This window comes from Molothrus aeneus, chromosome 5 (assembly GCF_037042795.1).
Source record: "Molothrus aeneus isolate 106 chromosome 5, BPBGC_Maene_1.0, whole genome shotgun sequence".
NCBI classification, from domain to species: domain Eukaryota; kingdom Metazoa; phylum Chordata; class Aves; order Passeriformes; family Icteridae; genus Molothrus; species Molothrus aeneus.
In genome coordinates this window covers 47,806,520-48,050,312 of record NC_089650.1, presented here as the reverse complement: position 1 = coordinate 48,050,312, position 243,793 = coordinate 47,806,520, and the positions used below count along the sequence as shown (strand labels likewise).

The window sequence follows — 243,793 nt, the reverse complement described above, 5'->3', positions numbered from 1 at the left end:
TGTTCACCACTTACTGCTGATCCTTGCAAAGCTTTTCCATAAATATTAAATCTCCACATCACAATCACTAAAAAGTTGGTGATAGTAAATTACTTGTTTTCTTTTTTTTTAAACTCTCAACTCTTCTATGATTCTTAGGAGGAAGATCACTAATCAAGTTTTCCCTGTCACACATTGGACTTACAGCTTTGTAAAGAAAAAAGCTTAACCTGATGTTGTTTATTAATATCTTACTTTTTGCCAGAGATACATAACATCTTCTCCACACTTGACCCAGTTTGAATAGGCAGGCTATATGTCTTTTGAGTCTGTGGCTTGGATTATAAGAAAAAAATTAATTAGAATATGGCCTTTGTCTGAGAGAGGAACTGACACGCATTTATTAAAATCTATAATCCATCACAGTTGAAGATTATAGAAGATTTTTTTATGATTCTTATTTTTTTTCTAGATCAGAACCAATATGTGTGAGTAAAGAGATTATGCTAAGCACTTATGTTTTAAATAACTTGTCAGCAGGCTAAGATGATGAATGTGATTACAAACATCTCTGAAGGAAACTTTGAATGACAGCTGATTCCTTGGATTACAATTTTAAAATGTATGCAAAAAATTTAGGTTGAAATGAACAGTTATGTCAAGTTGGGATTTTAGAAAGGAGGATTCCTTTTTTGCTTTTGGTCCACAGATGCTTGAAAAAATATAACAGAATTAATTGGCCAAAAATTACTTTTAATATACAACTATATGAAACTGTAAATACATTAGCAGAAGGTAACTTCATGCTTGTTATTTGATATGTGAGGCAACAAGCTAGTTTTCCAGAAGAAAAGGCTAAATAAGTAGCACATGAGATGCTAATGTGGTGAAATGCAGAAGTGTAGAATCTGCTAATGGGGTTATAGAATATGGTTTGCAATTGGCCGTAAAATCACAATTAACCTTTCTGGTATGTGCACCCCTAGAGATTAGGATATCACATTTTTTTTCTATAATTTTTGAATAAGAAGGGTACAGAATATTGCTGTCCTTGTTAGCCTAGATGTGCAAATGGAGTCTGTCAGCAAATCTGAGTGCTTTAGAAGAAATAGTAAGGAACCCTCAGGACAGCTGAGAAAGAAAATAATCCCTTTTGCAAAGCACAACCATTACACACCTTTGTATGCACCAAATTTGTGCCTGAACACTGTGAAAAATGTGTATGTGTAATTCTTTAAAAAAGTGCATCTTTTGGGGAAATGCACCCTCTATGTACATTTTGAACTCCTGTCAACCCCCAAACTCTGCAATTTAAAATAGTTCTAGATTCTATTTGTTCACAGCACTTAACTCCACAAGGGACACACTGCATTTTTGCTTGCACTTAGGAGTCCTATCTCAGTCCTGTTCTTCCTGAACTTCAGAATTACCAATTATGCAACCATGACGAGAACCACAGGATATAAAAAAAAAAAATGTAAAACCTGAATAAAGATATTTTAGCCCAGAAAAGTAGGTTCCCTCTGAATTATTTAATGAACTAATACATTTGAACTAAAGAGATGAATACTTGTATCTGCAGGCACGTGGCTGGCACCCCTGGCCCAAGGCTGAGCTACCTGCACAGATCTGAGAAACCTGCTGGAGAGAGCAAGAATGAGCAGCTGGCAGGAGTTAGGAAGAGTGCCATAAAGCCCTGTGGTGCTACAGAGGCAGTTCATGGGAAGTTATGGAAGGGAAGGGCAAGGTCTGGTGGAGACCTTTGGGAAAGAAAAGTTTGTGAGTTAAGAAGTACCAGGGAACCTGATAACACCATTGTGGCTGAGATGATCTAAGCAGCAGCATCTGAGGTTTCATATTTGGGTATGGGGTAGCAAAGCTAAGACCCATGAAAATAATTAGGTAAGAATCTTTTTTACCTGAAAAGAGATAGACTAGGCTGGAGAAACAGAGGCACTAAGGAGAACAGGGAAGTAATAGGCACAGGAACAAGGAGAGAAGAGGGGTAAAAGGTGCTTGCATGTGTATGTGCTGGCTGCTGGCCAGTACCTTCACCCATTCATGCCCTGTGTCTGACCATGGCCCTCTGTCCTGCCCCTTCTTAAATCCTAGTCCTATTCTCCGTGCCATGAACCCTATTTCTACCATCCTGTGTGTGTATGCACGTGTGTCTCCCTGTGTGGAACATGTGCACTGCACATTCCCTGGCTGCACCTGCCCAGGGCCATGGGGCTGACAGGGCAATCATCCTGCATGCAGCTCTGCTGGATGGGGAAAGAGAAACCTCCAGGGTCCTGAGTCACATGGATTCAACACTCCATAACCTCTGGGACTGCACTGCTGTGGCTATAAAGAGAAGTGGTCAAAGGTAAAAGAGAATTCAAGCACACTAATATTTTAACACAGTTTTATAAACCCCCCTATGTTTAGATGACCTTCAGTAGTCCCTTCCAACCTTACACCATCCCTGTGATTTATGATACATTGTTTTGCCTATATGATTATTTTTCTTGTAAAAAAGAGGGTAAGAGCACAGAAATATCTCCTTCACTGCTAGCTATTTTGACATTCTGTGCCAGTCTGTCTCCTTTTCTAGGACCTTCATGCTCATTTCATGTATCAATAGTATGAGGATTCTCTAAAGGTTCTGCTGTTTCGATTCCTCTAAATCTAAATTTATTTTGGCTTTGTTCCAGCTCCACCTATCCTCAATCCCATACTGCTGATGGGGTCTAGATCTATCTGCTGACATAACTCCCTTACACATGCCTACTCTAGGAATCAGTCAACTAACATCTCACATCAGGCCTGTCTTTTGTCATGCTTCGTTTTCTTCTCAGATAGGGTCCATTATTTTCTGTGCATTCTACTCCAGAACAGTATTTCTGCTTTCAATATTTCTATATATATATACTGTAGAAAGTGAGAAAATAGTTGGTCTTGCTACCCACGTTAATCTTAAATGAACATTTTACTCCAGGCTCCTCCGGCCCCTCGGTGGCACAGCCTTCAGTACACTCAGTATCTTTTCTTGCCAGTTCTGAAGGTTACAGAAATTGATTGAGGTCAATTTGAAACATTTTGGTTTTGTTCTTGCAGAGACTGCTTGCTTTATTGCTCCCAAAGTTTGGCTGTTGCCTTGCCAAAGGAGGCAGCAAAGGGCTCAGCAGCAGAATGAATGATCAGAAGCCAAGGCTGCACAGAGGAGTCTTGGACCAGCAGAGGAGACTGGGACACCTGGGACAGCCCATTTACAGACTGGGAGATGTGGGAGGAAACGCTAAAAAAGGAGATAATGTGGACACTGTAGGTATGGGTAGGAGCAGAGATTAAAAAACCCATAAAAGTTTCCTATCAATATCTCCTGAACTCATGGATTCCATAGGAAGAGCAGCTGTCTGCAGATCAGCCTTAAGTCCTTGTAAGTAAAAGCTCTCCTGTATGACAGTGCAGACTGTTTACTCTGCGTGGAAGACTACTAAGCACAGACTGGAATATTTGTATTTATTTTTGCAATACCAGGGTAAAAACAATTTAACAATGCCAAGTACAGTGTTAGTCTCATAAAAAGTTTTCATTTCAAAACATATGATTTCTAGTTCCCACAAAAAGTTAAAATCACATGCAGCTATATGAAGGTAAATTGCTTAAGATGCACAATTATATATCAGAAGACTTTGTTAAAGTAAAAACATAGTGACTACATCATTTTAACAAGGCAATTACACAGAACTAGAAAACTGACTCTGTAGTAAAATATAAAAATCTACAATTATAAATATAAATTTGGTCCATGGATAACTACAGAAGTAGCAGTATTTACAGTAAGTATCAGATTACTATTCTAAATGTCTAATTGAAGTCTTAAAATGTTGAATGTTATGTAGAACAGTATCTTATTTACATTCTACTATATTAAAAGTTGCATTTCTAGCAAATGTAAATTGTTATAAATACAGCGAATAAACCAAATACTAAACCCATGACATGTTTGTAATTGAGGATTCCCTAACATCTATAAATATGGTAATTTTAAGTTAAAAGTAAAGCCAGATAAATCAAAAAACCTAATACTGAAAAAACATACCACAATTCAATTATTAGAAACACTGTAAAAGTCAATCAAGTTAGCCCAAATGTAACAATGTATTACAAGAAATCTTTCAAGAAAAGGCACACATTGTTAATGATAAAAGTTCCACAGTAAAGTTGTAGATAACAGAAATGACTTGGTTTGAGCAACTGTTGGGCTCTGGTTATATATATAGTGACTGGACAGATTTTCCCCACCCAAAGTATAAAACCGAAAATAATAATGGTAAACTCCAGGTGTGATTGGTGTGGTGCAGCGATGTGCATGTTTGATTTGATGTGCTAATTAAACTAAGGATTCTAAACTTTCAGCTGCATTTCCATCAGGTAAAGCTGAGCCATTACTGTCCATAGATGCTGAAGGGTTTTCTTCTTGTCTTGTGCTGACAAGGCTGAGAATAGCTTTGTACAGAAACTGGTACTGTTCCTGGAGGAGAAAAGAGGGTACACTCAGGATGTTGGCAGAAATGGTTATTCTGTGGCACTGTTGCTCAAAATTAATTAACAGCTGATGTGTCAGACTGTAAATGTACTGTGCTCCAGAATTTTTTGTGTTACTCAGCAGCTTTATTATTTTCTGACTAATGGCTCCCCCTGTACACAATGTAAAGCACAGCAATAGGTAGCACAGTAAAGGTAGGGGAGAAAACTGTATTTTAAAAGAAATATTATATGCTGACTCAAATCCTTGTTGAAGTCAATCACAAATTTGGGGACAGGATTAGAGTTACTATTTGTCTGTTGGCTTTTTTTCTCAATTTTTTGTCATCTGAATTCTTTCCAGGAAGATTTCTTTTTCTACAGCACCTCTGGAAGACAGTTTTGATTAATTCATGCGAAAACTAAGATGCAAAATTGTTCAGTAATATTGCCCTAAGATCTAATGTCACACATAGGGAAAAAAAGTGCACATTTTACTTATTACTTACAATGTCTGTAAAGATTCCAGGCCTCATCAGATTTATCATCTTTGCTACATGGTAAACATCCACTGAATTCTCATTTTCCAGTTGATGCATCAGAGTTGTTAATGCACAGAAAGTGCCTGCTGTCACCCCTCCATGCCTTTGTAAAGTAAAACAAAACAAAACTCTAGAAACTCTATCAGGTTTTACAGCTGGAAAAAATAAAAATTCTGGGGCAAAATGATAAGATGAATCTCTGTCGTGTGGTATTTAAAATATCTGAAACAGGTCTGCCCAGCACTAGCTTAAAAAACTTTCACAGCACCTGGCTACAACTTCTTAGAGTTATTTCTCTTCAACCCTCTAATAACCAAATGCTTTGGGTCCTTCAGTGTCTCAACATTTTGTTATTTTTTCCCATTAGTGAAGAGCTGGAGAATGGTATGGTGCCTCATCTAAACATTTAATTCTTTCAGTAAAAGACAATGAAATCTTAACTGACTTCCCCTCTAGTGACCAACCTGATAACCATCAGACTATCAAAATGATAAAACTGAAATGAAGTATGATAAAATAAAAATGTTTCTCTTGTTGATGCAGCTGAAACAGAAGCATCACCACTACTGTTCAGTGCAGACTTTCTGCCTTGTTTCAGCTGCTTTCAGGCAGTAAAAGGATGGTTCTACAGAAAAACATCAAAGCAAACAGAAAAGTGCAGTTCTTACTCATCATGTACAATCATGGGCCCATCACGGTTGGAAGCTTCCTCTTTGATGATGCTGATCAGTTCAAAAGTTTTACTAATGGGACTATCAGGATTTGGCCATTTTGGACACTGAAAATGCCTCACTTCAAGTACATAGTCATCCTAAATGATTAAAAAAAAACAAACAAAAAACCCCATAAATCAATTTTGTAAAAATTGACTTTCTTTATTCTTTTCCTTTGCCTTGTTCCAGCTTCAGCCTCCAGAGGCAGAACCCCACTGCTGTGGAGGTTGGACCACCCTGTTTGCCATGTCATCATATTGCCTTATAGACATTACTCCCTCCATGCTTGTTTCTAGGGCATGGATATTTTATCAGTAATTTAGCATTGAAAATGTAAAAAATGTGGGCATTACCTTTAAAAAATCAAGCCCTGAGTTATATGTTTATGACAGTGTTACCTGTGTAGCTTCTAAAATAAAGTCTTGGATTATGAGCTTCTCCTCGTTAGACAGACACTTGTGTTCTTCAGCAATCATAGTGACTTTGAAACTCTCACAGTTTATAGGCTCATCTTTGTTTGGCCAGTACACAAATTCATCTTCAGCCTCCAGGAAAAGAAAACCAAAATTGGAGTCATAAAAATAAATAATATTAAGCTCTTAAAATACAAAATCCAACATAATAAATAATGTGTCATATATATATTAAATCCAGCCAGCTAGATTTAAATTGACAAATCAAATTTTAAGTGGGATAACAATGGCAAAGTGATGGTTTTAAAACACCTCTGTAGTCTCAATGTACCCTGTGGGCCTACATAGCAATGAACCTGCAGTGCTGCATAGTGCCACACACACAGCCTGGCCTTTGGAGGTGCTGTGCATGGCCCATGGTCATGCGATACATTTAGCTGCTGTGTTCTAATGTATGTGTGTTCTTGGGATTATCTGAAAGTGCAGAAAAAAGTTCATGGGAGCATTCTCTCTGTCTGACAGTAGAAATGAAGAGAGGTTTTTTTTGGTTTATTTAAAGAAAATTCTATAATAGTTTGAATAACCAAAATGGTCAGATGGGTAGGGAGGGAATCCTCCTTGTCATATGTTTTCATTCCAATCACAATCTGCCTAGACAAGGATTTCTAGATTTCTGCTGGATGACTTGGGGATTTTACACTCAGCTTGGTATTATTAATTTTAACCTTTTTTTTGCAGAATCCAAGATATTTTCTCATATCCTGCATATTTCAAAATGGTAATACTAATAAAATTCATACATAAACTCATAACAATCAGCCACAGAACTCACCATATTCTGGCTATCAGGAAGCATGACTATTAACTGGGCATTATGGTCCCATATCATTCTCCAGAAATCCTTGATAGTGTGTAGTAAGGGATGCTGAGTAATAATGAATTCATTGCTTTGATAATAACCCTAAAAAAAAAAAAAAGACAGATTTGGAATTGCTGCCCAAGTATTAATGCTTAAAGAAGTTTCTAGTGGACAGAGTGAGAACCAAGAAAATGCATTGTACATTTGTTCCTTTTTTGGCTTCCTGCATATATTAGAAAAATATAAAACTTCCACTTAAATATTTTCCATGTGAAAAGAATAGATTCAATTACATTGAAAAAATATTAAGACTTAAAAACAAATGGATTAAAAAAAGGAGAAAAGACATCAGAGGAGACTCAAACAGGCAACTCAGAATAAAAATATAATATATATATATAATAATATATATTATAATAATAATAATATAATATATTATTATAAATATAATTCCAGAGAAGCTGACTACCTGATCAAATAAAAGAATTCTTGAAAGATCTGCAAAAATCCCAAGCAGTTTCTTAATTTTTACAGATATCTCAGGTCAATCTCTTACCATGAAAAGAGAGTTCCTATGCAATAATGCACCTAAAAGATGTACACATACCACAGCACAGAGATTTGCCATCTCTTTCCTGAATGTCCAGGAGGCATTTACTCCTCCCTCTCAGCTATTGAAGGGGGAAAGAGTTGAGGAAAATCCAAAGAGCAAAAAGATAATGGAAAGCTGGTGAACTATGGTATCTTAGGCTATGCCAGTTGCAAAAGCACTGTAAGATGAGCAGGTAGGAAGATAAATCACAATACAGCCACTAAAAATTAACTTGTTATTTAACACATTTAGACATTCAGTTCATCTCAAAAAATCTTTCCATGAAGCATTTAGCTTTACCAGTTTTTAAAACTATGATGTGATTTCTGTTTCTACAGATTGTTAAAATGCAGTGCACTTAACCAACCTTAAAGCCAGTAACAATGGTATGAGTACTTCCTGGGGGAAGTAACTCTTTCAGGCAGAGTGATAATGGAAGAAAGGAGCTTTCAAAATCAGGAATGTGCCATCCTAAATCAGCCAAATGGCAGCTCTGAAAACAGCTGTTCATTGTTTTTCACCAATATATTAACTGACTTACCATAATATAGGAAGCATTGATGTAGTCTGTGCCTTCACCAGATAGTGATGAGATACCCACTCTAGATCTTTCCACTGTAAAAAAAGTTATGAATTCACAAGCATGTTGCAATGACTCTTACAATATTATAACCATTATCTCACATCTCACAGTAATTATAACACTGGGCTCCATCAATTGGGACAAAGTGCTATCCAGCCATCTATTTTGTTTTTCTATGTGTAATTCATAATTCACTTCTTTGCTGTAATGTTCTCTTCAGAACATTGCTCCAAACTAATGCAGAAGTCTTCAGTTCTTGTTGAGGATTTGAAGAAGCTTACCAGGAATGATAGATGAGGTTCGGTTCTTTTCTCTGTTACACTGTTTGAGTGCAGTTGAATAATCACACTGCTGTGTGTTAGACTGGCTCAGTAACTGAAACAATGAAGTTAAAAAAAAGTCAGGTAACTGCAGAAAAGCCATTCCTTCATAAGCTGCATTAAACAGAAGGGTGCCTATATTGCAGGTTTGTTGTCTCTCTAAACTTCTGTTATCTAGTTATCTGTCTAAATTACTTAACATGTCACCAGAATATTTTTTCTTCACTGTTCTTAGTAGTTCAAATTATTCTTGAACCCTAGATCAATAACCATATCTTTGAAGGTGAAGTCTGACATATCTGCCAGAATGGTATCTTTCCAGACTGCTGTTTTACCTTTGAGATCTACCTGCAAAGGCATGTAGTTAAATTTTTATAAAATCTACTTACTGTTCTATTTCTCATGATCTCTTTCTTGTGGATTTTTTTGGTAGATTCCTTGTTAAAGGCCAGTAATTGTGTCCCAATTGACTGCATTCATTTGATAAGTTTAATCTTGATTTAATTTAGGCTCAGCAGTTAAAGTTTAGGTAGAGAAAGCTGATGAAAGTTGTGTTGAGATACTTACTTTTAAGTCATTCAGGTTTACAAACCCAAAGATTTTCACACTACTATCTCAGAGAGCTCACCTTGAATTGTTTCTCCAGTCTGGTCTTTCCTGTTGGTCCAGGTATCAAGAGCGCATTAACGTAGGCATGAATGTGAGTCTCAGGGACTTCTGTTTCTTTACTGAGTATTGCTTCCATCAATGCATCATGAATGAAGATGTACTGCTCCTAGGAAAACACAACCAAACATCTGAGCTCTCATGATTTTCAGATTCCCCTGGATTCCTCTGGTTAAGCTGCCACTTCTGATGTGCTCAGTATTTTTCCACAGGGGTTTTCTCAAATGTGATCCTCTGCAGTGAAGGCTGTCCCTCTGCAGTGGCAGTACACACATTACAAGCACAATTGACAATTACCCTTGCAATACATACATACACATATATATGTATGACTTAATACCAAATCCTCACTACCTGTGATATCTCATGTTAACAGAATAGAGGTAAAAATGCAAGCACAGCCTTGAGGAAAATTTTCAAGCCAGTCCTACCCCTGGTTCCTACTGCTATTCTCTATTTTCTCTCTCACATCCTTTGGAACAACTGCCCTAGTTGTTGATTAACTTTTTTATTCTATTGAAAGGCACTGGGGAATCTAACCACCTGTTCTGGAAACCTGAAATAGACTTTCAAATGCCCTGCTGTTGCCCTTATTGTTTTTTCTTGGTCTTTCAATATTCTATATATAATCTTCAGTTTAAAGCACCTATATATAATTTTCTGTGTGAAATAACTTTTTCAGCATATTTTATTGCCTAATATAAACTGTTTGATGAGGTTCAGTGAAGATCTGAATGCCTGACAATGGTGCTTCCTCACAAAGCTCTGTGACAAAAATACAAATCCTGCCAAGAAAGCACTGCTGTAGGAAGCATGATTTATACAGGCTTCCTTCTGAGTCCTCCTTAATAAACAGACAAGAGCCCAAGGAAAGGTAATTTCTAATGCACTGCTCTCAGTGTGCCTAGAAGGATGTCTATAAAACCAAGGGAAGCAAAAGGGAAAATCTAGCCTGGTGACTGGGTTCTGTCTGTCTGGTGGTGCCAGGAAGAGGATTGCATTATCTCCCCTCCTGCAAACAGAAGGTTTGTAATAGTCTCATGCTATTTATATTTTATTCTTACCTCAGTCTGCACCAAGTAGTTCCTTTGGGTACGTATGTGTTTTAAGAATCCAAATATGTTGACTGTCCCTTCATGCTGAATTTGCTGCAGCATGCTGTCTAACACTATGTATGTGCCTGTCCTTCCAACACCAGCACTATAAAACAAAAAAATGGTCTTGAGCCTGAAATAAAACACTAATGTAAAGAACTTTTCCATACACATAGCTTTTTCAACAAACTGCTGCATACGGAAGATTTTCCTCTACAAAATGAATTTATTATACAATATATTTTGTTAAAGGTTCAAGGCTAGTAATCTTCAATATAGTAATCTTTTTCTTTGTGCAAGAATAGACCTAAAGATCATTTTCTCAAATGATTTTTAAATTATTGGCTGAAATAGAACTAAGGGATTTCCTGCAGGTCTGCAATTATGAGCCTTGATACTCCTTAGGATACTTTGCCAAGTATATCTACATAAGGTGGTGTATGTCAGCACTTTGGCAAAGTTAATATGTTCAAATTCTTCTAAGTTGAAACCCCACTTTAAAGCAAAAGTTGCATTCTGCAACCCACTACAGTACAGAAGATTTCAAAGAAATCCCCCAGGAATGGCAGAACTGTTGAGAGTGTATCTGTAAAAGAAAAAAGCTTAGTGCTCCTTAGACAAAGTTGAGATGACAAGCAATTTTTGAAAACATTTTAAAAAATAGGAAATGGAGAAGAAAGTGTTAATCAACTCATTCCTGTTATGAACTCTGATTAACGTTGTATAAAATCAGCTGTATCATAAAATTATAGAAAAACTTTCTTGTTTATAAAATATCTGGGTAGGAAGTACAAGGTCAAGAGGTCAGTTTTTGTTATCTAGCAATGTATGGGAAATAGTCAGTTGTAATTCCCCTCTAAGATATGAAGGAACATTATGTATACTGTACATGTAACTTGAGAGCAGCACCGTGCTGGATCTGCATGGTCCCCTGTGGGCAGATCCAGCTCAGTCCATACATGCTAATTCAGTCATCTCATTTCTGCCACAGAGGGGGCACAGAGCATAGGTAGACTGAGATCAGATTGCTGTAATAAACTGTCTAAATAAGTATGATATGAAACCCAAAGGTCCAGGTTGTTAATACCCTGTTAGACACAAAGAAGTACAAAGATTACCAGACACCATCTGTACTTGTTATGAAAGACAAAACATGAAAAGTACCAAATAAAAATAGCTAAAATAAATTTTATGAATCTCATCATTTGTGTCTTCCATACAGCCTGTAAATATAAATAAAATTTATATTTCAAACATGAGATGATTCCTTTGAAATTCCATAGTGCATGTGGTCAGTTTAGCTAAAAACTGTACAAAACTGCCTACAGACAGAGGTGAGTTATACCTGTGACCCAGGGGAGAGGTCTGACTGAAGCCACACAACTTACCACCGTTCACTTCTTAAAAACTCAATTTAATTGACTCCTAATGTATTGCCAATATCTCAGCAATATCAGACTTGAAATTTTGAATTTCCCAAGAACAGCCAGGATGTAAATAGCAGCAGAACAACAAGATATGGAATTTTCATTTTCCAAGCTAAAAACAGATGTCAGTCAGATTAGATCGTCCCACAAATAAAATATCTTCATTTGCAGCATTTGTGAGGTGACTTTACCTGTTGGCTTTCTCAGTGTCAGCTCCAGAAGGACAGAATTCATGAGGAGGTTCTCTTTCCAAATGTTCCATCAAAGGTGAGGTACTACAGTGGAAAACCAGAACCTGCTTATATATTTTACAATAACCCGGTCCTTCATGGGCATTGTGAAGTCATTCCAGGCCCTACAAGCCCTTTTTAACCAATTTTCCCTGAGCTGCCAGTTCCAGAGAGCACTGACAGAGCACCTGCCTGCACACTGCGGCACATGCAGACCTCAACCGTTCCCCAGAACGCTCCATTGCAAATGACTCCTAGAGCCCAGAGAATGTTAAAAACAGCAGAGGTGTAGTTCAGCCAGGAATAGAGAGAGTCTTCTCTTGTGCACAGAGCTCCTCTTAGGATTACAGAGTATCCCTGCACCAAAGAAAGCATGAGCCAAAAGCATCCTAACAATATATTTGCAGAAATGAAACAATTATCCCCACATGTGTATCTGGTAAGCTCATAGCATTCAAGATAGCAGTACAGAAATGTGAAAAAAATAGAAGTTAAAGCAGTTTAGCCAAAAAAAAAAAAAAAAGAACATAGTGCAGAGCAGCAGCATCATCTTGTTTATGGAGATTTACAGATTTACAGAAGTGGCACAATTGATTAGTTGGCCTTATGAAGGAGAGAAATATCAGATAAGAATATCAGCTAAGAAGTTATTCTTACTCCATCAAGAATTGTTAAACACAAGGGTGAAATTTTGCTTAACCCACCACTGAGAAAATCTTTTCTTCTGCAAAACAAAAGTGGAGTGAACCTTACGGCACTAGAAAGCACACCTGCAATGAACCACAACAGGCCCCACAGCGTGGCGCTTCGCCTGCGATGCCTTCCGCACGAAGGTGAGAACGGGCAGGGAATATTCTGGAACACCCATGTCAGGCCACTGGGTATAGTGGTATTGAGTCACTATGCGGCCACTGGACCTCCCTTTCTGGGAGCCCTGCAACAAAAAAATAATTCCACATGTAAGCAGCCCACATCTTCCTTCCTTTTATTTCCATACCTGATAGTTGTTGAACTAGTGCTATCCCTATTTAGTGCCAAGCATGCCATCTGGCTCTGAATATTCCAGCCTCCAAAGAGAAGGGGAAGGAAGGACCAGCGGCTCTGTCTTACCAGCTTGCCCACTGAGTGGGAAAATGACCTGACACTGTCTCAGAAAGCCATAGAGAAAGATTAAGAGCACTGGAGGGTAACAAATTACAGCTGCTCTCAAAAGTCACCAGCTCTTCCTGCCACTCTGCTCCTCTGCTGAGTGAACAGAAAGAGTAGGATTCATCTCACCCAGCTTTAGTGATCTACAGGGTAAGTAGCCTTGTGTAGGCTGCTTTTCTAAGCTCCCTCCCTCCATGGCAACTCAGAGGCAGGGATGCCTTCAGAAAGCAGGTCACCTCATTCAGAGATTGGTTCCTAAAATAGGCAGAATAAATTAATTGACATTAAATGCCAAACATTATGTATTAATTATGCAGGGAGGGTGAGAGGTTAGATGTCTCAGACATTTATGTGGCTGGAATAAATTAAGTTTTTAGAATTCTCAAAGTAGCTAACATCATCCTGTTGAGCTGAGATCATGCTGGTTCTGGTTACTATAAAACAAAGTGTGTATTCACCTGTCTCTAAAAAAAAATGGAGAGATTAGGTGGATAATTTAACTCATACCACATTTTTTTCAAATTGCTCTCTTTCTGAAAATGTATCATCCTGCTACCCAGGCAGTCAAAGTCTACATCAGCTCTCCAATGTGATCCCTGCTTTTTCCCTGATGGTCCTACAATTTTCTGAGTTCATTTATCTGTGTTCAGAAGCATCTTGGCTGGCTGAGATCTATAGGATTCAGCTTCACATATACAGCAGAAAAGAGTTGTCAACTGCCTTAACTATATTCTGAGCATCTTTTAACACTTCCTTTTGCATACTTGTGTTTTTAGGATGTCACAAACCTTTTTGATCTTGGTGTTTCTAAGAGTAAAATTCCTCACAGTGTAATAGGCAAGGACATGAACACTCTTCTGAGTAACCAAGAAGTTCCCATATTCTTCACTACCTTCAGCAGGCCAGTACTGGTCACATTTTCTCTGTTAGAAAGAGATTTTCTCTGTTAGAAAATTTCTCTATAAGTAATAGAGAAAAAAACCTGTAAAATGTCAAACTAGTAAGCTGAAATGTTCAAATTTAAGAGCAGAGTAAAGCATGAAACTGTATTGGGACTATCAATATACCCAGTTTATAATAGACATGATCTTCTGTGCAGGAGAACAAATAACAATTATTTTGTGCTGTAGAGGGATAGCTGTTCAAAGATGCTCTTTATTTGGAAAACTCAAAAAAAGAGGTTTAAATCATACTATCAGAGTTAAAAGGGTCCAATATTGTGGAATTTTCCATTCTATAGACACTCTCAAACCTAAAGAAAAAACCATGATCTATAGGACATATAGGAATACATCCAAGTCAGTAGAGTCGTATGTGACTTCTGATCAGTTTATAGTATGGGCAGAGTGTATCTGGAGGAGAGGGTATGAGTGAGCCTGTGTTTGGCTAGAACATACAGGAGAGAGCTGTGATATGTCCATTCTTTTGGCTGGGTAGTCATACATCCTCCTCATGGAGTATTAGAAGAGTGCTTGTTTATAGCATGGTGTTACAAATGAAGTGGTACTCCCAGTCAGCCCTCATCTGAAATTACTGTGTCTGTATCACTTGAGAGATGCCTTATAGGTTGTATGATAAGATTTGCATTCATTTTAGGCATTGCTGCCAGTGTGGCAAGTGAGATGCAATGTCCCCTCATGTAACCCCAGGGTACAGGTATACTCCCATCACATAACACACCCTGTGGTGGGATTTGACCTCATTTGGTCTCACTGGACAAATGGACCTCCAGTCATGTAGTAGGAAAAGAACTGTGAGTACCATGGGATGTTAACAGGGAGCAGACAGTGAATATCCAGGAAAGTTCACTTGAACTACATTCTTCTCCTTTCCAGGATCCAAGGCAACCCTGACAAAGTGCATGATGGCATGGAGATAAGCAGATTGGTAGCAGAATGTGGGCACAAGACCCACAGCCTGTCCACTCATATTATATACAAGTAGTCTTTCTTTCAGTATAAGATGTTTTTTATTTTTGTGGTTAGAACATGGTATTTTCAAGATTTATTGAATATTTTCTTTAGTTTCATGCTACAAATCCTCAACTGTAAACTTCTGTAGCCAATCCAGGTACAGGCACCTACTAGAAACTATTGCTTTTTTGCTCAATAATTGACTAAACCAGATTTTAAAAAGAAAGATGGGAGTTTGCTGCAGGTAGATTTACCAACATTAGAGAAGTAAAAACTGGACAACAGTACTCATACCCTTCCTTTCTCAATGAGATTAGTTATCATCACAATAACTTCCACGTTATGTTCCCATATCATTCTCCAGAAATCTTCTGCCGTTGATTTTAGAGGCCCTTGAGCTGCAATGTAGGCTTTTGGCTTGTTGTAGCCCTAAATTGAAATAAGAGAAATGACACTTGTCAAATCACTGTCCATGAGCAAAAGGAGTTTGGGAGGTGTACATGACATTTCATGTATTTTTTGAAGACTCTGCAAAACTTTTAAGTGCTTTAAAATTTTTAACTGTTGACTTTGTGGAAACCCTGTGGTATCAAATGACATAGGAATACAATTGTTAGGCCAGTGTTTATCAGTCCAACAAATAGGATCTGTATGTTCAAATGCCCATGCTTAGGCAGAACATTGACATGAAAGTGATTAGGAGACACACAGACATGCATTGCAAAAGGGGTTTAAAAGATGAATTATGATCATTCACATGTAAATAATTATGTAATGAAAACTGGTAATGGTATCTTGGTGAGGCTCTGAGCCAAATGGCATCTTCCTCTCATGAAATTACCTCAGATGAGAGAATTAACCACTCAGATGAGATATACTTCTAAAATGGCTTAGATGTGAAGGACATTTTTTATTTAAAAATGCCCCTTGTTAAGCTGTAGCTGCTACAATACTCAGATGGATTCAAGAAAGAATCGGCATTTTACCTTTGCTTTAAATTTGTAGGCTTAACTTAAACTACAAAAGTTTTTTTAACAGAATCTGTAATATTGGGATACTTTTTTGGAATTAAATCTATTCATCTCCATACATATTTTTTTACAGAAAAGGCTGACAGATCAATAGGCCAGTGGATAGAAAAAGGCACTTACATCGACGTAGTTTGCATTAATGTAATCAGTCAGTTTTCCATCCTTTTCAGCAAGCTGCGCTAATTTAACCCTAGTATGATCATCTGCAGTAAAACAAGGGAGAAAATAAGTAATTTTTGGTAAGAATTATATTCTTTCTCATAAAAATAATGAAATGCATTTTTACAATACACAAGGCCAATACACTAACAATCGTATATGCAAACATCCTCTCCTTAGATAAGAATCAGATTAAAAATTCTAATTTGTGGAAAAATAAAGAAATTAACCCAAAGTTTGAAGGGATTCAGAATCTAGTGGCCTGAACAGCAGTACCAGGGGGCATTTTAGCCACTATGACATGCTTCCCCTATGGCCTCTAGCTGCTGCTTGTACAGGTGTCCAGGTCTTCTGTAAGTCCTGTGTCATGACTGCCAAATCTGCACAGTGGGATGTCTCAAAATGACAGCAGGCACCAGTGTTTAGGAACTTTAATTCCAAGTTAAAAGAGTGGACTCTGGAGAGCAATGGACTTTGAAAATGCTGGTCATCTGAGGAGTCAGCAGTAACTACATCAGGGGAAGCTGAAGTGTTCTGTAGCCTGCACTGATTGTCAGAACTACACTTGAGTCACTTATAGAGGACAATTCTTGCTACTTCAGCTGCCCTAAGCTGCCTCTGCACTGTTTTTTAATAAAACAACTCCTGGGCTAGCACCTTTTGTATGATCAGGTATGAAACAGAGTGGCAGAGGAAAATCCCTGAGTTTTTGTTGCTTTAGAGACATCTTTAGCCAGAGAGATTGGCATTTCTTGTTGCTGGTTTACATTTTCTTCTCCCCGACAGCTGACCCAGTTCTGACTTTTTAAATTAAGCTTTAGTGACACTGAATGCTGAAGATATATTTAATTTAGAGCTTTCTTGTAATCAGAACAAAGTTGAAATGCTGTAGAGAGTTAAAAAAAGTATTGAGCCACCAAATCATCAAAACCCCAGAGGAAATGGCTTGAAAAAGAGATTAACAAAACTGAATAGATGTGTTACAGAGAAGAAAAATCTGGGAGAGTGATGCAATGGGCAAACAAGTGTACTGGCTAATGAAGCTGCTGTATTACGTTGTTGCCAGGCATAACACAACATAAAGCCAGAACATTTATGTTTATATTTGACAGTAAATATATCCAGGGATTTTGAAGCTCATAGAGACAATAAATCACCATTATTCTAAAGCAAAGATGGATTAATTTTGACAATCAAAGCTTCTTTGGCTTTCTAATGGCATTACAATGAAATCTCCCAACTCCCTTTGGGTCATTGCAGAAGACACAAATGTATCTTGCTAACACATGCTCACCAAAGTAGCAGAATGTCAGAGGACTAACTTAAAGAAATGTGAAATCTGATACCAACTCCTCTCCAAGGAGCGCTTTGCTGATCAACAGCTGGAGATTTCAGTGCAGAAGTATTTTTGTTCCTGCTAATAACATATAAATCTGTACTTGTTTAAAATGATTTCTCACACAAAACAACAAGTGATGCCTTTACTTACAAGCAACAATGTTTATGTATCGATTCTTATTCTTGTTGTCAGGGTGATTAGAGCTGTCTGATGTAATACCTAGATCTACAGTACAGCTCTGTATTTCCTGAAAAAAAAGTATGTCACACTTTAGTAACTATTAAGATACATAAAATGTCTTTAAATACTGTAGGCAAGCATGAAAAGAACCACAACCTTATACCCAATTATCTATGATATTTTACAACTACTTCATTGCTAAAAAAATTGCAGTGAAATAATTCCTTACCTGATAAAACTCTTTCAGTGTCTAATGAGGGAATGAATGCAAAAAAAGTAAAAAAAATCAAATTCCACAGCACAGAACAAATGGATAAGTGTTTATATAAATTACATTTACTATATGGAAAACAGTTATGGTCATGCAATATATCCATAATAACAACAAAACTGAATATTTTGACATAACTTCTAAAGGGAACAAGAAGTAATTTTCCCAATTAAAATACTGGAATCTCTTTTCCTATCTTTAATGTTGGACCTTAAGCCAGTGAAAGCTTGTACATATGAGCAACATCACAGACTTTAGACAGATTATCTATATATGTAACTGGCATTTTTATGTGTCCTTATAAATGCATTAGTTTCCCTGAGGAATGCTTTTGCTCTCTTTGCATTCAGCTGCAAAACCTCCACTGGAGCTGGACTGTGTGCAGTTCAGCCAGCCTCACAGCACTCTGGGGAAAGACAGAGCTACAGCCCTCACTCAGGCTGCCAGCGGTCTCACAGTGAAGCCAACAATTTTATAGAGGGACAGGCTTGACAAGACAGGCACAAAGTCTGTAAGACTCACAAATTAATTCATTTTATTGATTACTATAGCTGACAGGAAACTCAAGCATTTATAAGGTCCACACTTTTAAACAGCAAATACATTGCCATCACTAAAGGTACTAACGGTGTTTCCCAACACTGTTTAGAATTAATTTTAATGTCAATCACCTTAATCTACTTAAATACATATATGAAATATGGTTTTCAGTTTAAAAATTTGATTTTAAATGAGTTATTTTGTAGTAATAGAAATAAAAAACCTGTTACCCCCCAAAAAATAAAATTGGAACCACCCTTGTACTCTTCAAATATATGCTAACTCTGTAAAGACAATTACTATATTTCAGTTTTTCCCAATCTTCTAAGTTCTCTATCAGTAGAGAAAAGAACCGAACACTACTTCTGGAGTAGTCCATAAAGCCAAAATAGATCTCCAAGAAAGGATGAGGGCACTGATTTTTTTTTGGTAATAGTTAAAACTAGCATGAAATATTTCAGATGGTGCAGCTGTACTATACAGAGACATGCACTATATTTGGTCTTTAGATCACTGCTGTAATTTAGGAAAAGTAAAATTGTAGGAAAAGATCAGTTTAGAATGATCAATCTGATTTCTGTATTGCTGCACTGACTAATGCTGAAAGAACTTAGTATCCATTGTATTTACATACAACATCTGCTCTTATTAATAGCTAGTCAAGCTGGAGTCCAGTTCCATCAGTGCGTATGCACATGTGTAATATATGAATATGAACTGGACGTTCACAAGTATTTACAAATTTGGTCCCACAGTCAAATGGATATTCTGAATGTTAAATGAATTCAAGAAGAAATGCTGATGAAGAAGGTTATGTGAAGGACATGGAATTTTTGGTCCACTGGATCACAATGCATTGGCTGGGGAAATAAAAGTGAAACATGAAGATGCAAAACTCTGAATTTTTACTTTCATTATTGTTTTTGCAAAAGGAATATTACTATCATATTTTGCCTTAATGTAGATCTGCTAAAATACTTGTTTCCATCCAACTGACTGATTTTATTAGAAATCTCTTGTAAAAATTGCTAATGGCACAGCTTTAATTAGGTATTTGGGGTTTTAATGCTTATGTGAATTAAGTTAGAACATATCCATATTTAAAATGATTGCAATACACGAGTGGGAAAAACAATGAAGATCATTAATTCCATATGGTGATAGTATCATTATATGATTAAAGCATATGTTTCAACATTTTGAAATACCTCTTATGAATCATATACTTTAGGAAAGGAATTGTAAAACTTTCACTACCACATATGAAGACTACATTAGCTCCCCTGTTAATCAGAAATCTTGCCACTTGTACTCGTTATTACTTCCATTTTATTTTCTCTGTAAATGGAACAAGCAAATATGAGTAACTTCTGCAAAATTCAATTTTCATTAGTATTGGAAAAGTTTTAGATCTGTCACTATATCTGATAGACCATATACATTGCACTACCTTTGCACAGTTTATTCACACAGTTATTCAGTATTTTATCACAATAATAAACATTCCCATTTGTATTCCAGTCCTGATTTTAGGAATCTCCCTAGGCTTTATGCATCAAAGCAATCATATTTACGTGCATTCATGAAACTGGTGCCCAAGTCAGAATGTATTGCCCCAGTTTTTGTTTGCAGGCATTTAAACTTAACATTATTTGAACGTGCTAATAAAAAGATGACATCATAGAGCCATACCTCAAATTCTTCAGAAAAACCATTACTTGCATGTAAATCTGCAACATGTTTGGGAAAATGCTTTATTGGAATTGCTCCAACATCATCTTAGGGGTGGGAAAAGACAAAAAATATAATTATGTAGAATAAAAAGCCAGTGACATATAATGAAGTTTGTATGTAGGCAATCCACAAAACATCCTGAAATAAAATTCTTGGCATGAACTTTGTATACAGAACTCCCAAAAAAATACAACATCCTTTGATACCATTAACATTTCTAGAACAGTTACCTAACACTTGTACATTTCTAAATTATTATTTGGGAAGAAGATAATGAAAATGCCTTGCTAGGTCTTGCTCTTTCTGTAAGCCCCCCCAAATCAATGAGCTGATGCTGCAAGATGCTGAGCTTGTCTGTAAATAGAAGAACACACAAAATTCTCTGTGAATTCAAGGAGACATGGGAGGGTTAGCTCTTTCCTGCAAGATGTGCAAAAGGAGAGAGCACAGCTCTGAAAAATACTGATAAAGTAGGAGTGATTAGGCAGAGTTGTCTGGGTGCTCCAGCTGATTAGTGTTGCACTGGAACTTGGAGCCCCATAGTCCCAAGCCTACTAAATTAAAGCAGCATTATGCCAGTATTTTCACATTAATTGACACTTGCATGTTTGCATTGGCATCCAAAAGAAAAGAGGAATCCAAAAGAGGAATTAATTTTCATCTTTTACTGCATTAGTGACTACTATCCATACAGAATTTTCTCCCAGCTCTCCTTGTGATTCTATGATTACCTATTGATAATAATCTTATGTCTGATCACGGCAGTACTGACCACAGATTTTCACATCAGGATTCACACTTCAAGGTTTAAATGAAAGATTTATGTTTAGGACTTTTTGGCTACTCACAAAGAAAACATCTACACTCTTGAGGAATAAATATGACTAAAGTAACATCTCCATTTTACTTTAGACAAATACAAAAAACACTTGTGTAGAATATGCATCAGAAATAACATCAGAAACCTTTGGGACTTTTAATCTTCTCTTTACTGCAAATATGCTGTGTAAACAAAGTCATCTGTTTGCTAATTATCTGCTAAAGGATGACATTATTTCACTGAGATTTGGTTCCGAACAATAATTTTGTTGGATTTTTTTTAAAGCCTTTCATGATTTAAAAATATGTTTATTTCACAATCTGTAATTTCATCACCATTTCATATGTGAGCAAAATGTCAGAAACATTGAACAAAGACCTGTTATTCACATCAGATGTATTCACATCACCTGTTATTCACATCAACAGATGTTCAGTATTTAGCCCACCTAATAATTTTAGCTTTCAGTTACCAAGAATTTGTTGATTTGTACTAAGATCCATCTGGTCTCCCACTTATATGACTGGATCTGAATACAAAAAGTGAATTTATCCAGTCAAGCCTAAGAGAAGCTGAACAAATGTGTAACACAATCTTCACACTTTGGAGATGAAACCTGGCGTGAAGTGTTTATCCTAATGGTATGCAAACACAAAACCAAAAGGGAAGGTAAATGACCAAAGAGTGAGTATAATAATGGAGAAACAAATCTTAGGTTTTGTTTCCTTGCCCGTGCAAATCTCCCAGTTCAATCACTTCTGGACCCAGGAATGTATTTTATATCTGGATGGCAAGGATCACTTCAAACTACTTAGAGTTTGATAGTGGATCTGAATCCTACCCTGTAATTCATTACTATTTAAATGCATCTTTGAATTGTGCTGTGAAGAGCCATGGCATTTTCTGTGAATAACTGCAGATCTCCTATCTATGCCAATGAAAGGAAGGAAAACTTAACATATAATTCTATGGAAGGAAAACTTAATATATAATGAGATCTGTGGAGTGTCCTTTTGGTCACAGCCATAAGAATTAAACTTAGCAGTTGCAAAACACTCTTCCTGCCTTACACTCTTTTCTAGTATTATGCTGTTATTAGATGCAATTTTAAAATTATACCGTTGAAACATTTGTGCAATAGAAAACACAATAACTGTTCACTTGACATCTGTTGCATGCAAAATAAAACTATTTCATCAGTGCTTGCAGCTTTTTCCATAAAATATGTTGTCTATCTTCAGTCATTGAGAAAAAAATTTCCTCTTTAGTACTTATCACCATTTCAGAAGGAAAACCTCCAGTTTCAAAACAAGCATTTTAGGCACTCAGAATAACTGTAAGTGCAATTATGAAATGGAACACACTTTCCCGCTCAGGTGAGTTGGTCAGAAAAAATTGTAAGAAAATGATACAGTTGTAGTTCAATACAGTTAATGAAAGAGAGTTAAAGCAGAGATCTCCTAACATTGCTGCTTATTCTTATACAATCATGTTTTCTGAAATCATGCCATAGTTCTGCTTTTTAACCATTTAGTAATAAATCATCTCCTAATAGCATCAATCCATACAAGATGCATTTAAAGATGTCTACAATTCAGTTACAATGGAAGTCCAATGTTTGGGATTTATTTGTGTTTACTAGTTATTCACACAAGGGCTGATTTTCTTCATTTTGTCATTCCATGAGAATCCATCTCCTTATATAATAGCATAGTTTGCAAAAATATTACTTGTGAAACAAGATAACCTTGTCTCATAGGTGAGAATGTGGCTTAGGATCTGCTTCAGAATTAATTGATTTTGGGTTTAAGTAGATGAATGAAATTAATCTATTTCATTCTACACAGACTGAAAAAATTGGAAGGCTGCATGTGCTCCTGTGACACTCTTTGAGAAAAGAAAGGAAACAGTTTCCCCAAATAAATGTGGTGAATGTAGAATCAGAAGATGCTAATAATATTCTGAACTTCTGTATTATTTTAATGAGAGGTTCACATGGTATAGCTATACCATAGTAATTATGCTAGTAAAATACGTAAGTATAGGAACACGCTGTAATTGCAAGTGAAATGCAGACAGATGAGGCACATCCTCATCCTGTTGGTAAAAAGAATAGGACATGTTCTATACACAGGTGACAAATCCAATTAGAGGCAGAAATACAACAGAGTCTGTGGCTGGTGTAATTCTCTAGAGCTATTTAGTGTAGCTCAGATGGCTACCTGAGCAGCCACTCTAGGGAGGCTGCACTTACGATGGCTACAAAGCACAGAGTATCCTTGAGGCAACACTGTAAACTGAAGATATTTCTCTTCTGAGTTACCTGCAGAAGAGACCATTAATAACACAAGTCTGCCAGTATCAAGTGTACCTGTTTACACAGATTTGTACAAGAGGTTACAAATCTCTGGTTTACAGATGTTATAGTATTTGAAGAATTCTTATTGACACATATAAACCAGCATCTTCCAACAGTTAACACCGATCCACAGAACAGTTGCCAGAAATACCTGAGACTGGGAAGATTGGAGCTGGGGGACCAGAAATCACTCGAGGTGATGTATTGTCTTCTAAATAAAAATGAGCAGTCTGGAAACATTTCCTAGAAAGGAATAAATATACAAAAAAATTGAAAAAAAAGAAACCAACAAAACATTATCTGAGATTCTTTAGAATTCTGGCATTATTGAGTCAGAAAGAAAAATCATGGTTTTGAAAACCAATTTTCATGGAGTGTCAATTACAACTGCTACAATATAAATATTCCTCTAGCACATCACCAAATTATGCACACAACATGAAGATACTACATTACCTCAGCATAATACATAGTTCATGCATCTTTACCTATACCAGAAGCAGAAGATAGAGCACACATCAGACACAGTGACAGCTGAAGGAAAAACTCTGCATCAGGAGCTACTGTAGATGCTGTGTAACTCCAAGTACATAAAACATCACTGTCTTCCTTACTTATCCAAATTCCCTTAAATAATTACTGTTCCCTTTCAGGTGATGATGCTAGCCTGAAGATGGAGCAATGTTTGAGATCAGTTCTGGTAATTCATTGATAGATGCTACTGCAGACATGGAAATGCAATAAAAGCAACATTTTACTGCCAAAACAGCGGCTCTAGAACTGCTGTGACTGGGGCTAAACAACTTTTCATAATGTAATCACAACACTGAGGGACACCTTAACCAAGGAGGACTTCCCAAAGCTGACAGACAGAATCAGGGAGATTTCTAACTCCAGGAGATGCTAGCTTTGTTGAAAAAAACATTGAAGCATGAATGCAAATGGAACCAACCTTAACTATGACTCACAATGTTATTTGTATCTGTGCTATAATCCAGATGTGAAGATAATAGGAATAGCATCTGTCAAGAATTCAAGCTATTCAAAGGAATGAATAACTAACTGCTGCTGTAAGCATTCCAAAGCCTCTTTAATTAAAAAATCCTCATATGATTAGACATGCTAATAACAATCTTAACTTTGGGTCATTTAATCTCTCTGATATATTATTCATAATAATAAAATTTCAAAATAAACATATGCGTCATGAAAATACTAATCTCATTTTATATTTACAAGATTCTGCTTCTTCAGATCTGTTGGCTGCAGCCATTGTATGATTGTTACTTTGTGTAATCACTGTTATTTTAAATTCTGTATCACTGCAGTCATAAAAACTGCATAATTCTGTTCCTGTATTGCTGCAGTCATTAAAACCCTCATATAATTGTTAAAAACAGAAATGAATTTTGAAGATACTTTGAGAAACAGATAGGGAATATGTGGCTGTTGTCATTCTTTCCAGAACCATTAATATAGATAATAAAGACTTTGGTAAGCTTATTTGAATTAAGCCTCTGGGAAACATGCCCATATTCTGAGAATGTGTTGAGAATTTTCTATCAGTGTACAATACAGATTCTCTTAAAACACAAGAAAAAGCAGACAGCTACCTAAAAGAAAACTGAGACATGCAGAATAGTTCTGGTAACTCACATGACAACGAAATCTGAAGTCCAGCTAGAATTCTCTAAAAGTGTATTTGTGATGTTCACAGAGAAATTTTGACTTTGCATGAGATATTTGGAGCAATACTATCTGTTATGTACGTGGTATCACTTAGAAATGGCAGTTACAGATGCAGACCAAGAACCACTCTGGAGGAACCTGGGAACACCCTTCTAAATTTTAGAGTCTCGAGCATCAGAGTTGGTGGCTGCTGAGGTGAGAGAGGCTGTCTCCATGCTAGCATAAAACTCGAGGGTTAGTATCAGAACTGTGTGTGAAATATCTGTGAGATGCAGGCAAGTCTCCAAGTCTTCAAATCATGAAACACTTTGGAAAGTGTTTGGAAAGTCTGGACTTTGGAAAGTCTGGCCCTGTCTGCTGGGCACAGCAAATGCTGTATTGTGTTCATTAAAAACTACACCAACCAAACATGCCAAGCAGTCTGATGTGAAAGCTCCAAATCCAAAAATTGTCTTTCCCCCAAAAGTCTGTTTCTTGAGAACAACTATCACATGTAAGGTTTATGGACTAACGTTGTCATCTATTTGCTTGAGAAAAGATTAAGCTTTAAAGAATTTAATTAGCATAATGACTTTCACATCTAAAGCTGCACTTAAAATGTCCTCATATTATGCCATACACTCATTATCCCTCACTGAGCCAATGTATTTTTAATCTTTAAAAATTAATTGTGGCTGAAAATAAATTACACTCTTAGCACATTCGGGACACAAATTCATAGCAGGTGACTTAACCTGTAATAAGACTCATAAATAGGCACTCCATCTGCTTCTGCATTGGCACTGAAAGCCTTCATGACTAAACCTAACGTTAATACTCACATCTTGTTAATTATCACTTGTTGTTAATGAAAAAAGTGATGACTATTTCAAACTTCCAGACAAAGGTCCCATCACTCAATAACCTGATTATTTAATTTACACCTTTCATCTCAGCACTTAGATCTCCAACCTAAAACTGTAATTTGTAATTTAGACACTGCACTTGTTCAAACACACACTTTATATATGGGGGCAGTGCTAAACCACTGAATTAATTACAGTGTCTGGATCTGTACAGCAGCAGCAGCAGTCCTTCAGTCTGACAGGAGGGATACTGGATCTGAATGAACACTTCAATGGCAGCTACATGAGACTACAAGACCAAGCCTCAGACTGTGGGGGACACAGATTTCCAAGCATTTGGGCCCCTGGACCCAAAGGTGCCCTTGCTTGTGCCCTGGGGCAGGGAGTGCTGGAGGTGGGCTGGGACTGGCGCTGAGGCTGGCAGGGAGCACAGCCCCTGTGCTCATGGGACTGGGTGTGGGTGCAGAGGGATCCTGCCCGGGGAGGGAGCTGAGCTCTGCAAGTCAGAGCCACCTGAGACAGGACGTGTTTGTGCTTCTCCTGCTCATGCAGCGTGGTCTTAGAGGCATGATTATTCTTTCTCTGAAAACTTCAGTGTCTTTTGAGCTCAAGGATTATCTGCTGTAGGTATTCTCAAACAATTACTAGATTTTTTAAAAATGTACAGATAATTTAAAGATGTGGTGAAACCAAAGGATCTATAAGTGGATCCTCAATGGATATTAATTATTCATTTTTTAAAAGCTGCATTTAATTTTATGTGTTTGTCAAGTGGAATTTTAATTGTCATATTTTATTAAGACTTTTATTTATGACATGACACACTGTTGAAAAGTTTTTCCTTTATCGATGGATGAGTGTGGCCTCTGTATATTTAAATCTGGCTTAAGTGTTTCTGCATGTCCAAGCTTAATGATCCTCACAGAAGGTTCTTGACTCTGTTCCCATAAACTTATCATAGGACTCAAGGCATTAGTTCAAACCATGGCTAAGAAAATGAACATTCTGTGACAGGTATGGTTCAAATTATACAAGGTGGTAGAGGAAATTTAAAATTCAAATAGCTACTCAGGGTGTTGTCTGTCATCAGGTTGGTAATTTCTGAAGTGTTGTTATCATGAAATGTCTAACAGGCTGCATGACAGGCAGCTGATACTTGGGATGTCTACAGATGCAAATAGACCTGGAAGTGCATTAGCAGTTTGTGGTTCATGTAATCAGAGCTGGTCTTTTACCACAATTCACATATGTTTGTTGAAAAAGAATTTTGAATGGTACAAGGCCCACTAATAGCTGTTACCATGTTACTATTCTCCAAGCTCTTCCTACAATAAACATTATAAAAGCTGATATGCACAAATATGAATAATTACCCAAAATAGTAATAATGAAGCCATCAAGAAAAGAAGAGAGCAAGTACATTCAGATATCCCTGCCACATCTCTGCTGCAAGAACTCAGAAAGTAGACAGATACTGAAAGAAATGGATAGACTCTAGATGTGGACAGAAAATTATCTCTAATGCTATTTTAAAAAGTCTATCTGGACAGCAAGGCCACTAAACAGGGCAAAGAATCTCCTTGTTTATTCCACTGTAATCTTAATAATGCTGAAGAAATGAAAGGAAAATTACATTGCTTGAAAATTGCTTGAATTAAAAAAGATACACAAAACCAGAGTAGTTAAAAATGGTGTATTTTCCTACTGGTAATTATTCAATCTTTAGACAATATTGCCATTAGAAGTTTTAATCCCTGTCAGAGAAATAAATATCGATCAAAAAAAGATTTAAATTGTGCCTAATGAGATAGTGAAGAGATTGAGGAATTTCCTCAAGCGCTGATTAACAATTTCATTTAAAAAAACCCCAAAACCAAAACCCAAACAACAGATGGTACAGAATTATTTTTCTGATACAAATCATTAAAGTGAAGAAATAAATAATTTTGCCTTTCTTTAACCTTGAGAGACTGGAACTTGTTGCTCTTGGTAGTTATTTGGTTTTAAACCAAATAACACACCTTTTCAATATTCTAATAAGGAGCTAATAGTGGGAGCAACCCAAAGCATTATTCATTCATGTGACCAGCTGAGATAGACCAATGGTTTTTCTGGACTACCTTTGCAAAAGAATTTTAGAATAGCTTCTTGTAAACCTAAATGTTTTTATGAACTTTAATAAGTGAAAATAATTGGCCCAAATTAGGGGAAAAAAGTGCAAAATAAAAAGAAACATTAACATCTAAGAGCAATTATTTCAAAACAAACGAAATCCATTAGAAAAATCTTACAGAGTTTCTACTAATATTTTCCAGGCTTAATGAAATCTACATAGCAATGAAGTTAATATTTTGATTTTTTTCCAGTCTTTAATAAGAGGTCAATGTTTTAGCAACTTTGAAAGAGGGCTATAAAGTCCTATCTACGATGCATAGTCTTTATGTTACATTCCCCTGAAATAAGAAATAGTTACTGGTGTTATCATAATGCCAAGAGAATTTTGAGGATTAACAATAAAAGAGCTCCATATTTTATTTTGTAGTACACAAGAAATACAGAAAAGATTAGGTTCAAGGCAAGAAGATATTCTTGCTAACGGGATTTTTGTTTCATTTTGAAAGACCTGTTTTACAGAATTGTTCATTCCCAGAGAAAGAATACAAAATGAACACAATGTTATTTGACAAAAACAAGCTTGTAACGTGTAGGATTACTAGAACTGCATTGTACAATCTGGGTCTTTAAATGCATGGCCTTCTTTAGCAAAGAGATTTCAAATATTGCTCAGCATCAGAGATGAAACCCTTTGGAAGTTGAATATGAACAATCATGTTGCATAACATGAATGACAAAAAAAGATTCTCAGAATGCAGGTGGTTAGCTGGAAATCCTGGGATGGAGAATAGAGTTATCCAACTAAGCATAAACTAAGAAATGACTTTTGCAATTATTATGGCAATTAACTACTACCTTGAAAAGCAGAAGAAATCTTTCTCAAGGTTCATCAATCAAGTGTCTTTAATCATGGCAAAGGCTGTCTGACTCACTAGCACACTTGCCTGGAACAATGGATGCCTGAGCTCAGTTTCTGAAGCCTAGTCTGTTCAGGGATGGAATGAGTTCTGTCCCCATGTGGGACACACCCTGATAGGCCGACAGAAAACTAGTGTCAGGAGACTAGAAGAAAAGTCAGTAAGCATAATCCTGACATCACAGCCTAGAGATTACAGTAGTCAGTAGTTTGGAAAGGGCCAAAGTTAATGGTTCTTCACCATTTTTTTTTATTTTAGATTAAGCAGGATTATTTGGGAAGAAGGAAGAAGAAACAAGCTCTGGAGGCATCTGAAAGAAGATCTTTAGGCCTGTCTTCCCAATTCTTTGTACAGTCCCTGTAAGAGCAAAATCCTGTTCCTGGCTGCTAGTTTATGTGTTAGCACAGTGGAAGCAGGATCAGGTTCCTGACAATCACTGAAATAGAAGTTTTGCAACTTATTTCCCCCTTCCGGCCCCACCACGGCATTTCCTCCCTGACAATCTATACACTTGAGAAAGTCTTAGGGCTGTGCAAGGGTTTTGAGAGCTTGAGCAGGCATGTCCCTAGGAAGACTGACTTTAACTAGAACCAGTGGGAGAGTGCCAAAGCCTTGAGTATTGCCACATACTGCCATGTGGCTGACAAGGTTCCTGTTATATTTTTAGTTCAGGCCAAATGAACTTGCAGTATTTCACACAATGCAAGACACAGTTTGGGGTTAGCACAAGGCAGAGGCCATCCCCAGTTAGCAATGTGAATGCAGCCACTCTTTTTATCCTCTCTGAGGGAAGTAATTTCAGCTGTAAGGAAGAGATCTGTGCCATGCTAGCTGATCTGTTTTATTTCACAGTGTGGACACAGTTTTTCACTCTTACTAATTATGTTATAATGACTTCTAATAACCATCAATTCCCTTTATCCTACTTTTTTTTTTTTTTACTGGCTTATCAAATTATCAAGTCACAGAGAAACACATCCATGAGGAAACCTGAGCACATGTGCACATGAAACACATCCGTAGTTATCCACTAAAGCTTTGAAAGACCAGAGCTAATTTTAGTTTGTCAGAATCACGAAGTAGAATGACTTTTTAATCACAGAGCATCCTGAGAGCTACTCAGGAAGTGATCTTCAAACAGTTACGCTATTATAGTATCATTAAACTAACCCCTTTCTGTCTTCCACAGAGCATCAGCACACTCCTACAGTGCCATATGAATTGCTTATTTACATAGTCCTGTTGAGGACAATAGATTCTCATTCTAAATTGATAACCATCTTTTTTAATGGGTAAAGGATTGGAAAGATAGTAAATGGTCCCATGCCATGATATCTATTTTTCTTTTCCCTCTGGTTTTTCCCAGTGCTCTGTTTAGTCACTTGGTTTCTAGGCATCAATCATGAGTTATTGTTTACTAAGGTCTATCAATAGGGGAATAAACTATTTGCAGTGGTTAAACCCCCTGCAAAAAAAAAAAAAAAAAAAAAAAGCATCTGAGTATTTTGGACAGAAACCACTTTATTTTGTCATTTTTATGACACTGAGCAATATGAAGGAAAGGTAAGAGACATGATCCAGTCTCCCTCCTGTAAACCAGCTCAATAATGCCCATCACATTTTTCAAATCATACCTCTTTAGAACTGAAAAAAAGATCAACCAAAATACAACTTACCTCCAGTAAATGAGAATACCCACAAGAATCACTAGACAGATAAAAGTCAGGGCTGATACGACCACAAGTGGTATAACTGTCTTCTTCTCTGATTCCAGACTCTCAGCTAGACCAATACGAGACTCATGGCTAATATTACTTGCCTCTGCAGTCAGAGAAAATTGAAACAGTCCAAGTTTAAATTCTGAGAAAAGCACAGCATAGGTGAATGTGTCTTATAATGAGCCTACTTAATATCACTTACCTCTATTTTTTACTATGTACCGCAGAAAGTTTATACATTTGCAAACCAGCTTACAGAAGATAAGCAGATAGAAGGCAAAGCAAAGTGTTCAAGCTTATGTGACTCAGCCCTCCAGCAGTGGAAACTTCTCTTTGTAAGAATAGCAGACTGTTGTTAAAATTCAGAAGAAAGTTTTTTTTTATTTTAATCTATTTTATTAGCTGAAAGCCAAATGAATTAAGAAATCTGAATACATAATATTGGAATGTGCATTGGAATTGATATTAAACTGTCAGTCATATAATGCAAATCACTTCTCTGGCTAATAGGTTAATATAAAAATTATCTTGCAAAAGTCTTTATGTGCTTGTTGTATTGCAGTTTAGCTTTCTGTATTTTTATCCATTGCCCATTCTGCCCTTATAGATACATCCTGTTTCCTTTGAATTCAATTGCCTCCCTCAACTATACTGGAGCCACACTTAAATTTCCCACCTTGATCTTTACAGGTGCTCAAATTATTATTTAGATATTGCTTTGGTTTCATATTTCTGTGAGCCATATACTGTTGGATGAGAGAACTATTTGGACATGGGAATCTGTATGAAGATTAAAACAAAATATTTTATAATTTTATTAAAGAAGGAAACACAATGGTGGACAACACCAATACTTTATTTTTAGCTTTGATCATACCTCAAGAAGTAAGTATTTCAAAGTTGTTACTTTGATGTAAAATAACTGACTTATTTCAATTTGTGCAGTTTACTGTGAGCATTATTTGAGTGAAAATGCAGAAATAAGCACTTTTGTGCTTTTTAGAATTAAACCCCTAGAATGTTTTCTGCTTTTGCAAACAGTCCTAATGCAATGAATTTTCTGTATAAGAGCAGAATTTTGCTGTACAGAAAACATCTGCACTCCATTGGGATTTCAAGAGACCAATTCTACATGAATGAAAAGCTTTTACACAAAGAGAGGAAGGAATGGAGTTGAATCTGGAGGGGGAAAAAAAAAAGACAGCAAATTACATGCTCTAAATAGGATGTCAAAAACAAATGGCTTCACACAGTACAGATTTCCAGGCAGCTCTATTTTCTTCCATTTTCTTGAGTTTAGAGGCTTTCAGGACTTTATGTGCAAAAAGGTCTAGGCTCTAATTTTGCAGATGTCTTCTTGGTTTAAATTCAAAATACTCTTTAACACCCATACAAACCACTTCTCTTTAAATTCTGCAGCTCAATGGGCAAAGTAATTGAAGGCACAAAGTTGCTTCTGAAAAATCTCCAAGTTTCTGTTGAGTAGGTTAAAATTGGTGCTTCCTATTGATTCCAGAGAAAAACTATGTGTATGCATGAGAAAGCCCAATACGATCCCTTTGAAACAGTCAGACTTGCTTATCCAACTCTGGACTAATTCACAGCATAAAATCCAATCCTATCTGTGTGATGACAGTGCTCCTTCAAACTTCATGACCATATCCTATTAGGATTCCTCCTATGGGGAATGAAGTGCAGGCTTCTCCTGTAACAGAGGGTTTCTTGCCTACTTCATTCACTCCAATGATGGCAGCTGAAAAGGTAGTCTCAGCTATAGCAGATTTCTTTGATTTCTAATAACTGATGTGTTTGGATCCGTTGCATATTTCTTTCTATTAATTTGACTTAGTTTTTCAACAGAAGTTGAAAAGTTTGGGTAGTCTTAAGGAGGTCTTAAGGAGAAAATCCTAGTTCAGAACAAGCATAATTATGGATCAACAGCTACAAGACTGAGAAAAGTTTAAATGACAATGCTTTTCTGTAATGGTCACGATGAAGACATTTCACCAATTTCTGCAAAATCCATTGCAATGTATAAGTAAGTTCTCAGGTGAGAGATTAATTTTTGTGTTTGCTGCCTTTCTTTGTAATTTAATTAGGCAAATATGTCTTTGATTTACAGGAGACCATGTTAGACATGCTGAAATTGAATGTTCAGCTTATTTAAAGTCAGTATTTGGCATCATGTGTTGGAAAAAAAGTAATGAACATGAAATGATACTGTAGAGTGTCTTTCAATAATATCTAGAAGACAAACTAAGTCTGTTGTACTCCTCCTCCAGTACTGTATAATTCTTTTTGAGTTACTATTGATAAAAATTCAAATGACACCCATTACGTAAACTCTAGTACCTTATGGCAACACTCAGTCATACTAATAAAAGAGTTTTTGAAATATTAATGCTATTTTTGCTTATTTTTGAAGGAATGTTATGCATTTTACATAAAGTGGTAACTTCTTACCAGTGAACTAATTCACTTATTAATTCAGTTTTGTAACACCTACCTTGTTAGGACTCTTAGTAATTTCAATGTTTTTTATTCTCTTTTAATTTTATTTTTTATTTTTCGTATTGTTCTAGCCCAAAGTATATCAAGTGTCAATTTACCACCTTTTCATGTTAGTATTCTGTTGCTCATGAGAAATACAACCTTATGTAATTCAACGATGTATTTGTTTGTAGGACTGGGCTGAAACCTTCCCATGCTTTGTGAATGCCATTCCTTAATAGGTTTAGTTGAATGATACTGCCCTCTATAGATGATGCAAGTACATTACAGAAGTTCAATTTATTTTCTAAAATACCAATTCAACCTTGTCTCCTTGTCTGTTTTTTTTTTTCAAAGATCATAGATTATTTTTGACTTGATTCTTTGATTTTCAATTCTCTAGCACAAGAAGGAATGAAAATTATGTGCCTAAATACTTCAGATTTTCCACAGTGCATTTTTAAATACAAAGGATATGTTTATGAATTTTGACTTCTGACGTTATCCTCGGAATCGTGGGTTGCAAATACTCTCACTGAATTTAAGAGGAATAAATAAGAAAATAGCATTAAACATGAACATCTAGAGGAGAATCTGGCTCCACATTGGGAATACACAAATCTGGCACAAAAATTCTGCATCTCACTGAAATCTGAAAGTGGCATACACAGAGCAAAAATGAATGTTTTTATGAATCAGAATAAGACCAGCATCTTCTTCCTTGTTCATCCTCTTAGAAAACACAAAAAAATGTGCTGCTGTAAGTTTAGAAGAGAATATCAGAGGCATGTTTCCTCTGGCAGAGGCATGGTTTCCTCTGGTGGTATTTCCATACGGGCAGCACTAATCTCTGTACAAAGAACTCAACAGAGAACCTAAGTCCCTCTCAAACCTTTAAAAATAAAAGCAAAAATTAGCACTGAAACAATTCTGGTTTCAGATTTTGTATGACTCAACTTCTGCTGACAGTATGCATCTATCCAAAAGCAGACCATCAATCATCTTACAAAAGAATATTTCAGGTGCAGTTTTAAGTAGCCAGAAGTAGCATTCACAAGATAGCCAGCTCTCTATGAAACCCTGTTCCCCAATGCTTCCTTAATCACACCCATTGACACTGTTACGTTCCCTTTTATTATCTGTAGATAAACCTTCTCATTCTCTATGGCACAAAAGTATCCCCTGACAGCTTCCCACGGTATTCATTAGACTTATCCATAACTAACCTGCCTCAGAGATGTTGAACACTGATGAGTGATCACTAGTAACAGATGAGGCTGATGATTGTGATGATCCAGGAGTTAATTCTGAGTTACCTGCTTCAACTGCCCCTTCAGTGTCTCTCTCATTATGGTCAGGAAAACTGAAATCTGTTGAAGTTTCGTTATCGTTAAGGCTATCTGAGGTACCTTGGCCAGAACCACTTTCTTCATCACTTGTCAAAACAGCCCAAGACTTAGATTCTGATGTATTTTGCAATTCGACACTAGAGGTCTGAATGTGGTTCTCCAAAATTTTCAGGTTGTTGTGCTTCTCAGGGATCACATTCACTGTCAGAGTTGGTATGGATGTAAAATTACGTCTGTCCATGGCACGGTTTATCTGACTGTCAGATGCAGCAGTAGAAAACTTCTGTTCTTCAGGTTTCTCAGAATGTGAACTTACAATTAGGTTACTCTGATCCTTGTTATTATTTACCTTTGTATTTTCATCCTCTACTATCATATCCTGATCTTCTCTATGGGATGTGCATGAGATGCAGTTACTTACAGGGAAGGCATCATCATATTCATCGTAGTCATCCTCAACTACAGAAGACCACAAATCAGTACTGGACATGACACTGGGGGACAACCCAGAGGATTCTCCAGAAGGAACCAGCAACCTATTCAAAGTTACAGGGATCTCACTTTTGGAAGGAACAGCTGTAACTGAAATAAATGTATTTGGTAACGGAAGAGTGTGATGAACGGACACATCAGAACCAGAAACAACTGCAGGCATATGAACAGGATCAAAACCAAGTGTGGAACTTGAAGAGACACTGTCAACCTCAATTCTTTCAAAAACACTTGAAGAGATATGGCTGTCTGTAGGAGTAGCTACATGTGATGATGTGTCACCTGTTAGGAAGGGAGTTGTTGCAGCATTCGCTGCCTGGGACGGAAAGGCATTTGTATTTTCTAAACTGGTCAGCTGAAACGAAGCATCGCTACTGTACAACGAAGGCATGACCTTCTGAACATCTTCACTGTTAGATAAACTGGATGAAATGTATCTCTCACTTTCATAAGAAAAAGATAAACCTTGAAGTGACGCTGTGGGCTTACTAAAAGTGTTTGACATCATGTCAGCAACAAAAGGTGCAGATGTAGAATGCAGCTTGCTTTCAGTTGTAGCAGTAACTGGTGCCATTTGATGCGATATTTGGTCAAATGTAGAACTATCTTTTTGAACCCTTGAGCTTTCAGCCAATATGGGATCACTAGGCACAACTGCAGCTGTGTTAAGCAGAGTGCCATCGCCAGAAGATTGGAAGGAGGACTGCAGTAATGCTTCATTATTTAATGTAGCTGAGGTCTCATAAAAGTACAGCTGAGTCGAGGATAACATTTTGCTATAAGCAGGGACAGAGAGAGCTTGATCTGAGCTTGCACTAAGCATAGGTTTAAGCAAAGTGTCATCAAAGGCTGGAGTTGTAACATGCAAAGGCTGAACAGAAAGGTGCTTTTCTGTAAGTTTACTAATATCATGATCAAATATCTTAGTAGTGGGAAAAGCAAGAGAGACTGGAAGGATTCCCTTTGTGCTAGAAACAGGAAGTGGGCTTTCTTGCAGAGTCATATTCTGCTTGATTACAACATTATTAGAAACAGATGTAGAAAGTTCATGTATCACTTTACTTTCAGCACTGGAAGCCATTTCACTTAAAGAAGAGGAAATTTTCAGTTCTCTCTCATCTCCATATATTACATCACCTTTTTGAAGCATCTTATTAACATCACTAAACCCAGATGATTCATATGGAATCTCATCAACAAAATCAGAGGAAGAAACGTTAAGTACTGTCAAAGTATCTGTGTCAGGCAAAAGGGACTCACTACCAGAGTATGCTTCAGACCAATCCGTGTCACTAGATAGAGAGCGTGTAGGCTGCAGCAAAGTTTCAGCTTGTGATATTACAGAAGAAGGTTTATGCACCAGTACATTGTTATAGCTGCTAAATAAAGGATCTTGATGAAATACGTCAACAGAATCATGCACAAATTCTGCAGAGTCAAAGGAAACAGTAAAGCTTTGGAGGGAGCCCACATTACCAGACAAAGCATAAGGAAGTTCAGACATTGTAGATAGTACATGCATATTTAAATCACTGCTGGATGGTTCAACTTGAGAAAATATGTGAGTTCTATTATGACCAAACATCAGTGTCTCCGAAGCAGCATGAGTGGTCTGATGTGACACCACATCAGCAAATTGAGCAAGGCTTGGCTGTATTAATGGATCACCCACTGCCAACGTCAAAGAAGCATGCAGGGACACCTTATCGCTTGCAACAGCTGGAGTAGCACTTTGTGGAAACATTTGAGAAACTGTATACAAACGGTGAAACATTTTACTACTGGAGGAAGCAGAGGAAAATGTAAGCAAAGGTACATCATCATAGGAAGACAGGGTGGGTTCAAATGACACATCAACACTGGGAAATACAGGTGTAGCATGCAAGGTCACATCACTATCTGATGTAGCAGGGGTAGTGTCGAGCATCTGAGAGTCAAACAATAAAGGGGTGACTAGAGGAAACACTTCACTACTGTAGGAAGGTTGAAGAGGTATCTCACCATTATAGACTGGCTGAGTTGTCTGAGAGAGTACCTCACTGGCAGCAGAAGCAGAACCATATTCTCCAGAGCTTGAAGAGATAGAGTGAGGTGATAATTCAGCAGAGGAGAAAGCAAAGGTAGAATAATGTGGCAATTCTAAATCCGCATCTGAGGTGTCTTGTAAAACCACTGGGCTGCTTGTGTAGGGCGCTGTAGTCGGCTTTAATCCCTCTACATAAGCATCAGTGTAACTGGTCTGAGACAATTGCCCGCTAGGTGATGTATCAACAGACTGAGTTGTTGGATCTGTAGCATTACGAAACCATAAATTTCCATCAGGGGAAGAAGTATGCTTTGGAGGCTCATCGGAGCTTGAGGGTGCTACAACTTCTGAAACATATCTAATGGAGCCTTGGGAAAGGACATCATGCACACTGATATCTGGGCTTCCTGAAGGAAGGGCATCTTCTTGGGAGGCCTCCTCTGTAACCAGCTGTGATGAAGAAGTGGTAGGAACTGAACTCCAAAAGTCATCAGATTCCTGATGAGGTTTAAAAGGAGGCAATAAGAAATCTTCGTCACTGTGGCCAGAGGTGGTTATTCTTGTTGGCTCGGTGCCTGAAGAAAGATATATAAACTCGTCTTCTCTGCCTTTGGTGGAGTCAATGAGTTGAGAAGGAATTCCAGTAATTGTTTGGGATTCCAGAAAAGGATCTTCCTCTTCAGAATTTTCACCAATAGGTGGAGAAGTAGCATAATAAACTGCTTTGAAAACATTATCCTTACCATGCAATTCTTCTCTTGTTAGGTATCTATTTGTTTTGGCTTCACTGGGTTTTGTTCGCATTTTTTCTTGACTGTAGCTGGATGTAATCACCTGAAAATCTCTCCTCAATTGGTTCATTGTACTGTCAGTGCTAGGAACCACTGCAGTTTCTTCATCCACCTCTGTTTCCTTTTCATCAACTTCATCCTTTGAAAAAATATCATAGCCGAAGACAATTAAAAATGTTTATAGACTGAACATGAATGAAAACTAAGCTCTAATAATACATTTTCCTGGATAGTTAAATCAAGAGGGGTAAAGCAAAATAACACTTGAGAAGACTGTCTTAAACTAAAGTATTAACTGCAAGAAGACATATCCTCTTTTATCTTGAAAAATATTACTTATTTGCAATAAAAGCATTAAAATGCTGTGTCCCAATAACTTCTTCAATATTGTGTTACTTAAATTGTGTTTGAGAGGCAAAAATCACTCACAGTATCTATTTACTTTATTAAGAAGGCCCAAACTCTTTCCTAATAAAATGCAATTGTATATGCAATATATAGCATAGATTGTATACACTGCAATGAAAAAATGTTTTTGCCTTCAGAATGCCTTAGAGGTTTGCACTAATATCCTGATGGTAATTAAACGATAATAACAACAACATAATTTGTAAAATATATTTATGACCTCAATTCTGCTGAATTGTCAGAGTGTTCTGGAAGAGTTCATGATCCTCATCAAGACTGTCAGAGTTTCACAAGTGTTGTGAGCCATAGGCCCTAGTCCTGTTATGACCCTTTGTTTTCTGAATATGAATGACAATGAATAACAATACTTTGTGCAAAATCTGTGTTAGAGTTCTGCCTTTTAAGGACATATCCAAAAGAAAAAAACCCAAAATGTGCCTGAATGCAATCAGCATTTAGGCAGTGCTTGAGGATCTAAGGTCAAATCTTTTCATCCACTCTACAGCTTTCCCTGCACAAAATAAAAAAAAAAAATATTATCATTGAAGCACCTAACTCCCTCAGCAAGCATTTTTGTTTTGACTTAGACACAGCAGTCCCTGCAGTTCTGTGCTGTGTCCCCATCTAGTGCTGCACCAGAATCAAACCTGTCCCAGCCCAACTCTGCCATGTAGATTGAGGTACACTTTCAGTTTCTGAAAGGACCTGATTTGACAGGCACACATAGCCCGAAGAGACAGAGCAGCACAGGGCCTCTTGCAAAATAGTTTTGTTTTTTTGTTTTTTTTTTAAAGATCTGGCTTGGCAATGTGGTGGAAATGCCACTGTTTATTATTCACAAGCATAATGCTGAGAGAAAACACCCAGTAGACAGGAGATAGGCACAGTCATCAATCTAACAACTCCTCAGTTTCCACTATAGTTTAGGTTGAGTAGATCTCCCATTCCTGCATTGAGCAGGGCACAGCAGGGAGAGTAATGTAAAAAATCAACAGCCTTTGAAGGAACGTGCCCAAGATAAAGAGCTGCTGAGTATGTTTTTGACTGAGGCACTCAGCAAACAGGAGTTGTGAGCCTTCACCCAGTCTCACCAGAGCAAGGGCTTTACCCACTAGGCTAGAGCTGGGCTTCACACTGCAGCGCCTCTTTGAACCAGCAACCCCTCATGCACTTAACATAAGGTACCTCAGATGTCACTCTCAGGTTTGGACTTCATTTGAAGAACTAAATATCCAAAATGTAGGGACAGCAGCACCACCACTGATTGCCTTCAAACCTGGGCTAGACTGGACAGGCCCATGTTTCTATTTCTGCAAGGCAGTGTATGAGTTTTAAACTTTTTCGATTCAAGTAAAAATCAGTTGATGTTCACTGGTGTGAAACAGATGCAACATAATAATCTAGATACATTAGAAAAGAGAAATTACTGTACTACTGACTACTCAGTGTCCACAAATGCAAGGGAGGGTAAATAGATAGGTGAGCACAGGCTGTGCTATTTAACTAAAAGGACTTGTCATGAAGTGAGAATGTTGTGGTCATAGACTAAAACAATAAATTAAAAATTATGACGGATTACTTGATATTACTTGATCATTGTCCTACTGAAGTAACTGTCTATGTTACACAATTGGTATTGGAGACTGTTAAAATCATGGCATTTTTACATCTCTCCTTGCTGCAACACTGGAGACCTAGTTACTGAATATGAAGCCTCCAAAGGTTATCATAAGATCATCAAAAATTTTGTAAAACAAAGCTATACTTTAAAGTCTCACTTGGGTTCAAGAAGCAAATGAACCTCCAAGAATTTCTGAGTAACAGTTAAACCAATAGCACACTGATAGCAGACACACTTGATTCTCACTCTTCAGCACAACTATCGTCTTCCCTTACTTTAATTTACTACATGATAAAACCATCACAAGTAAGGAGAAATCAAACTCCTCTTTAACTAAAAAGCCTAACACTGGATGGCAGCTTTGATTCTTTGATGAACAATTCCGTCAGACTTCACAGAGGGGTGATTGCAAACTGGTGCCTCATATTAAAAATATTTAGGAATATTCTGTGATATCCTTTACTTCACCATGTACCTCTAACCCCAGAGAAATACTGAGGTATCTCCAGAGTTATCTAGGGAGAAATATAGCTCAAAGGCTATGTATGCACATACATGCATATATATGTATACATAAATGCAGATAATACACTCATTTGGTGACATAGTTTTGTCAATTTTCACAGAATGCAATTTCAATCTAGTTGAAATGTATTTATTTTAAATACACTCTGAAAAAAAATGAATGCTATACCTCATATTCTTCAGCTTCACTCAGTTCAGGAATGAGGTCAGCCTCTATAAAACAAAAATACACACCGTATCATCCACAATTTTAAATAGACAGAATTCTGAATTCTGCAAGGACTCAACTGCCTAATTAATATGGTTATTGAGACAATGTCAAAGATTTTTTTGTAGGACTGTGTTTGGAGAAGCGGCAACCCCCTGGAATAAGGACTAAGGGTAGCAATGCTCACTTATCTAGACACATTCATTCAGCCACAACAGTTTTGTTTGGCTCTATTTTGATACCATTGGATTTGCACTTTTGGAGGAAGCACGTGTTGGCTGGGGAAAGCCGTTTACAAAAATGTTTTCAATGAGAAATACAGTTTAATGCAGAAATACAGTTTAACGCAGAAATACAGAAGTGAGAAAAACAGTAGGTCTGGGGATCAACTATTTCTCCACATTAAACCTGAAAGCTCTGAGGATATTCTTGTAAATAATCTATTCTATTTACATTATTCTTGTAAATAATCTATTCTATCATTCTATCAAATTCCCTATTTGCACACCCAGGCTTGGACTTAGGTGCTAGAGCAACAGCAATGCCATCGTAGTCAGTATTCAGCATGCTTCCAGCAAGGCAGACCAAAGACACTCACCCTTCCCAGTGCTTACAACCTTTTTCAGACTCTCATCCTACTTGATTTAATGTACAGACATAAAGCCAATTGTATCACATCCCAGAAAAAGTCCCTAATAAACAGGTATTGCATGCTCTGTGAAGAACTACTCTAGAGACTTTTGAGGCCTTCCAAATTTTCAAAAATAAAAACCAGTTGAAACAGGTTGAAGAAATTAATTTCCTACAACCCAGCTGAAAATCCATCTCTCCAAATTTAGAGGTAGTCTCTTGCCTTCTTTCTCCCTTTTCAGCCAAATCCAGTGTTATACTTCTGGTGGTGGTCAGCAAGAGAGGCTTCAAAGCAGGTTGAAAGGAACATCCACCTCTCTGCTAGGAACTTGCTCAGCTCTTCAGTGCAGAAATTTAAGACCCCTTCCAGAGCACTAATGCACTTTATTGCTCCTTTGGTCCACAAAAAGGCCCATATCCATTCTGAATCTTTCTAGGGCTTTCTCCTAAGCCATGTTCTAGCACTCTGTCTGCACATATGTGCTAGCACATATTCTGAGGGCTGATTTGCACTAGGTGAAAACCTCTTAGCCTGGAGAGCAATTCTTACAATACCATCACACACAGCTCCATGTCTGCATTTCCTCCACAATGCCCAAATGTAGTTTGTTCAATACACTAGGATGAAGATTCCATCTCTATATTTCTCTTTTTTGCAAAGTCAAATGGAGATCTATGACTTAATTTGTATTCTCTTTGATCTATCCATATCTACCTTTCAAAACAAATTAAGATGTGCTATATGCAACATACACTAGATGAAGTTTATCAAACTAATAAGATCAAGCAGTATTATCTGTAGGTTATAGCATGCAAACAAATTTTCACTAAGAAATGCTGCACAAAATCTTCACAAATTATCCTTTAGTAACAAACATCTATAAATTACCAAATACAGAACTGACTTTTCTTTAGCTAGATAGATAAAAAAATTATCTTACCTCTGACTCCTGAGGCCTAGGAGGCTCTGGGACAGGGTGGGGAGGGGAGGGGAGGAAGGGGTGGATGAGATAATGATATTCCCTGGCTTCTCAATGATACAAATCAAATATTGACATTAGTCTGAATGCTTTCCCATAATAGATCCACACCATGTATGAGGTATTTAACAGACTTGTCTGAAACATGTTTTTAGTACAGAGGAATTCTATCCCTACTTTTCTGTGGTTACTATTCTTGAGTTGAGATTTAATCAGATTCAGTCAGAAAAACAAACTGTAGTGATTGTGCTAGAGTATACAGTAGGATACATGCTCTCAAATTCCACCAGTAGGAAACTACAGTTTCTTGCTGTTTTCTCAAAAGAGAGGCTTTAACATACATATATATATGTGTGTGTATATATATATATAAAGAACCTCTTTATTAACAAAACCAATAAATCTCCAGGAACTTTATAAGGAATATTTGAATTTAGATGGTCATATAAAATTTATTTGTCAAAAGTATTAGAGACACACACTTACAGAAGTTCTGTTAATCCTGCTGCTGAGCTTTTGATTTGACAGGAGATTACAGAAACATAATAACATCCCCCATCCAAGGTGAACAGCCACACCCTCCAAAAGGTTGATGAACAAGCTTGTTTATTTTTTCTGAAACTACATATTGATTATTCTATAGTATACATTTTAAAATAATTAAATAATGAGGGTTCTGTAGAGATCTTTTCCTAGTCCATTTTAATGACAGGTTAAGAAACAGTAGAACAAATACAGAGATGTAACTATTTCCCTACATTTTTTCAATGGAAATATTAAAAAAAAAAACTCTTTAAACAATGTGATTTATAATTATAGAATAATGCGCACAACAAAAACTATTTTCATTTCTGTACTGACATGTAATAAATTGCATGGCAAGTACAAAATTAAAGCCTGTTTCTTTTGATTAAATTAGTTTTCAGATTTCTACTTTTATCAGTACAAAATTAGAAAAAAGCATCCCCTAAATCAGACATTTAATACATGTTTAGTGATTTTCAGGACAAAAATCTCAAAGATGAGTTACAAAAAAGTTGCATAGTTAGACCCTCACAAAGCACTGCTGACAGCACGAGCTGCCAGGCAGGAGACAGCATTTGAGAGCTATGTCCCAGCATGCTGGGGTTTTTTTTGACAAACACCAACAAAGGAATAGGAATGGGGAGTTATATATTTTTCCTTTCCTGTGTCATCAAAAGCATGTAAGTATCACCAGTATTAGCTACACAACAAACTACTGCACAACCTTCAGTTCTATACAGATGTTCTCTAGAGAGTCGAAGCAGACATTTACATAGTTATTCAAAATCCAATTTTAATAACAAATGAAAAATTTGTAAATAAAGGTTGGACTGTTATCAAAGCTCATTAAAATGTGTTGTACACGATTCCCTAAATTTTCAGTGGAAATTTTGTGGCTGCATCATTTGTGCATTTGTTGGCTTTTACTAAGTGGAAACTAACTGGAAAAAATTTTAACCTGCACACACAAGAAGAAGGTTGCAATTCTGAAGAGTTCAGGAAAAACCCAGAGAGCAGAGGTCTCCACTGTGGTGCCTTGCCCAGTGTCATTACATTACAGCTCCTGAGGCTTCCACAAACTGAAGCAGAGACCCCAAAGAGGTCCTTCATCTTACAAAACATTGCTGAGAACAAGAGCCTTGGATCTGTGGATCACCAGAGCCTGTAGAGCCCTCACTAACCATATGGGATGCACCAAACTGGGTGGGGAGAAGGCATGAGAAACACTCTTGCAAGTATCTCAAAAAGGAAAGTCCAAACCAACAGCTCAACAGTCTTGAACTTTTTGAATACCAGAGCTCATTAGAAGTGGCCACACCAAGGACAGAATTCTTCCTGGAAAAGGGCCCATCTAATGGCTCCACACGACTCATGCCTTGCTCTAGCTCTTAACAGGAAGACTGATATGGAGGTGACTGTAGTGAATTTCATCTTAATTAAACTGGATTACTCAGAGTAATTCTTGAAAATGAAAGATTTAATTTATGCTTTATGTGTGTCAACTTTATTTCATGTCTTCACGGTGAAGATAACTTTTCTTTCATAAATTCCCAAGCAGGAGCTCCAAGAAATCCCCTTTTGCCTCAAGATCTATAAAGCAGATCACAAAATCAATTTGATGTTATAGTTGTAATCAGCAAGCTACTCTGAAGAAATCTTTCTTATTAGATATCTACATTCCCACATATCTGTTTTCTAATATTACGTATATTAAAATTAAATATGGAAATATTTGAAATATTTGCAACAGTTAATTCAGGTATAAATAATTAGTAAAATTAATTATGCAAATAAATATTAATGTTAGAAATTAATGGATGATTTTTTCCTATTTTAAAATTTTATCCAGACTTTATCCAGCATATAAGAAACTTACTTATAGAGCAATGTACACTCTTAGAAATCATACTAATTACATGACAGGAATTTTTCCCTGAATTTTCTTTATTCAATGCTTTCAGAGGTATCACTGTGGAAATGCCAAAAGAAAAGAACCAAATTAGATTTAATAACTTTTGTGTCTATTTCAGATAAGAAGCATGTCAGTGAAACTTTTGGTTTTTTTAAACAGGCAAATATTCATTTCAGTATTTAATTTTTATTAAAAAACTTTGCACTCTTTTTATTTAATTTTTTAAAAATTCAAAATACCAAAGTAAAAATTGTTTTACCAGTGTAAAAAGGCTTGAGAGTATCAAACTTTCAGCCTGATATGTAATATTTATTATGAAAAATATAACACAGTCTGAAATATAACATTTATTGTACCAAATTCTCTTGTCTGAGCATACAAATCTCAGAGAAATTTCTGATGATACTGGAAGGTGAAGTTAATTTTCCAGTATGTATTTCCCTCCCTCTACCTTCTCCTGGAATGGATGAGGCCCTGTTCTGCATGGCTTTGGCAGCAGTTCAGCAGGGGTGCTGTGCTGGCTGGGGCACCTGCACTGCTGGCCAGCCACAGGCTGCCCAGTGCCTCATCCTCCTCTTCTGGGGCTGCTCCCCAGCAGCTCCTGCTCCTGCCACAGAGCACTGGCAGGGCTTGCCCAGTGCTTGGGCAGTGCTTGCCCAGCCCCAGCACCCCTGGCTCTCTCCCTGCCTCTGCATCCACGTCTCCTTCCAAAGGGATTCACGGAACACAGCGGGGTCGGATGCAACCCATCCTTACAGCAGGGATACAGCAGTAGCAAGAGGAGGGTGATTTATCCTCTGGATATCACCTACACTGGACTTTGTTTTGCAATATGTGTTTTCAGAGGTTTTACAGCTGTGATGGCAGCACAGTACTGACTTGATTTTTTGGTAAATGATGATAACACTATGCTGCTTATTTGTCATTCCATGTAGAAATGGATGTGGGTATGTAGATAAACTCTCATCTGAGAAAACTCTTCAAACATGAACCCAGTAAATTCTGGAAAGTAAGTGGAAGAATATACTAAGAGATGAATAAAAGGTAGACAGAAGAGTGAAATGTCAGGCAGAATGTCAGAACCTTGTTGTGGACTTTTTAGAAAACTAAAGAGAAATATGAAAATTCCAGTAAATACTAACTTAAGACCCCAAAATACATTATCATGCACTGTGTTTGAAAGACAAGTTAAATCTTTATTAAAAATGTGTATGTACTATACCTGGTGCTGTATCCTCTTCCTACAGAGAAACCCACATTATTGTAAGCCTACTAGCCTTATTAGTCCAGAATTCATGTGGTAGAGATTGTTGAGAATCACATTCTCTCTCACTGTAATGGAACGTGGCTCCCTTGAAATGAAAAACTGGCCTGTTTTCCCAAGTTCACCACTAATGACCTTGCTGTAGCTAAACAGACATACATAAGTATAAAACTGTATTTACAGAATGCATAAACAAACAACAAAATCCAGGCCCTTAGATTAAAAATAAAATAGCTCCTAACATGATCAAAAAACATTTGATTTTTTTCTATGATTAATTACAGTGTTCTTAATTAAAAACAAAGCCCTCACTCACTTTCATAGGAACTGAATCTGATGCTAAAACTTACACCAAATTTAAGGAATTATTAGGATAAGATCAAGCTTCATGCTACAGTTTCAAGTTATTTCATATTTACCAGCAGGAAGAAGAAGCAAATCTGGCTGTGAAATCATTAAGATTTGTTTGTTAGGCCTTTTGATTCTTTTGCGAGGCAGCATTAAGAAGCAAGGGAATTCCATCATCACAAGTCTTTTGAATTTATACTCCAAGTATTCATAAGAAATCAAATTTCAAAATCATTAATATAGACTTATAAATCATATAGTGGGTTTGTATTTCTTGATTCCTTAATACTTTGGTGGTGTGGATTAATTTTGAGAGGATGGTTGAACCATAGAGAAATAATACCAAACATGGTTTTATTTCCCTACACATCTAAAAGATACACTTGTGAGATTTGTGTGAGATTTGAAAGCAAGTAGGTGCTTTTCAGAATAGTCTTAGAATTAAAAAAATTAACATGCAGTTTTTTATAGGTAATGCTTACAAGGAATTATGTCATGTACAATATCATTAGCAAGGGACATGCTGAAGGTTAACTGCAGTGATTTTGAAATTTCATTTTGGCATGATTCCGAAGTCATGCATTTTAACTGGTTTGCAAACAAATTACTTGAAATACAGATTTTTCAGCCAAAAGGGATCACTAAACTCAAAAGACCACTTACCTGCATCCTCTAAAGGCATATCAACAATGACTTGGTCGCTGTATTTTCCATACAGACCATTAGAGCAAACAGCAACTATCTGAAGAACATAACTTGTATTGGGCAGCAGACTGTTTAGAATAGCCCCCTAAAAGAAAAAAACACATTTAATCATTTACTTGCAAATAAGTATCAAGAATTTGAAAATGTTAATTTTTTATAGCACATTTTTGTTATGAAGCACAAAGCTCCTTTCTTCTAGTATTATAATGTGTGCCTTTTTATTTTATTGTAACAAATGGTTTTCAGTCAAATAAAAAAATACAAACTCGTGACTTTTTACATGCATGATAATAAACCAAATAACTATTTAGCACTGAACACAAGTTTAGGTAACATTATATCAGACGAGTCTTTAAAGAGGGTTAGAGGAACAGATCTCATTAGTAAAATACCATGAAGCTGTAGTCAGTAACTTAGGATTTATAGCAGTATAATTGAATTGAATCTCATTAGTTGCTTGTGTAGGTCATTCTTTCACATCCATGAGCAATGATTTACAGGTTATTATTGACTGACAATTGGGTTTTATGGCTAGGGAGCTCTGTGAGTGGCATGCTCACAGCAAGTACAGGCAAATCAAAGCAGCAATCTGTAGAGTTTTTTCCTGTTCTAGACAAGAGAAGTTTTTTCTTTTGTTTTAAGTTGTCTTTGTGGCTTTACAGCCAAAAAATTAGACAATTTCTCTTCAATCAGCTCCCAGCTACGGTTGAATCCATCACAATAATTAACAGTGGGTTGTTACACCATCATCCCTTTTTATGAAACTTGAAGAGTTTACAGTTACCAAGTCCTGATACCCATCTGTCAGAAACTCGTGCTTAGTCTGATCTTCTCCATCCAGCTGTTGATAAAAGACAGCAAATCTCTCAATTGTGGTGTCGTATACAACACGAGGTCTTTCCCATGTAACAAGGAGACTAGTATAGTTCTTTGGATCAGATTGAACATTTTCAGGTTCAGAGCTGCAAACTGGAAGAAAGAAAAGAGGAAAGAATATGGTATTTATCAAATGGTACAAGTAACTACTAAAATCTTGAGATACTTCCTGAGAAAACAAATTAAAGTCTTTTTGTGTGCCTCAATTTTAGCTTTCTACTAAAACATTTGAAATGCCATACCATTGCAAACAGAACCAGTATTTAAACACTAGATTTCTAAAAGCAAGTAAAGTTGAGGACTGAATTTCCTCTCTCTGCCTCCTATAACATATTTAGTGAAATATTAGTATCCAGTTCCTAAGAAATAAAATATAAATGATAAAACATAAAGATTCTTATATCTGTCCTGGGAATCAAAAAATCTCAATTTTTATGGCTCTATGAAAGTAGCACTAGAAGAGATGCATACTCTCACACTAGCTATAATAGACTAATCTACAGTAGATTGTGTTTAATTGTTAAAGGTAAACCTATCACCTGAATTTCCCCTCAAGGCTGTTTGAATCTTTTTATAGTACTTAAAGAAGAATGAAAAGGTAAATAATGAGAACCTAAGTATTGCATTAGCAGCAGTCATTTAATGTTATTATATTTTAAGGCTTGTTATTATATTTTTAGCTTGAATTGGAATAAACGAGGAAACATTTTTTACATCTCATAATGTGCTTAGAGCAATATATGAGTATCTAGAAAAAGAAAGCAAAAAACCCTATTATCATACTAAGAAAAGAGGTGCAGATTCTTTGGAGTTCTCTAAAAAGAAACGAAAACCAAGATGCCCCAAGGCTTTGGGGGACAATGCTGCATTTTGAAAGTCCTTCAGCTTTGCATTTCGCCACTGGAACACAAGGGGGCACTCAAACCTCGTCGAAATATTTGTCAAAGGAATTTCTCCAAGGAAGGTGGGAAGTTCTGAGCAGCTTCTGTCTGAGAGAGTCAATGGAAAACAAGCAGCAAGGCTTTCCTAATTTCTGTGTTGGTATGTGTAAGCTAATAGCAGAGGCAACGTTAGTCTTTGTAATTAAGGTGAGTTCCCTTTCTGTGTTTTGAATCTACTGTGCTATATAATTGATACATCATTTTATTAATTACACTTAATTATTTTAATTGATGCAAAAAAAGAGCAAGTTTTAAAAAAAAATCTATGTTGTGTACATTCCATTCCATTCCTAAAATTTGGCATTCCTTCCCATTTCCACCAGATGGCAAGGAGAAATCATTAGACTAGCCTTTCTCAATTCTGAGTATGAACACAGGTGATTTAAACAGATTTCCATCTTTTTCAATGAATCTAAACACTCCTCAGCTATTTCTTTTCAAAGGTGTTTAAAATTCTTGTCAAAATGCTTCTCTGTATTCCAAATTCTTCTCTACAGTCTTTTTCCTCCCTTCATCTTTTTTGCTTATGAGTGAATTTGGTTCTGAAATCTCAGTCTGTACTCAGACTTATAGAGCAGTATATTAAAACTTTTAAAGGTACAAGGTTGGTGCTTCCAGTGTTATTTCTTTGTTTTCTTTTTTCCCTTTCCAGATGGTTCTTCTATTTTTTCCCAAGAAAAAGTCTTCCTTTTTGTTCTCCTCCTTTTGATGTTCATCTCAGCAATGACTGACAACATTACTACATGACAATCATTTACGTATTATTTCACCTCAGTTTTTTCCCAAAATGTTTTCTCTTGCCCTTCTTCTGATGCCAATTTTTAAATCATCCTGCTGATCCCTTTTCTTTCCTACCAGTCACTAACACAGAAGTACTTTACTCTGCTTTTTCCCATTTTCCTTCTCCAGAGACTAGAAAGGAGACCACATAACAACTTACCTAATTAAGTACTTCTGCTGTGATACCAACTTCTAGAAAAATCTGAGCAAAGAGACTGCAAGAAAGGGAGTTCTTGAGTCTGTTACTAGTCTGAAGGACAAATTCACAGAAAAATTTGCAAAAAAATTCACAGAAAGTCAGAGGCCTACTCAAACCCCAGCTAAACTTTAAGCCAAGTCTCTGCTTTCTCCAGGTGAATACTTAGATGCTGGTTTTGCATATCACATCATGCTGTAGTAATGCATCTATCTTTGCTGATTCTCCTGTGGAATAAAATGCTACCCACATAACTTAGGACATTTTTATCTAAACTTAATTGCATCATGGGGAACCACTGGGGTACATCAGCCAAATCATTGCCAAAGCTGCCTGGGCTGTTCTTGACCAGAATACCTTTATAACCTGCCCAAATTTGGTTTTTTTCCCTCAACCTTTGTTGCGTTCTTTTACTTTAGTTAAATCTATGTTTGAGATTATTTTTTCAATTCAACTTTTCAATTTTTGAAGCCATGAAATCACTTCATTTACATTCATATATTCAGGGGCTTTGTAGATCCCTGCAGTGTGTGGCAAAAAAGCAATTTTTAAAAAATATTTTAGATCTACACTGTCTATCTCTGTAATGGAGGTGGAGCAGCACAGCAGATGTCTGCTGGGTTGATGTTGGCTGGCCACCCAGACATTTGCCCACTCCCCCTCCTCAGCAAGGCAGGGGAAGAAAGTAAGATGATAAAGCTGGTGGGTCAAGACAAAGACAGAGATTGCTCAACAATCACCATCATGGGCAAAACAGATTAGACTTGGGGAAATTTATCACCAATAAAAATAGAGTAGGATAGTGAGGAACAAACACAGAACTATGAAACCTCCCCACCCTTTGCTTCTTCACAGGCTCAACTTCACTCCTGATTCTTCCACCTCCCCACTCCCAGTGGCACAGGGGAATATGGAATGGGAATTGTGGTCAGCTTATAACACTTTGCCTCTGCAGCTCCTTCCTCATGCTGTTCCTCTGCTCCAGTCTGGAGTCCCATCCACAGGATACAGTCTTTCATGAATTTTTCCAGCCTCTGGACAGTCTTTTGGGAATAGACTGCTACACTGGGGGTCCTCCCTAAGGTCAGAGACCTGATAGATAATCTGCTCCTGCATGGGCTCCCTCCAGAAGCCACAGCCAGCAGCTGGCTCCCGCATGGAGTCTCCAGAGTCTGCCACAGGACAGGCTGCCTCAGCATAATCTTCACTGTGGGCTGCAGGGGAATCTCTGCTCTGCTACTGGAACACCTCCTCCCCTTCTTCTTTCTCTCACCTGGGAGTGACAGAGCAGTTTCTCTGTCTCCCTCACTCCTCACTGCTGCGCAGCTTTGTTTTCCTGGAGGTGCTGCCACCATGGCTCCCCGTGCCCTGAGATGGGTGGGCTGGAGCCAGCTGGAACTGTCTGGGTCTGCCTCAGGACAGCCCTGGGCTCTCCCCACAGAGACCCCCCTGTACCCACCACTGCCAATGCCTGGGCACCTGCACGCCACCCACTGTGCCAGTGGAAGTGTCCCACACACAGCTGGGAATCTGAGAATTGACAATGAAGTCACGTGGACTGAGGAACGTGAAGGGATAAATGCACGAGTCCTCACCCCATGTCTCACAAGAGAATTTAACTGAGAGCCACTGAACTTTATGTGGCTGTATTTCTCATGGGAAAACAGGCTGGCTAGTGCTTTTTATCAATATATATTGTCAGTCTTGAATTTGAAGAACCCATTGTTTTTTATACCTTACTAAATCCAGGAAGATAGATAAGAGTTAAGTTTCAGCACTTATTTCCAAGGTCTTACCAGAAGGGTGGAGAGGATGGAAAGTCACCCAATGTGCCCAGCAGCTACTACAATGGTTCTCAGGTTTACAGGAATAAACTATGATTTTTATTATAAATGGATTTGCATGTCAGCTGAGGTTGGTGGAGATTAAGCATTACAATTTCAAAACACTATTTTTTAGGTGAATCCTCAAGCATGGCTGTAAGGATTAGCTATTTTAATCTTCTTAAATTGCTACATACATATTGCATAGGGAAATTACATATATCATTGGGCAGGTTTGGGGAATGAGGCATCTTCCATGCCCTTAGTAGGACTGTGCTTGTATACACAAAAAATGTTGGGGATGTTACTGTGAGAAAATTCCTGAAAATACTTTGAAAATTCCTGAAATCACTTTATAATGGAATAGAAAGATACTTCTAGCTTTTCTAAGAAAACTTAGTTCTACTTATGAAATGTCATGTATTAATTACAGCAATAAATCAAGCATTTAATCCTACTCCCTAATGAGAATCTACACTGAACGCAACAGGAGAAAATTGAGATTCTAGGTTTCAAAACACAAAATAATTTTTCAGTTATCTACCTGAGTAATAATCAGTCTTGGCATTTCTCATACATCCTCTAAAGGGATTAAAAAGATTAGTTTTTTTCTGTTGACTACTATGCAATATTAAACATGAATAAGCCTATTGACTCTTAGAGACTTTGGCATTTGTGTTACAGCTCTTACATCTGAACACTTTAATGATTCCTAGAGTTTTAAAATTCTGTCTTAAAATGGAGGTAAAAACATAAACACTTCTCTAATGTTCTACATTAAAGAAATCCCATAGTTGCATTTGTGTGTGTTGACATACATGATCACATAAATATGTAAAATTACATGTATGAAACCCCACTTCTAATCAGAACACCTATAGCCTGTGCTTAAGTCATCTGTTCATGTCTAATTAAACACAGTTCAGTGAAACTGAGTTGAAGAATCTACAGGTATTCTCATCCAAGTAGTAACACAGTGCTTCCAGTTTAGAAGTTTCCTATATATTCTTTTGTGCTTGTTAGTATAGGAATAATTGACTTCCATTTTAGTGCCAAATCTTGTTTCCCACTGCTTTATGTACTATTTTGGTCACAGAACCTTCTCAAACCTCCCTGAAGTTTAAGGTAAGACTGAGAACAGAATCTGGCTTCTGGAGTTCTCTCCATCTATCACTTTTTAAGCAAACTACTTGAAATTAATTTGGTGACAGCCCTTCAGTCTCTATTGAAAAAGCATCCACACTACACGGTAAAGAACCAAATAGGTTTGTAAAACAAAATATTCTTCAGTCTCTGAAAAGGCAGCTTGGTTGAAGTCTGAAACACATTAAAAGGGCTCTGTAAGGAAGCTTGAACTGACGTGATTTTCACTGAATGCCTGGTCAAGACAAGCATTTAATTTTCCACTCCATTTAATCTGACATGTTTTATGATTGCTGTTTTTTTTCTCTAAAGTGATAGATTTATGACTAATAATACAGTGTGCTACTTTCTACACAATTTAAAATGAGTAACTGCATACTTGGATGAATCTTGTACTGAAAATTGTCTTTTAACTTGCAAAGAGAGGAATGACAATTCAGTTAAGTACCTGCTTCATGAATCTCTTCTTGTCCAGTGTAAGAGGAAAACACTTGCCCAAAGAACTTATATTGCTGTTCTCTGAAGTTGTTTTGCAGGTAGTCCATCAGCATAACATAGCCAGACTGCTGCATTGTAAGCACTTCACAGAATACAGCTAACTAGAAGACAAGAGGAAAAAAATAAGTTACACACCATAAAACTTGATCAGATTCTGCTAATAGGCAAAAGCTCTGGGGAAAAGATGTTGGATAAAGTCTCACAGTTGAGTTATCCTGCATGGCACTGAACTTTTCTTCTGTTCTATCAGTATATCTAATGTTTTACTCAACAAGTATTTTTAAACCACTCAGCTGTTGGAGCTGTATGCTCTGCTCAGCATCACCATGTGTCTGGGGGAATATCCAAAAAGTGTTTTGTACTCCCTTTTATCTGAGCTCGAAGTCCAGACAGCCTGGGATATGTTCTTATCCTATTTTGAGACAAGAAATTGCTCAGATTCTAGTACTAAACTATGAAAAATGTAAAAGATAACACAATTAATATAGATGCTTTCTAATTTAACAGCTGATGAAAAACTTCTGACTAGATTAAAGAAAAGCTTTGTTGTTGGGCTGGCAATGAATGCCGTGAGCTTCTACCATATACATGGCAATTTCTCTTTGGTATTATGTATAATTGTTTGGTTTTACTACATTAAACAAATTACCTGGTTTTCAGAAATACTTATGGTATCTTTAAACACAATCCATTCAACTGTTTCAGAGCATGGAGGAGCTGATAGAGAACCATTGTAAGTGTAATATTTGTCTGTTGCATTCGGCAAGAGATTCAGCAAAATAAATGGTTCTAAGGCGGCCTGTTTTCCTGAAAAAATAAAAAAGAAAAATAGAGTCAGATAGTTAAAATACTACCGAAGCAATTAATAAATACAAATCACACTCTTCAAAAGAACTACCATTATAGGAGCATGCTAATTTAGAGGCTTTTCAAATTTTAATTTCCAGACAGACTAGAATACAAATAAATCATGAAGTCTTCTATTTCATTTGAAAAAGTATAGTTCAAGCCCAACTTTGTTTACTTGGGAAGGTGTAGTAAGTTATTCCAGTAACAAATGGACTAATTTTAGTACATTAGTTCACAAGAATTTTCTCACTGTAAGCTTACATACAAGGTGCCAAACCTTTGTCTCACTCTTGAATTTCAAAGAAAAAAAGTTTATTAAATCTTAGTTCTAGGTCTCATGATATGGCTTCAAACTCCCCCCCCCCAAATTTAGTCAAGTTGTTGAGTTTTTTGCAGAAAATCACTGCCTGGGGAACAGTTGCCATGTTAGGCCTGAGGGTTAATATTTCTCATGATAGCAGAAGCAAAATTTCTGTGGATCAGGATTCTTTTTAAAATGGTGATAATATAGTGAAACACTGCAACAGCTTTACACAAATCAGCAAACAATGCAAAGACCTCCTCCAGGAGAACATGTCCTGTGAAAATAATATCAAATCTTTCAGGTCAGCACCTTACTGGGTACCTTTTCAGCTGGGAGTAAGCACGAGGGATTGCTGGAAATCCATCCACAGAAAGCTGTGCCTGCTGGTATGGCAGTAGGGTCCAGCAACGGCAATTGGCATAAATGGTAACAACTTCAGCAAGGCAGACTTTTCAGTCTGTGACAATTATCTGCTTTACTTTCTGGTGCATCTAAAATAATGTTGCTTTTCACACCTTGTAATAGTGTAGATAGCTTATACAACTTACTTCAATGTAAAGTTACTCATTTGAAGTTCCTCCCTAATTGGTAAGTACTTCTGAACATCAAATGAATTTTCATACTGTGCATTAACTCATGCTTTTACAGGTATGTTACTTATTCATCTCTGTACAGATTTCTGACCTTTGTCTGCATAATTCCTTACAAATTTGGTGAGACCAAAATTGCATTAACAGTTGACTACAAGGGATTGATGCTTTTCTTCTCTGCAGTGACTTCTCTACTGAGTTAAGGTTTAAGAGCTGACTCGTCCCTTCTCTCTCATTCATGTATCATGAAGAGGGAACATTTAGCAGTGAAGAACAAAGCACATCTTTCCATTTCTCCTGTCAAAATGCTAATCAGCCCTCAGACAGAAGCTATCATTGCTATCTGGTATGTGTCTAGTTAACACATTTGTCCCTCAGCAAAAATGAAGTCCATTTTATATAGATGGCTGGGGACATGAAACTTCTCATTTGTAACAAGAATCCTGCCATACATTTTGCAGTTTTGGATTTTAGAATACCCTTTAATGAGACTCACAGCCTAGATTCTCAAAATCAAACACCTACAAAGAATGATGAAAACCAGAAAGTTTGTCTAGAAGGAAAAGGAGTGCTCCTCTGCAGAGCTTGAGAACTCAGCAACTGTGATTCAAATAAGCACAAGAGAGATATGACTGACAAGGGCACAGACAAGGAGAGATTGTGTGCTTTTCTTCAGAAGAAACAACCTGATTTGGTTATGACCTGAATTTCCTGAGCTCATCTGCATTTTATTCAGGAAAATTGTATTCTAAGCATTGTTGAAGTGCCATGTAGTGGCTGTATCTTGAATATTGCTCTGATAGTTTTACAGCTCCTTCCAAGGCTGTAGGACAGCATCTGTCTTGATGTATTACTAGTTCTCCTTTTTGTTTCACAGAAGATGACACACAAAAGTAATGAATCTTAACTACTTTATATTTCCACCCCCCATGTCTTTCTAACTTATGAAAGGTGTTCCCTTTTAAATTTGTTGAATAGTGTTTGTTTTCCAGAGGGAAAAAAGAAATCTTGATTTGAATATCACACTTTTGAAGGCTTTTAAAACAGCTTTTTAAATTCAAGCACCATACAAAAAGGAAAACTGAGACCAGGTTTCCTTAAAGTCATGGACATGATGTAAGAATATATCCCTGTCCAAGACAGTGCTCATTCATATTTATGCATCTGCAAAGACACCAGAAACTGAGTTAGAGACATAGCCCAGATCTCTTTGTGCACACTGAAGTTGTGTCTTGATTAGCAACCATTACCAATACAATATATTTGGACTATTTTGGATTTACACAGGAGCTACTGAAAAAAAATTTCTCTCCTCTGAGTCTACTGAACAGTGACAGTCTCACTATTGTGAGACCCTTCTTAGATAGTTATAACAGTCTTACTTGGCTTCCAACCAAATACAAAAACCCTGACATGTATGATTAAGAAGACGTACAAAATAAATCAGATTTATCTGGATTTAGCATTTAAACAGTTACAAATTTCTCATGATAGTTATATTTATTCATTTACATGTCTGTTACAAATATTCTTGGGGTAAATTAATCAGAGAAACATAAGATCTCTCAAGTTGGAAGAAACATGTGAGGATCATCAAGTCCAACTCCTTGCTCCTCACAGGACGATCTAAAACTAAACAATATGACTAAGAGCATTATCCAGATACTTGGTGCCACGACCACTTACTTCTCTGGGGAGCTTGTTCCCAAGCTGTCCCTGATAACCATCTCAGTGAAGGGCCTTTTCTAATGCCCAATCTGAAGTTCTGACACAGCTTCATCCAATCTCCTCATGTCCTACCACTGGTCAGCAAATGCTTCTCTGTTGCCCCACTTAAAGAAGTTGTTGACTGTGATGAGGCACCCTTCTCCAAGCTGAGCAAAGAGACCTCAGACACTCCTTTCCTCAAGACCTTTCACAATCTTGGTTGCCCTTCTCTGGATGCACACTAATAGTTTGATGTCCTTCTTACACTGTGGCACCCAGAAGTGCCCCAGCCCTGGAGGTGAGGCTGCCCCAGCTCAGAGCAGAGCAGGACAATCCCCTCCCTTGCCTGGCTGGTGATGCTGTGCCTGATGCCCCCAGGACAGGATTGGCCCTCCTGGCTGCCAGGGCACTGCTGACTCACATTCAACTTCCCATTAAACTAAACCCCAAAACTTTTTCCAAAGGGGTGCTCTTCAGACTGTCCCTCCCTGGTTTGTATACATAACCAGGATTTCCCTTTCCCAGGAGCAGAATCTGGCACTTGCTTATGTTAGATTTCATGTGGTTGGTGATTGTCCATTTCTCATCTGTCCAGATGTGTTCTGTAATTTCTAACAAAATAGACATGACTGAGCAATAGAGAACCATGCTCCTCAATGTCTTAAAGGTTTCATAATCACACTGAAGTGGAATTGAGTTAATCAGTAATCAATAAAAAATGGAGGCAAACTTACCAAAACGACTAACACTATCTACTCCATTAATGATTGGAATGTAATCCGGATTATCTTCTAGTCCAATCTGTTAAAAAGAAATTGCATATTTTAACAGGCTTCATGAAAAAGGGTTGCAAACTACAGTTTACCACCAAAATTATAGATGATTTAAAGCCAAACAAACTTATTTTGCCCATTTGCTTTTCTTCAAGAATAAATTAGAAAGATGGATGAAATTTTTAACTCAGTGATCACACACTGGAACCAGTTAAATTCAGTTTGAACATCTGCTGTGTTTCAAGGCTTATTAAATGACACAAAGATATATTTTGTTTACCTCAAACAAAATTGATAAAGCTCTTAACTTTCCACTTCCTTTAACTGCCTCTTCAAAATCTGTAAACTGATCTGCATCATAGCAGTAGATTTGCATCTGCAATTAAAAATATATTCAAATGTTATATATAAAAAATTGCAAACATTCAGTAATACAATTGCTTATATTCCCATTTTTAGGAAAAAACATCCAAACAAAGTATTTTAAATAAATGTAGGGATTTTTTACCTCTCTCATTTGTGTTATCTGAGGATGCAGAATGGAATTCATCAATAATTAGCTATGTAAAAACAAGCTCTCCTGGAAAACTTAATGTTGCAGGAATTACCCTTTCAAGGAGCACAATGCTTTCCGTGGATAACAAAGTAAGCTGAGATAACTGGACACCTGACCTAGAGTACTTGGTGAAATCAGTCTGTCCATCAGTGATAAAACATGAATAATATGTCAGGATGTCCCTACTGCATCTGCCTTGCAGTAAGTGTAGAAAAACATTGGTAGTATAAGATTATCAGGCTAATCTGACTGCTGTCATGAGCATTGGTTTTGTTGCACTCCTTTCTCTCTTTCTCCAGATGCAGCTGGGAAATCTCCTTCAGTGCAGGGTGACCAACGTGTATGGGGGAGTGACTGCTCCTACTGGCTTTCTACGAGATGATGATGGAAGAGAGTATTCTCTGTGATGCCTTGTCAGGGCAGATGGAGTGTGAGTATTCTCTGTGATGCCTTGTCAGGGCAGATGGAGTGTGACAGGGAATTTTAAAGTGGCTAGTGAGGTAAAAGAAATGACACTGTCCAGAGACTGCTCCTGGCTTACCACTCTTCCCCATGTATAGGCCAGCCCTGGCACTATTGCTTTGCTTTCACACAGAAGTTCAAAATGTTTGGAGTGAGGAACAGCACAGTTGCCTGCCACAACTGCCTCTTTTGTACTGGAAGATGACACAATGCCACGTTGAGGGAAGAGAGTTTGGCCTTTGTGCATCCCAGGAAGAGCTGCTCCTCTCCTCCAGCCTGCACCCATGCTACTGCGACTCATTCTGCCAAAGCAGCCAGGGGGACGCTGGCCTGGCTGCCTGTGAATGTGGCTGCACCCAGGACCTGCTCACGTGGCTCTTGGCACACTACTGCCAGATCTTTCCAGCCCACACTTTGTATCTGTAAGGCCCAGCAGTCCCCATGGGCTCTCAGCAAAGCCCTGACTTTGAAAAGTCCATTTACACTTTAAACAATGTGAACTGATGTGGAACATGATGGGCCAAATTCATAGGAGCTTAGCATTTCATGGGAGCTTTGTCAGATTAGCAGAACTGACATCTAATATCATCTTAGAAGATGGGAGAAAATGGAGTTTAGACATTCTTAACATGCCAGTAACACATTACACTGCCCTTCTAAAATGCATCATTTATTCCTAATTTGGATTTAAGTGAATGATTATATTTGCAAATAGATTTAAGAGATAAACAAAGGAATTTTATAGAGTAGTAATGTCGCAGAATGTCAAATTGTTGAAATCATCAAAATCTATTCTATACTTTACCTCAAGAGGATATTTTTGTCCTTCTAGACTATGTTCTGATCCGTCTGATGATGCGTTGCATTTTCCCCAGTGAAAAGTGATCTTGCTTGCTTTGAATATGGTGTCTAACCCACCTCCACTCACATAATAATCACTTGTCAGGTTAATTTCCACTGAAAAAATTGAGAAAGAGGGAAAAAAATGGAATGTGAATATAAAATCCAGACAAGGCATCTATAACTCTCATATTTCAGTTTTAGGTGCTAGAAGTTAAATATGATATGCTTATTTCTCTGTATTTCATAAGCAATTTGATGGGAAATTGGTTACTTAAACTAAGTAACAAGTGTGGTAATTCACTATTAGCATGGAGAATATGTTTCATTTCATGCTTTAGTTCATAAAATAGTAATTTAATGAAGTGCACTGCATTTCCTGTTATCTGAAACTAGACACAGAACTACACTAAAAAGTTGAGAAAGCTGGTCTAGCTACCAGCTGGCTGTCTAAGAAAATAAATTCCTGAAGTACCTACCTTCCTGACAGGGTCTGTGCTTCTAACAAAAAGGAAAATACACACCTGCCCCCCATTTTTACCACAATTCTATATACAAATCATGAGACAACACGACAAAAGAATATTTTAGTCAGCTGTCCTGATGTAAGACTCTTTAGCTGTGGAGCTATCTCCCATGGGAAAAAGCAATGACAGGTCTTCAGCTGGACATAGCTGTACACAAACTGTAGATGGGACAGAGTATTTGTCTTCTGGAGAGAATGAGCAAGATGGGATAGACTGAAGCCCCACATTTTGTCTTTCCCATCTCCAGCAACTGTGAACTGCTTGACTTCTTGATAAAACAGCACTAATGGAGCTCATTTTCCCTACAATTCTTTCCTCAAAACTTTGAAGACCATTTAAACAAGCTTAGCAGTTCCTTGAAAATATCTGGATTGCTGTAGATGAGAAAGATCTCAGTTCACTTTTAAGGACTTTAAAGAACATTTTCTCAGGGGCATTTTGAAAAGACAAAGCAATATTTATCTGAGCTAGTTGAGCAGGAAAAAAGTAAGTGATTTGTGTAGTGATATGTAGAAAGTATACGATAGAAAGAACAGAAATTAGGAACAATGATGCTAAACTGAGCTGAACTAAATCAAACTAAACTAAACTAAACAAAAAAGGCTGATCTAGGGGTCCCACTGGAACTGGTAGAAGGTCAAAGAGAGTTGTTAAGAGATACCTTCCTCCACACCCATGCCCCAAACAAGGAACAGTACTTCTGACAAGCAGCTTTTAGTTTCTGCATTCCTGGATTTATAAGTGGTAGTAAAAAGATTTGTCTGACAATTTAGATGACACCATAAGCTTTTTTCATGGCTTGGAAAAATAGGCACTCGTAGGTATAAATCACTTCTTTCTAAAATGCATTTCTAAGATTGGTAAAACAAATCAGAACTCAAAAGCACACATTTCTCTTCTTTGACTGTTAGGAGGCGTCTATGTGAGTAATTCAGATGAAAGTTTCTCTATTATATGTGTCTATGTGTGGGTGAGATAAATCCCAACCTGAGCTTTTTGTAACTTCAACTCATCCATGAAGTGCCTTCAGATGAGTAGGTAATTTATTTGTACTTTTAAAAGATCATTTTTGCCTACCCATTTCAGACCCTAGATATATAGTAATAGTTACCATAATTGCACGGCAAATGCCAACTTACTGTTTAGATTTAATGACATGCCCATGATAGGATGATAGTCACGATGTGATTGCTTTGGCTGTATCTGTCCATGCACATAAACATTTTTGTTTGTGTGATTTCTGTTTCATTTAGCTACTGTCATCACTGTTGTTTTGTTTATTTATTTAATAGATAAATTCAGAATGTACCAGCTAGGTGAAATGAAAATGATTCAGTAAAAGTCCTTGGTTGGTTGTTTGTCCAATATCACTTTTCAGACCTCTTAACTCGAAACATGAAATCTGACTTTTTTACCTGTTTTGCCAGTGTTGCGGATGAAAGTATCTTCCAAAGTTTCCTTTTCCCATCCATGGAATTTAAGTTTCTTCAGATTCACATTAACTTGGGTAAGATCTTCATCTATATTAATAGGCGATTGTTTGGCACCATTACAGGCAGAATATTTCTTGCCCCAGTTCTTTTGGTTCAAAGTTCCTAGAAATCAAAACATTTGGGGTAAATACATTTAAATACTAACTGGCATCCATACATTTTTTATTGTGGTAATGTTAAAACACAGTTTGCAACCTGAGATCGGAGTACTGGCCCTTTTTTAGACTTTGTCTGTAGCAATATTTGCCACTCATTCCTACCTTCAGCAGTTAAGTCACACTCTGAGCACTCTAGACATCCACACATACATTCTTATGAATCTCCAAGGAAAGCATGAAATAACGACAAAACTCTCATGAACAATGTACACAAAACAAAAAAAAAGCTTTCAGATGAATGGAACCAGCATGCAAAAAACCATGGAAACTGCCGGAAAACTATCCTACCCAAATAACTTTTAATCATTCCAATGTTAATGCTCCTTTTGGCCAATTGAGTCATCTATCCGGTAAGGTCTTTAAATATAAAGAAGCAATAAGATATTTTAAGAATTTCTGACACAGAGGGGGAAAGGTAAACTGACTTCATTTTACCCTGGAAAATGAAAGAAGGTGAGTGGGGAAAGGTAAACTGACTTTACCCTGGAAAAGGAAAGACCATGAGTGTTGCTCTGTCTGAGAGGCTGGCTGTATGGCCCAGCTGTGCCTGTGGAGGGCTGTGCACTCCCACTCCATCCGTCTCCCTCTGCAGCTGCCCGGCAGAGAGGAGCTCCTGTGCTGCAGCAAGAGCCTTCTCCAGGGCACAGGGGCTGTGTGCCATTTCACTGGGGCCAGCCCAGACACAAATCAGGGACACACACAGCATGCCCTTCACCAAAGACTTGATAATTTTCAGGAAATGGACAAGTACTCCACAAATCAGTATAACACAGTAGCATCAGCTCTGACAATCTCTTGTTTATATAACATGCTAATATAAATGGAACAATATTTTGTGTATGTTAATGTGTTTGAAAACATATAGATATTTTTCCTGACAGGGATTTCTGGCAATACTTCAAAATGGTAATTAAAACCAAGAGTTAACAATACAGATTCAAGAAAATAGAATGACTTCAGTTAACTTCCCACTTACTAGCAGCTAAGAGCTAATATTAGTGTATGCAGTGCATATATTTGAATTCTACTAGATATGTTGAAATAAACCAATGCTCGTTTACAGGCCAGTCTACCACATCCAAGTCTGTCAGTGAAGATTTGCTATCTGGTACTCCAGGCAAGGACAGAACTCCTATTGCACTCAGAAAACTCACAGGGGGAAGAAGATATGCAGCCAGTCCTGTAACCATGACAATAGGCAGTCATACAAGATGCTCACCTGGGCAGCCAGCTAGAAAGAAACCTGAACTAAATTATTGAACAAGTACAAGTCAAGCCAGTTACCAGTATCAGCTTGCTGCATCAGAATTACTGCAGATGGTATGCAAACACATTTACTGCCTGCAAATAGCAACAGAAGGAACTGTCAGGCACAATAGGCAAACAACCCAAAGGGAGATCAAGCCACAGGCTTACGAATGTCAGCATCCTACAGGTGGGGGCTTGAGCCCTGTACCAAGCAAGCACTGGTCCCTTTGGAAATGGCACACTGGGTAAACTTTCAGCTCCTCCTCAAGTCAGACTTGTCCTTTAGTTGTCAGTTTTAATTTATCACCTGGAAAAATAATGCAATATCCTGATTTGTAATGCACTTTCACAAGAAAAGAGTGGCTGATATTTCATCTCCTTCAAAAGTGTCCCTTAAGAAATTCTCAACTCAAGTCAACCAACACTTGGATATTAATCTGCTCAAGTCTTCTGTAGTGAATTTTCTAACAAATGTTGAAGGCTTTTAACATCAAGAAAGAAATTTAAAAAAATAAAATTAGAATAATTAACTTTTAAACAGAAAAGCCTCCAAACAGGGTCAGAAAGGACACAAATAACTCAGCTTGCCCTGTGCATTGTTGCACAGAGGATCCTGTTTCCAGGTCTGATTTCAGACAGCTCAGTGATTTTCCAAGCTGCAGGAAACTCTTTAACGGTCTCTCTCACACGTTTCTGTCAGTTTGGGTTGAGACAGCTGCCCACAGCCATCCCTTGGAGTTAAGCTACACTCCCTACTCCATGCTCTATTTCTTTTGCTCCTTTTGCCAAAGCCAAACACTTCCTCAGACTCCTGCAGCTGCCCCAAGGCAGTAGAAATCTCCATTCTCTTTCCACTGACATACCCAATCCCATAGCTCACCTGCAGTGTCTCTTTCAGAACACCATCTTTTTTTTCCAACATGCATTTCTGTTATTCTGCTCTTTCCATCACTGACAGTAGAACTGACTAAAACCACTATTTTCTTTTTCCCACTATGGTGCTTTTGGAAAATTTCTTCCATGCTTCTTTTGATGAAAGACATTATTGCATTTTTCATCTTGTCTTTAAATTCTCTACTGTCTATGATTATGTTCAGTAAAAACAAGTTAATTAAAATCAAAGAAACTATAACCTCCTTCCAACTTCCATAGTTTTTTATTTTGTGGTTTTGTATGGAGAACTTAAGTTCTACAACTTGGTAGTCATTACTTGTGACTCAGCGTGTAATAAAGTCCTAACATGGATCTCATGATAAAATTTGCAATGTTTGCTCATCCCAGAAGACAGTGTGTAGCTGTATCATTGATAAAAAACTATGGAATAAAATGTACAGGAAATCAATGGCTGTGTCTGATCTGGGGCAGGAACAGGGGGAATCCCCTAAGGAATGGAGTCTGAGAGGGAATGGAGAACTGGAGTCTGGTCATGATGACCCAAATTACATTTGAGCAGCAAAATACACATTTATGCATGAATTCTGCAAATGCTGGAGCACATATTGGGTGTATGTATTAGCAAATAGTGCTGAACAATACAAGTAGCATTATAGAGGGAAAAGTTGAGGTTGAGGACCAGATGTCCATACCAGATGTTTTCCAGAAGGTTTTTACCTCAGTCTAGCTGAATGCCCATTGCCTGCTGAAGGGTACTCTCCTGCAACACAATTCCTGTTTGGTACCAGTTAAGATGAACCCATGCCACACACTGTGAGACAACTCTATCTTGTAAACCAAAGCTTAGGAAGTGGGGTGCAGACAGGAGATTTGCTTCAAAAGTCCACTCCTGATCTGAACTAAAATGCTAACATAAATGCATCTGGTGTAGGCAGCAGGTGGTGGAACTGCTGCAGTTTATATAAATTGCTGAAAACCAAAGTAAAAATGAAAGAACTGAATGTTTTTAAACAAGAGCAGATTGTTTTACTATAGGTGTTATGATGGAAATCATAAATCAAAGCTGAGCCAGCCATTTTGAAAAATATTGCTGAAATTGAGCTTTGAAAATGACTTCTCCCAAACTGTGCTTTGGAAATCTGAGGAGAACAAAAATACGCACAATATATCTTCAAGAGTGCACAGAGGAAGAATGTTTGTCAAAGGTGTCAGATCTGAAAAAGTAACTGGTAACTCATGAAGAATAGAAATAAAACCGAACAAAGTAGATTAAATGGATGCCTGCTATACCATAACCTTTACCACTCTTGTCCAGGGCAGAATGTTTGAAGAAAATTTTCCTAGCCTTTCTTTCTAGGAAATGTTCATATCTAACTCTGCTCCTCAACCTTAGTCCCTATGACTCTACTCCTACAATGAGCATCCAGTTCTCCTTTTGGCTTCCACTTCAGCTCTCACTGAAAGAAAGAAATAGAGGTGCTGGACTGTGTCCAGAGGACAACAGAGAGGGTGAAGGGTCTGGAGTCCAAATCTTATGAGGAGCTGCTAAGAGAGCTGAGGTTGTTTAGCATGGAGAAAAGGAGGCTCTTTAGGGAAGACCTTTAGTGAAATGGATGTGAATCCTAGGGTTTATTTTATAGATGAAAGACAGCAGAAAAGAGAGATGGATTCTTTACCTCTACTTAATCTCTTCCTCTACATTTTTCATCAGCATTTGATTTCATGATGTTAAAATTACTTCTATAAATATAGATTGGACACACATAGGAGATTAAAGATAACCCCTCTGTGTGGACTGTTAATAATGGATTTGCCTTATCAAAAATGTTATTGACTTATCACTTTGAAGTGTTAAGTGATTTCAATTATTTATTTTTAGCAAACATGTTTTATCCAAGATATGAAAAACTAGAAATAAGGCCACACAAAGATATGTGTACTTACACTGGGACAAAGTTTAAATTTAGATGCCAAATCAATATTGCTCTGAACTCTAAAATATAGAATCATTATACTCAAGGTTGCACAATGCACTCTGTAATCCTCCAAGGCAGAAGAATGATTTAATTCTCAATCTGGATGAGTGCACTACTGGCCCAAAGAGAGAAATTCTGCCAATATGGGTCTTGGGAATCTTACCACAGCTTGTATTCCATAACACTTTGCATTCTAGGGAAACATTATGGTCATCAAAAAACAAATGACTTAAGTTTCACATATTACTGAGTAGAAGGCAATGCTTCTGTGTTATCTTGATCTTCACTGGAATGGTTTTAGGGTTTTGGTTTTTTCCCCTCCAAAAGCTCCAACTACTCCCACAACCTGATCACAATCAGTCTCATAAGTTTATAAAAATTCTTAAGATTGGAAAATTCGTGAATTTAATGGATGAAATTACTTGCCCAGACAGAGTTGTAACTACAAAGAAGGAGTTTTGGCTTCCAGGTTTGGGCTTAGCCATTTATTATGCCTGTCTCAGTGGTGCAGTTGCTTGGAGGTTTTCCAGCACTGGATTTCTTGCCAACATCTCAGTCAAGTTTTCAAAAATAAAATTGGGCTGGTTTGGTTAAAGAGAGCCAGAGCACAGACTAGATCTAGAAAAATTTAATAGCACTTAAACCATCAAAGGTCAACACTGATAGAGTAACTTGCTTATAAATGAGCAGAAGTCAAATACTCTTTATCCCATGGACTTTTTCTGTTACTCATACAGTGACAAAGAAATTAATTCAACACATTTTCTTACTGTGGGGTGTAATATGTCAGATAAAGCAAACAGAATCAACAGAAAATTCTAGTTGCTTTGAAACCAGATGTATTCATGCAAGTCAAATAATCTAATCTCTTATTCCATGTAGCACCTTATTAATTGTTTTTGTATCTAAATATCAGCTTACCTAGACTGTATCTTGTGCATTGTGTCTACGTGCACGTAAACATGGATTATCTGTGAGAATACCACAGATAAAGATAGCACAGCACTAACCTGTAGTCAGCTGAACCCTCTCATTTCAATCTTTCCTTCTCCTCATTTAAAATGTCCTAGACCACTTATGTCTTACTAAAATCTGTCATAGAAGATGTGTCAGGAAAAGACTGGTGAAACATTTTGCTATCTTCAGACTATTTCTTCCATTTTTGTTTGCTTGTGTTTTGAGCATAAACTATATGCTTTCTTCATATCCACAGTCACAGAGACATTGCTCAATAAAGTAGTCAAAAACCAAGCAAGTAAGAAAAAATGCTTTGTTTTTCCCACTCTATCCCCAGATAGAACAAACTACAGTTGTTGAGATACAGTGGAAAATTAATCAGCCCCATTAATACAGTGGCTATCTGTTATTTTTTCTTCCTGGGACTCAGTCTGATGATTCATAGTCAGACTAAGTGAATTACTGAGAAAAATGCATAGCAGGATGAATGCCAGTGGACAGCTTTCTTTCACAAGGCAACTGTTTGCCATCTTTCATTGCCTAAAAGATTTGGCCATTGCAGGCTAGTTAGAAATATACAATCAAATACTTCTGTGCTAGAGAAATACAGATTATCACAGATGCTCCATCTGCAGGGCACTCAGTGGGACAGCTGGTCAGACTAGGAGAAGGATTATGGGAGAAATTCAGTCATCCTTTAAGGTACCTCTTTTTTATTATTCTCATCTCATTGCTGCTGAATCTGGATATAGCTGCAGCTAGAGAATCATGTAGTTATATATAATGAAAACTTGCCACATAATTTTTTATAATTACAGTAGTGTTATGATCTAAGCAATATTTTCAACTAAGTATTAAGGAAGGAAGTTTGGTTCAGTGCCAAATGAGAAAATGTCCAATAAAAAGTAACACATACTTCTTCCTGCTTTATTTAATTCTTGACAATATATGAAGCCCTAAGTGGGCTTCATAACTTCTAACCTTGTTCCAAGGAATTCAGATTGTAGCAGTTATTTCCTTTACTTTCAGTAATACTTTAAAGAATGAAACTGAGTGACAAGGATAATTTCAAGATCACAAATAACCAGAACTGAAAACAGAACTGGAATATACATGGAACTGACTCACTTTTAGACTAAGAAATAAGCACCAAGAAATAAGGCCTATGGCTTACTTTCCTATAACACGCACACATTTTAATTAGCTGTCAATGTGTCATGGCAACATTTGGTCTCCCATATGAGAGTGTTTGGTCTTCCACAAGAAGAGGACTCCCCACCTGTTTTTCAGCTGTTTCACATGCTGCTAGCAGGGAAGGGAGAATAAAATGGGACAATCACAGGCTTAGGCCTTTCAGACTGTCCCTGATTTGGAGCATAAAAGCAACATTTTTTAAACATGGTAAGGCCCCATGAGCAATTCATCTGTACTTCTTAGAATTAGAGCTTACTCCCAAACATATGATTACTGCACAATGAACAAGTGGATGTTTATTGTCTCTCTGTTGGTGAACATGGGCATAAATTAAGCTTATGGTGGTATCTCCCTCTTCCCCATATCGTGCAACTGCCATTTTATGAGAAATGGAATGGCTGTTTATGAAAGAAATTGTGTAGACACAAAGGTTGTGCCAATTTTTAACAGGCCTAGAAAATGCACTTTAAAGGACTCTCAGCTGGAGCAAAGGAAGAGAAAGCTATAACCTACTTCAAGCACAGCATTTAGCACCTGTCTGACAAGTGATAGTTCATGCAGTTCCAGGAGATGAGCACAATGAAACTCATCTTCAGCAGCAATAAACCTCATTTTTGCTGGAGTACAGATCACCGTCTAAGTCTAATGACTCGCATTATGGCACTGTGTTAGTCTTCACTTTTCTCTCCTCATTATTACAAAGTAGACTCTACTGTATTTTGGAAATTGTCTTGCGTGACAGAAGTAGGCACTCCAGGCACACTGTTGTAAAGAAACAAAATGCAATGATGAATTTTAGAATAGAGTATATCATCTACTTCTCAGCTCAGCAGATCTAACAATATTGGCTTTCACAGAGAAAATCAATATAGTCTCCTTTTCTTTTCTATTCTGGTATGACCTCCCTCCTGTCCTCTTTCTTTCTTTTTTCTTTCCCCTGCTCTCTTCCCTGTATCCTCCCTCCCTCTTGGACCATTAAATGTTAACAAGCAGTCTGTTTAGTTCCATGAGAAGTCCTGTTGTGGTAGAGCACAGTGGCACTCTTTCCTGTTATCAAACACATGCATTAGTATGTTGCTGCCACCTAGGAAAATAACTTGGGTCAGGACAAGCCTATCTAGAAGAATTTCATAAAGGCCACAGTCATGAGTTCTGATCCAAAGCCTGCTGTATTATAAAAATAATCCACAAGTACATTCTCTGGGCTTTGAATCAGATAGGCTGTGAGCATATAAAATATCACTATTGAACAACAGTAGTGGAACTGTGAATGCAGAAATCCCACAACTAGCCATCAAAAAGGTCAGCATTTAACTCTGAATAGCAAAAAGGCATTTATTTCAACTGTAAAGAATAACATAAAGATCATAAAAAGCAAAGACCTAGATAGATATAAACCAAAGGAAGATAAATATAATTATAAAAGACTATTGGATTGCATCACTGACCAAGGAGTCCTAGAAGCTGTCTGCAGAAAAATCACCCTAATGTCCAAAAGGACATACCAGTAATTCTGGTTCTTTGCTCCCTAGGTTCTCATATTCACACCGTTTCAATTTTTATAAAATGAAGCTCCTAAATATCTCCAGAAGAACATAATACCATAGGAAATTTGGATTACTTTTAGCATATTTTAGCAGGATTTCATATCACAGTTCTATGGGAATTTCAATACACATTCTGTTTGCATAATGGTAAGGATAAAATGAGGTGATGGGCAGAAACGTGTTATACAGAACTATATTGAGCTAAATGGATTTCTTACATGCATAAGCCATAGCTTATGCATGTTTATCTCCACAGTTGCTTCCCATATTTTATTTTCTGCATTAGAAAGACAGTTCTAGTTCATAAAATGTCCTTTTTGGCAAAGATTTTTGACTACAATTACTAAAAGCTTTGATTCTCTTTCCTTTACCTCCCCAAAACAAAAGAAAATCCTTTGAAAAACGTTAAAAATTAACTCCCTCCTAACATTACACAAACCTTGCTTCACTAATGGCATTATTTTATTTGGAGTAAATATAATTTCAGCATTACCACTATGTTTACATTTTGTTGAAAAACTTTGTACAGATGGTTTCATAACTGCCATAGCAATGTCAGTGGATATACTGAACCATTCCTATGATAATCCTTGTTAAGTTTAAAGAATACTATAACCTGATTAGAGTTTTTTGAGATTATCATATCCTCAAAAACTCTTTCTAAACTCTTCCACTGAGAGATATCTGACCCAGTCTTGATGCGATAATGGCATTATGTAAATTACACAGCAGATATTTCTTTCAAGTACTTTTTGCATAAACAATTTGTGCAGATCTCTGTTTTTCCTTTGCAAATATATAAAAAATCCTAACCATCTTTTAAAATCTTTCAGTGCTAAGAACTCTCAAAGTCACCTTCAATGCTGAGTAGTTATTCTCAAGAGTGCAGAGGTAAAAGCTATTCAGCAGTAGGTGCAATCCACCTCAGATTTGGAATTTGCTGCCATTGACAGGATTTTCCCTCACAACTTTTGCATTCTCTCCTACAATGGAAAATGTCTGAAACGAGGATAGAAGCAGCACCAACTGGACAGAGGTACACAACTCATGCATCTTTAGGCAGTTGTGGTCCCACATCTATCTCTATCAGCCAGTAAGTTCTTTAGCCTCACTGTGATAAAACTTACCTAAAAAGTCTTGCTGCTTTTAGGAGCACAGCTTTTTACTTCATATTCTCTGAAATGAAGAATTCATTGCATTGCTTGTGTTCAGGAACAAATAAAAACTGTCGCCTACCTACGCCTCCTAAGACAAAAGTTCAGAGTGGGGACGTTTTCTTATCAATATTAAACTTAAATTCACTAAACTCTTAAACAGTTTAGTACTTGTTTGTTTTGGTTTTTTTTTTTCAAATCCATGGCTAATACACAGAACTATACAATCTAATATAAAATCTTCTTCCATGAAGGTTGGAGTAATCATTTTTCTCCATCATTTCCCTATGAAGAAAGTATTTTTTCATATACCTATAGGAAAGTAGAAGAGGACCTGAAGATCACGTTTCTTATTTTTGTCCCATTATTACCTAGGGATCAAATATATAAGGTACACTTTTTACACTTGCAAATATCGCATTTTTATTTTTTACTAAATAAACCATTTAAGCAAGAAGAGATCTAGCATAGTTTATCACAGTGGAATAAATTTAAGGAATGACTCTTTGTCTATTTATCTATTTTAATCAAGAAGTTATTATGGCAGGATCAAGAGTAACACACTGTATTCCTGACCCACTAACATCACCTAACCATCAAGTGTCTCCCCAGTGCAGAGCAGTAATTTTCTTCTGCACAGAATTATGCTATCACTCACATAAAGGATATTAGTGAGTCCCCAGAGGGGACTGAATGCACACAAGTAACTTCAGTAACAAGTCATCTCCAGTACTGAAGAATCCAAACACTTCTTGATTTGTAGGGGGAGATTAAATTTTAATGAAATTTTATTTATTGCTGTTTTTCCTTTCATTCTTGCTCTTGTTGGAAAGTATCACTTTTATACTTAGGAAGAAAATTATTATACTACCTGAAACATCTTATCTTGAATTTAAATATTTTGAAAACACACTTACATTTACTGAATTACTCCAGAATAAAAATTTTCAGACAATCATCTTGTCTATTCAGTCTGCAAAGAGCTGGACAGCCATAACTGAAACAGATCTGCAAGCTGTTAGGACTGTGTACCTGACTGAATTGCAGTTAATCAAGGTAAAGAGACCAAGCCACATTACAGTTCATAGATACCAAAATTTTCATCAAAAGCTCCCCTAAATAGTCTATCACTGTTTGTACCCTAAGACACTGTCAATTTGACTTAGCTGAGGAAGCAAAATCAAAGCCCATTTTGTATCATCATCCCTTGCCACAGTTTCCCAAGGCAGAGATCCAGCTGGTATGGGCCTAGAGACCCTCAGAGCACACAGCCAACAGCACCAAGGGGAAAGCAAAGCCCTGCACCTGCATCTCCTGCCCTTCAGGGACATTCAAGGCAATGCCCATTTTACCACAAAATCCCAGCAGCTACACCCAGGCAGTGTATTTGGAACAATGTGGTTATGCTCCTCAGCCAAAAGAAAATTATTCACCATCCATATTTTGCATTTTCCATGATAAGGCCTGAGAATAGTTAACAGGGAAGGAAAACAAGTCATCTTCACTCATTCTGCCAGTGGAGTGACATGGAGAGGCCAAAAATTCAAGGATCATTGGGCTTCAAGAAAAGAAGGAGAAGGATGCTGGTTTTGTAGCCCAGCAGCTGGAGCATTCAGCAGGGAAAGAGCAGGGATGACATAAATGGGCTAAAGCAGGCACCTTTCTGCTAACTGGTGTATTCTGAAGAAAATAACTCCCCCTTGTGCTATTTATATGCCTAATGTAGGTGCCTAACTTTGAATTGTGAAGTTTAAGAAGGTATACCTTCTCCACCATCAGCACTGTTACAATGGGACACACTAAACCTTTGTGCTCTTGAGAAGTCTACACAGAACTTACTGCAAAATTCCTCATGTTGCTTCCACTGGCACACATAAACCCTAAATCAGTGTCCATTTCTTCTGCAGTATTTCTCTGGTGTTTTGGTTCTCATTTGAATTAGGTTTCAGCTTCATAACCAGATCAATGTGCACAGTCAGCTATTCTGGTCACAGAACATACTGATGGCCACAAAACACCTTGTGTATCATTAGTCTGTTCATATAAATAGATCATATTTCTGTAGCAAATCAAACTCCAATTAGAGCAAGAAATTGTTAAAAATTATTAAATATAATCCATTTCTAGTTGTTTTATAGTTGCCACTCCAGCTCAATGGCTAGTTTATGCAATATGGCAACAAATAGCACTGTACACATTTAAAGTTTTCTGACATGCTTCCATAACTATTTAATCAAAGAATCATAGAATGCCAGGTTTGAAGGAACCTCAGTGATCATCTTGTTCAACCTTTCCTAGCAAAAGCACAGAGTAGAGAAGATGGCCCAGCACCCTGTCCAGCTGAATCTTACAAGTGTCCAGGATGGGAAGTCCATTATTCCCTGGGGAGATTATTTCAATGTCTGACTGTTCTCATTCTGAAAAATCTTCCTCTTGTGACCAAAGTCACAAAACCTCTATTGACCTAAATTTGCATTAAATTATGATGCCTAATTACTATATTCTCAAACAAGAAACTCAGATTGCATAGTGTCATAGTTTAACTCCAACCAACAACTAAATACCCTGCAGATGTTTGCCCACACCCCACACCCCAGTGGGATGGGAAAGATAATCAGAAAAAGAGTAATGTTACTAACACCCTGATGGGTTGAGAGATGAACAGTTTAATTGAAAATTACAGTAAATTACAAAAGTAATATACTAATGATAACAGTAATGAAAAAGGAGAGAAAAAGAGAGAGGAATAAAACCCAAGAGAAACAAGTGATGCACAATATACTTTTCATCACCCACTGACCCCATTCCCCAGCAGCAACCGGCTCCCAGCCAGCTCCCCTGAGTTTATAGACTGAGTCTGATGGTCTGTAGGGAATACCACCTTGGCCAGTTTGGCTCACCTGTTCTAGCTGTGCTCCCTCACAGATTATTATGCTCTCCTCACTGGCAGAGCATTAGAAACTGAAAAGCACTTGACTTCAGGCAAACACTACTTTGCAAAAACTAAAAATACAGGGTGTTATTAACATTATTTTCATACTTAATTCAAAACACAGCACTGCAGCAGCTAAGAAGCAGAAACTTAACTGTATCCAAGCCAAAACCAGGACACATTAAAGATAATTGTGAAAATTAGAGAAGAAACCTCACCTAGTTTATGCAAACTATAAACCAACCACTTACTGAATATTGAAATATTATTGAAATATTATTTTTCTGTAAGAATTTCTCTTTTGCTTACCACGTGTACTCTACACCACAATGTATCAGTCTCCCCTCTCTAATTCTTTGAGGCCCTGTGTATGACTTCTCCCTAATTAGGGTAGCTGTGGATGACTAATGTAGGCATTGATTAAAATTGGGGTGGGAAAAGCAGCCAAAGGTTGTGATCATTAAAAAGAAGATACAACACCTGATTTTCTAGCTAAGGCATATCACACAGGCAAGGCAGAGAAGCCCAAGTACTGAATCTTCAGCTCATGGTATAGTTTTGAAGGTATGAAAAGGTTAATCTCATTTTTGAAGAACTTGCACAACATTTACACAGAGATTTCAGTCTAAGGGACTGATCAAAAAAACCCCTGTAGGTAAATTATATGATTCTGCTGCATCAATTCTAAAATAGTGAATAACATATTACATTAGAAGAAGGTGGGAGATGGGGGTGGGAAAGCAAGGCAAAAGAACTATGTAAATGAAAGTTTCTGAGAAAATGCAGAGACAGATTCTTGCATATGTAATTGTGAAGTCTTTGAAAATAATTTCTCTCTGCTGTAGGCAACAGCAGCTTTTCCCTTCATGAGAAAAAGCTCTATCTTGGAATAATACCCAGAATCTTTTGTTTCCAGTACAGCCTACCTCCCTGTGGGGTAACATCAAATCTAGAAGATTCAATGAGTAGAGTTTCCATGGAATTGTTTCTGCAAAGAACAGATGTTTTTGACTTCACAGAAAATACTGCCAGTTTGTGACTGTGAGTCACAGGAGATCTGGTGAAAACCATTTTTTTTCTATATTGCCTGTACTTTTGCTAATATCCTGTCACACTGCAGTTCTGATAAATAGTTTCTTGACTCATTGTTGTCTTTGAAACTCTTATTCTGTGGAGATTTACCATTGCAAACTTTTATTGAGACTCACTCACCCTTATCATCTCTTAGCTTGCCATGTTAATTTCCTTCCTTCTCTGGTTTCATAATCATCTGCCCTTTGTGTGAGATTCTTACTTGGAATGACCGAACCACAGAACAGGTGGCATGGACCTCTGAGGTTCATTGTACAACCCCCCTGCTCAAATCAGGTCATCTAAAGCCAGTTGCCTGGGACCAGGCTTTTGAATATCTGCAGGCATGCAGATTCCACAATTCTGGACAACCCAAGTGAGTGCTCAGTTCCCGTCACAGGAAAAAAAGTGCTTCCCAAAGTTTAAAGGGAACCTCCTGTGTTTCAGATTCTTCCTGTTGTTTTCACTGGACTTTCTCTAATCACAGAATCATAGAATCACAGATTGGGTTGGGTTAGAGGACACCTCAGAATCATCTAGTTCCAACCCCTCTATCATGGACTGGGCCCCTTTCCCAGACCATATTGCTCAGAGCACCATCAGTACATCCATGACTCCTGTACCGAGGAGTCCAGAATAGTACTCCAGGTGTGGCCTCACCAGGGATGAGAACAGGGGAAGGATCACCTCCCCCTTCCTGCTGGCATCACTCTACCTGGTGCAGCCCAAGTCAACATTAACCTTTTTTTTTTTGTGCTGCAAGGACACATTGTTAATTCATGACCACCAGGACTTCCAGGTCCTTTCCTACAAAGCTGCTTTACAGCTGGCTGTCTCCAGCATGTGCTAGTGCCTAAGGATCTTCCTTCCCAAGTGCAGGACTTTGCACTTTCCTATGTTCAACTTCACAAGGTTCCTGTCAGCCCACTTCTCCAGTCCGATGAGGTCCCTCAGCACTCCTCAGAGTTGTGTATCACCAACAATCTTGCTGAGGGTCCACTCTGCCCCATCATCCAAATCACTGACCAAGAGAGACAGAGTAGTAACTCTTTCCCAGTATTACTCTTTTCCCATTACGCTGAACCTTGTAAAGAAAAAAATAATACAAACTTGTTAAATCAAGTCAGAAAGAAAATGTCTTCACCAGAACTACATAAACTCTATCAGAGCTAAGAGCTCCTGAGGCATTACAAGTACTCTGCACGGCCATCCTGGGCCCCTCTCATTTGTGAGATGAGTGGAGCACACTATTCCACAGCTTGGAAAATCATATTCCATAGGCACATTGACAATATCAGTAGGCCTAGCCTGAAGAGCACTGCTCTTGCTTCTGCACTGTCAACCTGTAATATCACTGCTATTCCACCAAACTGAAACACTGAGGGACACCCTGAGGGTCTCATGGTGCTGGCATTCAGTCTCATCAAGGAGGGATTTTTGTTGAAAATTGTGTCCTTGTCCAACTTCTTAGCTGAGCAGAATTTAATTAAAACATGTCTCCTGAGAACACTTGATCACTGTTCAAATAATCCTCAGCTTGCAGACACAGAGCACTAAGGGAGCTTTACTCCCTGCCCTTGCCCACTCTGCATTCCCACGTCCTTTGACTTGGCTGCAGCTGTATATCTGCATAAACTCCCCCCTTCAGATCAGGTCTGACAATTCCCTCTTTGATAATAAGTAGAGCCCATTGAAAAATTGTAAAGCTTGATCTAACCTTTAATTTGGTACATAATTTAATTTCATATTAGGACAAACTCTCAGTTGCTAAGATAAATATTACCATTACACATACCATAATGGTTCCCTTGTTAATGATGCTGCCGCTGATGGCTAAAAATTTGGCAGATGTCCTTCTCCAGATGTGCTATTTAAATAGCCATTTAGGATTGAGAATTTTCAATCCTCTGAATTATAATTTTTACAGTTCTCACCTGCTACACAGTGGGCATTTTATGGAGAACAAATATGTAAGAACTTACTCCATTTTAACTGGTTTTTAAAACAAAATGTTTTTTTACAAATACTGCAATGGAAACAATGTGTCATTGGCAGTATACTGTTGTCTCTTTTGTATCTGGCCAGGACTGAAATGGTGGTAGCTGACACTGAAAACAAATTTGCCAACTTTCAGCTGCGGTGGGTAATGAGTGCTTAAGGGATAACATATGAGAGAGCTAAAGAAAGGGAGAACTTGCATTCAAGAAGGGTGATTAGTGTTGTGGGTTCCTGTGAAGCATTAACTTGACAGCCACATTCAAGTCAACAATATTTTTGTTCTCTCTTCCCTACTGAAAGTATTGTATCAAAAAGGGACATCAGTTTGCAAATCTGGCATCTACTTACATTGTTTAAAAATCTTACAAGACTCCCATTAGCATAATGGTCCTGACATATATTTCCTGATTTGCTGTATGATATAACTACTGTGGACAACTATAATCATACTCCAATTGCTGCTTTCAAAAGAGGTTTTTAAAAATTGCTCTATTGATCTGAGATGTAAACTGCATCTGCGATGGTATAAACAATATGTCCTGTAGGATGACAACATTAATATTTTATTACTAACTTCTTGCATAGCCTCCTACATGAGCTGTGGAATATAAAAACAACCTTCACTCAAGCAGAGGAGGAAAAACAAAAAGTGAGTATATAAATATATTCTGAGAAATATTTAGTAATTTCAAGATTGCATAAGCTGCATTTCTGCTTAAGATGTTGGGTTTTAAACTGCAGGTTTTCTGCCCTGCATAGCATTTAGAGGATGTTCATTGCAAAATCAAAATCTGGTTAGTCATTTCCAAGAAAACCAAATTTCTTGGTTCAAAGGAGCACATTTGTCATTTGACATCATGTTGTCTATTTTTAGAGGATGCTTTCTCATGAGCATCCATATGCCATTGTTTTACTCTAACAAAAAGAAGAAACTGAGGGGTAACATGGGCACAAGTTTGGCCATCTCCCTGCAGCAGTGCACAGGCTCAATGCAATGTATCTAATGCATCTGGTAAAATATGCCACACAGCCCAAGGCAGGGGGACTTGAAGGGGAGAGCCAGTGCTCATAAATTAATTGCCTTTTTCTCTTCACTGGCGGTATTGAAGGCAGGCACCTTTCAAAGGTCAGTCCAAATGTCCAATCAATTTTCTCTTAATGGCAATGGGAATGGCAATGGGAATGATGGCCACAGATCATTTTCCGCTGCAAGTGCACTAGTGATTAGAGCATTGGATGAGAAAGCAGTGACTCTCAAGCTGAAAAGAAGCCTGACTTCACCTTGTGGTTTCAGCATTTAGGGTAGGGGAAGGAGGACAAGGGAAAAGTCTGAATTTCTGTCTTTCCTTTTAGGCTTGTTTTTGCCTTTTACTCAGAGATGATATAATCTGAGAGATAAGGAAGCTTCATCTGGAACCTCAGTTCCAGTGAGCTGTGCTAATTTCCAGGAAAATTGCACCATAGTGTGGGAAGAAGAAAGAAGCTGTAAAAGGTTAGATAAGACTAGTCTCAGTTCATGTAAGAGCCTGCCACTTTGTAGACTCTATGCTGCAAATTTATGTGGAATGTGCAACATGGAGAGCACAAATATGTAAAAAGAAAACCAAATGTATCCCCGAGGGGCATTTCTAATGGAAAAGTATTGCTTGATTTCATTTCACTTTAACTAATTAATAGCAGTGGATGGTTCATTTGAAAATAAAGAAGGGGACAAGTGAGCCTGATGAACATGATGTCCTTATGCAGAGATAGACAACCCTGCTCCTCATACACACCAGCACTTCTGTGCTCTGCTGACAGAAAGTACCCCAGTGATTCCTGACAACTAGAATAGTCACTGCATGGGTTATAAAAATACATCAGAGGAAGAAGAAAGATGTTTTGGAAGAGACAGAGACATTTTTTCCCTGACTGCACCTCTTCATTCAAATCAGCAAAGTGCATAGGCCTGTAAATTACAGTGTCTTAAGCTCCCAGTAGCCTCAAGGGACTGCATAGCTGAATCAGGTCCTAAATTTGCATATAAATGTATCTTAGGCTAAAGGAGCATCTGCTTACATGTACTCCTGTAATGTACCAGTTTACAATAAAAACATGCAAAAAATTTACAATGTCATGTCAGTGCTCTGGACTGCTCAGAAAACAGAAAGTAGTTTGTGTTTTTTAAAGAACATATACAAAACTTTGCAAGGTTATGTGGATGCAAGCCTGACATTTAAGAAAGTGACTACAATTGTTTTTTTTCTAGATCTGCTATCGTAGGGTTGGTTTTATTTGTAACTACTCCATCTCTAGGCAAAATTTCTGGCTCCATTATGCAGTATCATTATGACACAAAAAAGAAACCTAACATTATCCTCACAGGGACATGGATTCATCATACGCTCCAGGGCAGTTACCTCTGGGAATATTATAAGGAATGTTTCAGTTAGGCAGACAGCAAAAGAGAGTGACATAAAAGAAAGTGATTCACCAACAGCAAATGTGTGAGCACCAGTGATGCACAGTGGTATTGCTGAAGGGAGCTGTTGGAGGTGCTCTGAGACAGCAGGCTGGAAAAGCTGATTTCTCATTTTGTCTCATTAAGATAAAATGTGAATGCTAGAGGAAATACTAAGCAGCCACTAGAAAGTACTAGTTGAGTGAACAGGTGACTCAACTATTTGTGGTCTCTGTGAAATAGGGCCCTGCTAGTCCACAGGGCACACAAAGGCAGAACAGGATAAAAGCAGTACAAATGCAGACTACTCAACCCTCAGGCTCCTCTAAAAGTGAAGTCAATACATTCCAGCTGCTGACAGTCCAGATGATCCGAGCTGCTCAGTGGCACAAGAAAGAAAATACTGCTTGCTTTGAGTGTTCTGACTGCAGGCTTGCAGTAGTCCAAGAGATAGAGAATGAAATCAAATTAAATTAAATCCATTTAATCTCAAATTGTCTGCAACAAATGTCCAAAGAAAAGCAAATTATTTGGGATTTCAAAAAGGCATCCAAAAGTTTTGGAAGAGTAAGTGATTGATAAAACCCACAAAAAGTTATGAACCTAGAGTTACAAGAAATCTTCAATGTTAAATTTGAATTTTAGGTGCAAATCAGGCAAGCCCCAGAAACAAGTCTTAAGTGACTTAAGAATTTACTTTTCTCAGACAGAGGTTTCCATCCTACTGGATTCTACTGCAATTCCATTAAATAGAATTACAGTAGTCTACATCACCCAGGTAACATTAAATTATTTCAACAAATATTTTATGTCAGGGCATGGTGTCAAGAGCTTGCCCAAGAAAAACTTGCCTTATATAGAAACTTAATTGATAAAATAAAAACTACCTCATCCTTCCAGAATCCAAATCCAAAATAAGGACATATCAGGATTTCAGAGAAATGTTGTGCCTTTTTTTTTCCCAGAAGAGAGAACTTGCACATTTTTCTGTGTCTCTTTATAAAAAAAAAACCCTATAATTTTGTCTGGAATACTCCCTGCAGCCCTTCCTCCCACAGCCTCAAAATGTCAAAATTGAGGAAATCACCCAGCATAGCAAACAATTTTCTTAGATGAATGTTTAATGATTAACAATGTCGTGAAGGTTTGAAAATCTGGGTAATTTCAGGAATGGTCGGTAGATTCTCTTTGTCTAAGCAGTGACGTAGACATGAGGTGCTGTTTGGAAGATGATTAAATTGGGTCTTACATTGCCCCAAAGCATCACAGATGTGCAAGACTGAAAGGTCATTTGAGTCCTTTCCTTCATTACAGGATCAGGTTTAATCAGTTTCAATAATCTCTCACTAATGCTTGTCTTCCCCATTTTTTGAAAGAACTTCAATAAGAGGGATTCCACAGCCTTCCTAAGCAACCTGAATGGAGCTATTCTTACAGTTATATTTTCCTCTTATTGCACCTCAGCCTCTTCATCTGCAGATTAAACTGATTCAACCTTGTCACTTCAGTGGAATCGAGAACAACTGATAGCTTTTAAATATTTAAAAAATATTATCCTAACTCCCTTTTCTACACTAACTTATTTCCTTCAGTTATCTTCCAAGGATTTTGGGCTTCCTTAGACACCAATCATTCTTTTTGGTTCTTCTCTGCACCTTCTCTCAATTTGTCACTGTCTTTTCTACAAGTGTGCAGCCCAAGGATAAATACAGAAGTACAGCTGAGATATTCCTAGCGACAAGTAGAGCAGAATAATTGCCTCCCATGCCTTATACATCATTCCTGTTAATTCACCTCAAAATGGGACTGCCTTTTCTGCAATGACAACATATTGTTGATTCAGATGCAATTATGGCTAACTGCCATACAGCCACCTAACCAGCAGTATCCATTTTGCATCTACATCCTTGATTTTCTTTCTTGGTGGGAGTAATTTGTGCTTGTTGTTAACACATTAATGAAAAATTCTACTTGAATAATTTCAGAATATTTGTTAATTACATTTTGAATTCTTACTATGTCACCCAAAATTCTTGCAAATTCCAGCATGGTGTCTCCCATGAATTTGCAAATATCCTCCCTTCTGTTACCTGAGATGTTAGTGAAAATAGTGGAGAAGATCACATCTAGGGAGATTTCTTGCATACATCTTGAAAGGATTTATGAAACTATTTTCTATTCTAACATTACCATAAACTAAAAATCTACATAATTCTTGATTGTGTAGAAAAAGCTGTGTTTGCTTGCATTATTTTGAATCTCATACTACCATGCTCTAAGACAATGGCTCTGGAAAGTACAAACTTAGCCGTTCATCTTAGAGAGGTGCCAAATATGAAGTTTCATGACAATTTAACGTCAATGTCAATTTTCACTGATGACTGACTTTGCAGAATAAAGCTAATAAGCTTGTAATTTTTCTTAAAATGTAAAATAATGGGAGGCCTGCTTGGCAACAGCTAATTGCTACTGGGTCTTATGAAGTGATTCCTCACCTAATTGCCAAATACTCCTAGTTTTGCTATGATAATTTTTAAATTAATTTGGTAATTTTTTACACACTGAAAGTAGAATAAATATTTGCACTCAATTTCTCAGTATTTTTCCTACCTGCTCCATCATTGCTAAGATCCGCACATAAAAATTTTGTTTAGAAACATACTCCACTGTTAATGTGATATAAATTGGTCATAACTATTGGTCAGGACTGAACTGTAGTTTAATTTCATGTTAAGGGATATCTTTTTCACTGATTTCAGTTGGCTTTAGTTCAGGCAGTAACAATGAAGTTTGAAATCTGAGTATAGGTAATTAGTAGCAGTTGTAGAATTTTGTACCAACTTAGCAATAATTTAAATTTTATTTACACAGGAATTTATCAAAGAGATTTATCTGTGAGTGATAGCATAATAAAGGTACTAACTGTATATTAAGTATTCATGTAGCTGTTTATTTTTAGACTATAAATTATTGCAACGTTGTGATGCTTGAACAGGAAATAAACTTACAACATAAGTGGTATTTCACCAAGGATATAGAACATTTTATAAGACAACTTGCTTATATTGACACATGATCATAAAGGCAGTGGAGTTAGAGTGAGGCTGAATGTGCCTGTTGAATTTGAATGAGAACACAGATGACTGTTTAGATGATTTCAAAATAGAGATATCATGGAAGAAAGAAAGTAAATAAAGAAAGGGAAGGAAGGAAGGAAGGAAGGAAGGAAGGAAGGAAGGAAGGAAGGAAGGAAGGAAGGAAGGAAGGAAGGAAGGAAGGAAGGGAGTACAGAAAGGGTCTGAAAAAGCAGAAAATATGTAATTTTTAAATTGTGCTGAATAGATCTGTAAATACACCAAAATGTTACCATATTATCCTGTTGCTGTTATCACCCAACACTAACAACTCAGTACTTTTCAATGAGAAAAGAAGAAAAATAGTAAGCAGCAGTAAATAGGAAGTACTAGGCTGTGTGTGTGCAGGAAGCTCTGGAGATTCTCAGTTTTGCTAATTTCCCCTATTTTTTTTTTGCTAATTTCCCCTACTTTTCCCCCTACCATGTCACATGACATGTGAAAACACACCATCACAAGGAGGTCCAGTACAGCATATGGGATGAACAGCTGACCTTGAGAAAAACAGTATTAAAAATGGCATGAAATTCAACAATGCAATTTGGAAAGTGATACATTTAGACAGTAGTGGGAGTTTTTGTTACTAATAAGGATCTCAACATAGGAAAAACATGGGGGAGGAGGAGAATCAGACCATGTCTGACAGTCTCAGAGGGCTCTAAACTGATGGAAAGGCAAGTGTGTACTGAAGTTCTAACCATGCAACTCCTAGTAAAGATAATGAAGTATTAATGTCTCTGCAAAAAGTCCTGGGAACAGTTCATGTAGGATAATTGCATGACACTCTGGTTGAAGACAAAATAATTTTAGATGAAACATAATTGAGCAGAAAAAGCTAGTGCAACAATCAAAGGGGGCCAAGAGACCAGATTATTGTGGTTTAACTTAAAAAACTAACAGGAAATGGATATCAATGCAGACAAATTTTGCCAATAGAAAGAAACTCCCCAAAGAACAAACAAACAAAACAAACAAAACAATCAATTCTACCAGAAGAACCAGATTACCTCAACAGTCCACTAATACAGCTAGCTTGGAAATCCAAATCAGTTTGGCTGGATGACCAAGTTCAAAGAGTGGAGGTGAAAGGAGGAAAACCCAGTTGGCAGGCAGTCACAAGTGGGGTTCCCTAGGGCTCACTACTGGGGCCAGTTCCATTTAAGATCTTAACCAACCATCTGAATGAAGGGCTCAAGTGCACCCTCAGTCAGTTTGCAGATGACACCAACCTGAGCCAAATTACTGATCTGCTGAAGGTCAGGAAGGTTCTCAGAGGGATTTGGACAGGCTGGATCAAAGGGCTGAGGGCAACTGGATGATGTTCAACAAGGCAAAGTGCCAAATTCTGCCCCTGGGTCACAACAACCCCATGCAATGTTCCAGGCTGTGGCTCAGTGGAAAAGGACCTGGGGGTGCTGGTTGACAGCCATCTGAACATGATCCAGCATGTGCCCAGGTGGCCAGGAAGGGCAATGGCATTCTGGTCTGCATCAGAAATAGTGTAGTCAGGACCAGGCGAGGGAGTGGCCTCTGGTACTTGGCACTGGAGAGGCCACAGCTGGAATCCTGTGTAATCCTTTGGGACCCTCACTACAAGAAAAACATTGAGGTGCTGGAGTGTATCCAGAGAAGGGCAATGAAGCTGCTGAATGGTCTGGACCACAAGTCTGATGAGAAGCAACTGAGGGAGTTGAGCGTGTTTGTTCTGGACAAAAGGAGGTGAGGGTAGAAATTCTCACTCTTCAAGTCCCTGAAAGCAGTCTGTAGCCAGGTATGGGTCAGTCTCTTCTCCAAGGTAACAAGTGACATGACAAGATGAAATAGCCTCAAGTTGCATCAGGGGACGTTCAAATGGGCTTTTAGAAAAATATTCCTCATCATAAGGAAAAGGCTACTCAGGGAAGTGGCTGTGTTACCATCCCTGGCTGTATTTAAAAGATGTGTTGCTTAAGGGACATGGTTCAGTGGGGGACTTGGCAGTGTTGGTGGTGCTGGTGGTCTCAATGATCTTAAAGGTCTTTTCCAATGTAAATGAATCTATGATTTTATGAAAAGTCAAGAATGGGTTTCTGAGATAGTCTTTCAGTGAAACTATGAAGCAAAATATTCCTCATATTTTTAAAACATATTTCAATTAATTTTGTTTCAGAGTTAGATGGCATGATTTCCTGTAGCAGCAGTGTTGGAGTTGGGGGGTTCATATATGGTACCAATAACAAAACCCTGAACATTCAATTAAAGGACTGGAAAATACCACTTCATTCACAACAACTAAAGCTGAGCAATTGGGAGAAGAATATTTTGTTTCTATACAAAACACTTATCAAGGAGACAGATCAAAGTACACTGTAGTTCAGAGCTCTTATTTTATGATCACCTGAAATGTGCTTGCAGTCTACCTAACCATTTGTTTAAGAGAATATGACCAGCTGAACCTGAAACAATTGACTGAACAAAACTTACTAGCAACTTATTATTTGGAACAAAGGCAAATTTTAGAAACAACAATATGACTCAGTTGCATGGAATTTTAAAGTAAACTTTAAAACCCATTGTCATTTTAAAAAGGATTTCGTTATTTCAGCTACTAATCTATCAATTGCTATTTATGAACCTGAGGTTTAAAATATCAGGTTTTCCAATGGTGGGACACAGAATATACTTTAGTTGTATTGACTTTCACCTCAGGAAACCATATTGATGAAAAGTTTCTTTTGCTAATAACAGTATTTGAAACTGAATAATAAATTATAAGGAAAAACACCTTAAAATCTTATTATAGAAGATAGTTAATTAATATAGCACAGTAGAAACGTCATTGTTCTCCAGCAGCACTTACATTTATGACCTGTTGAGCTGGCAACTCACTAGCAGGTTTATGTATGTAACTTGTAGCACATCTATAGATGTACCACTACCCTCACAAACGGAGGGACAAAGGGAATTTCCTTAATTGATTGAATGGGTTTTATGCTACTAAATTGGAGCCAATCTTACACAGAATATGCACCAAGAAGTACCTTTTGATATGTTCTATTTAACTGTGGCACAGCAGGTAAGAGCCTTCTCTCCTGGTATGTTCCCATAAAACGTTCAGTGGGTGTGCTGGCTCTGTGAACCCTGGCAGGCATGCCAGCTGAAGGCACCATGGTAACCAGGCTGGAGAGTGGCTCTGACATTTAGGAAAAGGCAGCTGGGAGGAGAGACTGCAAGATAGTCATGGAAACACTCAGCCAGCTCTTTCTCCATTAGTTACTTGGGAGGAAAGTTTTTCCTGGAAACACAGGAGATAAAGTGGCAAACTGACAGTGACTTCATGGAGCTATTAAGAATGTCAGGGAGAAGTAGGCAACAAAACCCTACATGATTGTTTGATAGGGGGAAAAAGGAGAATTTTGTAATGCAAAAGGGAAACAAGTCATGCCTGCACTCTAAGAGAAGAACTAAAGCAATATGACAAAAAATGTAAAATGGAAAGGATAGAAAAATTTCCTTTGAGAATGGGATGAAGTGAGGAGACACAGGAAGTCATCCAGAACAGCTCTTTTTAGCACATGCTCCACAGCTTCTCTAAGGAAAAAACAAATGATTTCAAAGGGAACTTCAGATGTGTGATCAAGCCACTGCGACAGATTATCATCAGTTGCTTTCACACAGAGGAGAACAAGTAGTGCTCTCATTTTGATCGGAGGCACATCACATTAGGACTGGCAGGTGTACAGATCTAGTCTTGGTGGCTAAATGTGTTGGTAAAATTAGCCATGATAATTACTGAACCTGTGTGAAGTGGGTACTTACAGCTGAAAAAAAGGAATGCTTGCCTTTTTTAAAGTATGTTCCTGCTCCTTAAGAACTTATATTACATATTGTCCATTGCCTGTTTGTGCTGGCCACTTTGCATCTCTTTTGGATACTTGGAAAGCAAGTGAGATACAGATTAAACAGGTAATGTGCTAGTGTTCTTCTGTTCACACACACCACAGCCCTACTTTGAAGCTAGCTTTCAAGAAATTACATGAAGTAATGAAGAAAAACCTTTTAGCTTGTAATTTTTCACTCACTAGAACTCTAACCATAAATATTTGCTTTCCTGAAAAACAACAGGAAAAAATATAACTTGATCATTGATCATATTGTGTATGTGCAAAGTGGTCAAAACATGTACAAGCAGCCAGAAAATCCACTCTTTTCTGAAACAGGAGAATTTATTAATCATTGCCCCAGTATTTGTAAATACTCCAGCAACAATTTTTTTCAATTTTTCCCTTTCAGTTACTCATGCGGGGTAATAAAAAAATTGGGTATTTTTTGTTCTGGGCTTGTTTATACCATTAATGGAGTAAAAATAATTGCAATCAGTTTATAGCCATGCACTCAAGCCCTGAACTGGCTCCTTACACGTGTAAGGAAATATCAGAAGTTGGGAAAAAAATTCCAAGTCCTTACATGTAAATGATTCTTTCCTTTTTCTAGCATTCAACACATTATCCCTCTCTTTGCTTTTACATTTTTAATACCTTAATTTTCGTAACTACCCTTTCAAAACGTCTCTTGTTAACACAGTTTTCATCAGATAAAGTGCACTGACAGAGGGAAAACAGCTTAGGTTTCAAATGCAGCATCTATGATAAAGGCTGAAAGAAGATAAGTCAATTGTTTCTGTGGCTCCTAAAACAGGCTCAATGCCAGGCAATATCAGATCAACGCACAGTTTACTCTCTTATAAAGAAAGCTCTTGGAAGAGAGCAGAAAGAGGCCACCACAGCTTGTCTATAGAGTTTGTTGGAAGCACAACTCTTCAAGTATAGCAGGAACCAGCTAAATATGTATGCAGAGAGACCCAGCTTCTCAAAAAAAAAAGGCTTGTGCACTTTCACAGGTGGAAGAGATGCTCAGAACTGAAATTCTGTGATTCTGGCATTGGAATGATTGAGGGAACAGTTTATGAACTGATAAATCTAGTGGCAAATGCTGATTATTCCAAGACAGAAATGTTGATGGGTTTTTCCCTAGTTTCTCAAATTTAAAAGTTTTGAATTTTTTTTTTTTTTTTTTTTTTTTTTTTTTTTTTTTTTTTACTTATAACATTCCACGGTCCCCTTCTGCTCAGGATTCTTCAATTCTTCACTGTACCCTTTATCTTCCTTCTCTCACAGAGTTTTTTAAGTCTGCCCTTTGGGGGGCTGCTTTAATTCTTATGGGTTAAAGAACATTACATGGAATATCTACCCAGAAGGGTTTGATATCTATTGAATTAATGAGATGCAGCAAGATCAGAAATGGCTTCAAATTTGTGAGTAAAATCCACAGAATTATTTTTTAGGTATTATCCAACTGCGCATACTGAAATGAGTGGGGTTTGAACTCTTCAGGAAAAACCAAAAGCTGTTATAAATACAGCAGAATAGCCTTTGAGTAAAAATGTCAGTAAGGAAGTCCAAAACATTTGGATGGAGCAGATAATTAAATATGGCCTTCTGTAAACATAAGCAATGGGAGAATTATCTGCTGGGCTCTAAACCTCACAAACCCACAGATCATTTTGATATGGAGGTGATGACCTCAAAGTAATCATCTGTGCATTTGGTAAGCAAGTGGTCCCCAAGAACACAACCTTCCTACTGCAGCCCAGATTGAATGCACTTGTAAATGAGCAATCATTCAGTAGTATGTGCAAAAGGATTCTTTTATGATCATTTTGAAGGGCAAAGAGGCTTAAGTAGAGGCTGCAGTCTGCTGTGAGATATTCAAAATTTGTTTTTTTCCATTTGACTTTGGTATATTCCCAAAGACAGCACTCTTAAAAAGCTTTAAAATTCCAAATGGATTTACTTAATGGGAAGTTTTTACATCTTTCTGACCCCTGAACAGATCTTGGCATAAGAGCAGTGCCACACTATGCAAATGTCTCACACTTAGACTTCTGTACTTGAGAAGCCAACTTTTCATTTGAAAAATCTGATGATGCTCAGAAGTTGCTCTGCACTTTGTGAAAATGCTTTTCTTTGTTTATAGCATTAGAGGACTGAAATTGAGGAAGGAACAGTCTTATCTGAGTTCCTTCAAAGGAAACTTTGGCAAATTGATCACTTTAATATTATTTGAAATAAAAATGCTATAATTTAGCAGTGGTTGGACAAATATGAATACCAACATGCTGTTCTTCAGACCTGTCCTACAAGAATCCAACTTTGAAAATTCCATGAATTTGAGATCCAATTCTCTTACTTCCTCCCCCAAAATCCCCTGAAAATTTTTCCACTCAGTTTACCCTAGAAATATTACTGAATAAAAGCTAAATAAATTCCACTTTGCTGCTAATGGCTTTCTACTGCTCAAAGATCAGCTTTCTTCATTGAAAAGAAAGCTTAATGCAAACAGACTTCTGAACCATATAATTTTATATGGATTCAAAATCCACAAATATACTAAATAGACATCTTCTTTCTGTTGAATAATGTGTTTTGTGCTGTTGATTCAGTACAGTGAGATATCTTAAAAGGAATTTCTTGATGGCCAGAAATGCCAGCATGTGGCTTTTCACTTGAGGACATCTTGTCCCTTTGATGCAAACAGATGCATAACTATGTAATTTCTGCTGTGGAATCATAAGCTTTCCAAAACCATTAACAGTGTAATAGGCTTTTAATTAGTGTTCCTGTGAATTTCGTGACGAAAGACTGGAAGCATGAGTGGCTGTGTGATCTGGGGGTTATAAATACATGTAATGAGCTGTCATGCAAGAAAAGGTATGACAGCCTCTGAAGCATAAAGTCTATTAAAAAAGACCCCTGCAGAACCATTTTATGAGTTAATAAAAGAAAGTATGTTATTTAAATTTCTTAAGCTGACCCTTTACTGAAGGAACCCACACAGCCCAAGAGCATAGGGCTCTTGGGTTACCCACAACTGATACAGCACATCAGTTATGACTGTACCTGGTGAACACGATGCACAAAATGATGTATTTGGCAGGAGGTCATAAAAAGACAAGATCTTCTCATGAAGGGATGCTGATACTGCTATGGTATTTACTTCGCAAGGAAAAAAAAGGAACTTAATTTGGTATGCATCATCTCCGAGAACACAGTTTTATCAAACCAGTGAAAGCAGAAGGTTTCATCAACTCTTGGCCAGGGCTCTCTTGGAGACGTTTCAGTCTGGTCTGGCAGACCAGTCCATTAAAGCAGTCAGCTCAGCAGGCAGCTCCTCATTCCCACTTCCAGCAGGCTCCTGCTGGTGCATCCCCCTCTCACACACAGGCTGACCGTCAGGATTTGGCTCACCAAGTGGCTCGTCTATCATGCTGCACCCTGGGAGGTGATGGCCCAGACCCAGACCCCTGCCCTTCCCTCCTGACTCCCTTTGCCCTGCTCCTGGAGCTGTCTCACAGGGAGCGAGCACCATGCCCACGCTCACACAACCTCAGCAGCACAGCCTCTCCTTCACCTTCGCTGCAGGGCAGGGAGCAGCACCTGCATGCCCCACCTTGTCCATGCTCCCAGCAGATGGCTGGTGAACAGAGACACAGGGTGAGGATGAGGGGAAAGACTCAAATTTTCCACTTTACCTGGACTGAACTGCTGGGTAACAGAAGCAGCAGACATTTTACAGAATGAGCAGTTAGCTACAAGTGTTAAAATCATTCTGTTGGGCCACAGCTGAGATAGTGGATCAGCTAGTAGATCCTTGCTCACTTTTTAGGCTGAGTGAAAAGCAAATACACACATGCATTGTTATGGACATAAGCAACAACATGCTTTGCCATAAACTTAATGAGAAGTGACTTTGAAATTAAATCTCCTCAGTATTGAAATATGATGGAACATTTGAAATTAAAATATTAGCTCTTGTTTGGGCAAGAAAGAAAACTGTGTTTTCTCAGTACCACTGAAAACAAAGGCCATTTTAATTTCCGAGCCAAACTACAGGAATGAACATTTGAAGCAATCACAGCACATTTATAAGACTTGGGATGGCAAACCTAGACTTCCAAATAACAACTAAAGTTTTGTCTGTGTAGCAACAGTAATGGGAATAATAAACTAGGGGAATATCTCCAGGAGGCTGTTGAGTCAGACACAAAAAGGTAACAATTTCAGGTTTAACAAGATTAGTTCAATTAGTTCAACAGGGGAGCAAAACAAAGAAATCATTACATTTAGGCATTGCTACTGAAAGAAGTATTGGTGCAGGTGCCACAAGAGCACCATCACTATACATTACTACTGAAAAACATCAGATATTAAAAATTATCTGAATATCTTAACTAATAATCCTGATTGAATGAATTATGTGTGTGTCAGCAGTGTGCCTTTGCAGTCAGGAAGACAAACACTGTCCTGGGCTACCTTAGCAAGAGTGAAGCCAGCAGGATGAGGGAAGTGACTTTTTCCCCCTACTGCACACCAGTGAGGTGACATTGAGAATGCCGGGTCCAGTTTTGATTTCCTCCTGAACCCAGTATGAGATGGATATTTACAAACAAAAGGCTGCTGAGGTGGTCTGGGTGTACATCATGTATGGGGAGAGGCTGAGGGATCTGAGTTTGCTGAAGCTTAAGCTGAGAGGGAACTTAGCTGAAGTCTACTGCTCTGTAAAGGCAATCTACAGATCAGTGCACAAGGAAAGGGTGAGAAGCAATGGCCACAGGTTGCAATAAGACATCTTGAAGCTGAGTAAAAGAAAGGAAATGTTTTCAAAATAGCAACAGAACACATTGACCAAACTGCAGCACCTCCTTCTCTGGAGATTTTCCATACTTTTCCTGTTTCAGCTTTGAAGATCATTTTGCTTTGAGCTGAGGCTGGAATCACATCATCTCCAAGGGCCCCTTCAAACCTAAATCATGCTGTGATTCTATGATTCATGATGCTTTTCCCCAGAGAAAAGGGAAATATGATTCAGATTCTACTTGCAAATAATAAAAATGTTCTTTGAATACCTGGAGACCAATCAGCTTATACCAAAATTACCCTTTCCTCAAGATCAGAGTTGCCAATATTTGTAAAGCAAACGTGTAACAGTGTATCACATAATAAATGGCAGCACAGGCTGAACATAACACTCCTACACAGTGAGACAAAGAACATTGATCTGATTATTTATTTACATAGAACATTCAACTTTTAAAAATGTTTGAAACCCTTGTTTTTGCTAATTCCTTGAAGACTGTTTAGAATCTCTTGTTTTTAACAAATTTCAGCTGTGTTTTTTTCCCCCTAAAGCACATAACTTGTTTGTTGTGAACAAGAACCAAAATCCCAGGGGTGAAACCCAACAGAAAGCCATTTCACTGGGGACAAAAACAAAAAAAATTTTGTGATATCACTTGCCAGTTTTACATGTGAACTTATAGGCTTGGACTTTGATGGACTACTATCAACCAGCCATGTTAAAAAACCCCAAACCAAACATCAGAACCAGAAAACAACATTATATCATTCCTTCTGTCAAAAACAATTCAGATAAGCAAAGCATCAAAAAAAAAAAAAAGAAATTAATCTTTCACTTCTATGACAGAAAGTAATCAAAGCTCATATTACTTGCTTTATGCTTTGAAGTAATATGTGAATGACTAAAGTTAGTGGTACAGTTAAATATTGTGTAAATGACCTTTGCTTATCAATTAGTATGTAACTGATTTAAGGAGATTGAATTTTCACAGTATGCCAGGGTTTTTCTGCAACAAAAAATGGTTGGATTCACTTTTTGCTGTATGATACCATATGAAAATATTCATGACATTTTTAAAAATTTCTATGACTGCTTTAATGAAAAATATAATCAAAGATTGTTAAAATAAAGTAATTTTTACAAATAGGCTAGCTTCAGCATCCCCTTATGCCAGAAAATATTGGATGCATCTGTAACAAGAACTTGTACCTTCCAGTTCTTTAACATGGTATTTGTTTTTGCAAATACATGCAAAGTCAGGACACAAAAGATTAAATTACTGCATGAAAATGCAGATTTTGTTCATGGTTTAAAACAGAGCTCTTAGAAGTATTAAAAAATCTTTCCAGTAACATTTATGACTTCATTATACACTTATCCAAGAGTCAAAACCTGATGGTGACTCATTAATTTCCAGCATGTGAAATTGCTTTATTATGAAACTTCACGTTCAGAAATTGGCTGATTTTAGCAGGTAAAACTCTCTAGCTTCATTTTACTTTCATCTTACAGCACCATCCCAGTAAAGGAGTATATTGACCCACTGTGGCTAATATATCTGAAATTTTTTATTTGACACAGAGAATTACATTGCTCAGACCCAGGTTAATTTACCAAGCCAGTTAGATCTCTCTTACCCATGGTGCATTAGACTCTATGGTTTCAGGATCCCCAGGCCCATTCAAAACACTTCATTGGCACATTGAGTCTAATTTTTCACTTTCAATGAAATTTTTCACTTTCACTCTTCCAGTGAGAAGGTTATGAGACAGTAGAATATAACTGGTGTCTGAGGAAAAAAATGTACTGACAAAGCATTCATCCATTCAGAGGTGTAGCTGTTGGTCTATGCCTCACAAACATAAGCCTGTGCTAGGTACAGCACTTATACATACAGTACCTGACATCACTTGCCTCAGGAGTAAAATAATTTAAATTATTATAAATGAAGGAGATCAAAACCCATATGCTTCAGGCTCTAGACCTCTGTGCCTCCAAATCACAATGTTAAAATCTGGAAATTTTTGTCATGTTCAGGAAGGCTGTCTTTTTATTAGTGAAAGCTGGGTTTGTGTATTCCACCTTACCCCATGAACCAATTACCAGGTATTTCAGCAGAGCATCCCATAATACTCAGCTTGCAAACAGTTGCTAGCCCTAAGCTCCTGATTTACATGAAGCCTTCCCCAAAAGCTTTGAATATCAATTTTTGACCCCACATGCAGTCAGCTGTTTAGGAATGCTGGGGGCACACAGAGCTTGTGCAGCAGAGAGCTCGGAGAAGCAGCAGGAGCAGGGCAGGAGCAGGGCAGGAGCAGGGCAGGATGCAGCTGGGGCAGGGCAGGATGCAGCTGGGGCAGGTGGCTGCAGGAGCTGCAGGATTTTAGCCAGGGCTCCTGGACAGGTCTGAATGGAGAGAAAGGCTTTGCCAGCTGGGGAATCACTGGAGCAAAGCATATGAATTGAGATTACTGCACACAGGTATCTCACAGGTTAAGGGAGAGTATCAACAGGTATGGATCAGCTGACATGCCAATTCTGTGCTATTTTTCCATACAAAATATCCATCCATCCATGGATGCTGCAGCAGCATCACCCATGCACAGTGCATGGGTGCTATGTGCAGCCTAGGGAAGAGCTATATCCTCTGATATCCTAAACAAACCCTATTTGCTACCCTTTAAAGATTGCCCTCTGGTCACCAGGAATCCAGGAGGTTTATCCCTGCAGTCATCTAACTACAATATTAAAAAATGGATCAACTTTGAACATGAAATACTGTATTGATTGATTTCATGCTTGAATTTTGCACTACAATCTGTGTAAGTGGGAGTTTTCATTATAAATCTCATTTAGAAGGCTTTATGACTAGCCTGTTTCAATTCTCTCTAGGCTTAAAACTTGTTAGATATGTTTTACACTAGAAGATAAAAATTGTCTTGAAAATGAGAAAGAGAGCGAGAGAAATAAAAAGAATGCTGTAATTTTCCTTAACTACAGGGACATGTTTTGAATAAAATTTATGAAAAACTTAAAATTGACAGTCCTTATTTTTAATAGTTTGGTATTTTTGAAACAGTAGCTTAAGAAATTTAAAATGTAGGAGCCTACACACATCCATAAGAACTCACTTCCTACATGTTGGGCAAAAGAGACCTAGGACAAAATTACCTTTTTAGTATTACTGAAATCACTGGACTTATGCGCAGGAACATAAGAAGCTAATTGTGAATTTTCCATTGTTCTTCTTTAATAAGGGATGAAAAATTTCAGGATATATCTTTCCTAGTCATGCAAATGAGAGAGACGAAGTGGCTGAGTTTTTAGGAGAGTCAGGGTGGGACTTGGCAAGGCTGCTCAAGTGCTCACAAGCACAGGGTAGAAGTTCAAGTGCAGTGTGTGGATAGGTTCTTTCCCACATAATGTGCTGTGCCTTATTTCAGCCTTTCTGAAGGCTTTTCAGATTTGCTAGAACAATAATGTTGAGATGATTAACAAGCACCTAACAATTTATTGGCCCAGCCTTCATCAAATAAGTCAGGTCTCGGGTTGAGGTTTTAATGTTGAGGACTTTCTCTTTCCAAAAGTAATAGATGTAATCTATTACTAAGTAGATTAAAATATGAATCCAAATAGATGAAAATACTCTCCTATTGTAAATTGTAAAGTTCCTGTATTTTTCAGATTCCATTTCCTACACTTTAGCAATTGTTTAGGTATATGGCAAGTGGTATACAGACACATGAGGGTCTTAAAATTGTAACAGTGAACACAAAAATATCAAAGTGAAATAAGTTATTCAATAGACAGCTTTGCTTACCTGTATATGACCAATCAATCTCTTCAATCAGTTTCCTCTGTTGTCTATAGTATCCATACACCAAATCTGCAAAATAGTCATAATTTACAATATTAAAACCAGAAGCCTAACAGGACCTTGAAGTGTTGATGACAACCCCCCCCAACCCCATAAGATTATCACTGTTTTAATTAATGATGATTAATTTACTTTGTTCTTATCTTGGACCTCAAATGATAAGTACTGGTTAAACAGAATCTAAATATCATTAACATTTTAGCAAATTAAGGACACAAGCAAAGCAAACAGAAGATTTCCAATCCTTCCTTCCTTCCTTCCTTCCTTCCTTCCTTCCTTCCTTCCTTCCTTCCTTCCTTCCTTCCTTCCTTCCTTCCTTCCTTCCTTCCTTCCTTCCTTCCTTCCTTCCTTCCTTCCTTCCTTCCTTCCTTCCTTCCTTCCTTCCTTCCTTCCTTCCTTCCTTCCTTCCTTCCTTCCTTCCTTCCTTCCTTCCTTCCTTCCTTCCTTCCCACAGCAATTTCTCCTCTTTTAAAATTAATACAACTCTGCCACAAAGAAATCCTGTTTTGTCATGTCCTTTGAAAGAACCATTCTAGATAACCAGGATGTCAATGACAGTTAAACTTTTGCTTCAGTGTGGTCATGACTTCACATGACTTCTGTAACTTTGTACTGCTGATACAAGATAAATGTTTGTACTGCTGATACAAGATAAATGTTAAAGATAATGAATAAAATATTCTAAAATTATTCAACATTTGAATATCAATATTCTAAAATATACAAATTATTTTCATTGTGTTCTATCATTGGCATAATTATAGCTAAAATATTACTTATACGTCCATAAATTTGATGGAGAGAGAAGGTTAGATACTAGTTACTTTTAAATGATGTTAGTTTTTTCTAGAGAGAAATATCTAAGTATATAAATGCTCATTGACTTACTCTGACTACTGAATAACTTTCACTGTTATTCTTTTTATGCCAGTCCTAGGGCAATTCTAGCAACAGAGTGATATGGGCAAATAGTTGACTATGCCCCCTAATAAAGCATGTAAATTGCAGATACATGTTTTTTGAGATCATCATTTCTAGAGCCATAATATAAACTGTCATTACTGTTCTAGAGAAGTACAATACAACTTATCTAAGAAATATTTGCCCTCAGGCATGCTGAACACATATATATGGATTGCTTCCTTGAGAAAATTCGGCTCATACTCTGCAATAAATAATTTAATGAAACAATTTCATAACATTCATTTTTTTTCTCTCATGCAGAAATGCAGTACTGGTTACAGGATGTTAAATCATAATTCCTATTTGCAAGTTTACGTGTTTATGTGTCTTACAGTGACTTTCTGCTACCTAAATGAAGCCCATGTTTTATTAACTTAACCAGACCTCTACCTCCTCCATGTGATGTGATTGTCCTTCAATATTTTTCTCTTTTCCTTCTCCCTCCCTGCCAAAAATACCAAACTATCCCTTGTAACAATACACAGCTTTCACTCCTGACTAAGATCAAGTCTCACAGGTAAGTAAGGGCAGTGGAAAAGGATTTACATTCACCAAAGGTGTCTTTGGACCACATTTCCAAGTCAATGTGCATTGTGCCTGGTCATTCAATTAATTATGGAAAAGAAAGCTGTGTAAGTTGTGATTTACAGCCGTCAGTTAATGTCTCCACTTTCCTCCTTTACCCATTGTCCTCCTAATTGTTACTTCCTGAAGTCACATGCAAACTAAGCAGGGCCTGCGGATAAAAGTTTCCCACTACTTTTTAAATTTCATAGGGAGTTCTGCTGAACAAGGAGAGATAGTTTCAATGAATAAGAAAAAAATGGTCAAGGTTCACTTGTTTGGTGCATTACACACTTAGAGACACAGTAAATCTTACAGAAAATTTTTAAAGATTCCAGGAGGTGTCAGGAGTTGATGCACCTTCTTTCCTCTGTTATTCACCAGCTGTGTCCACAGCCCCTCCACAACACACTCAGCCATGAACCTTCTCGCATCTGCAGAGACTTTCAGTGGTTTGGTCTTGTCTCTTTGCACTTTAAATATGTGGCAAAACTAGGGAAGAAAAGCAAATTTCATCTGGGACTGAAGATTCATAGCTTGCATGAATGGTGGAGGAAAGTGCTGTGTGGGTGTGAGGTTGAGCCATGCAGCAATTGTTCCTTTGAGCTGCTGGTGTAAATTGCCCTGGGAAACACAACCATGCATTCTATTGCTGTGTAAACTGTCAGGTTAAACAACTAAACGTGTAGAGAGCAGCTGGAAAGAAATTATTTTATTTTTTACTTTTATTTCATTTAAAGCTAACAAATCAACATCCCTTTTGCTATGATATATGACAGCAGGTACTTCTGTTTAAATACTGTATTCAAATTCCTTGCATTTGATTTAAATGAAGATGGGAAGAACTCACAAAAAAAAAAAAAAGGCAAAACTGATGTCAAGTTTGGGGTTTTATGCATAAATCTGTGATATGACTGAGCTTGATCAGCTTGACAGTCTGAATGACTCCTGTGACACTGACTGACGTCTACAGCCAGTGCCTAAAATAGTTAGCATTTTATTGGATGAGGTGCTGCTTTATGAAGCAAAAAATACCAAATATTCTTTTTTGTTTCCAGGAAGCGATTGAACATGTTTCTATAAATTGTTGGTTTATTCACAGAACAGGGAAGCTTGGTTTTGGGATCATGTTTTGAACAGTTTTATGGTCATCCTTCCATGTCTATTAAGGAGACATGCAAGATATCATTAAATGCTTTTTCTCCCCCTTTTACTACACTCCTTCAAAGTCAAATGTTTCTGTCTGAGGCTGTAAGACTTGTTTCTTTTTACATTCTGTTGAAACAGTGTGTGCCCCAGTGCCCAAGGCCCATGAAATCAGAAATAATGGTGGCAAGTGCTCCCCTGCTATTCACGGGTAGCAGGACAGACTGATTTGTGACTGACCCTGTCTCATGTTCAGTCACAAGGGCAAAGAGAGAACATGATCTCTGGTTAAAGCATACTGCTAGGAGTAATAAGATCTTGGAGATACTTTTTCCTGTCTAAAAAGTATAAATAACCAGATTTTCTTCTTTCTCACATGAGTCTGATATTCCTTGTGTACTTACTGGCCTCAGTTGAGTTTCTTTTGATTTAGTACTGTGAATGAAACATTCTAATCCTCAATAGGCATATCTAAAGGTGAAAAATTATTAGCTTTAATGATTAACAGAAAGAATTTTCTGCGAGGGAGATCCTGTTGATGTGACACTCTGTGCCAGAAAAAAAGAGACTACATAGAGGAAATGGGACCTTAAATCTCTAAATTCTATTGGAGAAATTTCTCTCAGAGATGCTGAGGCAACAAGCTCCAAGTATCCACCAGAGATCCCTCTCCTAAGCCTTGGTATAAAAGGGCTTTCTAAGGACACTGCTCGAGAGTCTGGGGATGCTGCACTCCACGTGCTGCTTTGCTACAAAGGATACAAGCTCAGACATAATCTGAGGCTGACATTTATACCCAGGATACTGTAATTTTACCCTTTATGTCCTTTGTGCCACAGCAGTGTCAAGACATACGAGCTGCCAGACTCAAGAGGAAAAAGGGACAACCTCTTTGTGGTTTTCCTCCATTCAGCCTGAACTTGTGAGTTGCACCTGGAGTGGAGCTGGGATTTATGAGATTCTGACACCAGAATCACTTATTTATGGGAACTGGGACACATTAAGTAATGTCAGCATTAGTGAGATCTACAAATAGGACACTGGTGTTCTGCATGTGCAGTATGGGTAGACATTATGAACTATGCATTTAGATTGAAAACATGATTTGGTCCTGTAGTACATGGTCATTCAATATTTTCCTGCTAAAATCTAATTTGAAAGCAAAGAGGATAGATTCTAAAGTCATAAGTGTTCATCTGGTAAAAGTGGATCATGACAATGATGTAGTATAGTCATGGAGATAAAGGCTTTGTCAGTATTGAAATTCCAATTTACATGGGGAAGATTCCGTGCATGCTTCTTAGGCCAAGGAAGTGCACAGGAACTCTCAGAAAAGCAGCAAGAGTGAGCAATCACTGAAAACTGAGATAATCTTCTCTTTGAGGAACATAGAGGCTCTTGTTTCAAGCCAATTGTGTCTCATGAGAGCTCAGCTATGTACACTGGTACTAATGACTGCAGAAGTGGGAAGCTATGAATATCAGAGGATTACACAGGTTTGGAAATTATTTTAAAATCTGTGAAGGAGAAATCCACAAGCACTTCTTAAACACAGCGACACCACTTTTGGCTCACTGAGTCTATTGATGAAACTGGGAGGATTATACTAGGAAATTCTCATTGCATATTTGCCCTCTTTTAATCCACTTGCCTTGTCAGTTGGCATTGGTTATTAACAAAACGGGTTATCAGGCAAGTAGCTTATTTGTTGATCAAGATACACATATCTTCACTGGAGAAGAATTAGCAACTGTAGAACAAACTTAAATGGTAACAGCAATGCTTCTACAGGGTTGTTGAAAGAGAATCTGTGCATGGCTAGTGGCTAAGAAGTGAGACACCAGAAAAAAATTGCTGCAAAGAAGTCACAGAGAGGAAGACAAACTGCAAAAATGGCATAATAATAAATTTAAAAAAGAAGCTACATGTAATTAAAAAAAGAGATGATCAGTGCTTGTCAAATATGGAAAGAATACAAATAAATAGATTATTGGATAGAGTTTCATTATACAGGTTCTGCTTCTGAGAACATTAAACAGAGGTAAAACTGCGCAATATCACATCTGATGATAATGGAGTGCTTCTTTCACAATTTTAATTTACTTATTTTAGCCTCTTTCATTGACAAGATTGTCACAGAATTCACTTCTATATCTTTCATCAATCTTATGATGGTGTAGCTTCATTACCTCAACTGAAATAACTCTAATTTATACTGACAGAGGAAATGAGAAGATTCAGAACCCAACTTGGTAACAGTCTTGAAGTTTTAAAAGAGAGTAGCTAACTATAAATCCCATTAGCAGAATGATCTACATGTGCCAGAGTAAGGCCTCCCTCTTCTTATGAATGTACTTCATTCTGTAATGCCATCTGTAAAATTCTTAACAACACAAAAATACTTTCATAACCCTCCTCTACAATTTCATATATTCTTTTTCTCTGAATGTCAAAGTGTCTAAGTCTTCTGTCAAGACCTGTCTGAGAACTCTCCCACCTTTAGAAATTTAAAAATCTGTTTTCACCCATATTTTCTTGTGTGTAGGCTTACTTCAGGCTTTGGTACATGATCAGGTATATATAAAGAGAGTCAGTCCCCTCCATCACACTTGAGTGCAGGCTGCTCATCCCAATACACATTGACAAGTGAGACTTTTCCTGCACTAAATATAAAACCAAAATAAAAATCTTCTTACAATTTGGCCATTGCTATGTTTATTTACTAACACAAATTGTGTTTAAGTTAAAAAAATTAGAAGAAAAAGTAGAATAAAAACACTGACTGTTTTAATTTAAAAGTAGCTATTATTAAGCACCAGAGTATTAATAAGGTACACTGCTTAGTTCACCTGTCACAACTTTACAGTGAATAGTGCCATGAATTAGAAAAATAATGCCCATGGCACCAGCTAAGGTTTATAAATCTCATTTAATCAGGATTTTCCAACACATTTGTACATGCAAAGTTAACATGGACTCCAGTTTGACCAATTTAGGTTCTACTCCTCTGGAATTTTACATGCTGAGGTTTAGAGTGGCCCTCAATTTCCTAAGCAGCCAGTGGAAACTGGGAAGGAAACTCTGGGGTATGATTCAACATGGTTAAATTACAGGCTGCCGCCTTCACTGTGACTACAGGCAAAGTAGTAGGAAATGTCAGATGTCTCCTTCCACCTGGAATCTTGTACACCAAATGGTCTGATAGAGTTCAGCCTCCCACACAGCCATTTCCCAACAGATAAAGCATTATCTATAGCAAACTTTAGGGCTTCTCTGGTCAACAACATAGTCTTGAAGTGTCTGCTCACTGAAACCAAGGTAACAAGACAGTTTTGGATGGGAGAGTGGTACTTACCAGTGCTTATCTTTGAACAGGCACAGGTAAATGAAATTAGGTGCCTGTGAACCCCTTGGGCTAGGCACAAAGATTTATCAATAATTTAAAGACCTGCAGAATGAGATAGCCTTGCAAAACTACAGGACTAGATTGCTGCTGGAGCACCTAAAATCCTGTCCAAAGCCAAAACCAGGAGGGACTTGGGAAGACTGCAATTCCCCAAAATGTTACACCGTTGTCCCATGTATGAACTGAGGCAAGGTGGTGTTTATGACAGAAATTGGAATTGATATTGAAAAAAAAGCAGGTACCAAGGAGTGATTCCTAACACATACTCTTTTATAATTCTGTTGCTACCCAGATTCTTTTCCCCATACCCAGAGAGTCTTTTAATGCAACACATGTAAATTCATGGAATCATACAGAAAAAAGTAAATCCAGATCAGACATAAAAAAACAAGAAATAAATCAAGTCAGGGAAACTATAGACATTTGATTTCAGAATTAATTTATTTCTCTTACAGCAGTACCAGAGGAGTAAGAAGGAGATAAAAACAACTGAACTTGCTTTAAACATAAATAGTAAAGGTAATATAATTTTATTTGCATAATCCTCTTCAACATTCAAGGTATTCTAATAACTCAAATGATCACAATTTCTAGTAAAATAATGTGTCAAGTACTGTAATAAATATAATTAAGAGTGAAGAATATGAGCACTGCTTCTTCTATTGCACAGCTAAGTGTAAAAACATTCACAATTCTCTTTCCAGCAAACAGGAAATGCTGTGATAAAAGTGCAATGAAAACTGGAACAAATTTAAATCCCATATCCAAAATCCCAGAGTCCACTTTTAACTGGCTTTTGGAAAGCTGTGGGGTTTTTTTTAAATACTATGTTTCTTCAATGCCTCTCTGTCCATTAATATTAGCAGCTACCAACTAGAAAGATCTAAATCTTTGGCAATATTTATCTGAAACTCTTGAGAGTAAACTTCATGCAAGCTGCCTCAAAGGAGCATTTACTGAAATAAATGCTTTTTTAGCACAGTAGGGACTGAGAAGTCAAGCTGTTATAAACTTTGTATTTTGCAAAATATTTCAGTGGCTAAAATCATCTTGGGGACCTGAATGAACAGCCTTAGACTGGATCCTTTGAAGATGCTGGTGGAGGGGGGATTGAGAGAAGGACATTCCTTACAGGAGGAAGTCTTTAATTATTATATATTTTCCTGTCCCATTTATTTGATGCAGGAATTGCAAATTCTACTCAACCATTATCCCTCCAGTCATATTACAGTCTCAATGAAATTATTTTTCAATAACCATGGGGAAGAGAGAGGTTGCTCTGGATGATTTTCTTATAAGTATTCCAATAACTCTAGGGATTATGCCACATACTTTTTATAAAACAATACTAACATCATTCTACTCCCTGGAGGGAACTACACACCACAACATCAAGACAGAAAAATTCCAAAGCTCATCATGAAAACCCAATACCCACTGCATATCTCTAAAAGTATGTCTCTATTTCATAACAAAAATATGAACATAATGAAAACAAAACATATAAAAGCATGTAAACCAATACACAACCTACCATTTTTTGACAAATCCTAACAATTATATTATACATGTCCGTGTAAATGTTCATCTATAAGGATTTGTCAAAAAGGGGTTTGTTTATAAATACATACACACACATATTGCTCTCCCTTATGATAACATCATGTTTTAAATCTCATGTTTACTCTTGTCCTTTAGTCATTTCCTTATTGCAACTCATCACTGAAACACATCATTTGTAAAAGAAAACAGTGTCTCATGATTGATAGAGACAACAGAGAAAAATGTGACAAACTCTGGCAAACCAGAAACACAAACCAAAGTCAAAACAAAGACATGTAATTATGGGTTTGTGTTATGATTTTTTAATAATTTTCTATTTTTACTAGACTTCAGCAGAATTATTAATACAGTGGCATAACAGAGATTGCAGAGAAAAATAATCAGAATAATGCAATTACTTTAAAACTCATTCATGATACGGTATTTAACAGTACACTGAGTGGATACATAATCTAGGCTGCCTTTTACCCTTCAGGTCCACAGCTCCCCTTGCCATGAGCACAGGGCAGCACCTTCCCTCTGCCCCCGCAGATGCCTTGTCCTTGCCTCCTTGCCTTTTGTGTGCTTTTAAGGAGCAATTGCCCCACAGATTCACCTCTCCCCAGTCAGGGGAAGAAGAACCTGTCTCCTGATATTTGTGGAGTTTTCAAGCCAGCAGGATGCAGTGAAAAGGAGAATTAGAATCAGCAATAGCTTATATGGAGCTTAACACTGCAAATGTGTATTTTAACCTATTCTGATAGTGTTTAATTTTTAAAGGATGCCTGAAAGATCATTAATTTTTAAAATTAGCTATCTGTTAGGTATGAAAAAGACTCCAGGCAGCTCCTTGCCATACAGATTAAAAAATTTTTAGCAAACTCTAAAGCAGAATTTTAAGCATTCAGGAGACTTTCAGGGAAAGAAGTGAAGCATCTGTAAAGTCAGGTATTTCTCAGCATTTTCAGGACTTGGGTAACTTTGGACCTGGGTGTATGTCTTTTGCCTAAGTGTCACTTTTTAGTCTGACTCCTGCTGTATAAAATTACAAAATCCTTTGGAAACTCACTGTTGAATAAGCCAAACCATACCTGTTGACTCTAAGTACACTCCAAGTACTATCTCTAAGTGAGATTTCACCACAATATATTTGAAATGTATATTGAATTTAACCCCTATGGCACAACCTAAACCAAGAAATTACTGGAAAAAAAGAAGTACATGCCACATAGGTCAGAAAAAAAATTAGTAGTGCACTCAGCCATAATTTTTCCCAGATCTTGGAGCTTTGCTCAGAGATGGCAGCAGTTGGAAGGGGCTGACTGAAGAGGAAGGTGTGGTGCTGTTGGGTGGGGATAAGGTTCCCATAATTCTCAACCAGATTTTACAGCTACCAAGGACAGAAAGTCCCAAGTTTAATCAATATAGCCTCTGCTTTTGGTGGGATATCATTCTATCATTTCACTTCAGCTATTCAGAAGTTTCATTCCAAAAATTTTAAAGTCAATATGGACAGATTAAATGACACTGGTTTAGCTTCTTATTATTACTTTGGGAAGTCGCATAAATTAAAAGAGTACCAAAAAAGTGGGGTTGGCTTGAGGTTCCAGAGGATGGTCTGGGCTTTCCTCTGTGCTGTGCCAGCTCCTGCACCATGCAGGTAGGGTGCTGCACCACTGATGTTTTTTCATACAATCCAGGCACTGAGAGCAGATTTTTGCTGACCAGCATGTTTTGCTCATGTTTTAAGAAGCAAATGCTCAGTATCTGCTCCTCTACTTCATCAAACATACACAAATATGGTGTATTGTTCTACAGAACAATTGTTTTACTTTCACAGATTGCTGAAAACAACATGGTGTACTGATTGATCCTGGATGTGATTGTCCATTGTAGCTAACTGCAGCAATATTGACACTTGATTTTTTTCTTTTCTCATACAGATTTAACTAAAAAATAGCAGGGGAGGATATCAAATAAAATAAGGTCAGGCAGGCCAATTTAAAAACTATTTTCTTCACATTTGCTTTTTTGACTTCATTTTTAATTCTCTTCAGTTACTTGTGATCGACTCTGTAGTGACCATTTGATATAGTTTTAGGGTCAAAGTCTGTCTCATGGTTTATGTATGACCAAGACAGTACCATGAAGGAAACAGGAATCTCATCCTAGTCCTGTACTAATCACCTACAAAACTGGAACTTCAAAGACAATTTTGGAATTCAGATACCATAATAATTGGAAATAGAGAGATGTTTTGATCAGATATTTTGCATGATCCATATAGTCAATGTATCTTGCTCATTTGTATTTAATCAATATGTTCTTCATCTTGGAGTGGGATGGTAAATCTTACTGGGAAGTAATATAAGGCCCACGTGAATGCAGACAGAGCACAAAACCCCTATACAGTGGCATACAACCATGACCTACCCATCCTCCTAATGTCTACTTTATGCACATTTTACATAACAGTAATAGCAGACAATGCAGATTTGTGATTTCAGAAAAACAAACCCACAACATTATTTTGTTAGTTCATATTGTTTCAGCTCTGCCAGGAGCCATAAACTGAGTTAAGCAAGATCTGACCCAAAATGTGGAAATAATAGCCCCGTAAGATGATAGAAACATGGTTTGAAAAAATCACTGTAAACATGAAATTTCACCTTCCTGCAGTAACCACTTCCCCATCTAATCCAATCTTTTGCTAAGGCAGTAAAAAGCATTTTCACAGGTCTCAGGTGGTGGTGGCACTCCATGAAAAGCCTTAATTTGTGCACTGAACCACAAAATGGAGGTTCTGACCTCTTGTTACTTGCAATCCTACACTGAATGTGTAACACAGTTTGAGCTGAGAATCCTATTGCAGAACTCCTCCTAGGCTCCCATTAGTTCAGTACAACTGAAAGTTCATACTTGTGGCAGTCAGCTGTCAACACTCAATAACCAACTGCAAATTGACTGTGACTTTCTAATCCTGAGAAATTAAATCTTTGAGATGAAAATCTGAAAGCCTGGGAATGTCACTGTGATTCATAGGCAAATTTGTATTACAAACTAAACACTGAAATGTTAAGTTAAATACAATGTACCTAACTAGAAGAACATTCAATTACTTATGTACCAGAATTGAATTATTTTTATAGCCAATAAATAAATTAATTAATTGCTCCATTAATTAACAGCAACCAGAATCAGGAAAACATTATCTAAAAATGTATGGTAAGTTAGTAGTATGAGCATGCTTGAATCTTGTACTTAGGTTTCAATGCACTAAAGAGGCTTGTGAATTTACACCAGGACAGAAAAAAGTAATTTCCTCATTGGGAATTCACCTGCCTAAAGTCTTTGCTGGTTCAGATCTCAACTTCCAACAGAACTAAGAGGTTTTGGCTCTTCAGTGATAAAGAATTAGTACCAGAAGAGGATTTTAACACTGAACTCCTACTGCAGGCTCCCCAAATCCTCAGAAGCCCTAGATAAACACATCCTGTCCTTGGTTTAGGTGTAGAGCAATAAAACCATGGGTAAAGGCATTAATTAGCAGCTTGTGAAGCATGTCTGCCTGTCCCCCTTTCTCTTATGAATATTTATATGGAGGTTTTATGGTACAGAAAAACTTCAATAGGCTGGATTCAGAGTGTCTGCTGTGAGCACTCCTCGGGCACATAATTAGGGCGCTTTGTCCCGGGGCCATTTTGACACTTCTGCCATTGTGCTGGGGAGGAAGCCTGACTTACATATCCCGCCTAGCAATGCAGAACTATGAATAGGGAACAGCGTGGAAGTTTACCTATAGCCTTAGAAGAAGCTCTCTCTCTGCCTGTTTTCTTATAAATACTTCAATTTAAGGGTGCAGGCCCAAACAGACAAAATGAAGAGTGCTAAAACTCACTTCTTTGAGTGAGCAAGGAAGGTTTAAACTTCTAGGCACTGGAGACTGCCTTGTGGAAAATAAAACTGCTGAGAGGAGAGGAACATGCAGCTGACTCTAAAAGAACAAGTCTGAGCCTTAATAACAGATATACTGTGTATATATATATATATATATATGTATGTATTTTTTATATATAAATATGTATATATGTGGCTATGTCACAAAGGCTAGCAAAAAAAAGCAAATTGAATTCCTAAGGGGGAGCAGGATGAAATAATCAGCACAATGTAACAAACCAGTATGACATCAATGGCCACATTTAAAATGGGTAAATGGCCCCGCAGGACAAAGCTTAGAGTAACACTGCTGGTGTAAATCTGAAAAGTACCTCTTGAACACAAACAAGCCAAAGCCTTTCTTCTAATATGCACAGCAGAGGTTACCCAGTGAACAGCAGATGAGTCATTAAAGAGAGATGATGGCACCATAATTCAGATTGACATTCAAGGGACAGCATGGGTGGCAAAATAGTACAATGACACCTACATTTAGTAATTAAATGCACAAGCTTTTTAAAGAGTTCCCCAAAATAAAAATACTCCCAGTTTAAATAGCACTGCAACATTTCTTCAAAATGCCTATTTATTTTCCAGAAAGCAAAATGGTTGTAAGATCCAAGAGGACATGGCAAAATGCTGTGATGCACTGAGGTTTCATTTAATCAGATTAGGTAAAACTATGGTTTCAAGAAATTCAAAGAGCTGTAACAGGCAAGGAAAATGTGTAACAATGCCAAATGATGATTAGCTGTGACAAAAGTAGCAGCAAAAAGTAATTGCAAAAAAGCACAGAAATGAACTCCTGCTCTTACTTTGTTGGTTTAATTAAAATAATTAATCTTATCAGCTGATAGCATAGACCAGGGCATCCCTGGACAGCTAAATCAAGTTCTTGATTCAATGTATAGCTGGAGTCCAAGCCTAAATTTGGAAATATTCGAGAAATGGTGAAGAAAAAATATTATTGCCCCTTAAAACAAATCATCAGTGTGGCTCCATCTGGAAAAATGCATTCTGTACTGAACTTGCCTTCTTGAAAACAACAAAGCACAATAACATGGGTGAGAGGGAACATTGATGAAAGTGGCCATGGAAAAGTTCTAGATAAGGAGATGGAAAAAGTTAAGAATGCTTGTTTTAGAAAGAAAACAAATATAAAGCATAATAATTATTGCTAAGAGGAAGACTGGGAACTTCTGTTCCCCTCTCTTTGGAAGAACAAGAACACCTGGGGGCATTCATGAGGAAGCTGAAAGTAAGAAAAGCATTGAAAGGATTCACTTTATTCATATCTGTCTAGGCAATTATCACTGCAAGAAACTGCTCAGGATAACAGCTAAATGAAGACTGAAATAACTGTAAGGATATCAGGAATACTTGGTCTTATCACAACAAATTGTGAAAGGTACCTAGCATAGACGAGAAATACGAGAAAATATTGGGGAGTATTTAAATTCTACCTACTGATTTCATGCCCATTCTTCTGAAACCTCTGCACTGGCCTCTGTCACACAATACTGAATTCAGGGATGACCAACATGGCCATTCCTACTACTTGCATACCACACATGAAATGATCCATGGTGTTTGAAACAGTGACAGCATTTTGCCTAGATAAAATATAAGTACTATTTAAACTTAAAATAAATATCACTTACTGTTCAGTGATAGACAATTTACTTTTATGTCCAGGTAAACAATGAAGTTAACTTTGAGAGGATTGCTGGAGAAAGTGATATGACTGGCTCTTCCCTTGCTTCAATTCACAGGAGTATGTCCCTAGATGCTCTTTAGCAATGTGCCCTTTAGATCTCTGAAATTCCATCAGGGAAGCAAAACATGACTGTGAAGTGATATGCCTAATAAAAGGAAAAATCTCAGATCCATCAGCTGCAGCTACCTCATAGAACTGGGATCACATGGTGCTTACTTCTGTGTTGCAATCTTTGTTCAAAGAGCAAATGCTGGTTTTAGACAATACTGTCTTTCACTACCCTAATAAAAGAATAGGGTAGAGCAGATTTTGGCCTAACTTATACTGCAGAGTTTGTCCCTTTATGTTGTGGACAAGAGCATTTTCCAATGTTCCAATTCTGTGATTCCTGACTGTATGGTTCAATGCAATTACTCTACAAAGTTTTATTTAAGTGTCTATTATTGTTAATATTGCTTTTTCCCCCAAACAGTTTCCAGAAATTCTGCTTTATTCTCCAGGTCAATTGTGTTGGACCTGGAGAACCAAGAGAATAGCCTGATCTGGCCATTGATCCCTATTTCCTCTGTAAAAACATCTGAGATACTCCCTAACAGTATACCTCTGCCTATGCTTCTATCTTTTGTTGCAACTTTTAAGGAAATCCTTGCTGCTATTGTGTGCTCCCATGGAGAAAGAAAAGGTCTCTCTTACACCTTGAGCAGCTACCATGTTTCCCATTACAGTTTTAATGTCCAAACATCCCCACTGTTTGGAGATGTTTGAACACACAGGGCACATTAGCTCTTACAAAAATAATTTTGTGAATTTACAGCTCTTAAGTTGGATTAGGGGTAAGTACCCAGTGTCCTTGCTGTCCTAATTCAGAGCTCTGCATTGAAAGATCTACCACCTCCCACTGTAAAGCTGTTGGGTAATGCCATATTCAAGGAAGGCCAAGAAATGTAGTTACAATGCTCTCTAAATACAGCTTCTTGCAACAATAAGGGAAATTTATTTAGCTAACATTGGTAATGTGGAAAATATTCAAGTAGCACTTGATAGGTATTGCAAAAAAAAAAATTGCATGAATAAAAGACACCGAACTGTTTATTTTCTTATATTTACTGTTTTTAACCTTGTATTTACTGTATTTACTGTATTTACTGTATTTACTGTTTTTAACCTTGTCATCCTTCTCATCATCAAAAGCAAGCCATCCCTCATACAAATCTACCTTTAATCTCTGGAAATATTCTGCAGCAGATTAATTAAGATATGAAGCAGAAGGATCTTTCACTAGCTGAAACTAGATAAAGCTGAGACAAGTATTAGTCAGTCTTTCAAATTAAATCTTTGCTGAATAGCCAAATAAATGTAGGTTGCCTAACTATACTTCTATTATTTGTACTGTGATTTCATTTAAATGCAGGGAAAACCCACCAAATGTTACATAATTTCTTTTAGTAAAGACAAAAGAGAAATATAGTTTCAATCATTTTATTCTTACCAGGGCTGTACCATGCAAAATCATTTTGTCTAAGGTGGAGGACTAGACTTGAATTCTTGCTATGTCCTCTGATGGCTGATACAACTCTGAATTCCCACATTTGGGACTGGCCAGTCCTGCCCAGGCAGGACTCCCATCCCAGCCAGGAAGCCAGTGAGGACAAGCACTGCTGGATTCCCATTCCTAAGGAAGCACAGTAAGAATGAGCTCAGCTGCCCGTGGCTGAAGGCAGGTAATGAGCCCCAATAGCTGAGGCATTTTCATGCTTCTACATGCCCATGTAGAGATTCTAAATTACTGCAGGACTTTCTTCCCTTTGTTTCAGGGATGTATCCATTCTTCAGCTAACTGTTAAATTTTTATGCCCCTTTACAGATGAATGATGTATTTTGATTGTAGCAGGTGACCAGCATTCAGCTCTTTCAAAGAGAAACCCTTATGAAACAAAGTCCAGCTCTGATTAAGTTGACTATCTGAATTCAAAGCATGTCTTGACTGCTTTCCATGAAAACAACTGATCCTTTTCATGGGCTAAGGCCATTGTAACTTCCTCTACACATTGAACAGATTACCATGGACACAAATTCAGACTCCTTCCATTCACACAAGGTCCCTGAAAATTTACATAAGTCTGTAGAGAAAACAGGCAGCCAAGCTTTCAGTGACATGAATATTGTGATGAGAGTTTCAAACAATACATACTTTTATCTCCTAAAATACAGTTTACAGTAAAAAAAATGCAAATTAGTTAAAGAGCAAGGAAAACTAATATTTCGGGTAATTGTTTAAAATGATATTTTAAAATAAGCAATCATTATCCAACTACCTTAAACTAAGTAGCTGCAAAATTTAAACAGTTTGGAATATCCTATGTACAATAAAATGCTACTCTGTTATGCCATAATAGGGAACTTTTTATGTCAAAAAATTACAAGTTACAGCAGTACATCTGTCAGACATAAACCAAAATGAAGATGCAATCCCTTCATTTGACAAACAAGGTGTCCTCAATGCAGTCCGGCTTGGCTGACCTTGCCATAACTAGAGGTACATTCTGTTCTCCTGCGACCCTTTTTTTTTTTTGGTTTGTTTTACCTTTAACTGAAATCAGTTTTGGTCTATAAGACATCACTGCAATTTTGCATTCAAGAACTCTGAAAGAGGAGAGGCCAGGAAAAGGTCTCAGAGATACTGGATTTACTGTAACTATGTTAATATATCATTATTAGGAATTATTTTTTTAAAAAAGATGTTGGCAGATTCAAGACTTCCAAATTAAAATGCTCCTACTGTAGGACATTTTCCACTTAAATGACATGAATCCTTTAAAAAATGTTTCCCTGTAAAGCAGCAATACAGCTGCTGGTTTCACATACCTCTTGTGGAGAAAATCAGATCTTTAGGAGGAATCTGCATTGGTCCTGTTGGGCTAACCTTCTGGTCAAGGTATGTTACAGCATGAAAGTCAGTGTCTTACCTGAACAATCTCTTACTCCAAAGGCACTGAGGAATGCACAGTAGGTCCAAAATGCTTCAGTTAATATTTCTGAGTTTATTATCATCTAATCTTCAATCTTCCACACCTCTGAATCCATCTAGGGCTAACTGAAATCAGGTCTTCCCTCCCCAAGAACCTCTCTCTTCTGGTTTCCAAGACTTCTTCATCAGCTTCTGCTCCTAAAAAACCTTTCCTATGACTGCTATGCACAAGTGGAGAAATTTTCAATAATGAATTATATATTTGTGGGTTTTTTCCTAAGAGAATCACACTGAGGTTTTAAACTGAACAATATTTTCATACTAATGACCTTTCCATCTAACAATACTCATGGAGTTTAATGAAAGGAAATGCTTTTCTTTATCTGGAGCCTATATTTTAGAGCCCATACAGATAATTACAAATGGAAGAGATCTCTCTTTTGTATTTAAGGATTGAAATTTTACACAGTTCAGAGTTAATTGCTAGTTTCTTTGACAAATCGTGAATACTTTTAAATCAGACGACCATGTAACAATTTTAATTGCAAGCTCCTTCTTGTCTCACACACCCAAGCCTCTACAAGAAACTGTAGCTACATTAGCAAAACAGGAAGTGCTGTCACAGCTTTTGAGGGGATCATACAGGTATGATCTGAGTACAAAATTTCATTATCTAAAATGTCTTCAAATACATTGAACACAATTTTCACAAATGAACTGAAATAAATTTTTCTCTTACCCTATTCTTCTTTAAAGCAAAGTACCTCTAATGCTCTAAATTATCTGCTTATCCTGATACAGGGTATAAGAATGATTTCCAAATGATAAAATACATTTCTTAGCAAAGAAAAATAGGGAATTTAGTAAAAGGCATTGGTGTTCAACCATTTATTCTGTGTGTGAGAGAATTCTGGAATTCTTAAACTGAAATCAATAATCATGCATGCATATATATGCAGTAACACCTGTCTGGGGCTTCAGTGGTAATCTTGAAGCTGTACCTTAAGTTCTACTCTGAAAATTAATCTGGAAAGAAATCAAGTATCTTGACACTCATCTGAAAAAGATGATATTTTTTTAGTCCATAAATACCATATCACTAATAAATACATTTCATATATCCACATAGCTTTCTGCAATTCAGCATTCAATACTTCACACAATATTCTCTGGTACCATGTATCATTAACTTGTAACTTCAGTTTTACCATCAGCTTCAAAGAAATTATATCAAAGTAAGTCTTTCCATAAAAAGAAAATAGCTTTTCTGTGAAAAAGAATTATATAAGTTTTATATGGTTTCATTTATAGGAAATGCAAATTTTCCAAGCAAATGTTGATTAGTTGAAGTTATATATAATTTGTGATGAAGAGTACTGTCCCTTTCCAAAGCACAGGCTGCTGCATAAATATACCAAAGCAAAATAAGAAAAGGAGAAATTAAATTTCCCCCACCCACCACCCACTCTAAGAGACTGGCATATGAAAGAAGCAGGAAGTAAACACTCTCTTTAGAAAAGTAAGGAACATCTCTTGGGGGTGTGCTGGCTACATAAAACCTGTTCAAGCAGTGCCTTTTTAAGGTTCTCAGGATGCACGTATTATAGGTAACTGAATTCAACGAGAAATAGATAATTGTATCAAAGTCTGCCTTAGAAAGTAGTTGTAATCTTCATCCCAAAGGAGCATCTTTGGTCCTTGAATGGTTAGAATATATGGATCAGCATCGACTCTCCCTTTTCTTGTACTCTGAGGCACAACAGGGGAAAGGGCCCACACAGCACCAATCAAATACACCTTACAGCTGAGATTAGAAAGAAAAAAACCTAAATAAGGTCTAGCTTTCTACTGTAAATTCCAAATTTTACATAAATATATCTTGGCTTTCTTAGGTGATTGTAGCACTATGAAAGGATTGTGGCTTTTTACAAATACCTGAAGCAATTCACTTTTGAGGCCAACATGTAGAAGACCAGAGAGTGTGTATCTGCTCATTTTTATATCTTCATTGGTAAAACTTACTTCTGGGCTGAAGATCAAAACAAAATCATCATACCTTTTCATGAGGGGACACAAGTGTTTCATCTCTCTTTCCAGAAAAAATGGAATCAGAACTATAGCATGTATGTGAAGCTTAAAATACAAAAAACCCCCAGAGGTTTTGTAAAAAAAACAAACCCAGAAGTCTTCTGAAAAAAGTTCTTTGTCAAATCAGAATAGGACCCAAAGTTCATTCTGCTGTCTTCTAGTTTATTTTCTTCTTTCCTTCCTTTCATTCCTAATTTTTCCTGTTAATTTTGCTGTATTTTGCAGTTTGACAGTTTAAGCTGTCCATTTCACCTTCCTGCCAACTTTGACTTCGTATGCACCTATTTCCAGATTCCTAACATTTAATTTCTCTTTATAAGCTGTTGCCATACATCTACCACACAAAGGCCAGCGTGGTGCAGGGGCTCCATACCTTCATGTGCTGCTGGGGCAGGCTCCTGTGCCACTGATGAACCAATGCTGGCAGGGGCTGAGGGATGGCTCAGCTGTCAAAGCACTCAGATGCCCTTCCTGGGGCCATCCTGGCAGAGCTTCCTGAATGGCCACATTGATTTCTCTGGTCACTCTTGGTGGCCCTCTCTGTCCCAGAGTGGCAGTCACCCATCTGTGTGCATGCTGGGTGTCAGGTGAGTGCCAAATGGTGGTAGGAATAAGCTTCTCAGCTCCTCTAAAAATGACAGCTGAGGGCAGGCAGTTGCCATCAAATTAACTCTCCAGGGAAAGGAAACTGTCAGCAGTTAACTGAATGATGGATGAATTGTTCTCTGAGGTCACATATAACTTATAGATCATTTGTCAAACATTTCCTTTCTCTTGTATCAAATCGAAGCTTTGTTTTTCACCTATACATTAGTGCCTTAGCCCACATCTCAGATTAAATTTACATCATTGTCTTCCTAGTACCCAGGGCCTCATTTAGATTTTGTAATTTGCCTTTATGGTTGTCTTTTCTCAGCATACTCCTCTTACACTGGTGATTTATAGGCTGAGCCCTGTCATCGTCATCTAACCCTCATATCTAACCCACTGTTTTATTAATTGTCACACACTTATTTTCTCAAGGCTTGTCATCATTAATTTTGTCATAATTATATTTAGAATGAAGGAATATTTTATCTATGCTGAATGCAACTGCAAAATAACACTTTAACATGACTAGGGATTTTTTTTGGTAAATAGAGGAAATCCTATCAGTATTAATCATGCCTACTATATAGATATGCAATAAAAGAATTTTAAGTATTAATATGGAGAAATCACATTCTATACTCTGCCTAGTGCATGTTTCCCAGTTTGATGTCAACTAATTGCTAAATCAAGCAGTGATGGAAGGGTTGCATTTTAATTTATCCAGCAGTGCCTGGCTTATTGCCAAAACAATGGGCTTACTGCTCTTATACAGGCAATATACTATACATTATACTAGGATCAAATTTTATTAGTTCACTAAAACATGCATGGTTTCTTATGAACTCTATATTTGCACTCAAATGAAAGGTAATAACAGAATATAACTGTAGGAAAAAAAGGTTTCTTGATTTTATTGGTATCTCAATATCTACTTCTATGTTTACTGTTCTTGAGAGGCTACATTGGTGTATGCTCAATAGGTCATTCTCATGCAAATACTGACTACGTCACTTTTTGGCTGTGTTTTGGCTATTTTTCTACATCGAAAAAAGCAGATGATCATCTCTAATCGGAACCAATCCTCTATAAATTTAACTTGCTATATGGTAACTTGCAGCAGTTAATTTTTTCTAATTTCTTTCTAAGCATGCAAGTCACTTAAATGCAGGAGTAGCTCTTGGATACCAGTTCTTACCCTATGTCCTGGTTTTGGCTGGGGTAGAGCTAATTTTTTTCACAGTGCCTGGTTTAGGGCTGTGTTTTGTATTTGTGCTGAACACAGGATTGATAATACAGAGGTGTTGCTATTGTTGCTGGACAGGGCTTGCACAGAGCCAAGGCCTTTTCTGCTATTTGTACTGTCAGGCTCGTAAGGAAGTTGGGGCTGCTTGGGAGGCTGGGAGGAGACACAGTCAGAGCAGGTGATCCCAGCTGACCAAAGGGATGTTCCAGACCCTATGACATCATGCTCAGTATACCAATTGGAGGGAAGAAGAAGGGAGGAAGGTTTGGACTGATGGCATTTGTTTTCCCAAGCTACCATTATGTGTGACGGAGCCCTGCTCTCCTGGGGATGGCTGAACATTTGTCTGCCCATGGGAAAGGTGGGAAAAATTCTTTGTTTAGCCCTGCTTGTGAGTGGGGCTTTTGCTTTCCTTATTAGTCTTTCTTTGTCTCAACCCATGACTTTCCTCACTTGTATTCTTCTAATTCTCTCCATGATCCTGCTGATGGGGGAGTGAGCAAGTGGCTGCCTGGGGCTTAGTGCTGGCTGGGGTTACACCACAATAACCCAATATTGCCCTGCTCTTAGAAAGTTATTTGTTGTACAATGTACATCAGAAAATAGTAACACCTGGTATATGTACATCTAAAATGCAATGGACACACTTTAGAACTGAGCAGAAGAGTTTTTTTTGATCAAGATTTGCACTAGTATGCCTTTTCTCCTGACAATTTCTTTCTTTACTTAATTTTTTTTCCCATGGGTAATTACAGCTTTTTTCTCTTTTGATTTTTTTCCCATGGAAAACTAGGATACTCATCAGAGCCATCATGGAATTCTGGCATGGAGGAAAACAAATGGAGATTTTCTCTTAAAGCTGCAAGTAGAACATCAGTTTTATTTTACAGAGTGAATGCAACCCAGTCAAGCACATCTTCTTTCATGACTAGAGCCTTGGGTGGATTCTTAAAATAGTACTGATTACAGTTATTGCATCAAAAATAATTTAGAGCTGTTTTCTCCAATTAAAATAATTGTGAAATTTAGCTGAAACTTATTTCTAAATATTGTTTCCCTGAAAAAAACTTAAAACTTACAGAACCTACTGCCATGCCAGCCTGTCTGTTCCCTGTTGCATGCTAAAATTCTTCCCAATGTGGTCCTTACAAGTCCAAGGCTTTTAACTCTCCTTCAAATGTTTCTTCACAAAGAGTTACTACCAAAGGTCTACACATTTTGGTGAACACCAGTAGTCCCCATTTAATCTGTAACAGACACCAATGTCCTGTCCACAGAGGCAGCAGTGTGCCATCCTTAGGAAGTGAGTTTTACCCTCAAATCCTGGGTTTACATAATGTTCAAGGAGGCAGCATTAGTTTAGGATGTATTCATTATAAATGAAATGTATTATTCCAACCAAATTATCTTTCAGCCCAAGAACACACATTTCTCTTTGAAAACAATAAAGCAATAAAGCTCCTTTGAAGTTTTTAGATTACAGTGGTCATTACAGCCTGAATAGCACTGTCAACACTCACTCTTTAACAACTATTTCAATAATTTACTTGTAATATTGCCAGTAAATCCACAGAACTTGAGCTGCATTGAGACTGTATGTAGAACAAGTAGAATTTATATTATGATCTCAGATATGGGTACTTGCCACAGGCAGTGAGTGGCAATTACCCAGAGTCTGCTTTGCAATATTCCCTCCTACCCTCAGACAAGAACTGTTCTAGAAGAGTAGGATTTTCTGGAGGGAATCTGGTTCACATCCAGATGTGGGGCTGGAAAGAGAAGGAGGGGAATGGGAGTGCATATGGTTCCCTATGAGGAAGGACAAGAGAGGAGGGCTGAAGGCCAGCCTCAAAGGCCAAGGCAGTTTGGAAGTGCAGGTAAATGGGCAGGGGGTGGTGTCTTTTCCTTCCCTAAAGCCATCACTGCTCCTCCTTCTTTTCGCCCTATCTTCTTCATTGCCTTCTTCCTGATTCTCCCTTTCCCTTTCTTTTTTTTTTTTCCCTTTGCCGTTCTTTTCTTTCATTTACTCTCTCAATCTCTCTGGGATTTCTACAAACTGGAAAAGACTAAAGAGTCTAGAAATTACCATTAAGTCTCTTCCTCTTATTAAAAGGACCCACCCCTTTTCTTACTGTTTTTCCCCTCACAAGATATCATTTGCCAGAAGACATCAGAAATCTGGAATGGTCCTTCAATTAATTTTTTAACATACGCTATTTTTTTAAAGAGAGAATGCAAAGAAATGTAGTGTTTTATACACTGCATCTGTGGAATTTAAAACTTCTTTCCATGTCAGCAGGTGGCCTTATGGCAACAACTTAGATGGCAACATTTATTTCTGAAGTAAAAGTAACAAATGGGTACAGAGCATCACCTCCCTGAAGTCAGAATTGCAGACAGGAATGTGTCAGGACACTGCAGCTTGGTAACTGGCGGCAAACACAGAGGCAGGAGGAGGCAGTATGGAGGGCATAAGAGTGAAAAGCTGTACCCACTCATTCAGCACCAGGGACCACCTAGAAAATGGGGCTTGCAAGACCTTGTGGAACTGAAATGGCAGCTAATGGAAAATAGCTCCCAACAGCCACCACCCCTCTCTTTACCTGTGCTCACATGCTACCTTTGTAGCATGGAGAATGATATATGAAGAAAAATGACACAGGATAAAGAGTATCATTATTTTTATTATCATCAAACATGACACGTGGACCCAAGCTTTATTGACTGCTACAATGAGGAAAATCCAACTTTCAGTGTGCTTCAGTGTACTACCATGCTTCATATGAACACAGCAATTAGATAAAATAACATCAGGGGCATCCCCATTCAGTATAATTGTCCCTTTTGTGAGATGTTAGAGCTTTGTTTTACACAGCAAATGCCTACCTGATATTCCCACATTTCTCCATGCTGGCATTCAGGGACCATGAGGTAAGAGATCTTGTTGGAGCCCATAGTTTCTGGGTAGCAGCAGGTCACACAGGGTGAGAACCCCCATTTAGGATTATGACCACAGACAATCCACCACAAGATAAATGTTCAAATCAGCTGTTTTGACTCATGTTTTCACGTTTAAATGTCCATGCAGTCTCCCCTAAGTGAAGTCACACACCATTAGGAAGGCTGTGCACAGGCTGAAAAGGCTTCCTTTCTCACCCAAACCAGCACACCTCTGCTGCTCACACACCTATGTGCACACTGTACTACGTCTGCACCTTGTACATATGCAGTATTTTGTTCCTGAACCAATGTCAGAAAGGATGGGTATATCATCTCAGCTTTTATCATCTCATCTTTGCAGAAGGAAATGACGTGCTCGAGTTGATATTGCCAGGTTCAGTTCCAAGGTCTCATGATTTTCAGCTTCCTATTGAACCATCAGGATACAGTAGGTCTCCAGGTGAATGCTTCTCCTCACCTCAAAGTGCTGCCTGGGGCTGACACAGCACGGGAGAGGCTGCACCAGGGACACCAGGGAACTGCAGAGGGAGCTGCCTTCACACATGCCTTGGTGCTCAGAGGCTGCAGAGGCTCCCTGCACAACCTCCTCACAGTGGGACACTGCCCTGTCGCCTGTGACTTCAAGCCAACCTTTTTACTCTTGAAAGAGTTTCAGAAATGTGAACATACTCATGTTCACACAAAAGACCTTTGAGTATTACTACGTCTACCTTAGAGATGCAGAACTGAGACAGACCCCTTCAATACCTCTTTGAAAACTGGTACTCATAGAAACAGCTAGAAAAGATGACAAACTGCTGCTTCACCAACTCAACTGCTTTTTATACTAGTATAGGGCTTTTTCTTAGCAGTTAACACCCATTTTCTCTGTCCTCTCATCTTCTCTTTCTGTATGCTATTTTATTTCTAAATTCCTTAGAGTAGGTGTCATACTACTGCTCTGTGTTCATATGGTACCTTATGCAATGAAACCCTGCTCACTGACAGGTGCATGTAAATGTTGTCAATACATAAATAATAAATGGTAGCAAGTCCCTGGTTATACAGCATCTCCACATGTCAATTTAACCTGAGTTCTCATTTTTTTATAAATATCCAACATATGTAAAAGCGCAGTTAAAGGATTCATCTGTGCATGCAATGAAATATATTGCATGCAATGAAATAAATAAATTGTGAATTTTAAATAGTTATATTTCCAATAACCAGTTATAAATTTCCCAAATGTTTGTAACATTTCTGAAGTGTACTAGTAGTGCATCAATAGGCACAGTGCTAACATTTAATCCCTCAGTGGAAAGCTTATGAACAATTAGAGAGAGAGAGACCTTTCCCCCCTCCTTTTACTTGGATGTAAATTTATTTTATTATGATATAAAAGCGTTAATATAATATTTGCTCTTTCAAGAAACAACTTGCAGTATTTTTCACTTAATCAAACTGCCACTAGGGAGGATTATTATGCAATTAATCATAGTAAGTAAAATGTTTCTTAAGATGCCTCCAACAGATGCTTATTATATGCAGGTGACAGCAGTACAGTAGCTTAAAAAGACCCCATACATCCTTAAAAGCAGAGTCTTTTTAGAATGCATTTTTATTTTCTTAAAATGTTCTTATTTTCTCTCTTCTACACATTAACAACTGAGTTATTTGAGGAAGAGTAAAAAGTTTACGAACAAATACCAGACTCTTATATACCTAAGAACCTGGTAATTTTAATGATTTCATTAAAAATTGAAAAAGTTAGAAAAATAGTTTGGTGGATGGCATTGCTAAAGCCACAACAAGCATTAGTCAAGCACAGAAGATAGCTTCACGTTTTGCTCTCAGAAAACACCATAGAAAAATGAAGATTCTAGACTGGAGCTAGTTAGTTTCTCTGCAGAGTGTTCCTATTGTTGAACAGAAAACAACAGGCTTTCACATATATTTAACACCTTTTTTTTAAAAAAATCACATTTAAGTACCTGTGACAGAACAAGTCAGATTTTCATTAGGTTCATTTCTAGAGCTGTGTCAGAATGTAGCCTCGTAATTGCATAGGAATTTAAAAAAAATGAACAAGAGATGAAAGCAAAAATTCTTCAATTAAGTTTTATCTTCAGAATGTAAGCACATGCAACTGCAGACCTCCTAGGACTTTCACAGTCATTTATGCAACACAGAAATACCGAAATGACTTCAAATTGAGTTTTGGATGGAGCAACAGCAAATCTTCTTCTGGCTCTCTGCCATGCCCCTGTATTTCACAGTTTGCTGCTGTTCTGTCACCGAATCTCTCCAGTTTAAGTCATGCATTTATTTCCTGCTCTGGAGTGATCAAAGCTTTCCCATGTAAGACAGAACATTATAATTGCCAGTTTCAAAGGGTTTTAGGAAGTTGCTTTATAGATTTAAAATCATTAGCAACAGACTTTGTGCTCATCTAGTGAGATATCTTCTAAGTCTAACACAAGCACTAGTTAATTATAGGTTTGACTAAGCCTTTAAGGTTTTGACTGTAGTGGGAGCAGCATAACATGCTTCACCTCAGCTGAAAGCCTTGGAGATGCAGGGCTTTAGGGAAACTCAGTGACTCACTGGGGAAATGCATCTGTTGTCTTTATGCCATCTAAAGCACCTGATTTGCTACAAAAAGGAGCACATGCTGTATTTTCTTCCAGGGCACTGCACAGTTGCTCATTCAGCTGCCAGACCTGCCTGTGGCAGAAAAACCTCCTGTTATTCCAGGGGTGGTGCAAATGCATATGCTTCTTACACAGACTAATGATACAGCTACACACTTTTCTGGGAGAGTTACAATGCACTTTTGTGTCTAACTGGTTCACTTTCTGCAACACAACAAAATTAGCAATTGGTCCAAGACTGAAAGATGAAGAGACTTCATGGGTGCAGGGTAAGCAGGTGACTATTCAGAGATACCCAGAAGACCTAGATAAGTACCAGACTGAGCATCTGACCAGGAGATAGCAGCATTCTTCATCAGGTTTCAAAACTACAGGAGACAATAGAAATCCTGCTGCTTTTACACTGGATAGCAGCTAGATAAGAGACAGGGCCTGGAATTCCATGTATCACTACTTTTATGACAGACATAACCCAGCATGGGCCAACTGCTGACCCAAGGCTTTGAACCAAGCTACAGAATGTACTTTCCTGCCCACTGCCCATCACAGAGCAGCCCTTCCAGCAGTACAGGCTGCCAAATGCACATTTGTGTCCCTTCCACTACAGAGATCCCTACTGCAGCCACAGAGTGACAATGCTGTGGGGGTGTAAAGGGGGAGAGGGTAGGGAGCCACAGGAGAAGGAAGAGACCAGGGATTTGCTGCTTGGGATTTGCTGTTCACACACAGCAGCAGCTGCTGCTCTGGAGCAGGGTAGCAGGGGTGCAGTGAAGAAGAGAGGGCAAAGATCTAGTCTAGCACCTGGAAATGCTACACTGAACCACCTTATACCACCCATACTGAATAGTTAGGTTTTCACTTTCAAACATTTCTACAATTCCCACCTTCAGCCTGGTACAGATACACAGTGTTGCCCATCCCCAGCTGCTGTGCTCTGTCATACTGTGGATCATATTGCCCTCCACAGCTGTGGTTCAAATCTCAGTATGTGGGAAGTGTTTAGGACTGCCATCTCCTGTTTCTTTGGCAAATATTGTATTATTAGATGATGACAGAAAGTGTCCAGTATCGGCATCATATAGTGGTTTAGGGGTAGTATGATCAACAGTTGTGAATTCCACATATCTAGCCATCTAAACAAGATGTGTCAGCATAATTATTCCCAGTATGTGTCCCTGAGAGGCATGTCCCAGTTAGTTATTCTTTTCACATTTTGCTATCTACTCTGATCTTTATTTTACCAGCCAAGCTTGCATGTCCCAGTAAAGGGCATGCTAGCTGCTGTGAGTCCCAGCCTATGCACACCCAGAATTTTGAGTTCCACTGCAAGATGATGAAATCTCTTTGATTTAATCATACTCAGAGTAGGTTGAATTTCCTGTTTCTTTCAAGCGAACAACAGATTTCAGGGTTACATGTGTTTTGAAAAGCTCTTGCCCATCCAAGGAATTATTTAACTAATGAAGCAAACCATGAAAACCTGTATTACAGTTTTGTTCAAATGCACTCTTTACAATTGTGATAGAACATGTAGATCATACTAGAAAAAGCTGATTAACTCATATTACCTTATGCACCAAAAACAGGACTTGATTTTCTGGTTGCTCCGTATACATTTTCCTGTATTTCACTTGGCTACACATAACCTGAAACTATTTCTTTTTCATCACTGTCTTATTACCTTCAGCAGATTTAGCTGAACCTGTCTCCTTCCATTCAGCAGGGCAATAAGGATATTTTGAATCTGCTCTAAAGTGCACTTGCAATATGTTTTACTATGATGAATCTCTTTTTCTACAGTAAACATATAGTTGCAAAAGCTCATTGGGTCATATAAGATTCACACATATTCTTAACAATAAGGCATATCTGTTCCTGCTGTCTTTTTTCACAGAATTACAGAATCCTTAAGGCTGGAAAAGACCTCTAAGCTGATCAAGTCCAACCATGAAGTCCATCACTTTATCATATCCCCTAGTGCCACTTCCACATGTTTTTTTCAACACTTCCAGGAACAGTGACTCCATCACTACCTTGGGCAGCCTGTTTCAATGCCTGACCATCCTTTCAGTGAACACATTTTTTCTAATATCTAATCTAAACCCCTGTTTTCATGAGGACAGCCACTGCTCAGATAAATCATTAGAAGATTTTGTGTCACAGTCTTACCACTCACACAAAAAGTTTGGAACGTCCCATACAGAGAGAGACGACTACTGTCACATGGAAACATACTTTGTCTGCTGATTCATGCATTACAAATCCCACTGTGAATAGCAAAAACCAGAAAATACTGAAAAAAGACTCAGATTAAAGGATATCTTTGCATAATCCTCAGGAATTTTTCCTGGAGGTGTTTTGTACTAATGGATTAAAAGAATAATTTCTAGTCTAAGTATTCCTGAATGAATTCTGTTGAATGTAATACTGTCTTGACACTGGTCAAATACATACATAACTTCTAAACACAGAAATCTTTTCTGTCTCTCATAAAGACATACCAAAAAATAAACCTTTGAAGCTGATTAGGCAACAGTGCAGAAAAAAAAAACTCAGAGAGAAACAAAATACGGAATTTACATTTTTAACCAATGTTTGGTTAGTTCTAATACATATTGATTTATGTTTGCTTGATTTTTTATTATGCAGAGAAAGCACTAAACAAAACAGAAATCCCTTTTTCTTCATCTCAAATAAAGGAGGAGGAACAAACAGGGAAAAAGAATTACATCAGATATATAAGAATTATGTTTTAAAAGGGGTGCAGAAACCAGTCAAGGAGAACCCTGACAAAGTTGCTGGAGTAATTTTACATGAGTAAACCACCATGTAACTGCCTGTTTCTTTGGCAAAATGTGCATGTAGTGAGAAATGGGGCTGACAGAGAGGCCGAACCATCTATACAAGAATATGAGAGGTGGAAGTGGAGAGGATTAATGAGTAATGGGCAGATGAGCCTGAGAATACTCTCAGTATTCAGCCAATGCAAAATCTGACGCTGAAATAAAATTAACTGAAATCTCCTATGGTTGTATCAGGTGTGGGGTGAGAACACTGCCAGTTCTCTAAGATTTTCAATTGGCTAATATTTTAACTCTACCTCTAGCCCCTGATGTCATACAATCACATGAGCAATTTCAAATACTTTCCTTTAAAGGAGGTTTCTTACCTTTTACTTCTACAAGTAATCTTGTTTAAAATAGCAAATGGTCAATGGCCTCAAAACACAATAACCAAACTCAAAATGTAAATTTTTAAGTCTCATGATTTTATATTGAATTTAAGATATATAGCCTCCTATTTATATTTTTCTTTCTTTTACTGTATGTATTTTGAAATGCTGAGAGGTGCTTGAGATGCTAAGTGAGCACTCAGTACTTCAGCTTACAAATGTACCAGTCCATCATGAGGAGTGACTGGTTTATGTTGTTTTGGTGGGCAGCTGCCTGGCACAGCCAGATGCACTCTGCTTTTTTTTTGCACAGTTTGAAACTGAGCCATGCTACTCACTGACAGGAACTCCTAGATCATTGACAGGGCTTTCTACTGCTTCAGGTGCCATGGGCTCTTATAAAAAACATAGTATTCTACAATTACATAAAAACCCCCAAAAAACAAACAAACCAGAAAAACAGGTTGGCCTTTTGCTCCCACACTAGAAACACTTTTCAGAATTCCACTATTGTAATCACAGAATCACTAGATTGGAAGAAACCGTCAAGCTAATCAAGTCTAACCCATGCCCTAACACCTCAACTAAACCATGGCACTGAGTGCCACATCCACTCTTTTTTTAAACACATCCAGAGATGGTGACTCCACCACCTCCCTGAGCAGGCCATTGCAGTACATCATCACTCTTTCTGTAAACAGCTTTTTCCTAATATCCAACCTATATTTCCCTGGGCACTGCTTAAGATTGTGTCCTTTTGTTCTGTCAGTTGCTGCCTGGAGAAAGAGACCAACCCCACCTGACTACAGCCACCTTTCAGGGAGTTGTAGACAGTGACAAGGTCACCTCTGAGTCTCCTTTTCTCCAGGCTGAACACCCCCAGCTCCCTCAGTCGTTCCTCACAGGGTTTGTGTTCCCAGCCCCTCTCCAGCCTCATTGCTCTCCTCTGGACGCGCTCAAGCATCTCAACGTCCTTCCCAAACTGAGGGGCCAGAACTGGGCACAGCACTCAAGGTGTGGCCTCACCAGTGCCGAGTACAGTGGGAGAATGACCTCCCTGCTCCTGCTGGCCACACTATCCCTGATCCAGGCCAGGATGCCATTGGCCTTCTTGGCCACCTGGGCACACTGCTGGCTCATGTTCAGCCGACTGTTGACCCCCAGGTCCCTTTCCTCCTGAGCACTGTCCAGCCACACCGTCCCCAGCCTATAACACTGCAGGGGGTTATTGTGGCCAAAGTGCAGGACTCTGCACTTGGATTTATTAAACTTCATCTCATTGGACTCTGCCCATCCATGCAGCTGTTCCAGGTCTCTCTGCAGAGCCCTTCTCCCTTCCAACAGATTGACCCACACTCCCAGCTTAGTGTCATCTGCAAATTTACTAATGGAAGACTAAATACCTTCATCCATGTCATCAATAAAAATATTGAACAGAACTGGCCCCAGCACAGACCCTTGAGGGACACCACTGGTGACTGGCTGCCAGCTGGATGCGGCACCATTCACCATCACTCTCTGGCCATCCAGCCAGTTCCTAACCCAGCACAGAGTGCTCCTGTCCAAGCCACGGGCTGCCAGCTTGTCTGGAGTGTGCTGTGGGAGACAGTGCCAAAGGCCTTGCTGAAATCCAAACAGAGAGTATCCACAGCCTTCCCTGCATCCACCAGGTGGGTCACCTGGTTGTAAAAGGAGACCAGGTTGGTCAAACACGACCTGCCCCTCCTAAACCCACCATGCTGGCTGAGTCTGATACCCTGGCCATCCTGTAAGTTCTGTGTGATGACACTCAATATAAATGGCTTCATTACCTTACCCAGTACTGAGGTCAGCCTGACTGGTCTATAATTACCAGGATTCTCCTTTGCACCCTTTTTGTGAATGGGTATCACATTGGCCAGCTTCCAGTTATCCGGAACCTCACCAGTGAACCAGGACTGTTGGTAAATGATGGAGAGCAGCTTCACAAGCTCACCTGCCAGCTCAGCAGTTCTCTGACTGTCTCCTCTTGGATAACAAGGGGACCATTCTGTTCCCTGGCACCATCTACCAACCCAGGAGGACAGCTGTCCTGAGGACAAGCCATCTTCTCACTAAACACTCAGGCAAAGAAGGTGTTAAGCACTTCTGCCTCCTCCTCATCTGCAGTTACTGAGTTCCCTCCCATCCAGTAGAGAACAAACGTTGGTCTTACCCTTCCTTTTGCCATTAATATATTTGTATAAATATTTTTTATTATCTTTTACAAAAGTTTCCAAATTAAGTTCAAACTGAGCTTTGGCCTCCCTGATTTTTTTCCTACATGCCCTAGCAATCCCCTTAAATACTTCCTGAGAGACCTGACCCTCCTTCCAAAGACAATACACCCTCTTTTTATTCCTAAGTTCCTTTGAAAGCTTACTACCCATCCAGGCTGGATGTTTGCCTTGTCAACTCATCTTTCAGCACACAGGGACAGTCTGCTCCTGTGCCCTCAAGATCTCTATTTTGAAGCACGCCCATCTTTCCTGGACTCCTTTGTTTCTAAGGGCTGCTTCCCAAGGAACTCTGAATAAGTCTCCTAAATAGGCCAAAGTCTGCCCTCCAGAAGTCCAATGTAAAAATCTTATTGATCTTCTTCCTGATTTCACTAAATATTGAGAACTTTGTAATTTCATGATCACTCTGCCCCAAGCAGCCTCCAACCACCACATCTCCCACCAGCCCATCTCTATTTGTAGTCCTTCCCCCAGTGCACTCACTCACCAGCTGTAACAAAAAGGTGTCCTCCACACATCGTAAGAACTTCCTGGACTTTCCTCTTTTTTGCTGCATTAAGTTCCCAGCAGATGTCTGGTAGGTTAAAGTCACCAACAAGAACAAGGGCTGGTGATCCTGAAACATTCTCCAGCACTCTCCAGCTTATGGAATAAGCTATCCACTTCTTCCTGGTTGGGTGGACAATTGCAGACTCCCAGTAGGGTGTCAGCCTTGTTGGCCTTCCCCTTAATTCTTACCCATACCCATTATCATTAGTTTTAATAGCCATGGCATCAAAATCCCCGCTAAATAAAGGGCCACCCCTCCAACTCTTTTCCCTTTCCTGACTGTCCTGAAGAGCTTGTAGCCATCCAGTGCAACACTCCAGCTGTGTGAGTCATCCCACCACGTTTCTGTGATGGTGACTACATCACAGCTTTGCTGGTGCACCATGGCTTCCAGCTCCTCTTGTTTGTCACCCATGCTGCATGCATTGGTATACACGCACCTCAGCTGGGCTACTGATTTCACCCCTAACTCAAGGCTTACCACCTTTGGGCCTGCTTCCAGATAGCCCAGCTGCATCTCCTTCCCCCTTCAAACCTAGTTTAAAGCCTTCTCAATGAGTTCTGCCAGTTCATGTGCTAAAATCCTTCTGCCCTTAACAGAGAGATGGAGCCCACCCAGTTCCAGCAGGCCAGGTGCCAAAAAAGTTGTCCCATGATCAAAGAACCCAAAAATCTGCTGATGACACCAACCCTTGAGCCACTTGTTGATGGTGTGGGCTCTCCTATTCCTTTCATAGTTTTTCTCTGCCACCAGAGGGACTGAGCAGAACACTACCTGTGCTCCTGCCCTATCAACCACTTGACCCTTTAGTGCCCTAAAGTCCCTTTTAATTGCCCTGATGCTCCTCTTTTCAGTCTCATCACTACCAGCCTGGAGTTTCAGCAGTGGGTATTAATCAGAGGACTGAATCAGCCCAGGGAGTCTCTTGGTAATATCCCATACCCTGGCCCCAGGGAGGCACAGACCCTTGACAAATGGGGCCCCCTGTTCCTCTCAGAAGGGAGTCACCCACTACCTCTACCCTTCTTTTCTTTTTCATGTTAGAGGTGCTGATCCCTCTGACAGATGAAGCATAATTGGGAGGCTCACTGGGCAGATCATTTTCTTCTCCATCATCTGGCTGACCCTCTGGATTCAGGGGCTCATACCTATTCTGAAGTGGCACCTGGGTTGGGGATAGGGGTCAGGAGGAATTTTTATTACCTCTCCAAGTATGGATCCATTTCCAATCCCCTTCATCCACCAGGTGTTCTCCTACTGCCTGACGGTGGGAGGCATGGGAGTCCTCTTACTCCTGGTGGACCTCCTTCAAGGATGAAAGGGCTGAACTCCACCCATCTATTTCTGTTTAAATTTTGCTATTACACCTTAGTCTTTCAACTTCCTCCCTAAGCTCAGCCACCAGTGAAAGGAGATAATTCACCTGTTCACACCTCAGGCAGCCTTCTCCTGCAATGCCTTCTGGTAGTACAGACAGGCTCAAACACTCTGCCACAGAGAGGGGTCTGGACAGACACATTCTTTTTGGAGGGTTCTATTTTGCTATGCACATTTTTACTAACTGCAGTTTTTCATTGTGTAAAAACCATAACTAACAAAAAACCCAAACCAACCAACTAACAAAACAAAACAAACAACAAACTAAAAACCCCACTAGGAGGAGGAAACCTGCAGGCCTGCCTGCCCTGCCTGTGTGAACTGCTGTGCCATGTCCTCAGAGATGTGCCACGCTCCTGTTTGCCCAATCCCATGATTAGGAACTTTTCTGAGTTTTCAGTATAAATTTTCACACTACTAGTTTACAGTCATTTGGGTTTGTGTTAGCGCTACCCTAAAACTTGTATAGGTCTTCTAAAACCCTTTCTCATTGTTATTTTAACACAAACCTCAAGTGTGTTAGAAAAAAAAACCCAAAACCAATAGAAAGTCAGTTTTTCTACAACATTGCAAGATACATAAAATGCAAAGGTAGTGACCAAAACTCAAAGATATGAAGAAAGAGGTAGGCACAGATCACACAAGACTCTCCCCAAACCCTGTGCAAATGACAGGTGGGTGGGTTGTATGGCCAGTGCACCATTTGGAATGACATATCACAGACAACTAACTGGAGAGCTCCAAGAAGCTGGAAGAAGGCTCTTGGGCCACCCAGGAAGTCCCACCCTGACAAATTTGTTAGCAATCATACTTAGACACGCCTATCAGAATAAGACTTACAAAAGGTACTGAAAGAAATAACTGGCATACACTTGAAACTAAATGACTTTTCTAAATGACTAGAAATAGATCAAACACAGTTGGTCAGTTTGGGGACGGAGCCAGAAGAAAAATTATCCAGAGCAATATTAGGTGCCTTTTATAAAGCCAGCTGTTACTCTGATCATTAGCTATTTAGTCTCAGCAAGCAGATGTTTTTCTTTTTGGGAACTTCTGCTGAAATCATGGAGTTCAGCATATAAAGCAATTGAAGAATCAAGTCTTTTTTAAAATGCTGATTTTAAAGGCTTATTTTTTTCCTCAAAATATTTGCTGTAGCTTTCAAAAAGCTTTCTGTTTCTTTGGTATATGCTGCCCCTGCAGAACATCACAGATTTGTCTTTATTAAGGATTTTTTTAAGCTTTGAAAAATGGCATTATTTTTGGAAAAATGTATTCTGAAGCATTATGATACAAACCAATCTAAATCTCAATGAATTCAATAAATCCTTCCATTTTCTTTAGGAAAATATTTCATGTGGTCTGGACAGATTATTAAAAAAAAAAATCTGTTCTAATTAAAGAACTTACCATGACAAGAAAACTTTAAATGAGTCAGGAATTCTTTGTCCCATTCTGTTACAGAATTTACAAAACCCTGTCTTTCACTAAGATACATTTGATGTGATTTATTTTTATGCAACATTCTTAATATATAGGATTTTGAAGACCAATTTTTTGTAACATGATTTTTACACAGTAAAAGTACTCCTAATGTCTCTTATTTGCCCTTTCAGTGTTACTGTTTAACCACCTCTTCCCTGCTTTATCCTATCTCAGCAAACAGATAAATGAGGCAGTGAAGATGGATAACTTTTCAAATGTTACCTACTTTATATTTCAGCCTTTAGGTAATCCAATATTTAGCAGAAGTTTTGTGGCAATGAGGATGACAATTCCCAGCCAAATTACTAACAGATATAGTGCTCCCAAAAACTTCAAATGAAATCTCTCACTGGTCAGGTGAGAAGTCCTAGTAGCTTCATACAGAAATATAAGTGTCTGAATGCTACCTGCACATTCGGATATTTAATATTTCAATATCACAGAGAAAATTTCAAAGTAACTACATTCTTTACATTTAGTGAAACATAAAGGATAGTAAAAAAACCTCAAACATGTCACCTTGTTTGTCTAACTGGATGCTGGAAAAATCAAGATAAGGAAATAGTGCTTTTTATATGGCAAGTGGCCAAAGTACACCCAGCCTATTTTTTAGCCACTGAATCTGAAACTGTGGTGCCTTGACTTAGAAAAAAATTCAAGTGCAAGACAGCTTTAAGAGAATTACCCACTCCAGGCAAGAGCAGTAGGCTCCAGGGCCTTGAAGTTCAGGCTGCTCCACTGTCTTTAGGTGATCTAAGCAGCTGAGTGCAGTAACAAGCAACTGGCTTGCCCAAGTGGTACTCAGCTGACCAGGACAGCTGATGTAAAATGCTGAGTTGCTGAAAAAACATTTGAGCTTTGCTCACCTTTGAGCAAAGCTGCAACCTAGAGTTCCCTTCTTTGAATAAGAATCTGGAACTATTAAAGAAACAGGCAAAATCTTATCTTTTTCAGAGCACAACCAGAGAAAAGGCAGGGATAGTGATTTATGCATTGTATCCAGCGAGTAGATAATGAAATACTGAGTAGGAGGAGGTATAAGAACTCATATTTCCTATCTTGCTGTAGCATCATACTAATTCAGAATCCTTACTTCAGAAGCCTGAAGTGGATGCTTAAGAAACAGTGAGAAAAAGGCAAACTTATATGCTGGAAAATTTTCTTGCTAACTTTCCCAGGTTCCATTTCCAGCTCCAAAAACTCCTGAAATAGATGTGGTTTCTAACTGCTTAGCAACCCTCTTTTAAGATTTTGCCCAGAATCCTCTCAATTTTTATTTTTAATTTAGAAAAATAAGCTTAATTGCTTCATATTACACGAGAAGTATGAAAAGTCTTCTGATTTGACAAAACCTAATATTTGGAGACAGAAGACGTGGGTTCAAATCCCTTTATCTCAGATCAGGCCTGCTCTCTAGACTGTCTGGGTAAAAGGCTTTAGTGACTGGGCTACAATATGAGAAGGTGGCACAGCCAGCACCTTGTCCTTTGTCCTGAAGAGAAGTAGCAGCAGGCAGATCAAGACACCTGATTCAGTCAGCAGATATTTAGGGAAGCCTTACTGACTTAAGGTTCAGGAAAGTCACCTGAAAGGACATTTGCATGTGGATCCAATGAAACTTTGGAGTGAAAGAGGCATTGAGATGCACACAATAAGGTCAGGTGAGGAGGAGGGGAACTGTAGCTGCCTGAAAACTTCCTGGAAGCCATCAAGGTATGAGCTGAGTCAGGGAGCCTTTTGATTAAAATTTGGGTTCAGACACCTGAGTTCCAGAGGCATCCTAGCTCCATCGCCAAGCGTTCCTCAGCAGATGTAGGATAGTACTTTCACCATCCTTGTGACTTTCACCACAATAATGAGCTCTGAAATTGACTAACTCAAACAATAGCTCCTGGGGTCTTCAAAGAGTAATGAAAAATACTGATTTGTAGGGTGAAATAGAACTCCTTCCAATGGATGAAAGAAAACCAAAGCCAAGTGTGGGCAATAGGAGCTTTTGAGAGACCTGCCTCATCTAGAATAATCTGACACTCTCACACACTGTCTGCTTTACTTAAAAAGTCTATTATTTCACCTCTATCAGATAGCACCATAATTACCAGCCAGTGATGCAAATAAACCCTCACCTTGTTTCTAAAATTTCCAGTTATTTCCAGTTTAGCCTCACGGGTGAATGGACCAACATCAGTAATTTGTATTCAACAAGCAACCTGCATCATACCTTCCTACAAAAGTATTCTGCCGCCAACAGCTCCTCAACAACCTGCAGGAGCCAAGTTTCATTTATAGTCCCAGCTTCTTTGAAATATTTGCTATCTTTCATTTAGTGGATCTTGTTTATTTAATACTGTAAGTCCTTTTCTTCCTGTAGATTCATCTTTCTAATACAGAAGGCTTGACATGTATTCAAAAAGGTAACTTTTGTCTTTATGGGAAAAGAAGCTTATTGAATAGCCAAAGGATGTCTTGTACAGGAAAGCCACATAAATGGTGCAAGAAGCTGTGAGAACTGAGCTGTTAAATGGGAGCTGGGGGCTCCGGAACTGCCACAGACTTCCAGGCCCTACGGGGAATACTGAGAAGCACAGCACATTTGAAGAGGAATTGAAATTGTTAGGGAAAGAACAGAATCTGTTCACCCTTAAATTCCCAATTAAAGATCTCATAGTGGGAAGTGGCCACTTAAATGATGAGCACTGAATATCTAGGGAATAGCCTTCCTTAAGAAATAGGCAAGTGCCTATTTTCATAAATTAACATCCTAATTTACAATACAGATTATAATGATAATATTTTCAAATTACCATCTTTGTTTTATACATACTATTTCATTTCTCTCCAGGAATCCAGATAAAAGGTAAATTCAGAGATGAAGTAAGGCCAAATGCAACTGAGAAAACTCTCCTTATAAATTGTATTGATTCCATGTTGAAAACTACATAACTATTTTAGGTATGTCCTACAGATGACTAGTGTGCTAAGTAAATATTTGTCTAAACTGACATTAATTTGAACATGCCATTAATTTTGTCACTTTTCATACCTGCCAGTATTTGAACCTAAAATAAATCCATACTGTATATTTAGATTTTGATACATATAAATCTCTATGGTACAAAAATGCATAACATATATATGGCCAAAATATGAGTGGCTAAAGTGGAAAATAAATCAGTTCTAAAATTCTCAAGTTTTGTTTTAGCTCTTATGTTTTAGATATAGCAGGATTACATGTCTCCACAGGAGCTATGTATCATCATCCATAGGAACATAAAATCTTAAGCATTAAATGTGCTAAAGCATTAGAAGTAGTATACATTAATATTACTGTGATGCAATTCAGTTTTAAGTGTGCCCAATAATTGGCATACAAAAATATTTCCAAAAGAAGAGATCAGTGCAAAAAAGAAGGATCTGATCCCACAGTCCTTTAATAGTCTAAGGGCTTTCTGAGTCGAAGAATGTGGACATGAGAATGAACACAAAGTGTAATTGCATTTGGGAAGCCAAAGGGGTGCTCTGCTTCAGAGTCTCATAATTTTTCATTGTGACCCTCCAGTAAAGAGCCCAGAGAAGTTGCTTTCATGTTGATAGGGAGGTGCTTGCTGCCTGACAGATTGGAAATACTGTTCTGATGTCAGTTGTGTAAGAAAAATAAGAATATTTAGGGAATTATTACCATCTTTGTGCATAAAGTCATGGCACAGGGATGCCAGAAACAAACTAAAAATAAGAGATCTTTTCTAGACAGTGAGAAATTAAACTGAGACACAACTAATTAAGCAATTAATAGATTAATGAGCTGCATTTTGAGAGGTAAAACCCTGGCTGAGGCCAGATAGTGACAGCAGTAGGATACAGATTAGCTAATTCTAGAGACAGTTTTTACTTTATTTGGGGAAACTACCCATACATTTGGCTAATGAAAGCATGCAATATTTTTAACTCTTGCCTAAATATTTACACTTCTTTGACCCAAATTTAACCACAATTACAGTCTAATTTGTTAAAACAAGTTCCTTTTTCTATGAACATTTTTTTTGCCTACACAGATTCATAAATAGTATACTTACTGAAAAGGCTCCAGATACTATTTCCATAGGAACAATGCAACAAAAGGCTCAAAAAGGGCACACCTCATTGACTTTCAGGTTATATGGAGCACATCAGCAAGCCAGGGCAGATTTTCAGAGAGTATCTTCAGTCTGAGATACATGCAGGCTGAAGATTACAGATTTATAAATTTCTCATTTAAAATAAAAATGTAAAAAAATTGTCCATATAGGGTTGTTTGTTTTTTTTCCTTTAATCTCAGTAAAAGAAAGAACTTAATAGGAAATCTCTAACCACACAGTAGTGTTCACAAACAATGGCATAGGATTTCTTATGAACTTTTGTGGCTGAATAGCATCTCACTCCACAGGTTTCACTGGACTTCACTGAACAGCACTCACTGAGAGTACTGAGATAATACCCTGCTCCATAAATAATTACATCAGTACTTGATGTAATCAAGTTCCTTGGCTTCAGTAGCACTGTAAAGGAAGGTGCTGTTCATAACTCAGCAGGGATTTTAGAATTAAGCTCCTAACCACTTCTTCAGTAAGGCAAAGAATCAACTGTCACTGTCTTGTCATTCCCAGAAGAACTTTCTGCCTCCATCTGCTCTAACAGTTTATTTCTCAGTGAGGCTGACTTGGCTTGTCTTTTTTGGACACATATGAGACAGATTTCCCTGATGAATCTCCCAATGTCAACAGCAAATCTCCCAATCAGATTCCCTGAAAAGAAGCACTGATAAAGCTCTGTACCAGACCAGCTGAAGATTCAACAACGTTTTTTGAAAGTACAAGCAAATGAGCCTGGGATCTCCATGTTGCCTAGCCTCACACTAATAAGCATAGGCTCCACAATGCAAAGGCAGATTGCCATGCTCTCCAGCACCAATCCATTCACAGAGCCCTGGGTCTGGCTTCTTCTGCACCAGAAATATTTAATGGTAAGAGCCAGACAGTCCCATCCAGTTCTTCTCACTCACCAAACCCTTGGAACCATACATTGGTGGTATGCAATAATTTATTTTATATTTTATGAAAAAACCCCAATCAACCAAACAAAAAACAACAAAGAAAATGATATCAGGATTCTAAGTATTTGTTTCTATGAACTAATGCTATCACATCATAGCATATTTGTTACAGAGAGGAATCCAACAGGAACATATTCAAATGAAATCTGATTAAATCAATCTAATGGCCTGTACAGGTTATTCATTCTTGGACACAATCATACTGTTGAACACACTGACTAATACCCTGCTCCATAAATAGTCTAGCTCATGAGTCTTAAGAAGGATGCATGACTGCAACCAAATCAATCCTTCACATCTAGAAAGGGGGTCTTCTCCAGGTCAGGTTTGAAAACAATAGTGTATCTGTCTTGAGAAACAAAAAGTAGCTGCACTTAAATCTTGAGTGTGAGTAGAAAACCTTTTCCTATCCTGTCAGATCTTGTAAATTCATTAATATACATATGCACAACAAGTACCCATACATTATATTACATAAAACCAGCTCATTTCTAATAAGAAGCTAGATAAAATGATTTAAAACAAATTAACAAAAAAAGGTTACAAAATTACGTTTATGTCTTGCATTGCTTCCAGTGTGATAAGATCACCTGAATAGGGAAGTTCTTTCCAAAATGATGTTCTTTCCATTATGATGATATTATCATACACTTGATCTGTTCTCAAACATTTTCATATACCTCCACACACATGTAAAAGCACCTGCTAATTTCTTTTCGTTTAAACAGACTTGGGAGTATATCTGATTTTAGGAAACAGGTTGTTGATGTAAGAAAGACATTATTAAAACTTATCAAAAGTTTTATGAGACCATTCTTTGCCACAGTATAAGAGAATTATCTGAAGTAAGGGAATTGGAGTAAGCACCCTATTTTTAGGAATAGGTTAGTTTAAAAGTGACATTAAAATGTTATCAATGCCTTTATGAATATTATACATTTTAACTGAAGATCAGTTACATTCATTGTGTTTATAGATTATTTTCTCCACAGTATTTTCTGAAAAGAGGCCAAAACTTTCTTCCCATAAAATAAAAAAGTAGTTTTCCCTAACTAGCAGAACTTGGTACTAAATTAGAAGTGAAACCTAACCCCGATCTTTGTTTATAGAACTGCATGGTTTCAGAAGCAGCTCCACCTATTGGGTGACAAATGTAGGTTAGTGACTACTTTGTCACCGCAGACCTATTGTAAGACTGGTTTTGTACACAAGGCTCCCAAGCTCCCAAGTTCCTCATACTTAAATATAAGCAGCCAACCGGTATTTTCTAGTGATCTATTTAATTAGAATTTATAAATTCAAAACCACCATCCATCAGGATACAAACCCGACCACAAAAGCTGCTAGTGTTTATTTGATGAAGCACTTCTAACAGCATTAAGTGACTCACACTGGTTATAATACCCATCTTATCATGTAACAGGGAACGGCATGATTTTTAGGATGCACTCCAGTTGCACGGGTCTGCACGAGCTGAAAATGAATTTGGTTATGTAAGCAGTCCTACTAACATCTATATATGAATCTATATTCTGTATGCGGGGTCCCACGTGAATGACCGACTCGTATTTTGCATGGTTTAGGGCAACCACTGACGTTACCCGTTCAGGGAGAACGAGTCATTTTAAAGCGAAATTTTGCACCATCCCCTTCTCTTCGGAACAGTTCATGCGAGACCTTAAAGTAACATCTCACATCCCACGTCCCCAGAGATGATCGATATCAGCACTGCCGGCCATGGATTTTCTCTCTCGCCCCGTCACCGGCGCACACCCGGTCCCTCCCTCGCGGGTGCCGGACCCCGGCGGGGCTCGGCGGGGCACGCTGGGGAGCAGGGGCAGCGTGGGCTGGCGAGCCCCGCTCGGAGCAGCGCCGGCCGTGCCCTGGGGTACCGCGCATCCTCGGAGCCCGGCGGCTGAGGTAAAAGGAGTAGGAGAAACGCTCCCACCCGTGGCGTTGACAGCGTGCTTTCGCGGTGTGGAACAGGCACGGACTGCGCCTGCATATCTATGTAAAAGGGATCAGAGAGACCAAAACCCACCGGAGCACGGGGAGAAAAGTTGTTCCGAAGCCCGAAGATGAATTCATGTAGAGATCACTCACCCACTCTGATGATACAGATGAGCTGGATGCAGGCAGCCAAGCTCCCGAGAATGAGCATGTCCAAATCGTCCCTCGTCTCCTTCCGACTGCCTGCCTGCCTGTCCGGCTGTCTCAGCCTCCTGCTCGCCCGCCGGCCTCCGCGGGCTGCTGCACCTCTCCCTCGCGGGGCTCCGGCTCCGCGCCGCGACCGCGCCCGGCGGCCGCCCCCACGCTGCGCGCGGGCGGGCGGGATCAGCGGCGCTGGGAGCTGGCGGGGCCGCGGCTCCGCTCAGCGCATGGCGGGGCCGCGAGTGGCTGCGGGGGAGCGCGGGCTGTGCGCTGTGCCCGGGCGGCTGCGTGTGCGTGGCTGTCCGCTGGATGTGCCTGTCGCGACTGTTTGTGTGTCGTGTGTGTCGTGTGGATATGTGTGCGTGTGTGTGTGTGTGTGCGCGCCGTGTATGTGTGTGCGCACGGGGGGCGGAGACCGCGCTCCGCTGGGCGGGCGCGCACGTGTGCGCGCGTGTGAGAGTGTGTGTGTATGTGAGAGTGTGTGTGTGAGAGTGTGTGTGTGTGTGAGAGTGTGTGTGTGTGTGAGAGTGTGTGTGTGTATGTGAGAGTGTGTGTGTGAGAGTGTGTGTGTGTGTGAGAGTGTGTGTGTGTGAGAGTGTGTGTGTGTGTGAGAGTGTGAGAGTGTGGATATGTGAGTGCGCGCGTGTGTGTGTGTGTGCGTATGTGTATGTGTGTGTAGATATGTGAGAGTGTGTGTATAGGTGTATGTGTATGTGTGTATATGCGTATGTGTGTGCGCGCGTATGAGAGTGTGTGTATATGTGTGTATGTGTGTATATGTGTGTATATGTGTGTGGGCGTGTATGTGTGTATGCCCGCTGGTGGGTGTGAATGTGGGGTGCGGGAATGGGGGTGCGTGTGCGGGGGTGTTGTGCGCGGCGAGTGCGGTGGCGCGCACCCGCGGGCGGGAGGAACAGAACCCTCTCCCCCCTCCTAAAAAGCAGGAGGGAGGGAACGGGGGCCTGGGGACCGAGAGGGGTTCACACGGCTGCGGGCAGAGCGTGGCCCCGGGGTCGAAGACTGGGACGCAGCTCCGGCGCTGGCGGAGGGAGAGCGGCCCCGCGCGGGAGCAGCCCCCCAGACAGCGCCAGCCTCCCCTTGCCGTGGGAAGAAAAGTTTATTTCTTTAACAAGATCTTTATAAGAGGCGGAGACGGGGGGTGGCTCTGGGCTTCTTGAGGTCTCCGAGGTCAGCGGGGTGCGCGGCCGGTCAGTGCAGCCCGGAGCACACGGAGAGCAGCGGCCGGGGAAGGACCCTGATGCAAGCGCTGTGCCCGGGCCGAGGGTCGGAGCTCGGGGCCCGGCTGCGGGCGCGCACCGCCATGGGCAGCCGTGGGAACGGGCACGGGGCACCGGCGGCGCTGGGAGCGGAGCCGCCTCTAAGGAGGTGCTGATTGCCGGCTGCTCCCTGCCCCGGGAACCGGAGGGTTTGCGTGTTCCCTGGGAACTGGAGTGGCAGCGGGGGAAGGGGCTGGAGCTGCGGAATATCATTATCCGACGGAGAAGTGGGTCAGGGCGCAAGCACTGGCACCGTTTTTGCGGGAAGTCAAAACAAGACCAGAAAAAAAGAAAGAAAAAGCCACCCAAACCAGAAGTGAAACACGAAGGCAAAGAAACACCAGGTCCCGCGCATTGGGAAGTGCGGGCCGAACAGCGGGCAGGGGGCATGCAGAGCAGCACGCGTGGTGCGGGGCCCCAGCAGAGCCCCCCTTGCCCTGCACGCACCCCGACCCGGCGGGGGGGGCACCCTGCCCTCTGAGCTGTGCCTGCCTTCCCACGACCTTGCCGCGCCGAGCTGAGCTCTCATGGGAAAGATAAGTGGGGGCTGGAAACACCCCTGACAAACACAAGAGATTTTGGGAGCGTTAGATGGTACACGCGGTCCTCGGCTCCATCCCAGGCCCGCCGAAGTGCAGCCCAGGAGCCGTGTGAATGGTCCCTGTGTTTGTGATACTGTTTGCATCCGAGTGAAACGGCCTCTTCTGCACGGATGTGATGCGACTTTTAAGTGTAAAAACACTTGGTGCTTTATAGGTACCCTACTCTACCGAGCCTCAGTCCTCAGGCACAGGGCTGCATCTGCCAGCTTGTCCTTCGAAGAAGACAAAAAAAATACTACCCTGTGTGTTTCTCATTTCAATTTTCACCTGCTCTACCTGGCTTTTTGGGATGTTATGAGCTATCTTGACATTAAACAAAGCAGAACTTTTAGAGTGAACAAAAGTAAGAGGAGAAAGTGCCAAGATGCTCAAGCGGTCAATTGTATTTGGAAAGCAGTCTGCAGATGTGTCTTCTCATGCAAGGTCAGCATCTTTCAGGGTACTACAGTGTAAACACAATAGGGGTTGGTTCATTAGGAGAAAACTTGAGTGACAGTTCGTGTTAAATGGACTTTCAGCATCATGGGAAGAAACAAGATTCATGTGCTGAGCTCCACCAATATAAAACTATTTTAGGACTGTCCTAAGGGAAAATGTTAAAGATTTTAATCAGCTGATTTTCATTTTATTGAATGAATCTAAATGCCAGGAAAAAGCTGTAGTGATTTCCAAACCCATGCATAGACAAGCATGCACAAACACACTGATACACATATGGAAGACAAAATACTAATACAAATAGTTAATATATTTGAGATAAACTCCAGCTCCAACACCATTTTGCAACTGGCTTAGTTTTTCAGTAGGAGTAAGAATAATTCAATATTGCATATCAGTATGCATAGTTATTATTGTAATACACAATATATTGTAATATACAATATATCATTGTAGTGCACAGTATAAAACCAGAGCCTGCAGTAATGCCTGACTCTCAGACTATACCTCTGCATGGCTTTTCTCTCAAGATGACAGGTAGATGTAACTCAGTTGTGTTGCTTCTAAGTATGCATGAGCTTGCAGCAACTTCTAGGTTCCTCCTCTATCCATGTTGGAACCAACTTTTGAGCAGTTTGATGACTTTTTAATTGCCAGGTGCTCAGCTGTGACCAGCTGCTCCCCGGTTTGTGACTGTCTGACCAGACTAAAGGACCTCCTCTTACCAGTTGCTAGCATGATTAGCTGCCCAGGTATGTGCTGGAAAAAGCTTTAGATAGGTCAGTGTATTTCTTTCTCACAGGGTTCCTTTAAGAATTCCCTTTTATTTAGCCATGAGTAAGTTCACCCATCATGAACACATCCACAATGAAGGGTAAGTACAGCATTCACAGAGGGCACTACCATTTCCTAGTTTTCCACAGTAAGTACTACACAGGGAGAATCTGGACTGACATGGTTGTTATGCTGACAGTTAACTTTCAGTAGGTAATACACCATAATATTATATGAGGTGGATGATAAACATTTAAGACAGATCACCAGTGAGTGTGTTAGACTCTCCATAATTTCAAACCTTTACATTCAAATATAGTCTCCCTAAAACATGGTCACAGATGCCTACACTAAGCAACTCATCTGCAGTTTTATAGCCTATAATGCAGAGATAATTAGGATGGATTAGAAGGTTCATCTCTGGCCTTTCAGTGTGTATGTGTGCATAGCTGGTCAGAATAAGAATTAAATTATAATATCCTGTTGTGATTATAATTTACAGCTGCTTTGAATGGGTGTCAGTAGTTTAGAAAATACACAGGACAGAGGCCAGGTTCTACAATTCCCTTCTGGTTCTTGAGCTGGGGAGAGAGCTCTCTATGGTACAGGAAGCACTTGGCTGTGGTAGGGTGACACTTCATCTTTGCCTTCAGCTGTCAGTTCATGATGTTTTAGCTTGTACTGTGACAAGCCAAATTCACAGAAATTAGTTTGGAAATAAACGAATGTGTAAAGAAAATAATTAACTAGCTCAAAACATGATTTGTATTGCTGCTTCCTCTCTCTCCTCTATGAGGTATGAATAACCCAAAATGTGTCACAGGACCAAGCAGATATGAAATGGACTTGTAGCTAACATTACAGATTTCTGTTTCTTTAAAACTCACTATTCTTATTGATGACTTAACAATGAAAATATGACTTATTTTCCTCACTATACTGTATAGTAGATATGTTGGGGATTTTCATAAAGCTTTTTTTTAGTACACAATATTTCTACTTTTACTTTTCTGAACATTAGCAAACCTTGATGAGAAACTGTTCCCTGTTTAGTCACTGTTTAAATCTTTTCTCCTTTTCAAAGGCCTTCAATTTTGTTTTTAAATTTCTTTAATGTTCAACTTTCATTTCCAACCTGATGTTAAATATTTCCTTCAAATCTGATCTTTTAATCAATTTCAGCATTTTTTGTTAGGCTAAATGAACTTTTTCTAAGTGTTGATACTGTAGTTTCCTTTGTATTGTGACAACCTTGTTGATTTCCAGAATGTCATTCCATGGTTCCTTCAGCTTTTAATTTTTTTTCTAGCTCTGAGTGCTTTATAGGTGCTTTTCACAATAATGTCAGTTCCTTGTAGCATTATCTTCTTTTCTTGTTTTCATTTTCAATAATGTCTTTGATATTTGTCAAATACATTTTTGGGTTTACATGCAGCTTCTTCTCTCTTCTCTTCTCTTCTCTTCTCTTCTCTTCTCTTCTCTTCTCTTCTCTTCTCTTCTCTTCTCTTCTCTTCTCTTCTCTTCTCTTCTCTTCTCTTCTCTTCTCTTCTCTTCTCTTCTCTTCTCTTCTCTTCTCTTCTCTTCTCTTCTCTTCTCTTCTCTTCTCTTCTCTTCTCTTCTCTTCTCTTCTCTTCTCTTCTCTTCTCTTCTCTTCTCTTCTCTTCTCTTCTCTTCTCTTCTCTTCTCTTCTCTTCTCTTCTCTTCTCTTCTCTTCTCTTCTCTTCTCTTCTCTTCTCTTCTCTTCTCTTCTCCTCTCCTCTCCTCTCCTCTCCTCTCCTCTCCTCTCCTCTCCTCTCCTCTCCTCTCCTCTCCTCTCCTCTCCTCTCCTCTCCTCTCCTCTCCTCTCCTCTCCTCTCCTCTCCTCTCCTCTCCTCTCCTCTCCTCTCCTCTCCTCTCCTCTCCTCTCCTCTCCCTTTGCTGGAGAAACCCACATTTTCATTCAAAATATTAAAAAGGTGTGTTAAAACATGTATCGTCCTGTCCCTACTATCATTAGGAATATCATTCAGATACATGATACAAAACCAAAACCTAAATTCATTAGGAGTCATGCTGAAATCAAATGTGTCAGATGTGTCAAGTTAAAATACTGGTTTTCTTCAGAGCACTTGCTTATTGCCATGGGTGTTTAATATTGAATGGCCCTTTACATGGAGAAGTGTTAGCACAGGATCTCAAACTTTTGTTTTGGTAATATTAAGATACAAAATAAAAGTAAACCTGCTGTTTTTGTCTACTTCAATTTTGTTTAGCATTTTAGAGCATCAAGATTATTCAAAACCTATTTACAGGTAAATTTTTTTTTTCATATTTTAAATGAATTTCATTTTTGCACTCTACCTAGTGTTACTTTCATTTCTTTAATGGGGCTGAGGCATTACTTTCCCAATTCATCTGCCTCCAAGAACACAAAAAGACAAGAAAATGATGACTTTAATGCCCTTTTTTGTCCCTTTCCTAAAAGAGAAGAAGTAACCCAATTTGGTTTTCAAAGCCAAGCAAAATGGCAGTACATGTATAAATTTTCCTCTCAGAAAAAGATCAAAACTTGACAGTTTGACAGGAGCCAGGTGCCATCACAGCCTTGGAAGGGTTGTGTGAGAGACAAAGTCTATTCACATAATCTGATTTTATTATTTTACTTCCTTGTAAGAACCAGTTGAAAAAAGCTGAACTGTTAGATGCACTAAAAAAAGCAGGGTTTAAATCTGTTTTTTTAGAAGCTATCTGTCTGGCCTAGCCATGGAAAAGGCTTAAACATCATGTCTTCTGGCAAAGCAAAGCAAAGGTTTATGGGCTAAAAATCTTATATATTGCTTTCTCCCAGCTTTACCACGTGATTGTGAAATAAACTCCACATCCCCCTACCAACTCTGTCCTTTTGGCAAAACCAGTCTCTGCCTAGGTGATTCTTTAAGTGCCAAAACAGCTATTCTTTGTTAAGTCTGCTGAGGAATGACCTTCTAACCCCACTATGTATCAGAGCAGAGTGATTATCGAGTGTAGGAAGTAAGCAATGATGGATTGAAAGGCAAATTTTGAACATTTTTTATGTATATTTATGTACACACACACACACACATACATGCATGCATGATGAGCACTGAGTCAAATTTGTCTACATTTCCTTCTTACTTGTTTTTGGCTGTCTGATTTGTGATTTTTTTTTTTGTCAGATTTGTGATTTGTTTGATCACAATTTACCTCTCTGTTATGTGGCACTCAACACTACTACTCGACACCCACTGCTACTACTCAACACCTTTTATGAACAAGTGTTTCCAACACATTTATTGAAGGTTGATTCTGTCTTTTCTACACAGAACCTCTCTGTAAAGAAAGATGCACCACTGGCTGAGTTTTTGACTATATTTTCATCTCTGTGGGAGCCATGGCCATGTTGTAAAAATCTTCTTACTCCAGTTGTAAATCTCTTCCTATGTTCTAGACTAATGGATATGCCTCTAGGGACATTTGGTTATCTTCCATCCTTCTATGGAGCAAAGAAATGAAAGGAGGAAATGAAAATAATATTTCATACTCCTATTTAACTTTTCTATTAATTTATGCTTGGATTATTAAATGTAAAACTGGGAACAGAAAGTACAGCTTTGACCACACTGTCATATCATCCCACTGCCTGGTTACCTGTTAGCAACACAGTAGTTTCCCACAGAGACAGATAAGGCTTAATCCTGAAATGATAAAAGAAGAGTGGGCAGGAGTGAATTATTTAACATCCAATTCCCTCACAGTCTCCAAACACAAGGTAATGTGACTTCCTGGGATGTTTAACTTTTGCTGAACTTTCTATGGAAGGCCAGGTCTGCCTTACTGCTGGGGACAGTGGCAGTGTGCAGAGCCTCTCCCAGCCTTCTGCAGCCTACCCAGGCACTGAATTTGGCCCTTCACTTTGAGACACACAAGGCACCCACTGTCCTTCATGTCAGCCAAGCAGTGGGCTGTGCCTGCAATTTCACCCCTTCTCCTCCTGCTCTCACTGCTGGTATAGCTGTCATTACAGAGTGGAAAGAGGCATTTTCTGTGCCAGTGAAGAAAATTCTCTCAGTCAGTAACTGCAGAATAAGGAACTGTTTTCAGTGGTGTTGATGATTCAAAGGCTCTTTTTCTCCTGCCTTCTTTTAAAGATAATGTACATCCTGACAGGAAATTTGGACAAACAAAACCAAAATGTATACTTTCAAAAACATCAATCCAAAATGCAAAATTCTGGTGCATGCTTAAGCTATGTATTAAAGGCATGCATAGACTTAAACAGTTGGTTATGCAGAGTAAACCCCATTCCTACATATGCAGCAGGCTTTAATAATAGCCCATTTAATGGTAAATAAGAAAGAAAATAAATAAATCTTCCTGGAACAAGCCCTTAAGCTGAGATCTACTAAGTCAATTCCAGCCAAAAGCAAGCTGGCATATTCACAGATCTTATTAAACAGCTTTTCCTATGCTGATGTCACATATATCCTTTTTTTCCTCTTTTATTTGTGAATTTGGTGACATTCTTCTTACAGCAAGTGAGAGCAAGCACTGACCTACAACCACAATAGGTATGAACTCCCTGGAACAATCTATCATAATCATCATGCTCCGGTAAACATTGTTGATGATGCTGCACAGAGGAGTTTTCAAATAATGCATATTGAATGGTAGGAATAGTTCACTGCTGGAAAATGAAGCATGGGAAGTTTTTTCCTTAAATGCATGTTTATAATTTTATTCCTATTTTTTTTCCTTATAGCAAATTGTAGCACATTTACAATATATGTTTCAATTTTAGCTGGAGCAAGAAGCTAGTTAGATTATGGAAATGAATTTGCATATTATGACTGCTATTATTTTCATAGCTTTAAAATATAAGTATGTTTGAAATCTATTATTCAACTGAGGATAAAATTACACAGAATGGCAACAGAAGTATGCTGAGATGCCATAGCCCATATAAAAAATAGCAGCTATTTGTCAGTATTCAAAGTATCCACAAAATAAATTCACAACTCCTCCTTCTTTTGACAGTACCACATATTGCTACTTCATTGATAGGAAAAATAAACAGAGGCAGACATGTTGGATTCCAGTACATAGAATCAAAATGCCCAAGTTTCCCAATTAAGGAAAGGAATAATTAAACAATATTCCTTCTTAATTATAAAAGCATTTCTGGCAGTCATTCCATTGTAAAGACTTTTAGGATCTCAGAACCTCTGTGGTTAGAAAAAGAAACTTCTGATATTTGAACAAAATATTATCAGAAAACATAGATTTATTTTATTTTGCTACTAAAACTTCAAAGCTGCCTATCAACTGTGGTAACTGAAGTATAAAAAATTTAATATACACAAAGACATTTGTGACACATATATAAAAAAGAATTCCATATCTTAAAGGAAAATGATGAGATCTGAGATTGCTCTTGCCGCTCACTATTTGGTATTGGGGTTATGATAGACAGTTGTATGAAAAGTTTTGCTCAGTACTTGATAGATGTCATAAAATGGCAAAAATATTCTTAATAGAGAGCAAAACAGAGAACATAATTTCTTATGTCACTCTATAAAAACTCTCCTTGCTTGATGCTTCTAATAATGACCGAAAGAAAATTCCTCCTTAAAAATTCCTTAGGTTCTGTTTGGGGTTTTTTTCCTCACCTTCAAATACCAAAATTTTCTTCTCTTAAGAGAGCAATCTTCTCCAAAGAGCACCTCAAAGATGAGGTGAGATGGGATTTTCTTCTATGTTTAGGGAACAAGAAGGAAGACATCTGAGGGACAAAAATAAGAGTCTGAGATTCCTTATTCTGTAAGAGAGACATCCCAAGACCAAGGTCTGTAAAACCAGATCAGACCATGGAGAGCAAAGATGGGAACTGCTCACTTGGCCAACAGGAAGAGCTGCTGGTAGCAAATGAATTCAGCATGAGCCAAGTTCAAAAAGACTCCAACCCCAAAGTTCTCTCAGTGATTAGATTCAGGCCTGTGAAAATCTTTGGCAATGGTGTTCTGGATTCACAGGTATTGATGAGAGTTCAAGGACTGGCCAACAAGAGTTTAGAAGGTTACTAAATGCACATGTACCATCAGTCTTGGTAAATCTGAACTCAGGATTAGTCAGTGGTTGCAGGTTACTTGGGGGAAATATTGTGTACCAGTCCTGTCTTTCTCTTTTGTGGGGACCTCCTAACCACTGGAGAAAGAACAGTTAACTTTCTCTGAGCCAAGTGACACTTTTGAATTACATTGTTATAGGTTCACCCTTTGCAGACAGCTGAGACCCTTAGAGGTCTTGTTGATGACGGGTGTGGCCCTGGTTGGTGACAGAAACTATGGTGTATTTCAATATGCTGGGATAAAAAAGTGGTGTTTACCATCAGATCATCAAAATATTCTGACTGCAATAAAAGGGTGTGCCATTAGGTTATGCTTTTATCAAATGTCATTTGCTTAGTTTAAAATGCATCTGAAAAAATGCAAACATGTCCATGGAACTAAATTACAGGAAAAGTTAAATCCCTAAGTAAGTTTTATCATTAAGGTAAGGGTTAGGGGCCAAGTGAAAAGCTAAGCAGCCTAGTGTAAGGTATGCAGGGAGATGACAGAGCCCTGGCTTGAGGTTCAGCTAATTGAATGTGGCACGAGACATTTTCTTGTGGGACAAGATGAATAGCAGAGTGAGAAGCTGTCAGAAGTTAGTACTGTGAAGGCTGGCTGTGTTTCACAGTTGGTTACGTGAGTTGAGGGCTGACCAAAATTCACAGTAATTGGAGGGCAACAGTGGCTTTTTTTGGGGAGAGGAAATCTTAATGTCAGCAGTGCCTAGGTAACAGTATCAATAAACTTTTGTAAGGTCAAGACTATCTAGGTAACTATCATAACCACCAAATTTGAATAGTAAAACTGGGACAAATGGGGAGAAATAACTGAGGGTTGGTTTATTGTCTAGAGGAAGACCAGAGAAGAAAGGGAAAGATTGAGGAGGATGGGGGCATGCGCTTGGGAAAATATTGTTGAGGAGGATAAACATGCTTGCATATGTGAGCAGGTAGTTGGTCAATCTGTATTGTTTTCTTTGATCAAGCTGACTGAAACATTCCCAGTTCGGGTATGAATCAGCAGAAGTGTGTGAAGACCCATATGATTTCCTGGATTATGACTTCTATTGTGATCTTTCACTGTTTTGATATATTGAATAAAATTATTTGGGCAAATAATTGGAGCTGATCCTTAGTGCCAGATTACATTATTTCATCCTACATCAGTAATCTTCCTTGTTTTGTGGTTATCCTTGTAAAGCCCATGCTGAATTCTTGATTCTGTTGTTCCATCTTGTATTGTCTTGATGGAGAGGTTATGGTTTGCAAGGAAAGACATGTAAATGTAATAGCCTCCAATATGACTGTGCTCCCATTATAGGACAAGGAGAACTGGCCAAATATCTGTGGTTTTCTGACCAAATATCAGTGAATGCTTTGGAGGACATGTTGAATATTTCTCTGAATGCCATTGCATGGCTCAACTGGGATTTGATTGTGAGAACTTAAAAAACTCACATACATGGAGACCTCTGAGGGCTCAACTCAAGTTCCTAAATATAGATATTTAGTGCTATTTGGGAATCTGAGAACCTCAATGACCTGCACACTGTTCTGTTAGATTGGCCTCAGGACTTGGAAGAGACTTACAGCTGTAAGCATGAAACTCATTCATAAAGCATCTTGGGTATGATCAGATGCCAATTCATGTGCTCAGTTATCATCTTCAAGCTGAATAGTCTTCCTGGTTTGTCACCTTCCAGGAACTGCTAGGAGCTAAATCCCCAAAGGAGTGTTAGTGCATGGGTGTTGAGTTTAATTCCATATTGCCTTCAGGTGTCTGGCTGTTGGAGAAAGATTCACGGGCTGAGGTAAGTTCTACACCTCTCAGAGGTTAGGGGTGGGCAGATAAGATATCTTTCTCCAGATAAGTACCTATCCTCCCTGCAGGACTGACTGACATGTTGTCTACGCACAGTCAAGGACACAATCCTTCCATGAGCTTAGGAACGTGTGTGCTTCCATTTGGCCTCTTCCTTCTTCCCTGGTGGAGATGAGGAGATATCTTTCATCCCCTGTGGTGCTTGGCAGAAAAAGATTTGGGTACTTGTAAGACAGCTGGGAGAGAAAGCAGGTAGTGTGATTTAGCCAGAAATAGGAGGATGGAGGAAAGGCAGACTTTCTGCACTGTGCAGTTTGGGGACTGACTGTGTAAATGCTGTGTGTGGGCAAGGTGGGCAACCCTGTATGAGAGTGGAAACTGAGATGTCATCAATGAGATGACATAAATGTGCTGGGGAAAAAGGAAAGATGTGATACTTTAGTGGAAAAGGAGGAAGAAATGGACTATTCTTGGACTTAGAGCAGAGAAGCATAAAGCTGTCTACTTACATGATGAAAGAAACTGACTGCTTGTAGCAGAGGTGAACAAAGCTGAAGCAGGTCCTACAAACAGATCTGGCCACCATGGCTGCCAAGACTTAACTGTCTTGTCTAAGTCGTCTTTCAAGGCACAGACAATTAGCTCACTTCTGGAAAGAGCTGAAGGAGGAAATGGCTGCTGTTTGTGTACTAGCTGAAGCCCTCACGTAGGGAGTAATAGGACATCACGTCCTTCATTGCTTTTGCAACACTTGCTGCCTCTTTTCATTGCCACAGCTTGCCTGAAGGTCCTGAGAGCCATTAAGTTGCATGAGTGGTTTTGTGGGTTCTAGTCCAGTGTTTTTCTGCTGTACAGGTTTCTGTCTGCTCAGGAGAGATACCACTGCTAATCTGCTCACACGGGGATTTTTTGGAGGTGAACACTGTACAGACAGCTCAGTAACAGTATTTCAGACAAATGCAGCCTGTGCAGCACTTAGTGTCGTTTGTGGCAACTCCAAGCTCTATTTAGATTAAAGTCTTTGTGAAAAGGAAGATTATTATCAAGATACTATACCCATATCTAGGATAATTATATATGAAAGTAGGAATACTCTTGTTGAAACATCTCCCATTTAGCTAAATTATTATTAATAGAAGACAGGGAGGCTTAATAAGTGGGATTAGCACACATGAGTGGCTACACTAATGAACTGTTAGCATAAATGAAATACTTTGAACTTTCATCATTTGGAACAAATAAGCTTGTTCATCTCCTGAGTGATTTTTGAATATACCAAAAATACCCTTCACCCTTTGATGTGCAAGATAGCTACTTTAACAGGGGAGGGTGGGGAGAGAGGTGGAGGTTTGTATGTGTATGTGTGTGTGTTTATCTGTGTGTAGTACAGCAAGCTCCCACACTATTTATTTGTTTTTGAATTTTGTAATCTCCAACTAGATTTCAGACTCCAGAAACAATCAAGAATATGGGAAAAATATTTGGACAAAACTGCACATTTTTTTCTCCTGTGACCAATGTCACCAGCATGGTGTGAGCTGCCTTTGCACTCCAGGTCACTCTGAGGGGTGCTGAGCTGGGCAGTCAGTCTTGAGAGGGCCTCCCTATCTTCTGACTGTCCTGAAGTTGGAAGTAGCCTTAAAGGACTTGCTGTGTGTAACAGTGTGAAAAACTCCATAACTAGAATAGGTATGACTGTGAAAAACAGGTCTCTTTTCCCATACTTTTAGAGTACATACTGAAAGCTTCCAATTAAACCAAAGACTGGAATAACATCTGTGGTTTACTCTGTCAACTGCTCAAATCAACTGAAAAGGCACAATTTACATTGTGCAGACATCAGACCTCAGAATATCAGAAAACAGGGTCACATGTTCAATACTTTTTATTAAGATGTAGGTAAGTCTCACCACCAATTTTTGATACTGATGAGCATATTTGTCATGATATTAATGATTTTTCTTTAACTCAGATCTTGAGGGGCTGGATTAAGTCCAATTGATACAGGCAACAAATGTGCTGTAGCTATAAAACATCTTGGCTTTTTACTGAAATAACAGTTTCAGATTTTCTTGGTATACACTGTAAATAAATGACTGAATTTGAAATATTTTGCATTCCGTTTCTCTGTACTCAGAGCATTAAATAACTGAGGGTTTTCATCTCACAGCTGTTTTGTCCTCCCCACTTTTCTAGGGCATACATGACTGCTGTACTAGTCAGATGGCAGTGAAGCACTACAGTAACATAAACTGTGATGCCTCAAAATGCAACACTACTACACCTTTGTAATATAGGTGAGTTCAAATTTAAAACATAATTTTGTAGCATTGGAGTGTGCCTGCCCTACCTTAGGGCCTGCTGCAAATTATTCTGGGAGGCACAAAAATTATTCTTCCTCTGTACAGATGGATTTTCCTGAACTGTACTGGGCAAAATTAAGAGGCCTGGGCTCAAATGCCATTTCCCCTATACACCTTTTCCACAGATGCTAGATAGCTGTTGTAAAATCCAGCAGTCCTTCAGGCATGGGCTTTGTAGTGCTTCCTCTAAGTCAAGCCTGGAATCAGAAGGCCTCTGAAAATACATATGACCTTTCTCTTCGTAATATTTCCTACATTATCTACATAACCCCCATATAACCACTTCATTGTGAGGAATGTTCTCACAACATTCAGGTAGGACAATGACAAGGGTGGGAGCCATGTGGATAAGACAGTCCTTGTCCAGTCCCAGGGTATATCTGGAAAAATGCACCACATGTTTTAGTTATGGGATTGACAGTGCTGTTGCACTGGATTTCCCCCCTCCAAAACTGTCTTCATTTCCATTCAGATAAGAGTTTTGAGTCTTTACAGAGGGAAAATTCAGGCTCAGATTGTATTTATAGATCTTTTATGGGATACAACGAGGATGACATCCTGGTGTTTAGCAGGTGCTGCCCTTATGCTTTTAAATGCTGTCACTTCCTTCTGCCTTTGGAGTCCATGTGGAAAACAAATGTTTTTGAAAGGCAAATAGTAGATGCAGAGAAATAATACATAATGAGATATGCTGTTCTTTTTTAACAGTGATAAGCAAGGAAGATAAAAAAAAAACTGTGGTGGAATGATTAAAACATGTATCATCAAACATAACCTAACCCTTGCCCCCCTGAAATGGGCCTGCTTTTTCTTCACTATCTCTTAAATACCACAGACAAACAATTCTATCAAGTTTGTTTTTGTTTTTGTTTGTGTTTTTGTTTGTTTATGGGTTTTTGTTTGTGTGTTTTGTTTGATTTGTTTTTGGTTTTTTGTTTGTTTGGTTTTGTTTTGTTTTAATCTAGAGCCATGCCTCTATTATTGTGTCTTTAGCTATGATTGGATTCTATCTACAAATGACTGGGACTGTATACTGACCTTCCAAAATAATTCTGGTAATCCTCAAAGGAAAAAATAGTCATGAATTGGGTTCATGTGTTAAAACATGGGATTACTGAAACAGATGATGTCTGACTAGCCCAGTACACATCCAGGCTTTGGTGTGTAATTTGTCTGGCCTACATAGTAGCTTCAAGGATATTAAGAAGAAGAAGAAGAAGGATATTCCCTCAAAAAAGGAGCTCTTGAATCAGCATGTTCCCTCTACTGCCTGAGTAGCTTCAAAAAACATATGTGCATCATGTAATTTTAAAATCTTTAGAAGTTTAGGAAAGAACTAATTCTTAGTGAGTAAAGGAAAACCTTCTGTAATTTATTTTTATGTCAAGAAGCAGATTTTTCTTCTAGTGCAAACTTATTAAAGGCAGTTTTCATCCAAGAATATTCAGTTGTTGGTAATACTTGTGCTGTTTCTCTATACATGAAAGAAATATTTCAGGATACCTGTGAGATCTGTGCACATCTCAGCAACTGATTCCAAATTGTAATGAGTTTTAGAAAGATTGGAGCAGTTTTTGAGGAATAAAATACCGTAGACGGTGATCTTTTTTTGAAAATCTTAGAGTAAAAGTCGTAATCTATAAATTGAAGAGAATTTCACTCCTGTGTGCACAAAGGCATAGAAAAAACCTCCCATGCAGGTACTTAATTCAACTTTCTTTCAGCTGGGTAGTCTGAATAGAATTAGTGAGATGCTTCAGCTGAAAGTTGACAAATGTGTATTTTTTAAGCCTACTGTCTCACTAAAGGCCAAACTATGCAACCCTTTCTCATGCTAATGAGAAGTTGAAGTCAATGAGATTTGACATGTAAGTGCTCAACAACTTCATAATCTTGCCCTAAATGCTTTTTGTTTGATAGATCTGTCTTGTTGTCTTGCTGTCTCTCTGCTATTGAAAACAGGTTATCTATAAAACTTTTTCTGATGATACATTGTGAAAAGAGAGCTCAGTAGGCTTTTGGCCACTTTTTGAAAGCCTGTTAACTGTACATATTAATTTCAATTTGCTCCCAACTTCATTGTAAATATAATTCTATGCTGATATTTCAGCTCCATCTGACAATACTAAGCAGCATAATATCAAGATATCTACAGTGTCCATCAGCATGACTGACACAGATTAGACAATTGTGCTTTTTATCAAAGAGGTTTCTGTCTCTGAAGACACTCTCAGTGCACTGTAAAGCCAAATAAAATGGAAACAATACAGTGGAGTCTACTAAACCCCTGAACAAAAACAAACTAGTGCTTCAACATGTCTTTTGTGTGTTTTGTTTTTTTTCAAAAGAGAGACTAGCTTAAGGATCTCCTTAAGGAGGATAAAAGCTTTAGTGGCCAAGGAGAGTCCTTAAATAAGACAGGATCATTCTGGCCTGGACCTAATGTTTTTCCTGCAGTGATATCTTATCTGTGGGTACCTGAGATAATAGCAACTTAAAAAATGAAACTGAGTAAAATTCACACAATTGGATAGCATGGCACTTGTTTACTAGATGAGACTCTTTCCTCTGGGCACAGGGAACCAAGCCTGACTGTTTCCTGAAGGACAGCTCAGTCTAGCACACAGGACTATGACAGTGAAAAATGAAAGCAATTTCACTGATACAGCCTGGTGCTACTACATATGCATCCCTCCTTACCACACTGCTCGTGGGCTCATGTTCAGGTAGCAGTGCTGCACCTGTGCACCAGGAGCCTGCAATGGATGTGTTTTATGAACTAAATTATCAGTGAAAAGGCAATCTTTAATTTTACAGGCTACAAATTAAATATATCTGTATTGTATGCTCCTCGCAGAATACTTAATACAGGCACTGAATGGTATTTGTGATATCAGGAAAAGGTTTTTCACCTCAATGAGATTCACTCTTACCTGCAAATGAACTCTGGATTCTTGGCCTCTCTGTTTCTCCCCTTTCTTTGTGCACATAAGAACCAGAAAACCAGCCATGACTGACCTTGGCCCAGGGTCATTGTAGTGCTGTCACTGTCAGTCCTCTGCCACTCTCTTCACTGTATGGAGCAGCAGAAGGGACTCCCTCAGCAGAACAGAGCACAGCATCTCCACATATGGCAGTTTGTATTTGCTTCAGCAGTGGTCTGCTCGTCACTGAAAAGCAAAGTTAACACCCCTATCTCCAGCTTTGGTACTCTCTCTGTCCTGCTGAAGGATGTGTGGTCAAGCCCTGGGGACACAGAGCCCATAAAGCAAATATTTGAGCATATTGCATCTGCCAGAGGATGAAGTGAGAGGTGAGTAGGGCTGCAGCTGATGATCAGCAGAATTTCCAGGCTGATGCCATTCCCATGCTGTACATCTGCTGCAGGCTGTAGCTTCTGGGGATGGAGGCACCACAAAGAAACGAGATTTCAGTATTGGTGAAAAAACAGTCTGGGCTCTGTCTCACCAGTGCCTAAGCTGTGCTTCTTCCAAACCAATATAATGTCCAGCCTTCTCCCAATCATTCATGTGTTGTGCTGCATTTGTACAGACATTGATACATCAGCTACAAAAGAAACATGCATTTAATAGACTGAGATGAAAGTATGGGTGAAAAGCCTTTACAGAAAGGAGAAAAAGTAGTGTGAGCCATGATGATTTCTTCTTTTAAAACAGACATATCTTTCTACCAGTTCACACACAAAAGACTAAATCATGCTATTTTTTTCCTCAAAACAAACAAGAAATTACCTCTATTAACTCTGCAGCAGGTGCTTTTTTTATGCATATGTTGCTGCAGTTTTAAAGCTCCCTCACGTCACTAAATGTGTTGAAGTTTAGCCTTACTGGCTCACTAGGGAGGGCAAAACATCAGCAGGTGAAAGCCACCTGCATAGCAGAGCATACTTTCATTCTGTGCTCCATCCCATATCCTGAGAAGTCCTGTTTTCCTTATCCTTTTCCCTTGGAGAGTATCAGAAGACTTCTGTTGGTCTTCAAGGCAATGTATCTGTATTCTTGATATGTATTTCAAATAAGAACCTGATTAATTAATTTAATAGCATATTAATTTGCACTGAAGTAGCTTCAGGATGCTACTACTGCAATAAGTAGATTTATTCCACATAAACACTATCCGAGCTGGCTGCATAGTTTTATTCAAAGAGTGTCACGTGTGGAAAAGCTGGGGTAATTTCCAAACACTTGTAAGAGTCCAATGCCGTTCTCGGATACCATATAGTCTGTGCAAACAGTTGATACGAAAATAATGAATTTAAGGAAAAAAGAGCTATTTTTGATTAGAAACAGCATAAATCTAAGGGGCTTCAAATCAGTAATATTCCAGCAGTTAGAGAAGAAAATAAATCTCTAGTTCCTATTTTTCATTTCAGGATGCAGAGAATGCAAGACAGCTCTCTCTAAAGCATTTTATTGAAGCCATGGAGCACAGTTAGCAGCAAGGCACTGGCTGTAGCTGTGGGATACCAAATCCACACAGTCTGCTCTGCATCCTAGACCTATATCTTCTACTTCTGTTAGACAGAGCCACCCACCAGTCTACTCTCCTGGACAGAGCTGAGATAGAACCTCTCAGCTGCAGAGGCAAAACTGAATGCTTCTTTTCCAAGGATGAAGTGCTGGACTGCTCCTCCTCAGGAAACAGCACAGTAAATTGGCTTGCTGCTCCTGCAGGGAAGAACCAGTGAGGACAGGAGATGCCAGCTGCTACCTCTTCTTCCCCAGCCATTGCCCAGCCACTGCCCCCATAACCTGGCTGCTTTCTGAGAAGCAGAAGCAAACTTGGCTTCTTAGAGACAGAAAAGGAACCAGTGGAGTTCTGTTCATGTACTACCCTGGTAATTACCTGTTGCAGAAAGCTGTTTACATGTCCTTTTCCTGAGCTCATTCCAAGGTGAAATATTCTCTGTTTTGACCAGAAACTCTGTTTTAAACTTGGAAATATTTCCAAAGTGTATCCATAACAAGACAAGGTATTGTTAGACTGACTACTTTTAGTTTTTCTTTGGAAATGTCAGAAGAAACTCCTATACAGCACTGAGACTCATCTTTACAAGAAAAAAAAAAACAAACTTTATGGGCTTTTCTGAAATTTTGATTATGTCAAGAGATTTGAAGATCTGAAATAGGACAACCTGAATGTCCTGAGCATTGAATAATATCTCTAATTGTTGAATATTTGATTCCTCCTGAATTTAGGATCAATGGTAACTTTCTCGATAGCTCAATAGAAAATATCAGAGTCAAAAGCAGAGTCAAATCATGAATATCTTTATTAGATTACAAAAATAAAAGTTGCCTCATCATTTCACCAGCTACAGATCATCAGTTATATTTCATTTGCCATATTTTTTTTGAACTGCCTTTAACAAAATGCTTCAGACTTTTGACTTGTCTTCGTAGAAATGAGAATAATTGAAAAAAAATGTATGTGAGTCATTAGAGAAATAGTGCCAGTCCAAGGGATTGCCCCCAGAAAGTGAACTTTGGTGGTATACCATATTTATATATTAATTTAGCAACTCAACTTTTGCATATAGCCCAGTTTGGGCTATTCCAATGAATTATGTTGCACAATAACTTCAGACATCTCTACTAATCCTACAGAACATCAAAAGCAATGCTGGCTGCTATTCAACACTGGGTTCAGTGCCATGACAACAGATGGAATTCATGACTGAGGAGTAAAAAAACACACTTCCATCCCCCTGTCACTTTTTGTAAGAATCCCTAAAGAGAAAATTATGCAAACTTCTCGAAACTGAATGTAGAACAGGAATGCCTGTGACCGTGTGCTATCTGCATTTACACAAAACCACTTATTTTTGAAACAGAATGTAAGTGGTAAAAGTAGATATGGAAGTCTTATTTAAATTCTTGCAAAGGACAAAGAGGAGGAGGAGGGAGAATGGGCTGGATTTCTCTTCCTCTGAGTTCATGGAGAGCAGACTGAAATTCATAATATTATGGTCACAGTCAGATGACATGAGAATGATTTTTTATGTTGCTAAATGAATGTTCCTATGTTTTGTGAAGAGATCATTTTGAGACATTTTATCTATATCTGTATGTTTTGCAGAACAATTTAATTTGTCAATATTGTGATAACTGTAGATTGAACATTTTGGGCATTACTGTCCTGTAGTTAAGAAAACAATAAATGAAAACCTGAAAGTGCTTGTTGGTTTACATTATCCATGAATAAGAAAACTGTTGAGATGTATGGAAATTGTAAATGTAAAGGAAAAGAGATCTTTCACTTATTTTTGTTGACGATTTTTTTTTTAAATCTAGTCAAAATCCCACAGATGTGGTGATGAGTCAGATGTGTCTACCAGGCAACTACTAAAGACCACTACTACTTCAAAAGACCAGGAAGTCAAACTTACCAAGTTTAGAAGAAAAAATAACCATACTGATGCTCGAAAAGGTCAAGTAACAATAGGCTCAGTGTTACAGGTAGAAGTGAGAATTCTGGGAAGTGAGATGAAAGTAACAGAAGAAAATGTACTCTAAAGACTGGATGCAACAATGAATTTTTCAAAGATTTGCTGAGGCGTTTGCATGATCAGATAATACAAGTGCAGCAGAATATAAAATAGAAATGGTAATTCTTTAAAGATACCCTCTGGCTACTTATCCCTATGTCTAATAGAAGGACAGTGCTCCATAAATAGATTTTCAGAATTGTCTTCACATTTTTCTAGGCAGTAAAAATGTGCTGTCCATCAGAACCATCTGTAGTACAGAACAGAAGCATGAGCGATTTTTTTCCTGCAAAACTCACCATATGGTTCTGCATTCATTTTATTTTGGAATGCTTGTTTAGTACCCTGGTGATTGGGTGCTGCATGAAAAAAAGGAATGTTTTAACATTTCCTCACCTAGCTACAAGGTCTGTAGCAAACTTGCAGTGGTTTGCCATTGAAAGAATGCATAAGGAGCAAAATATATGACTTGCTTGACTAAATATATTATGCCTATATTGTTGACCTTTGAAGATGTTTGACTCAAGGTGCTCTTGTTTTGTGGCCTTTTCTATGTTACTGAGGATTTTCTTTAATTTCTTTTTTTTTACATATGGTGAAAGCGAAAGGCTGAAGCCTTTGATAATAGCTGCAAAATTGTTTATTTTATTTTTTGACTTGTTCTTTAATTTATTGCAGGAGTTATGACTCTGAAGTACCACAGTAATTTTTTTTCTGGAATACCTGATTATTATGTCTGGCTCTTTGGTCTGACCTATGATAAAGAACAAGCACAGTTATGAAAGACTTCTCTGCTCAAGCAGTGTGATTAGATGCTCAGCTGTGTATAGTTGCCTTTAAGGGCATTCAGTTGCAGATTTTAGATTTGAGAGGCATTTTAAAAATATGGTCAGGAGTATGCATCAGTTATGTGTCAGCCTTGTTTTGGGGTCCCAGTTCTTATACTAAAAAACCATTTATTTGGCCTTTAGTAAGACTCCTTCAGCTGATGTTTTACATAAAATTTAATGTATGACTTAATCAGCTTTGTTAAAGCTCACCCTCAGCTGACTGGAGACAGAAATTAATAATGATAGACTCGTAGACAGAGTTATGTCTTTATAAGGTTAAGGAGGATTTTAATGTGCTCATTAAAAAAGAAATTCACTAACAAAGTTAACATTGTCATACAATTGAAAAATTCCTAATTTTGTGATGCACGATGGGGCATCCAATTTAGGAAGGGTCAGTGAGTTTCAGAGGTCCCTTTCCTCCTTTCTGGAATGAATACTTTCTTTGGAAACCTACCTTTTGAGGAGAGGGTGGAAGGCAGCAAGACCTTTTGAGATGACAATGAGATCAAAAAAGAAGGAGTGATTATTCAAATCCCTCAGAGAAATAAAAGCCTGAAGTAAGAAGAACTGAACCCAAAAAGGACCAGGCAGGGCGGGTAGCGGGCAAAGGGGAATGAGAAGCAGAAACTGAATGCAGAGGGCAAGGCCTGAATGGGAAGCAGTGAAAGAATTAGGAGTTGAAAAGGGAAGGAGGAGGGGAAATTAGGGCTGAAGAAGAGAAGAAAGCAGTGAGAGGCACATCATGGTGAATGAAGCAGAGATGGAAAGTTTATTCTTCTCAGCCTGTAGCAGTTCTTTTGAATACTTTATATGATGGGTCTATTTTGCTAAAGAACAGCTTAATTGTGTTGCTTCTGAAGTCAGATTTATTAAATTTTCCATTTTTGCATCTGTTGTCAGAGTGGGCCACAGTGGTGAGTGGCAGGTACTGTAAAGTTTCAGATGGCCATGAGACAGCACATCCAGTCCTCCACTTGGTTGCTTAGATACACCAATGAATTGTATTAGGAATTTTTCACCTCACATTTACACTCCCCTCTGCTTCAACTATTGCATTTCAGATAATAACGTGAGCAGATTCCAGGCATGCAAAAAATAAATTCTTTTTTTTTATGAAGAAAGCTGCCTATAGCGCAGCTGCCATAACAGCAAGCATTAGATCAAGTAGTTTTTCTCATAATTTTTCTAAAATTATTCTTTTGCAACCTCTGTACTTAATATCCTAATTAATTTAACTTTAAATGAACTTCCAACTCCTAAAAATATCATTGTACTTATTAGCCAAAGAAAAACCTAGATTTATCCTATAGTAATTTTCTTCAGGTTTTAAGAATAATAGTCCAGCTGTAAGTGCAGTTTCCCTTTCAGTACTGGGATGTAATAACACAGAAATCAGTGTCATCTCCAGGCATGGCCTGTAGCTTTGAAAGAGTCAGCACACAGAAGCCTTGTGGAGAGTTATCTCCTTTTGTGTCATTTAGCCTATTTCATAATTTGGCTCACGTAGAGTCTCTTTTTGGCTGCTTAAAGATCTGGGAGAGTTTCATGGGTCCTAGACATAAATGGAGTCTAACTTGCTTTGAGAAAGAAAATAAGGCAAAGCAGATGTCAAAGAGGGAGAGGGAGAGGAAGAGGATGATGAGGACAAGAACAAGGAATATGATGAGGATAAGGATAAAGATGTGAACAAGGAAGAGGAAAAGAAAGAGAGGGAAAGAGAAAGAGGGGAAGAGAGAAGGAGCTGGGTATTAAACAATGAAGTTTAGCTAAGAAAAGTTACAGGAAAGATGATGGTTTCCTTAGCAGTGAAAAACCTGTTTTACAAATATTTAAAAGTATTTTAAAGGTTTAAATATTTTGTTTCATCCCATGAATTAAAAAAAAAAATCATTTCAGAAATAAAAAAGCACAAATCTGGCTGTATTCTTATTTTTTTATTTGTGAAGAACCACAAATGCATGACACTACACCTTAACAAATTAGACATAGATGCTAAATAAATCGAGTACATAACTGTGGAAACAATGAGATATAGTGAAGTGTCTGATTAAGTGCAGTCTCTGTAAGAATAAAATAATTTGAGCATCCTGTTACAATGGTAAGAAAGAAGTTAACAAATAATGGTTATTAAAAAAGAAGAACTGATTTACTGTAGGAAGAGCTACAGAAATAAAATATCCCACTAAGAAAGTAAGTCACTAACTCTTATTTTAAATCAGAATAAAATATATTTTGCCATTGACAGGAGTACATACTCATGTGTCCCGTACAGTTTTGGTTTGGTTTGGTTTTCTTTTTTCTTCAAATATAATTAAACTGCTAGAGGTTCTGTTGTACATTCAAATTCTACACAGAAATATTGAGAAACTTGAGCAGGGACTCTGTCTCAGAGTCCTGAAAAGAATAGAAGATGGCTACATCTGCAATGCTTCTGATTTCAGTTATAGCAAAGTGCAGCTATCAGGGTTTCATGAGGGAAAGTGTGATTCAAAACACACCAAAGATTAGCATCTGCAGACTTTCTCCTCCCTTTTAAAGGAGGTGACCTACATTTTAATAGCATTTCCAAAGAAATAAATGAGTTTCTATTAATTGCCCTTCTCTCCCCATATGAATGCTGTACTCAGTGCTTGAATGTTTCTGTGTGTTCATGAACCCTGAAATGGAGAAATCTGACAGGGAGTCTAAACTGAGTGTTAACAACTTTTTCTTAACAGCTTACTTTGACATATGCTTAGATGAAGCCATTACTCTCAGAAGAAAGTAAAAAAGATCTTTGTCCAGGCATTTCAGTAAGTCTTCTCCCCCCGCCTTTTTTTTCAGCAGGGTGTCTTTATTGTTTGTAGACATTAATAAAGGAGACATGTTTGTAGACATTAATTGGTAGTAGACATTAATTAATGATAACTAATATTTTCCTCCAAAGAAAAAAAATCTCCAAAGTAGAATTCCTCATGACAAAATCGTTGTATTCCAAAGAATTATGCATGTGCCAGGTATAAGACTGCTGAGCAGTCACTCTGCAGTGGCATCAACCACCCTTGAGATGTATTAATTGGATCTCACCAGTCCCTGAATGTGAGAAACAATGAGGTGCCTTCTGTTTCTTCTGGCTAAAGTATGTAGACAAAAGACTTTGATACTCTACTCAGTATCTTGATATTTGGGGTCTTTCCTGAGCTAGGGAGCAGTTTAAAAGGCCCAGCTTAGAGACATTCAGTAAAGGTATAATGACTCAGAGATTCCACACCCCATCATGTCATATTTAATGTTTGACCAAGCACTGGCTGAGTGTCAGTAGTTGACACACATCCTGAAATAACAGGGAAAAGAAACTTGAGTTTGATTATGCTACAAAGAAAAGGATGCAATCTCAGTTGAAACACCTAATGTTTACCGCAGCATCAGAGAACACATCCTCACTAATACAACTGCTTGACTGACAAGTGAAGACCTGAGCAGCCGATGCAACCTCTGTGTAAATCCAAACTCAGAGTGATTATTGTCCTCCAGTCACTTCTTGGTTCTTGGAAGGAGTCGTCTGTAACTTCAAAGGATGCAAGGCTGATATCCTACATTGGCCACTGACAGGTAGGTGAAGGACATTAAAGACATGTCCCTGTTTAGCCTGCTCATCCTTCCTGCTTCTATGACAAAGAAGAAGAACATTGTGATCTACAGTAGACCTGGACTTAAAGCAACATAAACCAAACAGGATTCTGATTCTCCAGTTGAGCTAGAAGTTGCCTTTAACTTGAAGAAACTTTCTAATATTGTGCAACAATTTCTATAATTTGATTGCATAAACCTGCTTACTAAGGCTTGATTGTAAAGTCTTTGGAAAATCCAGTTTTACTACTTGAGAGGGCGCACATAAGTGTCAGCATTTGGAAAGACGTGCTTAAGCTCTGTGTGGAGTTGTTAAGGAGACTTGACTCAAAACATATGGTTAAGAACTGAAGAGTAGGTTTATTTAGGTAGGTATATTTATCTAAACAGTGGAAATTTGCAAACTCAAAGGAATACATATGAGGACAATAAAGATTTGGGAGAGAAAAAATTGAAGGAAAATTTAAACAGTCATTCAAACAGAAGGGATGTATGAGAAAGAAAAGCTTCAGAGAAAAGAAAAGCTATTTTCATCCCCATTATATAAGATAGACAACTACATGTGACAAAATATAGGTGTTTTTTTTTTTTAATAATGTACTCCTGATAGGGTCACCATGTGAATAAGGTATGTAGCAAGTAATACAGTCTGTCTTTCCTGAGTGACTTTCATAAAATCCATATTCAGCAACTCTTGCTTTCTAGCAAACAATGGGACATTCAGCTTATACGTGAGGGGAAAGGGCATTCCAGTGAAAAAGGAGGGCACAGAATGGGAAAGAGGAGCAATATTGGCACAAAAGAGGCAAAGAATGCCAATTCAGAAGGCGAGTGTGAAAGTAAAATCTGCTTCCATGCCTGCTACAGCATATATTACACAACTGGCACTTACTTGGCAAATCATCCACTCAGGCCCTAAACTTGGCAGCACCACAGGGATAACCTCTATGTGAGGAAGGACTGTTCCTCAACAATATCTCTAAAATGTTTGGCACCAAAGTACTTTTTTTTTTTTTTTTTTTTTAAGAAAGCAAGTATTTCTTTCACTTCGTATTTCACTTGAAAACAAGAATTTTATTTTGGCTGCAAGGAGACATCCTGTCAGTGACTTTTGGTATATTCTTCATATGGTACTTCAGACTAATTAATATTGTGTACAAATGCCATTGCACAACCATCCCATTTTGTAGAAGTTCCCATGTTAGAGAGCAATGGGTGTATTCAGAGACTTGCTCATTTTAAATGATCTCCTTGTTAATTATTTGAGGAATTATGACAGAGTGCTTGGGGCTGCAGTGCCCTGGTAGAAAGTCTGCAGATGGAAAAATGACAAGCACTCATAATAATGGTCAAAATAATGTCAAACTGAAATGTATTTTTTTCCACTGACATACTATCTTCTGTACAGTAGCAAAATAAAGATTCGGGGCATTAATAAGAGGAATAGTCTTTTTTATCTTTAGCAAAGTAAATCTATTCACTTTAATGGTTGGTTGCAGGTTATACACTTAAATTACATAGTCATGTAGAAAATCAGTGGCCAATTCTACAAACATGGAGTGAATGTTATAAATTTGTTCAAGAAAAGTTAGGAACATGTCCAAAACATCACAGGTTATAGCTTTTGGATAATTGCTTTAAAGAGGAATGGGGTCACATGACTCCTAGAATGAGATAATGTGTTTCTAATCACACTACAAATATGAAAAATCAGTCTTCTGGATAAGAACCTAAGACTCTCAAAGAAAGCAGGAGTTAATTTTTTACTGTGGTTGGAATTATGATTGCTAGAAAGAAAAATATGTTAGTCTTCCAATTTGCAAAGAAACATGAAAGTGAACAGAGGCAAAGATGTTTACTATGATGCAGATTAAATTAATTCCTACAGACTTGATTTTGATTTACATTTAGTCTTTAAGGAATAACTAGTTTTTCAGTGAAGTTAAATAATAGGATGTCTTCTTGCTGTGAGCAACAAATTAAAAGTCCTTGAATCAGGAGAATTAAAGTCACGTAGAAGTACACATAGGCATTGTTAGCCATTTACACTCTGTTCAGTACCTCCCACAGAAAGCCTGCTCAGGTGGAACATGGACATTACTTTTAAATAGTGTAGGTGTAAATGCTATCATGAGCTTTAGAGGATATAATCATTCTGAGAATTATCCTTGCTAGGAAAGGTTGCAGCAGTGAAGTAGTAGGTCTTTGTAGGTAAACATTTTAAGAAGCCTTCTTAATAGTGTTTTCCCATATGCATCCCCATACTTAGTAGCAGATGGTGTAAAATGGCATCACATGTTGATCTCTCTCTTTTTCTCTTTCAATTCCACTGTCACTCATTTTGATGAATAGAGGGTCACAGCCAAAATAACACACACATGACTAATGCCTGAGGCCCAGATGAGGAAACAAGACTCATTTCATGTCTGAAGTTGACCATTTTAATGATGGTGGGAAGAGACAGGAACTACACCTGATCAGATGGGATAGGCAGCTGACCTTCACTCCTTCCTGACCTGTAATGGACAGATATTTGGTCTTGACAGGACCTTTGCCTTGTCTCTTCCTATGCCTCCATTCTCTGAGGCTGCAATATGTTCTGTATTGGGTGCTGGCACTCCAAGAGTGCTTATGCTAGCCTTGAATGTTCATCACAACTACACTGGGTACAGATTTCCTGAAGGACTTCACACAATATTAATTTGATTCCATTATGTTCAAAAAAGAACGCCTCACTTCAGAAGACCATGAATCATATAGGTGAAAGTATCTTTCAGAGGATGAGCAACACCTTAGAGAAAATGGGCCAAAAGACCAAAATGAAGGAAACCTTAAGCTCCTGAGATTGTTAGGTGAAGATTTTCTTTGTAGTTGTTGGAAAGATTTTTAGAAACTCTTCCTCAATTTTTCTGCCTTGGAACTGAGATCACAGGGAGATACAGGATCTTCACATTTAAATTATTTCTTCTTCCACTGCCATATAATGCCATGGATTCAACAGCAGGAAATTGCAAATTCCCCTTTCCTGTCTAGCATACTGTAAGCCCTGCTTGTATCTGAGATCTAGGAGTGTCTGCTCCCTTGTGCTAGCACAAACACTACTTGCTGAGTAAATCAGAGAGCTTTCTCTCTCATAGCTATATTGCTGTGGTTTATATCTTGCACAAAGGTCTCAAAGTAGAAGATTTATCTCCTTTACCCAAAATAATCACATTCAGCTTTTGGATTACAACTGAGATGGCAGCTTCACGGCCTAATAGTCACAGCAAACAAAAATTCAGCAAAGATTTTTGATTAAGAGACATCAGCAGCAACTGTGGATCTGTGAACACCAGGGTCACTTAAAGTTCTTGGAATCCTTCATTTGTAGTGATTTCTGTGTCTTGCCACTGTGCTATCTGAGTGGCTCAGAAAACTCCTATGAGCAAAGCAAAGAATGGTCCCAGTTGTGCAAGAAGAATAAGAGAAAGCTGAGAGAAGTGGCAGTCACGCAGAGCATTTGCAGAACAGCCAAGATCACAATCCATGCTTCCTCCCCTTTATGAGTTTCCCATCCTTCCTTCCTTTTACTAGACTGTTGGCCAAATAAATATGTGCCTTCTATCCAAAGGTCTTTCTCCTGGTTTTATCATCGTGATCAAGCTAATTGGGAGCAGGAGGGTGAATGAGGCATAGCTGATGTGCATGGCATGATGCCCAGCTGACGCTACTATTAAGCTGATGCCGGAAAAGTTAGGAAACCATAGCCTGGCATTGAATAATAGGCCTATTGCAACTCAAGTGTGGGGCAGAGAGAGATTTTCCTGCAGCTGGCACCATGTCTACAAGTGGTGTACAAGAGAAAGTAATGAATGACTTGGCTCTTTATTTTTCCTAGGTTCAAATCATCACAGTTCATCAGTCAGCATGAGTCTGACTGATGACTCCATGTAGAAAGCAACTATCATTTCCCTTAAGAGTAATAGATGAAAAATAAATTGCAGTTATAATCTCTCATTTAATGGGTTATATTGGCAATTTAATGGACTGTACTTAGTAGCTGATTTAACTTCCAGTTCTCTGTTTTTATATCTGATATGAATACCTATAAATTAAACATTGCTTGTGATGAAGGATAACAGTTAACAGCTGACATCATAAACCAAGTACACGGGAGACAAACAAAACTTTCATTTCAGAATGATTTTGCTCCATCAGAACAAGGTATTGGCATCTTGCTCAGCACTTTTTCCATTAAATCCCATTTGCCCAAAGGGGAGCATCTGTTAAGATCACTGCTGCCACATGGAAGCCTTTTCCCGTATGTACTACATACAAAATGAAATGGGGACATACATTTTTTCAACACAAATGAAATGTGTTTTTTAAGCAAAAGAGAAAAACAGCTATGTAAAATTCAAACTCTGCTGGTAAAATTGGGTGAAACCTGCCTTTATCCCCATCTCTAGTTTGGTTATCCAAATATGCTGAGCTGCTTTGAGTACCTGGCTTTGGAAGGACAAGGTTGAGTTTCTTCAATTAGATACTCAAATCACCAAAGATTTTTATGAAACTTCAGAGCTATTACTGAGTATGCTACTGCTTGGTTGGTGATGTTTATGACTTACAGGAAGGTTGTGGGTAATTAAAGGCTTTATAGAGCGGTAACTATTAAAAAACAATTATTTACTATTGATTAGCGTATTATGATGGGGCTAATTAAGCAGAGGAGCAACTTATTCAGTGTTTCAATGGATTTGCCTTTGATGGGAATTTTCTTGAAGATAAACTGCTTTTCTAAAAGTTTTGGGAACATTCAGACAGAAAATCATAGCTAAAAATCTCCTTTTGTAAGGGGTTGTGTTTTAATTACCATAGTGCTTCCTTTGGTTTTTTTTGGTCTATGGTGCTAAAAATGTAATAGGTTTTATGTACTTATAAAAGAATCTAATGCAATGTTTATTTGGGTCGAGCAACAGTCTGGTAAAATGCTGTTCTTTAATATTTGATCTGCATGTAGCTCCCTTTCCCCCTCACCACAAGGAGGTGCAGCCAGGAGGGACTGAAGAGTGGAGGTTGAGATCTGACTCCAGGCTCCTTTACTCTACTGCTTGTTGTGTGCCACACCTAAACCACCTCCTAATCACAGAGCTATATATAGGGAACTTTCAAATTAAGTACAGAACTGGCTTTACAAAGTTATTTTCTTGACATAAGAGCACAGTAGATATCTTAAGAAGGATGGAGGGGCAAAGGACAGAAACATGACCAAGAGAGATGAGAGGTTCTTGTGGGTTAAAAGAGTCATGACCAGAAAAATACTCCTACGACCCTGCAGCGCTCCACTGCAGTGTCTAGCAGGAGTGATTAACCCATGTTCGGAACTCTAAGAAGAATTATAGCTGCATGGGCCTTCCCAACATCACAATATTTTTTCTATTCCAGGGCTTTTATGAGGGTTTGCTATTCCTCAGTCCCTTCCAGCAGCTGCTGCTGCTGTTGTGGATTTGCAGCTGCTGTTTCTGTGTGGGCTTTGCTGCCATATGGCACCATAATTCCCACTTACCACAGCTCTGCCCACTCTTCTAATATCCACAGTGTTATTGACTAGTACATCACTTTGTTCTTTGAAGAGAATGTTATGTATTCTGGCTGTTAATCATGAATCCAATGGTTTTATTCCACAGACCTGAAGGCTTAATTAAAGTGATGCAAGTTTTTTTTAATCAATCATCCCTCATTTTCTGCAGTAGATGGGAAATATTCCTCTTTACACCCATCCTTACCTGGACTGCGAAGCTCTTATCAGTGGGCAAAAAGATGTCACCAAATATGCAATCTCTGAAAAGTGCAAATATTTGATTTCAATCTTTGAAAAGTGAAAATCTTTTCAGTTTTCAATAAAGCATATCCTAGAGAAATATCAGAGATCGTTTGTTTAACTGTGCTGGGAAGGTTCATTCAATATGATGTGCCATGAAATCAAATAGGCTGGAGGTCACCTGGGCTCATCTTTCAGTCTGTCTTTTTTTCTGTTGAAAACCTGTGATGTCAGGGTGTTGTGGGCAGGTGGATGGGTTGATCTGACTCTCAGCTTTCAAGCTTTTCTGTAGTACCACAGCACCTGGAGTAGCAGTCACTCAGGGATGAGAATGAAATAGAGGGGAATTTGATTTTTTTCCTCTCATTCTTCTACCTTTTGTTATTGTTCCTTGCTATGTTTGCTCTGTGTACAAAAATAGCAATGAGCTGTAATGATCTCTCATTTCTCCTGCCAATATCCTCCATTAACAACACAACTGGATCAGACACATGGGTACAGGCTTTTGGCTGTCAATGGAAAGTAACACTTCTCAACCTCATGTAGTTATGTTCTTTTCTAGAACAAGAGAGAATTTACTGTGTAGATATAATGATATCCATTAGAAAAATGTAGCCTATTGTTAGACTAGAAAATTTCTTGTGTTTGTTTAATCCTGTACTGTAAACTATTCACCAGGCAGCAAAAACACAACTAAGCAGGGAGCAACCTGTCTGAAGGGTGTGGGATTGAACAGTTAAACTTTTAGATCCAGAGTTGCAAGCTGTCAGCTGATAGCATCTTTGCTTTCTGCTTTGTTGCAATGTGAAGTGCCCCATACAGAAAATGGGGATGGCATATGAATAATAAATATTGCAGAGAAACAGTTGGAGTTTTTCAGGGTGCCAGTGTTCCTCTCTGTAAAATGCTTCCCTGTATAATTTACTAGGTGTCTCTGATTAAAGTGGAGACAGTGTATACAATTACACCTAACAAAGCAATACCTCCAAACAAAAAGGGTCATTGTGTTGCCTGGAAACTGGTAGTCTGTCTAAAAGTGAGCACCTGCACTTGCAGACCAGTGTTAATTTGTCCTGCTTTTGGGCAGGAGCAGACATTGAATTCAACTCAAGAGCAAGACACTTTGTCATCAGGAGGAACCCTGCCATAGCAGTGAGGGTGTCCTCGCTCCACAGGGAGCATGGACAGAGCTCCATGTTCTGTGAGTACTGGACAGAGTAAATGGCATTTTTCTGCACACCATGAGGCTGCAGTGTGGGAGTAAATCCCAAAATCTCTATATGTAGGAGCCAAGGAACAGCCATACGTGCCCCTGATCCATTCTGGATAAAACATGGTTGTTGTGATGTGGATTCTGTTCCTCTCAACGTGGGCATAGCAGCAAATTCAGGCAATGAGCATGAGGCAAGGGTTTAGCTTGAGGATAAATTCTGTGTACATATTAATATGTCTGCTTCTTTGATTCACTGCTGGAGGAGTATTACAGACTTTTTCCTATGATATAATGTCAAATTAGTTGTGAGAGCCATTGAGCCTGTTATAAAGAACATTTCACGCCGTTGTATTGGCTGAAAAATTTTTCATGCTTCCAAGAACAAGAATATACACCCAATTATTCTTAAAGTGGTGATTATCTCCATGTGGATTTAATTAGAAAATTACTAAAGAGAAAGTAGGGTGCTTTCTTTTTACAAACACAAGTTTCAGGAAAAAAATTGTGTAAACGTTGCTGTCTTGGTAGCCTTTAAATTTATAATAATAATAACAATAAAATCTTGTTCTCAAAAGGCCAGGAAACCATTTGATGTAAATAGATTCAGCTCCATGGAAGCACATGGATACTTGCCAATTGATACCAATTTAGAATCTCTCTTGACCTTTCATGCAGGGATAAAGTATCCTTATGGCAACTGCAAATTTTGAAAATGACAGAGTTCTTTTAAGACACATTTTACAGAATAATTGACCCTTAAAAAGAAGATTTTATAATAGAAAGTCTATGATAAGTGGGGGTCTTTGTTTTGGTTTTGTTTTTTTTGTTTTTATTTGGGAGGGGAGTAACAATGAATCATATTTTCTTGAAGACCATGACTGTTACTCTGGGTTTTATTGAATTCAACCTCAGTATGTGAGAAAATTCAATTGATTTTGGTGGACTCGTTCACAATTCAAGGGCATTATTCAACGACACTTAAGTTGTTAGAATTGGATCTTGTCATAAATAGAAATAAAACTTTATTTGTGAAAGACAGAGGAAACAGGGTAACATCTTTTCAGATTTGCTAGCTAGCTAGCTAGCCCCTTAAACACTAATCTTCCTAGATATGTCATTGAAGGAAAGCTTGTAAAAACCTTCTTGACACTCACCTAGCCTCATGCTGAGGTGACAGGTAACTGTTTCTCACTGTGAACCTCAACCAGCAGTCATGTCCTCTGCATCATACACTACCATTTATTCTTGGAAACAGGAAAGCCTGAATCCAAATCTGATTTGTCTGAGGAAGATTTGATTTCATTCAGACCGTATTGCAGGCTGACCAGCCCTCCAGTGCTGTGGTGTCCTGGATACTAGAGTCCTCGGCTGTAAAAATTATTTTCTCTGGGTAGAAGGACAGAACTCTTCCCCTTTGAGGTGTTCCTCTTCTGCTCCTTTCTACTGTTGGCAGGTGCCCCGAGTGGAAGTGAATCTATGCCTGAATTACATGCTTTATTTAGTTTGTTGTCCATTAAAAAGGGCAATGGAATACACTCTGTATCCAAAGAGTATATTAGCCCTCCTATTGCAGTATTTAAGAGGAGCTGTGCATGGCAAAGAGCTTCATTTTGTTCCTCTGTGTCTTGTCATCACATACCAACACAAGTGCATTTCTGATCTTTCTCTCACCTGCTTTGTTTTTCTTGGTAGCCTTTAAAGCCTTGGTAGCCTTGGTAGCCTTGGTACCCTTCACTCTCTCACTAATTCTGCCTCAGTCTTTACCTGGGAATTTCTGCCCACATCTTCTCTCCTTCTTGTTTGTCCCACTCTACCTAAGCAACTGAGAGCAGCAGCCTTCAAGAGCTGCTTTTGTAGCCCTGACTTGGATACCTTGCTTTTCACAGGGTAACACTTGACCATGCTTTGCAAAGTGATTTGAAAGTCACAGCCAGAGCCACTGTGAAGTTTTTTCCATGGATGCACATTTCCATCTCTGTTTGATGTCTCTTCACTTACTGGTGGCCATGCTGAGACTATGCAGCTGGAGAGGGGTAGTCTTAGTTTGCTAATCATTCTCATGTCACAGAGAGTAAGGAGGCAAGAACAGCTCTGGTACAGGCCTAATGGTCAACATTTTTCTGATTCCTGGCAAGAGACACAAATTATCAAGGATAGTGTCTGAATAAAATAATGTAACACACAAATTACCTACCTCTTAGTTTTCAATCTATAAACACAAAACCTGCAAAGCTGCATTTGATGGGAGGAACAAAAGAAAACAAATAGGCTATATTACAGAAAAAGTTTATTTTAGCAGCTATGGCATGAATTGCAGAACAAGTAACTTCAGAGTAAATTAGAATATTCTGTGTTTTAGATAAATGATGGAACTATAATTGAATGGGATTTGAACTTAAAAGTGAATTGAAATCTCTGGAATTTGTTTCATAGAGATGTGTTGGCAATAAGACTGGGATGAGGCTGAATAAAAAGAAAGCAAATAAGGCAATGTGACGGTGGTCACAGGGATCTTATGTTGAAGGAAGAGACGAGGATTTGACTCCATATTTCAGAAGGCTTGATTTATTATTTTATGATATATATTACATTAAAACTATACTAAAAGAATAGAAGAAAAGGTTTCATCTCAGAAGGTTAGCTAAGCTAAGAACAGAAAGGAAAAGAATGATAACAAAAGGCAGCTGTCTCAGACTCTGTCCGAGACATCTGGGCCTTGATTGGCCATTAATTATAAACATCCAAAATGGGCCAATCAAAAATCCACCTGTTGCATTCCACAGCAGCAGACAATCATGGTTTACATTTTGTCCCTGAGGTCTCTCAGCTTCTCAGGAGGAAAAAAAATCCCAAGGAAAGGATTTTCATAAAAAGATGTCTGCAACAAGGCAAGTTTTTGAGGGATGTTTAAAGGAGAAGATATCTTGTTTAGTACTTAGACTACAACAAGTGAGCAACATTATTTGGACAAACACGTATGGGAAACACACGTAAAGGGGCTGTATTACTCTATCACTAGATACTGTTAACTTATCAGTAGAAAGATAATTCATTACCTTATCTTTCCTTTTGTAAGTATAGCAAAAAATGCTGTACATTAAAAAAAAATCACAATAGTGAAGCTAAGGTATTGGAGTAGGGCACTGGGTTTATTACAAACTAAGGAAGATGTAATTAAAAAAGTAAGTAATACAAGGAATGAAGAATTAGTGTAGTGCTTCATAGGTAAGCATTGATTTAACTGGCTCCCTCTTTACTCTGCTCCAGAATTAAAAAAAAAGGGAAAAGAATCAGATCTTTGCATATGTAGGCATGAATGTCATTTAACAAAACAGGCTGAATCATGAATTTAATTACACAGCAAGTGCAAGTAAATTGTTTGTAGTGCTGTTATATAAATGTGTCCGTGATAAACCCATTCACATTACATTCTGTTTCTAATTCAATTTCCATGCACAAGCCCAAATTGCTGGGTTTGGTCCTATTACTATGGATATAACAAAACCAGTATAAAGGATGACATGTTTTGTCGGTCTTTCAATAGTTGGTTATTATAAAGCTATATCTTGCTTCCTAATAAATGCCATACTTACAGCTAAACAAACAAAACCACAATTTTATAGCCAATTTATTTTATGTCCATGAATAATATATACTGCATTAAAACAAAATTTGAAGCATCTACCATAAAATTGTACATGAAAATTCATACTGAAAATGAAAGAGGAGTAAACTAAAACAGCATCTTTGATATATAGCAAATTCTATGGAAAAAGAAAATTCAGTCCCTGCCTGAAATTTCTGCTTCTCATCATTATCACACTTTTAGTACACAATCACTTCATAGCTATAATTTTGTTACTGATTATGTTATTAGGGTCTTAAAATGAGTCTATGTACTTGTTCTTTGCCCCTGTGCGCTGTATGAACTGCAATCCCTACCTCTGCCTATCTTGGATTTTTGTTTTAGTTTTAGAATGAACAGTTTAGGAATCAGTTGTCCAGAGGACATACAATTTCCATAGAATACCCATCATTTTTTTTTGCCAAAAGGTAGCACTTTCAAGCTCCTGTCTTTCCCCCACCCCGCCCCCTGCATAACAAAGCTGGATGTAAGGGTCAGCAGTTGAAAATACAATCAAGCAATTTCCTGCTGGGAGGGGAAGAGCAGTTCATCCCTGGTAAATAGCCATGTGCTTATTTTCACCCACTGTTTTTATGTAAAATAAGTGTGGAAAAAAAAGACTGCAGATTAACTAGGCACACATGGGAAACAGCTGATATTGGTGAGCCCTTCCCTGGAGATGATTTGTCTAATGGTAGGCTGGTCATACCGTCACAGGATCCCATCCAAAATCTTGGTGTTGGAGAGTTTGGTAAAAGAACTTAATAGCTTCGTTTTTATTTGTGTTTTACAAGATTCACAGTTGGCTAAATAAAAGTCCTGATTCCTTGGCAATGATGTGTGCACTGTTGAGGTGTAGGTCTCTGGTGCTGTACATAATTTTGATGCCAATATAAAGCTTCTGACACTACAGTAGCAGCAGGAGTGTTATGCCAAGTATAATCTATACTGTGATTTACAAGAAGAAAAAACACATTTAAAATGTTTCCTTAGGACTTGAACTTGTCAGGATCATAGCCTAAACAATGTAGTAACTTACCCAGTGGGAGAGCAGTGCATGGCCAAGTTCTGCACCAGAAGAAGCCTTTTTTAACAAAAGGAAACATTTGAGCTTTGATTTTTGTTTGACATTTGGCAGTAGAAACTGTTCTGGGCAAGTAAACATGATGGAAATGGTGCATTACAAGTAATTTTTATCACTTACCCAAGCAGTAAGTAACAAAATCGTGACTTGAGATGCATCCTCATGAAAGACTACATCAAGGTTAGCCTTTGACTAAGGCAGGAATAAATGTAGGCCAGAGTTGCTATCCCTTAGAAAGGAAGGAAAATGTAAACTGAAGCCCCCTGTGCATGGTCCATTCCAGGAGTGATCCAAAAAGACAAGAAATAAGCACTGTAACCTTAAAAATGTATCATTGCCCCTCTTTTCTGTGTACACATTTGCTTTAGTAAATATGTGTTGTTTATAGGTGCAATATAATATATGAAAAAAATTAGGTATTTCTTTTGATTCCTACAGCCATTTAGCTGCTCTTTGGATAAATGAGGCTTCTGTACATTCACCACCTTAGCATGTCCACCACTGAGCCAGTTATGTATTTCCAAAGCAATCTTCTCAATACAGAACAAATTTAAAATGAACCTAAGCAAGCACTAGATAAAAAGAATTTTTATTTTATGCTTTATCTCACAGCTGGTGCAAAGGAAGTTAAATAAATAGAAATGGAGATCTGTTTTTCTTCAAACTGGAGTTCTAAAAACACCAATTAAAATATGTAAAAATCAAATACCTAAGGAATTTGTTTCTCCGACCTAATTTTTGTGTATAAAATTCATCAGTTGCATTCACACTCCATGATTCCACCTTGCTCAAAGTTGAACTTAAGCCAAAGATTTCAGAAGTAGATGTATTGACGGACTTTTAATATAAATGAAAAACAAATTCAAGATTCTTTCTTTAAGTTACTTCAGCCTTTTAAAAAGGATGAACATTCATCATGACTGCTTCAGGATTCACTTTAATACATATTTGATGAGATTTGAAAGAACTCAGACTTAGAAATTCTCTTTTATTTAGGCTTACTCTAAATACTGAACTGGAATCAACCTTGGATTTAAAGGAATATTAGCTCTCTCCTCACATATTCTGTCTAGTCTTGTGAGAGCTGCCCATTGTGCCCAAATACAACAGTTTCTTTAGCAGTGCTGAATTTTAGACACTAAAGACAGCCTCTCCTCAATGGGGGTTACTACAAGGGGAAAAAGAAATTTTCAGTGTGTCAGGGAAGGGACAATCTAATCCTCTTTGCTGGTACATCTGCTCTGGCAGTTTTGCTCTACAAATCAAAAGGCATCCCATTAATTAAAGTTCCTTTTGCTTTCATTTTTATTCAGCTCAAAAAAATGTGACCACTATTCAAAAAAAAAAAAAAGGGTTTCAGCCCACTTTACTCACAAATATTCACCAAAGAAGTGCACACACATTGTCTGGTTTTCTTTCTTTCTTTTCTTTTCTTTTCTTTCTTTCTTTCTTTCTTTCTTTCTTTCTTTCTTTCTTTCTTTCTTTCTTTCTTTCTTTCTTTCTTTCTTTCTTTCTTTCTTTCTTTCTTTCTTTCTTTCTTTCTTTCTTTCTTTTCTTTCTTTTCTTTCTTTTCTTTCTTTTCTTTCTTTTCTTTCTTCTTCTCCCTCTCTTTTTTTTTCCTCTCTCTCTCTCTCTCTTTTTCTCTCTTTCCCTTTTTCCTTCTCCTTTTTAATAGAGAACCTTTCCCTTTGGCAAAGTGCAATACATTCAAAGAGTCTTATAAAACAAAGCTTTCAGTTCTTGGTCAGCAACAAACTCATCTTTGTTCATGCAGCTCTATTAAGGAAAGAAGGCCAATTTTATGCAGGTTTCTATGGTCTGCAGCACAAAGGCATCTATCTGCATGCAAGCTATCTGGCAGCCACACAGCAGACTATGAGATCATCTATTTTAGCAATAGCCAGCTGCAATGAGGAACTGTAAAAATTATAAACTGGTTTATATAGTGCTTTGTTTTTTCTCAAACAGGAGGCATTACAGATTTATGTATTGTTTTGTGGACAGATAACAAGTGCAGCTCATGGGGTGCCTTCACAACTAGATCTCAGGATCTGGTCTGCATTTTCCCTGTGTGTCTAGCTCTGTTTTCATTGGACACTAATGTCATCTATCTTAAGCAGGAAGTGATGCTCGACTGCTTTATCCCTGGGGTTTTAACTGTTGTCTAAGGAATTCTGGCCCTTTATTTGATGGACTTTTACTGTGCTTTTGCTACCATCCACTATTATTCCACAGTGGGTGGCCAGCCATTTAACACTTGCCAGTTGCATCATACACTGCCCATAAAGACCACATACTGTAATTTCACAGCATGAAGAAAACGAGAATATTTCAGAATATCTTCTCATAGAAGAGAAAGATGTTTTTAGAAGGAAACTTGAAAGGAATTGGAAGGGCTTTTATACCGAAAGATGAGTTGTCCAAGGCAGGATGCATACCCTGATCTAAAACAAAGTGAAAAGGCTCCCTTTCAATCCAGCTAGATTTGAACTGGATCTGTGCTGTACTTGACTTATAAAAAATGAAGGGTTTGGGCTGCATTTACATACATAGTTCAGTGTGTTTCCTTGTTTATTAGCATAGGTAGAGGAGAACTGAGTGTCTGAGTAAAGAAAGAGTCAACCAGAAAGTGATTTCCTGAAAGTCAGTTTTGCAGTTGTGCACAGTGCCCCCTCTATGAACAGATGAGCAAGATACAATAATAAGGTATGATGAGGAATTGTATTATGTCAACCCTTGTGCAAAAACACTGTTTTTATCATGCAGTATGGCCTGGAAGACAGGGTCTTATTGAAGGAGAATGCCTCAGAGTTGCTTCTCCATGCAGTTAAATTAGCACGTCCCTAAATGTGAAGGCTAAGCATAGTGTGCCAGAAGTATTCTCCTGAATTTATCAATGCAATTCTAAAATGGTAAAGCCATGAAGTTTAGAATTTGTTTTTCCCGTATCTTTTGAATATTATGGCATGCTTTTTTTAAACTTAAAACACCTAAAAAGCATAAAAGAAGGTGGAAAAACCAGGATGATACCTATGCTTCCTCTTGTATGTGATATATATTTACCTGAAAAGCAAAACCAATATAAGTTGCTCCCTTTAAAGTGTATCTGAGTGAGAAATTTATTACACAGGAATAGAAAAGATTTACAAGCTTTTGCTATCTAGGAGCAGCATTTTGGAAACAATAATGTTCTGTAAATAGAGAATAGTGTGTACTTTTTATTAAAGCAGGATATTCAGTTGCAGCTAGTTTGGCAGAAAAGCTCACCATGTTAATGAAAACAAAGTCTTTACATCCAGCGTATTCTCACTTAAATAGAGTGGTTCTTCAATCAGTCCAGTGATTCTTCATTCATGTGTTTTGGATCACAGCATCCATTCTGTGGTACACAGCAATAGATGTAGAACAAATGAATACATCATATTTACAGAATCACATTGCAGCAGAGAAACAGAAATTGTACAAAGCATGACATTTACTGCTGTAAAAAGGTGACTGTCTTCGTTCTCCCCCTCCAGATGAAAAGCAGGCTTTGCCTTAGGTTATACACTTGTGATACCCTAAGCAGTAAAAACACATTATTACTTTGTATTATTAGCAATACTATATCTTTATTTCATATTAACATTACTGTTTACTAGCCTCAGCCCACTGCAGCAGATGTTGTGTAAATGCTTGTGGGAACTCTGTGTATTTGAGAAGATGGGTTCTCACATTGGTTTTAGCATTTCTTACAAAAGCCAAAAAATAAGCCTTGTTTTGTTCCCAAGTATGAAAGAGAATTCATGTCTTCAGTAACACCTTTGTGAGTGGGTGAGAAGTGAGCTATATTTCAAATGAATTATTTAGCCACCCACACACAGATTTAGATGGATGATTAACCCGTTAGTGTGTCTTTTCCTAGTGCATTCTTCACAATTTCTAGTTCACATGTGTGTGGGTGTGTGTGTGCACACCAAGAAGAGACACAGCTCCTTGAAAACTTGGGTAACTCAACACAGGTAGAAGAAATAAAGGAAGACAAAGAATCACAGGCTCTCAGTAAACATTCTCTTTGGAATTATATTACAATACATACCTGTGTGAAAGAACATTTGGAATACTATTTCAGAGAATTGAAAAATCTATAGCTATTTCTTAGGATAAAGCAAGATTTCAAGAAAATGCATCCATGCATCCATTCAGCGAACTGCTGTAGGACTGTTGGAGGAACTTCTGGGTGAAGTTCTGTTTAGGCTATGAGTCAAAAACCTCTCATGAGCTGAATTTACATATTCATAAGCTCTGAGGTCCCTTGATTTCATTTGCTAATCCTGAATTACTATAACTTAATCTTGTGCCACATGTCAAGTAGGCCTTCATAACAGGCTGCCTGCCTGCTACATGGGAAGTAAGAAAAATTTGACTGTACTTAACCTACAAAGGAAGAGCCAGCTAAGCCTCATATGCAGATCTTAGTAGGTTAAGTATAGCAGTTATTGCTGCTCACCTGCAATGAAATAGCTATTAGGCTACAATAATCATGAGGCTTCTATTGGATTTATGTTTCTAAGTGTGTATGTCATTTTTGAAAATGGGACTTCAACAGCCTAAGTAATTGAAGCACTTCTGAAGATTTACCTTAGGCAATGATAATTCCTTCCAACTTACAGGAATCAATCTATCCTGGGCTTTTAAATTGTGCTGAAGGGTGCATTTTGCTATTGGATCCATACACAGTGATGACCTCATGATAATAATCCCTAATTCTTATTTGCGATGTAGTATCTGAAAAGGAGAAAAAGTTCTTCAGATAGAAGGAAGTCTTCATTTCCCCAGGAGTTTTTAAGTGATAAGTTAAATTCCATGGGAATAGCTAGTAAGGAAAACAGATACATAAATCAGGATGTTTGATATTTCTAACCCAGTGTCTCAGGCACCTTTCAATTTGCAACAAAAGGGTTATAGACCCTGTAGCCTGTGGTTCTCCTACTCTGCTAGAGAGAGAGATACTATTTGGATATCTAGATATTGCTATGCACCTCATAAATTATGTTCAAATAAATGCAAACTTTCTGTTTAGAACCAGTAGTTTCAAAGTTCTATATAGCTGCTCTAAGAGTGTAGAAATCCATGATCTAATTTACTGATAAAGGGAAAGGCATCTCCAGGCTGATTGTGTGATTAGGCTTCTGCTGAGGTCCAAAACAATGTTATGTTAGTCTTTAACAATCTGTTTTCCCTTAGGTGATAGGAATTGTTATATCATGGTAAAGCTTGGAAAGAAAAAGGAATGAAGGCAAGGTGTCCAAAAGAAGTCTTAGTTTATGCAAGCAATTAGTTGTCCTTTGTTTTAATAGATGAAACAATCTGTTCGTACATGTGTGTAGTGTAGTAGAACATAATTTGCCATTGCTTATTTAACACCAGATATTCTGTGCTATTTGGAAAACTTATGTCAAGCACAGAACTATTTATTGCCCTTCATGCACAGGAAGTTCAAATTGCCTGGCCAGGGCAATGTGTACTTCTATTTGGTGTTCTTTTAGAGAATAATAACATCTATCTTTTACCTTACTCAAGTTTTGCATAAATCTTATGGATTTATGGAAGTCAGTATGTCTCAAATCCTGAAGAGACCACATCTAAAGATCAAACAGCATGGAATTAATACTTCCCTTTGAGTAGAAGAACCAGCAAAAATTCTTCCTATCAGATCTGAACTTCCTTGTAGGTCCAGCTTTTCAGGAGATGTAGGTAGGTTCAAAAAGAGGCTCTCACAGGATCTCCATAAGAGATCTGAAAGAAAAGTATGGGTTTTTTGCTTGACAGATATGACTGTTTCCACCAGTTAAGGGCAGAAATATGATCCAATTCTGCTTTTAGGTGACTGAGAGAGGCTTTTTTGGGCTGTGGGCTAAATTTTCTTGCTCATATTCCATGAGTCAAAAGATGTGTTTGGACATCTGGCTTCTTAATACCAGGATGGGGATTCTTCAGCTGATCTGCCTCAGTTGAGTTTCATGATGCCTTCACAGTAAAACTTTCTCTTTACCCACAGTACTGTGTTCTGCAATGCTCACTTTGCAGCTCAACTGTTATTTGGCCAAAAATTCCTTGTTCCTTACTGTCAGATGACAGAACACATATTTATAGAGCAGCTTAACAGCACTGCCCAGGGAGTTGGAGGCTTTGATGTGCATTTGAAGGAATGAAATGAAAAAGACCTCTTTGATCCTATTAAGGGCTGTTTTCTAGAGTTTTAATTGCTACCAGTTGAGCTAGATGTAAACATTAAAACTTCCATTGCAACAAATAGGGTATGATACTTCTATTTTTATCTTCTCACAGTGAAGATTTTACATTAAAGCAGATTACATTTGCCAGCTCTTATCAAAAAAGTAAGAGTTTATGAAGTGTTCATATGTTACAGTGAGGTAATTTTTCATAATTTATTTCCATGATCAAAAGAAAATCAAGATACAACTTAGATATTTATAAAAATATAAACATACATATGTATATTAAAAAAAGAGAGATCAGTAGATGCAATCAGTCTTTAATCTAGCAGGCAAAGGCAGTGTCTAGAGGCTAAACCAGATAATTGGATAGAGGGTATATATTTTTAGCTTTTTTAATGTGTTAGCTGGAACAAAACTTCTAGGGAAATGACACCTGACTCAAATTTCAACCCTTGCTGGTGTGCTTGAGACAGATTTATTCACTGTAGTGGTGTTAGTGATCTGTTTTTCTTGGTTCTAGAGCAAGGGATTCTATATAATCCATGATATTCTATATTGTTTTGCCTATCCCTAGCTTTCTCACCTTATTCAACAGGTGGAATACCAGTTATTTATCAGCTCTCTCTCTGTTAGGGAAAGGATCACTGGATAATCTTCTGTAGTCTGTGCTGGGCAATGGGTCATGCTGCCTTATATGTCTCAGTTCTCATGATGTCTGAATGACAAAAGTTGTAATCCAGCCTAACTTCAGACATCTGTGCTCCTGTGTCTATGCTGAAACTAAATGTCCATGGCTCCACTTCCATCAAGTAGCTATTTTCAGGATGCAAGTCATCATTCTATAATGAGAATGAAAGCAAAAATGAATAAAAAGCCATAAATGCAGAACATAATGTGGTGAATTTCGGGGAAGTAAATGTGGTCACTGGAAAATTCTGACATTTGATGGTTTTCAATTTTAATTTATGGAAAAATTACTAATAGAATGTCAGAATTTTTTTGATCTTGAGGAATTTTATGTTCAGAAATGTACAATTTTAATATTAATAGCCGTAGGACTTGACAGCTGTTCCACTGGAAAGAGGGGCCTCTCATTGTCTTCAGTGGATTTAGGAATGTATCATGGCATCTGAGTTTTGAAATGCATTTTGCACATGTAGTTGCCATCAACTTAAGTCAAATCTGATATGCCCCTCTGAAATATGGTTTATATGTTGGGATGCAGATATCTCACTGACACAGGGTCTGATAAAAGAATGAGTAGGATGTATTGTTCCTTCATTTACACCTCACACTGCTTAATAAGCAATACCTGCTACACATCTCGATCATCACCAAAAGAGCAAGCAGTTTCTGATTCAATTTTCCTATTCTGATGAGATTTCAAAAATTAGTCGTGGTCAGTATTATTCATTTATGATAGAAAAGCCTTCTGTGTTTTACATCAAATAGCCTGTAAACCAGATTTGAAACAGTGAAGTGATGACAACCTTTTGATATTTTTGTGTATGTGTGCATACTGACTATCTTTAAAATGGAGATGAGTCATAAATTCAACACACTGTAACATTCATAGAAACACAGTCACATGGGAACATCAGTATGATTGTAGCAGCAGGTAAGACTCAAGGCAGACTTGAATAAAATACTGAAGAAATGTTAGTTTACTTAAGTAATTCATAGAATTTAGCACCTAGCTGGTTGCAAATCCTGTGGAAAATACATCTGAATTTGGTTAGAGAATATGTAGTTCCTTAAGCTGGAGAGCTATTAGATCTTTTAAAGCAGAGTATTTGCATTCCAGTGGAAAGGTAAAAACTGAGACAAAAAGCAGAGCACCTGGATGTGGAGGTGTATGTTTTGTAAAAGTGTAATGGGAATACCGGGAGCCTTGAGAGAAGCCAGATGTATCCTGGGCTGCACCAAAAACAGTGTGGCCAGCAGGTCAGGGGAGGGGATTCTGCCCTTCTGAAAAGAGAGGGCTTAGGGGTGACTTGATTGTGATCTTCCAGTAGGGAGATTGCAAGAGAGGTGCAAAGGGACTTCTTACAAGAGCATATAGTGACAGGACTATATGTTGGGGGGAGAATGTCTTCAAACTGAAAGAAAGTAGGTTTAAATTGTATATTCAGAAAAAATGCCTTTATTATGAGAATGCTGAGACACTGAAACAGGTTACCCAGATAAGTTATGGATGATCCCTGGAAGTTTTCAGGGCCAGGGTGGATGGAGCTCTTGTTGCCAGATGAAGAATTGTTTGCACCTGGTGGATTAATACAACATTTATTCTTCATAAACCACTAGCCTATGGATCTGCACAATGCTTATTCTGTAGGATGATGTTAAGCATTGAGCAAGAAGAAGAACTGGAGAGTATCCAGCCCAGTTATGCCTAATTTTTATCAGTTGACCCGGCAGTCAAATATGACTTTGGGATCACTGACCACCCAGGACTACCAAAGAGATCTCTGGGACAGAACTCATGAGTATTGGGGAGGGAACATATATTAATATTCTTTGAGAAAATGGTTATCATATTGATGTTTATTCCAGGAAAATCAATTAATATGTATGTAAAATACAGTATGTAAAGGGAAGCTCCTTCTATACTCAGGATGAATGATATTTCAGAGGAGATATCCCCTTGTGTATCTGGTAGAATAAAGAATGCCTACTACATTGGTGTTAAGGAATGTTATTTCTACCTATTTTTGATAACACTCTGAGTGACTTGATCTTGTGAAATGTGTTCTTGTGCAAGGCAGGGGAGTTGGAACCAGATGATCTTTGAGGTCCCTTCCACTCAGGTGATTCTGTGATGCCAAGATGCAGGAGTGGAGTGCAGGGAGGAAGAAATACATTCTGAAGATCACTGCCAAATAGTGGTGATCATGAAGCTATCTCTCATTTCATTCACTGGTTATGTAGCCTGAAATCCAAATTTATCTGGATTTTTGCTCTGAAAAGGAAGTGCGAATTATTTGTTCCAGGGTACTGAAATGAGGAAACTGACTGAGCCATCCATACTGAGAGCAAGGGCTACAATGCCTGTCAGAAGAATGATGGGTAGCCATGCTGATGATTGGGAAAGAGGGAGGTTTATTTCAATGTCTCACAGAGCATGCCCTTATTATGAGCTCTGTAAACTTTAACCACATCACTTTCAGCTTCCATTTACTGTAACTGGAAGTTATGGTCCAGGACATGAAGCCACCTACCTTGTATGCTTCCTTCAAAGGCTAAACCAATACAGTCATCTGAATAGACTGCCCAAAGCCCAAACTGTCAGGTCTGGTGCTAAACAGTATCAACAAACCCACAAATGTCTTAAATTGAATGTCATGTTTCACCTTGCAGATTACTACTACTCTCTCTGTGTTATCATAAACATGATATTTCTTTTCTCCCATCCTAAGTGGTTAGAAGTTTCTGAGAAGAAACTGCCTGCTGCTCCATCTACAGCTGGCAAAGGGACAGAAGTACAGCTCAGTAAAAAGGTGCACTCCACGTGCATTCATGCAGCTGCAGTTTGGAACTTTAAGATCTTAGAAAGAAAGTACAAATGTACTCTTGAAAGTTTTAAATAAACTATCTAGAAGATAGGAAAGCATGAAATGTGATTTAGTCATGTCTTGAAATTAAAACAGTGTTGAGATCTATTTTCCATCCAGCAATTTGGGGTAAATGCCTCTTCTGATTTTCTTTATAGTCTTGTAAAGTACCATGAATTTAGTAAGATAACCATCCTTATTTTGTTACTTTGGGACAGAAAACATGTTCCTAAATTTTCAAACTGCACAGATTGATTTTGATTTCCAAGACACGTAAGACAATATCTTGTAACTTTTTCATGAAGAGAAATAGATTAGCAAACATAAGTTGAACTGCAATTCAAGAAGGAACAAAGGGATAAAGAGATTTCACTCCATATTCTAGCCATGGATTTCTCAGCAGTGTCAATGGTAAACTGATCTTTGCTTCTCTGTATTTTTTCTTGGGAAGATTTTTGTACATTATTCTGTACTTCATATTTTCCTATCTTTTCCTTAATTCTTAAATACTGTAAAGTCTTTTCTACACATTTTATAATCTATTCCAAGAATGGTCTGTTTTTTTCACTTTTCCCTTTTGCTGGTTCACAGCTGGAGAACTCTCTTTTCCTCTGCACTCCCTAGGCACCATGGGTTGAATTGTCTAAGAGGAGAGTGACTACGCAATTGCTCATATAGAAGCAGTTAAAGGTAATTAAATAAGGCTGCTGGATACAAATAAAATATTTGACAGCCCACAGTATCAGTAGGTTCTTAAGTGCAGGGACACAAGTGCAAGGTTCTAAGTCTTGAACCTCAGGTGTTTACACCTCAAAGTTTACACCTGTCAGACATGAGTTCCTGCACCCAACATGAGGTGAAGGTTTCACCTTGTCTCAGTATCTGGACCCAAGTAGGAGAAATCAAACATGTATGGCTGTGACTGTAACCTTCTGTAGGAGGTGGAATGTAGGGGTTTGGCCAGAAAAGATGGTAGAAGGTGTTTTTCCACCTTTTATTATTGGTTAATCCAGCTGGGAAAGTGTTTTCTCAGTAAAATCCCAGCTGTTGTCTATTTCCATTAGCTGCAAGTTGTATTTGAGACATCTGTAGAGGTCATATTGACCAAGCTCTTTCAGCAGCAACAGAGATGTTCAAATTAAAAGAGTGAGAGCTATAAAGAGCTTTTAAAGTCAAAAAGGATCAGTTCTGGGTTCCTTGCATATAGCTTGATTTTAGAAAGGTGAAAGCTCAGGTAACTCCTTGAGGATTAAAGCCATTACATTTTCAAATAAATAAGACCATTATTTTGGGCATAAAAAGCTATTTTTCCTCCTAAAGCCTTTGCTTCTGCAAAATTCCCTAACTGTAATCTGATTAGGATCACTTCAATCTTTAAAGCAATTATTTATTTTTTTACTCTCAGTGAAAAAAAGGCAAAGTCCTAAATTATCATTGGAAAAAAAATAAATCAATATTTTTTTCCCCCAGTAAAAGTGAGTTCTGCTTATTTAAATACATTAGACTTCCATGAGAACTACATGGCTTCACTGTGGTTTATAGTCTTGGTAATTTTTTTCTCCATAGTGAGTACTTTACCTGCTATGTCTTTCCTATGGCTGTGGGAATGCATGAGGGAAAACAAAATGCATAATGGGTTCTGGCTTGATTTAGAAGAAACCCTGTATCTGTCTGCCTTTCTTTTCCCTGAGAACAGATGTGTTACTCTGCAGGGAGAGATCCTGACTGATATTGATACTAGAAAAAGACTAAAAATCCATTGGGAAAATCAAATGAGACTCTGAGGAGCTTCAGAATAGTAATAAGAGTAGTTATGAAGGAAATACATTCTATAAATTTCTTTTAATCTTCCTTTTAATTGCTCCATTTGCACACAAGTGCCTCAACATTTATGCTTCAGGGAAATTTTAGACAGAAGAGATGTTTTTCATGAGAAGGGATTAAGGTGCAGATCTGTGTTTTAAATGAGCTTAGTAAAAAGATCTCCTGTGGTGCTAATAATACGTGGAAGGTTTTGCTCTTTGGTCTTCATAATTGGAGTCTGAGATAGCATCTAAGTACTTTGTTCTGAGTGCTTCCATTTAACTCCCATTTTCCACTCCCATTTTCTAAAATTACTGAGAATATAACAATGGGTTGATCTTTCTGAGACTTAAATTTATTATCTTTCAAAGTAATTTTGAGATATTCAAAGAGAAGACCTGAATGAAGCATCATCTCTTCCTTTATTTCTGTGCAAATAACACAGGATTTTTACGCCTTCTCAGTAAAATTAATTATTAAAGGAGTTTTTTTATTTTGAATCATATGGATTTTTTAGTAGAATCCTACAGACACACAACTTTAAAAATCCATCCAATTTTTAGAAAGAATAATTCTTCATGATTCATCCAATTGATTGTAGCTGAATTTCAGAAGATTTCAGAGAACCTGAATATTACTTTCCCTCATAAAACTATATCAGGCTTGAACTGAATTTCCATTTCTCAAGGAATTCTTAGAGATAAAATGGGATAAGGAGCCAAACATTTCAGAATTCTTGAAAAATGAAAAATTTGAATCTATCTCCTTGTGATGTTTCATATTCATACATGGAAAATGGTCTGTGTGGGTAAGATTAAACTGCTAATTCCTATGCTATGTCTACTAATAAAACCAAATAATTGTTTTTAACTTTATCATAGAATGCACATTAATATTTAGTTTAGGATAACGATTGAAATGATGACATGAAAATGCATTTTTTTTGCCTTTGATCAAGATGATATTTCAGATCTGTTGAAGTGAGTATTAGATAATTTTGGAATTGCATTGAAAGTAGAGGAAAATAATTAAACATTTCTCGTACACTGTGATTAGCTTTGATCAGAGCTACACTCTTTTTCTTATTGAGGTTGCTTGGATGTATCTTTTACTTGCAAGAAGAAAAGAGTGATTATTCCAGGAAGACATTCATGTTCGTGTGAAGCATTTTACATAAGCCAAAATCAGCATTTTTTTGAAAGAATATTGTTCCCTGTACACTCAACTTTGAGCCCTGAGAAGCCACATCAAAACCACTGCTAACTGAAGTGGGGTGATAATTATGATCATTATGTCAATAAATAAAAGCATGAGGCAAAATTTCAAAACTGCTCCCTGAACAGGTGTGGTTCAAGTGAGCTGAACAGATCTCCAAACTTTAAAACAACAAAGTTAAACCAGATTAATTGCAACCACAATTAGCCTATAAAATTACACATAGCTTGCATCTGATGAGTCAGGCTGATCCCTGGATCTGGCAATGGAAAGATGTCTTGCCTCCAGGTGAAATTACCTGGGGGTGGCTACCTCAAACATAGGCATTTACATTACAGACCTCTGAAGTGAGGTGCAGAGGATCCCACCTGTGGGAAAATTTGTATCCTTACTCTTCTTTCTGTCTCTTGTAGAGGAGCTGGAAAAGCCTTGGTGCCATTCCCAGTCATCAGGTGTTTGCCCAGAACCCATCTGGCTGTCACTGCCATCATTTTACTGCCTCTTGAGGTTTTTTATACCTTTCCTTAGGTGACTTTAGTAAACATTAAGAGAATAACTTTGAATGTATGTGATACCTTTATATCATGAATCAGTTTCTCCCAAAATTTCTAACACAGTTTCAGTGGCTGTTATAGCAACTGATTTCTTTGCAGATTTTCAGCATCAACTAAAATTATTTATTCATTTGAGAGATTGAGCAGAACCACATTTCTCAGGTTCCAGATGCTTAGCAACTCATTTTTACGGTTTTGTGAGAATTCAATGTAACAAATAGTAGGGACAATACTAGGTAAGGAAGAATAAGTCCTACAGCAGCAAGATCTCCAAATTTTCCTTTTCTCAGTTGTTTTATTCAAAAATAAGTAGCTGTATAAATGCATACATGCATGTATACACGGCATATGTTATTTGTACACACACACAACCCCATGTATACTTATATCTAAAAATTGTATCCCATGTCTTGAGAAGGAGACCTGAAGAACTGTACTATGTTCAGCTCTGGGGTCCCCAGCACAGAAAGGACATAGACCTAATGGAGCAAGTCCAGAGGAGGCCATGAAGATTATTAGAGTGATGGAGCACCTCTCCTATGAGAAAAAGCTGAGAGAGTTGGGATTGTTCAGCCAGGAGAAGAGAAGGTTTTGGAATGACCCTATTGCAGCCTTCCACTACCTGAAGGGAGCTTACAAGAAAGACATGTTGTGATAGGACAAGGGGGAATGGTGTCAAACTGAAAGAGAGTAGGTTTAGACAAGATATTAGGAAGACATTCTTTGCTGTGAGGCTGGTGAGGCAGTGGAAGGGGTGCCCAGAGAAGTTGTGGCTGCCCCACCCCTGGAGGTGTTCAAGGTCAGGTTGGATGGGGCTCTGAGCGACTTGGTGAAGGAGTCCCTGTCCATGGCAAGGAGGTTGGAACTGGATTATGTGGAATGTCTCTTCCACCTCAAACCCATAACACCAGGATTACAGTGTGGGAGTGAATGTTCTGTAAAACCTTCCTGGTGCTGCAAGATTAGTGCATGGTGTCCCACAACAGTGGTAATGGGATTAGATGGTGCAGCAATCCCTCCAGGTGCTGTGTTTGCATGTTTCCCTCATGTTGCACCACTCCTAATTCATGAGCAAGGAAAACTCTTGAACTGTTGCAAAAAAATTAATCAAGAGATACAAAATGGCAATGGCTGATACCAAATTATGGAATCACTTAGATTAGAAAAGATCATGAAGATCATTGAGTCCAAAAGCAGCATCAAGAAAGTAGCAAAAGTCTGATATTGCTTTAGCTTCATGTGACCTCCATTTTGACATTGAAGGTGCTGGGCAGAGAGTGCACATTACCACCTCCATATCCCCCTTCAACAAGACACTCTTGTGAATTTAAACTGAGTGACAAGCTTCTGTCTTACTGATAGGAGTTTTGTCACACACTTGAATTCAGCTGTATGTTTAAGCAGCCTGTTGCTTAACAAAGAATCTGGGCTTCTGCTTATATATTTTGGTGATCAAAGCATGCTGTGAGACAGGAGAGAGCACAGCAGCAGCAGTTTTGTACATTTAACAACTTTTTCCTACTGTTATGCTGTGAAAAGTACTTAGGGGCAAGAACAAGGTCTCAAAGCAAGAATGATTCTTCTTTCCTGTCACAGGCAGCACTGACCCATGACTTGCAAGAATGTTTCTGTCATCAAAATATTTTTTTCCTCTAAAGCTGATGTTTGTCTTTTAGTATTGTGCAGTTAAGTTGACTCTTCTTTATAACTCATGATCCATTTCTTTTCCCAGCTCCCTTCTCCTCTGCAATTTGCCTGGATCATAGATGTCTTTTCACTAAAATTTTAACATTCTTTTGTCACCCTTACCTTATTTGCCTGGAGCTTACAACTTCTTCAGTGACTACTTCAGTGCAGAGGATCTCTGCTGGACCAGGGGAGTCCCTCCTTGCAGACCCAGCCTTAGGATGGGGGTTTCTGGCAGCAGTTAGCCTGGGCCATCACCACCAGGAATCCTGGAGTCCAAGCTTATGTGTGGGTGCTGCTCCTGCTCTCTGCAGGCCTTGAACATCACCAGTTACCTCCCCAGTCTGGGGGACTGCATGAGGCTAAGCCTGCCCTGCCTCATCACAGCCAGAGATAAGCCTAAGATAAAACCAGCCTGTGGCTGTACAAATCCTGTGTAGCTGTCTGGGTAAACTCAGGACACTGGATTTCATTGATGATTTGCATGGCTTCATTTACCCTTGTAATCTTGCCACCCTTTTCCCTACCACAGTTTTTGTGTGTTAGTTTCAGTTCTATATTTTTCAGATTTAAACTCTTTGAGGGGGTAGTGGGAGTTGAATTTACTGATCGTTGAACTTAAAGGTAACATGATGAACCACTTAGCTTATGTAATTTTCACTTGTAGAATAAGGTCTTTCTGTTTTGGAAAAGAATCTTGCAACTTAATTATAATTTTCTCCTACAAAAATGTCAGTCTGTTTGCAACAAGCCACAGATTTTTATGCTAAAGGTCTTTACCTTTCTCACTTGTACCTTTACCTGCAAAAATTTCTTGCCATCATATTGAAGGAATTCAAGGTGAAGCTGATTAGCTTTGTAAAGATGATTTTTTGCTAAGATTATTATGTGTTAGGGAAAATTTTTGCAGTAGAGTTGTAGTCAGAACAGATAGAAAAGACCTCATTTTCCTTACCTCTCTGATGTCTTTTCAAATGTCATTTCAAAACTCACATATATTTTTGTTAGATATAATCTACTATTTCTTTCAAAGTCTTTTCACTCTGCTTCTTTTAATGCTGCTGCCATTTGTGTATGTATTCATTTTATGTGCATTGATTTTTCAGTGAAGACTATCAGAATGATAATCTAGAAGTTGGAGAAATGAATTAAACACCTTGGGAAGATACATTTTTTTTGTCATTACACATTCTCTAATGAATGTGACTCAGACCTTACTTGCAAGGATGAGTAAAAGCATTACCAGTGACAGGTGTGTCTTGGACATCCTTTCAAAAACTATGTATGAGAAACCTGAGTGCACCCTTTGCCTTTGATAGAACCTCATTGTGCAGCAGCCAGGCTGGGATCATTGTACATGGACACTACAGAAACTCATCTCATCCTACTTACTATAATTCTAATAGACAATTTTAGATTTTGTAACATTCAGAAATAATGGCTAGATTCTGTCAGCCTAGCTTACCTAAACTAGCTGGTCTTCAGATCTAAGCCTATATGGCTCTAAATTCAAGGTTCTGAGTATTTCCAGCCACAGGGTCTAAATTCTTGGGCTGTCCTACCTGTCAGAGTAAAGCTGTTGTGAAATAAAAGGCCATAGATTCATAAAGTCAACCTAGAAGTCTCAGATTAAGACACTTAAACCTCTGTGTTCACAGATAAAACTTTGCTAGGTGTTGAATCTCCCAAAAGAGCCAGTGTCGTTTCAGTCAACAGCTTTAGAGACTAGAGTGGTTTTAAACTGACCTGTATTTAGGCAGGGACCATTTCTGCTTAGGAGAAAGGTCCTCTGTACCTGAACTTGAATAGACACAGAGGAGAAAGAGGAACTACCCACAGAGCTGGCAGAGCAGATAGCAAGAACAGCCTCATCCCTTTCCCAGGAACAGGGATTTCCCAGACTGAATATGATGATTATCCCTCTGAAGGGGAAAGGAGGCCCAGTTTGCCAAGAGCAGCAGCACAGAAAAGAGGCAACAACAAATAAAAGAGTCAGCAGCAGGGGACAGGATTCTCCAAAAACAGGTTTTAACAAAGGACTCTGGATCTGGCTGTGATTTCAGTGTTCTCAACTGAGGTTCCTCCAGCACACCATAAATAAAGGGAAATGTTTTTACTCTTCTCTTTAGCTACAATTCCTGAGTAACTGAAATAAGGAAATGTGTAAAGAAACTGAAAGAATATAGTCATTTGGACAACTTTTTGAAGCAGTATGGCAGTCAAGATCCCTCTTAAAAAGTCCTAGAAACTGTGGATACCAGAGGCAGCCAAGATTGCTAAAGAATTGTTCATTTTATGTGGTTTTTTTTTTCTTCCCGTTCTTCAGCTTATTCATTTTGCCCAAGTGACTCAGTCAATTTTCCTCAATTGCTCATACAATCCACTACTGTCTTAGTACGTATCTCCTGTTTTTTCTTTTTGGTAAGGAGTTAACTCCTGGGGTGATGGTGGGATGTGAGTGGTCCACAACTCCTCAAACTGCAGGTCTGCACTCTGGGAATGCTCAGAAATCCTGGTTCACCCAGATACAGGAGCTGCAAGCTTCACCTGAGTCTTCCTTGGGTCTCATCTTGCCTGTATGGCTGGATCTCATCCACACCATAATGAGTGTGGGGAGAGCTCTAGAGAGGCAGGGATGAGCCTAAGATGAAAACAGCTTGTGGCAGAAGCATTGATCTAGACCTTGGAGATCAGAAGCACCCTGAGGAATTCTCCATTGAGGAGTCAGCAGTGCAGACTGGGAGCTTACAGGCTGCCCCAAATCACTTCTCCTTCAGTGTGTAACGGGAACCTCAGCAGGACAGAGAGGATTTTGGAAATAAAATATAGGGAAGTTACTGCACAGTTATAAGAGGGAAAGGAATGCAGGAGTAAGCTGCTGAAATGATGTTTAGAATTCAATTTTTTTTTTTTTAGTTGACCTAGTTTTCAAACAGAAATACAAATGTCTTCTCAGGTTCCTTATCATTAAGGACACACACAGGTTCTTTACTGATTCAGGACTCTGTGGTGGTGAGAGCTACATTGCTCCACTTACATGAGGGCAGAATTAATTCTAGTAATGTGAAATTAGTAAAAAAAAGTAAAGACTTTCAATAATGGAGATTGTGCCTGCATTCATATTCGAATTTCATGTGAAAGGAAAGATTTTAGGTCTACCAAAGTAATTTGTGAACTTTGAGATCAAATTTCAATTTTTTAAAATAAAAATTTATTGATCATTCCTTGCAGAAGTGAAACTCTCCTTCATTTATTAAGAGAAAAAAAAACCCCAAACTAAATACCAACAAAAAAGCAGAGCAAAATTCTTTTTGTCAGTGTAGAAGTACTTGATCACCAAATATTCTTAATACTGCTTGTTGTGTTAACAAAAGAAGTTAGCAAAAGAAATCAGTTCAGGTTTATCTAAAACACATTATAAAGTATTTTTTAGGTTCAGCCACCAAACTGAAAAATCAATTATTTGCTCATGTCTAATTAGGATTGTAAGAAAAAGCCTTAAAAAGGAAGGAGATGAACTATTTTCCACAGCTCAGTGTTCTCTCTTTTTTATTTTTCTTTCTGCTGTATTCCTCACAGGCATTGCTAGAGCCCTTTCTGTTACAGTGAGTTATGCAGGCTCCAGTGCACCTTTTTCAGTTTTTAGCAATACACAGTATCCAAGCTGTCTCTGCTTTGGGCCCCATTACTGGACACAGAAGGGATCGAAGCAGCTCCTTTGGGCTCACAGGCAGGAGGCAGTTTTGCATGCACGGCTGCCTGCTCTCAGTAGGTGTGTGCCTGCTCTGTGGATGATAACCTCTCTGTGAGTGTGTATTTCATGGGTAAAACTTAGCTGCTGATGTTTCACTAATACATGCTTAACTCACAAGTTCATGACTTAACCTGGGCGGCTGCTGGATTAAAAATATCACTTTAATATTTTATCAATTACATGCCAGGATACTCAGGTTGTTGGAGCTGTTTCCTGAATCTAAACTCTTGGGCAATCTCTTTTGTTTAATTAGGACCTTATGGAAGACCTGTACCTGGAGCACTATTATTTTCAGCTTGGCCTTTTTACTTGTGATACTTACCATTTCAAGATGGAATTACCATCACTCTGGCCCTATGTTCTGCACTCAAATCTCTTCTATGTGGCATGGGTTTTCTTTCCACACTGTTGCTTTCTCTTTCTTCCAAATGAAGTTGGGTTGTTTTGGCAGTTGTTAGAATCTCTGAAAGGCTTTACTTAAAAGTGCTTTCAATGCACTATGCAGTTTTCTGTAGCCTGGTTTCCCCTTTTTCCCCCCTGATTTTGAATGGCAATGGTGTTTATTTTACTGCACGATGTGCACTTTTTCATAGTACCACACAAACTATCAGATAAGCTCTTAAATAGGATCTCCTTTTGATAGTATTGGTGATATCTGGTTTGTGACAATCCCAAAACATTTCACATCATTGCATTTAGAGAACATAGAGTTCAAGTTTCTATTTTAACACTGACTTAACATGGGACTGCATACCCTGACAGTTTCTTGAGTTACCTGTAATAACCTCCTCCTTTACATCTAGTTTCTCATTAGAGTGGAATACATACAATTTTAGGGGCATGGGAACATGAGGAGATATGCACTCCTGTATGTGTCTCTTCCAACATATTCAATATATTATTATTTTTTGCACCTGCTATTTTGTTTTCAACCTAAGAAAGAATTCAACAATAGCTATAAAATAGCATCAGTGCAATTGTCACCTATTTTGGAGGATAAAATAAAAACTTTCCCCACATCCTGTTTAGCTTATAACTCTGAGAAGAATATTGAGTTTTAGACTGCTGTCTCCATAAAAGCTCCATGAAAGCTCCATGGAAATATTTTCCCCTGGTAACCAGCTTCTAAGCATTAATGACCTCCTCCAAAGCATGGGTCTGGGCTTTAAGCAGAGTTCCAAGTACTTTTTGCCAGTGACTTTCTTGAGGCATGAGCCTGGCAGCACAGAGAGAAGCCTTATGGGCTGAAGTGATAAAAACAACAGCATTGTTGCAATGTCTACCGGAGTGAGAAAACTACTAGATAACTTCCAGTACCTTTCAAAATAGGTAGAACAAATCTGTATTTCACAGCATCTGAGGTCAGAGGATTGAATAAAGAATGGATTTCCTGGAATTTATTAGATCAAAAGAGTTGTTTCTTTTCATAATTCTCATGAAAACACCATCTATTGCATATTTTACAATAGTAGCAACTTTGCAGAAAATGTTTGTAAATATTTTTTTCAAACACAGTCTCACAAACAGTACTGTCCAGCATTTGCTCTTGGTTAATTTAGTTCAGCCCTCTCTCCTGTGCTGGAAACTGCTACATTTCCCCTTGCAGCCATGGGCTGATTTGAAAGGTTCCCCAGGAGTCTGCTGTGAGGGGTCTTTCTTTGTTACCTGATCCTGGAAGAAGGGGTGTACTCTGTGTCTGCCAGGAACAACTTTTTCAATAGAGTGCTCGGCACTCCCAGACCCTGGCTGACCCTTCCAGCCTGGCTGAGAGCATTTAGCACCATGTTAGAGAGCACCTCATGGAGGGAATATTAGACTGATGCTTGCATACTTTACCTCCAGAGACAGAACGTGAGCCAAATTTGTCAGTTTCCTTTGGCCCCAACTGCAGCACTGGAAAGATGATGGGAAAATTACGGAAAGCTTATTTGAGCAAAGGAAAATCTTAAATTCTTAATATCAGGGCTGGAAATAAAATGTCAAAGGTAAAAAATGAAACAGCAACATGTGATTCTAACTCACCTCCAACCAAGCTCTCATGTCTCACATCTCTGCCCACTGACTTCTGGAGAAGAACTTCAGGGTTTGAAAGTCATGCATAGCAGCAGGGTCTTCCTCTCTCCTTATCTCTATCCCTTTTTATGCAAATTAGGAATTCATTGTTTCCTTGAGGACATCCCTGACATTTGTCAATTTTTTTTTAATATTGCTACAACATGTCAAGTCTATGATATGTTATATCATAAAGAGAATTAAATGCATTTGCATTCCTGCAGACCAAGCTAATCCTTATCTTTCAATGCCATGTTTTGTATTGGAGCCCCGTCATAAGTACTGTGCATTTACTGTTAATTTGGGTCTGCAGGACCCTTGTTCACATGCTACAGGTAAGTGAGGTTCTTAAATGTGTACTAAATTTTAAGCCCAAGTAGAGTATTGCAGTATTTTATTTTCATAGGGTTAATGTGAAGAAGGTTTCAAACTAGTCTGTTACACTTATGTAGCTGAAATCTGCACAGAAATAGATGTCCTAGCTTGTAAAATCTTACCTAAAGTGTCACAGATCATGCTGAGACAGTGGACAGAGGACAAGGACGTGCACTTCGACCTCTCATATTGAAAGTCAGTACCTCCACAACTTCTGGTGCCTGCCTGAACCTTGTCACCTACAACTTTGTGAACCATGAAAAAATATCACTATAAAAATAGCTGTAACAATGCTTTGAAAGAGAATTGGTTCCCTGGGATCAGTAATTGTACAGTAATTGTACTGCAGTCAGCACAATATTTAAGTATAAATACATGCTTCTGTATCATATAGAATTAGGCCAAATCCATAATAACAGATAAGTGGAACAATACTAAACATGGATGGATGCCAGAGTACAAAAATGCCCAATTTCAAAAGAGGCAGCCTCTGTTCTCCTGGGGACAGTAAGCCATGAGGGTCACAGCTTTCTAGGGTTACTATTTCTTTCACTACTCAAACTACACTGTGGGAATATTGAAGAAGGATGGTGACCCCATTGAGGACATTCAGTATTATTTAACCTAACCAAGACACATGGGCTCAGCAGGTTATTTAGCATAAACAAGCCTGAAGTTCTTAGTCTCTCTAGAGAGTACAATATCTTGTAAAGCAACAACTTTTATTCCCCTGTTTCTTACCTCCCATATAATCAGTCTCACAACTTTGTCAAAATACATACATTTAAAATTTTGAGTCCTTAAAATGACAGAATAAAGTCAAGGCACTGTTTCACAGTCAGTCATATCCCAGAGTGCTGGCTGGCCATCTGCTGCCATGTACTGCAGGAAGCAGAAGTCTGGAAAATGGCATTTCCAGCGGTCCTTGGGGAGGCTTTGCTACATTGGGGTCAAACAGTTTTTTTCTGGCTTCATGCAGATTATGTGTACTGAGGCATACCATGGTCCTAGTAATTACCAATTAGTTTTTGTTTAAATGACAAACATCTATGTGTATGCATATATTGTATTGTCAATGTGAGCATCCAGAAGCAGATGGCTTCTACCTCAATTTCTACCTTTAGGGAGTTACATTCCTCCACCTACATGTAAAGAAGGTATTTTTTTCAGGAAAGTGAATTCACTCTGCACTCTGAGGCCTTGTGCTGGTATTGCACTGCTTAAATACACCACGTGTTTACATAATGTCATCTCCTGAAAAGTACTCTATGTCTTCTCTTAGCTGGAGAAATATCACTAACGTCCTGGTCTTGGTAGCAAAATCCCCTCAGGTTTTATCATGGCTCCTCATCTGCCAGGATTTTGTCTTTTCTCTCCTTTACTAGGCTTGAGATAGACCTTTTCCAGCAGTGGTTTGGAGTGGCTTCCTATGAAAGCCCTACTCAGGAAGGGGGGAACTGGATTACCCCAGACATCTATACAATCCTTCAAAGATCTCAGTGTAACCAGTGAACAAAAACACAAAACCAAAGCAGAATGCTTGATTTTTCTTTCTCTCCACACATTTGTACACTGCAGAACTTAAAGAAAACACCTCCTAAATCCCTTCTGAATAATTTAGCTTGAATTGTTTACCCTTTGACAAAAAGGCACAAAATAACTAGGAAATACAAAGTCCTGAAACCATTCCCAGAGGCCACCATTGCACACACTGTCTACTTATTTCAGTTCCTTTATGCCAGGCAAGACCTTATGCTTTCTGTTCAGTGCACAGGAGAATACAAAAGGCACTCAGCTTTCCTTCCTCATGGGAATGGGAATCTCAACAGAAGAGAAAGAGGACCAGTTCACTGTGCAGGAAGTTACTTTACCTTACAATGAAAGTAATTCTCCAGTGTGTGCCAATAGATGTTCAACATAGCTTCTCTTTTCATGTAAGGAGAAAGTTGCAAAATAGTACACATTTTTGATTTTCATTTTCAGTATACTTATGATTTTTATGATGATTAATCACCACAATCTATGATATCACCTGCTTATGACAAAGAATCTCCTGTTCTCCTGACCTCCTTCATGTAAGTATCTGAGCAAGAAGCTAAATAGTAAAGTCAGAAAACACATAATATATAACAACACCATCAATCAAAAATGAATATGTTTAATGTATTGGCTTTCAAGCAACCAAAAGCCAATCTGCTGAAAGTCCCTGGGGATGGATAAAAGTAGAAGTAATCTGAAATGATGCAATTGAGCCAGGAGGTTGAGCTAGTTGAGACACATTATTACTGTTAAAAATTGTTATTAAAAATCCAACTGATTCAGAGCATACAATGGAATGTGAAAGTTTAGGTGACTAACAAGAAAACAGACAAGAAGAAAACCTTCTAATTATATGTTAGAAGTAAATGAAAGTGAAATGAAAGAATGAGCTAAATCCTTACCAGGAAAGGGAAGGAAGTAATGAGCAGAGAAATTCAAAGCCTTTTATTTCAAGTACAGCAAAATATTAGTTCTTCTATATGGTCAAAATAATTAAAATGAAAAACAGATGTAAAAACCTAGGCTCAAAACACTTTGAGAATATTTTAGTTATTCTCAAGTTTGGGAGTTCCTGACTAAGTGTATTATAGCAACTCCCACACCTGCAGTGATTTTCTTCCAGAAATCACAGCATCCAAGGAAACCTGATGGCAAAGATATTTCCAGTTTTGAAAAGGGTAGAATGGAATTATAAAAACATGCCATTTTGATAACCTGGAAGAATCAGAATAAAATTATTAATAGCAGTTTGTAGGTATTTAAAGGATAACAATGAAATGAGAAAAAAGACAACTGATTTTCCAATAATCAAACATTAATTGTTTAATTAAACTGCAGTTTCTTAATTCTCCAGAGAAAATCATGTCACATACAGAAAAAGAGGCAACAGCAGGATGTGTCTTGACTTTTGGCTTTTGAGATCTTTCCATATGGCACTTTCTCTCAAGGAAGTCATGTATACACGATGGTTTTGGCAGGTTCACAGCTAAAAGCACACATCTTCTCTAGAGCTATTTGTCAGCCATTTCCTAATATGACACACTCCCTAGGGCTCTGTCCTGTGCTCAGTATTCTTCAATATTTTTTAATAGCTTGAATGAATAGTTTTTAGATAGTTTGGAAAGAACTTTAATGAAAAACTGAATGAGTGAAGATGGCAAGGTTCACTAAATAAGATCTTGACCAGCTGAAGGATCATTTGGTATAAAAAAAGAGAATATCAATCAAGGTGAAATTCAATATATTGTTTGTGGTGTTTTCATGCAGAAAAGACTGTTAACTGATTCGTAGCATTAACAGAAAGGGCCTAGAAGTTAGAAGGCTTATTAGGCTAGTTCTGAATCAACTATATCATGCTGCTATAAAAAAAAAACACGTCATTTTGTGTTGTCAGGAAGGTCACTGTTCTACTGCACCTGCCACTGGTGAGGACTTACCTGGAGTACTATATTTAGGTGGTCCATGATATTTTAAGAAAGATGGAGTTGAAGAAAATCTAGAGAAAGCCAGGAAAAAAAGAGCTTTATAAACATGACCATAAAAAGTTTGGAAAGATATGGTCATGTTTAACATACATATGAGCAAATTAAAAAAAGGAGGAAGGACATGAAAAGTCTTCCAATCCTTTAACAATTCTTTATGTGGATTTGTTTTTTAGCAGATTAATTCTTTTTTAAGCACTCCACATCCAAAGAGGGTAGGGCAAAAAATAAATAGATTACCTTACACTCTTTTTTTATTATTTTTATGGTCATTGTGCAGTTTTAATACCCAGAGGATTACAGGTGTGTTTAAATAAACTCTTCTGAAGACTTCTCTGTGTTCACTTGATTATGTTGTAATGAAGGTACCCTTTCCCAACCTTTGTTTCTGAGGAAAATTCTTTTCATGTTCTGTGTATACAAATGGTTAGCTACCAATGTAAGATCATCATGCCTCATTCAGCCCTAAAGACATCCCAGTGCCTGCTGGGTATAGATGTGGAATTTGTCCAGACAACTCCCTGTAGGTCATTGCCTTGCCGCAAGCATACACAAGCTGGCAAATTTAGCAGCCAGGAACTGTCTTCTGCCAGACTTCTTCAGATCCAGCTGTAACCCCCCTTTTTAGTGGGCCACCCACAAGGCTCTTTCATGCCTCTTATAGACTCCTCTGCCAGAAACATATAGTTTCTCGTGCCAGCTCTGAGCCTTTCATCCCAATATCCAAGAACCAATCTCTCTTTCTACAGCCAGCTCCCAGTCTATTTAACTTCTCCCTGCTACTCCAAAAGCCACGTAGCCTCTGGGTTTCTGCAAATGTTGGTGGTATTTCCCTTTCTGTGCTGGAAAAGATATTAAATTGTCTCATGGATATGCACCAAAATTGAATTAAGTGAGCCTGGTGGCTCACTGGTCATTTTGGTGAGTGATTTCAGGGAAAACTGCTACCCTCAACACAGACTAAAAACTGGCTGGGTTGAGAAACTGTCTTGGTGGGCTAAAACTCTCCTTTGCCAAATTTGGCACCCTAAATCTGTTTATAGATAACAAATCTGATTTCTTAAAGAGCCTGGGACTTCAGCATCGTAGCAGGTAACTTTAGTGTTAAAAATAGATGATTTTTTAAGATACTGGTGTCAAAAGCAGACTCTTTGGAAACAGAGCTTTAGAAAATAATTTAGATGTCCTATTTCAGATGCTCTGCACCGGTAAAACTTTCTTGAAGGCACTAGAATTTCCCATTTAATATTAAGCATGTTTCATGGTGTTTAGTTAAATGGAGGCTTCAGGTAAGAGGTCAGTAAGCAGAAGTGATAAGCAATGACATGAAAATCTGTCTTTTGTTAAAAATTGAGGTTCTTGCCACTCTAAAAAGCTTTGAGTATAAAGATGCTGATAAGATGAATGCTTGTATTAAGTTTAGCAAATTTTAGTGCTAATAAAGCAATGTAACTATAGAAAAGATAACTGACATACATCCTAGAGATGGCTCTTTACAAAAGCAATATTTTACTCTTATTTTATATTAAAATAAACAACAGAGAAGAGAGACTAAGGGGAAGAAAAAGGAACTTTAGTAAGAAGAATACCAGGGAATCAGGAAAATCCTTTATCAATATGGGCAAGAAAATTATGTTAATGTGTAAAGCCAGTAAATTATGATAAAGCACCAAAATAAAAACATTTTGGTTTTAATCTCTGTGCCAAGGACTGTAACTCAAATTCATAGGATGAAATAGCTGGCCCAGGTCTTATATCAGAGCTCTATTTCTACCCATCCCAGAGCTTTCCAGCCTTGCCACAGGTGTACCTGAACAAGATGTTCATCAGCTTTGCTGTCAGTGCAATCAATGGGAAGACAAAAGTACTAGAAAGCTATCAGCTGTGAATGCATTGCCCTCTTCTGTCATGTATGGATTTTTGATCAAATATCCTGCATACAAAGGCTTGATTTCTATCCCATGGCCTGAAACAAAGCATGACTTCACCAAAATTGCTGGCATGAGACTCACTCAGCTGAGATGGGAGGTAAGCTGAGTATATTAGTGTCTACATGTATTGCATGTTTTACATGCTGGGCAGGGTAAAGAAGAATTTAGAAGCCAGTGATGGTTGTTGAAAAGCTTTGAAAATGAATTGGGGAAAACTGTTGGTTGAACTCCTAAAACCAGAGAATTCCTCTAATCTACTAATTTCTCTATCCACCATGTATGTTTAATAGTGATTAAATCTTTACTCCTATCCAAAATGGAAAGAGAAGATGGAAAGTAATTCCACCAAATTACATGAGGTGTAACCTATGTGAAAACTAACAAAGCACTTTCCAAATGTAAAGTCTCCAGCACTGTTACTTCTTGTTGCTGTTCACTGCATATGAGAATAATTACACATGCGCTGACATCAAGAAGATGATTTTTTTCTTTACTCAACTTGATGAGAAGTTCTGGTTCTGCTAACATGGTTACAGAGTTTTATTTGTTCTTTTTCAGAGCTAAAAGTGTAGGCTGTGAGATGAGAAGGTGTGAGAGACAGAGAAGGGAGAAGATAATGACAATTAACAGGAGTGGTAATTAGGGGGACCTGTGACTATAGATTTTATTCAGAGGTTGCGCAAACCATTAAGGGTTTACTCCTGAAAAAGTAAGAGGATCCATGCAATATTCAGCTAAACTTTTTTTCCCTGAGGCAGTGCAGCAGCTCTTTTCTTGTGCGTTGCATTCCAAAATGAAGATGCACATGTATGCTCACAGATTTCCCTTCTAGTCTTCTTCATATGTGTCAATACATATACTTCATGATTGCAACAAAAGCTGGCTTCAAGCAAGCCCAATAAGTCCACATCAATTTCTGTTCCTCTGTTCCTCCTTACACTCCAGTTTGAGACATCTGAAAATTGAAAAGGAAATCGATCTTGCTTACTTAAAAGACAAAAATGAAAAAAAAACCAAACAAACCAGCATGCCCATGCACACACCCACAAACACACACCCACCCCACCCCCAAAAACAAGGGAGAAAAAAAAAAGGTCAAAATTTTTCTCCTTATATTAGCAGTCTTAAGATATAGGTGCTACACACTAAAGATATCCAATAGAAGTTTTAGTGGTTTTAATGGTAACCACACCAGGAGTTTTTTACCATTAAAGATTTTTTTTCTGAGAGGATGCAAGTAGCTTACAGCATTAGACCATGATGATGTCCAGGCTGCCACAGGTTTCACCAAGGTCCTACAGTCCCACAGTCTGACAATTTAGTGTGCTAAGTCAATAGTTTTACCCTGTGCAAGTGTTAGATTACACAAAATTATGTCTAACTACGTGATGGACTCAAATCAGCAATCGCAGATAGGATGAGTTCTTCTCACATATTTATACATATGTAAAAGTCAAGATCTTGGTTCTACTGTTTCCACATGGGGATGCTGTGCCATCTGAGCTGCCCAAAGATGCCCTGCCTGGCTCCCAGCTGCAGCTGCAGGAAGTTTCCCATAGATCCTGTGCCACATCTGCCAAGCTGTGTACATTGACTCTCATACATACCAAAGAGTCTCAAATGGCCCTAGGCAGGGAAGTTTTAGCAAATTATTTGACCTCTAAGATTCTGACAATCAGAGCTAACAGAAGCTTGTTTAGACTATGCTTTTAATTAATGGAGACAAATCTTCATTTTTAGAAGCCATTTATCACATTTTTAAAGTGTAATGGGGTGAAATAGGCACCATTAAGACAAATAGTGTATTTCTGTATTGACAACAAACTGTCCTTCGAAATCAGTTATCAGATATCAGTTGCACAGCTGGAGTCCTGTTTAGACTCATTCAGTGGTCTCTATAGACAAATTTGGATTAGATGTCTATATATGTTTATAGCACATATTTAAAATATTGAAGTATTTATTTTTGTGATTTTTGTGATATTGAATATTTAAATATTACAGATGGGATTCATTCAGTCATTCATAACATGTCTACACATATGCTATACCTGTGCTATACGCATTGCACATGTAGTATTTAAATATCTGAAATTAGGAGAGTTAACTCTCAATTTCTTCTTGGAAGTTTTCAAATAATCAAGTCCAATGAATACATGAATTCTGGGAGACACTGTGAAAAAATAACAAGGCCTCAGCTAAGCTAACATACTAAATGCTTGGGCCAGAGAGGTTACCCTGGTGTCACTCCTTTCCCAACAGTGTAAGTGTTCCAAAGTGTACATGCATAGAGTAAATACATTACTGGAATTTTTTCTGAATACTGAAACTGAATGAACATTTCCATGTGAGTGCTCATTTGAGTTAATGACTTTTTAGTCGTTCTCTGAAAAATTTGAAAAGGCAGCTAGCACTACTTAAATGCTTTCTTGATATTGCCTGTATTCAGTGTTAGATATGGCGGTAATTTTACAGGAAGACCATATTATTGGGTGAAAGGAGGGCAATACACAAGACAGAAACTGCACTGAAATATGATCAGATTCTGAAAAGATTTGAGAGACATTTCTACAAAGGAAGAGATAAATTGTCACAGGTTGGAAAAATTATCCATAAATTCCACAGAAGTAAGGTGAGAGTTTTGTCATGGTTTAACCCCAGTTGGTGAGAGAATACCAGTTTGTTCACCATCATTTCCTGCCCCAGTGGGAAGGAGGATAAGTAAAAAAAAGAAAAATTGTGGGTACTTGGCCACTCCCCCCCAATTTATATCCTGGAAATGATGTTTTATGGTGTGGAATCTCTCTTTGGCTGTTTCAGGTCACCTGTCCTGGCTGTGCTTCCTCCCAGCTGCTTGTGCAGCTCCTCACCAGCAGAGCATAGGAAACTACTTTGGGTAAACACTTAGCAACAGCCAACACATCTCAGTGTGTTACTAAAATTATTCTCGATATAAATCCGAACCACATCACTGCAGAAGCTACTTAGAAGAAAATTAACTCTATCCCAGGTGAAAGTGGTACAGTTTTCAAAGAAGAAATATATTTTCTTTCACAGTGGCTAGTAAAGTGGCTCAAATAGTTTATAGAAATACACATCTGTAACATGTCTCGCTATACAAATTGTGACATGAAACACTAATTTTGATTAGCTGGTTTATCGTGTGGTATTCCCAGATTTGCATGTTGGAGAAAAAGGATCAATCAAGCACATTATGTAAGACTTACACAAGACACGCTGAGACACAGCCAGCCCCACCCAGGAAAACTTGTTGATCATCCTAGAGAAGCAAAACAAGAAAATTGCTTGGGCAAGTTATGGATGTGCTGTTTATCAGTATAGCCTGCTTGGGCTTTCAGAAGCAAAGCAATGATCTTGTAGGAAAAGGATCTTGTGTGAATCAACACATAGAGGTAACCAAGGGCAACCATCAAACCACAGCCAAAATACTAAAAGTAAACTTATTTCATTACCTTGCTAAAAAAGAAGCCTTTTCGTTACCTTTTTGATGTGGCTGAACCACACGGGGGGACACAGTCTCCATTCCCCTCAGTTCCTCCTAGCGAGCAGCATGGGGGACTCTCTGCCATCTTGCCATAGCAAAAAGGTTCACACGTGTCCTGGGAGACTGTGTTACCTCCCCACAGGAACTGTTCTCCTGCAAACAGAAGGCATAAGAAATGCAGTTTTCCCACACCAACATTTTTAGCATTCTCAGCTGCAATGTCACTTTGAGCAAAACTATTCCTTCCTCCTCACCAAACCTACCAATTTTAACCCTGTCCTCCCACCAGACCTTTTAAGTAATTTTTCACCTTTTAATACAAACTTTGACTTCTTTAAAAATTATCATCCTCATAGCAAAGTCATAAATAACTAAAACAGTTCAAAAAGACTTTAGTTTTATTTATGCACTTGTACTTCACTAAGAAAGCAATCAATGCCACCTTTTGACTATCTGAAACTATCTAACTTTTTCCAGTGTCTGACTGTGATATCTACAAAACATGAACTGCATTCCAATTGAGAATTACTTATAAAAATATCTTAGATAAATCTTAGAAGGTACTCCTCAGTTAATAGTTTGGTTGTTTTAGCTTTTTCTCATAGTCAAATCACCCAAAAATTATTTATGAGCCTTTTTTATATTTTAAATTTAAAAATGAAAGCTTTTTGCAATTCAAATTTATTCATCAGATACATTTTGTAAATAATTTTTATATGTAGACTGCTGGCAGGAATATGCTAAATCTGAGCAGTGCTAGAACATGCTTATCACGTGATGTTCTTTTCTTGCCCAAGCTGGATGAGTAAAACAGAGAAATAGCTTTATTCACAAGGAGAAAAACATACACGTATTTGCTAATGCTTCATTAGAAATCCATAGTTTAACTGATCATTCTTGTTTGAAACTGCATCCAGTGGGAAATAGATAAAAGAAAAATTAGGCAAAGCATATTGAATCTAATGTTTTTAATTAATATACATAATAGTGCATGTACATCTTTGTTCCATTCTTGCACCTGGATTTAGCCAAAACCAGTGAAAGACAACAGTAAATGAAGCTGCCATTACATTACATTCATGTAGACTTTAGTCACGCAGATTAATTGCTGCTGTTTCTGGGGTATGTTTACTATAAAACATTGAATTGAGAAAATCTGTGTGTCCAGTTTGGCTCATAAAACCACTCTCATGCTACCTTCCTGGACCCATAGAGACTGACATTTGCAAAACCCTGCTCTCCACAGCATCACACTAATCCACTGCTGACCTATTTTTGTATTGTGTTTCTAATAGCTGGACTGCCTTTCATCATACAGAATAGGAATATTTGCTAAAAAAAAAAAATAGATGTTAAATGACAGTTTTCAACCTGCCTCTAATTACCTTTTAGTATAAAACTACCACATGTGATGCTCTAAGTCCTTCCTGTCAATGAAATTGTATTTCTTTAGTATAGGCATATCTTCTGTTCTTTCCAACCTTAACTGATCTCTTACTATGTGAAAATATTAAAGAAAAAAGCAAAAAAATATTTAGCCCATTGACTTAAATAGGAGAAAAGGTACACATTTTGGGAATGTGAAATATATTTAAATATTCATCAGTCCCATGTGAAAGAAATTAATTACTGTTATCATCTGCAAATACAAATTATTTCTTAACAGATATTCTGTTTTCTACTTAACAGATATTCAGTTTTGAAGTAGAATATAACAATGTGGAAAATTAAGTAAGAACATCAAGAAAACCCCTTTAAAAATCTCCCACTACATTATTTAGTAACATCAATAGAGGGGCCGATAAGAAGTCAACATATATGTTCTGAAAGGTAGACTGTTGCTTTTTGGCATGTAAATGTAAATACATAAAACCCTGTTATTTTTATGACTTTCCCCATTGCTCACAGCTGACTCCTTGAGCAATTCAACTATAATGCTATAATACCTGTGAAGAATTTGCTGTCTAAAATATGAAGTAATTATAACTCAGCCAGCAATTTGATACAATATGGTGGCAAAGCTGACAATTGCAATTCTTATTTGCTATTAGCAGAAAATTTTAAACCATGGTAAACTGAAATGAAGAAATAGAAGAAGAATTCATACTTGGAAAATGAATCTATAATGAGTTAGAAACACACAGCCATGTCTGAGTTCTACCTGTGACCTCGTCCTGACGCATGGGCAGTGGAGTCTCAGTTCCCACAGAATAAACTCAGGCAGCAGCACATGCTGGAGGTCCTGGCTGGAAAGAAACTTTGCAAAAAAAGGAGTTGTGCATCCAGTGCTCCATGACTGAGCCCTGGTTGCCCAGAGAGGTTGTAGAGTCTCTCTCCTTGGAGATATTCAAAAGTCATCTTGACAAAGTCCTGGGCAACCTGCTCTAGGTGACCCTGCTTGAGCAGAGAGGTTGGACCAAATGACTTCCAGACACACTTTCCAACCTTAACTGATCTCTTACTATGTGAAAATATTAAAGAGAAAGGTAAAAAACATTTAGCCCATTGACTTAAATAGGAGAAAAGGTACACATTTTGGGAATGTGAGATATATTTAAGTATTCATCAGTCCCATTTGAAAGAAATAAATGACTGCTATCATCTGCAAAAGCAAATTATTTTTTAACTGATATTCTAAAACCAGCACAGAATTTCACATAAATAATTTCTTAAAAGAAAGGGTTGTCTATCACAGAAACAGACAGAAAACATTTATGTATATGAAAAAGCATATAGTGGTGATTGATAGCAAAGGTGTTAGTATGAATTTTGGTGTACTGTGAAAACTTTTGGAAAAGCATGTAACATGCTACACTTTCTTACTGTTTCTAAAAGCAATAAATGGAATGTGGTTCTCAAGAGATCTTGTGGTAAGTCTTGCAATAAATAGGAAAACAATCACTGTCTATGTTTGTTGTAATGAAAACACCTATTATCAAATTATTCAGAAGAAACTACTGGGTTAAGATATGTGAAAACTGTAATCATATTCTGATTTACACATAAAAACCTGTTGAATATGCCTGAATGCAGGTTATAACACTGATGTGAATTTGGGACTGCCCATTTGTGCCGTGTCCAGACTGAACCTTGGCTTGAATATGGGGATTTTTTCTGCTTATGTATGAGAATGGTATCCAAAGGGTTGGTGATACAGGTAAAAGAAAACTCTTTGGCCTGATATAGAGGAATTAAAGAGAAAAATATTTTTCTCCAGCTGTTCTGGAGCAAACCAGCATCTGAGACTGCTGGATTTCTCCAAGGGCAGAACAGCTGCCCTTGATAACTACCATAAGTGAAAAGGTTTTGCAGCTCCCACTGAAGTGATTCATAAGATGTTTTTATAAAACCCCTGGTAGTGCAGCTAGAGTTTGCCAAACTCACTTCCAGTGAGTTTGCCACTAGCAAATTTTCATACCCAAAGTTTATATCACACCACTACACTGCACTCAGGACTGTACTCATGTAGTTAGTCATAACAGGTGAGAAAATCCAGGGAAGAAATACAATTCCTTGCTTGAGAGTAAGAAAGAGGCCATGAGTGTGGTGTGAAATTGCACTTTAATCATGAAAGATCCTGGATTCCTCAAAGGACACTGAAGCATATTGAATCAGTGTGAAAAGAAGGTAACCCAGGTGAGGGAAGTCTGATAGATGTGGTATTATTTTTCTAGATCTATGTTTCCAATACATGGAATACATATTTATTTTTTGGGAATACTGTAAAACAATCTATCTGCTTACTTTCAGTTATTGTAGTGTGGTCAAGAATAAGCCCAGAGTCTTGGATAAGGAAGAGAAAAAAGCTTTATTCTCTTCATACCAGGAAAGCTTAAGAGCACTCATGACTTATGTTTAACACTAATATGTTCCTAAGCTGAAATTTTGTGTGATGGCAACACTGAGCCATGAAAATCTGCTGGTAGACTTTGATACTTAATACTTCTGAGTTATCTAGGCAGAAAAATATAAATTCTGGTTTATGAGTTCAACACCAAACCAATCTCACTTATCCAGAACTGCAATCAGGAAAGAATAAAAGAATAAAACTAGAAAATATGTTGTGTAAGGTGACTGATGTTGGTGTAAAAATTTCAGAAACAGACCTCCATTAGAGACTCTAGGGAAAGAGGTTTTGTTTTCCTCCTCCCCCTAGAGGTAACTGAGTAGATTTGGATATTATTTCTAGTGGCAGCAATTGTTATACTTTATAGAAAATGCTTTTTATCTCCCATTATAAAAATCACATTACATGAGAACATAACTATAGCATGGTAACAGTCAAAAGTCATTTGGTTCATGGCCCTTCAGCATCACTTTTAAATGTCACTGCCTTACTGCATACTGATGATTAGTTATTTTTAACATCATTGATAATTAACAGTTGGCAAAAACTGGGAAAGGGAAACATAATTATTCAAATGTTCTTCAGTGCTACTCTTTTGGTATAACAGGAGATTTTCTCAGGTCTGAGAGTGGGGGGTAAAGGATGATTCAGGATCTTAATTCTTGCTCCAGACAATATGCAGGCTAAGTCAAACAAGTTGGAGCCGGTGTGAGCTGTTACACAAACCTTTTAGCTTGTATGCAAGGTGTGGAGAGAAGAAGTGTCATGTCCATCCCTGAAGGTCTACCCTCTTTTTCAAATCACTAGTTAACCCTGAACACAGACACATCTAGACAAATCTGCTTTCTGGAAAGATATATTAGAATATAAAGACACAGAAGTAATTGAAATATAATTTAACAGCACAGATATGGTCTGTATGGTGCAATTTGCTCTCAAGGCCTGAGAATGTGACCAAGAAAATGCAGCTTCAGTTACCAGATTGGGAGGTAGAGTAACAACCTGAAATATAGCAAGTAGTCCCTCTGTATCTACAAAAGCATTATTTTCAGTTTAAGAATTGTAACAATATTTGGACTTAGAGGTTTTGCCTTTGCAGAGGAATGCACCCATCACTGCACAGTTATTCATAAAAACTGCTCTTCATTTGTGGCTTACAGAACATTGCAGGTGTGTTTAAAATTCATTGTGCATGATCTTTAAAGGTCAGTGTATATATTTACAGTTTTGCTGCACAAAGATTTGTTATTAGATGTAATTTAAGGTCATAGTACGAACACTCACCTCAGCTCAGGTCAGAAAAGAGAAAGAATGAACTTGGAGATGTAAGTATTATAGTAAAACAACTTGCAAATGAGGCAAACTTTTTATTATTTATTTGATGCAAAACACAGAGGCATTGAATCTGAAAATAGAATTTTTCAGAAAATTATAAACAGTTAGGAATGAGGTTAACACAGAAATCACTTTTGAAACTTAAGTGTAGCTAAATTAATAGTGTAAATAATTTTAAAGAATGTTTATAGGTGTAATATTCACTGTAAAAAAATATTTTTTCTTTGTAGGTCTTTTTCTATGATAAAGACAGTGGGGTCTTTTTTTATTCCATGTTGCATCATAGAATGCTATTCAATATAAAGTAACAATGCCTATTTCAACATTGCATGCCAAGCAAGGCTCTTAAGGGAGCCACATTATTTTAATAGTATCTTAACTTGAATTGCATAAGTATTTTCCTTTATGTAAGCTAAAGAATCTAAATGTCCATCTTGAATACATTTATTTTAATTAATGTGTAAGTTTCTTGCCATTATATCATTAATATTCTCAATGTGTGGTTGGATTTTTGTCATTATGTTCCACATAAGCACAAAGCAGTGCTGTATTTTAAAATTTTGGTGCTTGGGTTAAAGTTGACTGGATATAAGAAAATGGCTGCATTTCATAGATGTAGCATGAAAATTACAGGAGCACAATGACCTTTTCCACTGAAGAGAAGAGTTCATTTTTAAACCACAGGCAAACCCAAAAATATTCAAAAGACAAAGAACAGAAGGAGAACATTATTTTAGGGATTAGCTGACCCACAACATTAAATTTTTCTCTCCCTCTTAGGAATATCTGTATTGACTATAACTTGCATTTGTTTTCACGTTCAAGCTATACGTAAAAAAAAAAAAAAACAAAAAGAAATTAAACACAAAGGAAAACAGAGATAAAAAAAATCAGTTCAAATTACACAACACAGGAATGTTTGTGTTCATGTCAGAGAAAATGTTTATCATTAGTTTGTGGATCAGATTCTTCAATACTGTTATTCACACTGGCGTAAATGAGAATGGGATTATATTTAACAATTTTCAAAAACTGAATATCAACTCCTGGTCACTATTTAGGAAAAGATATGTTAAACCCACATGATTTATCCGAGGATGAATAAAACTACGTGGCCATCTCAGTTCCAGGTCAGTGAGTTTTGCAGTAGCTCTGCTCAGTAGGAAAAATCATATCTTTACCACAACAGCTTTTTGATTATCTGGGCAAAATTAATTGGTGGTCCCTGTCTCTGGAAAAACACATACAGAAGAGTTGCTTGCCTCTGACATTGCAACTGTACTCCATTAAAGCTGGCACAGACAACTCCCAGCTGGTGAGGGTAGCGCTGAGTGTAGCACTTTTTGCAATGGAGATGCTGCGTCTGCATAGATGGGCCGAGGGAAGTGACACAGCCATGTAGTCTTCCACCCCTTTCTGTGTGCAGTTACACACTGCCAGTGTAGAGGATTTCTGAGGTTCAGCTGACTGTGAGCTCCCATGACAGAAATCAGCTGGTTCAGCTCTTTGGAATGGGTTTCACTTGTCATTCGAGTCCAGGCATGTTTTAATTGATCCTCCACAATCTATCTCTTGAGAGAGACACAGGAATCTCCTCTGTGCATCTGCAGCCACAATGAGACCTCCATCAACATCCAGCACACATCCATGGGTTACAGAAACCTCAGGGTCAATTTAAAGGCCCCTTTATGGGTTTATTCCCTGGGTGACCTCCAATTATTTAGAAAACTTCAGGTAAAGCAGAAACTTAAGTGACAAGCTGAATCTGCATTCAAAGTTCATAATTTTGCTCCACTTCATGAGGATCATACTTCATTTGAAAAAATACATATAATCAAAAACCTTCTCTTTTTTAAAACTTTGGTGGCTCAGCACTTTTTACGTGTGGTTTGTATCTCTGTTCACCTTCGTGTTAATTTCATAGCAAATTACCATTTCAGAGGGCATTAAAACAGACAATATTTTCTTTTCCCACCCTTTCAAGTTTTTCTGCACTTATTGTGAAATATGTTCAAGGCTAGAGAAGAGACAGGTTCTGCTGCTTAAATATGCTTAAATAAGCATGCTTTACTTCTTGGGCACTGTTATGTTCTTTGTGCCTGTTCAGTGATACCCCAGGGTTCTCTCAGTGACAACAAAGTCTGTGGTCTGGCAGGCTTCTGTTTGAAAAGGGTTAGGTTACTGCAAGTAAGAAAAGGTTGGGAAAGAAAAGAATTTGACAAGAAAAAGCTTGTTTCCCATAACCAAGTGCAAATTGCTAAAGCTTTGAGTTCATCTTAAATTTACCCTGGTTCGAGATAGGATGCACACACACATCTATGCCTCTATATCTATCTCTTTATACAAAAAAAGAACAAAAAATATTTATTTTCAGGACAGCTGAATTCAGTTGAAGTCTAAGCACAGATCTAATTCTGATGAGAGCACATTTTCCTGGCATTATCTACTTCCAAAACACTTTTCTCTTGGAATAAGTGCATTAATTTGGATTTTTTTTTTAAGGTAAGAAATCGCAAAAGCAGCCTACAAAGATAGAAAATATTGATACCTGTTTGTGAAAATAACTTTTTCTTGATTAGAAGCAATGGAATATTATGTACTACAGCTCAAGAAGCACCAGTGAACAGTACATTTAAAAGGTGGAGAAAATATATGTTAAGAAAGACACTATGGGATGAGTTCAAGGATCAAAACCCACAAAAATTTGTATTTATCTTTAATTGCAAGATAAGTCTAAAGATGTTAATCCTGATGCTGAAGTGTTTCCAGGCATTAAAACCCAGTTATTGACAATCACTGGTGCTGGGATTTAGTCACCTAGATACAAGCATCTGGTGCATCTATTGGTAACTATATCTATTTGCCTATGTAATATTAATTGTACATGGAGCTGTAGGAGTCCTACCTGGAGCAGCAGCTGGTAGCCAGTGCATCTCAAATGACAATAGCTACCTCTAAGTGATGGAATCACTTTCAAGTTTAAGTGATGGAATCTCTTGCTACACAAAAGAAGCTGTGTTGTCATGTTCTGATCAAGAAATTAAAATATGTAATCAATGTAGTCTAGTTTCTTTGGAAATAAAATACAGGTGACAGTGATCCAATTTGGCATGGTCTTAGATTTCAGCAGAATGGCTGATTCCATCAGTCTCTGAGTGGCCTTTGACTGCTAGCTAAAAGCTCTGCTTTTCAGGTTCTGCTCTCTTACAGCTTCTCACACCACTTGTCTGTTTTCATTGACTCTAGTATAAAGCTGATATGCTCTGGGGAGTACAGTCTGGCCAAGTGTCCACAAATTACTTTGTGTATGGACTTTTAAAGCCAGTCTTTACCATCTCTATGAATTCTAATGTCAAAGTTGATTTATATTCAGACTTCAGTTATTTCTTATGTGCAGATATTTTTATTGATATTTTGATAAATTAATAATTTAAATATTTTAAAAATATGTTCAAGAGGTATAATGAAAATTAGTTATGTTGCAGTATTTGAATAGTTTGAAGCTACATTGCTGTCAGTGTAAGTTAAAATTTTGATATTTTATTGTAAATTATAATTACAAAATAGACTAAAACCCATCCAGTTGTGACAGCTGCTATCCTGAACAAAATGGATTGAGTTATTCTCTATAACTAGAATTTTCATTGCTGTTAAATTAACCTCAAGAAGGAGGCACATATCTAAACAGGTCAGAGAGTCCAATGGAAGATGTGCTAGGACATGAAAAAAATTATACAGATGGGGTGAGGGCAGAGTGGGCAGGGTCAGCACCAATCCTACACTGCAGACAAAACAGTGCGGACAGAGAGAAGGAGGAACAAGCAAAAGTAATAAATGCAGACACAAAGTAATGACAGGGCCTTAACACACTACCAGACCACAGAGCCCAGCAACTGGGAAGAAAACATGGAAATGGAAGAGCCTTAATGAGACTGTGATGACTGGTTGTTTACTCAACTACAGTACAAAACTCATTAGTATCAGCTGGCTGCCCCTGTGGCGTACTGTGACAGACCTCACCTAATTGCCCGAGTTCCTGGAGATGAAAGATCTCTTCTCTTGAATAAGCAATGATCTAATTAGTGCATCTCTGTGCAGTATTTCTGGTTCTATATCTTTCTCATATTTTGGCAACCATGTTATGTGGTGACCGAAGGCAACAGCACTGAACTCTTTGGACAAGTATTGTATTAGCCTTTAAAAAAGTGCTTTTTCAGAGCTGGTCTGCCATGGGAACTTTTAATGAATCAAGGTACAGATTTTGTATTCTGCTTAGCCACAAAGGTGTTCAGGAAGCTGCAAATGAAATAGATTCCTAGCACAGCATTTCTTTGAAAACAGCTGGACTGTAGACTATTTAGGGAGAATCCCACACAGGATATAGGAAAGAACCAGAAACCTAGATAAAAGTGGTTTTCTCAGTGTACTTGGCTTCCTTGTAATAGAAGAGTAGAAGAATTTATGAGATGCCCTCTGTAAGACTATTTACAATGAGATTCAGCTATGAATTCATCTAGGATTGCTCAGGTGCAAAATATTATGTGCGACAAAACTGGCAAATGTCTGGATTTAACAATTAGAACAGAGAAAATGCAGAATGAATGACAAAAATAAAAAAGTGCAAAAGGAGAAACATTCTTTCAGGTAGAAGTGACTGGCAGGATATATCTTATATGCATATAGGAAGCTCTTTTTTGGGCTTGCTTTTTAACTCATCTCACTTTAGGGATGTTTTATACACCTAGGTACACTGGTGAGTCATTGGGCCATTCTGAGCTTCAGCTTCTTCATCTATCTAAATAAAGAAAAATACTTCCTTGTCTTGCTAGAATGTTATCACTCAGAATTTCTAAAACACTGTGAACTCCAAGGTGGTATAAAGTACATGGGAATGCAGAGGATGGTCATTACTTAATTCTCTGTGCTGTGGGTGTTTTGCCCAGAGACCTATCTACCACAGGTATTTCTTTGATAAGCTTGTTTGAAGTGGTATGCCAGAACGCCTTCCAGTTTGCAAAAGAGACTGTTTGTATGTGTTTTGGAGCATGCCAGAACATATCTGAAAAGCAAAATGCATTTTCCAGGTCATTTCAGATCACAGAGCATCTACACAACACATATACCTGCAGTACCTTCACTACCTTTGCACTTTCAGCCCAACAGAACACTTTATGATCTGTTAGCCGGGGGACACCATGAATCCTGTCCAGTTTCCATGGAGCAATAGACACACTGACTTGTGAGGTCCAATGGATAGGGTATGTGACTGACTGCAGCTGAAACCTTTCTACAACCCCTATGCAATTTGCCCATCAGTTGGTAACTCTCCATAGCTGGTGAGAGGGAAGGAACCTGCAGGAGATGAAGGTACTTGATGTCCATTCCAAATTCGTGTATTTTCCCAAGCATTCTGCTCCTGCCCATAGAATTGCTATACACAGATGGAAATCATTAAACCCCTCCTTCATCTGGATCAGAAAATCTCTTATCTTACCTCAAATCTCTTTACTTTCCAATTTATACTCACTCTACCAAGCCCTGCTCTCACAGAATTTGTCACAGGAAGACTTTTACCCACAACATCATCTTTAACAGATCTTTACACCTACATGAGACTGAGAAATTCCCATGTCCTGACTAAACACTGGACTTCACATACCTTTAAGAACCTTCTCTCGTCCCTGGGACAAGAGGTGGGTAGGAGATAGTTTACACTTGTAAATGTGGTCCCTTTTGGCCTTTATCATTCTGTGATTCTGTGTGAATGTTATTCTCAGCCACAGATAAAAACCATCTTTAAAAGAGAGTAAGTAGCACAGTGAGTCTCATCAGACAAGTCATAGGCTTGAGCAGAAGAGCTTGGACAGCTTTTATGCACTAAAAAGCACTAACTACACTCCCTGTACTAAGCAATAAATTCTGCTGATTCATTAAGAGGTGCAACCACATACCACTTGTCTTGTGAACTGTCTTTGGGTTCTGAGGAGAAAGAAAAAATATATAAAAGTGCCAGAGACACTTAAGCATTGCTGGAGTAAGATTACTCAGACTTGAAAGCCTCAAAAAAATTGAAAAGATTCTCATGCTTGGGGCAGAAACTGTGTAAACCCTATTCAGCCAAATATGGAGACATGACATCTTAGTAATACAGTAATTCACTATGGTATCAAAAGTTATCAAAGGGGAGATATTTTCATGCAAGAAGGGGAGATTCCTTGACCCTTAATAACTGATTTGTCTTTCAGTGCCTCAGAAATGACAAGACCCTTGTGCCTGACCAGGTTGTTAGTGTCCCATTACGGGCGCCCTTCACTGAGCAGTCCTGCTGTATCAGAGGGCAGCTCGACTGACCTCTTCAGGGAAATGTACCAACAGCATAAGGAAGACCCTTCAATGGGTCTTCCCACTTTATGACCCCTCAGCAGGTCAGGTCTTCCTCTGTAATTATGTTCTCTGCTGCCAGTGCAGTGTACTCAATTGCCAGTGCCTGTGAGGGATTCACACCAATGGTTTATGGAATAACACTCTTTATTAATATAATTGGTGGTGATACTATCTGACTGCAAAAATGTATTCAAAACAATATACAGAGAAGTTCTAATCCCCAGTAAGAGTATTCAGCATGCACAGAATATTGTTATTTTCCAATAGGTGTCCCTATGGGAGAAGACAGGTTCAGCCCATCAACTGATCCTAGCAGTTACAATGGAGTCTTCCCTAAATTTGTCCCCATTCTTAACTTATTTTCATGCTATTTCTTTAAGTTTAGGAGGAGCTTGAGTGACTCTTGTCATGCATACTTTTGTTACTGATTGGTGTACAATTGTCTCCCTTCACTTTTAAAGATGCAATCAAAGGAATATAGAGCCCATGCCCAGTGAGGGGTGCTCATACCTTGGATTTGGGTAATGTTGGGATGGAGGTGTGTGTTAATGTAACCATTAGGCTTTAGTGAACCATGTTCATTTGAGGAGAGTGATTTCACCACATTGTTGGCTCAGCAGCAGGACATCTTCCCTCTCTCCCCTGGCTGACAGGTGTTACACAGTTTATCAGCTGCAATGTACCATCGAGATCCCCTCACTACCAGGATTTCAACAGAGCTTGGCCATGGTGTCTCAACTCCTTTCCACCTTCCTGAGCAGGTGCTTACAGTTGTGTGGGGAATCGTTGTGCATGCCAACCACATTCCATTGAGGGAGTAGCAGCTGTATTTTACCCTATAATTTCCATACCCTTAAAGCTTCAGTTTGATTTTGTGAATATTACATCTCAGTTTCGTCTACTTTTACTCCCAGCCATCTTTTCATGAGGTCCCCAGCCATCTTTTCACACATTAGTTTTACTTACTCTTCATGTATTAATTCCAAGCCATTGGTTCCATGTCATATACACAAAATTCTTATAACTAGAGGAGAACTGAATCCTTCTAACCTTGTTGCATGTGCTTCTTTCTAACAAGATATAAACTAACAGTGGCTGTTTAGTAGTGACTTGAGTTCATATCTCTCTTGATCATAGGTGTAACAGCTAAGAGGGACCCTCAAACACAGACTGCTCCTTTTTTGGCATGTTGTCCAATCACAGGACACAGTTTTATCCTTCTATCTAGACTTGTGATATAAGGCTTATGTGATGATGCTGCCAAATGCCACTGTTTCTTTATCAAACAAGTATTTGTAGAAAATTATTTACAGCATGGTTTCTCAAGCATTGGAAAAAATTGAAAAATGTTTAGATCTCTTAAATTAGAAGTACCCATTTAACCCATATTTTTTAGTCATAGAAAGGCTTGGATCCAAGTGGATAATTCATGGAATAGTCTCTAACCATAAAGCTGCGCCAGGATGAACAATGGCTAAAGCATGGTGAATTTTCCACAATGAATGGTGGATGTTGGTAAACCAGACAGGACTGTAAGCAGCAACTGGAAAGACCTGGCTGAGTGATTTAAAGGATGAGCAGAACTTCAGACACTATGGTATTTATTGCAGAAAACTACATCTTTAAAATTGGTTGTTATCCTGGGAATAGCTGTGGATTAGTCAGGCTGTCAGTTTTATTAAGGTAGGGGCACTGAATTTATGCTTGTTTTCAGTGGTGTGAGAAAAATAGAAGGTGGTCATCAAAAGTGTTTCCAAAAGGAAACGAGCTGGTTACCACAATGAAAATGGCTGTTTTGTCTCTCTGAATTCTGGTCCGAGAAGCAAGCTTTCATACTGATTTCAGGTTTCAAGGCACAGATGATTTATGCCTGTCAAGATTAGCCTAATTGCCTGATGTGTTCCTATGTCTCAGTGAAGAGACTGCCACTTTGCAGCAATTTAAAACTATGTCTTTGAACCTTTACAATAAAACTGAGGCAATAAAAAACCAAATATGACTTACAGGAGGATAAATTACCGCTCAATCCTAACCCTGAAATTTTTCCTTAGTGAAAATTAATTGAAAAAGTATTTTGACCACATCAGTGACATTGAAGAACAATTGCGTACATTTGGTTGGAAGTTTAATGAATTTCATTTTGACAGTATAACTAATGGGGTTTTGATTGTGTAGCATTTAGCACAGATGACATCCTCCAAAATGACTTTTCAGGAAAGGAAAAGGAAGCATGATTAAATTATGATGTGACAGTACATTCAATGTCCCCAGAGTCTTTTGGCTGAGAAAAAGAAGAAAGTTACTGAGCTTGATATTAGACTTCAATCATCTTGATACCTTGCACGTATTATAGAAACGTGGGGGTTTTTCCTTTCTCATTTGGATGGCTACCTGGAATCATTGCTCACTTGAATTTCATGACAGCAGTTTTATCCTTTACCATCAGGTCTATCTTCTTGTGTGCTTACCTGAGAAGGAAGAAATCTTACTCTGACTTCTGAGCTGAAGAGTAGTTTGCACTCATACATCCATTTTTCAGGAGGCTGAGAATGTGCACCTGGAGGTCAGTGATCACAGAGCCAAAAGAAGATGAGGCATGAATACTCCTCATGCTTGGAGTATTCCTATGGGAGCAGAGCTCTTACGTGCTTGTCCCACAAGAGCAATCCTTATTCTGAAACCAGACTCCCTTTCACTCTGTTAGGTGTCTTGGTAGCTGGAGTGGACAATGTATCTACCTTCCACTGGTTTCAAAATTACAGTCTGTTTCTGATGGGACCCTTGCTCTCTGCTTATCCCTGATAGACACAGCAGGTTACAAAGTGGTGTTGGTTCTGGTTTTGGTTTTTTTGCTTACAATGCACCATCACCCAGTGTCACATGTGCCAAACTTCTGTGCCAAAGTCCAGTCCTTGTGCCTGGCTTTTTTTTTTGGCTGGATTTATTTTTTTTTTAATTTGCCAACATGCAAAGGCTCCTTTGATTCTATTTAAGAAAGCCAAAGCAGTGATGAGTGCAACAATACAGCTTGAAGTCTACTTGAATATCTGTGGTGAAGCTTGAAGCCAAAGTGAGTTTTCAATTTAGCATCAGCTAGGAATTGTTCATGACTGAAGAGGAAATAGCAAAGGAAAGGAGCTACAGTACCCTCACTTCATCACTTAACTAGCTATTTAACTTCACTGAAGCAGAATGCTCCTGGTCTGCCACTGTGCAACTCTGCAAGGGCAAACTAATCACAGTGAGCTCATCCAGCTCAGAAATGCCACTTCTGACAAGTGATGTCCTCAGCTAGGCTTACCTCCCCAGGAGGCCAGAAGTTCAGACCTGCTACAGTCTCAGGACATGGCTCTTATTTTTAACAGTCTACAGACAGGCACAACAGCAAAACGTTTGCACAAAGGACAGTTTCACTCTGTGCTTTTCACCTTGACGATGGGAAAACACTATTTTGGTTTTAATCATATTTGGCCTTTATTTATATTCTTAAAAGCTGCCACTGCTCAAGCATTCTCAGTGCCTTGCAATTGAAAACAGAATAAATTAAAGCACAAAAAAGCTTTCTCTCTAATAACTTAATGGAAAACAAAAAGGGTAAGTCCGAAGTAACTCCATGAATGGGATTGAGGATTAACTGACCAGAGGGTCATGTGTTGCTGTACTGATTTTATAATGTGAATATTCTCTCAGTTTTCTACAGTATTTATACAAAGGAATATGGAGATATATCTCAAAAGAGTGTATATTTTCTATCAAACATAAGCAGTGCAAATGCCAGTGTTTGAGTGAGTGACACCACATTTCAGCTTGCACCCAATTATAAACTTCAAAGACCCTTCAAAGATCCTGAAATCTGTGTTAAGACAAAACCCCTATTTGAAGTTGGTACCTATAGGGAATTGGAGGATATTTATATTCCAAAAACCACACTTAGATTATAAAAGGAATGGCCTATTTTATGCTTGAACGCAGCTCATTAGAGAAATCTCTTAATGAATATTTTTCAATCATCTAACAGAGAAAATCAAAGCACATAGGGCATACTATAAGATCTGCATGGATTGATAAATACTCCAGTGGACATGTACACTGCAAATTATGTGCCATTAATAGTTTTGTGCTCATTCATCAGCATATGATTTAATAATAATTTCTGTAGTGAATTTTTGTAGTATGTAAATATGAAAAAGAATAAATACATTAAAGTAATCAGCATCTCTGCTGCTCTAAAAGGACATCTAAGATAGTTACATAATTAATGGTAGTATGATTTTTACATATACTAATGAATTTTCAACATCAAAATTTCTTAAATAATCTTGTGTGTTTCTCTGATTTATTGAATTTCTTTATATTCAGCAAACAGTACAGAATTTGATTCCCTATCTTCTCTCATTCTGAAATTTACATATTTTTTCTTTAATATTCTAGCTTCAAATAAAAAAGGATGAAAGCAGATAGTAGTCTCATGGCCCTTTTCTTGGAACTGGGATCTGTAGATTTGAAAGTTCTCAAGGCAAGGGAAATAGAAAACATCTATGGATGAGTCCCTGACGAATGATATATGTCTATATAGGGCAGCCTAAGGCATATTAAATGATACTACTTTTGCATTTGTTTGAATAATATCTACTTTAGGTATGCTCATTGTGGAGAGGATCCTGAAGAACATCTATGTGAGAGGACATTTATTAAAACATTCTGAAAGCAGAGAAAAAAAAGACCAAGAATATTTTGAAAACTCCTGAGAGGTTTAGGCTTATGTCAGTTTTAGATTTAATTTCAACTTTCAGAAAAAGCTGAGCTCCTGAGGTTCCAGCTTAGATATTCTGAGTCATTGGAGAGTCTAGGAATGGAGACAGAGCTTCTCTATGGCATGTGTAAAAAGTTGGCATATCCTCACAGGGACTGTAACATGGGACTTTGTTGTTTGTATTGACTGTGACTTTCTATAAAAAACCTAAAATTTCATGAGGATATGGAAAGATATGTACCAGCACATATACATATGTGTAGTGTGAACCATTACTGTTGATCCAGTTTCCCTTTACACTGCTCCTGAAAGAACAGTGGGGTTTTTGAGTTCCATAAACTTCTGTGTAAAACAAGATCTAGATAGCTGCTGAACAACTTTTTCTGTGTAATATGTAGCATGGGATGTATAGCTGTATGTGGGGGACTAGTTCAATATGACAAAAGTACAGATTTTCCCATGCACTCTGTTGCTGCAGGGAAGAATCAGCCTGTTTCCCATGTAGTCAATGCACAGCAGTTAAAACACTAGTAACAATGTAACTTCAAATCTTCCCTTCAAATTGATTAATTGATGCCTTCTCCTTCTTGGCTGGGAGAGGAGACTGATGGCTTGCTTCAGAAAATTGAGGAGAAGAGGTACTGAGGACACACATGCTGCTGCTGCTCTTCCCCATTTTATGGCTGGGAATGTGATCTATGCCAGCAAGGATGGGACGAGTGTTTTCCCTGTTTTCCCTCTATAGTCCTCTATTTTTCCAACTGAAAGAATGGAAACTAACATACTAAATATGCAGAACAAGACTATTCTCTCTCCATTTATGTTTTTGTCAAAAACCTATTAAAAATTACTTAACATTCTATTTTTTAGGGAAAAGTAATATACACAAAATTATTTTGACTTCTTCTCTGCTGTCTACCTCTCCAGCAAACAAATCCAGGGAGTGTGTGACCAAATAATCTCTGGTAGAGTGGACAAGTCATAGCAGCATTCTCATCAGGGGCAGATCTCCTCTCTCCTTCTCTGAAAGATCTAAATTCCTACACTAACTAATTTGAGCCTTTCTGTTCACATTCAAACCTGTTCTGAATACTCAGCAGACTCCTCATTCTCCGTGCAAATCCTTTAACACTGCCTACTCTTCCACTGCTTGATGGCAATTCTAAGTGACACATGATCTCCCAGTCTGTCTTCCCATATTGTCTAATGTTACCTATAGCTGCTGCCTAAAGATCATACATGCATTACATCTTCCCCTTATATTCACTTTTATAAATGCCTTCCTGGAGTAGCCTGTTGCAAGAATTATGCTCACTACACAGTTTTTTAATCATAAAATGACATCTAAACCATTTTGAGTTGGGTACATCATCTGCTTACTCAGTAAATTCGTTGTCTGGACTGCTCTCACAAAATTAGGACCTGCCTGGGGTGGGTCATTACTCGGGTACCGAGGCTGTGAGGGCAGGGAGATCATAAACGATAATTCCACATCAGGCAGTGCAGCATATCCAAACTGTCTGCAAATGAACTGACTCAAAAACTGCCAGGGTTGCAGCCATGTCAGAATGATGCATCATCCCAACTTGCCCCAGTGGAAAACTATTAATTTATGCTTCTGGGAGCCAAGCTAATATCGCTGCAAGACAGTGCACGGTCCTATTTAAATATATTTGTTTATCTAGCCCTGGTGTAGAGCTGTCTACACAGCACTGCATAAATTGTACAGGTACAATTTACAATATATAGAGTACTCTCCATTTCTGGGCCATCTTAGGAAAATGTAAGTTTTATTGTTCAGAAGGTGGAAGGCCAGAGACAGGCCACCACTGCCGCTGGAAAGACTGATTTGGGAAAAGGTGTTGCACTGGAGTTGTTTCACATTGCAGCAACTATTACTTCACCCATCTTGATCCCTTTCTGGGCAATAGTATCAGCAGCACCAAACCTAGACTACCCTGCACACAGTAGACAAAATCTTGACCATTTTGCAAGATTAGCAGTCTGCTGCTCTCAACAACTGGCCACAAGACCTGTGCCTCATGTGGCTTCACTTCTCCCTCAAAGATCTGCTGCATCCCACATTTTTACATCTTCCCTGGGCATGGTACTGCATCAAAGGAAAGAGCAAAGCTGGCTTAGCATACCAGATGTGCAAGCTTTCTCTTTGCAAGAACAGTATGGTGTGCTCTCAGTGGTGTGCTCTCGCTCCAGGACATGGTGCAGTTCTTCCCTACTCTGGACTCAGGCTGGCCTTAAATTGCACAGCACAACCCACAGGTTGTAGACTCCATATGAAAGAGAAGATTTTTGCCTTTTTCTGTTTTGTACAGTGCCAAGAATACCAAAGGCTTCCATAAATAAAAATGACAAATAAAAATCTCCCAGAGTTTTGCTATGGTTGCCAGGTTCTGTGCTTGAATGTGGTTTTACCGGATAACTAGCTGTGAATGGTCTTATTTTCTCATGGAATGAAACAGATCTTGCAATAAAATAAAAGATAGTGCATGCCTAATGCTACTTCCACTCTGTCTGCAAGAAGAAAATTGAATTTGCCATTAAAAAATCAGCTTGAAAGGAACTATTAAGATGTGCACAATTTCAAATAACCATGAGATTTTGTTCACTTTGTTTCCTCTCATCACACTATTTACTAGTTCCATTTCTTGTGACACATATGAAAAACCAGCTGTAATAGGGTCAACAGAAATTTTTCATTCTTTTGCATAGTCACAAATATTTTCAGAAAACTAAAATCGCAACTTTCAGTCTGGCAGGACCTTGCCACTTGTGTTTTTACCCAGTAATAAAAGAGAGCTGAAAAGAGTCTTCCACTTGGTAACCCACAGGCAGACTTAGTGGGAAGAAGGGAAACGTCCATGGCCTCCCTACCCCTCCTGTGTCTGTTTCTTGAGGCTATGGGAGGGAATTTGAATATCATGGCTCCAAAAGGAACTAGCAGAATGACATCTGTTGTTGAGGGAAAAGAAGAGAAAGTCAGATTTCTTGGCTTTTCAATTCCAACTTGTATGTAGAAAATGAAACATAGTTTTAAGTGCTGTGTGGTGGGGGTTTTTTGTTTTTTGAAATAATAAAAAATATTAGGGAGGAAGATTTGCATTTCTTCAAGCTAGATTTAAAGAAAAATTATTTTTTTAGTCTCCATGCAAATCAGGATTGGCTTTGCATTATCCTGTTAAATATAACAGGCTTTGCTCTGCAAAGAAGAGATCTTATCTTTTACTGTCTATCTTACAATAAACATACTATATACATATATTTAACTTTTATGTATTACTTTTCTTTATTATGTTGGTGTTCTTGACTGTCTTAATAAATTGCTTGTAGTGATAGAGTTAGACAAGTCTGTCCCGCTTGTATGGCCTAAAATTAGGTAACCTGAAAACCACATCCTCTTTCCATTTGAACATATCACATTTTCCATCACTTTTCTTCTGTGATTTCAAGTGCAGTTGAAACTCCAATGTTTTTGGTTGTGATTAGCTTTGAAACCTCATTTCATCTCAATTTGGAGTTAAACCCAGGCTTTGTTTTTGCTTTGGTTAAACAGGTGATCTTCCCCTCACACCTTATATATTTTGAAAAGTTTCTTTTCAGAAAAAAAACAACAAGAATTCTCTAAGTTAAGCTTTAATTTCAGATCATGTTGCTTCAAGTTTATGTTTGTGTTATTCCTATATTAATCCACCACACTATCAGGAATGCAAAATTGGCTGTAGATGAAATTGTGCATCCTACCATGTCATGCCATTGTAACATTTTCATTAATAACATTTCAATATTATGTACTATGAACCTCTTTAATTAATAATACATTACTACATTAATAGTAGTTCCTAATTATGGCAGATTAATGACAAAAATTTGCGGTGTCTCCTGGTCTTAAAGAATTTAATGGTTTCAGCACTTCATTTTGTTTTCTGTTGAATGCATCATTTCATCAGAGCACAAATGGAGCTCATGTGGAAAATAATATGAGCTGTGATTCACAGTCTCTGATGGATTTAACTACAATGGCAAAAGAGGTTACTGCCTCCAGCTGTCCACCCTTTTCCCGCAAGGAAGATTAACAACCCACTGCAGAGTGGGTACAGCACGCAGCATGTCTGCTGCTGGCAGAGCTGTACCCATGAAAATCATCATCATCAGGGTTAACCCTCATTTCTGAAGAGGTGCTGAATTTGAGAAGGATTGCGGACCACAGCTCTCAGGCAGGATTTTTGAATAGTACTGACAGCTGCCCTTAATGTTCACTAATATCTTCTGGGCATCAGTATTGAATGTTGTAGTTCAGCCTCTTGATTCGCCTGAGACCATGAGAAGTGGGTCCATGTGAACTCCAGGAGCTTCAACAAGGCCAAGTTCAAGGTCTTGCACCTTGCTTGGGGCAACCCAGGTGTTACAGGCTGGGGGATGGAAGGGTTGAGGGCAGCCCTGCCGAGAAGGATTAGGGGATACTGGTGGATAAAGGCCTGGGTATATGACAGCACTGTACACCCTCAGCCTGGCCTGCACCCACAGCAGTGTGCCTGGCATGTTGAGGGAGGTGATTTTGTTTTTCCCCTCTGCTTTTGCAAGACTCCACTTCCAGTGCTGCTTCAGCTCTGGGGTCTGCTACATAAGAAGGATGTGGCTGTGTTAGAGTGAGTCCAGAGGAGGCCACAAAGGTGGTCAGAGGGCTGGATCACCTCTCCTATGAAGACAGGGTGAAAGAACTATGGTTGTTCAGCCTGAAGAAGAGAGGGGTCCAGGAAGACCTTAGCACAGCCTAACAGGATTTAATAGGAGCCTATAAAAAAGGTGGGGACACCAGGGTGAAATTTTGCTGTTACCTGGATAGTTCCTAAAGGGTTGGGGTTTTTTTAATTTTATTTTAGACAGTGTTTCCTGTGCTCTTCTACTCCTGCAGGAACTGGATAATGGAGAACTGAGAAAGATGAGTTGTAGTGAAGAATTTTACTCTTTAACAGACCAAACAAGCCAAAACATTTGAGGTTTGTTGGTTTGTTTTTCTTCCAAGAAGGGAATAAGCTTCAGAGTAATAATACTAGCCCCAGCACTGGAAAGGCTCAGATTTCTGTGTCCAAAAAGCACACATCCAAGCCATGCACTGTCTATGCTATGGTTTTCCCTTCTGCTCAACTAAAGGTCAGGCAGAGTACAGGCTTGTTACATAAAATGAGCTGTTGACAAAGACTGTTAAGCCCAAATGTTGACATTAAATGTCTTCACTTGAAGAATGCTTAAATCTGTCAGACAGGGTGCAGTAACATTTGCATGTTGATGGTGATAGCAAATCCTTTCTCCTCTTCAGAGTAAATAGAAGGGGGCTGTCTCTATCTGCCAGGAAAAAACCATCTGGCTGATTTCAAAAGACATACATGTTAGCTGCTGCCCTGCATCTCCCTCAGCACTGCTCTAAACCATCTTGGTTGCAGGGTTTTGCCAGTACTTAGTGTGTGTGGCAGAACTTCCCAAGGCATCAGCATGTTGGGAGACCTGAAATGCTCACTTGACCTCCCCATTATGGTTTCAAGAGGATTTGTTAGGGCATTTCAGTTATGCAGAAACCACATCAAAAGGAAGAGCACAGTGAGACATCTCTTAGACCACATGCCAGTTTATACCATCCACAGGCAGTCTATGAATAAATCACATAAAGCTGCAGTCCTATGGCTTGTTTTGACTGCTACTAAGCCAAGCAAATAGATTGTCTCCCTTCCTTTTTATTCAGCTGGTAGAAGGCACATATAATCACTCCCTGACCCAGTTCAGTCAAAATGATCCAGGTTAGCTCACACACTTTAAATAGTAGGTTTTTTTTCCTAACCTGTTTCATTTTGATTGAATTGGGTTAGAGAACAATTATGTACACATATCAGAGGGGGAGCATGGGAAGGAAACAGGGGGGTTAACCTTTAGAGAATACAGTGAGAAGCAGCTGAGACTAGGAACCTTTTTGATCCAGATCAGCTGAACCCAGACATGCAACAGCAACCAAACTCTGGCACAAGAGGAAAATCCAATGGGATTGGTTTTTCATCTGGTGTGAAACATCTTAGTTCCTTTGAAGTTGAGAGTGATACATTCATTTACAATACTAGAGATACTGTCTCCTGTATATATCTGAATGGTTGAAAAGTGTTTTTCAGCCATTCAGACTGGCTCTCAGTACTGAATTCCTTTAACTGTTGTAAATATCTGCAAACAGAAAAGATTAATCTCAGAAAAGAATCCCACCAGCTGGTCTCTGTGGGTTCACTTCTTTCAATCATCGAGAAATTCTACTGACAAGGTTTCTTCATTGAAACTAAAGATAAGCTCAGCTTTCCAGTCTGCACTATTCTTCATTAACTAAAAAAGAAAAAAGTTATACAGTAAAGGAAGAACAAACAAAACCAAAGAGTGTTTCTGAAGATTAGAGAATTCAACCCTTTAAGCTTGCTTCTTGCTTGTAATATTTTTCCACAAACTCCCCAGTAAATATAGTTAAAATGGGCTTGCTAAGGGTTAAAGAGGTTGACTGTAAATTTGTGCAGTGTTGTACATGTGCTGACTACAAATACAGAAAAACAGAAGAAATAGAACCTGAAATCTTTTGTTTTTATTTGAACAAGTAAGCTGGCACAGCTTGGTAATCCTTGCATTTCTTGCCTGTGGAAAAGAGATTCCTAAGCTCTGTATATTTGTTCATAAGGCAAGGAGATCCTTCCTTTACTCAGTTCACTGGATGCCCTGGACTCTCCTGCGTTTGAATGGTGAATTAAAAGGAACAGAATCATAAGGAATGGTGTAATTCTGATTTGTCTGGTAAATCACTGTGCTAGAAAAATAAGTAAGCTGAAAAACTCCACTCTATAGCATCAACAGTCTAGCTTATGTTGTTTGATATATGTAAAACAAAGGCTCTAAATCATCAAGGATTTGATCATATGTGGGTGGAGGAGGATGGGCTGAGGTTCAGGCAACACAGAATAGGGTGATGTTTTTTCAAAACCCCAAGTCCTCACCTGGTTTCAGTCATCTGAGCTGCTCAATTATGCTAATATCCTTGGGGTGTATTTAGCTTTCAGGGAGCAGGGAAATAGTACTGAGATGGAAGTTTTGTTGGAATGCAGAGGTTTTGGGTGTAATGAATGAGACTGAAAGGAGAAGACTTAATTGTTCTGTAGAAAAGGGGGTATAGAAAGGAGAGGGGCAATGTGAATGCACAGATATGATTAGAGATAGAAGATACAGAAAAGTTTTAAATAATTGGTTAGTGAAGTTTGAGAGAGAGATGAGGTAGAACTGTGTTGCTGTACAGAAGGCTGTGAGGAATGCACCACTCCTACAAATACTTTGTGTGATGAAGCTAACAGGGACTAGAGATAAGAGATGAGAATGGTGTTAAGAGAATAAGATGAATCCCCTCATCATGAGGCACAGTCAATAGGCAACAGTCAAAGCCTCATCTCATAAGGTCATGGGCAAAGGGGTTTTTTTTCCTGTGGGGGAGACAGGGAAGAGTGAGCTTCAAAGAAAGACTGCACTTTTGAGAGAGATTCCACATGATGACAATGACAGCATAGAAGGATCAGGGATGGGAAAATGGAGTGTTAAACTTGAATTATGAGCACTAGAGGTGGCATCCACACCCACATTATGCTTTCAGGATAGGAAATTATCAGGTACAGCCCAGTATGCTCTGCATTATTAGCTGACCATACTGCTGACTGTAGAAGTTTTTGTTTTGTCAACAAATCCCACTCACTGATAGGGCAAAGTAGCTGAGATCTCTCAGAATAATTCCGTGCATGTTCTTTACACTGCAAGGAATGGTAGAAATATTTCTGGAAGGATTCATAGAGGTGTTTGGATCAGGCATGCTGCACTAAAGGATAATATTATCCAGAAGTTCTTTCTCTGGCTTTTTCCAAAGGTCACCACAACCTCATGTTTGAAATGCTGACAAAAGCATGTTGGCTTGCATGGCCTCAGGCTCCTCCTCTAAATATATTCTAGATATAATTAGGAGTGCTTGGCCTATAATTATGTCTCTGATAGTGACTTTCTCTTACTGATTGCCTTTGGGTGAGTCACTTAGCTTCCCTACCCTTCCTGTCTTTTGGTCTTTCATGTTTAGAAATAGATATGGTAATATTTACCTGCTTTGCTTGAAGCATGCTTAGGAGATGAATGTGTGGCTGCTCGTGAAGCTCTCTGAGGATGGAAATATTATGTACATGCTAAATAATAGCTCTCTGGGTGTGATGTAACAGCCCAGCCTCATTGCTGACTATTCATATTCATTTGCAAAGCATTGCAATTTGGACTACTAACACACTATAGAAAAGGTTGCATACAAAATGAATGTAGTAGTTTGAGTTATTAATGCTCACATTACTGTGCCTATAACTGCTTAATTGTTTCACATGGTAAGTACATAACTGAGCTTCTGAAATCTCTGTGATGAAAACTAAAGGAATACATGAAACTTTCAAGGGGCTAATGTTTTAGGAGGGATTGCATTTACAGACATTCAGGCATGTATTACAATGGCAAAGTCAGAGATGAGGAAGACTTCCTTAGGAAGTTTTTAGAGTTAAAATTTGTTTAACTGACATTTCTATGTAAATGAATTTCAAGTATTTCTTAGAAATACCCACATTTTTTTAATCTCCTGCCTAATTATGAGGCAGAAATATTGTTTTCTTTAAAATAATGATCCAGTAAGAAAAGCCCTGTGCTAGTTCTCAGCTAGTATCCTGTATCCATTGGGAGCTGTGAGCAGCTAGTGGACAATCACTTGTACCCTTCTCCTGGTATCTTTGGCTCCTGACCATCTTCAATCCAGGAGGCCCCCTGAGTAGATTTTTTAGTCTGTAACAGACCTCTCTTCAAGTTCTTGTCTCTCCCCTAGAGCCCAAGCAGATCTTTTGCATCTGTGAAGAACATTTCCTTTTCAATGAATTAACATTGTCCCAGAAGCAGTCCAGCCACAGCTGCACCAATTTTCCCCATTACCTCTGCATGAGCAAAGATTATTAAAAAGAGGAAAAAAAAACCCAACAAACCAACAACCATGAGAAGGATCTATCAGTAAGTAAACTTCTCTTGCATTTTTCCATAATTGTTCTGTTAAAGGGACCACTCAGAGTGGGAGCATGCAACAGTAAGCCCCCTGTGGCTGTTTGAAAAATCCTTCTTGTAAAATAAGTTCCTTCCTTATTTCTTTCCTGCTACCTACCTTTTAAGAGAAAAGGAAATTATTTTATTGGTCATGACAATCATCACTAGTCACACATTTTATAACTTCCATATAGAAATGTAATTTTGCAAATAGCATGAATCATGTTCCATTTTGTTCATTGATCCTGCACTGAGTGAGGGGAAGATTCATAGCTTTGTAAAATTCAAAAACAGATTAATATACTTTCATAATGAGTTAGAAAAAAGGAAGGTTTGAATTTATCTGCTTTTTTACTCTTGCACATCAGCTTCAGTAACCAAGGCATCAACCCTTGTGCTCTGTCACACTAGAGTGAAAACATACAAGTATCCTGATGACAGCTTCCATCCCATTTCCTACATGATTTTCTTTCTGCTAATGCACTGAGTTATTGGTGTAGTACTATTGAAATCCATTTATAGGCTGTGTTGTCCAAATAGTTGCCTGAGCTTCTGACATTCTACTCAGTTCCATTTCTACAAGATTAGTGGCATGTTAACCAGTGATACCCACGATTTGCAGGGCAAACAGTAGGGAACTTCTAAATTAAAACCAGCCATGGAATTAGGCCAAAACACAACAGTTGTGATGCTTTCTTCTTCTCTGTCTTAATTGAAAGGAAGATAAAATTTAGAAAATCAAGACAAAATGATGCCCAAAGAACAATAGGTATCCAAAAAGGATTCTTCACTTTGTCTTTTTTTTCAGGTGCATCTTGCACATAATATAATGTAGCAAAGTATCACCTCAGAAAAATGTGACTATCTTTTGATTGGGATAAGTCACTTCTCACAATCACAGAGCAGTTTGATCATTATATGTATTGCAAAATAGGCATTTCAGTTCTTTCTTAGTCAATTCTGTTATTCCATGGTCAAATGGGAATTAGTTTCCTGCAGGTTCTCAAACCATGCCATTTAAAAAGTTACATTAATTCCATGCTGGTTGAATGCTGTATGCTTAACTAGAGTGATTCCCTCTGAATCTGTAGGCAACTTTAAGGGATGATTCAGATTTCTGATAGTTTCTGTCACTCATGTTGCAGTCTATCCCTGTTCTTTTGAGGCTTGGAACTTTAATAGAGCTTTGTGATAGCACTGATAATTGTCTTTAGTGTAACAGCCTAGCAATAAACAAAACTGCTCAGAAGACAGGATGAGTTAGGTGATGGGTCTGTGCTCCCCCAGTTTAAAATGTAGGGATCCTCTAAGAATACCTGAATTCACAACATTCCATGATCTGAAAATTAGGACATCCTCTCTCCTTTGGTCTAAACTGAACACTATGCTTCTGGGAGCAAAAGAAAAGGAAAGTCTGGATCTGACCTCTGATTATGGCATGTGCCTACAGGAACATGCCTAACCTTATTTTCAGCCTTGGTTTTGTATCCACCCATCAACAGTTCTCTTAAAGTTGAGACAAATGGCCTTAAGTTGAACTAGAGAATTTTCAGATTAGATATTAGAAAATAGCTTTTTACTGAAAGAGTTGTTAGGCATTGGAATAAATTGCCCAGAGAGGTGGTGTAGTCACCATCTTGGTAAGTGTTCAAGAGGTGTCTGGATGTGGCACTTGGGGATAAGGTTTAGGGATGATTATGATATTGCCAGGTTCATGGTTAGAGTAGATGATCCTGAAGGTTTTTCTGGCCTTGATGATTCTGTGATTCTGTGGTCTTGATAAAGACAGGCGGTGAAAGGGAAAAGAGCAGCAGCAGGTCAGGAGAAGACAGCTCTTATCTTTGAGCACAACTAACTTTCTAGACTGCTGTCAGGACTTAAATGCTGCCCATTTGAATGAACAAACTACCAGGGAGTAAAGCCTCAGGTAGGAAATAAACATTTCCCTTCCAGGTGCAGGTATTAGTGTCTAAGAGATTTCATGCTAAATAATGAGCAAGTTAAGCTCCTCCAAATGCAGCCAAGTGATGGTGTAAAGAAGCTGGATATTGTCAGACAGAACCCTTTCTCTTGGGAATTTTGTTAGATTCCCTAACATGTATTGCTTTTATTTCTGTCTGGGAATAGAAGCAGTTTATCACAGTGTCTTTGCAAACTACTGAATTTTTAATAGTTAGAAATCTAGAATATTTAGATTCATTTTCCTCTTTGTGATACTTCAGTGTATTGGTTTTCAAAAAGTGTCCCTAGAGGAAGACATGCAACTTCTGCAGGTATTAATTATCCATAAGAGATAGAATTAATATAATAAAGAAATAATATAGGATTGATTGTTGTCAGATACATTTTCTTGCAAAAATCTATAGCATTGCTATCAAATCAGATACTCATGAAGATTCATCAAAAATACTTTAATGGATTGCTATTGCAGATCGCTGTAAAGAAGCTAGAAATCCATTGCAAATTACAAAGCAGGTACTGCCGGAGGGAATACTGTACATCAGATAATCACAAGAAGTACATTTTAAAAGCTGCAGGTTAAGGAAAATTGCTGTTTTCCATTTGGCAGAGACAACCACCCAAAGCAATTGAATTAGCAGAGAACTGAGCTACCAGAAGAGAGAAAAAAAATTGAAGATGTCAAGGATTTAATGAAGAATTTGAGATTTTCAAACTATTTAACTAAGAATAGATGTATAGTAGCTTCTGCCAATTTAGTAGCATGTCTTTCAGACACTGATGCACACAAAAGGTCCTGTTACTTTCAACATGACTGTTACGGTTATCAAACTAAGCAAAAAAAATATTCCAAGAATGTAGGCCTTTTAAGAGTTTTCTGACTGATTGGCAGCATTCAAGTGTTCATTATGATTTCCTTAAATCCTATTCTGTCTTCACATATGCACTAAGTATTTGATTTATTTTAAATGTGGTCCTTTTAATGCCAAGTTTAACATAATCACTTGTTGCTGTCAAACTAACATTGGAAGTCATCTCCTAAGTCCACTTCTAGACATGAAAATAAAAGGCTCCGAGGAAATAAATTGAGCATTGACTTAAAAACATGTTTTAATTCTGTAATCTCGTTGGAGTATTAATGCTTAGGCTTGCAAGCTCTTCCATAGCATTAAGGCTCATCCTTTCAAGTTTTCCTTTTCTATTTTAAAATAAACCTAGAACTTTTCCTTCATGTAAGGCTTTTCAGGTTCAACAAATTTCTGTAGATACAGAAAAATACAGGGGGAAACTTGACTTGAACTTTCCCATAGAAGACCAAAGGGACTTTCAAATATAAAAGGCAGTATTTATTATACAAGTAAATAGAATTTTCTACACAGAGAAAATACAAAATTAAGGAGTTGAGAATAGAATTTTAAAAAGGATGTTACATTCATTTTTTGTTCTACCCTGGAGGTGTCCCTGCAGGCAAGTCCTTGCTTCCAAGTTTAATTTCAGCTGAGTCACAGACTTTCTGAGCCGGAACAACTTTTCCCAGGAAGTTCTTCCCATGCCAGCTGAGATGGGCTGGCTGTTCCCATCTCCTGAATCAATGTCTCTAAGTAATGATGATCTCTCTTTATGATGTTTCTCTTCTGTCACGCGCTGCTCCATGTATGTTTTCATATATGTAAAAATTGAGCAATAAGGTTTACTGGTAAATTTAATATTGTTCTGTGTTCCCTAAATGTTCTTTGGTTCCTTTTTTTTTCCAGTTTGCCTAAAAGATTATTGTAAAAAGTAAAGTAAAAGATTATTGCTGCTGTTTTAACTAATAACATGGTAATTATAAAAACCATGTTATAGTACGCAAAGAGATTTCCACTCAAAAGAAAGTATTTTTGCTCTAAGGAGGTTTTCACTCCTGCTGTGTTTTGAGCAATACCTACATCCTGCACTGCCCTTCTCCCTGGTGTTTGTTGGCATTTTTGTGAGTGGTGTTCTGCTTTAGGTTAAGTGAGTTTAGGGTCAGGATTCAGGTTGAGAGTAACATGGGCAGATTTTTTAAATGTCAATATTCATATTCAATTGGCTAATCATAAATATCTGGTCTTTTGCATGTTCCTACTCTAATTAACCTGCTGCTCATCTACCCATCTGGAAGGGCATAGGTCTCTCTTAACTTTGCAAGAGACATGACAGCTCTGTAGAAGTGCCTTGGATAACCTAGGGTGTCTGGGATATCAGCTGCTACCTCATAAATTCTTGCCTACATCTCCCTTAATTGTCATGGAGAGTCAGACACTGTGAGGGGCTCACCTTTAAATTTTAACACTGGAGACAAGTGCACTCGGGAGCCCAAATTGAAACCTCTCCTATGTTGCTACGTGATCAGGGGGCTGAACTGGATTAAAACTAACCAGGATTTTGTGCGCACTCTTTACTTGGGGTGGGATGGGTTATGTGATGCAGGGGGAGGGAGTGAGTGGGTCACATAACAGATTTTTGATTATTTGAAATTTTTTATTATTTTGATTATTATTTTGATTTTTTTGATTATTTGAATTGGTTTTTTTTTCCACTTTGGTTCTAATCAGGTGGATTCTCCATGTGTATTCAGACCACTGCAGCACAGTGAGAGAGGTGCTCTAAGACAGGTATTTGATATGATGGCTGACCTGTGCTGTCCTGAAGTGTTCTTGGAGCATCAACTTCATTGAAAAGTTTCATGTCTTAATTTTGGATCCAAAGCCCTCAAGTCTGAAGAGGGGATGATTATTTTTCCTAGCTTTGCTGTGATGTCTAGCACCAGAAAAAAATGACTGAGCTGTAAGTTCATTCACATGTTTCTATTGTATTAAAAAATTAGTAAAAGGGTGTTTAACCACATTCCCTTTAGTGCTTGCTTAAACTTGATGCTGTCTGCGATGTGAAATGTAAGACTAGCATGAAACAGAATGATAACCTGAAGGTCTATGCTCATCATAACAGATGAATAAAAAGCAAACACATTGCCAGGAGCAAGAGTGTAATAGTGGGGCTTTTTTCAGAATGATTCACTTTTAATAAGGTAGCATTATTCAAAATGCTGAAAAGGTTATGCATTAAAGCTAATTTTGCACTGAGCATTCTTAAAACATACACATTGAAAGTATGAAACAAAATTAAAAGATTGGATTTGTTTCTTCCAACACCTCAATGGTTTTAATTAAAAAATAATTGAAATAAGCCATTAGTAGCCGACAACTAATCAAAGACATCCCTCTACATTTTCTAATGCACTGTCTAATTGTTCCACTTACAAAGTTACAGGTCTGCTTCAATGATTTTGCCATGTTAACACTTAGGTACCTGCTTCTTTTGGCAATGTTTACTCCTGACTGAATTTTTATTCCTGTGCAATGAATGGAGGACTAGTGGTATAGAAATCAAGATTTAGCTGGTGTAAAGTAGGTGGATAATGTATGAAAACCCAGAGGGAAATTTATGTTTCAAGTTCTGCCTCTATTTTGTATCTACTAGAAACTGCAGTTTTATGAACTCTGTTTTTCCTCTCAGCACAATTCAGTGCCTCCTTCATGCCTCTGTAACACTGTTCATGCCTTGAAAATACTCCAGTGGTCACAGCACCCTTGCAAGCATGGCAAAAGCTTGTCTTTCAGGCCTGCCACAGGCTCAGACCCACATAACAAATATCCTGGACAAGTTTGCTACCTGCTGAGTTGTGCACAAGGCTGTTGTTGCCCATGCTGAGCATGTGATATGGTAAAAGGCAGTAGAAGCCCTGTGGATGTAAGGGGATTGTCTGGGAAGGGATCTGGTGACTGGGACATTGCTGTAACATATCACTGAGCTTGCATAGCAGCAAAATCTTATCTTAAAATGGGAAAATTCAAAGCACTGAACCATGTTACAGAATGTAATTTGAGCAGTATTTTCGGCTTACAACTCTTTGTTCTTCTTCCTCTCTAAATTAAGTGTATAATCTTGAGTGTAGGAGTGTTGTTTTCCTAGACAGAAGTTGTAGAGTCACAGTAAAGATGCCTTGATTTTTTTCCATATAAACAAGAAATAAATGGACCAAGTACAGTCCCTTGACTGATACAAGTTGACTAATTCTTTATGTTGTTATTGCTGTTCTTATTTCAGAGCCAATTGCCTAAGGAAAGAAAGATAATCAAGTCTGAATGCTAAATACCTGTATCACTGAGTTCTTAAGGTAAATATTTTAACCACATATTGCAGCTTTTCTACAACATCCTGAAGCGTGTTAGGTACTGATAAAGGATATAGCTCCTACTACAAAGTATTTATATAGCCTGATTATTCAGGAGAGATCAAGCCAAAAATCAAAAGAATGGGAAGAGCAAAAGGAAGCAAGACCAAAATATAATGTGTTAATGTGTTTCTTTTTCTTTTGCTTCAGAAGTCTTACTAGTTTGAGCATTGTTCAAACCCGTGTGTGTTCTGTTAAAAAAAAATATTGAGACAAAAATATTAAAAACCCAATGTAGGACGGGAGGCATGTGTCTGCACAGAGTACATACAGTAGGGAAAAGGGATGGCAGAGCAAAATGACAATCAAGTAAGAGCAATGAAGAAAGCAAGGAAAGGTTGAGGAACCAGTGACATGATATAAGTCAGACTGTAAAAAAGATGAGGTCAAAAGGGAGATGATGGGGAAAGGTCAGTTGCAAACAGTCTTGCATGCAAGTATTTCCAATACCAAAGCCCAGAGAGACTCCAAAGGTAATTGCTCATTTCTTAGCTCCAAACAATCTGTGCTTCAATGATGTGACCTAGTAATGTACATGGAAGGTCAAAGTTATGCCACATAAAAGGATGTAGAGTTACAGCCTAGAAGGGACCAAGTTCACAAATCACAGAATAAATTGGGTAGTAAAAGACTTCTGAGACCATCAAGTCCAACCTATAACCCAACACCACCATGTGAACTAGACCATGGCACTGAGTGTCACATTCAGTCTTTACTTAAACACCTCCAGGGACAGTGACTCCATCACCTCCCTGGGCAGACCGTTCCAGTGTTTAATCATTATTTCTGTGAAGAAATTCTTACAAAACCTCCCCTGGCACAGCTTGAGACTGTGTTCTGTCATCCTGGTTGGTTGTTTGAGAGAAGAGGCCAAATGTCTACTGGGTAAAACCTCCCTTCAGGGAGTTTTAGTGAGTGATAATGTCACCCTTGAGCCTCCTCTTTTCCAGGCTAAACACCCCTAACTCCTTTAGCCAATGTTCTGAAATCTCTTGCTGAAGATGTTTTGCTCCTAAATTAGTACACTAAACAGAAGTTGAGAGTTTGCATTGTTAGACTGGGACCTGTAGGGTATGAAGTTTCTTTTCAACACCGGCTAATCAGAGCAGAAATTTTAGAAGGTTGTCCTAACCCTGTCTTTACCATGAAGAATTGGAGGCAACAGGTACAAGTGCCAGGGCATGGATTTTCAGTGATGGAATTTGCATTTTCTCCCAGCTGTTGCTGTACTGGCTCAGTGCATGTTACCTTCATAAGACTTCACCATTACACAGAAGCATTTACATTTTCTGAGAGTTACTTCTAAATTACTGATGTCAGTTTATTTCACCTAAATATTTATTACTTGACATATCATTACTAACATCACCACTTTTGGAGCAGTTATTCAGCATATCCTAGATCTTAGAAATATGCTCTTAGCCTCTCCACACTGATTATTACATATTCACAACTTCCATATACTTATTTTGATGATACAGTCCCCATGTGCACATTAAATGATTTTCTCTTCGATGCTGCACTGTTGTTACACAAACAGCTTTTGCAATCAATCCAGACAGCATGAAAATACCTGTCCTGTCAGAACAGTTCATCACAAGAAGTTGAAATAACCAATTAATCACTGCATCTGCTTCAAACACCGCTTGGAGGCTTGCATTGACTGAGCCAATTGCCCTTTAAGAGTTTTTCTTTATCCCCAGGCACTTATGACTTCATTTGATCTGAATCTAATTAGGTGCAGAAGAATGTGAAAAGCAAGTCATTAAGACAATGGAACACAATCATCAACACTGAATTTTATAGCACCACCCATAGCAGAGTTATCCTAGGAATTTCAGAGAGCAGGCAAATGCCCACAAGATAGTATTTTCAAAGCAAAGGACACTGCTCTAGTGAATCTGGTTGTAGAAAGCTGTTTCAATTTAGAAATACTGAAAAAATGGACTTCAGATTGCATTTTGGGGAATAGGTATATATTGTGCTTTTGCGACAACTGTTGCAATTTCTGTCTAATATTTCAAGGAAAGAAGTAAGGGGCAGGTAAGCACAGTTTGGTGTTTGCCACAGGCCATCCATGTATCAGCAAGGAGCTTCCATTTGAATCAGCATTGGTTCTGTCCCTGGATACAGAGAATGCTTACTCAGAAGAGAGTGTAGTGTGCTTGACTGCCATAGATACTGACATTTCTTCTTTCTTCTGCTTATCTCTTTTATTTTTAAAATAATTATGAGGATTCCAAGATAGGGTTTACTCAATACCATATATTCCCCTTCTACCAGAGGTTATCAATAAATACACCTAGACTGATAGATAACTTGTCTAGACTCACTTCTAGCTGCAAATGTGCTGGAATGATGCCTTCCATGTGAAAAATTCTTCACATTTTCAGACTGACTACCAATATTTTAATCCATTCTAAGTTTTCTAAAAAACCTTTATGCACTACCTTTCCAAACTCGTGTGTGGTCTTTGAATTCTAATGACTGTTCTCCTATCAGCTGCTGAGAGGAGAGAGGTAAGGTGTCTGATTTGATAGGACTGTAGCAGAACGGATGTGATGAAAATCCTGTGCAACCTTTAAAAATGTCACAGACTCAAGAATCACTAAGTGCTCCAATCTCTAAACAGTCACAATGAAAATCAACAATTTTATTTTCCAATTAATTTAATTATGTCTCTTAGCATTTGGGACATATTAAAAGTCAATCAAACCCAGAATGAAACAGCATAAAATTCAAAAAGCTAAACATCAGATTTTAACATCTTTTTGTCCAAAATGCTACTCTTCATCATCAATCTTTTTAATCAGAAGCCAAATGAAATGGAAGGTGTTTCAACATGGTCTGGAAATTAAGAGCTGCAGGCCACTTACCAAGGGTTAGTGCAAGTGTTAGTCAAACACCCTTCCTTGAGACCACTATGCCACCAAGGTTCAGGCATTTCAGCTGAGGCAGGGTTCAATTAGGGCTCTGAGCTGAACTCAGTAATTGTGATGCCAAAATGGCATATGCAAGTGGGAAGGGGGAGGGGGTGGGGTGTGGGGTTTAAAGGAGTTCTAGACTTTTGATCCAATTTTATGTGAGACTTTTGTAAAACTATTTGAGTTCAAGTAACAGTTCTTCTTTCAGAACTAACATTCTACCACTGATGCCAAAATGAACTTCATCAGAGTTCATTGATGAACCTGATGAACCTTGCTACCCCAGAGCAAGTAGCAATATATTCTAAGCCCACAGAAGACAAAAGCACATGTCACTCCATGAGCTACAGCTGGCCCCTGGTTAGAGATGAGCAGGGAGCCAGTGTGCTCTGCACAGTGCACTACACTGCACATTGTTGGAGGAATGCTGGGGAGGCAGCAGGCAGCTGCCTTCTGCATTTTGAATCAGGTAAAATTTGTGGTTTTGTCTTCAAATTCAGATCAGAACACAATACTGTCATGGCACCAGGTCAGACACATACACAGCTTTGCTCCCCTCTGTACTTGAAACACAGGAGACATTGGGTTGTTACTTTCATTCTGACTCTGTCTGCTTGGGCTAAGGTTCAAGATGGATGCACCCATTCTGCCAGCCAAGGCAAAACCAGTGTGTGAGGCAGATCTAGCCTGGCCATGACTTTTCTTGCCTTGTCTCATTCCAGATGTGAGTCAGGGTGTGAACAGGTGTGTGGGCTCTGGGCTCACATGACAGCTCAGGCTATGAACTGAAATGCTAGCTGTAGTTAGCTTGACCAGGCTTGAGTCATTTACATTCATTACTGCTTCTGATCCCTGTAGGAATGTTACAGTTTTCTTCATCTGAGTGATGTCTGTGAGATTTAAATAAAATTCTAGAGGTCTCAAATTCATAAGACACATTGAAAAAAGGTAATATTAGGTTTATAATTATTTTGTTATTAGATTTACAGTTATTTCAGGCTGCTGAAGCTGTTGAAGCTGTCTGCAGAGTACAGCAATATCTCATATATATACACAAAAATAGAAAAAAACCTCACATGTAGTCAGCCTTAGGCATGCAAAACCTCTGTAATTATTAGAGATAAAAGTAGGAATTAGTTATATTTTTAGAAAACTAATAATATTCTTCAGCTTTCCAATATATAAAGCCAACCCCTTGCTATGCTGAAAAATACAATATATTTCTAGACAGGAGAGTGACCTAGTTCTGCTTTCCTGATGCTGTGCACATCAAAGTCGACTTCTGTTTCAGAAATCTCATCATTCAGGGCAGAAAGATGTTATGCTGAGTACACTGATGAAAGCCCTTGCCTCAGTCTTCCTTTCACCTATGCTCAGTTACACAGACTGAACTTCTCACTTAGGGGGGAGTATGAAGCCAGTTGTACAGGAGCAAACAAGAAACAAAGTGATCTCACTGTTTAGCTCCTCCTACGAACTAGGTAAACCCCACATCACCTAGAGGAGACAGATGGACATTGTTCACTTAGGTTTACACTGCTGCAGGAAACAAGCAGCCATGGAGTGAAGATCAACCCTAATGGTGCTCTCAGGCATATGAGAATCCAAAGCCTTTTGAGAATAAAGTTTCTGAGATATTGTTAGAGGTTTTGGGGGTTTTTTGCTATGGCAGGGTTCAACTTTTCACTGCAAACTTTGGCCCTTATTTTGTAAAGAGGCCCGATGGCACACTTCCTTATTGGGTCAAGACCAATATTTTTGGCTGAAAAAATGGTGGACATTTGATTTTGACTTCCTTCCTTCCTTCCTTCCTTCCTTCCTTCCTTCCTTCCTTCCTTCCTTCCTTCCTTCCTTCCTTCCTTCCTTCCTTCCTTCCTTCCTTCCTTCCTTCCTGCCTTCCTGCCTTCCTGCCTTCCTGCCTTCCTGCCTTCCTTCCTGCCTTCCTTCCTGCCTTCCTGCCTTCATTCTTTCCTTCCTGCCTTCCTTCCTGCATCCCTCCCTCCCTCCTTCCTTCCCTCCCTCCTTCCTTCCCTTCTTCTCTCCTTCTCTCTTCTTTTCTCCCTCTTTTCCTTTCTTTTCTTTGCCATTTTCCTCCCAGATTTGGGTTTTGTGTATTTAATTTCTTTCGGCCCCTCTGACGCTCTGCTCGGTCCGGTCCCGGGGCTGCCGGCGGTGCGTGTCCCAGGGCCCGGGCAGGCATGCCAGCAGAGCCCTCTCGTGGAGATGCCATGAGGAGCAGCAACACGGGGGGGTTTCCCTAACCACGCAGCTCACATAGTTTTCCTAAAATAGCTAAACAAAATTCAGAAAATGCCCACTTTTCATTTGACAGGTCTACAATTGGCATTTGGTGGTGTAACCAAATTGCCTAGGAGGGGATGCTGGCTTAGCCAAGACTTGCTATCCTGGCTAGAACTTGTATGCTTTTGGCTAAGGGACTCAAGCTGATGTAAGTAGTGCTAAGTAGTGCTATCATAAGCATGTGAACAAATCATGTCCTCTGTTTCACATCCTTATGGCAGCAAAATTGTGGATGGAAACAAGCTGATGGAGGAGTGCTCTCATTGGCAAAGGTGACTTCACTAGGCTACGGTGGTGTGTCTGTCTCAACAAGGGAAAACATCTTTCTTGAGGCTGTGCCTGTGCTTCCCCCGGGGGTATCAGCTGGAAAGAGCCCTGATGTGTGCATACTGACTAAACAACAAAGGAAAGATAAGGTACTCAATTGCTCAGACTGTGTCTGTGAAGTCTTAAATTTAATCTATAACACTGGTGTTAAGTCATGAAGGACTTTGCCAATTTGTTTGTCCAGCAGCCTCAGTACGTTGTAAGCTCTTGATTGCTGGAGTAAAACTACACCTCCCGTGAAGAAATAGCCATGGTGATGGAAGGACAGGTATGAAAGTATAACTGGTTTTGCAGTAGAGTTTCTGCTATACAGCAGGAAATCCTGAAGTGTAGTCTTAATCTTAGACTGTAATCCTCTGTTTATTATTTGCTGCCTCTCAAGGAAAAATAGCACTAATTAGATTATTGACATTTGCATTTATCACTGATTATATTTTAATACCACTTACTTTGTTCTTCATCTCACTTGGTTTAATTATTAGTTCAAGGGTATGATGAAAAGTCAATAGCTACTTTCATCAGGACACCCCTGGTCCTTGTTAGGATTATTTTCCCCAGTGTTCCTGTGGAAGTTGCCAAAGCTTGCTCTCTAAAAACTGCTGGATCATTTCTGTTATATTAAAGGTTTTGTTCTTATGAGTTTTGAAAACACTCAAGAAACACGGGTGAATAACCTTCTACATCAGAAGGGGAATATGCGAACTTCATGTTTTCTGTCCCTTAATTTGCTTCCATTCTTTCAGTAGGACTTGGTCTTCATCATAAATGACTCCTATGCTAACCCATAAAACTGCCTGACACCCTGTCCTTTCATACACTTTCTCTTAATATTACTTCCCAATCTCCCCTTTTACAGCTTGTGGAAGGCAATTCACTTTTGTGGCACTACTGGCAAAGCAGCCCAAAGAGGTCATATGGCAGTTAAGCCTTCTCAGCCACCAGGGAATGTGATCCCATTAAAACTATATTTAGCTGGCATTAGTCCAGCCTGGTGAGCTGTGACAGCCATGTTTCTGTGACTGTCAAGGCAGCAGAATCAGATGTGGGGCTTACAGAGGGTCTGTAGCCTGTGCTGCACTGTATGTTGGTTTCCCAGACCAGAAATCCATGGGAGAAAAGAAAGAAAGAGGCAGAAACTGAGGCAGCAAATCTATTAACTGGGTATATAACCTCAGGAGGTTGTAACAGGGAAACAAAAGGAAAGTTAAGCAAGGAAACGGAAAATGTGAGCAATGTCCAAATGGGCTCAGCGGTGTTTGTCTCGTGATACAGGCTTGTATCAAGGTGCTGAAGTGGATCTTTGGACCTCCCACTGTCATGAGTCATAAATTTTTCTTGGCTCCTACACAGTCAGACTTTCATCATTGATCATCATTGATTCTATAGGATTGGGGATCCTCAGAGAGAGAAGACAAAGGGTCTGAAGACTGCAGGCAAAAATAGTCATAATCCCATGCATGCCTTGAGAGCAGAGAACAAACTCATGTTTAACTTTATTGTTCCCCAGAGGTTCTGGCTCATGCTGTGCATGCTAAATTACCCATGCTTGTGTTGTTTATCACTTGTCTAACATTCCTGATCCTAAAAGCACCTAATGAGCAGGCTGCTGTCACTTTCTTAGTCCACAAAGTTCAAGGATATCAGGGGTATCTGGCAAAGGGTTTATGTCAGCTATCTCTGTCTTACTAATGTTTTGCCTCTATGACTATGCTTTCTTGGGGTTTTTTTTTGGTTTGTTTGTTTTTGGTTTGGTTTGGTTTGATTTTTGGGTTTTTTGGGTTTTTTTTTGAGTCCAGGGGGAAACATAGTACAAGACAGGTGCACATGGTAAATTCGGCTCAGAGTAAACTGGTGAGGAAACCTAGAGGACACCCCCCTGAGTGACCTGCCTTTGTGAATCTGAAGTCTTTCCTGAAGAGCTGCTTAAAAGAGAAACCAGAAAAAGCATAAAAGGAAAGAAGGTGCTAAAAAGGTGATTAATTTATGAGATGGCCAGGATTGCTTACTGTATGGGCATCCAGTCTCTTTGTTATTGCATCACTCCAAATGTACCCCTCATCCTCCAATTTTCTCCTTGATCCCACTGGATAGCTGCATGGTGTTTCATCTCCAACTGGGCTTAAAATCAGGACACTCTCTAATTCCCCAAGTAAAACAGGGAGATGTGGGAGTAATCTTCAGTTCCCCTTGGCAGAGGTTTTTTCAACTAGATTCCAAGTTTTTCAGGGGTCATTTGAGTATGAATGTCCTCATTTGGGTCTTTAGACCATACAGATTTACATAGCCTTTTCCAGGGTAGGGGAGCATATTCATATTTCTGAAGATTCCTAATCCTACAAACACTAACCCTGTCTCCACCTCACTCTGTAGGAAAAAGATTGCATTTTGGAGCAGACTCATTCAGATGCCCCTGAGAAGCATGGCAGCAGGTCCTAGCCTAAGGGAGTTTTTAGGGAAATTCCAGTCTCTTCACAGAAGCACAGCATTTCTCTGCCATCAGAGAAACAAATAAGTGCATGAGGAAAAAGTTAACACAGATTTTTACCTGAAATTACCAGTAACATACTTGTCTCTGGAACAGATGAGAGGTACTTAATAGACTGAGTAAAACACAGCTGCTGAAATCCTCTGAAAGGTCCATGCATTTCTGGATCACTGGCCAGTGGCAATGTGAGAGATCATAAAGCATCTCAAATAGGTTTTGATTTTTATTAGAGTGGGCATCTGATAGCAAACTAATGGAGTTTGTCTTCTTCCTACTCCCAGGGCAGCGAGCATAAGGGAGTCCCTCGTGTAAATTGGTTTTATTAATTTCTTTTATTTGCTTACAGCCTTACAGAGCTCTCTGACAAAAATCAGAATCCTTTTAGCTCTTGCATCTGCATTCTGGGCTGAGATCAAATACTTTTTTTCAATGTGTGTAGGATGAAGTAACAAAGAGTAAAAGAAAATATAAGCAGACAAACAGAAATATGAAAGAAAAGTTCCATAGATAAAAATACCTGTAATTGTAACACAGCCATTTTAGCCATGTGGATGCTCCAGCATCAGCTCTGCCTGCATAGGGAGCTAGAGATGAAGAGAAATAAGGAACTGTAAGTAACATATGGAAATGTCATAGGTGGTGAGTATGGAACACAGAGGTGACACTTTTGCAGCAGCCATGGACCATCTGAAGGAGGAGAAATGAAAGGAAACATCTCAGTTACCTTTGATTGGCAGATAAGTGCAATGTTACTCTGGCAATTGCTTTGCAAGTCCTGTTAAGGCTGTTTCAGGCTCCTGCAGCCTGTTCAAGCCTTGTGAATACCCAGGCAGCCTGATCCTGTACATCCTGTATAATGCAGGAGTGCTATGTCACTCCCAAGTACTAGTTAGTATCAGATGTTTCCTGAAAGCTCAGTGTTTTATTCACTTGATTTTACTGCTAACTTAAAACATTAAATACCCTAGGTTCACATGCCAGTCAATAAAGGATGCTGTCTACAGGAATGCCCACTAACAAAGTTAACACTCTTCTTAACAACAGTATTAATAAAATGTTTAAATGCTTGAAAATTTGAGCAAAACAAAAAAGAGAAACAATTGTCTTGCTTAACACAGAAAGTCTTAAAATCAATTAATTTTTAGGCCTACAGGTAAAATTTCTTCACAGAAATCCAAGGAGGCCATGGAGACACATAGGGAAGGTTGCTGTTATGCTACACTTTATTCCTTAGGAACAAGGTACCATCTAGTCCTCCATATCATGTCTATCTAATTTTTTTTCCCTAAAGGTCAATTAACCTTTTAAAGGCCAAAGTCCACCTCTTGCCTTAAGCATGACATTAAAGCTCAGATGTAATCACAGATGACTCATTTAATTATCATGGTAATTGCTATAATTTTTATAATACACCATGTTTAAAGGTCTAACTAGC

The 243,793-nt window shown here is 38.3% G+C and overlaps 1 protein-coding gene across 7 annotated transcripts; it reads right to left on the bottom strand.

Annotated features, from left to right (window-relative positions):
• Window positions 1-3,466: 3,466 nt before the first annotated feature.
• On the bottom strand, window positions 3,467-136,581 carry PTPRZ1 (protein tyrosine phosphatase receptor type Z1). Of its 7 annotated transcripts, none has more exons than XM_066550620.1 (31): window positions 136,387-136,581; window positions 94,541-94,606; window positions 61,264-61,443; window positions 59,287-59,438; window positions 57,744-57,839; window positions 57,425-57,491; window positions 53,890-54,047; window positions 53,191-53,341; window positions 47,768-47,952; window positions 46,942-47,068; window positions 40,581-40,624; window positions 34,426-37,996; window positions 30,668-30,812; window positions 23,577-23,668; window positions 20,205-20,290; window positions 17,931-17,951; window positions 17,672-17,768; window positions 16,144-16,226; window positions 15,287-15,421; window positions 13,868-14,002; window positions 12,701-12,864; window positions 11,892-11,975; window positions 10,244-10,379; window positions 9,142-9,288; window positions 8,475-8,568; window positions 8,152-8,225; window positions 6,992-7,120; window positions 6,145-6,291; window positions 5,702-5,844; window positions 5,001-5,136; window positions 3,467-4,498 (listed from the first exon to the last, which is right to left on the bottom strand). In XM_066550620.1, exons 1-31 carry the CDS (start codon window positions 136,442-136,444, stop codon window positions 4,358-4,360), a joined length of 7,044 nt encoding a protein of 2,347 aa, XP_066406717.1. In that variant the 5' UTR covers window positions 136,445-136,581; the 3' UTR covers window positions 3,467-4,357. The 7 variants fall into 7 exon arrangements, with proteins under 7 accessions (XP_066406717.1, XP_066406720.1, XP_066406719.1 ...); XM_066550623.1 differs by having other exon boundaries at window positions 34,516-37,996; XM_066550622.1 differs by lacking the exon at window positions 11,892-11,975.
• Between the last annotated feature and the right edge of the window lie 107,212 nt (window positions 136,582-243,793).

Excerpts from the sequence above, each read along its gene's own strand:
- PTPRZ1 (XM_066550620.1), bottom strand. The coding sequence starts at position 136,444 with ATGCTCATTCTCGGGAGCTTGGCTGCCTGCATCCAGCTCATCTGTATC. Across the intron at positions 54,048-57,424 it reads AGATAGTGTTAGTCGTTTTG|GAAAACAGGCCGCCTTAGAA; the intron begins GTAAGTTTGCCT and ends TTATTTTTTCAG. Across the intron at positions 17,952-20,204 it reads GTTTTTCTGAAGAATTTGAG|ACACTGAAAGAGTTTTATCA; the intron begins GTATGGCTCTAT and ends TTCCCTCATTAG.